We start from the raw sequence: 243,793 nt of genomic DNA, 5'->3' as shown, positions 1-243,793 counted from the left end.
TGGTCGTATGCGTGTTTGGCGCCGTGCAGGTGAGCGCCACAATCAGGACTGCATACGACCGAGGCACACAGGGCCAACACCCGGCATCATGGTGTGGGGAGCGATCTCCTACACTGGCCGTACACCACTGGTGATCGTCGAGGGGACACTGAATAGTGCACGGTACATCCAAACCGTCATCGAACCCATCGTTCTACCATTCCTAGACCGGCAAGGGAACTAGCTGTTCCAACAGGACAATGCACGTCCGCATGTATCCCATGCCACCCAACGTGCTCTAGAAGGTGTAAGTCAACTACCCTGGCCAGCAAGGTCTCCGGATCTGTCCCCCATTGAGCATGTTTGGGACTGGATGAAGCGTCGTCTCACGCGGTCTGCACGTCCAGCACGAACGCTGGTCCAACTGAGGCGCCAGGTGGAAATGGCATGGCAAGCCGTTCCACAGGACTACATCCAGCATCTCTACGATCGTCTCCATGGGAGAATAGCAGCCTGCATTGCTGCGAAAGGTGGATATACACTGTACTAGTGCCGACATTGTGCATGCTCTGTTGCCTGTGTCTATGTGCCTGTGGTTCTGTCAGTGTGATCATGTGATGTATCTGACCCCAGGAATGTGTCAATAAAGTTTCCCCTTCCTGGGACAATGAATTCACGGTGTTCTTATTTCAATTTCCAGGAGTGTAGATTAGGAAAAATAGAATGCCTACAACACTTCCTTGGGGAACGCTGGATATTACTTCTGTTTTACTCGATGGCTTTCCGTCTATTACTACGAAGTGTGACCTTACTGACAGGAAATCACAAATCCAGTCGCACAACTGAGGCGATATTCCATACGCACGCAGTTTGGTTAGAAGACACTTGTGAGGAACGGTGTCGAAAGCCTTCTGGAAAACTAAAAATGTGGAATCCATTTGACATCACCTGTCGATAGTACTCTTTACTTCATGAGTATAAAGAACTTGTTGTGTTTCGCGAGAACGATATTTTATGAATCCGTGCTGACTACGTGTTAACAAATCGTTTTCTTCGAGGTACTTCATAATGTTCGAATACAGTGTATGTTCCAAAACCCTACTGTAAATCGATTAGTGATATGGACCTGTAATTCAACGGATTACTCCTACTTCCCTTTTTGGGTATTGGTGTGACCTGAGCATTTTCCAGTCTTTAGGTAGGATCTTTCTGTGAGCGAACGGTTGTATGTAATTGCTAAATATTGAGCTATTGTATCAGCATAATCTGAAAGGAGCCTGACTGGTATACAATCTGGACCGGTGGCCTTGCCTTTATTAAGTGATTTAAACTGCCTTGCTACACCGAGGATATCTACTATGTTTCTCATCTTGGCAGTTGTTTTTGATTGGAATTCAGGAATATTTACTTCGTCTTCTTTGGTGAAGGAGTTTCGGAAAACCGTGTTTAATAACTCTGCTTTAGTAGCACTGCCATCAGTGACTTCACCGGTGTTATCGCGCAGTAAAGGTGTTGACTGCGTCTTGCCACTGGTGTCCTTTATGTATGACCAAAATCTCTTTGGGTTTTCTGCCAGATTTCGAGACAAAGTTTCCTTATGGAAATTATTAAAAGTATCTCGCATTGAAGTACGCTATGTATTTTGATCATGTATAAAACTTTGCCAGTCTTGGGGATTTTTCGTTCTTTTAAATTTGGCTTGCGCTTCTCGCTACTTCTGCAACAGTGATCTGACCCGTTTTGTGTACCATGGGGGATCAGTACCATCTCTTATTAATTTATGTGGTATATGTCTCTCAATTGCTCTCGATTCTATCTCTATGACTTGATTCCACAACTTTTCTAAGCTTACATGGCCAGATCGGAAGGAGTGAAGACTGTCTCTTAAAACGGCGTTAAGAGCATTTTTATCAGCCTTTTTAAATAGATATACTTTGGTTTCTTTTTGATGGTTGTAGGTGTTACGGTATTCAGCCTAGCAGTGACTCCCTTGTGGTCGCTAAATCCCTGTATTCATCACGATACTCTCTATTTGTCTAGGATTATTTGTTGCTAAGAGGTCAAGTATGGTTTCACAACCAGTTACGCTTCGAGTGGGCTCATGAACTAATTGTTAAAAATAATTCTCTGAGAGAGCATTCAGTACAATTTCGGATGACATTTCTCCAGCGTACCAAGAGTAGTTTGAAATCACCACGGACTCTAACTGTATTAGTGGGGTACCTATCTGAAATGAGACTCACGTTATCTTTGAACTGTTCAGCAACTATAGCTTCTGAGTCGGGGGTCGGTAAAACGATCCAATTAGTAATTTAGTCCGATTGTCAGGAGTAACCTCTACCTCTTTCTGTACCTATAAATATTTGAGCTTCTGTGATTTCCATTAGGGCTTGGAGCCTTGGTTCTTTCCCAGCACAGCAGCGACAATTTACAACCACAATATCAATCGGTTTTTAACTGATTTACTGTGTTTTACCTGTCCTTTTTTAGATGGACGCCATTTCTGTGGTTCCCTGAGACCCTCTAACCTAAAAAACGACCCAGTCCCTTCCACGCAGCTCCCGCTACCCGTGTAGCCACTTCCTATGTGTTGTGGACTCCTGACCTATTAAGCAGAACTCGGAAACCCACCACCCCATGGCGCAAGTCGAGTAATCTGCAGCCTACACGGTCACAGAACTGCCTGAGCCTCTGATTCAGGCCCTCCACTCGGCTCTGCTCCAAAGGACCACAGTTGGTTCTATCGACGATGCTGCAAATGGTGAGCTCTGCCTTAATCTCGGAAGCAAGACTGGCAGTCTTTACCATTTCCGCTAGCCGCCCGAAACCAGAGAGAATCTCCTCCGATCCAAAGCGACACACGTCATTGGTTCCGACATAAGCCACCACCTGCAGTTGGCTGCACCCTGTACTCTTCACGGCATCCGGAAGCACCTTTTCCATATTCGGAATGCCTCCCCACGGTAAACACACTGAGTGCACACTGGCGCCGGCCAGTGTGGCCGAGCGGTTCTAGGCTCTTCAGTTTGGAACCGCGCGACCGCTACAGTCGCAAGTTCGAATCCTGCCTCGGGCATGGATGTGTGTGATGTCCTTAGGTTAGTTAGGTTTAAGTAGTTCTAAGTTCTAGGGGACTGATGACCTCAGATGTTAAGTCCCATAGTGCTCAGAGCCATTTGAACCATTTTGATTTTGCACACTGGCTTCCTTCCCATCCTTGGCAGCCATGTTCCTAAGGAGCCCCATTATGTGCCTAATGTTGGAGCTCCCAACTACCAGAAAACACACCCTCTGTGAATGTCCAGACCTTGCAGGCTGAGATGCTTCCTCTGGAACAGAGTGAACGACTGCATCCGGCTCAGATACATCGTCAGCGACAGATAATGCCTGAAACCTGTTCGTCAAACGAACCGGGGAAACCCTACGATCGGCTCCTCGGAAAGTTTTTCACTGTATGCCAGACTTTGGAATCATCTCCCACTCGACCATGGGCGAGGGGTCAACCTCAGTGCAGGCAGTACCTGGAGCAGCCACAGCAGTGAACTGATCGGGAAACACGTGGGACGTGTTCGACGTCTCTGACGTCCCACATCGGGCCCCCCACAGTGATGCCCCTTGGCAGCAGCCACAAGCTGTGTGATGGAAGCCAATGCAGCCTGGAGCTGTGAGTGAATGGTCAGCTCGCATCTGACACAGCAATCACAGTTCCTATCCATTACTGCAGTCGCTCCTGTTGGAAGCTTGTAAAAATGTATACCAAACGAAGGGTGTACTCGCCTTATTAGCAGCAGGAACAAGAGGTTCTCTGTCTCTGGCGGTCTATCCGACACTGAGCTATACTAACAGAAACAAACAAAAGCCTGTACGATACGATGGTCGAGATAATGGTCGATAGCAACGGCGGTACTGTACGCTACACATTTATAAAATAAAATATTGGGCCTAGTAAGTACTTGAACACGTAATAAATTACAAAAATATTCTAGTAACTACACAGATATCTGTAAATAAGTCGCTCCAGTTGGAGGCTCGTAAAAATATATAACAAACGAATGGTGTACTCGCCTTATTAGCAGCAGGAACACGAGGTGCTCTGTCTCTGGTGGTCCGGATACTTTTGATCACGTAGTGTACTTTATTCCGATATCGGTTACAATTGGTAATTGTGTGTGATACGATACGATATTTTGCTGTCTAAACTCTATACTTGAGGTTTGCAAGGCGTTTACGTAGAACGAGGCACCATTGGGCTACCATAATAGTGAAACAGTCATTATCGTTGCCCTCTAATATTGTGTGTGAGCACCTCGGACGGCCAGTACAGTTGCACACCTGCGTGGCATGGACGGTATGAGATTATTAATCAGTTCTTTAGGGATATTTGGATATTTGGCCATTCTTGCATGAGTGCAACATCCAGCTCTGCAACCGTTGTGGGAGGTGCTGGTGTCTGGCTGCAATGCGTCTGCCAAGTGCATCCCACACAGGCTCAATGGGGTTTAGGTCTGGTGAACAAGATGTCCACTCCATTCGTCCAATTCCCTCATCTTCAAGCATGTTGTCCACCAGTGCAGCTCTGTGGGGACGAGCGTTATCGTCCTCCAGAAGGAACCCGTCACCTATGGCACCAGCGCAGGGCACAACAAAAGGTCGAAGGATTTCGTCTCTATACATTTGAGCAGTCAAAGCGCCTTCCTGAACGGCGTAGAGGTCCGTACGTCCGTCAATACCGACTCCTGCCCACACCATTCGTCCACCACCATGATACGGTGATGTTTCCTGTACATAAGCAGGATTGTTCTGAGGTCCACGTTCTCTTCAGATGAGGGAACGACGATTGTCCGGCTGAACACAAAATTTTGACTCATCTGTGAACAGCACCCGGCACCATTCGTTACGACTCCAATCCCAATGTTCCTCCCCCCAGTTTCTGCTGACTAAACGGTGTCGTGATTTTAATGGAAAGCACACCATAGGACTCCGTGGGTAGAGGCTACATTCCCGAGGGCAATTGCGGACTGTTTGAGTTGATGTTGCGCGTCCTGTCGTTGCATGGAGGGTGAGTTGCAGCTGAGTTGCGTTCAGCCTCCTGCCTCGATGTGCTGTTAACCGCAGACAACGGTCATCTCTCGCTGATTTTGCCAGTGGAAGACCTTGGCCTTGCCTTCTTTTAACGGTTCGTGTTGTCTGATATCACGTGCAGGTCCTGGAAATTACACTTTGGGACACTCCATGAGCTGCAGCCACCTCCCTCTGTGTCTGTACCGCTTCAAACCGTCCTATGGCTGTCCATGCCACACCTTCGGGTAAGTCACGTTGTTGCTGCATTGCAGTAACTGCTCACTATACTATCTGAACCCAACTGCTTGTGTAATTCGTTTCCTAGAGTAAACACAAGTTAACACCAGCCCCCTCTGCATCAATTTTCCGTCATTACCAATATCTCGGTGACCGTAATGTTGTTGTCTCCACTCCGTAGAACCAACAGAAAGACGTCGACCCATTTTAGTTCATTCTACCGATGACAATACTTCAGAACCTAGGTATCTCAACTGATCCCCTAATTGTTTTGACCGTGTAGACATCTTAATCTGTATTTCTCGTCAAAAACAGACAAAAATGGAACTTTAATCATTAACTACTAATCCCTATTGTCTTTTCATCACATCCACTGATGGAGGCGTCGTATACATAAGCGGAACGGCCACACTATGGTTAATTAAAGTAGAAGGGATTTCAGTTCTGGAAACCAGTAGAACAATGCCTTTACCATGACTCAACGGAAACAAGCAGCACAGTGGCGACGAACCCGATTATATATTGCCTGATGTATCTGATAATGACCGGAGATGCTCGAAGTAAAAGACTGAACTTATAACTTTGGACTGATTACGGCTACTTTTTACATGGAGGAAGTTTAACTGAGCAACAAACGATGTTCTTAAATGCTACTGTCTTTTACGAAATGCAGATTTGGCGATAACTTAGTAGACGAAGTAATTAGCATGAGGGGTGCCTCTGTAGGAACAAGGAAAAGGATCTTATAAACTTTCGCGTGATTCAACAAGCCGCAACACAGATAACCATTGCTGAGGGCAAAGAACGAGAGAGAAAGTTATTATTATTCATTCACAGAAATTCGCGCTGCTGACAAACTTAAAACTACGTTAACCTATTTGCACGGGACAAGAGCAGGGCGAGAGAAATAATGGATGCTACTTACAGTCATTGTAACAAAAGAGTAAGCATATCGTTCAACTCCGAACAGGGCAGTGTAAAGCTTTTAGCTTGCGACTCATGTGGCAAGAAGTTCAGCAATTCAGAAAGAGTTTGATACAGCGAATTAGTATCACTAAACATCTCTGATCATGAACTAACTAACGGTACGCCAGCAAGCCGCGACTCACCGTCATTGCCTCGTGGTACAGCTGCACAGCATGTCCCCATTGGCCAACAGCGTCTCCAACCCATCCAGCATGTAGCTCGTCCCGTCTTTAACTGCCCTGTTCGCTCCACTAGATTCGCGACAGATCATACTTTTTGGTGCACCCTCTGCCCAATCACAGCTCTAGCTTCCAGGTGCCACACAACGGCCTAGTTGGCTCGCATCGAAAGTATCCCCTGTGGATTTCTTATTCTGCCGTTTTAACGGACAGACTCTCTCGGAACATCTCGAAACTTCTATCGCAAACTTCCAATAGCCAACGGGAGCACATGTCCACTATTATACTACCAGAAACTGATAGGCACTTAACATTAAATGAACTATAAATAAATTTATGAACCCAGTGTTCTGATGACCACTAATTTCAGAGAAAGCTACTGGCAGAGTGAACCATGTTCCTCATATTGAAAGTATATTACATTTTTGCGTTAAAGTTCTTGTTATCAATTTCATGAGCTGCCTTTTGGGCTAAATATGAGCCCACATACCTTTAATAAAGATTTAAATAGTTTTTTCCTTGCTGATTTGTGAAAAAGGAATACAATGTATGTCGAGGTGTCACAACAGAAAGTATCTGGGAAAGCTATAATGAATAGACTTGAGTCTCTTCGAAAGTTTTGGGGTTTCTGCCAGTTTAACAAAATCAGAATTCAGGAGAACACAAGTAAAGTTTCTTAAACATATTGTGAGTGCATCAGGTTTCATCCTGATCCAGATAAAACTGACGTAATTCAAGAATTTCAGTTCCTTCAATCAAAATTGAAGTTTGATCACTTATAGGTCCTTTAAACTTTTATAAACGTTTCATGTAGCTCAACATGGTAGGTACGTTACATCTCAGTAAACTAATGTGTATCTTGTTCAGTGGAATTAGGATGCCCAAGCACAAATTATTTGAAGGTGTTAAACAGGATGGTCTTACTTCTTGTATCCTGTCACATCCAGATCTAAGTAAAACATTCTGTATTGAGTCTAATAGTTCAAAGACTGGTCTCGGGACTCACAGCTCTTTTGTGGGTACATGTGTGCCATGCATGGACAACTGCAGATGTTAGCAGTATTTCTTCACTTGTGTTTTTCTGTATTGCTACCCATTCTACTTCTATCTATATTTCAGTATAGATCTCTTTACTATCATCTTTCTAGTAGAGCAGATTCTGAAAAGATTTCATCTACCTATTCAAGGTTCAGGTCATCTGTTGAAATGTGGTAATTACATGGTCAGTGAAAAGGAAGGATGTAGAGATTGCCTAAAATGTGGCATAAGAAAAGGAAAGATCTTGTGATAAGCTTTTCAGTTAAGTCTTTAGTGTAAGATTAGTGAGCCTTTCCAAACTTTGCTGGTACTGAATTTGTTATTTATTGCAAGTTGTTCATAAATAACATATATTGTAGCAACACTTCTATTCTGTAAGATGTGATAATGTGGCGGTGGTAATATCTGGACTCTTCTTGTCAGGGATGCAGTTATTTGTTTTTACAATGTCAGGTTTGTGAATGCACAAGTGGTGGTTTATGGACTTGCTGTATAGTACAAGACTCTTCGATGGTGATTGTGCATCTGCACAGTCGAAACAGATGGCTGCTGGCCGTCTTTACAGGGACTACAGTGGGTCTGCATACTTGATGGCCCACCAATACCATTATTTCTACAAGGACTGCGGTGGGTCTGCACCTCTGGTGGCACACCAATACCGTAATCTCTACCAGGACTACAGTGGGTCTACTCTGCGATGAACTTCAAAATTTCGACTGACTCTGCTGTGGGTTTGCTCTGTTGTGGCCCATTACCTGTCTGCATGTCAAGATTCAGCATTGTCTTTTCATTGGAAGGACAACTCTACTTCTTCAAGACTGCATGGAAATCCACTACTTCCGTGTGCATTTTCTTTTACTGCTCAGACTTTGAAAAAAAAACTGAAATTTTACTGTGACGAATGATCAGGACTGTCTTTATGAACTGTGAGAAAATCTTTGCTTTTGACCAACAGTGTATCAATAAGTGTGTGCATTTGATATCTTTGTTATTGCAGTTATAAAAATTTTTTTCAAATCTGTATTGGCCACTGCCCAAAACAATTGGAAAATTTTTTTTGTGCAGAGCATGGGGGCTATCTAAGTTGGCTGTTTAGGTTTTTATGTTGGTAACGCCATGTAGCGCTCTATATGAAAATCACTGACTGTGCTGTGTGCAGTCTGTGGCTGGTTTGCATTGTTGGAATTTGCTATTGTAGTGTTGGGCAGTTGGCTGATAACAGCGCGTAGAGTTGCGCAGTTGGAGGTGAGCCGCCAGCAGTGGTGGATGTGGGGAGAGAGATGGCGGAGTTTTGAGAGCGGATGATCTGGACGTGTGTCCATCAGAGAGAGTAAATTTGTAATACTGGATATCTTGAACTGATATATATATATATATATATATATATATATATATATATATATATAAATAATGACTTTTGAACACTATTAAGGTAAATGCATTGTTTGTTCTCTATCAAAATGCCATTAATTTGTTTAGCGTTGCAATTCTTGCCACAATACTGCTCAAAACACAATCTGAATATATTAAATAACATTCTACATGAGTGACTACTTTGTCACTCACCATCCTAAAGCTCACCATCTGTAATGTATGTCACTGCTGAATATTACTGAATCAATAAAATTACAATAAATAATAACCATATAAGCAGAGAACGTACTTCTGAGAAGAATACTAACTATAGCGACCCACTACCCTGCGCTCGCGACCACTCACATCAGCGGACATCACTCGAGTCTCTATCGGTCACAGTGTCTGTCTCACAGTTTTAGACCAATCAGCGGCCAAGAAAAGCAAAGCTGCCATATAAGGCCATGTTACGACGTTGTCTCTAAGCGAACAGTCATGCCTTAACTCACGAACACAGAGCAATAACAATGCAATATGTTACCCGCCAGCAGCGTTTGAGAAATATTGCACAACATTATGACTCATCCTGGACAAATTTCCTGTAATTGTTACATGGTTGCTGACTCCCTCCCGGTAGAGGAAATAAAAATGTGCATCTTTAGGTACCGGACTTAACTGGTATTGCTTTACAAAAAAAAGGGAAGTGATTTTTAGTATTGGTTCCCCACAGATTCAGGCTGTTAGAAGGTAATTTCTTTTGTTGTTGTTTGGACAGTGTAGGGCAACAGCTGAAAAATATACGCTGTAGTTAAACTTCCACTGAACGTTACGATGATTTAATAAGTGGTGAATGTGAGATTAGGAAGAAGAAGAGGTTTTACGAGCGTTTTCGTTTTTCTGATACAGGGATATCTGCAACCAAGTGAGTATTTGAGGAAGGAAGCAAAGAGAGTGCTGTTAACCTGTTATTAACAGAATATGAGCAGCCACATTGTGGCAGTAGCATTGAAGCAGGTAGGAGGACTTACAATTTATACACTACTGGCCATTAAAATTGCTACACCACGAAGATGACGTGCTACAGACGCGAAATTTAACAGACAGGAAGAAGATGCTGTGATATGCAAATGATTAGCTTTTCAGAGCATTCACACAAGCTTGGCACCGGTGGGGACACCTACAACGTGCCGACATGAGGAAAGTTTCCAACCGATTTCTCAACAGCAGTTGACCGGCATTGCCTGGTGAAACGTTGTTGTGATGCCTCGTGTAAGGAGGAGGAATGCGTACCATCACGTTTCCATCTTTTATAAAGGTCGAATTGTAGCCTATCGCGATTGCGGTTTATCGTAGCGCGACATTGCTGCTCGCGTTGTTCGAGGTCCACTGACTGTCAGCAGAATATGGAATCGGTGGGTTCACGAGGGTAATACGGAACGCCGTGCTGGATCCCAACGGCCTCGTATCACTATCAGTCGAGCTGACAGGCATTTTATCCGCATGGCTGTAACGGATCGTGCAGCCACGCCTCGATCCCTGAGTCAACAGATGGGGACGTTTGCATGACAACAACCATCTGCACCAACAGTTCGACAACGTTTGCAGCAGCGTAGACTATCAGTTCGGAAACCGTGGCTGCGGTTACCCTCGACGCTGCATCACAGACAGAAGTGCCTGTGATGGTGTACACAACGACGAACCTGGTTGCACGAATGGCAAAAGTCATTTTTTCGGATGAATCCAGGTTCTGTTTACAGCATCATGATGGTCGCATCCGTGTTTGGCGACATCGCGGTGAATGCGCATTGGAAGCGTGTATTCGTTATCGCCATACTGGCGTATCACCCGGAGTGATAGTATGGGGTGCCATTGGTTACACGTCTCGGTCACCTCTTGTTCGTATTGACAGAACTCTGAACAGTGGACGTTACATTTCAGATGTGTTACGACCCGTGGCTCTACCCTTCATTCGATCCCTGCAAAACCCTACATTTCAGCAGGATAATGCACGACCGCATGTTGCAGGTCCTGGATACATAAAATGTTCTACTGCTGCCCTGGGTCCCTCAGGGGACTTCCAACGACTTGTTGAGTCCACAGCAGGTCGAGTTGCTGCAGTACGCAGGGCAAAAGGAGGTCCGACATGTTATTTGGAGATATCCCATGACTTGTCTCACCTCAGTGTATTTGCTGGCTGTCTTCCAATTTCTGATTGCCTGTATAATTTTTACCCTCGACTGCTCCCTGTAGCACCGTGGAAGCGATTTCCCTAACGTCTTAGCAGTTGTCCTATCATCACTGTCGCCAACCAATGTGCGCCCCCTATGCATGCTAACGTATCAGATATTATAGACACCTAGTACTGAGACGGATTCAAGACGTGTTTTAAGTTACATTTGAAGAACAGGCCCCCTCTTCTGCATGTGAAATCTGCGTACAAAGATAGCCAAAGACGATTCGATTTTACCTGACCCGACTTCTGACAGAGTTCCCAATTGTATGAAGCCAATAGTAGTGCTTGTAGATAGCTGGGATCTGATTAAAATACTGATGCATTATCAAATACATGTCGTTTTAGGAGAAAGAGGTGACAAGTGACTGTATGTCTGTGATCAAACAAGTGACTTCCACTGAGTGCGCTGTAGTTCCGCGATGCGTGAAAGGTAATCGTGAAAAATGGCCTTATTTAGTCACTTCCTCACTCATTTCTAAGAATGGTTCACCATGTTTTTCGCTGTACTTATAGCGTTAGACTTTCCTGTAATTTATTTCTTGTATATGCTCAATACAAACGAAATGATATTCACCACACAAAATAAAATAAGTAACGCATGGGAATATATTAATTTATTCATTGCTTGAATTATAGTTTCTATCTAACACTCACAGTTAATGAAAGATAAACTGTTCACTTTACTGAAATAAAAGACCTGTCTCCTTACTCTTCTCTTCATAAAATCAAGTGTTTATGGTGTAGTAACAATCTTCAATGATACTAAACGTAGCGTGGCTTAAGTAATGACTCTCACTGTCTTGGTGCTCCTGACGTGCAATAGACTGACCTAAAGAACACCTTGAGAAGAGAGATACAAATCTGACTGAAATGTATTAAGCCACTGATTGTTTATTTAGATGTGGGAAAAGTGCCCTAGTGGTTGGGGAACGAACCATTTGTCTTTCTACTAGTACACAAAATACATTTTACCATAAAGCAACAGGTAAGATCTCCTATCAAAATGTATTTTATCTTATCAATGCAGCTTTGAGTACATACACAGAAACAAAATTTAACTGAGCTTCAGTTACAATCAAAATTAGGCCTGGTCCTACTAGCTTCTGTTTTAAACAAACGGAAAAATGAGATAAAAGTCTGACTTGAAATAGAAAAACTGTTTATGTTGTCACAAGCCACACGAATATCGTTCAGTACGTAAGAAGGGAGAAACAGTAAACCACACATCCACACAGACACTAATCGGATAGGACAGTGGGGGACTTTTCTTTGTTAGGGATGGCTTCAAACTCCGAAGATGTCACTAATTATTGGAGTGTTTAAACATAGTCATTAGTGTATATAGTCGACATTTCCACATAACGTTTCAACTGTGATGGGCAAGTAAAGCAAAATTCCACAATGTCTTTGGCTCCAAAATCTATTTTAGTATTCTTAATTTACAGTATCCCGCATACGTTCATCAGTCGATGTTGGGCGATGTATCATGGACAATAGAGATTATGGCCGCCAACAGTTGTTGAAGGACTCCAGGGCTTTCAGTTGGAATGTTGCCGATACGGAAACATACCCATCATGTTCTGCGCCAGCAGTTGTGGGGCTGTCCATGTAATACATTGGTACATACACTCTTGTATGGCCTCACATCACACTTCCTGATTCTCATTATAGCCAACTAGTGCGCACCACATGTGCATGCCAACATCAGTTCACAGGTCACTATAGTGCGTTATCTCTGTGAGCATCATGGATAAGTGATGTGAACTGGATTGTGTCATCTGTTGCCGAATTTTGTACAGCTGACCATCCATCATCTCATTGAGATAGTACTCTTGATCGTCTGTCAACGGTTATAGTGTTTCTTAACCTAGCTTTGATTTGTCAATTTTCTCTCTTTTCGTCTTTTTGTTCTTCAGTGTGCAAAGCAAAAGACCATAAGACTTAAAATTCCTAAACATTACATGATCAATGCGAACAATACCAAACTTTACAAAAAACATGAAGACATACTAAAAATAGTCATTAGTGTATATAGTCGACATTTCCATATAACATTTCAGCTATGATGGGCAAATAAAGCAAAATTCTTCACTATCTTTTGCTCGAAAATCTATTTTAGTATTCTTAATCTACAGTATCCTGCGTATCAACAGTCTCTCCACTTCAATAGCGCTTTTGCTATACCTTATAGTTCAACCACTACAATACTCTGTCATACTATCACCAGTAAACTACTTCCTCTACTCAATTACTTCTAAGGGCCCAATAAACTTCGATGATAATATGTTTGAAAAATGAGCGTAACTAATAATGATGCATTCATACATGCCTTATCCATAGTTATTATTTCGAACAAATGCAAAAATAATGTACATCCATCATTTAGTGATTGATTCAATCTGCCGATATAGGGATTAAGGGAAAAATATGCCATTTTTACAATACTTCTATGCACACCTTGCTCTGAACGGAGATCAGTGATAAACTCTTTCCTTCACTAACGGAAGATATCACATCATAATATCTTATCTCCTAGATTTTACACAAAACTGATAAACCGATGCACTCCCGCAAGATACAAAACACAGGACTGCTATTCACTATCTGACATCTCGAAGGTTACACTTCTACGTTTCCAGCATCATTCCCAAGATTTCCCACAACGATAGTAAGCGAATAAGAATTACTGAACAGCACTAAACACATAAAAATGTACCTTTAAGGCACATGATCACAGCTCCAACTGCTACCTTCGGAAATACACACTCAGTGCCTCTCCAATATTTCAGACCCTGGTCACCTATGATGACCTGTTCTTCAGTAATTCTTGGAGTAATACTAACAATGTCAATTGTAAAGAAATAGGACATAAAATATAAGAAAAATATACATAACAAAATGAATGTGACATTATGACAATAATTGCAATAGCAAAGTATACTCAGTGATATGGCACACATCAGTACCACTTAGATTATGCTACTCTTTGTTTCACTCAATTCTTCTTCGATCATCTGAACATATTTATTTCCTTTCTTAATCATGAGAGAACGTTTCCTATTTTGTACCAGTCGTTTCACAAAAGAATTACATCTACATTTGCTGATTCCCCAAATTTAAAATGAATGAAAAGGATTCTGCTGTCCACATTTCATCTGAAACTGATTCCACACATTAACATGAGACCGGTATGACATCTGCCACACTTATTATGATCTCAAAACTGAAACCAGACATTTTCAATTGGTGAGAGATCTGAGTTCATGGCTTCGAGGTGTCTGCATCACATTCGAACCCTACCATCAGCTCTTACCAACTGAAATCTGGACTCATCTGACCAGGCCACGGTTTTCCAATCGTCTGCGGTCCAACCGATACGGTCACGAGTTCAGGATAGCCGCTGCAAGCAATTTCGTGCTGTTAATAAAGGCTCTCGCATCGGTCGTCTGTTTCCATAGCCCATTAGCGCCACATTTGGCCGCGCTGTCCTAACGGACACGCTCATGGTACACCACACAGTGATTTTTGCGGTTTTTTCACTTTATGTTGCTTGTCTGTTGGTATTGACAACCCTACCCAATCGCCCCTGCTCCGGATCGTAAGTGAAAGCTGTCGGCCACTTCTTTTTCTGTGGTGAGAATTAATGCCTGGAATGTTGTATCCTCGACAAACTCTTCAGACAGTGAATCTCTTAATATTGAATTCTTTAAAGATTTCCGAAATGGGATATCCCATGTGTCTAGCTCCAATAACCATTCCGCGTTCAAAGTCTGTGCATTCACATTGTGCGGCCATAATCATTCCAGAAATCGTTTCACATGAATTACCTGAGTACAAATGACAGCTTCGCCAATTCACCGCCCTAATATACCTTGTGTACGGGCTACTACCGTCATCGTATATGATCATATCGCTGTCCCATTACTTTCTGTCTCAGCGAAATTGAGGTCCGCCCCTGGTAGCTGAGTGGCCAGCGCGACGGAATGTCATACGTAACGGCCCGGGATCGATTGCCGGCTGGATCGGAGATTTTCTCCGCTCAGGGACTGGATGTTGTGTTGTCCTTATCATCATCATTTCATCCCCATCGACACGCCGAAATGGCGTCAAATCGAAATACTTGCACCAGGCGAAGGGTCTACCCAACGGGAGGCCCTAGCCACACTGCAGCGTAGGTTGTAAGTGCTGCTCTAAGTCGAAAAGGGTGGCACAAAAGAAAGATTCGTAGCAGGCTGCATCAAATCAGTCAGAAAACTGACTACTCAAAAAAATACGGCAGTTAGTTTCTTATGTGTTCTGTACTTCATTTGAACGACTCTTACATCGAAATGGTTCTGAACGAGTCAGTCCACACAGGATATGAGTAGATGTTTAGTGTTAACATTAGTGAATACATTATTTCTTAGTGTTACTCATGCAATTACACTTAAAAATAAATGTTGTTTGTGCTTTTGCAGCCCTTCTGTGGCGTGTTCATAAGTGGGTGGCGGGGGGAGGGGGGTTGAGAAGGCGACATTGGGATATGTGTGAATAAAACGGCAAAGGTCCGTTTGAGATCCGCCCAGTCTGGCAACAGCCTTGGTGCCATCTGCGTACCGTTGCTGAGTACTTCGAATATGTACCTGTAAAAGGACAGCTGGCCACTCATTACTAGGCGCTGGAGTGGCAGGCAGCCATTTCTACGCCTTGAACTGCGTGGCACTATGTTGCTCAGCTAGCTCCTGCTGACTGCCTGTCACGCCGACGCCTACTCATCAGTGAGTGGCTGTCTCTGTACAGGTGCATTTTTAAAGCTCTGAACAAAAGTCTGCGGATGATAACGAGGGTCTTGCCTAACTGGGGGGGGGGGGGGGGGTCTCTGCTGGATCCTTCGCCGTTTTATTCAGCCGTGGTCCCCAGTGGTTCCAGAGTAAAAATTGATGCCGCACATTCACTGATGTTGCAGGCCCATGGTGTTCTTAGTGAAGGGTAGAATAGTGCGGGTGGTGTCATCAGAGTTACACTTTCTCAAGAACATCGTCCTATTGCTCATCGCAATGGGAACTGTCGTTCTGGACCGCAAGATGTGTGAGCATCAGTGGTTTCTTTGACGCCATTTGTGCCACCCCCTGAGGCCCTTTCGTGCCTTACTGAGCCGCCGAGTGTCTGAAATTTGTCCTCAGCCAGCCATAGAAAGAACGTTAGGCTTCGCGGTTCTGACCTCCATCGCAGAGACGTCAAAAAGGGGTAAAATGTGAGTGTGAGGGGGTGAGAAACGTGCACGGTGGCTTTGAGGAGAATTGTGGTGAAATTTGGTGCTAATGTGACATCATTAATTAGCCTTACATCTAACAGGAACTTCTGAGCGTCTATGCAAATACATGCAACCAAGTGTGATTACAATCAGTTTTAAATTAACCTTGTGTCGACTACTCTTTTGTAAATAAACTATGTGAGCTACGTCTAGTTGGAACCTCCAGGCGACGATCTGCGAGCTAACATCCCAAAGATGTTCGGGCTCACATGGATTCCTCTTCGTCGAAATGTCTTGGCTCAAACTCGTCTGGGGGTTGAACCGAACATGTCGCATTACGGGCCCTATATTAGACACTTGTGACCCTTTGGTTAAATTGTCTGGCTGATGGCAAGTTTGCGAAATACGAAGTTAACATAACATACAATAGCAGTAAGAATAATATCGGGAACTAAATGAACCACCCATAAATGATGTAGGTCACACAGTTGCGATTTGGTTAGAATAGTGTTTATTCAGAAAGCAGACTAATAGCGAAAGTGGTCGTATTTTGACTTCGTGTTACAGTCGAGCGCATATCCTTTCGACACAGTTCGATTATTCACAATCTCATCGCGAAAAGTTACAGTTCACACCAGGCGCGCGGCTGCTCACCGCTCAGAGGCTAAGTCCCGCGATACCACACAAAGCGAAATTTTCTAAGCCGTTTCACTTCCTAGCTGCCTAAATACCGACTGTCCGCTTTCGCGTCTGCATCCCAACTGTACCCTTTGGTGTCTCCAGCCCAACTGTCCGTTTTCGCGTCTCCATCCGAACTGCCCCTTTGGTGACTCGACCTCTGCCCGTCTTCGACAGCGTTTCCCGCGCGCCCAACATCTTCGCTCAACTGTCTAGCGCAGTTCCCTTTCCTGAAGCCGTCCATCTGATTGGCTACAGCTTATTCTACGTTACTTTACATTTTAACATATTTAAATAATCAAAGCTTGACCACTTTCACGTTCTAAATAAAGTAACAATAATATCCATTACATAATAAACGTTAAATTCTTTTACAGAAAACCAATACAATTTCCTTCTTAACTTTGAATGTCACGGACAGTAGCCTGCACCAATGCGCTTTCTGATAAATAAATAAATAACGAAAGCAACTATTATGCACTAAACTTTACAACAAATATTCTATTACCTAATGGTTCAAGGTGTCATGCTATCATCGTTCAATGTATTTTGTGTGGAGGAAATGATGATCTGATGCTTAACTGAAAATACTGATAATTTAAATTTACTATATCTTTTAAACAAATGAAGTTATTGAGTTCATACATACGTCATTTGTCATTTTAATGATGCGCTTCTATATGAAACGTCGATCGTTAAGATCGACCAAAGGTTCATATTTTAGCATTCAGATCTCTGTGACAAAACTTGTTAATTTCACTTTAACAGTAAATCCTAAACTATTACAGATATGATGAATATTCAAGTTTTGGGATCACCATGAAAATTTATGGAGGATAGCAGATTAAAATTACTGTGGCTTCATTCCCTGAATTACTACAGAATTAAATAGTTTCAATAAATGTTTCCCTTTATGGCTGATCAAAGGTACGACATATTTAACACTGCTACGTATCCCTTGCCACAAAAACCTTCTACTGGATTTCCCTATGACGTAAGTTCTCGTTTGTCTCACTCGCACTGTCAATAGACAATAGATGCCTTTGAGTGTCCCCATCTCGTGGTGAATCTGCGCCCTTTGTGGCACGCGGTCCTGGACGACAGGTTTCATTTCACAATTCCTGAAGGCTGATTCTTTCGACCATATACTTTAATGAGGGCGAAATGCTCGTTAACTCACACATCCCATCGAACATCATGAACTTCCTCATAAGACAGCAATCAGTTTCATGTTTGAAATAGATAACTCTTTAGTTCTAATAATTGTAATTTCTGTGAAACTACTAACACGATTCTGAAGAATTAAATGTCGTTGAATTCGTGTCGTTTAGAACTACGATATTAGCAACAGAAATTAGTATAGCTACATTTGAAAAAAATCATCTCCAAGCCGATACTTCTGCAATTCATATAGTTGTGAATAGACGCTACACGTCGTTTAGTGATAACTTTTTCATAATTAATTTGGTTGGAAACTGCATTGCGATACCTTAAACGGTTCAGGAAACATATGAGCCGACTAACAGCTTAGCCGATTCATCGTGTAAATATATTTTATTGCTTATAGTTGCAGCTTGTAAACTATGGAATGCAAAAGTTGCGTGTGGCGTTGCAGAAATGAGACATGCTGGACATTCATAGTTATTTTTAATAATGGAAATGAAGTCACATGCTTCTTGACAGAGCGTAGGGGAACGATGCAGGAGACCCGCAATGCTGTAGTAAACAAGGTCCTAATGGAGGTGGTTTGCCGTTACCTTCCTCCGACCGTAATGGGGATGAATGATGATAATGAAGACGACACAGCAACACTCAGTCATCTCGGGACAGGTGAAAATCCCTAATCCCGCCGGCAATCGAACCCAAGACCCCGAGCTCGGGAAGCGAGAACGCTATCGCGAGACCACGAGCGGAGGACGTTTTTAATAGTACTGACGAAACTTGAAGAAAAGCAGCGAGCGACAATACATCCAATGCTAATCGCTTCATTTTAGAAACATAACATTTCGGCTACGAGAAACTCACTCCTAAAATACCATTTGGCTTACAGTCTGTATCTTGAATTGGTTCGTTTAACTACCTACAGTAACTTTTCAGCTGGATCATTGTTAATCTTATGTCTGCGACGGTTAGTTGCCGTGTGATGTTCGACACAGATATTTTCTAAATAATCACTCAAGAGTGCTACATTTACTGTGTAAGACAGTTCTGCCTCATCTCATTTTACTTCGTGAAAACAAAATTGATCAACAACGAAAGTAATAAGTAAAATCGAAAACTGCGTCAGGCAGTTTCTTCAAAGACAAAATTTACCGTCAGGTAATTTCTTTCGGTAGAGATGATTGCTCTGTGACAATGAATATATTTGAAATATAATTCCACATTTACACCTTATTATTTCTGTTTTATTTCCTCGTATATTTCACAGTTGGCGACTAGTTTCGCGGTCACAGCCCCAATCTCAAGCGATCCTGGTGTGTGCATTGAATCACATTGTTTTTTTCTTTTTCTTCTTTTCTTATATATAAGCTATATGTAAATTAAATGAGCTATAAACCAAAGATGCCGCTAAACAGTAAAGTACCTAGTTGTTTTGTGGCAAGGATAATGTTTTCATACATCTTTAAATACCTCTATGAAGAAATACGCTCTTCAATTTTTTAATTCATGTATCATCACCCTCTCCTTTCGGGAAGTGGTAGCGTACGGACGAATGCTTTGGTTCCGTCGTACCAGCATTGTTAAGAATGTGTTTTTAACCGTTCATTAAAAGTATTAAAAAAAGTTATTAGAAAAGGAATATTTATTCGCACGGTTATAAATTCAATTGCTATCTGTTCATCATTTCGCTCGCTGCCGCGATCCTGCAGCAAGAAGTTCGGTGCAGACAAGAATAATTAACGCCGTATCTGGAGGAGCGTTCCTGGATCGACATTTGCACCCTCAAGACTAAACACAATGAAATTAATGTCAAGGTAATGACTCAGACTTGATAGGCACCTATTGAACTTGGTTCATTTACACTAAAAGTATTGTGCTTCTTGTGTTTACGAATTTATAGACAGATCGACAGTTTCAATGGTTGCGGTGATTATTTGGTACCGCACACTACTGGAAGCAGCAGTACGTAATAATACAAATTGCAGCAGTACGTAATAATACAAATTATGTTTGTTGACCTTAAATGTAGTGATATGAAAAGTCTGTTGATGTTGGTATCAGTTAAAGTTCACTCAAGATTGTAGACAGATTCATAAATTACGTTCAAAATTTTCTCAACTATTCTTTCCAATCAGTTATCCTAATTATTCACGCAATTATTAATCTCTTTCCATTTCCACATACTTATTCATATGGCACATTTTCCATGGTCTTTTCCATTATTTTTGAAGAAAAATTTTACTAGTCGGCACTTCTTACAAAATGTAGCTGTGCAATTTCCATTTCTAAGGAAGGAAGACGACACGGTCGTGAATGACGTAAAAGAAAGTCAGGCAAGTGTGAGTAGGACTAACGCTCTGAGGGCTCCGTACAAGCTTGATTGTGTATGTAGATGATAATTTCGCGTGGCCCAACGGCGTGAGGTCAGTCTTTCCATTTGGCGGCTTGCATGTGTCTAACCTATTCCATTTATCCAGCCGGGGAAACGAGAAAGGGGACCTACAGTTTAACGTGAAAACTGAATCCCGGGCTGTTTCCGGCGACTCTTCGCAACGTTGAGAATTAAAGGTAAATTGAAACGAAGACTGGAAACCCGTAGTCCGGTCGAAATTTGATTAAGACCAGGCCCAACATATATTACGTAGACCGTTCATCCTTATATTTAGTGAGTTTGTTTGCGAGTGGGACAAAAAGACAGACATATGGACAACGAAGTAATCATATAAGGGCTCCGATCGAGGTGCGAAACACAAAAAAGTTTTCAATGAAGTTGTATTGGTGCTGATCATCTCCATACCAAGGTCAGACACGAATATGAATTCTACTTTACTGTTCAATACTAGCATAGTAAAATGTGTTTTTTTTCTGTTTAAGATAGTGAGAGAACTCCAAACACTCTCAAATTTTGGTGCAATTCTACGGCCCATGGAAGCTTACGATCGTCGCTGAGTGTAATACGTAATGTGTTTAAATGTAAACTGCTCGTCCAACGAGACTCTCAAAGATAAGTCTATGCGGATTTGTCACGTTCTTTGTAGAGAAAAAAATGGCTCTGAGCACTATGGGACTTAACATCTGAGGTATCAATCCCTTACAACTTAGAACTACTTAAACCTAACTAACCTAAGGACATCACACACATCTATGCCCGAGGCAGGATTCGAACCTGCGTCCGTAGCGGTCGTGCGGTTCCAGACTGAAGCACCTAGAACCGTTAGGCCACACCGGCTAGTCTTTGTAGAGAATCTGGTATTTATAATCCTGCAATAAGTAATTCATTGGTGGTAATACATATTACATTTTAGGAGAGGGGATGGAGTTTACAAACGGTTTGCTATTCAGAAGTGCACTAATAGTCATAAATGTAAATGCACAAAGCAATCTGTGTTTATTCCAGTGAAACATATATTATACAAAAATGATCAGCATTAGCGATTCTTTTTATCCTTCGTTTTATCCATAGTTATCAGCAATGTAGTCCCCATAGACGCGTACGGCTTCAAAGAATGGCGTCACCAATTTGAGGATGTCTGACGCTGGAGGATCGAAACCGTCCAGGCCGCCATAGGGAAGTTCGATGGTGTAGGAGAGGGCTACTCCGCCAACGCCTTTGGTCCAGTCATCACTGCCGCCGGCACCTGCGTCTGTAAAAACATCCTAACCTTGGTGTCATTCAATATCGAAACAAATATGGAACAATTTGCACCCACGAAAGCAACGATGAAATTTTTCAGTCTGAATACAACAGAGTATAACAGCCTGGCGACCGATTCATTTCAGAAGAAAATTATACAATGCCGGGGAAAAACAGTCGCAACTCCAAAAAATTATTTATGTACAGGGTTACTACAAATGATTGAAGCGATTTCACAGCTCTACAATAACTTTATTATTTGAGATATTTTCACAATGCTTTGCACACACATACAAAAACTCAAAAAGTTTTTTTAGGCATTCACAAATGTTCGATATGTGCCCCTTTAGTGATTCGGCAGACATCAAGCCGATAATCAAGTTCCTCCCACACTCGGCGCAGCATGTCCCCATCAATGAGTTCGAAACGGTAAGGCTTCTGCTTTAGCCTTTTCCGTAAGATTTTCCAAACCGTCGGCTGTGGTACGTTTAGCTCCCTGCTTGCTTTATTCGTCGACTTCCGCGGGCTACGCGTGAAACTTGCCCGCACGCGTTCAACCGTTTCTTCGCTCACTGCAGGCCGACCCGTTGATTTCCCCTTACAGAGGCATCCAGAAGCTTTAAACTGTGCATACCATCGCCGAATGGAGTTAGCAGTTGGTGGATCTTTGTTGAACTTCGTCCTGAAGTGTCGTTGCACTGTTATGACTGACTGATGTGAGTGCATTTCAAGCACGACATACGCTTTCTCGTCTCCTGTCGCCATTTTGTCTCACTGCGCTCTCGAGCGCTCTGGCGGCAGAAACCTGAAGTGCGTCTTCAGCCGAACAAAACTTTATGAGTTTTTCTACGTATCTGTAGCATGTCGTGACCATATGTCAATGAATGGAGCTACAGTGAATTTATGAAATCGCTTCAATCATTTGTAATAGCCCTGTAGAGTAATTTGTCTAGGTAACAAACTTAGGTGATTAACACCGCAAGATAAGCCACTGCAAATATAAAATGCTGGTACATTAATAACCGGTGTAACCGTCAGAACTTTGAAAGCAAGCATGTTTTACAGGTGCCGGATGTCAGTTCCGTCCCTGTTGCTCTTCGTCGGTCAATATGGAGGCGACTAATGCTGGAAGGAATGACGCAGGAGTTATAGTCCGACGATGTCCCATATGTGCTCGACTGGAGACAGATCTGCTGGTCGAGCAGGACAAGTCAACACGTCGACACTCTGTAGAACATGTTCGGTTACAACAGCGGTATGAGGGCGACAGTTATCCTGCTGGAAAAAAACCTCTGGAATACGTTAAATGAATGTCAAAAAATGGTTCAAATGGCTCTGAGCACTATGGGACTTAACATCTGAGGTCGTCAGTCCCCTAGAACTTAGAACTACTTAAACCTAACTAATCTAAGGACATCACATGCACCCATGCCCGAGGCAGGATTCGAACCTGCGACTGTAGCGCCTAGAACCGCTAGGCCACACCTGCCGGCCATGAATGTCAGCACAACGGGTCGAATCACCAGGTTAATATACAAATTTGCAGTGGGGATACGTGGGATAAGTACGAGACTGTTCCTTCTATCGTACGAAATTGCACCCCAGACCATAACACCAGGTGTAGGTCCAGTGTGTCTCGCACACAGACGGGTTGGTTGCATGCCCTCAACTGGCCTCTTTCTAACCAACACACGGCCATACTGGCACGGAGGCAGGTTCGACTTCTATTAGAAAACACAACAAACCCCCACCCTGCTCTCAAGTGAGCTCTCGTCTGACATCACTGAAGATGCAAAGGGCGCTGGTTTGGGGTCAGCGGACTGAGCGCAACAGGGCGTCTGGCTCGAAGTTGTCCTTGAAGTAACCGATTTGTAATAGCTTGTTGTGTCACTGTGGAGCCGACTGCTACTCACACTGCCGCTGCAGACACAGTATGATGCACGAGAACCAAACGCCGAACACAGTGGTCTTGCTCTCAACAGTGCCACGTGACCGTCCAGAGTCCGGTCTTCTTGCCACCGACCATTATCGTGATCAGCGTTGTCAGCAATCAGGTATAGTGGCTATAGTCCTGCCAAGTCTTTCTGCAATATCGCAGAAGGAACATTCGGATCCCTGTACCCGTATTAGACGACATCGTTCAAACATAGTGAGTTGTCCATAATGGTGTCTTGTCGCCTTAAAGGCATTCCTGACTAGCATTAGCTCTCCATGTCTAATCAGAAGGCTAACTGACGTTCACGACCATTACAGCGTGAGCGAAAGCGAAGCTGATTTGCATCCTCATAGTGGCACTACAAGCGTCAATCTTACGCCACTGGCACGAAATTTAACAGACATCATCTTTCAGATGCAGAAACACGTCTACCGACTTTCCTTTATGTCGCACAACTCTTTCTTGTTGTTGCGACTTTTCTTCTGTCTGTGTACTTTCGATTGGCCCAACTCTTTTTTCGTTAACTCCCTAGAAGGAGCCAGTTGCACAAACGCAACTTTCGTATCATGTTTGTGAAAATACAAGTAGTATAAGTCAAAGTAATTCTAAGCTGACAAATGTTTCTTCATCCATTCATCTTCTGCTCTTTGCTTGTATCTATAACATACAATGTTATTCATTAGTACCTCCAGGGTTTTAGAAGGATACTGCACGAAAACTACAAGGCACATACAAAAGTAACTCACATCAGTGGATAAAACATCTCTCTAAGATTCGATTCGTAATACACACCGTGGGGTATTTGCGTTAGGGAGTAGGTATGTCAGTACACGTAGACTAATCATCCTGTCCGTACTGTTGCATCGAATTACTTTACACCTGCAAACAGGCAACCCGATGAACAGAATTCCAAGGCGGGCTTCTGAGGTGCCTTCCCAGGCAGTTCATGTCAGTTGTAGCGAGTGGGTTGGTTGGGAGAATAGCTGTAGGTGTGGGTGCGGTCTCTGTGGTATCTCCTCTTGTTAGTCTGAAGTAATTGACCAACTATCATTGTTTTCATGTGATGATCTCCTGTCCCAGGCGTCGGACTTTGTTTCTTAAAACAGGTGTTTTGTCACCTCGTAAAGAACAAAAGCAGACTCGCTATGGCAAAAAAGGCATTTCTGGCCAACAGAAGTCTACTAATATCAAATACCGGCCTTAATTTGAGGAAGAAATTTCTGAGGATGTACGTCTTGAGTACAGCATTGTATGGTAGTGAAACATGGACTGTGGGAAAACCGGAACAGAAGAGAATCGAAGCATTTGAGATGTGGTGCTATAGACGAATGTTGAAAATTAGGTGGACTGATAAGGTAAGGAATGAGGAGGTTCTACGCAGAATCGGAGAGGAAAGAAATATGTGGAAAACACTGATAAGGAGAAGGGACAGGATGATAGGGCATCTGCTAAGATGTACTAGAGGGAGCTGTAGAGGGCAAAAACTGTAGAGGAAGACAGAGATTGGAATACGTCAAGCAAATAATTGAGGATGTAGGTTGCAAGTGCTACTCTGAGATGAAGAGGTTAGCACAGGAAAGGAATTCGTGGCGGGCCGCATCAAACCAGTCAGTTGACTGATGACCAAAAAAAAAAAAAAAAAAAGAACTGATTGCAGATACAGCAGGGAAGCTAGAGCTATCGTCTAGCTACGCATCTATTCAGAAATGGACATGTAAACAAGAGACAGCCCATTCACAAGTTTCCTAATGTACCACTCGCAATAAAGCAGCCGCGAGTTTAGTAATGGACTTGATGTAGGACAACCCAAAAGAACAAAAGTGCACAGAAACAATAATGTCTTCTGTATGAAGACCATTCTGAGTCACTACAACAAAGAAGCTAGCCATGAATCAAGAAGAGTAACAATAAGAGGGGTCAGACTATTGAGCTTACCACGCTAAATTTCGATTTGCAGTGTCCGTATCTCGCGGTGGAAATATAACGACAGCAAAGTAGCAGCGTGCTTCGTAGCTCTAAGTAGTACGAGCAACTCGCGGACGGTTAATACAAGGCTGCTCCTGAGGATATGGAAGACAACACTTGCCACATAATGGCGGTAACTGCTGCACGATGAACATCTCGACGTCGACACCTTTAGCAGCCGCAACGGAATGGTGTGGAGAGCTGCTCTCCGTCCCAGTTAAAAACTCGGTCGATGCACTACAATGCACCTCCGGTCCTTGAGGCCAACCTAACAGAAATTGGAGTTGCAACCTTCCCAGTGTTGACGCCGACTGGAGCGACCCAGTTATTGCCTTCAAGTTGGGTGGCCCGAAATGGCGGGGATTCCCAGATCGCAGAAGACTTTGTATGTATCCACCACCGCATGGCTTCAACGACGATTCGAAATAATGGCCAGTGAATCAAGCTAGATTTCGTCATCTTCAGCGGGAAATGCCAAAACTATCCACCCAACTCCAACCAATGACCCACTATATAGACAATACATTGAGGCGGCAGAAGCTATGGGGCAGCGATATGCAGGTACACACATAACGGTGGTATCGAGTACGCAACGTATAAACGGGAAGTGCTTTGGCCGAGCTGTCACTTGTACTCAGCTGAGTCACGTGATACTGTCGTAATGTGATTATGGCCGCACGACGGGAATCAACAGACTTTGAAGGCAGAACGGTAGTTGGAACTAGACGCATGGGACGTTCCATTACGGAATTCGTTAAGGAATACAGTATTATGAGATTCACAGTGTCAAGAATGTGTCGACGATAATATAATTCAGGCATTACCTCTCACCACGAACAACGCAGTGGTCGACGGCCTTCACTTAACGACCGATAGCAGCGGCGTTTGCGTAGTGTTGTCAGCGCCAAGAGACAAGTTAACACAGCGTGAAACAGCCGCAGAAATCAATGTCGAATGTACGACGAACGTACAGGGTGTTTCAAAATTGACCGGTATATTTGAAACAGCAATAAAAACTAAACGAGCAGCGATAGAAATACACCGTTTGTTGCAATATGCTTGGGGCAACAGTACATTTTCAGGCGGACAAACTTTCGAAATTACAGTAGTTACAATTTTCAACAACAGATGGCGCTGCAAGTGATGTGAACGATATAGAAGACAACGCAGTCTGTGGGTGCGCCATTCTGTACGTCGTCTTTCTGCTGTAAGCGTGTGCTGTTCACAACGTGCAAGTGTGCTGTAGACAACATGGTTTATTCCTTAGAACAGAGGATTTTTCTGGTGTTGGAATTCCACCGCCTAGAACACAGTGTTGTTGCAACACGACGAAGTTTTCAACGGAGGTTTAATGTAACAAAAGGACCGAAAAGCGATACAATAAAGGATCTGTTTGAAAAATTTCAACGGACTGGGAACGTGACGGATGAACGTGCTGGAAAGGTAGGGCGACCGCGTACGGCAACCACAGAGGGCAACGTGCAGCTAGTGCAGCAGGTGATCCAACAGCGGCCTCGGGTTTCCAAATGGTTCAAATGGCTCTGAGCACTATGGGACTCAACTGCTGAGGTTATTAGTCCCCTAGAACTTAGAACTAGTTAAACCTTACTAACCTAAGGACATCACAAACATCCATGCCCGAGGCAGGATTCGAACCTGCGACCGTAGCGGTCTTGCGGTTCCCGACTGCAGCGCCTTGAACCGCACGGCCACTTCGGCCGGCCCTCGGGTTTCCGTTCGCCGTGTTGCAGCTGCGGTCCAAATGACGCCAACGTCCACGTATCGTCTTATGCACCAGAGTTTACACCTCTATCCACACAAAATTCAAACGCGGCAACCCCTCAGCGCCGCTACCATTGCTGCACGAGAGACATTCGCTAACGATATAGTGCACAGGATTGATGACGGCGATATGCATGTGGGCAGTATTTGGTTTACTGACGAAGCTTATTTTTATCTGGACGGCTTCGTCAATAAACAGAACTGGCGCATATGGGGAACCGAAAAGCCCCATGTTGCAGTCCCATCGTCCCTGCATCCTCAAAAAGCACTGGTCTGGGCCGCCATTTCTTCCAAAGGAATCATTGGCCCATTTTTCAGATCCGAAACGATTACTGCATCACGCTATCTGGACATTCTTCGTGAATTTGTGGCGGTATAAACTGCCTTAGACGACACTGCGAACACCTCGTGGTTTATGCAAGATGGTGCCCGGCCACATCGCACGGCCGACATCTTTAATTTCCTGAATGAATATTTCGATGATCGTGTGATTGCTTTGGGCTATCCGAAACATACAGGAGGCGGCGTGGATTGGCCTCCCTATTCGCCAGACATGAACCCCTGTGACTTCTTTCTGTGGGGACACTTGAAAGACCAGGTGTACCGCCAGAATCCAGAAACAATTGAACAGCTGAAGCAGTACATCTCATCTGCATGTGAAGCCATTCCGCCAGACACGTTGTCAAAGGTTTCGAGTAATTTCATTCAGAGACTACGCCATATTATTGCTAAGCATGGTGGATATGTGGAAAATATCGTACTATAGAGTTTCCCAGACCGCAGCGCCATCTGTTGTTGAAAATTGTAACTACTGTAATTTCGAAAGTTTGTCCGCCTGAAAATGTACTGTTGTCCCAAGCATATTGCAACAAACGGTGTATTTCTATCGCTGCTCGTTTAGTTTTTATTGCCGTTTCAAATATACCGGTCATTTTTGAAACACCCTCTATCAGTTAGGAAATGTGTCGTTAATGAGCTATGGCAGCAAACAACCGACATGAGTGCCTTTGCTAACAGCACATTTCCTGCAACGCCTATCCTGGGCTCGTGACCATATCGGTTGGACCCTAGACGATGTAAAACCGAGGCCTGATCAGGTGAGTCTCTATTTCAAGTGGTAAATGATAGTGGTAAGTTTCCTGAGTCGGGTAGAACCCACGAAACCATGGACCCGAGTTGTCACCAAGACACTGTGCAAGCTGATGGTGGCTCCATAATGGGGTGGGCTGTGCTTACATGGATTGTTCCCAAACAACGATGGAATTTTTATGGATGACAATGCGCCATGTCATCGTGTCACAGTTGTTCACGATTGGTTTCAAGAACATTCTCGACAATGCGAGCGAATAACCTGGCCACCCAAATGGCCCGACGTGAATCCCATCGAACATCTATGGGACATAATGGACAGGTCAGTTCATGCAAAAAATCCAGCACCGCCAACACTCCTGCAATTATGAACACCTATAAAGGCAGCATGGCTTGATATTTCTGCAGGGGGCTTCCAACGACTAGTTGAGTCCACAACACGAAGATTCAGTGAGGGGCAAAGGGACAGCGAGGGACGGGATTGCCGGACAACAATGCGACAACAATGGTTACATTTTCGTAGTGCAAACAGCGAGTTACAGATGATGCAGGAAAGATCATTTACCCACTTACAGCTCCCGTTTCATGAGAGCAAGTGAACACGAGATCAGTACTTACACAAGACTTTTGTAGAGCTGCCAATGGTGTAGCTGGGACCGCCGGCTGCTTCCTGGGCGGCGTTCGCTTGTTGTGCCAAGGCGTCCTGAGGTGGCGTGGAAACAGAATAATTAGTAACATTGAACGCTTCCCCCACTCAGAGTGATAGTACTACACAATGAAGATGACCTATGATTTAAAGAGATCGGCAAGTACAAAAGAGGGCTTACCAAAGTTTCCCAGTCGTCAGGCAGGTCGCTAGTTTAACCCCACGCGTAGAGTATGTACTGGAAAGAGGTTGCAGACATGTTATTCACATCATACTGAATTTATTAATTGGCAATAGAACATGACACGGTTTTGATAGGAAAATCGTTCAGCAGTATATTTGTGCTCAGCACACATTATCGACAATCACATCTAAAATCACGTGAACAAAACTAAAGTGAATTCAGCAGTATATTTGTGCTCAGCACATATTATCTACAATCACATCTAAAATCACATGGATAAAACCAAAGTGAATTGTGATCTGAAAATACTAAAAAAAAGAAAAAAATAGCTGATAGTGAGGAAAAAATCACTTCACGAATAAAGGTACATATCACTTCCGTTCAAATCTTTTTAGTTTTTTGGGGGGTTAATATGAAAATACAAGTGCGCACCCATGGTCTAAGAATAGCGTCTTCGATCAGTAATAAAACGTGCTAGGATCCAGTTCGAAACCAGTCACCGCTTAAATTTTGAATAGCAATCACCACTGACGAGCGAAGGCTTCCGATATAAGAATTCACTCTCATTGTGCCAACGGTCTTGTCAAAGAGGACGGAGGAGCGGACAGAGTTTCAGAGCACTCTCTTACTCTTGGGGTGGGAAACTGATCTTAAAGGTGGAAGAATCAGCAATGATCAACGGCATTAGGATGCAGAAGGCAATGGAAACCACATCATGTGCATCCACAGAACATATGACCTGTAATTGAAAAAGTGCCAGAATGACCTCTATATTGGCGAAAGATTCTGCAATAGTCCCCCATTCGGATCTCTAGGAGGAGACTGCCACGGGGAAGGTGACCATGAGAAAAAGATTAAATAACCAACGAAAGGATAACATTCTGTCAGTTGGGGTGTTGAACGTCAGAAGCTTGAATGTGGTAGCGAAGATACAAAATTTGAAAAGGGAAATGCAAAGGCTCAAAGTAGATATAGTGGGGTTCAGTGATGTGAAATGGAAAGAAGATAAGGATTTCTGGTCAGATAAGTATAGGATAACTTCAGCAGCAGCAGAAAATGGTATAATGGGAGTACAATCCGTTATGTATAGGAAGGCAGGGCGGAAAGTGTGTTACTGTGACTTATCCAGTGATAGGGTTGTTCTCATCAGAATCGACAGCAAACCAACACCGACAACGATAGTTCAGGTATATATTCCGACGTCTCAAGCTGAAGCTGAAGAGACAGAGTAAGTGTATGGGGATAATGAACAGGTAATGCAGTACGTAAAGGGCGGAGAAAATCTAATAAACACGGGGGACTGGAATACGATTGTAAGGAAAGAAGTAGAAGAAAGGGTTAAAGGAGAACGTGGACTCAGTAATAGGAATGAGAGGGGAGAAAGAATGATTGAGTTCTGTAATGAATTTCAGCTAGTATAGCGAATACTCTGTTCAAGAATCACAAGAGGAGAAGGTAAGCATGTAAAAGGCCGGTAGATACGGGAAGATTTCAGTTACATTGCATCATGGTCAGGCAGAGAGTCATAAATCAGAAACTCGATTGTACGGCATACCCACGACCAGGTACAGACTCATACCACAATGCAGTAGTGGTGAATAGTAGGCTGGAGTTTAAGAGATTAGTCAGGAAGAATCAATACGCAAAGAAGTGGGAGACGGAAATACTAACAAGTGATGAAATATGCTTGAAGTTCTCTAAGACTACAGATACTGCAATAAGGAATAGCTCAGTAAGCAGTATTGTTGAAGAGGAGTGGGTCTCTCTAAAAAGGACAATCACAGAAATTGGAAAGGAAAACATAGGTACAACGAAGGTAACTGCGAAGAAACCATGGGAAACAGAAGAAATTCTTCAGTAGATCGATGAAAGAGGAAAGTACAAAAAAATTCAGGAGTACAGAAATACAAGTCCCTGAGGAATGAAATAAACAGAAAGTGCAGGGAAGCTATGACGGAAAGGCTGCTTCAGAAATGTGCAGAAATCGAATTAGAAATTATTGCCGGAAGAACTGACTCAGCATATAGGAAAGTCAAAACAACATTCGGTGAAATTAAAAGCAAGGGTGGTAACACTAAGACTGCAACAGGAATTCCTCCGTTAAATGCACAGGAGAGAGTGAATAGGTGCAAAGAGTACACTGAACGCTTCCATGAAGTGGAGGATTTGTCTGATGTGATACAAGAAGAAATAGGAGTCGATTCAGAAGAGATAGGGGATCCAGTATCAGAATCAGAATTTAAAAGAACTTTGTAACACTTAAGATCAAATAAGGCAGAAGGGATAGATAACATTCCATCAGAATTTCTAAAATCATTGGGGAAAGAGACAACAAAACGACTATTCACGTTGGTGTGTAGAATGTGAGAGTCTGGCGACTTGCCATCTGACTTTCGGAAAAATATCACACACACAATTCCGAAGAGTGCAAGAGCTGACAAGTGCGAGAGTTATCGTACAATCAGCTTAACAGCTCATGCATCCAAGTTGCTGATAAGAATGATAAACTGAAGTATAGAAAAGAAAATTGAGGGTGTGTTAGGTGACGATAAGTTTGGCTTTAGGAAAGGTAAAGGCACCAGAGAGGCAATTCTAATGTTGCAGCTGACAGTGAAAGCAAGGCTAAAGAAAAATCAAGACACGTTCTTAGGATTTCTCGACATGGAAAAAGCGAAAAATGGTGCAAGATGTTCGAAATTCTCAGGAAAATAGGGGTAAGCTATAGGGAGAGGCGGGTAATATATAACGTGTACAAGAACCAAGAGGGAATAATAAGAGTGGAATACCAAGAAAGGAGGGTTCCGAATAAAAACGATATGTAGTCTTTCGCCCATACTGTTCAGTCTGAATCTGTACATGGAAGAAGCAATGAAGAAAGTAAAAGTAAGGTTCAGCAGTGGAATTTAAATCCAAGTTGAAAAGTCATCAATGATACTATACGCTGGTGACATTGCTATCCTGAGTGAAATTACAGGATCTGGAGACTGGAATGAACAGTCTAATGAGTCCATAGTATGGATTGAGAGAAAATCGAAGACAGACGAAAATAATGAGAAGTAGCAGCAGTGAGAACAACGAGAAACTTAACATCGGGATAAATGGTCACGAAGTGGATGAAATTAAGGAATTCTATTAATTAGGTACTAAAATAAACAATGATGGACGAACAAGGAGGACATCAAAAGCAAACTGGCACTGGCAGAAAGGAAATTCCTGGCCAAGAGAAATCTGCTAGTATCAAACATAGACGTCAATCTGAGGAAGAAATTCCTGTGAATGTACATTTGGAGCACAGCATTGTACGGTAATGAGATATGGACTTATGGACAAACCGGAACAGAAGAGATTCGAAGAATTTGAGTGTGATGCCGCAGATGAATGCTGAAAATTTGGTGGACTGATAAGGTAAGGAATGAGCTGAGGAAAGGAATATGGGGAAAACACTGACAAGAAGAAGAGACAGGCTGCTAGGACATCTGTTTAGACATAATGGAATAACTTGCATGGTACTAGAGGGAACTGTAGATAATAAAAACTGTGGACGTTGAAAACTGTAGAGGAAAACAGACATTGGAATACATCCAGCAAATATTTGAGGACGTAGGTTGCAAGTACCACTCTGAGATGAAGGAATGGAGAGGAATGTGTGCTGGGTCGCATCAAAACAGTCAGAAGACTGGTGACTAAAACAAAAACAAAAACAAAAAAAAAACAAAAAAAAATGAAAATAGATGTAAGAAGCTTAATCTTCAGAAACTTTTAGCTAGTATCCAGTTGTTATTGTTGTTGTTGTTTTTGCTGTCATTGTGGTTTTCAGTACGAAGACTGGTTAAATGCCACTTTCCACGCTAGTTTATCGCGCTTCTTCACTTCTGTCGAATATAGAGAGTGGAGCTGTGGTGTTCCAAGTGGAGAAATCGAAACATTTCCGACATATTCTTCTGTATGAGTTCAGTAGAGAGGAGGTGCCAGTGAAGACATCCAGGAACATATGCGCAGAATATAGGAATAATGTCATTGGACAGAGTTCGGTAAGAAAATGGTTTTCTTCTTTTAAGGATGATCGTTTTGATATTAGTGACTGTCAACATTCAGGGAGATCTTGGGGGTTTGATGGATATCGCTTAAAGGCATGAATCCACAATGAGCCAGGTCAGTGTACTCGAGAACTGACAGATGTGATGGTATGTTATTATTCCACCACCGTGCGACATTTGCATGCAATAGGGAAGGTTTAAAAATCTGGTGTTTGGGTACTGCATGGTCTAGCCAAAATAACAAAAAGCGGGTAACCACGCGTGCGTCTCTGGTTGCCCGTCATCAGTTGGCTCGTGAACAACATCGACCATTCCTATCCAGTATCGTTACTGGTGACGAGAATGAAGCAATGGTTGAGCCTAAGCAAAGCAGCATCTCCATCATCCACGAATGGTAATGTTGTGCAACCGGTAGAACAGCGATGGTATGATATGCTACGAAGTATCCTGAGGTGTAACCATCACTGTTGACAGAATGAAATTTTCACTCTACAGCGGAGTGTGCGCTGATATGAAACTTCCTGGCAGATTAAAACTGTGTGCCAGACCGAGACTCGAACTCGGGACTTGCACTTGAGCACTTGCCCGCGAAAGGCAAAGGTCCCGAGTTCGAGTCTCGGTCCGGCACACCCTTTTAATCTGCCAGGAAGTTTCATCACTGTTGACATTTACTGTCAGCACCAGAGACGTCTTGCTGATAAAAACCAAGAACAACAACTAGAAAAACTGCCTGAAGTGATGCTACTCCACAATAACGCACACCCACGTTCTATGATGGGAATTCATTTCGCGTCCACCATATTCGCCTGATCTTACGTTCTCATATTTTCACCTTTTCCGTTCTCAATCGAACAAGCTTCAACGAACTTCCTTTCCGCATTAAAATGCGTTCGAACGTGGCTCGGCGAGTTCTTCGCCTCAAAACCATGCGATTTCCACATCGTGGAATCGAAAAGCTGCCCCAGCGTTGGCAGACCGTTGTAAACAGTGGAGGGGACTATAATATTGCTGACTAAAGTCTCTATTATGTGTATCTGTTGTGTTTATTAAGATTATGGAAAAAAGCTAGGACCGAAGCTACGAACTTAGGCACCGACCCAGTACAACAATACCTAAATAATACTGTATTATTTACTTACGGGTCCGTAGCTATGGAACGTTAGGTAAAGCTTGATGCGGTCGGCGTTGGCCAGGATGTAGTCTCTGAGAGCTTGCGTCTCAGGCTCCGAGAACGCCTGAGGACCAGCGTAAACATCAGAGCAGGGATAGCTGTCGGCGCCGGCCTCTGAAAAAAAAGGAACCCAACACCTGGTGAGAGTTCAAGGCCTTCCATATTGTCTTGTGCGTTAGTAAAGAGGAAAGTTGCAGCCGTGTCCTTTCCACTTGTTGACGAGAATAAGTATCCGAAAAGTAAGCATATTTTTCCGCCTACCATTTTTGAGCACCATGATGTGCGCCAGTTCTTGGATCAACCCAAATGCGTCTCCACAGTCTATCAGGAGGTGGGTCAATCGACAGAAATTGATTAAGAAGATTGTTTGCATCACCTGCATAGCTGCGAACGAATGCGTTCTTGCCCGCATCTCGTGGTCGTGCGGTAGCGTTCTCGCTTCCCACGCCCGGGTTCCCGGGTTCGATTCCCGGCGGGGTCAGGGATTTTCTCTACCTCGTGATGGCTGGGTGTTGTGTGATGTCCTTAAGTTAGTTAGGTTTAAGTAGTTCTAAGTTCTAGGGGACTGATGACCATGGATGTTAAGTCCCATAGTGCTCAGAGCCATTTGAACCATTTTTTTGAATGCCTTCTTACTCTAAAAAGGAAAAGGGAAATCTTATGAAACTGAAGAATAAGGATTCCTATCATAACGAACGACAAGTCTTAGCTGGACCCATACAAAATCAGTTACGTCAGAGATACTGCACGCTATTCCATTCGGTTGATTGCTATCTTCTCCAGGAAGGTGTTCCCGAGGTGGGGACAGTACGCTGGGGTATGATCACCGTGAGAGATGAAGTCATCACCGAATGTTGATGTATGGCAGGACACTATGTTGCAGAATGCTATAGAAGCATGTGCAGCCAGACCTCACATTACTTTCGACAGCGAAGACATGTGTCTGATAGCCAAACACGACACCGATGAAAAGCATGACTAGCCCACTTCCATGTTGAGAGCGCACTCGGAATGTGTTCCCAGATACGTCACTGGCTCGAAGACTTCTTAAATAGTAGAATTTGTACCTTCCATTGGACGGCGAGCTGTTCACCAAAGAGTATGATCAGGAGTGACGCGAAAATGTCGTCGCTGAGTGACTGCAGAAGGACCCAGGATGGCTTAGACAGAATTTCTATTTGGTGCGATGAATAGCAGCTTCCCTGAATGCAGCAAAATGTCAGTTAATCCGAATGAGTACGGAAACCAATACCGTTATGTTAGAATGCAGTATCAGTGTGTGCCTCTTGCCACAGTCACGTCTATTAAATATCTGGGCGTAATGTAGTAAAGCGATATAGCATTGAACAAGTACGTAATGACGGTAGTAGGGAAGCCGAATGGTGGACTTCGGTTTATTGGGACAGTTTTAGGAAAGTGTAACTCATTTTTAAGGGAGACCGCGTGTTGAATACTAGTGTGGGCCATTCTTGAGAACTGTTCGAGTGTTTGGGATCCCCGCCAGGTCGGATTAAAGCGATATAGTGAAGCAATTCAGAGGAATGCTGCTAGCTTTGTTACCGGTAGCTTTGATCAGCATGCGAATACTGGGGAAATCACCTGTGAACTCAAATGAGAGTTTTTGCAAAAGATGGAAAATTAGGGTTTAACGCCCAGTCGACATCACCGTCATGAAAACGGGAGCAAAAGCTTCGATTAGTTATGGACAGAAGAAAATTAGCCGTGACCTGTCAGGCGAACCATGCCGGTATTTGCCTTAAGCAATTTACGGAAATCTAGATTACCGGATGGGGAACTGACCCCTAGTTATCCAGAATGGCAGTGCAGAGCACCAACCAATGCACCACCTCACTCAGTGAATACCTGGAGGGAAGATGACATTCTTTTCACGAAACACTGTTGAGAAAATTTAGAGAACCGGCAATTGTGACTAGCTGCATAACGATGCTGCTACCTCCAACGTACGTATAAGAGAATTACGGCTTGTACAGAGGCGTGCAGACAGTAGTTTCTCCCTAAGCCCATATACGAGTGGAACAGGAAAGGAATTGACTAGCACTGGTACAACATAGACATCCACCATGCACCACACCGTGGGCTGCTGAGAGGTATGTAGATGTTGATGCATATTGCATGCTTGAGACGTACCTTCGCACCTCGCTGTCTCCACACTTGTCTACCATGATCGTCACGCATCAGACAAATACTACACTTGCTGGTAAAGAGAATACACGTCACTAATCCAGATTCAATGCTACGTGTTCCCTTTCCAAACTTCTACTTGGCGCCCCACAATGCTGAGAGGTTTGTACTGTTATATGCTGTTCCATCATGGCCAGGGGACATCGGCTGGTTAAATAATTGTCAATATCAAAGAAATTCTCCAACTGCCGGGTTACTGAGATGTTATTTTATTTTGAACGCTACCAGTTTCGGCAATCCACTATGCCGTCTTCAGGCCCCATATACATCTGTCCAAATAAACGAATATGTCATATAATGCCATATATCCCTGGATGTCGTGCATTCAACTGCTTCACTAGTGCTTCATTCGAAGACCTGCTGTCAACAGTTACATGGCTGTTGGAGAATTTCATTGATAGTGACAAGTTTGTACTGTTGTTCGTTGTGGACTCCTACTGGACAAACTGAAGTGCCAACACAATCCTGCCAGAACCCTGCAAAAAAGAGTTAGTATGCAGTTACGTTACATTCTCCTCGGGGTACACTACCCGATCAAAAGTATCCGGACATCCATATGGAATTGAGCGCTAGATGTCACGAGAGGGGAACCGACCATAAAAAAGGTACGGTGTGTGGTGCCCCCGCACTCCAACCGCGTGCTGATATTGTCGACGCCGTAGAGCTGCTACTGCCACAGCTCTCGCAGTGGAGTTGAGGCACGATGCGCGATGACGTAGGTCCCCGTTGGTGAACGGCAGACAGAAATGCGAACTCGTACAATGGATGCTTCTTCTGATTTAAGATTGAATGATTCCTTTCCCGGATATGCAGTAGTTGTTAAATCTTATCTCATCCGCATCGTAGACACCACCAATTGCGAGGACACACTGTAATTATCAGTCTTCTCGTACTTGTTGGCTCGTTGCTATGGAGTTGTTGAACCTGTATGAAGCGAGATCCGCAGATACTCTCTGATCACGTCTGAGTGAATCTACGCCGTAATGTTAAAAAAAATGTTCAAAAATTCTCTTTTCAGTTAATGAGGTAGGTATTTTGATATTCACATTAAATTGTCCCTGCTGAACAGTCGTTGGTTAACAATCATTGATTAAATCACTTAATAATGTAGTCCACGCTTGATATTTCACTTGGAACGAACAGTTTATTCTTCCTTGGCCACTAAATACTTTATAACTTTCGCACCACACGCTCACGCAGTTGGTTGGTAAAGTCAGTTCTATTAAAATTAAGTTTCTTGACAATTACGACAACTTGACTCTTCAGCGTAATTGTATTATCTTCGTGAAGTCGTGTAATTGTGTCCTACTCGAGACTAATCGAGTGTAGACCTTTGATATACTATCCACTCTTCTTTTAGTTCCATCTATTTGAAAGGCAAGTCCAATATTCACTAGTTTCGTCAATAAAGTTCAATTAACCCGTTATGCACGGTTAAACGCGTCTATCAGTTCCTGTCTCTGCTTAGAAAATCAGTTTCCGCAGTTCGTGAATCACGTCACGCAAGAAACACTTCTGAACGCAAAACAATCTCGTCGCGTTCCGTACTCTCAATAACTAAGACAAGAATTGTTCTCGCACGTCTTGACAGGACGAGAGCCAGCAAGTGACTTCTTCTGAGAAAGAGTATTGTAGGCGCATTTGTATTTCTTCGTTGCGCTTACAACTCTCTTCCACATAAAAGTTATCCCTGACTAGCATCACCTTGGACTTAGCTTTCAAGATATTAATTGCAGTTATCACTTGGATATTTGTCCATTAATTAAATCTGAGGTTTCTTCCTCCTCATTTCATAACAAAAACTCCCAGTGATGTATAATGTTGTTGTATCAAAACTTCTTGGTCTCAGCTTATCGACAAAGATGTTGCATTTGCCAAGATAACTCTTCCCTACTTCATATTATGATATTCTGTCTTAATTGACTTTAAGGGGGTCGTTGGGTTGTTATAACGGGGAGTATTGAGTTGTCAGCAGAGAACCAGTAACAACAGAATGTGGCGAGCTGCTTCCCCTGCAGCTAATCCTTCTTGCTGTGAAGTGACAATGAGCACTCAGTCTAAGTATCAGGACATTTTGATGACACACTGGACGGAGTTTACAAAATACGTCGTCCATTCACGTCTGTATTCGACTGAACTGCGCCATGAACGCAGATCGGCTGCACTGATGTGTTTCTGTTTTTTTTTTCTTTATTGTATTTCGATTTCCCCCAAAGGGGGCGGGCTGGCAGCAGGTTATTACGCTGCTCTGCAGCCTACAGACTTTTTAAAACGTGAGAAGAAGATAATTACAATAAAAGCAGGCAGTTAAACGGTGACTGAAATTGTAAAACGGCGGAAAATTGTGGAAAGTTAAAACATAAAGCAAAGGGTTGGCAAAGCTAATAAAATACACAGGAAGCAGACAGGTAAGATAGTAGACAGATAATCAAAAAACATGGCGACAGTCTGGTTTCTGTTCGCAAGAGATATAAAAAAACACCCAGCGACAGCATGATGTCCGTTCGCAACACTTCGGAGAAGACAACAACACAGAACACTCAGTGTAAACACTGCACTAAAATGTCGGCACAAAGATAACACACCATAGCCGAGGGCATATTGGGGGGGGGGGGGGGGGTTCCTGGACAGATGGGGGGAAAACAAGGAGGGAGGAGAGGAAAAACGAAAGGACAGGGAACCAACAGAGGGAGAGGACTCATAAAAGGGGGGGGGGGGGGGGGAGGGGCAGGGCAGACACGAGAGGGAATGGGAAAAGGCAGAGGAAAATGCAAAAGGACTCGGTAGAGAGAAGGGGGGCAGAGAGAGGGTAGGTGGGGAAAAAAGAGGATGGAAAGGGGAGAGAGGGAGCCAAGGAAAAGGTTGGAGGAAAGGAGGGGGGAGGTGAGGATCAGAGTTGATAGGAGGGTTAAATGGAGGGACAGAGGGCATCATCTGGGAGGGGGAGTTGATGGAAGCCACCTTGGGAAAGGAGATGAAGGGTGTAGAGATGGAGGGTAGGGGGGACGCAACAGTGAAGACGTGGCAGGTGGGGGAATGGGAGAGGAGAGGAGCAACCAGGGAGTGAGGGGGATCAAGGCGGTGGAAGGTGTAGAGGATGCGGATATGTTCGAGGAACAGGAGCAGATGGGGGAAAGGAATGAGGTCATAGAGGATCCGCATGGGGGATGGGAGGCGTATATGGAAGGCGAGGTGGAGTGCATGACGCTCAAGAATCTGGAGGGACTTATAGAATTTGGGGGGGGGGGGGGGAGGAGGGGGGGCAGATATCCAGGCAGGACTGGCATAACAGAGGATAGGACGTATTAAGGATTTGTAGGTGTGGTGGATTTTGTTTTTGGTTCTATTGTCTATGTTATAAAGTCCATCGCCAAAGTTTCTGTCTGTATGCTCGAACCAGTCTCAGGAAATACTGTAGCGATTTTAATACCGTTTTCACTAACAGATAGCTTGGTTCATGAAGAAGGTTTCCGTATATAATTTATTATCTCTAAGTTATTATGAGGGTGTAATGTATGTATTTTTATGTTCCATAATTAATTGGCGTTTGGAGAGACATCTCCTGGTGTCGACAGGAGTTACAAGCCCGTCAGCTGGAGAGGAGGCCGCATCCGGCTGGGAAAAAGCAAACTAACTGCCGCCGTAAATCCAGAGAGTAGCGAAACCTGACCAGAATTTATAACTATTCTAATCTAGCTGACAAGCGTGGCTTTGCCTGGGTATTGATTTCGTCAGTTTTCTATTATAAACGTTAACAAAAAAAAATTGAGCTTGTAGTGAAGAATCGAAAAAAATTCATTTCCTCATATTTGCGAAAATATCTTTGAAATTATGAAACAGCCGTGCAAGAAAATATGAATAACGCAGAAATCCTAAAATGCAGTATCCAAATTAATAAACGTGATCCCGGAGAGCTTCTGTACACTGACCGCAGCTGCTTTGCCTGTCTCCAATGCGATTTTGTAAACGTCTGTCTCCATGTCAACGTCTTTTCATAGCTCTATAGACGGCTATTGCTTCCTAAAGCCATTTGCGCTTCGCAGTTGAAAGCTGCTAGAAACACTGTCAGGTGTCAGGGATTTCTTGACTGATTGTAGATGTGTCTTAACAATAAGGGATAAATGTATTAACATTTCACACGTAATACGGCATTGTTTCACGTTTATCACGTCATATCTCTTGTACTACGACTCGTACATTGATATAATTTTGTAGATACATTCAGCAGTATATGTGGATACCGTCTGCAAAGTAAGTTGCGGATTAAGTTAATAGCAAAGAGGTAATAAATTTAAACGTCATGCATGATTCGGCAGTTTTCACGCATCTCAATGCTTACATCGCCGTATCTCCTGAACTGTAATAGGTAGGCGGTTATTACCCCCATAGCGATTGTTGCTTGACGGTAAAGGATATGTGTACCTAGTTTGGTTGAAATCGGTCGAGTGTTTGAGGAGGGCATGCGGAACACATATACATACATAACTACTTTTTTATTGTACAGCGTTTCCCACATGAAGCCAATACGCTTCGTGTACTGGCTAACTATTTCTATTGTGAAGTGGCAACACTGTCTCGAAAGTTGGCTCCACTGCACTTTAGCAGAAAATTAAGTGCAGGTAACTAAGTGTTTCTTTAGTTAGTTCGTTATTACTTGAATATCGGGCGTGAGGAGTACCGGGCTTACGTGGGGCATATGTATGGATTAAAGTCCCCCGACACGTATCTATGTCGCTAAGTGAAGGCTCGCTGTCGGGCCGTAGATACTTCATGCTACCCTTGCGAAGGCGGGGCGGATCTCTATCTGTTATTATTAAAGTATTCTCCTTGTCGCTGGACGAGATATTGAATTTAATTTTTCAATTATCGAAGTACCAACGCTAACTTTTTCTGCTTGGTAATGCGATTTTCCTAAAGGTAGCGTTGGAGTCGGAATTGTTTACTGGAGGGTTGTTGAGAGTTTTCGTGATTAAGAAAAACTGTTCCTTCCAATTTAATTTCTCCCATAGGTGTCTACAAATGATTGCGAAGTAACTGCAGTTTGAAAGTAGACCTTAAACAAAACATCAGGAACGAATAATTTACAAGTGTATTTATTGTCGAGATGCATCTCCGAAACTCCTGTACGAAGTACGTTCGTAATGTTTCTTAGACTTTTTTGTCCAGCGTATTTGTGTAGATTCAGGCATGCCGTTAGAAAATTGTTTTGAAATTCAAAGAAGCTAGCAATCGATCAGCGTTTGCGCACGAATGACATCCACTTTCTACCTAATTAAATCTAATGCAGTTTGCGTGAACAGGCGAAAAAAGCGATATCGCTTGGCTACAAAATAGGCGATAGTTGACTGGATTCACGGCCCTCAAGCATCTCAGAGTAGTTGTACGGAGCGACACAACACAAGATGCGAACACTGGCAAGTATATTTATTGGATCGTACAAAGAAAAAGGAAAACGTAGCGCAATTCCGTGATCAGTATGAGCAAACTGTTCAGCTGTTCGCTGTAAAGTCAGTGTTCAGTATGTACGAATCTAATACAATGCAATCGACGTTTAGTATGTAAAAGACAACTGCTTCCTTACCATTCCAGTGGAAGTCAAAGTTTCTGTTGCCGTCCACTCCCGGGCAATCAGGAGATGTTGTTGTTGATCGGGTCCTCCTCCACATACGCTCCTGCGAAAAACAAAAGTATATATCAGTAATGGTGTCACCTGTGGGCGTCTTCGCCTAAGTAAAAGTGCAGACGGCAAGGTTTTATGAGCTTCCACGTATCGACAGTATCATTACAACCAAATTTTAAAGCACTAGCCAGCGGCTTGTAATTGCTCCACAGATGTAAGGAAGAAAATATTTAGACCACCTTAGGTTAGTTTTATATTAAAAACTGATTGTTATCAAAATTAAATGGAAATTACACTTACATTATCTGAAAAAACATACTTTGGGGTAGGACACGCCTACTGCCCATACAGATGCGGGTGAGGATGAAAAGGAACTGACAAAGAAGATTAACTCAGGAACTTCTGTAGTAATTGCAAAAAAATTTGTATTATTTGTGCAAAAATACTGTGGAAGTACACCCGCAGCGGTGGAGTTGAGGGTGAGGGGCCATGTCATGCAGGTAAATTCGACAGCGACCCATATTAGTATCTAATCCATAGTTTTCGGGGTCACTGGGCTCAATGGTGACAGGTCCCTAGGAGAGGGGGAGGGGTAGGGGTATAAAGATAGCCACGTATCAGCGTACCTCGGTAAAACCTGAAGAAACTTTTTTGCCATACTTCCTATGTGGAAAAAATTATTTGACAGGAAGACACCCCTATCATCCCTACGGCTGAGGGTGAAGCTGAAAATGTGTGACACGGAAACGTAACACAGAAACTCCTGGAGCATATTTAGTAAACATGGTGTCCCGCAAATGTAGTGACAAATTTCGAGGAGTTGTATAGGGTGTCTTGAGGAATAAGTCCAGGATAGGAGCCTGTGTCTGGAAACGTCACCCAACAACGCTACAGAGCGGCGAAGTTACAGGCGCCTGGTACTGAGCAGAAAACGTCACTTGGTACGCTGGTGAACAGTATGCGGAACGTCTCGCATCTACATATACGTGATTACTCTTCTATTCACAATAAAGTGCCTGGCAGAGGGTTCAATGAACCCCCTTCTAGCTCTCTCTACCATTTCACTCTCAAACAGCGAGCCGGAAAAACGAAACCTTAAATTTTTCTGTGCGAGCCCTGATTTCTCTTACTTTATCGTGATGATCACATCTCCCTATGTAGATGGGTGCCAATAGAATGTTTTCGCGATCGGAGAAGAAAACTGGGATAGAAATTTCATGAGAAGGTCCCGTCGCAATTTGTTTTAATGATTGCCACTCCAATTCACGTATCATGTCTGTGGCACTACCTCCCCTATTTCGCGACTGTACAAAACGAGTCGTCCTTCTTCTCCGTCAGCCCCACCTGATGCGGATCCCACACCGCGCATCAATATTCCAAAATAGGGCAGTCACGCGTGGTGTAAGCACTCTCTTTAGTAGACCTGTTGCACCTTCTAAGTGTTCTGCCGGTGAATCGCTGTCTTTGGTTTGCCCTATCCACAACATTATCTGTGAGATCGTTCCATTTTAGGTTATTTGTAATTGTAATCCCTAAGTATTTAGTTAAATTTACAGCCTTCAGAATTGTGTGAGTTGACGCGTTATAGAAATTTAGCGGATTTCTTTTAGTACTCATGTGAATAACTTCACACTTTTCTTTATTCACGGTCAATTGCCACTTTTCGCACAATACCGATATCTTATCTAAATGATTTTGCAACTCGTTTTGGTCATCTGATGACTTTACAAGACGGTAAATGACAGCATAACCTGCAAATAATCTAAGACAGCTAATCAGATTGTCTCCTATGTCGTTAATATAGATCAGGAACAAAAGAGGGCCTAAAACACCTCCTTGGGGAACGCTGGATATTACTTCTGTTTTACTACATGGCTTTCCGTCTATTACTACGAACTGTGATCTTTCTGAGAGGAAATCACAAATTCACTTGCACAACTGAAGCGATATTCCATAGGGCGTAGTTTGGTTAGAAGACGCTTGTAAGGAATGGTGTCGAAAGCCTTCTGGAAATCTAAATATATGGAACCAATTTGACATCACCTGTCGATATCACTCATTACTTCATTAGTATAGAGAGCTAGTTGTGTTTCACAAGAACGATATCTTCTGAGTCCGTGCAGGCTATGTGTCAATAAATCATTTTCTTCGATGTACTTCATAATGTTCGAACACAGTATACATTCCAAAACTCTACTGCAAATCGACATTAATGACATGGGCCTGTAATTCAGGCCGAGCAGTTCTAGACGCTACAGTTTGGAACCGCGCGACCGCTACGGTCACAGGTTAGAATCTTGCCTCGGGCATGGATGTGTGTGATGTGCTTAGGTTAATTAGGTTTAAGTAGTTCTAAGTTCTAGGGGACTGATGACCACAGCAGTTAAATCCCATAGCGCTCAGAGCCATTTGAACCATTTTGAAGGAGTGAAGACAGTCTCTTAAAAAGGTGTTTAGAGCATTTTATCAGCTTTTTTAAATAGATATACTTGGCTCTTCTTTCTTGTAGTTGTAGATGTTACGGTATTCAGCCTAACAGTAACTGCCTTGTGGTCGCTAATCCCTGTATTCGTCACGCTACTCCCTATTTGTTCAGTATTATTTGTTGCTAAGAGGTCAAGTATGCATTCGCAACAATTTACACGCCGAGTCGGCTCATGAACTAATTGCCCAAAATAATTTTCTGAGAAAGCATTCAGTACAATTCCGGATAACGTTTTATGCTCGGGTAAGGGAAATACGGAGAAGGAAATCGGCCGTGCCCATTCAAAGGGGCCGTCCCGGCATTTGCCTGAAACGATTTAATGAAATCATGGAAAGCCGAAACCTAATGGCCGGACGCGGGTTTGACCCGTCGTCCTCCCGAATGCTGTAGCGAACTGACGACTGATAATTGTAGCACTTCCGAAATGCCTCTGCCGCAGCCGCTTCACGGGCTCTGCAATGTGTGGAGGAGCGCCATCTTGGATAAAAATGATTCTACCCACATATGGACACTGTTTAAGAGACAAAGAGGGGAGGGAGGGGAGAAGGCTGGGTTGGCAAGGGGGGAGGGGGGGAGGCTGTCGGTGTGCAGAAGACTCTAACAGCGTCGGATCAACTGGTTTCCTCCCTCTGGCACACTGCACTTCAAAAAAACTTGTCGTTTCGAATTTTGTAATCATTTTCTCCAGACTCTTAGCATAAATGGGGCAAATGTCTTATATCACGCCCTGGAGCGTCCGAAACTTCTGCAGCTTTATCAGGAGCGCACGATCCTTCATGGACACAGTCAGTTGGGCGTCTCAGAAGCAAAATGAGGAAAAGCCGCGTGCCGCGTGTCTGTTGGTGTGCGTATTCTGGCGCTTACAGCGCCATCTACTGGCCAAATTTTCGTTTTCTTTTTTTCCTTGACGTTTTTCTCTGCGTCAATAATATGCAGTTCAAATTTTACGTCATTCTGAGCAGTGGCTCTCATTCTACACTGTTTTGAAGCTGTCACTTTAATCATGGAAACCCTTTACATTAGGAATGTGTTGACATCAGATTTTATTGTTTAGTTTCCAAGTTTTTACATCATGTGTACTCTGTGGCTGTCAACAGAAATGAGCCATAAGTCTATATTAACACACGGACGTAAAAAAAAATCGCAACCAAAAAAATGATTAATGAAGTTACGGGAATACGTTCGTCTAGGCAACATATGTAAGTGGTTAACCTCGCAAGATCACAGGTTAATGTAAGCGCTAGATGAGCCATTGCAAATGTGAAAAGCTGGTACATTAAAAACCGGTGTAACCGCAATAATGTTCAATGCAAGCGTGCACACGTACATCCATTGTGTTTTACAGGTGTCAGATGTCAGTTTGCGGGATAGTGTCTTATGTCTATTGAATTTGGTTGGTCTATACATGGACAGTTAATGCTGTTTCTGGATGACGCTGTAGTTATCGTGCGTGATGTCCCATATGTGCTCGACTGGAGACAGATATGGTGATTGAACAGGTCAAGGCAACATGTCAACACTCTGTACAGCATGTTGGGTTAAAACAGCGGTACGTGGGCGAGCTCTATCTTGTTGGAAAATGCACTTGGTATGCTGTTTGTGAATGGCAGCAGAACAGGTCGAATCCCAGACTGACGTAAAAATTTGCAGTCAGGGTGTGTGGGATAACCACTAGAGTGCTCCTGCTGTCACACAAAATCGCACCCCAGACCACAACTCCAGATGGTCCAGTGTGTCTAGCAAGCAGACATGTTGGTTTCAGGCCTTCAACTTGCCTCCTTCTAACCAACACACGGCCGTACTGGCACTGAGGCAGAACCACCCCACCTTCCATCCAGACCTCCACGCAGTCCTCCAGTGAGCTCTCGCTTGACACCATTGAAGTCGCAAATGGTGCTGGTTTGGGGGCAGCGGAACGCACGCTACAGGACATCTGGCTCGGAGCTGTCCTTGAAGTAAGCGATTTGTAACAGTTCGTTGTGCCACTGTAGTGACAACTGGTGCTTAAATTACTGCTGAAGATGCAGTACGATGCGGCAAAGCCACACACCGAATACGATGGTCTTCCCGTTCGGTAGTGCCACGTGTCCATCCGGAGCCCGGTCTTCTTGCGACCATACATTCTCTTGACCACCACTGTCAGCATCCACGTGCATTGGCTACAATTCTGTTAAGTCTTTCTGCAGTATCGCAGAAGCAACATCCAGCCACTGGTAGAAACACGCCTGCCAACTTTCGTTTATGTCACACAAGTCCTTCCTGGTGTTGCGATCTTTTTTCCGCCAGTGTACATCCGTTCATACGCAACATTAGGATGTTAGGGCAAGATCCGAACCAAATAGTTGTTCAGAATGTATGTTTTAAACTACGTATTCCGATAAAATGGTGGCCTATAACCCTTTATGCGCTTACCATTTCAATAGTTGCTATGACCTAAGCTGTACTTAGTTATTATAAGTCTGCTGAATGTGTCGGTATAATTGGTTTTATGCTTGAAATGACCTGTGGGCATCGCTAAAAATTAGTGACGTATTGGTTTGAAAAACTATTTGGCGGTGTTCCCTATTTATTCCTTGTGCTGCGGATTTACAGTAGCCTTTACTTACGTTTTCTCGTTCTCATTGCTGAATCGAGAATGTTACCACATTGCTGTGGCTTTCACTCACTTTTCACTGACATTTACCTTTCAGGTAGGCTGCCGACAGTCGTTTGTTCTACTGTCTTGTTTTCGATTGACGGCCGCGAAATTCGCGTGCGTGCACTCGAGTTTATTCTCTGTTGTTTGTTTGTTAGTTTACAGCATTGCAAAATACAGCACGATCAATGACGACTTTGTCGCCCCATATGATAGCTTTTATGATAATCTTCGCTATTCTTGATGAATGATAGAGATGATTATCGTGTTTTACCGTTCTAAATCCCCAACACAATCTATAAATAGTAAACCACACCAAACGGTTTTCTAAATCAAACCCTCAACGAAATATTACTGATGCCCACGATTCACTTTAGCCATAAAAACAAACCAATACATTCAGCAGGCAAATAATCAGAGCTCAAGACAGTTGAACTGCAGCAATGATAAACTTCGAAAAGGGGCATCTACCAATATTTCACCGTTTAGACGTTATATTCTCGACAAAAACTTAACTCACGTGTGGCTCAGAAGCTGTGGATCATTTTTGTTGAAAGTCACACCCCACCCACAGCATAAAAAAGGTAAACATTATTTGTGATCTAAACAACGTCAAAATCTGATGTCCACATGTCCCTGCATTGGACTCGCATTCGGGAGGACGACGGTTCAATCCCGCGTCCGCCCATCTTGATTTAGGTTTTCCGTGATTTCCCTAAATCACTCCAGGCAAATGCCGGGATGGTTCCTCTGAAAGGGCACGGCCGACTTCCTTCCCCATCCTTCCCTAATCCGATGAGACCGATGACCACGCTGTCTGGTCTCCTTCCCCAAACAACCAACCAATCACATGTCCCTAACCTGCGTAAAATTTGTATCTTTGTATTTCACAAGCATTAAAGAAAATACGCACTGAAGATGCCACAACTGCAGTGAAACATGTTTGGGGACTGAACAAAGCGATAATTCTGCTCTTCCAAGAAAGCACACCCTCTGTAATTCATTAATAAAACGGTAATTAAACAGTGTCATTAGAACTGAGTGGCTTTGTTGGAATACAGTTCCTCTATAAATAGCAGCCCTAGGATAGATATGAAGATAGCCAAGCAGTCATTACGTTTGTGAATGTGTACTCGTATCCATCGGGGTTGAGCACGGGGATGATGTGCCAGTCGACGCTGTCTGTGAGCGCGCTCTCGGCTGCGTTCTCGACCAGCTGGTTGATGACGTAGAGGGCGGCAGCTGGCGCGATCCACTCCCTGGCGTGGATGCCTGCGTCGATCAGGATGACCGGCCTGGAGCCGCCGCCTCCAGAGGATATCTGGATGATATCCAGAGGGCGACCCTCGTACGTCTGTCCGATGCTCTGCACAGTCACCGTACTGGGATAGCTTGATGCCGAATCTGTGAAACCCAAGTCAGAATGTTAGACGGGCGCATTGGTAACCAACGGGATGGCAGACTATGATGGATGCTTGTGCAGTGTACAGTTGTGAGGTTATGGCATTCTGTTTATTGAATGGAAGGGAGGGGGTGAAGCATGGTGCCGAGACGTATACAACTCGATACTCGCTAGGCTACCCGTTTCGAATATCACTAACTGAGCTGACAAGCTAAGTGTCTCCGACTGGAAGGACATACCAGAGTCAGCTGTGTCAGATACTCGTAATGTCGCCGCATAGAAGATGAATACACTATTGGCCATTAAAATTGCTACACCACGAAGATGTACTACAGATGCGAAATTTAACCGACAGGAAGAAGATGCTGTGATATGCAAATGATTAGTTTTTCAGAGCATTCACACAAGGTTGTCGCCGGTGGCGACACCTACAACGAGCTGACATGAGGAAAATTTCCAACCGATTTCTCATACACAAACAGCAGTTGACCGGCGTTGCCTGGTGAAACGTTGTTGTGATGCCTCGTGTAAGGAGGAGAAATGGGTACCATCACGTATGCGACTTTGATAAAGGTCGGATTGTAGCTTATCGCCACTGCGGTTTATCGTATCGCGACATTGCTGCTCGCGTTCGTCGAGATCCAATGACTGTTAGCAGAATATGGAATCGGTGGGTTCAGGAGGGTAATACGGAACGCCGTGCTGGATCCCAACGGCCTCGTATCACTAGCAGTCGAGATGACAGGCATCTTATCCAAATGGCTGTAACTGATCGTGCAGCCATGTCTCGATTCCTGAGTCAACAGATGGGGACGTTTGCAAGACAACAACCATCTGCACGAACAGTTCGACGACGTTTGCAGCAACATGGACTATCAGCTCAGAGACCATGGCTGCGGTTACCCTTGACGCTGCATCACAGACAGGAGCGCCTGCGATGGTGTACTCAACGACGAACCTGGGTGCATGAATGGTAAAACGTCATTTTTTCGGATGAATCCAGTTTCTACTTACAGCAATATGATGGTCGCATCCGTGTTTGGCGACATCGCGGTGAACGCACATTGGAAGCGTGTATTCGTCATCGCCATACTGGCTTATCACCCGGCGTGATGGTATGGGGTGCCACTGGTTACACGTCTCGGTCACCTCTTGTTCGCATTGACGGCACTTTTAACAAAGGACGTTACATTTCAGATGTTTTATGAGCCGTGGCTCTACCCTTCATTCGATCCCTGCAAAACCCTACATTTCAGCAGGATAATGCACGACCGCATGTTGCAGGTCCTGTACGGGTCTTTCTAGATACAGAAAATGTTCGACTGCTGCCCTGGCCAGCACTTTCTCAAGATCTCTCACCAATTGAAAACGTCTGTTCAGTGGTGGCCGAGCAACTGACTCGTCAAAATACGCCAGTCACTACTCTTGATGAACTGTGGTATCGTGCTGAAGCTGCATGGGCAGCTGTACCTGTACACGCCATCCAAGCTCTTTTTGACTCAATGCCCAGGCGTATCAAGGCCGTTGTTACGGCCAGAGGTGGTTATTCTGGGTTCTGATTTCTCAGGATATATGCACCCAAATTGCGTGAAAATGTAATCACATATCAGTTCTAGTATAATATATTTGTCCAATGAATACCCGTTTATCATCTGCATTTCTTCTTGGTGTAGCAATTTTAATGGCCAGTAGTGTACTTAAGGTAAAACTTTGCTAAAAAATCTGTTGATCTGGAACTTTAGGTAACACTCTTCCACTGCTTTAAATGTTGATGGTGAAAATTTCCCCTTTCTTCTGCATTCAACTTGGTTTGAATCTCGAAAGATGGTGGCGACATAATGATTTCAGCAACAAGGGCAGAATCGTCATTTTTTCTATAAACAGATTCGTCGTTTATAAAATGGCGATTGTGGTTTGCTGGGGTATTCAGTACTACGAGTAATAGCAGCAGCTAAATTTTTTACTGAATGGACGAGTCACTTTGAAAGCCATCTTCAACATCAACTATAATTAAACATAATACACAATCAACACATTGAATAAAAAAATCAAATTAATAATGATGTCATAGAACCATATGACGTGGTATTATAGTTAGTTTTGCTGAAGAAAACGTTAGGTAGGAAAGCAAAATAAATAAACACAACAATTATAATTGCCTAACATTGTTAAGTGTTGTTTGGCCCACTACATAAGTCTGAAATTTTCTTTTTATGTCTGCCGTGAATCGATATAGAATAATTCCAAACTCTGTTACATATATGCTCCATCCTCATAAACTGACCCTGTGACAAGATACTTCTCAAACAAAGTTCTGTCTGTACAGTTTTCTTAGAAATTAAATCTATAGCTCTATACAAATCCATAATTTGTAATTTAAGCCACAATATTTCAATTAATAAGTGAATAATAACAAAATAAAGGACATTTGGAAAGCTAAATGAAGTTTCAGAAACTGTAACGTCTCTGAAACTGAAAAGCTTTTAGTCACTGTGTTTTCTTTTATTAAGGGTTGTTTACACTTCTCCTATTGGGTGTAGGCTGGCAGCTAACAAATTAACACTCTGTAGCCATTGCATACTTTAATTTATAATTTAGGTAGGCGAAATATACTACCTAACACAAAAGTTAAGTACAAGAAAACGGTGGAAAAGACGAATTGATACTTCACGGGTTGAGAGGATATGTTATTTAATTTCACTTATTTCCAAGTCGAGGCGAATCTTCAAAGAACTTGGCACTACAAGTCCACATATCTGTATGATGTTGCGCTCCCTCTGGCTAGAATGCAGGCACTAATTCGGTTGGGGAAAGTGTTGTAAACCTGTTGTGTCCTGTTCTGAGGCAAAATAGCCCACAACTACTGTATCTGATCCATGATATCCTTTATACTGACAGAGGAATGGAGTTGACGTCAGAACTGGTCTCCTACATATTTTACTGTGGACAGATCTGATGATCTTGCTGGCCACATGAGTACATCAACATCCCGATGATGGGTCACAGGGACCTCGCCATATGTGGACGAAAACTGTCTCGTCCAAAAATGGCACAACGGTACTGTCGCATGAGAGATAACACGTGATCACACAAGATGTTCCTGACGTTGTGTTATTCTGTCAGAGTTTCCTCACTACTACCAGCCATGAGCTGCAGCTATACTCGGTAACGCCCCACAACATGAGTAACACCTCCGTGTCTCTCCAAAACATTGGATAAATGGCAGCTCTTCCCAGGCGCCCAGCAAACTCGCCCACGATGGTCATGCCCTTCATCAGCAGTCCATGCTTCCCTGTCGCGTCACCACTCCAAACGTAGCCGTTTGTGTCATGGTGTTAACGGCAGCATACGCGTGGGACCGTAATTCTCTAGTCCGGCCGCTGCTGTTATCCTACTGATAGTGTGGAATAACACAGAACGTTGCAGGAAGTCCATTACTTCATCTCGAATGGCAGGAGCAGATGTGAAGGGGTTACGATGTGCTTGGTACACAGTACCTTGATCCACTTTTGTGTTGGTCAGATGTGGTTGACTAGAATCTTGACAACATCTATGTCTGTACTCATCTTCTCGTGCAGACCAACAACGGGCTACTGTCAGGTTCGACTGCCCAACAAATCTTGCCCGATTCGACCAGCTGGTCAAACGGAAACCTCAATGAGGTCCCTTTCGAACTCTGTGAGATGCTGACAATTCTGTCTCACATGAGTACATGATAACTCAGTGGTTTTCACAGTGATCATTCGACATTTAACGTTGTCCGCGTCGTACTAGACTTGGTAACAGCACTAAATACAAACAAAATTACTCTACTCCAGTGGCCATTCTGTCACAGAGAATTGCAGCTCTCATTATTAACATACGCGCCGATGCTGAGTATGTGTGCGAAGTTACATTGACAACCGACCATGTCTTCTGGAAGCTTCACGTTTTCTGTAAGGCAGTGTAGATTATTTTCATGACACAATGATGTGACGTAGATGATATTCCTTAGGAGAACTTCTTGATCAAGGCTCCTAGTAATTGTGGGTAGGGATTGTGATGAGGCAATTATTGCAAAAGATGTTAGATAAAAAAATATGTAGGATGGCCATGTGGAAAGGAAGTGATATTTGGAGTGTAGGTGTCAGGAGAAGAATAGGGTGTCAGCTGGGCGAGGAAAGCGTACTTTTTAAGATTACATTTGAGATGGGATGGGAGGAATAGATTTCAGCCACGAGTTCGTGATATGGAAGGGGATGGCGTTGGAAATTAGACTGGGAGAGGATATGGTGTGTTTTTATGATTACAAAAATGGTTCAAACGGCTCTGAGCACTATGGGACTTAACTTCTGAAGTCATCAGTCAGCTAGAACTTAGAACTACTTAAACCTAACTAACTTAAGGACATCACACACACCCACGCCCGAGGCAGGATTTGAACCTGCGACCGTAGCGGTCGCGCTGGTCCAGACTGTAGCGCCTAGAACCGCTCGGCCACCAGGGTCGGCTTTTAAGAATAATTAGGTTGAGTCGACTGTTGTAGATTCTCAGGTAAAGGCCTTTGGTGCAGAATACTCGGGTGATTCTTGCTGCAATTAGTGCCTAGGGTGTTTGCAGGATTGATGCAGAGGTATCACTGATTATTTCATGGGGTAAAGTTGTTGAGATGAAGTTTCAGATATGAATGTAGTACACTATTGATTGCAGGGAAGCTCATGTTCTCACCATACTGTAGTAGGTATGCAGGAGGGATGAGTTTTGGGACCTCAGCTGTGTATAGGAGTTAAAGGAGTGGTAGTCACAGCGCATTTCCAGCTTCGATTTGTAACAGTGAGACATAGATTTTCGGTTCGAGAAACATTCAAGCATTGTGGGCTGCTCAGCGAGATATGGACAGGGGCATGATGAGTATTCCTAAGGGAGTCAATGGAACAAGCATGCAGAGCAGGAAAAAGACTGCAGTGGAGAGCTTAATTATAACCATACGGAAAAATAAATGGAGCTGGATGACCACGAACTCTCCACGATGGTCTCATTCTTAATAAATAAACCTGTAATGAACACGATACTCTTCTTTAGAGCTTCTCAGTTTCCTCTAGCGGCTCTATATGACACAGATCCCAAACTGACAAGCAATATTATAGTATTGGCCGAACAAGGCCTTAAATCGTTCTGTAAGTAGGAGTCCTCTTTTAGAGAGCTGCTGGAATGGTTGAAAATAATCCATCCCACAATTTGAAATAGTATTTAGGTATGATAACGCCCACCACATTCGAATAAGACCATACGAAATCTTTTTCGGTGGTCCTGATGGATTTGTTGGGGTCCTCCCTACAGTCCCGACGTGCCTCGATGTGATGTTTATCTCAGTGAACGACAAAAAAAGCGCTTGTGTGGTAAGCGTAGGCATTTAACAGCGTAAAAAATGAGGACAGTACAGCCCCGTTAGCACTTTCCAGTTTATTAACCCGCATGACCAGTTACGAGATATTCAGCGCCATTATCAACGTCACGGTGTAAATAAAGCTTTATTCACTCTGTCACGACGTGGCAACATTAAATACAAGAAGATATTTCCTGAACGGGAATTTATGCCTTGCTGTAGCGGTGAACAGACGACTGACAGCAAGCACTGTAACCAAGATGAAACGCTTGGCATACAACAACCATGGTCCATGTTCTCAGCTATCGTCTAGCCGTACGAAATACTGTAATATGAGAAACAGTGTATACGATATTGTAACAGTTTCAAGAGAAATGTTCATCGTAATTAGCAGACAGTCGCAAGCGAATGAGTAAGGATTTTAAAAATTATGTTTAGGTAGCTATGTCCGGTTCATATGTTAGTATTGATCGTACTTAGTCATATAAAATTGTTGTAAATTTTGAACTTCCATCTTTTGGCTGTTACAGGGAGCCACACAATATAATCTTAGCTCTGGCAGTACTCACATCATCGTAGCGTTGGTATTCGGTGAATGATATGCGATCCTCGGGGCTTTTGGGGATGGATCTCACTAGCGTCAGATTTCGCTCCTTTTCTAAGATCCTGAAAATCGACATTGGTAGTACCTGTTCATCATAGAAGTGATTCTATTTATAATATAACGCATCGTTCTCTCAACACAAATAATAATAATAATAATAATAATAATAAGAGTAGTAGTAATAGTAATAATAATAATTAATTTTATTATTATTATTTATGCAAAAACAAGACATTACAATACAATAACGAAGCCAGAATATCTATATGCAAGCGAATGTCTAGCATTAAACTACCTTCATTTTCTTTAGACGTTATCCCGTACTTATTGTTAATGTTAGAGGGTGGCCAGGTGCTATTCGTGTCACCTTCCCTTCGCCCCTAGGACGGAATCTGTGTACCCCAACTGTCTGAATCAAGTCATGTGAAAATGTGAGAACGTTTTCTAAATGTATGCCAATCGTGTAATTGAGGGGGACTTGGGTACCAGCCCAGTATTCGCCTAGTAGGATATGGGAAACCACCTAAAAACCACAGCCACGATGGCCGACACATTGGATCCCGTCGTTAATCCGCTGGGCGAATTAGATCCGGGGCCGGCACGCCTGCCCTAATCCAAGTAGAGGAGTGTAAACAGACGCCGCTATCCGTGCGGCTTGTAGCATTAAAACATATTCTAGATAAATTAGAAATACTAGAAATCCAAATCATCAGGAAAAACTGTGGCATTTTGGAAATTACACAGTAGTGATGAACTTTATCGAAACATCGAAAACATACCAGAACTAATGAGACAGAAAGGTTGGTACGTTTTGGGACATTTATATCGAATACAAGACGTTATATTAACCAAAAACGACCAAATAGTTGTGGGATAAGACGTCTATAAGCTGTATTCATTAAGTAAAAGGGCATTTCGAAAAAAATAATAATATAAGAGGTGAAGAAGCGACAGACAGAGAAGCGTTTAGGAGAAAAGTATCGAATATGAAAGGATTCCAAGCTAGGTGAGTGTGAAAATTGGTGTGAAATGGTCAAAAGACAGGAAGAAAAAACGTAGTGAATAGATGAAAGAGTGCTGAAAGAAAGAACCAAGAGTAAGGAATTGAAATAGCACGTAGTCCTTAGTTGGCACTTCTGAGAAGGAAATAATAGTAATAATTATTATTATTAATATTCGCCCGTACGTTTCTACTGAACCACGCGATGTACGACACAGCACATTTTGAGAGTTTCGTTTTAATTTTTCATTGTACCGATGTCAGTTTAAGACAGGGGTGACAGGAGAGGTGGTGGCGAGAATCGTGGATCTCTAGTCCTTGAGCCAAAGTCCTTCATTAGAATCCATATTTGTCAGCAGTGTCTCGTGAAGTGTTGATGGTGATACGGTGGTCGGATGGGGAGGTTAAGCTTGGGCTTCGCCCTTGGTCCTCTTCGACAAGAGTAGGCTGTGTGACGGCACCGGGTTTCACCCTCCCCCTTCTCTCATCGTTTCTGCGCGAACACGAGGCTACACTACACGCATACTCATTAGTGTCCCCTACACTTAACATACACATTTCCGCACACAGCTCTCGTACTTCAGGAAGGAAAGATGGCTGTAGGCGTGGTTGCATAGAAAACAACTCTCCAATTAGAATGCTGAACCTGTCCTTCGTGGTCTCCCAACAATATATGCAATACGACTATACTTCATTTTCATTGTCTCAGAACCGGCTCTTTCCCGTCCGTCAGGCCCAGACTTTCCATCTCCTTGGGTTTTTATTGCAGCTGGAGTGTCAGCATCACCTGCGGGCTAGGGGTAGCGTACAAATGTTAGTAATCAAGACGTCCTCGGTCCTGGGTTCGAAACGCGCCCTTGCTTAAATTTTGATTAATAATCACCGTTGGCGGCTGGAGACTTCTGGCAAATCACTCTCATTCTGCCAAGGGCCTTTTCAAAGAGGACGGTGGGGTGGACCGGGTTTCAGGGCACTCTCTAGCCCTTGGCGTGGGAAACTACCCCTAGAGGTGGAATAATCAAAGGCATGAGTAAGCAGAAGGCAATGGAAACCACTGCAGTAAAGACAAATAACGTGTACTCACAGGACATGTGGCCTGTAACTGAAAAAGTGACATGATGATCTTTCCATTCGCAAACGATTCCGGAATAGTCCCCCACTCAGATCTCCGGGAGGGGACTGCCGACGGGAACGTGACCATAAGGACAAGATTGAATAATCAACGAAAGTATAACGTTCTATAAATCGGGGCTTGGACTGTCAGAAGGTTCAACGTGGTGGGGAAGCTGAAACATCTGAAAAGGGAAATGCCAAAGCTCAATCTAGATATAGTAAATGAAAAAGAAGAGATAGAGAAAGTATGCGAGGAGACTGAAACGGTAATACAAAGCGTAAAGGTATATGAAATCTAACAGTCGTGGGATACTGGAGTGCAGATGTAGGGGAAGGAGTAGAAGAAGTGGTTACAGGAGTATATGGGCTTTGGACAAGATATTAATAAATTTCAGCTAGTAACAGCGAATCAAGAATCACAAAAGGAGGAGGTGTACTTGGGAAAGGCAGCGTGATACGAGAAAGTTTCTGTTGAATTACATCATGGTCAGAGAGAGATTCCGAAATCAGATACTGAATTGTGATGCATACCTAGGAGAAGATATAGACTCAGATCACAATGAGCAGTGATGAAGAGTAGGCTGAAGTTTAAGAGATTATTCGGGAAGCATCGATACGCAAAGAAGTGGGATACAGAAGTATTAAGGAGTGACGAGGTAGGCTTTAAGTTACCTAAAGCTGTAGATACTGCAATAGGGAATAGCATAATAGGCAGTACAGTTGAAGAGGAATGGACATCTCTATAAAGGGCAGTCACAAAAGTTGGAAACAAAAACATAGGTGCAAAGAAGGTAACTGCAAAGAAACCATGAGTAACAGAAGAAACATTTCATTTCATCGATAGAACAAGGAAATACAAAAATGTTCAGGGAAATTCAGGAATACAGAAATACGAGTCACTGAAGAATGAAATAAGTAGGAAGTGCTGAGAAACTAAGACGAAATAGCTGCATGAAAAATGTGAAGAAATCGAGAAGGAAAAGATTGCCAGAAGGACTCACTCAGCATACAGCAAAGTCAAAACAACATTCGGTGAAATTAAACTCAAGGGTGATAAAATTACCAAATACTTTATGTCAAAATTATATGAAAACCTAAATAATGTTTTTAGAACCCGTGCCGCCAACCGCTCACCACGAAAGTTGGCACGCCCACTAGTGGGTGCGAGGGAGCACGTTGACTGCCACTGACCTGCAGGTTTTACTGTATTATTTAACCTCGCGGTCGGACACTCTTCCTAGAGCCACAGTCGTCGAGGGAGGGAATTTGTGTGAGCATTTGTCAGTGAACGGCTTACACTTTGTTGTGTGCATTATCGTATTTTCACTGTTTGTTTGCCGTATTCTCTCAATTGGAGTTTGGGGGACAGCCCAGCATTAGCGTAAGAGTGGAAAACTGAATAAAAACCACATTCAGGTTGGCCGGCGTACCAGCCCACGGTCGTTAATCGGCGGCACGAATTCGGTTCGGTTCCGGTGCATCTCCCCGTCTCACAAGCTAGCGCACAGTGCGTTACGCTGTACGAGCATGTCCAAGTTCTTTGTGGTAGTCTGAGGGGAAAAGAAAACAAAACAAACGTAGACCCTTCTTGAAATTCTCCTGCCGAAGAACAAAGAGAAAAAGAGTCGAACAGAGAAATCAAAGAAGCCTATGAGAACGCTATAGCGTACGTACTGTGTTTTAGTACACTGTTTACCAAGCTTATCGCTAGAGAAATTACGGCCCAGTGTACTTTTTATCTCCTACCATTTTCAACCTGAACTTTACACTCCAAATTATTGCTGTTCTCAAAGCATCGTATTTAGCTTACTGAGTAAAACAGCACACCGGAACGAGCGCAAAAAATAACGTATAGTAATATTATCTATACATATGTTTCATGATATAGACACAAATCAAATTGAAAGTCAGCACCACTCCCTGGAGTAGCTTAGTGTTCTAACTGCTTGTTTCAGAACCTGTTAACGAATCATGTCATAAACATTAACAATACTGTTTAACTATTGTTGCTATTAGTGGCCACATATCACTGTTGCACATTGTTTGCCTCCTTTCGTACATAAAATTTATTCGCTATGAATTAATATTGTTTCTCAATTTTCCTTTGTTGCTTTAGAAATCATCGTGGGTACAAAGTTATTTCATTTGATGCATGAACGCGACGATTGGACTCAGTGACGTTGTAGACACTCGAAAGTCATCTGTATACAACATAGTTGTGTACATTACGCATATCAAGAACTTTTTTTAAAATGATGAAGTATTTTATAGCTTCTGTGAATATCTCCACCACACCCGCATACTTTCCTGCATTACCAGGTTAACTCCTGATAAATCAAGATATGTCCTCTTAATGAATGCCTTCCTTTAGTTAAAGTTTTCCATAAATTTTGTTTTACCTCAATTTAATTCAGTACATCTTTATTATTTACTCGAGATACCCACCTGATAGTCAGCATTCTTCTACAGCACCGAACAAAACAGATTCTGTTCACCTTTTGTCTGCATCCATCTGAGTTCCTGAAGCATCTCCGCAATACTTGCGTGCTGGTTGAACCTAACGGTAATATATATAGCAACACGCCTCTGAACTGCTTCGATGTTTTGCTTTTAATTCGAATTGGATCTCAAACACTCGAGCAATACTCAAGAATGGATAGCATTGGCGTTCAGTACACTGGCTCCTTCATAGATGAGCTACATTTTCCTAAAGTTCTCCCAATGAACCAAAGTCTATCATTCGCTTTCCCTACCAACGTCCTTACGTGGTCGTTCTATGTGACACCGTTTTGCAACCTCGAAAGATTTAATCGACGTGTCTGTGTCAAGCAACACACTATTAATGTTACATTAAAACTTTACACAATCGATATTCCCACTGATCTGCATTAGTTAACGTTTTTTACATTTAGACCACGCTGTCATTCGTCACACCAACTACACTGGTGTCCAAAATTAATGCAACAGACCGCTATTTCCCCGTCCTGTGTCTAATTAACGATATAATCACATAAACTGTCAACGGATATCTGTGTGTTCGAGTTGTGCACGGAAGATGGCATTTCGGTCGACGGAAAACCTCACCAATGATGAAGTCAGGGCACCTATCAAACGGACTAGTGTTTACCGGGTAGCCCCACTTCCACAATCGCTGTGTACATCGTCACAGACGGTGCAGTATGGCACAGAGAAGACGCCTGCCAGATTCTCTGCGTGGAGGGCCATAGCAAGAATGGAAACAGGACAGTCGCAAATTCATGTAGCCGATGGCTTAACGGGAATCGTTGTGATGTTTCTCGGATGTGGCGACAGTTTATAGAGACCTATACTTTATCCCGAAGATGAGAGCAGGGCCGACACGTGTTTCATCAGAAGGAGAGCACGGTTACTTGGCTGTGAGGGCACGAGTCACTGCCTTAGTACTGCGCAGCAACTGGCCTCGCAGCATCCACATCGTGGCAAACGATGTAGAGAAGGTTTCAACAGGGTGGCCTTTATTGTCGTAGACCTGCTATATGTGTGCTCTGACACGTCTTCACAGAAGAGACCATCAAATGGAGCCGTCTTCATGCCATGTGGCAGTCGAACAGTAGGCCAATGTTCTTTTCACAGATGAGTCCCGATTTGGTGCGGGGAGTGTTTCTCGGCGGATTCGCATCTGAAGGGGAAGTGGAACATGATTTCGAAACCCGAACATTGTGAAAAAGAGACCGATATCGAGGAGGATCGCTAATGGTGTGAGCAGGGATTATGTTGACTACTGGATCACCACTTCATGAAATTTTACGGGTGAATCAGCAAGATTTAATAGCTAACAGGTAAAGTGACGAGACCTTGCAACCTCATGTACGTTTGTTGCGATGTAGTGTGTGTACAGACTTCGTACTGATGGACGGTAATGCTCGACCTCATAGAGCACGAGTGCTTGTTGTTTTCTTGGAAACTGAAGATATTGCACGCATGGAGTGGCCTGCTCGCTCTCCCTATTGGAATTCCACAGAGAATGTCTGGGATACACTAGACGTCAATACCCACCAACCACTCTCCAAGACTTGGGAGCTGCTCCGCAGGAAGAGTGGGCGTTATAACATGACATTGTCGACTTTATTCGTAGAATGCGCCGACGTTGCCAGGCCTGTATTTTTACCAGAGGTGGTCACACCCCACAGTGAGCACCTTAGCCAGTTGTCGGAATTTGTGTGCAAATCTGTTAAGTTGGAAAAAAACGAAGAATATTTTCGTCTACTGGTATGCATTTTGCAGTTGTTTACATTTTCTATGCTTTACGTTGTTTGCACTTTACTACCCCTTTTTACACTGTTTTGTGGCAAAATAAATGCACTCTTTGAAAACTTCCGTTATCGCTTTAATTTTGGACAACAGTGCACACAGAAAGTAACAGCGTTTACATCACACTTTCTGGGGCATTGCAGCGGATGCACCTGTCTCTGACGAGCACTGGCTGGCTCTGAGCACTATGGGATTTAACTTCTAAAGTCATCAGTCCCCTAGAACTTACAACTACTTAAATCTAACTAATCTAAGGACATGACACACATCCATGCCCGAGGCAGGATTCGAACCTGCGACCGTAGCGGTCGCGCGGTTCCAGACTGTATGAGCACTGGCCGTCGAGAATAACTGATCTGTTTACCGTCTCCGTTTCATTTCCATACAGGCCTACCTTCGAAACAATTTTCTTCAGTAAATGCTTCTTAACATTAAATTTATAATCGATGACAACATATTCCTAGCCGGCCGAAGTGGCCGTGCGGTTAAAGGCGCTGCAGTCTGGAACCGCAAGACCGCTACGGTCGCAGGTTCGAATCCTGCCTCGGGCATGGATGTTTGTGATGTCCTTAGGTTAGTTAGATTTAACTAGTTCTAAGTTCTAGGGGACTAATGACCTCAGCAGTTGAGTCCCATAGTGCTCAGAGCCATTTGAACCATTTTTGAACAAATTCCTCTTTTCCAGAAACGCGTTCCTTGCAATAGTCAGTCTGCGTTTTGTTCCCTCTCGATTTCGGTCACCACCAGCTACTTTGCTGTCGAAATAGCAAAACCCGTCTACTACATTCGGTGTATAACTCTTACGTAATTCCCTCAGCATGTATGCTACGTATAGAAGTGATGTGAAATGAAAGAGGCCTATCAAAGAGATTTGAAACTTACTGTTCGAGGTCATCGATGAGGACGTTGTACAGCACTCCTTGCCGATCGAGGAATGCTCGGAAGTGGTCTTGCACGTGGGGCGGCACCCTCACGTCCACGGGGTGGCCGGCACGGTGAGCTCGCGACCAGAAGTCGAGGGCCGGGTGCTCCCGCAGCTGAGACAGCGTCTGCAGCTGCTCCTCCGTGGGCACCAGACGGTAAACTTTGTGTCTGCCACAGAAAGACGACAATTGCCTCGTTATGTTCTTACAAATATCTATTTAAACATATGCATAACTGCGGAGGAACTGCCATATAATAGCGTTTGTGAAGAATGAAGCACCGCAGACGAAATGTACACTGCCGGAAAAAAAATTTATGCGCCTGATGACGCCATATGCCAACTGGGGATAGCGGGTGTACTGATAATAGTTTCAACGTCATCCGCCAATAGACGGTATAGTGGCATGATTACCACAGCGACATCTGTATCTACTCTTTCACAGAGAATGGTCATTGCCAGTCTCAATGCGGTGCAAAGATGTGAAGGAAGCAGACAACTACACTACTGGCCATTAAAATTGCTGCACCACGAATATGACGTGCTACAGACGCGAAATTTAACCGACAGGAAGAAGATGCTGCGATATGCAAATGATTACCTTTTCAGAGCATTCACGCAAGGTTGGCGCCGGTGGCGACACCTACAGCGTGCTGACATGAGGAAAGTTTCCAATCGATTTCACATACACAAACAGCACTTGACCGGCGTTGCCTGGTGAAACGTTGTTGTGATGCCTCTTGTAAGGAGGAGAAATGCGTACCATCACGTGTGCGACTTTGATAAAGGTCGGATTGTAGCCTATCGTGATTGCGGTTTATCGTATCGCGACATTGCTGCTCGCGTTGGTCGAGATCCAGTGATTGTTAGCAGAATATGGAATCGGTGGGTTCAGGAAGGTAATGCGGAACGCCGTGCTGGATCCCAACGGCCTCGTATCACTAGCAGTCGAGATGACAGGCAGCTTATCCCCAAGGCTGTAACGGATCGTGCAGCCACGTCTAGATCCCTGAGTCAACAGATATGGACGTTTCCAAACAACAACCATCTGCACCAAGAGTTCGACGACGTTTACAGCAGCATGGATTATCAGCTCGGGGACCACGGCTGCGGTTACCCTTGACGCTGCATCACAAACAGGAGCGCCTGCGATGGTGTACACAACAAAGAACCTGGGTGCACGAATGGCAAAACGTCATTTTTTCGGATGAATCCAGGTTCTTCTTACAGCAATATGATGGTCGCATCCGTGTTTGGCGACATCGCGGTTTTCGCACATTGGAAGCGTGTATTCGTCATCGCCATACTGGCGTATCACCCGGCGTGATGGTATGGAGTGCCATTGGTTACACGTCTCGGTCACCTCTTGTTCGCATTGACGGCACTTCCAACAGTGGACGTTACATTTCAGATGTGTTAAGACCTGTGGCTCTACCCTTCATTCGATGCCTGCGAAACCCTACATTTCAGCACGATAATGCACGACCGCATGTTGCAGGTCCTGTACGGGCCTTTCTGGTTACAGAAAATGTTCGTTGCTGCCCTGCCCAGCACGTTCTCCAGATCTCTCACAAACTGAAAACGTCTGGTCAATGGTGGCTTAGCAACTGGTTCGTCACAATACCCCAGTCACTGCTCCTGATGAACTGTGGTATCGTGTTGAAGCTGCATGGGCAGCTGTACCTGTACACGCCATCCAAGCTCTGTTTGAGTCAATTCCCAGTTATATCAAGGCCGTTATCACGGCCAGGAGTGGTTGTTATGATTTGATCTGCATTTCTTCTTGGTGTACCAATTTTAATGGCCGGTAGTCTACACCACGGGGAAGGACCTTTGCTTCCTACAGCGAACTGAAAGAGCTTTAAAGGAGTAAAATTGTGGCCTTCCAAATGGCGGGATTGTCCTTTCGGAGAATTGCCACACATGTTGATGTGTTACGTCAGTAGTGCAGCGATGCTGATATCAGTAGTCACGTGACCGTTCTCACACCCGTAGACGAGGTTCTGGACGTCCACACTGCCCAGCCGCCCGCCAGGATCATCATGTTATAAGGACTGCAGTTGCAGATCGTACAGCTACCACAGCTCAGACAAGAAGGCTTGTGAGTCCAGAAGCGTTAACACTAAGTGTTAACGAACCGGTTGTTATCAGTGGGCCTCCGGCCACGCACACCTCTAGCCCGTCTTCCACTCACGCCGCAGCATCGACTAGTGCCGTCAGAGGAGCAGTTGGAAGATGGAATGGCGCGCCGTGGTCTTCAGCGATGAAAGCAGATTCTGCCTGCATGCAAGTCATGGTTGTTTGCGCGTACGACATAGACCTGATGAACGCTATCTTGTTGAGTGAATTCCTCGAAGACACACTGGCCCCACCGCAATTTTAGTGGTGTGGGGCGCGATAAGCTATAGCGCTTGTTCACGTTTGGTGTTTCTGGTTCAAAAAAATGGCTCTGAGCACTATGGAACTCAACTGCTGTGGTCATAAGTCCCCTAGAACTTAGAACTACTTAAACCTAACTAACCTAAGGACATCACACACATCCATGCCCGGGGCAGGATTCGAACCTGCGACCGAAGTGGTCGTGCGATTCCAGACTGTAGCGGCTTTAACCGCTCGGCCACTCCGGCCGGCAGGGTGTTTCTGGAAGAGACGCTAAGCAGCACTCGGTACGTGCAAAATGTTGTTAAACCCGTTCTTTTGCCGTTCTTGCAACACGAAGGTAACGCTCGCCCACACACTTCCTGCGAAACACAACGTGCTCTGCAAGACGTGCAGCAACTTCCCTGGTCAGCACCATCTCCGGACTTGTCTCCAGTCGAGGGGGTCGAGAAGTGGCTCCTGCGACTTGTCAAACAACGACACACACAGAACTAAGAGAACAGGTCGAGCAGCCGTGGTATAGTATATCCTAGGACAGTATTCGCCATCTGTACGATCGACTGGATGCCAGAGTCGGTGCCTGCATAGCTGCCCAGGGAGGCTGCACCACCTAATGACATGGGCGTCTCAGCATTGGTCAATACTTCGTACTTCTGAACCACTTGTGCAACTGATATGTAAATGTAATCATTACATGTACCCCATGTAAATTGTTACAGCTATAAATCTTGGGTGAACTGGAAGCCTCTAAATCGATTTACAATATTTTTCCCAGCAGTGTACATCTGCAATAAATTATATACAGCCCCTTTGACGATTGTATTGACTGAATGGTTCAAATGGCTCTGAGCACTATGGGACTCAACTGCTGTGGTCATTAGTCCCCTAGAACTTAGAACTAGTTAAACCTAACTAACCTAAGAACATCACAAACATCCATGCCCGAGGCAGGATTCGAACCTGCGACCGTAGCGGTCTTGCGGTTCCAGACTGCAGCGCCTTTAACCGCACGGCCACTTCGGCCGGCCTTGTATTGACTGAGCTTGGCGTATAACACTGACCTTCCCCGTCACGCAAAACAGTCTACTGCTGAGCCTGCCCCGTTAGTCCAAGAAGTTTAGTGACTGGATTAATAAAAAGTTTAAAATATGGTTCATATAGTTCTAAGCCCTATGGGACTTAACATCTGAGGTCATCAGTCCCCTAGACTTCGTACTACTTAAACCTAGTTAACCTAAGGACATCACACACATCATTGCCCGAGGCAGGATTCGAACTTGCGACCGTAGCAGCAGCGCGGTTCCGGACTGAAGCACCTAGAATCCCTCGGCCATAGAGGTCGGCAATAAAAGGTTAATATTGTGGTTTTAATGTTTCAGGTGTTCTATATAGTCCCCCCTGACTTGAATAGAACGCGCAGCATGTCCATTCAGCCACCGGATTCTCTAAGAAAAATATTTCATTGGAATATTGTTCAACTCGCATTGGCTTGAATGTCGGTTTTGTCGTCAAAACATCGATCCTTTATGTGAATTTTTACGCTTTGTCGTTTTATGGCAGATTCGAACTGACAACACCAAGTCTCTTCACCCACGGTGAAGTCTTCCAAAACAAGTATCCAAGAGTTATTTTTGTTCGGGAGTCAAGTTGTGCGGGACAACTTTGCACACGTTATTTTTCGTAGAGTATAACTCTAAACAGATAAATCAGGCCGGCTGGAGTGGCCGATCAGTTCTAGGCGCTTCTGTCTGGAACCGCGTGACCGCTACGGTCGCAGGTTCGAATCCTGCCTCAGGCATGGATGTGTGTGATGTCCTTAGGTTAGTTAGGTTTAACTAATTCTAAGTTACAGGTGACAGATGACCTCAGATGTTAAGTCCCACAGTACTCAGAGCCATTTGAACCTGCAAGGAGCCATGGAGGACGAGCCTGATTACTGGGAAGTTATGATGCAGGTTCTGTTTACTTTACTTGTCCATGAGGTGGTTCTGTTGTATCGTATTTACATTATCCCATGAAAGAACGCGTTATGAATCAACGACAGACTCATTCATTAGTCAATGCTGTTCAGAGACATACAGCGCAATACGATGGGGCAGCACCGGTACAATACTTCCCGGTCGCTGGATTGGAAAGGGAGGCTCTATTCCATGCCCTGCGAGGTCACCTGACCTGAATGCCTTTGATTATTCCCTTTGGGGATATCTAAAGTAACATTTGGATATGGAGATGGAATTAGTTGCCAGAAAAGTATCTGCCTGTGATGTGATTCGGAGTACACTAGTGGTGTTTGTCAGGGTGCATCAGAATCTTGCTCGCCGATTTCATGCTTGCATTGAGCTTGATGACCGCCATTTCAGCACATTTTGTAGGATACAGTCCAAATGGTTCGTTCATTGTGTTAATGATGGTATCTGCAGTGAACTAATGTAAATAAAAAAGTACACAGTAACGTTATTTTATTCCTAATATCTCCTTAAAATGGCTTCGCCAGCACCAGGTTGCCTACCTCAAATTGTTCAGTGGAGCATCCTGTATGTCCTGTTAAATCTTTGCTCGCTCTTACGGTAACAGCCTGCATACGGTCGCTGAAAGACAGCCATGCTCAAAAGTATAAGATAAATTAAAGATGTTGCTCCATTGCATTTTGTGACAATGAACAACGTTGACGTACTACGAACGCACTTCCGCTACTTAACGCTGTCTACTGTCTGCACACAACTTGCTGGTCGAATGCGCATCTGTTGTTTACGGTTGTTAGTTCGAGCTGCCACCATACTTACTGCGCTGACGTCGCTTATACGCCACGAATAAAATCAGTCCCGGAAATTTATGGACTGACGCTGTGTGTGCTGGCCATTGATGTGAATCATTTACTGCTTAAAAACTGTTCTATATATCCTCCAAGATTGTATTTATTCTAAAGATTTGCGCAAGGTGCTCCAGTTTTCACACCTTTAGTGCCTACTGTGTTGTAAGATTTATTAACACTCGTAATTTGACACAAATATACCATATGGACATATAGTTTACATTGGGAGGGATCATCGTAGTATACAGAGATACGAGGACAATGGAACTAAAACAAACCTATAAATATATGTAAATGCTACACAAAAAGCGTTTGTCGAAATGGGAATACGTGAAGCTTTCAACGACTACCAGAGCAGAATATTATCGAAGACCTCTCAGCAAATCCAAAAAAACTCAAATCTTTTGTTCTGCCTGTCGTTGGCACCAAAGTGAGAAACTCGTAGAAGAAACAGATACCGAAAGTGAAGGAATCATGCATATTCAGGTAGCCTGACCTATGTTTTCAAATGCACCTTAGCGAAGAAAGATGCAGGATTATTGCCTCAGTTCATCCTTGCACCATTTATAAATTGAGTAATTTAGTTATTAGTGTCAGTTCCATTAGAAACAGCTGAAATACTTAGAAGTGAGCAAGACCATGGAGCCCGTTGAAATCCCTGCCAGACACAATTTGGAGCTGATTTAGCCCTTTTTCAAAGCACAGTACATCGTAGATCCTTTTCACAAAGAATTGTTTCCAATAATTGGACGAAAGCGAAGTTCTGACCTTTGTGGAAGAAGCTCAATAGAACTGATTCCAAAACTACCATTTAGTATTGCCTACATCCGTATTTTAAGCCGTTTGAGAGAGTATTCTGAGCTCAAACGTAAGGAGCTATATCGAAAAATAGTACCTTGCACATGCCAAAGAGTATAGATCCCATACACATCTGTCACATGAAAACCAATTCTTTCTTTGCTCACTTGACATTTGAAAACTATGGACCAGGGAAATCAGGTAGTGTAGTATTTTTTGACTTAAAAAAAGAAAGCCTTTGACACAGTATCAGACTAACGCCCATTAATTTGTATACAATCATATGTGGAATCAAACGAAATTTGTGGCTGGACTCAGGATTTCTTGGTAGGGAGAACCCAGTACGTTATTTTGTGTGGAGTGTCATCGACAGACGTAGAAGTAACTCAGTGAACGCAGATGACTTCCCAACAAGTATCCAAAGCACTTGCCAAAACCAACATGTAGGTGCCATCGTTGCTATTTACATGTAGATCACTCCACTCATACGCTGTCAACACTCTCAAGAGTCTCACAAACATTAAAAATTTGTGAAATAGTGAAGTATTCCATAATAAAAATAAATGTTGTAAATCTGACCTGAAGTCCTGGTAGAAGTGTGCGACTGTAATAATAGTAACTACGAAAGTGAATTTAAAAGTGCTGATTAATAACATAAGTAATACAGATCCAGATGGTACTGAATCCTTTAATGTGCTCATGACGCGTTTCGGGCTTAACCTATCATCAGATGACCATTTAAGATGATCGGCCGGACATTATCCAATGTCCTTGTCTAAGCTTTTAATGATCTGAAATGGTCATCTGATAATGGGCTACTCCAGAAACGCGACATGAGCACATTAAAGGAATCAATACTATCTGGATCTGTGTTACTTAAGCGACTTACCAGCATTTCTAAATTCAGTTTCATAAGAATAAATAGTTTTCTTTGTTTCAAGAGCGCTCAGGCACACATTTTTTTCGCTGTTCCACCTGACACCTGATAGGGGGGCTTTGCTTCTTCATAGCAAATACAAGAAATAGGCAGAGGCCTGTCGTTAATAGGACATAGCCTACGTACGACATACTTACATACGTTAATTCCTCCAATCAATGTTAACTGGTAATGTTACGTGCATCTAGCGGCTCAAACTATTTTTTCATTGGATTGTAAGAGTTAATCTCAAACGTAGAAATGTATTTCAATTAGAACATATTGGTCATAGCTTTGGTTAAAACTCATTTATTTCCGTTTGAAACGTCCTCCTTTTTCAAAATTTATCATATTATTAATTATTCTCTTTTTCAAAAGTTTTCACTACAGCTTCAGTGATGCATTTGTTAGTTAACAGTCTATTTTTGATGACTTTGGTGCATGTTTATCATAAGTAACATTACATCAACGAATATTTCTGCTGACTTAGTGTTGCTGTCATCTGCTTACTATCTAAGTGATTATTGTGATGCGTTTACTGAAAACGTGTGGTGAGTCAAAATCACACTGTTTGACATAGCAACAGAAATGAGTTTTGGAGTGATTTATTTCGTTTCCAAAATCAAACAATGTGAGGGAATCAGTTTGGCTTTTAATATTAGTTCGTTAGTAATGTTGTTGTTGCAGTCTTCATTCAGAAGACTGGATACGTAATTGTCCTATATAAGGGCGTTATCTCATTTTTGTCTCAAAATCGCATTGCATTTCAGATGTGATCTACATTCGATCAAGAAAGTTGATCGGCAACATGTCATGAGAAACTATTATCACCACTCATGACGCATTTTATAGTATTATCTAGCAGAGCTTTCAGCAGCAATTCCGAAAAGTTCTTTCAACCTATAGGGAAAAAAAGGATCGAAGCTGATGGTAGGGCAAGATGCCACATATGGAAAAAAATTCTTGGGATGGGGAAGGGCGATGTCGCGCGGGAGGGAGGGGGGGGGGGTGTTCGCACATCTCATAACATCAAGTATTAAGTGTCGAATTTGTAATAAGTCGTAAATTGCACCTGTCATCCGCAGCTACTTATGGGAAACCATTGATTTTGAGATGGTAAGAATCTCAGTGTCAGTTATCCCTCATATGAAGAAAGCTGATTGTGAATTCCAATTCTGATAAAAGAATGGCATTTTAAATTATTTATTTTGATCTCCATATCGCTAAGATGTATGCAGTGTGTTACAATTTCTTGATTTCAGCTTTATTTGATGGCCTCACAATTTGCAACTAATATCCTCTATGTCAATCGTTGATACTTATTGGAATACTGAAACATTAGAAAGCATGAAGGTAAGCATCCTGTAGATGTAAGGAGGAGGTAAATTTATGGCTCGTGTTGCTAAGAAACGATTTAACGATGGTTAAATGTATTGGTGATACTGAGCTCCTATCTCTAATTCTTTCTCTTGATCAAATTATTATTAGTTTCATGGTGGTGTTACAGTACTGAGCAGCGCAGACTAAAATGTATACACTGACGAAATTTCAAAGTTTCAAAGCATTTCAGACGCTTCATCGATTCCGTTCCGACTCAGTCCTTTTGCAACACTGACTTACTATAAGAAATGAATCTAGTGTTTGTAAAAGTAAAGAAACAGTTATCAATTTATTCTATCTTGCGTTTCCCAGCAATGTTTGAGGGACATATGCAACTTCAAGTATGTCATGATCTAACTTTCTTTACCAAAACACTTTGTGAAAAAAAGATTTTTTTTCATATTTAACTACATGTTGGAGCAGACCAGTCTGACAACAAACCTTTTAGTTCTCTAGTTAAGCGTTTCGTTTTTTTCGAGCCGTGAGAGACGTTTCTAACAGTTCAGTATGTTTTGTGTACTTAGAACTGGTACCAACGTGCCTGCTCCCACTAACAGTACAGTAAACTTTATTTTCCAAATTGATTTCAGTCGTGACGTGTAAAAACAGTAAACTTTTTCAGACATATTAACTGGGTTCAATGCTGCCTGAAGGAAACTAAACACTTCATCATTAAGTTGATATTTTTATTCTTTTCTTCGTTTATTCTCCTTTTATTTGGGCATTACTACAATCTGTCAGTGTGCCTACTGGAGACTGTACATTACATCGTAAATCAGTCTAGCGTGTTTTCATTAACTTAAATATGTGTAGCTTTTATTGATTTACATTTTTGTATATAACGGCATGACGTCCATTGTATGTCATAAGGCACATCGATTCCATAAGAAATTCTATTAATTCATTACACTCACAATAAGGTTGAGCGAATTTCTGATCACTGAAAATAGTTCCATCTTTACGGATACCCATTTCACCTTCTGTGTAATTCTTTTTCCATTCAGAGGATTCGGAGCGGCGACAAAAACAAACATCTGTGTAGAAGTATGTCGAAATATACGAGAAATGCTCTTAGTTCTCTCCGTAGCAAGTTTTTTTTTCCGAGAGTGGGCGTTTTCACGTGCCACACTTCTTCTGAACCTATATTGTCACCACCTCCATGTACAACAGTTTTCTTATGTCTAGTAATGATTCGAGGAAAACTATATTTGTTGTCAAACATAGCACCCCCTTCTTTTAGGGGTCGGGTCAGAGCAGGTGGGCGGGGGGGAGGGGGGGGGGGAAGGGGTCGTCTCGCAACTCCTGGTCACGTTGTCCCCTTCGCACCAAAAGGAAGAACGTAGGGAAGGAGGAATCGGGAAGGAAAAGAACATACAGAACGCTATCCAGAAGCAGGACTTTTTTTTAACCAGTCAATGTTTACGTCACGTCATGCCATGAAGAAAAGTAAAGAAAAGGGTCCTTTGCCCTCCGATTGAAAGAAAACTAAACATTCACTCCACTAGTATGACGAAATATACGAAATATAGGGTCCTAATGTTGCCATTTCATCCTAGTGTATCTCCTTGTATCTTTTGTTCTGTCACTGTTGCTAGTTCTAAAGTCATCTGCATTGCAACATGCTCATCGTCTGTCGGCATTGATGATCCAGCTCTGTGGTGGGTTGTGTAGCATTCCAGGGTCAGAAGAGTACTGTCTATATTTGGTATTTCTATGTATCGCGCAATGCTGTTCCTGCATGAAGTTCCAAACATCAAGTACGTCCTTTGGGCCATCCCTTAACGAGAAGAAGAAGGTGAAGAAAGAGAAGAATAGTTCGGGCAGTGATGAGTGCCTGTGTTATCTGCAGTAGGAAAGCCAACATTTCTTTGATGAAGTACATTTAGGAGGAGCTGTAGTACACATGCTTGCACAAGACGGCCTGCTGTTGGAACAACTTTCAACATATCACATTTAGCGAAGTGCAAAAGGCAGAGATGGGCACTGGTCTACATTACCGACACAAAGGATTGTAGATGTCTCAACAAATAACATGATATAGCCAAGGCTTTTCATAACCATTATGCTCGACTGCATTCAGCGCAGAAAGCGGATCCAGCGGTCGTCGTGGACGTGTCAGGGTTGATCCACAGCCCCATACCACAAAAATTAGAATTGGACTCGTCAGGAGACGTGACTGAAGACGAGGTATCTGATATCATCGACAGAGGAGCGACCAACAATACCCCGGGACTAGATGGGGTTTTATCGGGCCTTCAATCAGTTTTGGCTATCATGCTGGACAGATATATGCCGTGAAATGATGTTTCCAGAAGTTCCACTTCCCATTACCTTCTTAGAAGGACTGATAGTGCCTACTCATAAACTAAATGGTGGCTACCGCATCCATGATTACCGACCTTGACGCTGCTGAATAGTGACATGAAAATCTTCACCAGATTGATGGCTATGCATTTCAGGGGTATGGTACAGTATGTACTTCCGCAGGATCCAGCATATGCACAGTTCTGAGCGGATATAGGGACATGATAATCTGGAGAAACTTTGGCATTTACCTGATAAGCTGCCATCCATCGACTTTAGTTAAGCAGTTGATCAAGTTGACCACATGGTAGAAACAATCTTTGCTGTGGCCAGTTGACATCTGTATGTCCGGTGAATGCAGCTGATCGAAACACTCCCTAAGGATGTAAAGTAAAAGTCCGTTGTGTGTCTGTGCCATGCAGCTGCTTCTGTACTGCATGCTATGAAGATTCTTCTGAGGACCAGTTTCGTGCAATCAATCCACCATCTTAAGGCCGAGTGGCACAGACCATGGAGGCGAACACACTTATTCCATGTACCTTCCCCAGCTACTTGACAGATTGGGGAGATCAAGTGGGCAGTAGCTCCCGTGGGCTTGCGCTTCTCCATTCCCTGAGTGAACTGAGGGTTATGGGACAAATGAAGGCCAAGTGATACGAAAAAAGTGTTGGCCATACGTCCGCTTTGCATATCGCTGTCTGTAATGAGCACATGACATAAATCCATTCGAGTCGGCTGGAGGAGTGACTGGCGAAGTGAGTATAGCTGTGTCTGTCGCCATGGATGAGGCGCCAGATGCCCACCATTTGAAGATCGTGGATGTCAGACTCACTGTACAGGGAATGACGTGAGAGCTAGTCTGAAGGTACTTGTGTGCAACTGAAGTCTCTCCAAACTACCATGTCAACTAGTCGACACTGACGGAGCAGCGCGATGTCTTTGGCAACAAACCGAAGCGTTCTTGCTGTCGCTCTGTACCAGAAGGGGCATAGATATTGATGATTCGGACTTAGTTCACTGTGGCAGCCATGACCAATGCATTGCGGATATATCGCACGTCATCTTCTGCCAAGCTCTCTTTAAGTAAGACAGTGATGATGCTGCCCATGGGCGAAGCATGGGTGACATTAGCTGTGTAACCTAAGAGATGGGTAAAGCTGGCTGTGTAGTCCTCTTGCAAAAGAGCGATGCTATGTCTGCAGCATGAAACATTTCCTGCAGCATGGAGAATTTACTGCGCCTTCTCAGAGTGATGAGGTTGTTCGCTACCAGCTTGCCTTGTCTCCACGTCAGGTGGTGCTGTCATGGACGACAATAGATGGAATATCCTCATCAAAAAGTCATTGACTCACTGCCACTTACTTGGGCGCCGGAGCAATAATAGCACACTGGGTATCACCCCTACCTTCCTCCCTGTCGTCTGTTAGAGCGCCATATTCAATGTTGTCTGCTCACTTGCCAGGAGGTGCATGCCATCGTTCATTGTGTTTGTAATGCAATCGTTGCTTACGGACGTAAGTTTCTGTGTCAGAGTATGGAAGTTGATCAGACGCCATTGCTCCCTCAGTAAGGGAGGCCGGTTTCTGCACGACCCTGTTGTTGACTTCCATCTTTTCTTTTGGTTCACCCAGTTATGGTGGTTGAGGATGTTGCAAGGTTGTCGTCGCCTGAGGAGGCGGCGTGACCTGGGTCGTGTCCTCATTCGATTCACAGGATGTCAGCACCCGCAGGTAATCCAGGTAATCACTCCAAGAAGGATGTCTCTGCTGCTTTGACATAGGCGATTGGAGGATGATCCTCACCGCTGCTGGATCCGATTCTCCGATTTATGTTTGCGTCAGTCGGCTTTGAATACTCAACGACCTGACATGACCTTCCTGTCCACAGCCAAAACATTGTTGGCCATTGTACTTCACTATGGCATGGCAGAACGGTATGGCAGTTTGTGTTTCATCAGTGCAATTTTTATTTAGTAGACACCATACTACATTTCATATTTTCGAGTCGCTAGTTAATTTTTCTTTTTTTGAATGAAGAGTTGACTAAAGACCAAATATTTATATTTTTATGTATACTCACTGTGGCTATAATCTTATATTATGCTGTTTGAGAGAGATGTAGTGATGCCAGAGTCATCTACATTTCTGAGCCACATGGCTGATCGTATTTCCTTAATGTCGAAAGGCCACAATTACGACATTGGCGGGCATCTCAGGGGAAAGTGCTTAATGGTTCACAAGCCCAGACTCATACGGTCCACTGTAACAATTTCAATGTGACCACTGGCGTGTTTGAAATTAAATGGCTTAGTAAATTTGGTCACCGCAGTTGTGGAAACTTCAGCATTTATCATCTTATTGTGAATGACACTGGCTGTAATTGAAAAGTGGATGCCGATGACATCCAAGGGATTCACACATAGATCGTGCCGCAGGAATATTTCAACCTCATATGCACGTTGTCTGGCGTGATCATGTTAAAAAGTGATTTTGATCATGGCCTATCTATAGGAGCGCTTGATATTTAGAACTTGTTTCAAATGCCTCGCAAAAGCTGGGAAGTAAACAACTCCACCTGCACAGCTCCGATGATAGGAGACAAACAAGACATCTGTGCATCATCACTGCCAAGAGCAGAATGTCACTCAGGGCAGATGAGAACAGCGTTGAGACGTCGCAATAGCTATTGATTTCACTTTTAATATTTAAATGTCTTAATATTTAAATGTTTTGTCTCTCATTGACTTGCTGTGAGAAGGAGATATGAGAGACCAGTCTGGTCAACAGATTTCAGTGGGCACCATATTTTCGAGTCGCTAGTTAATTTTTCTTTTTTTAAATGAAGAGTTGACTAAAGAACAAATATTTATATTTTTATGTATACTCACTGTGGCTATAATCTTATATTATGCTGTTTGAGAGAGATGTAGCGATGCCAGAGTCATCTACAAACAGCAACATGGACCATAGTTGTTGTCGGACGTCAATGCTGAGGTGGTGCTAAATTTGAAGGCCATTAGAATTACAACTAAGGTAAGCACTGCTATTTACCCGTTTGAGGGTCTATGGAAGATTTCTGGAGAGAGTTAAGGCTGAACCTGCACATCGAGCACTGTGTATTATATTCTGAACTTTATGTTAATACGCCGTAATGATAGCGTGCTTTGATTCTCAGACGTTTTTGTAGATGTTTGAGTAAATTTACAAAACCTCGTGAAAAGAAATAGTGTGAACGTAGCGCAGCCATGTGGGATTAGCACCGACTTCTTTTTCATTTTTTCTAACAGGAAGCATAGGCTTGAAATTCTAGAGGATTAGTAGATTTATCAGGCTTGCCTAGGAATCAGGGCTGTACCAACCAGTGTACTGAGTTAGATAAGAAAAAAAACTGTGGTCCAGCATCCCATGGCCATTTTCGTAGTCGGAAAACCGTTGCAGTTTTTACCACCAATGCAATTTTAATGTCGAAATGTTTCTTCGAATGTGGCAAAGATTTAAATCGTAAAAAGGTCTAACAAAAACATTCAGTCAACATCATCAGAAGATACAAAAGAAGTGAAGCTCAGAAACATACTTGAAAGATTTTATACGTTTTTTTTCGTGAAATAGTGAAAGCGTTTATTTCTGTGCAGTCGTCTACGCTGTGATATCACTAAAGGAAAGACAGTGATTGGGCAGGCAGACGCACTTTAAAATTATTGTCAGAGCATCTCTGATTAGACATTTCAGAAGTTAAAAATTATAAGCTATCCTCCTTTCCATATAGAATTCTGAGTTGATCACAGTTTAATGACTTTAATCAATACAAGGACGCACTGGACTCAGCACGTGTCATTAAAGAAGTGATAGAAAAATCCGATTGATTTATCGTAGTATGATTTAGCAAATATCACTAGATGGTTCTTAAGAAACGATCATTTTTCACCAGTTACTATTATATCAGTCCTACTATTATATCAGATACTACCTCTTTCAAATTATACAGGGCCAAGAATATTGCCAAGGCTAGTGCAATATCTTTAACAGTTGTCATCAGTGCCACATTACGTAGCTGGGATAATTAAAACAAAAAAACGGCGGGCCTATTTGATAGAAAGTGAAGGAAGGGGAGGCGTTAAAGAAAGAACATACGTTTTTAACAAATATCTAACATACAAAATTTTCAGCGTTTTTTTTTTTTTTTTTTTTTTTTTTTTTTTTTTGCCATAAAGAAGTGGACTATCTTGAGCAGTTGTGTGTGTCGATGAGTTCTGTCGTCACTGCTCGTCAGAAAAATTACGTATTTATGAGTGACAGCATACACTGTGAACCTCTAAAAACTGATTGATTTTGTGAAAACGATTTTGGTTTCCAAACAATAGCTGACAATCGTCCCCAAAGAACAAACTGCGGTAGCTGTACCACATAAACAAGAAAGTAACTGGAGGTTGCAGAAATTTCCACACGTGCTGAGTAAACGTCATAGATATCAGGCGCGCAGATAACAGGCACAAAAAGTCCGAAAGCTGACTTAATATCCGTAAACATCTGACAGCCGACACTTAACATTAAACGATCAAACTCAGGTTAGGACTTTCCCGCTCTTGAACTTCACCTCATCCTCTCATTTCGCTAGATTTCCCACTTGTTTAATTCGTCTGCTTACCTACTTTGTTAAGAATTTACTTTATTGATATTTTTAAGAAATTCTAAATTCTTTGGTATTCTTCTGATTTACCAGGTGCACATCATTTCAGTAGTTATACCTATTTCTATAATGCCCCATTTTATGTATTACTTGTGACTTGTAGGTAATTTCCTTGTTACAAATTTTGATTTAGTTGAAACGCCTTTTGAACTTATAATTTAAGGAGAATTCACTCCGTGCAACAAAGATGACTTTTCGCCTGTGAGTTTTGCAACAGACCATTCATAAGTAATATCTCTACCAGTGTTCTTCACCAGATTGCTATGTGGCAGCGATGTACTCGTTACTGTCTGGCGACAGCCTTCTAAATGGAAAACTACTTCACGAAACAAGTAAGTAATAAAGGACAACAACAAGTTTTGTTTTCATTGAGAAATACACTCCTGGAAATGGAACAAAGAACACATTGACACCGGTGTGTCAGACCCACCATACTTGCTCCGGACACTGCGAGCGGGCTGTAAAAGCAATGATCACACGCACGGCACAGCGGACACACCAGGAACCGCGGTGTTGGCCGTCGAATGGCGCTAGCTGCGCAGCATTTGTGCACCGCCGCCGTCAGTGTCAGCCAGTTTGCCGTGGCATACGGAGCTCCATCGCAGTCTTTAACACTGGTAGCATGCCGCGACAGCGTGGACGTGAACCATATGTGCAGTTGACGGACTTTGAGCGAGGGCGTATAGTGGGCATGCGGGAGGCCGGGTGGACGTACCGCCGAATTGCTCAACACGTGGGGCGTGAGGTCTCCACAGTACATCGATGTTGTCGCCAGTGGTCGGCGGAAGGTGCACGTGCCCGTCGACCTGGGACCGGACCGCAGCGACGCACGGATGCACGCCAAAACCGTAGGATCCTACGCAGTGCCGTAGGGGACCGCACCGCCACTTCCCAGCAAATTAGGGACACTGTTGCTCCTGGGGTATCGGCGAGGACCATTCGCAACCGTCTCCATGAAGCTGGGCTACGGTCCCGCACACCGTTAGGCCGTCTTCCGCTCACGCCCCAACATCGTGCAGCCCGCCTCCAGTGGCGTCGCGACAGGCGTGAATGGAGGGACGAATGGAGACGTGTCGTCTTCAGCGATGAGAGTCGCTTCTGCCTTGGTGCCAATGATGGTCGTATGCGTGTTCGGCGCCATGCAGGTGAGCGCCACAATCAGGACTGCATACGACCGAGGCACACAGGGCCAACACCCGGCATCATGGTGTGGGGAGCGATCTCCTACACTGGCCGTACACCACTGGTGATCGTCGAGGCGACACTGAATAGTGCACGGTACATCCAAACCGTCATCGAACCCATCGTTCTACCATTCCTAGACCGGCAAGGGAACTTGCTGTTCCAACAGGACAATGCACGTCCGCATGTATCCCGTGCCACCCAACGTGCTCTAGAACGTGTAAGTCAACTACCCTGGCCAGCAAGATCTCCGGATCTGTCCCCCATTGAGCATGTTTGGGACTGGATGAAGCGTCGTCTCACGCGGTCTGCACGTCCAGCACGAACGCTGGTCCAACTGAGGCGCCAGGTGGAAATGGCATGGCAAGCCGTTCCACAGGACTACATCCAGCATCTCTACGATCGTCTCCATGGGAGAATAGCAGCCTGCATTGCTGCGAAAGGTGGATATACACTGTACTAGTGCCGACATTGCGCATGCTCTGTTGCCTGTGTCTATGTGCCTGTGGTTCTGTCAGTGTGATCATGTGATGTATCTGACCCCAGGAATGTGTCAATAAAGTTTCCCCTTCCTGGGACAATGCATTCACGGTGTTCTTATTTCAATTTCCAGGAGTGTATGTGTGGAATTACAGTTACCTAACTTACACCCTGTTAAAGCTTAACGGGGAGGGGGGCTTTCCGAGTCACGCTTGTAGCACAGCTTCGTCATCATGATCATCACCTTCATCACCTTCCTTTCAACGATTATACTATTTCCTGTTCTGAACTCACAACCAAAATCATTCCTTTCTTTTCTGCAGTCTTCCAATATCTCTTTTCCCGTTTGGGTTGTAGTTTGGGATCTTCTGGGAAATTCCGTGACCTGGCATTCTCCCATTTTCACTATACTTTCAAATTTTTTTACTCATGTTGAAAATATTTCATCCTGTTCTAATATCTTCGGTTCTAATCATGTCTCTTCTTGTCCAACGCCTCGTTCTTCTTAGAAACCTCATCTCTACTGTTTGAATTTAATTTCTTGTTGTTGTGGAAACCCGGTTTTTGCTTTCATAGAATAGCACAGGAACCACCATCATTTTATAGACTTTCGTGATGGCCTTCTTTTGTACTTTATGGCCCAGTGTTCTGAAAATGCTGCCATGGGCCGTTTGAAATTTGTGTATTTTATTTTCAATACGAGAGTCGAAAGCAAAACTTAAAGCACAAGCTAAATAAGAGATTTGAGATAGACTTGTTCTAAAACTGAATTGTCTAAAACAATTTTTGATCTGATTGGAAATTTTCCTCAGAAGGCCATTGATTTCATTTTATTACTATACACTTTTACGTTTCCATTTATGAACAATGAGTTCAATGTAAGTGCTAAAAAGGGTAGGTAATAAGCCAACCCATGTCTTAAACTGCCGTTAGTAATTACTTCTTTTAACTGATTTCTAACTGTGTTTTATTACAATGTGTGTATTTTTGTATCGAATTCTCACTATCTCACTGGTAGCAGTGAACATAGCTATAACACCGTATAAAGACAAGTTGTTGTTTTTTAATTTTATAACCAAAAATCTCGAATAGCTCTTAATCTGTTCACTTCAGACTTTTACACAACACTTTAATAAACCTTCGAACCGACATAAGCTACATATTTTTAAATATATGTAAAGAGGAAATGTTGGTAAAAATTTCGAAAAGATAGAATACGTATTTTCAATTTATGTAGTATATATATATATATATATATATATATATATATATATATATATATACTACTGCATATGTATAAGAAGTATAAGAAGTTATTTAATGTTATTATCAACATTCCCGAAATGTTCTTAACTGATTTCCTTCTAATTTTTCACGATGCTCTAATAAATGTTTGGATGGATATAGGGTACATTTTTTTAAAATATAAATCTACACATATTATAAAAATGGATATCTGTGTGTGTGTGTGTGTGTGTGTGTGTGTGTGTGTGCGTGTGTTCCACATCTCCTTCTAATCAACTTGACCGATTTCAACGAAACTTAGTATACAAATACCGTACTATCAGGCAACAATCACTTTGAGAGTCTGAACCACCTATATGTCAACTGAATGTGGACGGGCGTGAAAAAGAAGCGAAGCTCGTGACGCATGAATTCCCAGGCTTCATTCATCCATGAGAGCGATTAGCGACTTACAACAAATTTTGCAACAATTCCAAACATTTAGGAAATGTTTTCTCGCTGACTATTCCCACAAAATGATCAAAAGAAAAATGTTTATCGCTTACAACTTTTCTGCTGTACATGCAGTTAAATTACCGGATAAGCCATGACGTTATGATTTATTACTTATTTTATTACTTCTTTACTACTAACTGTATTTGCGACACATTTTGTAGAGAGTATGCACATGTACCACTGAATGTAAATACCAAATTACATCACTGTACGACTCATAGTTCAGCAGATATGACGTAATAAACAATGAGAAGCGTGAAAAACTGCCATATCATGAATGACATTTGAATTTATTACTTCTTTGTTACGAATGCTGTTCCCCTTAAATTTCTCAGACAGTACCACATATGCCTCTGAATGTACCTGGAATATTGTATCATTGTATGACACATAGTTCAGGAGATATTGGGTCATGAACTGTGAGTTGCATTTAAAACTGCCGCATTGTGCATGAAGGTTAAATTTATTACATTGTTGCTACTAACTCCATTCGCAACACAATTTTTCAGACAGCATTCACAGACGTCGCTGAATGTACCTACAAAATTATACCACTGTACGACACAGAGTTCAGGAGGTATATGTCACACAATAAGCACTACGCCATACGCTGCGTGGTATTGGCATAGACGCGCAGCTATAAGGCACGCCTTTCTCCGCTAGTGTATTATATGTGGGGGGAAACATCGTTAGCAAAAATCTAGAGAATTTCTTCACCTATTTACTTCAAATTTTTACACAATACTCAAATAAACACTCAGACAGACATAAGCCACAATTCAAGTTGCAGTTTCAAAACGCTGTAGGAAGAGAACCACTCCTCAGAATGAAATTTGAACAGCATATTATTGACACTGAGGGGAACGTCATGGAAGAAAAAAAATTGACGAGAACTCTACCAATTTATGGCGTAGTACGCGGCGTCTTCACGTAAATGAGGTCAGCTACAAATGACAGATAAATCGCAATACGACTGCTATGGTTTGAGTTGCATGATACACCGTCCGTACTGTTCAGTGTGCACAACTCCATAAATTCAGTAGTCGGCAGTTGTGGCACTGTTAGGTAGGTAAGCCTATCCACCACGACAAGGTGGTACCACATCGGAAGGGGAAAATCGGTTTTTAACTATCCTGAGCCCGGAAGCCGCATTAAAAACAAATTCACATCGCTTTTTAATTGTCCTAGGGCCAAAAAGCGGTGTCTAAGTGTCGCGACACGGGTGCTAGACATGTTCAATAAGCCGTCCACCTTTTCCCGCCACAAGTTGAATTCGAGAAACAGCTTGTTCCACAACAGATCGCAATGTCTCGGGGGTCGCATTCAAAATAAATTGTCACTGTGTGCTTCAGTTCCGCTACGTTCGGAATTGGAACGCTCAACACAACTTCTTTCAGATAAACCCACAGCCGGAAGTCACAAGGATTTAGATCAGGTGATCTGGATGGCCAGGCTGTAGGGAAATGATGGCTGATAGTTCTAGCATTTCCCAAATGTCTCTGCAGTAACCGCATCACTGACAAAGTACGCAGAGGAGCGCCATCTTGCATAGAAATGATCCTACCCACGCATCCACACTGTTGAAGCGTTGGAATGACTTTGGTGCACAAAAGATTTTCATAGCGTTTACCAGTGACGGCACAGGTAACAGGACTCATCTCGAAAAAATACGGCCCTACGAAAAACGATGCTGTCAACTTGCATCACACATCCTTATTGAATGAAGTGATAGTGGGTGATGTGTGTATGGATTTTCCGTTGCCCATATTCTGCAGTTATGTGTATTGACATCGTCTGCCCACAGAATGCTCCATGGCCATTCATTGTCCACGTCCATGTAAACAAGAAACCCCAGAGCGAACCTTTGTCTTGCTGGCAGGTCAGCAGGGAGTATCTCTTGAACGGATAGCAATGCAGGATTTTTCGTGGAATTTATGCACCTTGCTCGCAGGCGTGTGCAACATTCAGGCAATTCCCCATGTACTGCGTGTTTGCACACCACCGCTCGACTCCTACTGCCACATCTCCGACGGACGTCCCATCGACTACTTTCCTCCCTCCGCCAAATTTCACATCGAAAAAACCTCAGCCGGCCGCTGTAGCCGAACGGTTCTAGGCGCTTCAGTCCGGAACTGCGCTGGTGCTACAGTCGCAGGTTCGAATCCAGCTTCGGGCATGGATGTGTGCGATGTCCTTAGGTTAGTTAGGTTTAAGTAGTTCCAAGTGTAGGGGCTGATGACGTCAGCAGTTAATTCCCATAGTGCTTAGAGCCATTTGAACCATTTGAAAAAGCCTCTCTTTTCGAATTTTGCAGTCATTTTCTGCAGACACTTAACAGACATCGGACCAATGCCTTTTTTCATACCCTTGAGTGTCCCGAACGTCTGCAAGGCTGCTGGCCCACAATCGTCATTCTTATAAAAGGGCTTTATCGGCAGTGTGCAGTCCTTCGTGGGAAAAGTTCATATTGGGTGTCTTGGACCCAAACCGAGGAACAGCCGTGTGCCGTGCGTTTGTTTGTGTGCATATTCTGACGCTTACAGTGCCATATAATGGTCAATTTTTCGTTAGTTTTTCTTTGTTCTATGACGTTTCCCCCTGCCTCAACAATATGCTGTTCAAATTTGACGTCATTCTGAGCATTGGTTCCCTTTCTACAGCGTTTTGAAACTGGGTCTTTTATGGACACCATGTGTATCCAGATCCTGCAGTTGGGGAGATCTCTCTCATACACCAAGATAGCAACCATTTCCCGATTCATTTTAAGCGACTTCAGTTCCCAATTAAGGTTCCGTTTGAATTATCAATAAACAAAGCTGAAGGTCAGGAGGAGATTGGAAAGAGGATGGACAGAGAGAAAGGGAAGAGAGATAGGAGGAAGGATATTATGGACAGAGAGAGGGCGCAGACGGAAGTTAGGACATATTTCTAATTCCCCTATATTTTTAGCAATTGCGAAGCATTGCCGGGTTCGCTAGTTTCATAGAAACATTAAGCAAACTGGAAGAGTGAGGATGCTGTGAAAATTAGATTGACAGTCATCAGCGAAATGAAACATTTATTACATTGTCGAAATGTGTGAAGTTAAAAGTCGATTTCTATGATCGGCAAATGAAGGACGCCTGCCAGATTCACTCACCCCCTGTAGGACACGGCTGCCAGCGCAGACGCCAACAGTGTTGCCAATAGCAGCAGACTCAATCCTGAGGAGCGGATCGTGACGTATACATCGGTGGCTCGCAGTCTTCGTATATATAAGCACCCTTATCACGGTGTTGCGTGTGCCGCCCATGGGCATTGCAACACCACCTCTCATTGTCCTCTTTCAACCAATAAGTCATCAGCTCTTCAAAAACCTGACGTAAATACGTATGCAATACTGGGGTCATTAGGGTCAAGAGCACATCTCTACTGCCCCACCCAATTCTCCTATTCTCCTCCTAAATAACAATATAGTTAAAACCTTTCTAACTGGCCGAACGGTTCTAGGCAGTACAGCCTGGAACCTCGCGACCGCTACGGTCGCAGGTTAGAATCCTGCCTCGGGTATGGATGTGTGTGATGTCCTTAGGTTTAAGTAGTTCTAAGTTCTAGGGGACTGATGACCATAGTGCTCAGAGCCATTTGAACCGTTTGAACCTTTCTAACTTACTTAAGGATTTCTATGTTTACTTACAACATTCCTATGTTTATTTATATTTATTTCCAAGTATTTCAGCCAACGTCGTAGACTGAAGTGCCAAAAAAGCTATGGGTCTCGATAATGGCAATGAAAAAAATTCCTACACATACACGGAAGGAGGCAAAGAAAACTGTATAACACTAGTCTGCAAACAGGTGCTCACAATATTAGTTCCAAGGGAGATGTTGATAACAGAAAGTGCACACTTCGATTTTATATTGTATAAATCATGACGTTGTGAAACATGCAACAGTTCATTGTAACTATAGTTCTTAAATAAGTTGCATTGCTGGGGCACGCTCTTTTCATTTACGTCGCCTGGGATACAAGACTGCGGCAGTCGGTTTAGGTGTGATACCGCAAGTGAATCAAAGTTTATCTTTCGAATGAGGTAATTTGTTTTTTAATGAAATAACTTCTTCTGACTTCAGAAAAGTTGTATTGTCGGTCCCCTGCAGTTTTCCATTAAGCTCATTCGGATGAGACCTAACGTCTACCGCGAAATGAAATTTTTAGATACACTGATGATTCGTTAGTTCTGGATAGTCAACAACCTACTCAAGAAGAAATGTTTTAATTTTTTTTAACAAGGAAACGAAACGTTTCAAAACGTATCCTCTTGATTACCAATGTACCTTGTTGTGGAGCAAAAAATGAGTGCGCTCAGCCACCATTTCAGCTAAAGATTCTTTTAACTGGTGATGATTATGAGCTATATCCATAACGCAGTTAATAATCATAAATTCTGCAACTCTGAAAACTTCTTCTAGAAATATCTGCATATAAAGTGCTTCGTGATGAATGATGCAACGATAAATAAATAACTCATGATTTTTTTATTTCAAAATAATAACAAACGCGTTTCTTACGCCATTCATGGATTTCACACGGTTGTTGAAAATGAGACAGTTTTACCCATTGGAATATGACGTTTCTCAGTGCACACAGTTACTACATTTGCTAAAACCTCTCGAAATGGTTTATAATTGAACGGCTATAGATCCTAATAGTTCTTCTTTAGAACCTGTTGATGAAATAAACTGCACAGAAAGTGAAACATGAAGTGTATCATTTATGTCACAAGATTCTTCAACTGCTATTGAGAATGTTAAGACCAACAGAATATCTTCGATTAGCTGGTCGGTTGTATTTAAACACATTTTAACTGTTCTCTTTTCATTTACGTCGCCTGCGATACGAGACTGTGGCAGTCGGTTTAGGTGTGATGCAGCAAAGTGAATCAAAGTTTATCTTTCGAATGAGGTAATTTGTTTTTTAATGAAATAACTTCTTCTGACTACAAAAAAGTTCTATTGTCGGTCCCCTGTAGTTTTCCATTAAGCTCATTCGGATGAGACGTAACGTCTACCGTGAAATGAAATTTTTACATACACTGATGATTCGTTAGTTCTGATTAGTCAACAACCTACTCAAGAAGAAATGTTTTAATTTTTTTTAACAAGGAAACGAAACGTTTCAAAACGTATCCTCTTGATTACCAGTGTACCTTGTTATGGAACAAAAAATGAGTGCGCTCAGCCACCATTTCAGCTAAAGATTCTTTTAATTGGTGATGATTATGAGCTATATCCATAACGCAGTTAATAATCATAAATTCTGCAACTCTGAAAACTTCTTCTAGAAATGTCTGCATACAAAGTTCTTCGTGATGAATGATGCAACGATAAATAAATAACTCATGATTTTTTCATTTCAAAATAACAACAAACGCGTTTCTTATGCCATTCATGGTTTTCACACGGCTGTTGAAAATGAGACAGTTTTACCCATTGGAATATGACGTTTCACAGTGCACACAATTACTACATTTGCTAAAACCTCTCGAAATGTTTTATCATTGAACGGCTATAGATCCTAATAGTTCTTCTTTAGAACCTGTTGATGAAATAAACTGCACAGAAAGTGAAACATGTCAGAAGAATCTTCAACTGCTATTGAGAATGTTAAGACCAACAGAATATCTTCGATTTGCTGGTCGGTTGTATTTAAGCACATTTTAACCGTTCAACCTTTCACTGTTTTAGCAGACAATGGTAACTCGCAATTTTTTAAAATATCTGCTTTGTTCTTAAAATCCTGAAAGATCTTTTTGTATACTCGCCGTATATATATATATATATATATATATATATATATATATATATATATATATATATATATATATATATGGTTTTCCTTCCAGTAATCAATACAGAACATTTTTCTTGACTGACAGGATACTGAGTACCAAATGACACGTGTTCAGTAGGAAAGTACCTCTCCAAATTTGATTTCCGGTTATGAGCCAATTTTTCCTGAGTAATAATAAGGGTTGGAAGGCCATTTAACTTTTGAAAAAACGCGAAAGTTTCGATCGATTCAGCTTTAAATTGAAAGTGTTGTCTACCTTTTTCTGTGCTTCTTCTTTGTAGGTCTGTCAAACAGGGAGCCTCTTTTTTTGTTTTTTGTTTTTTTTTTGTTTTTACGCTGAGATGACAATAATCATGGGATACTACTTAATCTCGTGTCGGACCTCTGTTTTTCTGGCGTAGTGCAGCAGTTCAACGTAACATGGCTCAAGAAGTCTTTGGAAGTGCCCTACAGAAATATCAAGCAATACTGCCCCCATAGCTGTCTATAAATGCGAAAGTGTTGCCGATGCATGATTTTATGCACGAACTGACCTATCGATTACGTCCGATATATGTTCGATGGGGTTCATGTCGGGCGATCTGGGTAGCCAAATCATTCTCTCGAAATGTCCAGAATGCACTTCAAACCAATCGCGAACAATTATGGTCCGGTGAAATGGTGCATTGCCATCCATAAAAATTCCATCGTTGTTTGGAAACACGAATGGCTGTAAATGGTCTACAAGTAGCCGAATGTAACTATTTCCAGTCAATGATTGGTTCAGCTGGACCAGAGAACCCAGTCCATTCCATGTAAATACAGTCCACACCATTATGGAGCCACTATCAGCTTCCAGTGTGCCTTGTTGACAACTTGGGCCCGTGGCTTAGTGGGGTCTGCGCGACATTCGAATTACACCGTCAGCTCTTACCATATGGAATCAGGACTCATGCGACCAGGCCACAGTTTTCCAGTCGCCTACGGTCCAACCGATATGGTCACGAACCCAGGGAAGGCGCTCTTAGCAAAGGCACTCACGTCGGTCGTCTGATGTCATAACCCACGAACGCCACATTCCGCCGCACTGTCCTAGCGGATGCATTGATTTCTGTAGTTATTTCATGCAGTGTTGCTTGACTGTCAGCACTGACAATGCTACACAAATGCCGCTGCTTTCGGTCACTAAGCGAAGGCCGTCGACCACTGCATTGTTCGTGGTGACATGTAATGCCTGAAATTTGGCATTCTCGGGGCACTTTCGACACTGTGGACCTCGGGATCTTGAATTCTCTAGCGATTTCCAAAATGGAATGACCCATGCATTTAGTTCAAACTACAAATCCGCATTCAGTGTCTGTTAATTACGTCGTGCGGCTATAAGCACGTCGGAAACCTTTTCACATGAACAGTTTGTATACAAATGACAGTCAGCCAATACACTGGCCTTTTATCCTCGTACGTTGTGTACGTGACACTACCGGCATCTGTATATGTCTGTATCGCTATCCCATGAGTTTTGTCACCTCATTGTATAATAATAAACCTACCAAATACAAAATAATTACACTTTTAAAACTAATGACAAAAATACCTGTAAGTGGATGGAAAAATATAATTAGCGTTATCCTTCGAGTACGTACTTCTCCCTTACGCGCTCAGTATTCGGACGCGGCTAACACTAACCACTGCACAATAAGACTGCTGACTGATTGGCTCACGCGACTTACGCAGTCGTGCATGAATCGCGCGCGCCGCCACCGCATTTACACGCAGAGCGAAATTTGTTGTTGTTGTGGGCTTCAGTCTAAACACTGGTTTTATGCAGCTTTCCACACTACTCCATTCTGTGCAAGCCTCTTCATCCGCGAGTAACTACTGCAACCTATATCCTCCTGAATCTGCATAATGTATTCATCTCTTGGTCTCCCTCTACGATTTTTATCCTCCACGCTTACCTCCAGTACTAAATTGGTGATCCCTTGATGCCTCAGAAGGTGTCCTACCAAGCGATACCCTCTTCTAGTCAAGTTGTGCCGCAAATTCCTCATCTCCCCAATTCCATTCAGTACCTCTTCGTTACTTACGTGATCTACCCATCTAATCTTCAGCATTCTTCTGTAGAACCACATTTCAAAAACTTCTATTCTCTTCCTGTCTAAAGTATTTATCGTTCATGTTTCACATCCTTACATGGCTACGCACTATATGAATACTTTCAGAAAAGACTTTCTGATACTTAAATCTATAGTCGATGTTAGCAAATTTCTCTTCTTCTGAAACGCCTTTCTTCCCATAGACAGTCTACATCTTGTATCCTCTCTACTTCGACCATCTTCAGTTATTTTGCTGCCCAAGTAGCGGAACCCGTATACTACTTGTAAGTGTCTCATTTCTTAACCTAACTCCCTCAGCATCACCTGATTTATTTCGATTACATTCGATTATCTTCGTTTTGCTTTTGTATATGTTCATCTTACATCCTCTTTTCAAGACACTGTCCATTCCGTTCAACTGTTCTTCCAAGTTCTTTGCTGTCTCTGACAGAATTACAGTGTCACTGACAAACCTCGTAGTTTTTATTTCTTCTCCCTGGATTTTAATTCATACTCCAAATTTTTCTTTGGTTTCCTTTATTGCTTGTTCAATGTACAGATTGAATAACATTGGGGATAGGCTACAACCTTGTCTCATTCCCTTCTCAACCATTGCTTCCCTTTCGTGCCCGTCGACTCTTATCACTGTCTTCTGCTATCTGCACAAATTGTAAATAGCTTTTCGCTCCCTGTATTTTATCCCTGCCACCTTCAGAATTTGAAAGAGAGTATTGCAGTCAACATTGTCAAAAGCTTTCTCTAAGTCTACAAATGCTAGAAACATTGCCTTTTCTTAACCTAGCTTTCTAAGGTAAGGCATAGGGTCGGTATTGCGCGTTCCTACACATCTACGGAATCTAAACTGATCTTCGCTAATGTCGGCTTCTCCCAATGTTCCCACTCGTGTGTAAAGAATTCGTGTAAGTATTTCGCAGCTGTGATCTATTAAACTGATAGTTCGTTAATTTTCCCACCTTTCAAACTTGCTTTCTTTGGGATTGGAGTTGTTATATTCTTCTTGAAGTCTGAGTGTATATCGCCTGTCTCGTACATCTTGCTCACCAGATGGCAGAGTTTTGATAGGCCTGGCCCTCCCAAGGCTATCAGTAGTCCTAACGGAATGTTGTCTACTCCCGGCGCCTTGTTTCGACTTAGATCTTTCAGTGCTTTGTCAAATTCTTCGCACTGTATCACATCTGCCGTCTCGTCTTCATCTACGTCCTCTTCCATTTCTGTAATATTGCCTTCAAGTACATCGCCCTTGTATAGATCCTCTATACACTCCTTCCACCTTTTGGCTTTCCCTTCTTTGCTTAGGACTGGTTTACCATCTGAGCTCTTGATATTCATACAGGTGGATCTCTTTTCTCCAAAGATTTCTTTGATTTTTCTGTAGGCGGCATCTATCTTACCCCTAGTGAAATTTAGTCTCCCTTAAATGTGTGGAACGGCAGCGAGTAGAGAGGAAAGTGCTTCTGGCGAGGGAACCCTGGAGGGGAGTGGGAGGTGGAATCGCCAACCACGTGGGTGTGAAATCTGAGTTACAACTCTGGTCATTCTCGCATGGGCAACGAAGTTTCAGTTGCGGTGTACTGCACATGCGTACGTGGTATACCAAACAGCCGCAGGTGGCTCGAGAACCGCGATTAGCTGACACTGTAACCGGAAATTTCGCAATTTTAAATACGTTATCGAGGAGAATGGAGTACGGCAGTGTTGTCCGACCACTGCTGCTGCTTACGATGCGACGTTTCTGAGGCAAAGTATCGCAGAAAATCGGGAAACAAATGTTTTTTGAATTCTTTATTTTTATTTACTACAATGTTACTTATTTCTTTGATTCATTCTTGAAATGGGAGATTTCTTTCCTGTTCCAAGTTCGATGTCGTTTTGCCACATACAGATACTGAGACCAACAACAAGAATCGGGATTAATTTAAGGAAACCACATGGAAGGAGGACCCAACTTAATGCGTCATTTATCTTTCCCAAACAAATATTTGTATTTATTATCAACTCAATCATGAGCCAACCAAGATTCTTGCGAAATACATATAAATAGTTAACATTTATAGATTAAATTCACAATGTATTAGGAGATTTGCATTGTACAACAAATTACAAGTAGTACTTAAAAAATGGCAGCTGTGCAACACAATGGTGGTCGGACTACAAACTGTTAATTAATTAAATAAACTTGCGACGGAACTCTGTCCCCGCAAATACACTGAAGCGCCAAAGAAACTGGTAAAGACATGAGTATTCAAATACAGAGACATGAAAGAGACAGAGTCTCGGTCCGGCACACAGTTTTTAATCTGCTATGAAGTTTCATATCAGCGCACACTCTGCTGCAGAGTGAAAATCTCGTACCGGATAATACTGCCCTGCTGCTCGTGTCTGCTAACAAGTTGTTCGGTATATCTCGGCGTACTTTGCACACCACGATTGACTGATGCACGTCGTAATCAGGTTGCACACTACGAGAGCCGCTCCTCTCCCTCTAAACTCACCTATAATAATGGTGAATGCTGCAGGAAATTGCGGGCCCCCGCTGTCCAACTGTCGCCGGTGTTAACTCGCTGCAATCGCCAGGACGCCAAGTACTCTACCACGCCCGTGCAGCTCCGTGCAGACACACCACTCACCATCACGCAGCCCCAGAGGAAACACACAACCCAGCAAGGATAATACGACGAGGGCCAGAGTCGATGGAAAGCACCTAATCGTGGAAGCCCCCACGGCTCATATACTACACAGACTGTCGTAAACATTTACGAAAACTGTCACTGGATGAGGGTGTTGTGCTGGACGATAGTTTACATAGGAACACATTGTGTTTCTTTCCTGATCGGTGTTTCAATCTAGTGACTGATTTTAGAACCATTCTAAAAAATGTACACTGGTAACAGCCTTAAGCAGTTTCCATTGATTTCTACTTTCTTCTTGTTGTGAGGCGTGGTTGCAATTTGTGGCCGGCCGGAGTGGCCGTGCGGTTCTAGGCGCTCTGGAGCCGAGCGACCGCTACGGTCGCAGGTTCGAATCCTGCCTCGGGCATGGATGTGTGTGATGTCCTTAGGTTAGTTAGGTTTAATTAGTTCTAAGTTCTAGGCGACTGATGACCTCAGAAGTTAAGTCGCATAGTGCTCAGAGCCATTTTTTTGCATTTTGTGCTGCAAATGCGTCGGCGAGTTACGACTGTAAACAGAATAGAAACAGTGAATGGTCGAAGCTCAGGATGTGTAATATAGAGGTACCCGTAGCTATCAGCTCGTCGTGGTTGTGTGGTCGTGGCGTTAGACTGACGAGCGAAAGATTCGAGTTCAAATCTCGCTCGTGCACCAGTCTTTTTTTCTTCAGAAAGTTATGAGCTTTCTGTCCCGACACTGAGTGTCAGTTCTCCTATAGTCTTGGCAATTGTCGCACTAAACATTGCTTAAAGAATATGATTCATGTGGTAAGAATATATTACCGTCGCAAGTAAATGTGATGAATAATGAGAGCAGGCGAGATGGTGCATATACCTCTCACAGAAAGCCGTGGCTACGAAAGTATACTCAATAATGCACATCTTTAGCTTGGGCCGTTCAGTGTTTCCATTTTGCTTCTTTTTTCACAGTTCAGTACACCTTCTTCCTGTTTTCATGCCTGACCTGTGTTCAAATTTTGACGGGCTATCCACTGGGCCGTGTTACGACTAAATCTGAGGGTGCGATGGGTAGCTTCGCTTGTAAGCTACGTGGACGTTGCTTCGGTGCTGCTCTCAGTGCTCTGTCATTAATGTTATGAACGTATGGCTTCTATGTGTTTCGAAGAAATCTAATGTTTGTATCAAGATACTGTTGAATAAACGTGTGGTTGTAATACATAATATATGGTCACACGTACTGCTACCGAAGCAGAGCTTCATCACTTCCCCCGAATGCACGCCGCTGCTTTAGTACAAATAGTTGCTGATACCGGTCTTGCCAACGCACGGAATTTGTAAATTCAGTTGAATAACGGTGGCTCAAAAGTATTTTGCTTCTGCAAATAAATATTACGTTCGTGCATAAGTTCGTAGCGTTTTTCCATAAGTTTAATGAAAACAGATACACACAACGGAGACGTCACTCATCACTGATATATTCTCCTTCACTATTTGTGGCAATGTCTCAACGCTGAGATAACTCTTCGATTCCGCAACTGTAGAAATCGCGTGGTTCTGAAACGAAGAACTCGTCTAGCCATGTTCGGAGCGCATTTTCATCTGGAAAGGAAGTTCTTTGAAGGTTGCTTGATAGAGAGCGGGAAAGGTGAATAAATGAGGGCGCATTATCAGGTAAATAAGGTGGGTGCGCAAATGACTTCCCAGCACCAGTGTTTCTGTCAGTCTAGCAGAATGCGGGCGGCCGTTATCATGGATTAGCATCACTTCATGCAGTCTCCCTAGCCGTTGTTCTTGGACTATGTCTGCAAGACGTCTCAGCTGTTGACAATAAATGTCAGCAGTGATGGTTACTCCTAGGGGAAGTAATTCGTAGTACACCACACCGTCGCCGTTCCACCAGATGTATAACATTATCTTTTGTGGATGGTGTTTGTATGGGGAGTTGCTGCTTTGTTTGGCAGTAACGATACAGGATAGGAACGGTCGGTGTTGTTCACGAGGCAATTGATGACGAGTGAGTTTCTTGTGATTTTGCCTTAGAGCATACCGTACCCATGCATGCGATTTTTGAACCTTCTCCATTACACGCAAATGTCGCACGATGGCGGAATGATCACATTTCATCACACCTGCCAGTTCTCACGTATACTGACGTGGCTCATTCTGGATTACTGGGTTTAAACGATCTTCATCAAACACCGAACGTCTTCCTAAACGTGGAGAGTCACTAATGTGAAAACTATCCTTCTTAAAACGAGAAAATCATTTGTTTGACATGCTGTGCACAATGGCATTATCCGCATACACGGGGCGAATGTTTCGGGCTGCCTTGCTGTCACCCCGCTACTGAAGTCAGAAAGACGGATACGTCGGAAATGTTCCGATTTCTCCACTTATCACTCCATTTTCTAACGCCCACTGCTTCATTCACTATCTAAAAACGACAAAATGACAATACGTAAACTGAAATAGCATCTGAGAGGTGCAAATAAAAAATGATAATCGATCAATAAACCCAGAGTAACCGGAATATCAACATGCAAAACAAAAACGCTACGAACTTACGCACCAAACTAATAGTTATTGCTAATGTCTTTAAATTCTTCCTGCTGACGCTCCTAATCATTTTACTAAATATGCTAATGCCTCACTCAAGAGCAATTCTATTATATTTCAATGGTCTTAAAGTTTCTACCACTACATTAATTGGAACGCTCAATATCTTATTTTAAATGCCGATATATTGCTGCTTCGGGACATTGTTTTTCTTCATTATAGAAATTCTTGTTTAAAAGCAACTTAAAGTAACGAAATGGCATGGCAAGTAGTTCAAGTAGTTAGCAGAGATTTAAAAACGGAATGAATGAGTGTGTACTGTACGCTATCTGAATGCAGTTATCATTTCAAGTAATGTTTCAATTGTAAGCTCCTGTGTTTCATTTACTGTACCATTTGTGTCGTCTGCCTGCGTTGCCTAGCTGCGTTGTATTGATCTTGTTGTTGTGTATCTTGAAGGAGGTGTTTTTAGCTCGACAGAGTAGTGGAATTGACGAGAGAATGTAGCTGATTTTTTGATCTCAGTAATGAAATGAAGATGAGTTCGGAAGAAACGAGGGTGGAAATTCAGTGTACAATGGGGACGTTAGAAAGAAATGTGACTGTGACTGAGATAGATCATAGTGAGAGAAGAGAAGTAAACAGCGAGGAAACAAGTCACTCGAAAAATCTATTCGAAAAGGACACGTTAATGCAGTTGTATGCGAAAGTTGAAGGACGATGCAGACCGCAGAAAGGTACAGCTAATACATTACATGAATTCAGAACTTCAAGAGGCACAAAAAGCTTTGTCTAATGATTTCAAGCCGATGTGGGAAGAATGTAAGCGTAAATAGATCAGTGGTTATCAAACTCTGGGACGCGACCCTACACAAATATATCATTGTGCGACGCATATTTCAAGATATGACGTCATAAACAAGAGATTAGTGAAAAAATACTGCATCATCCGTGAACTTTTAACTGCTAAGACACTCTTACACTTGAGTTAGTTTAAGGAAATTCCCGATACCTGTCAGAGCTTTTGATAGCTTTCAACTGCGAAGCGCAACCATCTGTAGGCGAAAACAATGGCTGTAGGGCTATGAAGAGGCGTGACGATAGAGATATTTACTAAATCGTGTTGGAGCTCCACCCAATGTGCAGAAACTGTACCGATTACTGGACTTATTCATTTGTACTTTATGCATTTTTTTTTGTACGTCTGTTTCGTGATTTTTTTTCTTCAAAAGTGTTCTCAGAATACATGGAAATGAATTTTTTTCAATATTGCACTACAAACACAGTTCATTTTTTGTTTTCATTTCTAATAGAAAATTGGGAAAATGATTACCAGGGCAAAGCAGAATTTGTCAGCTGATAATTAATAAAAGGGACGGTGGAAAGCTATAGTAAATGTAAAGCCTTTAGTGAAGTTAAACATGAAATTGCATTGTAAACTATAAGGAACATTAATGTAGGTAGACCTGTGACACAATTACATTTAACCATTCACAGTTACAAGTGATTTCACGAGCTGCCTTCCTGCCGTAGGCTAGGTTCAAATGTTCAAATGTGTGTGACATCTTATGGGACTTAACTGCTAAGGTCATCAGTCCCTAAGCTTACACACTACTTAACGTAAATTATCCTAAGGACAAACACACACACCCATGCCCGAGGGAGGACTCGAACCTCCGCCGGGACCAGCCGCACAGTCCATGACTGCAGCGCCCTAGACCCCTCGGCTAATCCCGCGCGGCGGTGGGCTAGGTATTACACATAACCAACGCATCGAGAAGTTCAACAAACACAACTAAATTAAAAACCAGTCGCCAGAGAGAAAAAAGAGATAACTGAGAGCTAAACCTAAGAAACAGAGAATGTGAGATGCGGGAATCGAGATGCCTTAGCAGAAACAGCTGTGGCCCACTGCAGCTTATTGCATTACTGCTGTAGGACTCGTGGTGGTGAATGAAAGCGAAGCGTCCGGTGTGACTGTACGAAAACAGCTACAGTAGCCCAGCTGTGCGGCTCGGTCGTTCAGGTTGTAGGACCTGTTGAGGTACATGGGCAAATGGTATCCCTACGTTCCAGCGTGCCCTCTGATAAAGCTTGAAAGTAACGGCTCCAACTATAAGACAACTCTGGGTTTGGTTTTAAAATCTATGTTCAAATCTCCAACAACAAGGAGAGAGAAAAATAATCGTTACCGTTATTATCGTATAAAACTGTTATCATATAAAGCAGTCTCTATGCATTGTACTGTAAAACAACTTTGGTTAGACGTTGTGGCGACCTGCAAACAGTAGTCAGTCGGACCTCGAAAATTTCAAAATGTACACGCCTGCAACGCAGCAAATTGTTGCCAGTTGTCATGTTACATTGATGGGGCGAGAAGGAGAGCAGATTTTGGTTCTCGCGCTCACACAGCTGACGATGGCTACTGGGCCGGGCGAGCAGTGTACTTGACTATCGCTGCGTGCTACACCGGTGCGGTACACATACTCTCTACGAATCTGAAGAAGTACTATTAAACGTTAATCGATCTTTTCATGCTTTGTATACCAAATTCCATCGATAACACAACCATATTGTTAAAATTTCAAATTGATAACTTCAGTACTCTCGGAGATATAAATTTTTACGTAAAACACATAATAACCGTGCCAGCATTGTGAAACTGAGTTCGGACTGTACTGTACTCATCCATTGTATCAACTTAAACTACTACGAAGAGGATAGGTTCATAGAATCTATTTTTTTTTTTTGAAATTTTCTTTAGTTTCATCACCATAGATTTCTGACGTAATTAAAAGTACCATGGTAAATCATTATTTCATTGAGTTTTGGTTGTGTGAGTGCTTTGCAGAGACTGAGGGAGCGAATAGAGGACATACGTAAAGTGAGAATGTGATATTTTATTAAAACTATGTAAATGTATGCTTGAGAAAGTTGTTGTACAATAGGGGAAACTGTGATGTATGTCTGAGAGAGCTTGATTTTGTAAATGGCAGCCAAAAAGAGGCGTTGAGTTTATTAAATTTATTAGTAATATATTTCGTGGAAAGGCATCGTGCTTTGTTTTCATTAAATTTTATTTACTTTCGAAATTACAAGATTTCTGGTCTTTATTACTTGTGGTAATCTGATTGGCTGACATTAGAAATAACACGAGTATTAAGGTGCTCGAGATGATCTGATTGGCGTCTTAACATACTAGCCAATAAGAATTCAGCATTTCCCCTGCTGTTGAGTAGGGCTTTGTGCCTGAGATTTATGAGGCGAGAGAGTTGCTCGGGAGTCGTCTTCTGGTAAACATCTATGTTAGATCGCGCATATAAAATTTGTACTAAAATGAAGAAATTCGAGCGTTTGATCAGTCGTCGTTGACGAAAAGATACTGTAGTATTGAGTATTTTGGGAAATTTTGAGCTTTGTGAGTGGTTTATTTTAGGAGATATTCGCGTGTGAACATTCCATGTCGCACATAAACTCCGCTGGCGTGTTTCGTGCAGATTACGAGACATTATGGCGAGCACTTCCTTACACGAAGTCTACTGAACGATTGAGTGTGTTAAATCGGAAATAGTCGTGGGTCAGTGACCGTCTGGGACGTTCAACGTATGGGGTTGGACTAATTATCTTCTGGCTGCTTTCGGTGTGAACTTATAACAGAGACAGTCAGTAACATTGCACATGTGATGTCGGGATATTAAATACGGACTTGATAGCCATTTTCGTGTTTTAAAAACAATAAACCAACTTAACGGAAGTTTTAGATTCATGAAAAAATCCCGAACGCTCGATAGTTGAACTAACTTTCAGGTATTGCCCATGTACTGGAGTTACAAGACCTTTGCGTGGTAGGTATTTAGTGGAATTTTCCGTCAACACTGCTTTTGTCAGCTAAATCTGAAGGGGCAGAAAACTAAAACCTAACCAGGCCGGTGGACTGACGGTTTAAAGGATAGTGAGAGACCAACCCGCCATGCCACACGGACACAATGGCCGTTTGCAACGCCCTGGTTATTTAAGCAATACTTTTACGTGATTCATTTGTCACATCATCCCTTAGACAAACTATACGAAGTAGATCCCAAGATTGGATCTGCATTATCTGCTGTCGGAGAATCTACTCCGTACACTTCATCAGAACTATCTAGATTAAAAGAATCGCTACGACATTTCCATGTTCCAACAAACAGTGCAGCATGGGAAGGATAGGATCTGCGATGATGTCCCTGGCAAAGGAACTGTAGACCTTAGTACGTGGCATAAATTTCACTTTGATACGTCTACCCGTCCCCGAAAGAAAAGGGGTCTTAGTAGACAACAAAAATTATTTTTCGTGTGATATAATTACATACTAACAATTTTCGGGTTTTTTCCCTTACCTGTACTGTGAAACGTTGCTTCTTGCCAAATTTCATGGTTCTAGGTCAGCAGGAAGTATCCTAAAGGTTTTGATGAATGAATTTGCGAGTATCAAAATATGTGACATAAATAGCCGTATCTTTTGATTGCACTGACTTAGAAACTTGAAGTTTTTGCGCTGCCGAGGGACTGTAGACCTTAGTATGTGATGCAAATTTCAACTTGATACATCTTCACGGCCCTGACAAAAAGGAGTGTTAACAGTCGGCCTTACAGATATACAGCAGACAGACAAACTGAGAACAAAGTGATCCTACAAGGTTTCAGTTTTTACTACCAGAAGTACGGAATCCTAAAAGCACCCCAGATGAATATTTCTAAGTTTAGCCTAGAAATTTGGCGCTGACACTTTATAACCAGGTTTCATCACTTTGAAATTTCACATTGCTGAGGATTCAGCACAGAAGAGTCGTTTTTGTCAGAGATCTATGGGACTTCATTAGTTACGCATCTTACCAGAATTTTAAGCAGTGTAAATCGTTAAGCGGTCTACAAATAATCATCATTTGCTGGCTCTCTCAATTGTCTCTCGGGTTACTTCGGCATTCAGCACACATTCCCAAATTTCAGCTTGACTTTTCGTGGAATGCAGGGTCTCAACAGCCCCATGCGTCTAGCACCCGAGATGACAGACATGCACTATCTTATCAAAAGTATCCGGACACCCTAAGTAATATGGAATTCATGCCACGATTCGTGGACCCGACAGTGTAAAGTGAGGCGAGGAGTACTGTGTTGTCAGTAGAGAAGCAGTAATTGCAGAACGGGTTCGGTGATGACCCAGCTGCTTAGCGCCCTCCACCATAAATCATCATAATAAAAAAATCAGAACGGCTCGCTCAAGAGATCTCAGTGTCTTCAAACATGAAGTAGTCATCGGATGCCGCCAGAGTAACAAATCCGTCAAGGACATTTCAACCTTTCTAAAGCCGTTCTGGTCGACTGCTGGTGATGTCACTGAGAATTGGAAATGCGAAGGAACACCACCACCTAAGTCAGGACCAGGCAGACTTCATTTATCGCCGGACAGGAACTGTCGTGTAATTGCAGAGAGTGGTTGTAAAAACCGCACACAATCAATGGAAGGAATCACTCGCGGGTTCCAGCGTGCTATCAGCAGTCCAGTCACCACAATGACTGTGCATATGGAGTACAACGGTTGAACTGGCAATCAAAAGCCACACTGTAGCCAATGCTAAGGGACGATACACGTGATGTCAAGAATGATGCCACTGGACAGTGGATTACTGAAAAAGTGTGATTTGGAATGATTTGTAATCACGCTACACCTTGTGGCAATTCGATGGAATGATATGGATTAGGCGAATGCCTGGCGACCGTTACCTGTGTGCACGACGTGTAGTGCCAGCAGTGGACAATGGTGAAGGTGGTGCCACGGTATGTTAGCGTTTTTCGTGGTCAGGGTGTAGTCTACTTAAGAAACCGCTAAATGTGGAAGGATGTGGACACATTTTACGGTTTTGCGTCTTGTGTATAGTAGAGGAACCGTCTGATGTTGATGACTTGATCAGCATGCCAATGCACCCTGTCGTAAATAACCCTCAATGAGGTAATGGTTTCTGGACAATAACATTTCTGAAATGGACTGGCCAGCCTAGCCTTGACCTGAACCCAGAGGAACTCCTTTGGGATGAGTTAGGTCATCGACTTTGCTCCGGACCCCAGCATCCGACGTCACTGTGTTCTCTACCTACAGCTCTCGTGTATGAATGGACGACATTCCTCCACAGACATTCAAACACCTAACTGATAGTGTTCCCAGCAGAGATAAAGCTGTCATAAAGGTTAAGGGTGGATACAACCCATATTAATGTCCACTCATATATGTCCCCCCCCCCCCCCCCCTATGAACCATAGACTTTGCCGTTGGTGGGGAGGCTTGCGTGCCTCAGCGATACAGATAGCCTTACCGTAGGTACAACCACAACGGAGGGGTATCTGTTGAGAGGCCAGACAAACGTATGGTTCCTGAAGAGGGGCAGCAGCCTTTTCAGTAGTTGTAGGGGCAACAGTCTGGATGATTGACTGATCTAGCCTTGTAACATTAACCAATACGGCCTTGCTGTGCTGGTACTGCGAACGGCTGAAAGCAAGGGGAAACTACGGCCGTAATTTTTCCCAGGGGCATGCAGCTTTGCTGTATGGATAAATGATGAATGCGTCCTCTCGGGTAAAATATTCCGGAGGTAAAATAGTCCCCCATTCGGATCTCCGGGCAGGGACTACTCAGGAGGACGTCGTTATCAGGAGAAAGAAAACTGGCGTTCTACGGATCGGAGCGTGGAATGTCAGATCCCTTAATCGGGAAGGTAGATTAAAAAATTTAAAAAAGGGAAATGGATAGGTTAAAGTTAGATATAGTGGGAATTAGCGAAGTTCGGTGCAGGAGGAACAAGACTTTTGGTCAGGTGAATACAGGATTATAAATACAAAATCAAATAGGGGTAATGCAGGAGTAGGTTTATTAATGAATAAAAAAGTAGGAGTTCGGATAAGCTACTACAGGCAACATAGTGAACGTATTATTGTGGCCAAGATAGACACGAAGCCCACGCCTACAACAATAGTACAAGTCTATATGCCAACTAGCTCTAAAGATGACGAAGAAATTGAAGAAATGTATGATGAGATTAAAGAAATTACTCAGAGACTGAAGGGAGACGAAAATTTAATAGTCATGGGTGACTGGAATTCGATAGTAGGAAAAGGAAGAGAAGAAAACGTAGTAGGTGAATATGGATTGGGGGTTTGAAATATAAGAGTAAGCCGCCTGGTAGAATTTTGCACACAGCACAACTTAATTATAGCTAACACTTGGTTCAAAAATCATAAAAGGAGGTTGTATACATGGAAGAAGTCTGGAGATACTGACAGGTTTTAGATAGATTATATAATGGTAAGACAGACATTTTGGAACCAGGTTTTAAATTGTAAGACATTTCCAGGGGCAGATGTGGACTCTGACCACAATCTATTGGTTATGAACTGTAGATTAAAACTGAAGAAACTGCAAAAAGGTGGGAATTTGAGGAGACGGGACCTGGATAAACTGAAAGAACCAGAGGTTGTAGAGAGTTTCAGGAAGAGCATAAAGGAACAATTGACAAGAATGGGGGAAAGGAATACAGTAGAAGAAGAATGGGTAGCTTTGAGGGATGAAGTGGTGAAGGCAACAGAGGATCAAGTAGGTAAAAAGACGAGGGCTGGTAGAAATCCTTGGGTGGCAGAAGAAATACTGAACTTAATTGATGAAAGGAGAAAATATAGAAATGCAGTAAGTGAAGAAGGCAAAAAGGAATACAAACGTCTCAAAAATGAGATCGACAGGAAGTGCAAAATGGCTAAGCAGGCATGGCTAGAGGACAAATGTAAAGATGTCGAGGCTTATCTCACTAGGGGTAAGATAGATACTGCCTACAGGAAAATTAAAGAGATCTTTGGAGAAAAGAGAACCACTCGTATGAATATCAAGGGCTCAGATGGAAACCCAGTTCTAAGTAAATAAGGGAAAGCAGAAAAGTGGAAGGAGTATATAGAGGGACTACACAGGGGCGATGTTCTTGAGGACAATATTATGGAAATGGAAGAGGCTGTAGATGAAGATGAAATGGGAGATATGATACTGCGTGAAGAATTTGATAGAGCACTGAAAGACCTAAGTCGAAACAAGCCCCAGGAGTAGACAACATTCCATTAGAACTACTGATAGCCTTTGGAGAGCCAGTCCTGACAAAACTCTACCATCTGGTGAGCAAAATGTATGAGACAGGCGAAATACCCTCAGACTTAAAGAAGAATTTAATAATTCCAATCCCAAAGAAAGCAGTGGTTCATGGTGTGGGTTCCTGGTATCATGTCCTAGTTCATGAACCACGGGCAACGTATGAGTGGCCAAGTAAGTGGTCCTGACAGTCGGGATACCAGTTACTTTGGAATAAGGCTGGGCATCTCGGACATATTCCGAGTCGTGACCACCTTTGTGCTCAGACCGTAAATACTACCAAATCCCCCGCTAGTCCCTCAACCGTTAGGGGTAAAACTCAATGGGACCCGGGGCAAGTAAGGCTAGCAAGCTGCTTCCCTGGTACTACAAATATGATGCTGGCAACAATCAGAGCAAAATGCCTCGGACCTTTGGAGGTGACGGAATCGCACCTCTAATTGACAAACCAGGGACTCCTAAGATACGACTCGGCAAACGATTGGTAACGAGATGGGGAGCTATTAATATCAGTGGGGTCTACTCTGGGAAGAAGATGGAGCTGTCAGAGGCTGCAAGTAAGATGGGGTTGGACGTTTTAGCTGTCAGTGACATTCGGGTAAGGGGTGAGAAAGAAGAGGAAGTGGGAGAATACAAGGTCTACCTGTCAGGAGTCAAAGCAGGAATAGCACAATGGGGTGTAGGGCTTTACATCAGGAAAGAAATGGAACCCAGCGTAGTTGCAATAAGGTATGTAAACGAACGACTGATGTGGATAGATTTGACAGTGTCTAGCAAGAAAATTAGGATTGTGTCAGTATATTCGCATTGTGAAGGGACAGATCAAGATAAGATGGATAGTTTTTATGAGGCACTCAGTGATGTAGTTGTTAGAGTAAAGGACAAGGACAGTGTTCTGCTCATGGGTGATTTTAATGCCAGGACTGGAAATCGAACAGAAGGGTATGAAAAGGTTATGGGTAAATTTGGAGAGGATATGGAGGCCAACAGGAAGGGGAAACAACTCTTGGATTCCTGTGCCAGTATGGGCTTAGTAATCACAAACTCCTTTTTTAAACATAAGAACATTCACCGGTATACTTGGGAAGGCAGGGGAACCAGATCTGTCATTGACTATATAATAACAGATCAGGAATTCAGGACGGCTGTGAGGGACACACGTGTATTCAGGGGATTCTTTGATGATACTGATCATTATTTAATTTGCAGTGAAATTGGGATTGTGAGGCCGAAAGTGCAGGAGGTCAGGTCCATATGTAGGAGGATAAGAGTGGAGAAACTTCCGGATAAGGAAATCAGGCACAAGTACATAACAGCGATCTCAGAAAGGTACCAGTTAGTTGAATGTAGTCAATTACAGTCATTGGAGAAGGAATGGACAAGGTACAGGGACACAGTACTAGAAGTGGCTAAGGAATGTCTTGGAACAGTAGTGTGTAAAAGTAGGATGAAGCAAACAGCTTGGTGGAATGACACAGTCAAGGCAGCCTGTAAAAGGAAAAAGAAGGCGTATCAAAAATGGCTACATACTAGAACTCAGGTAGACAGAGAAAGTTATGTTGAAGAAAGAAACAAAGCCAAACAGATAATTGCAGCATCCAAGAAGAAATCTTGGGAAGACTTTGGAAACAGGTCGGAGACTATGGGTCAAGCTGTTGGAAAACCATTCTGGAGTGTAATTAGCAGTCTTCGAAAGGGAGGTAAGAAGGAAATGACAAGTATTTTGGACAGGTCAGGAAAACTGCTGGTGAATCCTGCGGATGCCTTGGGCAGATGGAGGGAATATTTTGAAGAGTTGCTCAATGTAGGTGAAAATACGATCAGTAATGTTTCAGATTTCGAGGTAGAATGGGATAGGAATGAAATACAGTGGAATGTCAGGTCTTAAATGGCTACACAGGGTAATTGAAATGGCCTGGGAGTCGGGACAGGTTCCATCAGACTGGACAAAAGCAGTAATCACACCAATCTTAAAACATGGAAACAGAAAAGATTGTAACAACTACAGAGGTATCTCTTTTATCAGCATTGTGAGTAAAATCTTCTCAGGTATTGTTGAAAGGAAAGTGCGAGTATTAGTTGAGGACAAACTGGATGAAAATCAGTGTCGGTTTAGGCCTCTTAGAGGTTGTCAGGACCAGATCTTTAGCTTACGGCAAATAATGGAGAAGTGTTATGAGTGGAACAGGGAATTGTATCTATGCTTTATAGATCTAGAAAAGGCATATAACCAGGTTCCTAGGAGGAAGTTATTGTCTGTTGTACGAGATTATGGAATAGGAGGCAAACTTTTGCAAGCAATTAAAGGTCTTTACATGGATAGTCAGCCAAAAGTTAGAGTTGACGGTAAATTGAGTTCATGGTTCAGAGTAGTTTCAGGAGTAAGACAAGGCTGCAACCTGTATCCACTGTTGTTCATATTATTTATGGATCATATGTTGAAAAGACTGGCTGGGTGAGATTAAGATATGTGAACACAAAATAAGCAGTCTTGCATATGCGGATGACTTAGTTGTGATGGCAGATTCGATTGAAAGTTTTGAAAGTAATATTTCAGAGCTAGATCAGAAATGTAAGGACTATGGTATGAAGATTAGCATCTCCAAAACGAAAGTAATGTCAGTGGGAAAGAAATATAAACGGATTGAGTGCCAAATAGGAGGAACAAAGTTAGAACAGGTGGACGGTTTCAAGTACTTAGGATGCATATTCTCACAGGATGGCAACATAGTGAAAGAACTGGAAGCAAGGTGTAGCAAAGCTAATGCAGTGAGCGCTCAGCTACGATCTACTCTCTTCTGCAAGAAGGAAGTCAGTACCAAGACTAAGTTATCTGTGCACCGTTCAATCTTTCGACCAACTTTGTTGTATGGGAACGAAAGCTGGTTGGATTCAGGTCACCTTATCAACAAGGTTGAGGTTACAGATATGAAAGTAGCTAGGATGATTGCAGGTACTAGTAGATGGGAACAATGGCAGGAGGGTGTGCACGATGAGGAAATCAAAGACAAACTGGGAACGAACTCTATAGATGTAGCAGTCAGGGCGAACAGGCTTAGATGGTGGGGTCATCTTACACGCATGGGAGAAGCAAGGTTACCCAAGAGACTCATGGGTTCAGCAGTAGAGGGTAGGAGGAGTCGGGGTAGACCAAGGAGAAGGTACCTGGATTCGGTTAAGAATGATTTTGAAGTAACAGGCTTAACATCAGAAGAGGCACCAATGTTAGCACTGAATAGGGGATCATGGAGGAATTTTATCAGGGGGACTATGCTCCAGACTGAACGCTGAAAGGCATAATCAGTCTTAAATATGAAAATGATGAAAGAAATCAGGCGTTGACAGATGTGAAAATTACCGAACTATCAGTTTAATAAGTCACGGCTGCAAAATACTAACGAGATTTCTGTACAGACGATGGAAAAACTGGTAGAAGCCGACCTACGTGAGGCAATACTGACCCTACGACTTATCTTAGAAGCTAGATTAAGAAAAGGCAAACCTACGTTTCTAGCATTTGTAGACTTGGAGAAAGCTTTTGACAATGTTGAATGGAATAATCTCTTTCAAATTCTGAAGGTGGCAGGGATAAAATACCGGGAGCGAAAGGCTATTTACAATTTGTACAGAAACCAGATGGCAATTATAAGAGTCGAGGGACATGAAAGGGAAGCAGTGGTTGGGAAGGGAGTGAGACAGGGTTGTAGCCTCTCCCCGATGTTATTCAATCTGTATATTGAGCAAGCAGTAAAGGAAACAAAAGAAAAATTCGGAGTAGGTATTAAAATCCATGGAGAAGAAATAAAAACTTTGAGGTTCGCCGATGACATTGTAATTCTGTCAGAGACAGCAAAGAACTTGGAAGAGCAGTTGAACGGAATGGACAGTGTCTTGAAAGGAGGATATAAGATGAACATCAAAAAAAGCAAAACGAGGATAATGGAATGTAGTCGAATTAATTCGGGCGATGCTGAGGGAATTAGATTAGGAAATGAGACACTTAAAGTAGTAAAAGAGTTTTGCTATTTGGGGAGCAAAGTAACTGATGATGGTCGAAGTAGAGGGGATATAAAATGTAGACTGGCAATGGCAAGGAAAGCGTTTCTGAAGAAGAGAAATTTGTTAACATCGAGTATAGATTTAAGTGTCAGGAAGTCATTTCTGAAAGTATTTGTATGGAGTGTAGCCATGTATGGAAGTGAAACATGGACAATAAATAGTTTAGACAAGAAGGAATAGAAACTTTCGAAACGTTGTGATACAGAAGAATGATGAAGATTAAATGGGTAGGTCACGTAACTAATGAGGAAGTATTGAATAGGATTGGGGAGAAGAGGAGTTTGTGGCACAACTTGACAAGAAGAAAGGATCGGTTGGTAGGACATGTTCTGAGGCATCAAGAGATCACCAGTTTAGTATTGGAGAGCAGCGTGGAGGGTAAAAATCGTAGAGGGAGACGAAGAGATGAATACACTAAACAAATTCAGAAGAATGTAGGCTGCAGTACGTATTGGGAGATGAAGAAGCTTGCACAGGATAGAGTAGCATGGAGAGCTGCATCAAACCAGTCTCAGGACTGAAGACCACAACAACAACAATATATGTCAAGATGCTTTTAACCAGTGTACTGTTTGGTGGGCTATTTGGGATTCTATAGACATGTTACATACCATGAGACAGTAAATCGGATTGTTTTCAACAAGTAAATATCCACATGTACTTGCGTCAATGTTTGGAGCAAGATATTTTACACTATATGGTGTTCACTTGCACCCCCAAAGTGGAAGACAGCAGACACGAACACCCTCTAGTGAAATTAATACTGACACATTCAAGTTAGTGAACATTGTTACAAACATTTATAGAAATGAATTGAAAACGTTCAGAGTAGCTATTAGAAACAGAGGTTTGATGGAGATTAACAGTGGTTGGAGGTTAACTGTAAGAAAGAAAATGCGAGTGACCAAGCGAGATGGTGCAGTGGTTAGCACACGGGACTCGCATTCTGGAGGACAACAGTTCAAACCTGCATCTGGCCATACCGATTTAGGTTTTCTGTGACGTCCCTGAATCGCTTCAGGCAAATGCTGGGATGGTTCCTTTGAAAGGGGAAGGCTGATTTTCCTCCCCATCTTTCCCTAATGCGAGCTTGTGTTTTGTCTCTAATGATCTCGTTGTCGATGGGACGTTAAACACTAATATCCTCCTCCAAATGCCAATGAGAGGAGAGATGCGGATAGACATCAATATAGCCGATCGTGAGGGATTGACCAACTTGACGTGAAACACACGACAAGCAGCTGGTTCAACTTACAGGCAGGTGGCCCAAGTAAGGAAATGGCCTGTGGGCTGTCGACCTCTGATGGCGCCAGGGTTGCCATCTGGCGGCCATACCAGATGTGGCTAATGTGTGTCGCCTGAAACAAAGACGGCTACGCTTATGGGTCTTGCTGTCACAAGATACATTACTGGCCATTAAAATTGCTACACCAACAAGAAATACAGATGATAAACTGGTATTCATTGGACAAATATATTATACTAGAACTGACATGTGATTACATTTTCATGCAACTTGGGTGCATAGATCCTGAGAAATCAGTACCCAGAACAACTACCTCTGGTCGTAATAACGGCCTTGATACGCCTGGGCATTGAGTCAAACAGAGCTTGGATGGCGTGCACAGGTACAGCTGCCCATGGAGCTTCAACACGATACCACAGTTCATCAAGAGTAGTGACTGGCGTATTCTGATGAGCCAGTTAATCGGCCACCATTGGCCAGGCGTTTTCAGTTGGTGAGAGATCTGGAGAATGTGCTGGCCAGGGCAGCAGTCGAACATTTTCTGTATCCAGAAAGGCCCGTACAGGACCTGCAACATGCGGTCGTGCATTATCCTGCTGAATTGTAGGGTTTCGCAGGGATCGAATGATGGGTAAGGCCACGGATCGTAACACATCTGAAATGTAACGTCCACTGTTCAAAGTGCCATCAATGCGACCAAGAGGTGACCGAGACGTGTAACCAATGGCACCCCATACCATCACGCCGGGTGATACGCCAGTATGACGACGACGAATACACGCTTCCAATGTGCGTTCACTGCGATGTCGCCAAACACGGATGCGACCATCATGATGGTGTAAACAGAACCTGGATTCATCCGAAAAAATGACGTTCTGCCATTCGTGCACCCAGGTTCGTCGTTGAGTACACCATCGCAGGCGCGATGCAGCATCAAGCGTAACCGCAGCCATGGTCTCCGAGCTGATAGTAAATGCTGCTGCAAACGTCGTCGAACTGTTGGTGCAGATGGTTGTTGTCTTGCAAACGTCCCCATCTGTTGACTCAGGGATCGAGACGTGGCTGCACCATCCGTTACAGCCATGCGGATAAGATGCCTGTCATCTGGACTGCTAGTGATACGAGGCCGTTGGGATCCAGCACGGCGTTCCGTATTACCCTCCTGAATCCACCGATTCCATATTCTGCTAACAATCACTGAATCTCGACCAACGCGAGCAGCAATGTCGCGATACGATAAATAGCAATTGTGATAGGCTACAATCCGACATTTATCAAAGTCGGAAACGTGATGGCACGCATTTCTCGTCCTTACGCGAGGTATCACAATAACGTTTCACCAGGCAACGCCGGTCAACTGCTGTTTGTGTATGAGAAATTGGCTGGAAACTTTCCTCATGTCAGCACGTTGTAGGTGTCCCCACCGGTGCCAACCTTTCGTGAATGCTCTGAAATGCTAATCATTTGCATATCACAGCATCTTCTTCCTGTCGGTTAAATTTCGCGTCTGTAGCACGTCCTCTTCGTGGTATTGCAATTTTAATGGCCCGTAGTGTAGCATGGCTATAGTATATGTCGCTTTGTACGCACGACAACAGTTCCTGTCTGTACTTTAGAATTACTCGTATTACAAGTATGAGTTCGAAGCTGACATCCCCTTGCGTTCTTAATGGTCGACTGACAAAGCAGCCTCTTACGGTAAATATTGCACTGTATAATTTGATCTGAAGATGACTGGTAAACGCCGAGAGCAATTATCAGATTTCCTACATGCGAAGTGGTTAAATAGAGATGGGGCCCCTCCACGCCCGCACCAACGTGATGACCAAACCAAAAGTTCTACTGTCACCTTCGTAAACATGTTAGTTGTCTAGTAAGTGGATCACAGGATGCTGGGCTGTGATGTTGTCCGTGCGTCTGGGTAAGGCTACGCATTAACACGGTCCATCAGGTGATAGATAGTGGACGAAACGCGAGTGAGGGTAGCGATTTGAAGAGCAGAGGAAAAAAAAGTGCCATGGCTCGTGCCGTGGGAAAAAAACCTCTGCGACAATGGGATGGGTAGTAAGAGCAGTAGTGGCTTACTAGCTGCGATAGTTCATGCAAGGTTGGATTTGTTAGTATAGGTATCATGCATCATTACCATGACAAGCGGTGGCGATGTGTCCCAGTTGCTGCTGCTGCTGCATTCCTGGAACAATCAAGATCGTTATACAGTAGTGGGAGATCGGCCATAGATCATCTCACTGTGTGGGGGATGTGTGGAGCTTTTTTTCGTGCAGTGTACGGTACGGCTTCCCTGTGTGGTGCCAGTTATTCGGCAGTGTATTCCAGCTGGATATCCAGTAATGACGTCTGATTAACAGGGGCTCGCCTGTACCGTTATGTTTGCGTATGCTTGGCCATAGATGTTATGTCCTTACAAGTATGTCTTTTGGTCTTTTTGTTTCTATCTATGATTGTGGTCGTAGTTCCCCAGATTCAGAATAAACGGGTTCTGCGAATGTCTGGAGTTTCTGTATAGTGGTGAGTTTGTGGATTACCTCCGTGAGAGTCTCAAGTCGGTATTCCCGGTGAAGGTCCGCGATGCGTGTGTATCGTGGAGCATTGCTTATGATTTTGAGTACTTTGTTTTGTATGAGCTGCAGACGGCGCAGGCGTGTAGGCGCAGCGTATCCCCAGACAGGAGCTGCGTACGTCATCAGGGGTCGGAAAAGTGTCATGTACATGGACCTCGACACCCTTCTGTTCAGTGTGCTACGCCTGTTGAGCATAGGATAGAGCTGTTTGAGCCTCGCGCTAGCTCGGTTGGTCATGTGTTGTATGTGGTCCCCCCAGAGTAATTTCCGGTCCAGCCAGACACCGAGGTATTTGACTTTCTCACGGAAACGTATTGGGCGTGCATGTAGTGTTATTGGTCTGCAGTAGCGGTGTTTGCGCAGTTGCTTCGGTCTTCTAGTGAAGAGAACGGCTTCGCACTTGTCGACGTTTACTCTAACACGCCATTTCTCCAACCAAGGCTCGGCCACTCTGAGTGCAGTCTGTAGGCGTGACGTAATGTTTGATGGTTTCCAATCTTGCGCAAGGATGGCTGTGTCATCCGCGTAGATTGCCATCATTGTGTTGTGTGTGGTTGGGAAATCGTTTATGTAGAGGTTAAACAGTAGGGGCCCTAGGATGCTTCCCTGGGGTACTCCCGCGTGTATACCGTGTTGTGTTGATTGTTTTCCCTGCACGTCAGTGTTGAAACTCCTGTCTGTGAGGTATGAGTGTATTAGACGCAGCAGCCCGTCAGCGAATCCCGCGTCGCTGAGTTTGCGGATGAGGCGGTCGAAAGCCTTTTCGATGTCCAGGAACACTGCCCCTGTAGCTTTGTTTATGTTGAAGCCATGTGTTATATGTTCAACGACCCGTAGGAGTTGTTGTGTTGTGGAGTGGTGATTCTTGAAGCCGAATTGCTCCGGTCTCAGGATGTCATTTGTTATGCAGTGCCTAGTGATGCGTTTGAGAATCACCTTCTCAACAACCTTACTGAGCGAACTCAGAAAGCTGATGGGTCGGTAATTTTGTGGGAGGCTGTGGTCTTTCCCCGGCTTCCTGAACATCAGGACCTTGGCCGTCTTCCAAAAGGCGGGGAAGTGTTGGTGTTTTAGTATGGCATTCGTTATGTGTGTTAGGTACTCATTTGCTTTATCCCTGAACTCCTGGAGGACACGGTTTTGAATGCCATCATGACCAGGGGCTTTCCTAGCAGCGGAATGCGTTATAGCCCAGGCAACTTCGGCTGTGCTAGCATGTCGAATGTCGTCGCGCAATGGTTGGGCTAGAATGCGTGTAACCTCTTGGTCAGTAGCAAGTGTGAACACTGGATCTGATGGTACCAGGTTCGGTGTGAATGACGCTGCGAGTGCTCGAGCCATTAGTTCTGCTTTCTCTTCCGCTGAGTATGCAGGTCCGTCAGGCCCTTGAAGCGTTGGGGTGTATATTTTCTCCCTGGTGAAGTGTCGGGCTAGCTGCCACACGCCAGGTCGTGCGGTGTCCAGCCCTTCGAGTTTTTGATTCCACTGTTGTGTTCTATGTGCTTGTATTTTATCGTGTATGATGCCCTGTAGTCTGTTAATGTGCCGTTTGAAGTACGGACGCCTGGTGCGCTGCCATTGTCTCCTGAGGCGATTCCTCATTGAGATTAGGCCCAGGATTTCCTGGGGCGGGGCCGCACAGCGTTGTTGTGAGGTGCGATCAGGTATGGTGCCTGCCATTGCGTCCCGGACGGCGTTAGTGAGGGTTTCTACTGTCTCGTCAATTTGTCCTGTTTCGTTAATTTCGTGTATAGGTGGGATGTGGCTATCAAGCGTTTGCTTGAACAATGTCCAATTCGCACGCCCGTAGTCCAACATCTTGCGTTGTTCCGTGTGCTGCAGTGTTTCCTCAATGTATAGTATTACAGGTTGGTGGTTTGAGGGCAGATCGTTTTCAACGGCAACGTTGAGTGTCGCTGTAATGCCCTTGATGAGGGCCATGTCTATCACGTCTGGCCTGTGTCCCCTCTGATAGGGAATGTGCGTCGGTTCAGTCGGCGCTAGTATAATGTAGTTTCTACCTAGCGAATGTTCGTACAGTTTTTTGCCGTTGGGATTTCGTATGCCTGAATTCCATTCTGGGTGTTTTGCGTTCAGATCTCCAGCGACTACTACTCGCGGTGAAATGTTGAGTAATGTGCTGATATCGCGTGTTGAGATGCCTACAGGGCTGTTGTTTACCGATATCAGTGTGGTGTAGGCTCCGTTGAACTTGACTCTGACGGCCGTAGCCTCGATTTTTTCCAGTTCAGGGGGCTCTATGTTTGTGTGCTCAATGTCTTTGTGTATGACGATTGCAGTTCCACCTGCCACGGCGTCGCCCGGTCGGTCGGTACGATAGACACAATAGCCAGGAAAGTTTCATTGTTTGTGCGGTTTAAGTTTAGTCTCGCTCAGTAGCGCGACAAGGATTCCCTTGCGCTCCATGAACGCGGCAAATTCTGCCCTTTTGTTGTGGATCGAGTCTGCATTCCAGAACAGGATCCGTGATAGTGTATGCGGGTCTGCGTTATGGGCCGGGTGTGGTATATTATTCATGTAAGAGTGTGAAAGAATGTTGTGATGGCAGTGTGTATGACAGCCCAGTATTGCCCGGGTTCGGCGCTCATGAGCTGGGTGGTGAGTGTAGTGACGGCCGTCAGCACCTTGGTAAGGATTTGAACGGTCGTGTGTCGGGGGAATAGTTTTTCCAGTATTCCCCCAGGTGGTGTGTTGGTGTTGGGTGTGGCAGCCTGAGGTGCTGTTGTGGAGTTAGCGGCCGCTTGTGCGGGTATTGGTGTGTTGTTAGGTGCGGCATTTGTGCTTTGTGGCAGAGGTTGTGGCGCCTGTGTTACTTCTGTGGTGAGGGGGATGGTAGTGTGAGTTACAGTCTCGGTGTCTTGTTGACTGTTTTCCTGTGTGCTGCCGTTCCGTTGTTGCTGTGTGGCCTGTTGTGGTGATTTCGTGTTCCCCGCCCTGTGTTTGCGTGTACGTCTATTCCTCCTCTGGGCTTGGGGTTCGGGGGGTTCTTGTGTGGGTGTGTTTTCCTGTATATGGTGCGTTTCTTCGCAGCACGTGATTTCCGGGAGTGGGGTCGTGTTGTTTGGGGGCATAGGTGTTGGTACCGATGCTTGCTGGGTTTCAGGTGTTGCCTGTGGTTGTTGTGTGGCTGTTGCAGCGGTTGTTTCACGTGTGTGTGTAGGGCGCTGAGGTTCCACAGCCTGTGCCGTTCCGCCAGGGCGTGCAACCGTGGCAAACGTTACGCCGTTCCTTACTGGGTTCGGCGCTGGCCTTGGACGTGGTATGTCGTACAGTACTCTACTTTTGTCTTGTTTTCGCTTCAGCGCCTGTTTGTATGAGTTGCACTGTCTGAAGTTTGCCGCATGGGGCCCACCGCAGTTGGCACAGCGTCGCTGGTTTGGTTGTGTTTGTGTGCAAGTGTTGGATCTGTGGTTGCCAGCGCATCCGCGGCAGCGAGTTGCCAGGCCGCAGCGGAGGATCGAGTGGCCGAACCGCTGGCAGTTGTTGCATTGTTGGGGGACGTTGGGTGTTTCGTAAAGTTCTACACGTACGTCCATCCGCAGAAAGCTCTTTATCTGCAGGATGGCGCGGGAATCAGCCGAGTCGGCTAACTCAACCATGTAGTGTGGTAACGGTGCGTGTGTACGGAACCCTGTCATCCGGGAGGCACTTTTACAGTCGAATCCCAGATAACAAAGGGCCGCATGTACTGTCACGTTGGGGGTGCTGGGGTCCACTCCCTTGATCACGTACTGCTGGGTTCTCTCGTCCAGCGTTCTGTACGTGTAATGTTCGATCTTCCGATCTTTGAGGAAGGTCAGAAGATCTTTATATTCGTTGTCTGTGGCAACGTACAGTGAGGCCCTATCCCCCGAGTACTTTGCATGTAATGTGCTGTTTATGTGCCTCTCCGCGAATGCAGTGTTAAGGGCACTAAGGTTCCCGTAGTTTTGTATAACAACTGGGGGGAAACCAGTCTTGTGTTGTGTGGGCACTGCTGTGGCTTTGTGTGGTTTGTTGTTGTTCGCCACAGCTGTGTTTGCGTTTTGTTTTGTGTGAATGTTGCTAGCCTGAGATGAGCTAGTGGGTGTAGGCAACAGCTCCTTTCAGTTTCCTAGCGAGTTTGGTTGCTCGCTTGTTTGTGCTGGTGTTTTTTTGGGTCTGCGTTTTGGGCCCTCCACCTGCCAGGGCTCTGTGTAGTGGTTTTCTGTATCCACATCCGCCGTCACTGCCTCGGCCTCTTGAGGCTGCGGGTCCGGTGGGAGAATGGTACAGGACTGTCCAGTGACAGGTGAGTGTAACGTGATGTTGAGTGTAGTTGTCTTGGTGGGAGAGACGTCCGCCCCGAAAAGTTCGGTGATTAGCCGGCGCGACTCGAGCTGCTTTTGCGCTTTCGCGCCAAGCTGTCGAGCGTCGCCAGCCGCTCCCTTGCCTTCGGTAGCGGGCGGGGCGCGAGTTTCGGCGGGTGCAGTCGATCCTCGCGCCTCTTGTGTTGCAGTCTTGCTGCGGGTGATAGCAGGCGAAGTGCTAGTAGCGTCCGCCATCTCGCACTTAGGATTATTTATTGGGTGGGAAAGGGGAAACGACAATTTTACTTTTCTCGAAAGGCGAGAGAAGTGTTACTTGTTCCCTATGGAAGTGGGGCACCTAAAGGAGGTGCGGAAGAAGAATGGCCTGCAGCACGCGGGCTTGGTCCCGTGAAGGAGCCCTGGTACTGCCTCACAGTCCCTAAAAGAACGTGAGAATCACGTTGGGGGCGTTGGGTAACCGGAGGCTACCGGGAGCTACGAGCCGAAGCTCTTTCGCGGCAGTCCGCGACTGGTTGCGCGGCTCTGCGTCGAAGGGGAGCAGGCTCAACCCTCCGGCACTCGGCCGGTTGCCGCTGGGCGGCTGCGTAGAGAACGACTGACGCGCACTCCCCGGGCGCTGCCGGGCGACTGGCTGTGGAGCGCTGGTAGCGGCCGGCTGGCGCGCGGCCGGCTGGAGGGGGTAGCGGGCGACCTACGGCTGCTGGCGGTCGGCGGCTGCGCTGCGAGGTCCTATCCGCTCGGCGTCCACGCGACGACTCCCCGGTGCGAAGTGGTTAAAATAAACTTTACAAAAAAAAAAAAGGCCAACATGTATTAGTATCAAATAGTTTTTGCATGAAACCTGTAGGTAGCTGCGATGTCTTGAGACTCAGTAAGTGGAGGGCTACTCATAAAAGATGGTTATAGTTAAAGTACAGCTACCCACAAAGGTCCAATGTGGATTGTAATTATCGTATGGCAGCGAAACTTGGAAGATGTTCTAACGCGTTAATTTGGAACCGATTTATGCTGGAAAAACTAGTTTCCATTTTGGCCACCAGGCGCAGATCTGGCGCTCTGAATGAAAGGAAGACGTACAGAAATATTTCCATGTGTAATGGATTACGAGCGGGATGTGGACAAAAAAGTTCAAAAAAATGAGAAAGGTCGGTACATATGCAAGAACGTTTTTTGTTTAGCAATCACTTGCCTTGATTATGTAAAGAATTTTTTTCTATATGCCTCTCAAAATGTATACTCAGTGGCTGAGCCTTTAATGTCTTTAGATAAAGTTTCACATTGTTTAAAGAACGTTACTCATCGCAACCACTACTATATACATGTGTTGTCAATATTCCTTAGAGCCAAATTTGAGTACTTGGTTGGTTATGCTGTTGTTATTTATTGCCCTCTCCTTCTTTATGATACTAGCATTAGTGATATACTAGGCTTCCAATTAAATACTGCAATGAAACTTTATTTACAGGTGCAAGTTTCCTTTAAATACAATAATTGTTTCACTACTGTAACCTAGGTGCATATGAACACTAAGTAATATTTACACCTGCTTCTGAGAATAGCATTTTAGCTTGTTTTAATGTTACAGGTGCGATTTCCATTATGTTTATGATATAACTGACATCTGTTTATATATATTTCATCATATATATATATATATATATATATATATATATATATATATATATATATATAATGAATATCATAATGTGTAACATAAGGGTTTTATAATGTTTTCTACCTTGTATTGTAACATCTATGTTATCTTAAGCTTGGAGATAGCAACTTCGTTTTCTGGTTACTTGTGAAACTGTACCAAGGATGTTCACCAAAGATAGTCTAGTCCTCTACATTATCAAGTAACTTATCGAAATATTTTTATACTATACGACGAAAATATTCTTTTAAAGATCTTTGACCAGCTTCTCAATATTTTGTATAAGTAACACTTACAGTCCTGATCTTCTCTTCAGTTCTGCTCTGTATACTTTTAGTATTCGTATGTTTTCTGTATCATATATTTACATTCATGGTATGACATACACGTTTTAACCCTGTAAGTATTCATGTTACTTTGCACTATCTTTTTAAAGAACTGTCAACATTTCCTGTATACTACACGGATAGCATCCGTGAAGATGGTCCTAGACCGAAACCGATAGATACTTGGGTTTAAAATAAAAACAGCTGATGGTGCAAATATACATTTTATACAGAAAGGTATGAGGTTGATCTTATTATTAGCCACCACTTACACGGTTTGTTCAATATGAGCAACACAGACGTCGACGAGATGCTGTATCCGTGAGAGGGCATAACCAACAGTTGCTTGCAGCAGTCCATCGGAATCTAAGCTACGTGTTCCTGTGTACTGGCCTTCAGATTATGTAGACGTAACATGTGCCTGGTAAACACGTTGTTTTAGGTCTCCTCGGAGCCAAAACTCACATGGATTCAGATCCGGTAATCTGCAGGTCATGCAGCCTCTGGAAATAGAACATTCCTGGAATGTTGCATTAAGTGGATATTTCAGTAGGCGAGCGACAAGTGGTGTTGCCTCTTTTTTCACAGAACCAGTGGTGCCTAAACAGTTGCGCTCTTGCAGAGCAGGAGTCACATGCTGTACAAAGTGGTCTCGATAACATTCAGACGTCACGTTACACATTACAGGCCCAATAAGTGTATTCTCTTCATATAAGAACGGACAGAGAATAAAGTTCCCTTTGAATCCACACCACACAGTAGTATACGAAAAGTGTGTCTTCGTACGCAACACCCGGTTTAACAGTACCCCAAATTCGGCAGTTCTATGTATTCACTGCACTCTATAGTCAACTTCGAGTCGTACCAGATACCGAAGAGCAAACCCAGAACGTTGCTGCGAAACATGAGGTTTCAGTTGCTGCAATGTTTGGATCTTGTACAGGTACCTGTGTGAAATACACCACAAAACTTTCCGTACTCTTGATCGTGGGACAGTCAATTCTCGTGACACTGCACGATGACTAGCACTGACCAGGGAACGTGTTGCATTGTCAGTTAAGTTACAGGAACAGCAAACTCTTAAGTAATTTCCACCATGATAGGACGCCTTCCTCTTCCAGCTGTCACACAACAAGCTCATCCGTGTTTTCGAATTTCATTATCATCTCATTTAAACCGTTTAATGACATCGGGCCTCTCCTCAGAGCTTTCAGCTCGCGATACTCTCTCAATGCCACAAGGTAATTGCTGTCGTTCACATAAAACAGTTTCACTAGTAGCGCCCAGTCTCTCTTCTTGATGCCGCACGGGATAGCCGCGCGGTCGGAGGTGCCTTGTCACGGCCGTGAGGCTCCCCTCCCCCCCTCTTCGGAGGTTCGAGTCCTCCCTCGACGGTTCCCCTCCCCCTCCCCCCGTCGGAGGTTCGAGTCCTCCCTCGGGCATGGGTGTGTGTGTTGTCCCTAGTGTAAGCTATTTTAAGTTAGACTAACAAGGGAACATCCCCATCGCACCCCCCTCAGATTTAGTTATAAGTTGGCACAGTGGATAGGCCTTGAAAAACTGAACACAGATCAATCGAGAAAACAGGAGGAAGTTGTGTGAAACTATGAAAAAATTAGCAAAATATACAAACTGGGTCGTCCATGCGTAAGATAGGCAACATTAAGGGCAATGTGAGGCGAGGAGTGCCGTGGCCCCGTGGTTAGCGTGGACATCTGCGGAACGAGAGGTCCTTGGTTCAAATCTGCCCTCGCCTGAAAATTTTTCTTTCTTTGTTTACGCAAAGCTATGATCTGTCCGTTCGTTCATTGACGTCTCTGTTCACTGTAATAAGTTTAGTGTCTGTGTTTTGCGACCGCACCGCAAAACCGTGTGATTAGTCGACGAAAGGACGTGCCTCTCCAATGGGAACCGAAAACATTTGATCGCAAGGTCATAGGTCAACCGATTCCTCCACAGGAAAACACGTCTGATATTTTGTATACGACACTGGTGACAGCATGTGCGTCACATGACAGGAATATATTGTCGACCAACCTAACTAGTACACTTGGCGAATGGGTGAAAAGATTCTTCTACCTTGCCCGATTTAGGTTTTCTTGTGGATGTAATAATCACTCCAAAAAAAGTGATGAAAACATAAGAGTTTTTCACATAAACTGAAAATAAAAAGTTAAATTTTCAGTCGAGGGCAGATCTGAACCAAGGACCTCTCGTTCCGCAGCTGTTCACGCTAACCACGGGACCACGGCGTTCCTCGCCTCACGTTGCCCTTAATGTTGCCTATCTTACGCATGGACGACCCAGTTTGTATATTTTGCTTATTTTTTCATAGTTCCACACAGCTTCTTCCTGTTTTCTCGATTGATCTGTGTTCAGTTTTTCAAGGCCTATCCACTGTGCCAACTTATAACTAAATCTGAGGGGGGTGCGATGGGGATGTTCCCTTGTAAGTAGTGCGTAAGCTGACCGATGACCTCAGCAGTTTGGTCCCATAAGACCTTATCACAAATTTCCAGATTTTCTCGTCTTGATGACACACAGTTCAATCATGTTACGGCTTGTCAAATGACAACTTGGATGTCATACCATCATACAAACAGTGTACAGCGCCAGATTTGCATCCGACAGCCACAACTGGAGCTAATTTTTTTTTTCAGTTTAAAATAGTCCTGCATCAACACATTAGCACATCTACCTACTTTCGCTACTATACGATAATTACAGCACACACTGGACCTCTGTGAGTAGCTGCACTTTAATTATAAACAGCCTGTGTTACAGAACACAAATAGACCTTTTTGTCACCAGTCTCCTCACGCGTTTGCTGAGCCCACCACGATAATGATGATGATGATGATGATGTTTGGCTTGTGGGGCGCTCCACTGCGCGGTTATCAGCGCCCGTACAAATTTTCAACCTTGTTCAGTCCAATGTCGACAATTTCATGAATGATGATGAAATGATGAGGACAACACAAACACCCAGCCGTCTCGAGGCAGGTGAGCTCACCACGATTTCCTCTCTCGTGCAAACATTTTCACCACAAAATAACATTCAAACCCAACGTGGTAATTATTTGTGGGATTGAAATTTCTGCCTAGCACTGTATTTTGTACCTCCCATGATTCGTTTAGTACTGTGGAAATTATTCTTTGATGGCTTAACTCAAGCCCTATCATCTTGTCCTTCTTCTTGACAGTGTTTTCCACATATTAGTTTCTTTTTTAATTCTACTGTTCTATATGGAGATAATATTGGCAGAAATGCACGTTAAGCTGTAAGTGTAGGTTATTTTCCTACTCAATGCAGCCAAAAGTTGAAGATGTACCAATGTAGCTGCAAAACGAAGGGCAGCGAGAGAAGTTCCCAGAAATCCACAGAAGATTAGCCACCCCGTCAAAAGGGTATACTGCTCACTTTGAAGCACGTTAGATTGTGTGAAACTGGTGCCTGGCGGGAGTGTGATTCTCCAACACGGATATAACTCATGGCTGTGAACTGGTGTGGATAACCGAATGAGGCAGCACCAGTTTAAAGAGAATGGAGGATCCAACCAGTATCTGGCCATTCGCGTCTTCCATAAATAACTTCTGTCTAATACTAGGATGTTTCCTGGATCATAGATGATGTAGGCCGCACATGACGTCATTATAATGACACCGACACCTCGATCAGCTGACTGATGGCGACATTCACTAGAAGGCAATTCTCGAATACTGTTCATTTTCTCTCTCTCTCTTCATTGTAGTATTTTTAGTAATGAATACTCCGTTGCAACGATGAAATCCTGTGAAGCATTTGGTTGCACCGAAAGATAATTGAAAAGAAGTAATATTTCATTCCACGGGTAAAGTTGTTTTAAAAATACAAGAAGTTACGAACACATTTTTCGAGTGGGGTCAGTGAATTTACAGACTGAAGCTAACGAGTAATGTCGTTACCAAGGAGATTCATATAGCCATCTACTTGAGCGTATTTATTTGCGGCTAGGTATTATTTGTGTCTAAGCATTACTGAATGATGAGGATCATTGTACATGCATTTTCTCATAAAAATACGTGCAGAGCGTAATGAAATATTAATTGTAAGGATTTTTTTTCCAACTTCATAACTTGCGTTTACATAACCGCAAAACTCGTTACAGTTTTCCTGTGATGAAGTAAGGAACGTTTGGATCCTTCATATCAAAAGGGAGAGTTTTATGCCAAACAATTACACAAAGTTATGAAACAAATATATTTCAATATCTTTGCAGAAATATTTCCACGGATTGAGTGTTGGAACGTATATTGATCCTCGGATCTAATACTCGTTGAATGACGAAGACATTTAAGATTCAACTTCCTGTAAGAGTTTTCTCTATAGTCAACCGGAACCTGACGATAAAAAGTAAGAGATAATGACAATGTCATACGCAATGAAAGGCCACCTGTTGACGTTGCATGCAATGAAAATTAACACTTGGGGTGACTATATCAAAGTGATGATTTAATTCAGAAGGCAAACAAGATTTAGTTTACTGACAACATTTATATTTCGAAACACGCAAAAAAAAAAAAAAAAAAAAAAAAAAAAGAAACAAAGACAGGTCTACTTAATCCTAAACTGATTATTTTCGAATAGCGTAAACAAGTAACAGGTGGTTTAAGACCTCAATGGACAAAGGTCCTGGGTGGGAAGGGTGAGTTAAATACACTGGCCCTAAAACAAAATGTGGATAACGCGATATTTATTTGTTCTAACGCTGAGCAGACGTTGACTGTTCAATCTATATTAGGCAGCAAGGAGCAAGTGGCGACTGGAGTTTGTACGCCCACACAAGGCCAGAGCAGTAGTCCTTTACCCTATTTGCTTCGTGCAGCGATGTAACTTGCAGCTGGCGAGTCGTGTGCGGCAGTGGTGAGACGTAAGGCGCCACCTGTGAATCAATTGTGCTAAGAAAGAAATGAAAAATCCCAGGCAGACGGATCGCAATTTACTCCCTACTAGAGCCCTGAAATCACGGAAGATTTCAGTGAGTGACACACCCATTCGCTGGTCGTACCAAGGACCAATTCGGCTCACTTATACGACAGAAAGCACAAGGATGCCAAACGTCGAGACTGGTAAACCATATCGAATCAGTGAGCCCTCAGCAGGCGAGTAGTCCGAGACGTTTGAAGTCACACTGTCGGTACAGTGAAAAGTTCACCACAGGACTCCAGTCTAACTTCTCGCAAGCTGAGTCAGTCTTTTTATGGGTCCCAAGTACCAACCACACCTGCCAGAGCTTCGACCAGAAATTGCTTCCAGACCGAAGTCAAGAGCCAGAGTGCTTCGCAGACCGAAGTCCTCAGCCCAAGAGTCTCGCACCTCCCCAGATAGAAACAAAATTCCTGTTTCTCGGCACAGTATACAAATGACAACGCCTTCCATTTCCACTTCAGCCAATCACAGAGCTTTAGAGGCGCTAAATTTCCCCTCCTACACTCCAACACAAACTCACGACGAACCGGCTTAAGAGTTAAGAGACCTGCATCTCTGAAAAAATAAGAAACCGCCAATTACAGCCATTTTTAAGATTCGAAGTGATAGAAGATGTTTTTACCCGAAGTCGCGTCGCTTCCCACGGCAGCAAGCGAACAGATACAATCTCACAGATCTTTATCTTAATTGCCTATGCCTTGGAGCAAGTTAGTCCCAGCTATGTGGTGTAATAAAGATTCTATCTCTAAACTTTTCCCAGACGCCAGCGTTTCCTTTACGACCAAGGCGGCCGATGGAAGTGGGTTTCCGGCCCATTTTCAGTTTTCGGTGAACACGAAAACTTGTAAATTTTTATTAGGCGTAGCGCAGTCCACAATGCCTTGTTTACGACCCCAGAGTGTGGACGCGTCCCTTCAGTCCGTTGCCCGCAGCAGAGCTTTGGTCTGACGCCGATGCAGGTAAAGGGGACACTGACCTGCTGGAAACCCGTCTCAAATAGGGGATGCTCTTGTTCAAATGTTCAAATGTGTGTGAAATCTTATGGGACCTAACTGCTAAAGTCATCAGTCCCTAAGCTTACATACTACCTAACCTAAATTATCCTAAGGACATACACAGACACACCCATGCCCGAGGAGGACTCAACCTCCGCCGGGACCAGCCGCACAGTCCATGACTGAAGCGCCTAAGACCGCTCGGCTAATCCCGCGCGGGTAGGGGACGCTCTGTCGGCACATTTGCAACCGTGGTACTGTCCGGCAAGGTCAACTAAGGGATGGCTCGCCGCCACTTGCATTCAACTTCAAACATGCTGTTTCTACGAACCAATAACCATAAACATTCCTCATGCGTCTACCTCCGTCAGGTTGTTAACCTCTGGGGTCTCGCACCGGTTGCGAAACGTTGGAACAACAATATTCATTTCAAACAAAATATTTATGAAAAATCGGTGAGAGAGATGGTTAAATGGCTCTGAGCTCTATGGGACTTAACTGCTGAGGTCATCAGTCCCCTAGAACTTAGAACTACTTAAACCTAACTAACCTAAAGACACACACATCCAGGATTCGAACCTGCGACCGTAGCGGTCGCGCGGTTCCAGACTGTAGCGCCTAGAACCTCTCGGCCACCCGGGCCGGCGGTGAGAGAGAAACTTGTCCTCTCTCACAACGTTTTCTAATAAACTATGCTTCTTTTATTGACATTTTTTTGGTAACTGAACTGAATTAAGCGGATGTCACGACACATAAATGCTTATCTTGTGTAACAACTGCGAGTCATAGATATAAAGGAATTTGATTTCTTATACGAGAAATACAAAACATTTCATAAGTAATGCTGAGGAATCGTTAGAAAACAAGATATTTCCTACCAAAGTGACACTTCGTCATCTTCTCCTGTGGAAGTGGTGAACTAAATGACTCCCACTGTAACAAAAAACGTAATTCACCGACACAGTTCTTTCGTTTGCCAAAACAAATAACAGTCAACACAATGTTTCAAACTGTTTGTTGCCCTTTCACCCGGTCAAATGTAAAAACGACAACCACCGCGTTAGAACTGGAACAGGTGTACTACACAACGAGTCGTTTAGGTATTAAAACCTATGATTGACTTGAGTTATAAATGATTAAAAAAACTGTATCTGTCGGCTGCGCTTCACATAGTACGTGACAACATTTTTGCCCTCGTCACGTAACTAAGATGTTGGATTCAAACCTTTACATGGCAAAGATAAGTGCGTGCGCGGTATACAAGTACGAGGTGTGATAAAAAGTATCGGAAATTTTGTTTTTGTTAATAATCTTTATTTAATCGTCAGCATCAGCTATTCCACCTTCCAAGTAATCTCCCTGAGATATAACTCACCTGTGTCAGCGTTTTTTTCCAATCTTGGATGCGCCTCTGGACTCACTTTTCGTTATGATGTTCAACCGCTTCAGAGATTTTGTTTTTAACTAATCAATAGTAGCAAAACGACGTCCTTTCACGGTTCTCTTCAGCCTCGAGAATAGAAGGAAATCGCAGTGGACCATTTGTAACTAACGGTTTCGACTTCTGCGAAAGAATCACCAACAAGCATTGACAATGAAACTCCTGTACTCAAGATTTCTTACACTACTGGCCAATAATACTGTTACACCAAGAAGAAATGCAAATAATAAACGGGTATTCATTGGACAAATATATTATACTAGAACTGACATGTAATTACATTTTCACGCAACTTGGGTGCATAGATCCTGAGAAATCAGTACACAGAACAACCACCTCTGGCCGTAATAACGGCCTTGATACGCCTGGGCATTGAGTCAAACAGAGCTTGGAGGCGTGTACAGGTACAGCTGCCCATGCAGCTTCAACACGATACCACAGTTCATCAAGAGTAATGACTGGCGTATTGTGACGAGCCAGTTGCTCGGACACCATTGATCAGACGTTTTCAATTGGTGAGAGATCTGGAGAATGTGCTGGCCAGGGCAGCAGTCGAACATTTTCTGTATCCAGAAAGGCCCGTACAGGACCTGCAACATGCGGTCGTGCATTATCCTGCTGAATTGTAGGGTTTCGCAGGGATCGAATGATGGGTAAGGCCACGGATCGTAACACATCTGAAATGTAACGTCCACTGTTCAAAGTGCCGTCAATGCGAACAAGAGGTGACCGAGACGTGTAACCAATGGCACCCCGTACCACCACGCCGGGTGATAGGTCAGTATGGCGATGACGAATACACGCTTCCAATGTGCGTTCACCGCGATGTCGCCAAACACGGATGCGACCATCATGATGGTATAAACAGAACTTGGATTCATCCGAAAAATGACGTTTTGCCATTCGTGCACCCAGGTTCGTCGTTGAGTACACCATCGCAGGCGATCCTGTCTGTGATGTAGTGTCAAGGGTAACCGCAGCCACCATGGTCTCCGAGCTGATAGTCCATGTTGCTGCAAACGTCGTCGAACTGTTGGTGCAGATGGTTGTTGTCTTGCAAACGTCCCCATCTGTTGGCGCAGGGATCGAGACGTGGCTGCACGATTCGTTACAGCCAAGCGGATAAGATGCCTGTCATCCTGACTGCTAGTGATACGAGGCCGTTGGGATCCAGCATGGCGTTCCGTATTACCCTCCTGAACTCACCGATTCCATATTCTGCTAACAGTCATTGGATCTCGACCAACGCGAGCAGCAATGTCGCGATACGATAAACCGCAATCGCGATAGGCTACAATCCGACCTTCATCAAAGTCGAACACGAGATGGTACCCATTTCTCCTCCTTACACGAGGCATCACAACAACATTTCATCAGGCAACGCCGGTCAACAGCTGTTTGTGTATGAGAAATCGGTTGGAAACTTTCCTCATGTCAGAACGTTGTAGATGTCGCCACCGGCGCCAGCCTTGTGTGAATGCTCTGAAAAGCTAATCATTTGCATATCACAGCATCTTCTTCCTGTCGGTTAAATTTCGCGTCTGTAATACGTCATCTTCGTGGTGTAGCAGTTTTAATGGCCAGTAGTGTATTTATTTGGCTACTAGTTTCGACGTTGTGTCAACGCCATCTTCAGGCCCTACGCTTCGATGATATCAGTTGTGTGTGGCTGAGTGCTAGAAGCCTATGGTGAGACCAATACGTGCTCCACATGGATGGCGGGCAGTAACTACTGTGACACACTGGTCTCGCCGCGGACTTCTAGTATTCAGCCACACACAATCGATATCATCAAAGTGCACGGGCCTGAAGATAGCGTTGACGCAACGTCGAAACTAGTAGCCAAATAAATATTAAATCTTAAGTACAGCTGGAGGAGTTTCATTTTTAATAAAAATTATACCAGCTGATGTCCCACCATCATCCAATTTAAATATGGATGTACGAGAACAAACACTGAAGTGCGAGCGGGAGAATTATCGGGTTGCAGTTTCTACAAGTGGTTTTGCCACAATTCTGGTCGTTTTCTTCGGAATGCTTCATGCAAACGGTGCATAGCTTCCAGGTAGTATTCCTTATTGACCGCACGACCGCAAGGCAGGAGCTCATGATGCACTATCGCATTGCAATTGAAAAAAATAGTGAGAAAAACCTTCACATATGATCGAACATACCGAATTTTTTTCCATATTGCGCTCTTCAGGCAGTTTCCATTGTACAACTGGGTCTTGCTTTCGACGGCATACCCGTATATCCATGTTTCCTCACCTGCTATAGCGTTCCCTAGAAGTTCTGGATCGTTGTCGGCTTCATTCAGCAGTTACTGCGCGATATCTAGGGGACGACGTTTCTGGTCGAAATTCAACAATTTCGGCACAAACTTTGCTCCTATACGTTTCATTTCCAAAAATCGGAAAAAAATTCTTGGCATCAGCCAAAGGATATGCCGACATCATCAGCAACCTCTCTGATGTGGGCTCGGCGATTTTACAGAGCCATTTTCTTTATTTCTTGCACATTGTCATCAGTGACTGGTTTGCCACTGCGTTCAGAGCGGTCATCGTCTGCTACGTCTTCTCCACCCTCTCTGCAAAGTCTTTAGCACTCGTGAACTCTTATCTAACTCATAGTAGATTCGCCAAAAGCCACAGTCGACATTTCGAATGCGGTGCTTCACTTTTTTTCCATTTTTCAAACAACATTTGATGTAAATTCTTTGATCCACGTTTTCGAAAGTAAAAACTGACTGAGCACCCGCAAACACATACAACCTTTTCGACTGTCAATAATAAACTATGAATTCAAAATAGCTGAAAATGCAAACATACATCAGGAACGTGTGTGCCAACGAGACGAAAAAAATATGAAATAAGATGTGTAAAGTTAGTATTTGTTGTTCGTAAATTGTAATATCATGACATGTCCAATTTCTTTGCTAAATAATCAGTTGATGAATAAAACTACCACTACCAAGTGCCAGTCGGTCTATGGAATCAACGCATTAAAATAGGTCGATAGAACAAAATAATGGAGTTGTCGCATTTAAATGACCTCTCCTTGAATGAAGTTGCCCGATGTGTTGGCGTATCAAGTGACCTATCCTATGTGCTTTTTTATTGTGAATAAATCCGTTCAAGTTGTACTTTATAAAACGCTTATTAAGATAAAATTGTCCACACGAACTGTGTTTCAGGATGTAAATCCCATCTTCAAGCAGCACAGAATACAAGGGAAAATAAGGGGATAATATATTAAATTAATTAACATTAAAAGGAACCATACAAATGTGAGCATCAGGTCATACCTCGATTGCGTGAGAGAAAATCGTACCAGACTTGTAAAAATTCCAGAAAATTTATCAAATGGCATGTCAGATCCTGTGCAGCTAAGGCCTGAAAAGGTTCTCAGTGTCAGCCAATACCACACCGTGTAAACGGGGCCTAACCGAGAAAACCGTGACTGTAACAACAAATAAGTACTCATTGTCAGCGTAACGTAACCTGCGAACCAACTACGAACGACTAGACTTGTGGCATGCGCTTAAGAAAGTGAAATGAAGTCGTTGATGGCGTATAATGCCAATCTGTGAACATCAAAAGTAGCTTACCATGTAATTGCCTAGCCCGCTGCATGTCGTGAACGCCCAACAAGACCGGTCAACAGACTTCCCCTTGAACTGCAATGATGCGCCTCGGTACACACATGCGTCAGCGAGTGTCCGCCGCCAGAACTGATACCGAGGGAGGGGAACTAAGATAGGCCTGGTACAGAGTAAGCAACACGAAGTGCACAGGACTGGGCATCTATACTTCTAAGGTTCACAAATCGGCATTCTAGGGCGTCTACGCCTTGATTTTATTTTCTTAAGCCCATTCCATATGTCTAGACGGTCGCAGTTGGTTCATAGGTTACATTACGCTGACAATGAATGTTTATTTGCTGTTACATTCACGGTTTTTTCGATTAGGCCCCGTGTACCCGGTGTCATACTGGTTGACTCAAAGAACGTTTTCAGATTTCACCCGCAAGGGATCTCGCTTACTACTTAATAAATTTCCTGGGTTTTTACATGAGTAATACGATTTTCTCGTACGTCATGCTCACATTTGTATGGACACTTTTAATGTTAATTAATTTTTTGCAGTATCCCTCTCATTTCCATTGTTTTTTGTAATGCCTGAAGATGGGATTTACGTCCTGAAACCCGGGTAAGGTCTGCAATTTTATCCAAATAAAGGTTCTATCCATTACAATTGGAGCGGATTTATTCACCACGAAAAAAAAAAAAAAATTCACCAACAGCTGTCCCCCAAAGAGTCTATCCCTCATGTGTACAAAGAATCGTATACCGCTCGCAGCATTGTAATACTGCGTAAGAACAGTGGTTATAAGAAGATCCTATCAGGAACAAATGCGTTAAATCGGATTTCCACAGCAGTGAGAATTTGCCGCTATCCTTCGCCTTCTTCGCTTACATCCAATATTTCCCCGCGGAGGCTACTCGCGAATTACCACTTACCCCCCCTCCATCGTCCCCAAAGATGTTCAAATGGTTCAAATGGCTCTGAGCACTATGGGACTTAATATCTGAGGTCATCAGTCCCCTAGACTTAGAAGTACCTGAACCTAACTAACGTAAGGACACAACACACATCCATGACCGAGGAGGGATTCGAACCTGCGACCGTAGCAGCAGCGCGGTTCCGGACTGAAGCGCCTGGAACCGCTCGGCCACAGCGGCCGGCCCAAAAAGGAACAACTTCTCATCGCCCTCAAGAGAGCACACCATGGTCAGACCAGTAGGCGTGCTTCTGCGCAAGTTGAACTATTATTGGATTTCAGATACTTTGCATATGAGGTATTTGTCATAAAAGAAAAGGACGGCCAACGAGCTGTAGTTCGTAAAGATGTTAAGCATCACAGCGCGAGAGTAAAGAGACGAAATATTTTTTTTTTTTAACGTGCTCCTATACCAAGACGCGCGTCCATCGTTTAAATACTCTAAATAAGCACTATGACCCTCTGGGCGCAGATATTTAAAATCATTGCCGCAGCGCTTGACAGCAAGAAGCTGCGAAACAGAAGAAAGAACAACCTATCTTTCGTTAAGAAATATTCTAGAGACTTCATTATCCCTTGCACTTTTGGTCGCCGACATGTTAAGACGTACTAAATAGCATTGCTACAAGTTGTATTTTTATTTTGTCTAGAAACTATGTGAAACGACGAACAAAGATTTCGGTAACTCTGGTGAGGATATAATGTACTTATGCACAGGCAAGGACGTTTAATTTTATGAAGGAACGGACTGACAGAGCAGCGATCATTGGACTGCGCCAGGTACAAAAGAAATATCAGATGTAAGTCATGCATTTATTGCGTATTTGTCAATGTCTAGAAGTTTTAAGCCAATTTGTTCAAAATATATTAATGTTTTACGATGCAGTAATTTTCTTCTTATTCTTTTCTTTCACTAATAAAAAGTGATGTCCAAACTGTATTTGAGCTTTGTTACAGGTTCGCTCTTTATCGCGGTGTCTCGATTGTATTTGGGACACTACTAATGTGTTCAACTTCCTATCTGTTAATCTTTCTCTTACGAAATTCCACTGATTTGCTTTCATTTCCATTTTTATATTCAAATAGGTCCCTTGGTACTTTCATTGAAGATTCTGATTGCGTGAAGGCAATCCGGGTCAAAAGGTCAAGTAAGAAAACCCCTTCACGTAATCAATCCGTACGTCTCCTGAACACAATCGAGAACCGGCGCATCGGTGGTCAATTAATAATCTCTCTCTTTTTAAGTCGTACTAAAAAACGGCTATACAGGACAGCTGTAAATACCCAATCTAGCGTTATGTTGCATTTTGTCAGTAAATATTACCAACCAACAGTTACAGCATCACTATTATTATTTACTACTATTTCTTATACAGAATGAGCAAGTTCCTAACGTCAGAAAGAACAACACTACGTGGCTAGTACGAACATAAAACTCTGTATTTCTAGAACTTCAACATTCCAGACGTGGTAGCATAAGTAAAGGCAGCTGTAGATTATTTAACGATCCTCCTACGTAACATATGGCCAGAGAGTAAGCACACTTTGCAAAAATTTGTTTCATACTCCAGTGAGTAGTTTTACGAACTGGACAACGGAGGTAATATTTTCGACGTTTGGTTTTCAATGTAGAGTAGTAGGACTTGAAAGCTATCCACCTATCCAGATTAAGGTTCTTTGTGGCTTCCTTGAGTTAGCTGGAGCGAAATCGCAATATTTAATTCCTCGACCACAGTCGGTAGCTTGATACATACTGACGCTCGGCCTCCAATCTACTTTTCGTCAAAGAAGGTTAAATTCTAATCTCGCTTCCTTCTCTGGCGAAATTTGTGTTCGTATCAGGCTCAGTGAACATTGTTGTTGGCTAATGTTGTTATACACGCTCCAGTCACATTAATGTGACCACCACCGTCTATTTCGACGTCAACGTGCAGTACCTGCTCCCAGTTGGCAGGTGGCAGCACTAGCGAGCTGCGGGGGCGGAGGGGGAGAGGGGTGAAAACAGTGCACACGTTGTCGTAATGCGGAAACTGAAGGATTTATCCCTCGTCCACAACGGCATGATTCTCGGTTTTCAGGTCAAGGATGGAAGAATTTCAAAAATGGCTAAGGTTTTGAACGGTTCGCATGCCGCCGTGGTTAAAGTATACCGTGCACGGCAAAATGGCGCGATCCAAAATCAGTGCCACGGCAGCTGTGGTACACCACGGGCCATAGATGACATGTGTGATCGACGGGTGCGGATATGCGTACGGGCGAATAGACGTGCAGCTGTTGAGGAGCTGACTGACCAGATAAACCAAGGGGCTATCAACAGTGTCTCCTCAAAGACCGTTCAGCGAACGTTGCTGCGTTCGGGTCTCTGCGGAAGGCACCTGTTTCATGCACCGATGCGACGAAGGCTTGGATTTGCGCACCGATACTGCAACTGGACATCCACTGAGTAGCGAAAGGTGACCTTTTCAAAGGAATCATGTTTTATGCTCCATCGACCACATGGTCGTTGGCATGTATGGCTTGAAACGTCTCAAAACAAACATCCTGCAACAATCGTCGAAAGTCTTATGTTCTGGGAAATGGTTTCGTGGCTTTCTCTGGGTGATCCTGTGATTCTGGAAGACACAATGTATCGACACAAATATGTATCTACCCTTGGGGACCATGTCACACCTACGAGCGCGATGGAAGCAGGATACAGCTCGCAGTGTTCGTTCGTGTTTCAAAGAGCAGCAGGATGAGCTTGCCGAACTCCACTGGCCACCAGGCTTCCCGGACTGAGGCCCAGTGGAGAGTCTATGGGACCATCTCGATGGAGCTGATCGCGCCATGGATCTTTCACCGAGAAACCTATAGTAGCTGACCACGACACTGGAGTCGGCGTGGCCCCACATACCTGCATACCTGTCGGTGCCTTCCAGAACCTCACTGACTTCCCTGCACGTCCAGCAGCCGTCCGCGGTGAAAAACGTGTTTATTCAGGCTTCTGAAGGGTGATGGCATTAATGTGGTTGGACATTATACAACTAATGGAATAATGGGAATACAATTTATTGAACTCACGCTTCCTTTTATTTTTATCACCACAAGAGAAATTGTTCCCCGGAATTTTGGTACTAGTTGAAATCGTGCAAGCTGCAGCTTTTATAGCGTACAGCCCTGACCTCAGGAGACAGTGGGTCCCCTGGTTTGAGAATCCGCTGTCAAGAGACTTGTAAATTATCGATGGCCCCTGACGAACAAATCTCTTGACCTTGTAGTCCCGTTGAGTGTGTGGAGACTAGTAGATCAATACCGAAGTGGAGGCCACTTGAGTGTAAGCCATTTTCGCCGGGTGCACATGTCGCCATGTACTAATCAGTTCAAAAAATTTCGCTCGTTAGTGCTTGCGATTCTCCGCTGTGATTAAAATTTGGATGTAATCTTCTCAGCGTAGGGCACGATAAAATCTCCCAGTAGGGTAACGTGTCGGCCTCCGGTGTCGTTGATAAAAACTTCCCATCTTGCGTCACATCCAGTGGGCAAAGAGGGTGGGTATAAGTCGACAAAAAGAAGTAAGTCTTGTATCTGTACTGCAGTTCCTTTACGTTTTGTACAAGCGGTAGCGTTTCGCACACAGTCCCTTCTTCGTAAGAGTGCTGTCCTGGTCTCACTCTCTATATTAATCACTGGTTCATTCCTCTTCGCGAGTAAATATTATTTACAACTAAAGATATTTGCGTCAGGCACTATTTGCTTTACATTTAGAGTAGCTGCTAAGTATGTGTGTATCTTCGAGGCAGTCACACCGAAGTGTCACTACCCGCCAACAAAATTAGGTTTCCATCCTAATCAGAGAACTTTATTATTTCTATCGTTTCCTCAGTTCGATATTCCACGTTGGTACTGTCTGCAATACGATATTGGCCTTGACCATCCTCGAATCCGTATCCATTTTCCCTTCTTTTCTGCTAGTTATACTTGTTCGCAGAATTTGCCGTTTCCTTCCCTTTGTGTCTGGCTCGGTTTGTTTGTGTCCGATTCGTTTGTTTCGATTCTGCAGCGCTTCAGGGCGACTGTAATTAAAGTTTCAGATTCAAAACGCTTTAAAAAAAGTTACCGCTGCTCAGAATAACGTCAAATTTGAAGAAATACTATCGAAGAACGGATAAACGTTATGGAAACCAAAAAAACTGAACGAAAATTTTTCCCTTAGATGGCACTCTAAGCGCCATAACATAATAGATCTGGCTACAAATGACAGACGAATCGCAGCGCGACGGCTATGTGGTGAGTTACAGATTAAACCAGCCATATTGTGCAATGTACATGACAAGTTGGGCAATCTTCAGTTGTGGCACTGGGTTAGCCCACCTACCACAGCGAGATCGTACCACATCGGATCGGAAAGTTGGTTTTTAATTGACCCTAGGCCAAAAACGGCCTTAAAAATAACAGTGACATCAGTTTCTAACTGCCATCAGACTAACAAAAGACATTTTCAATATGGTGCCCACCGTTTTCTGCCACAAGTTGAAATCGAGAAACACCACACTCCACAACAGGTATGAGTGTCTCAAGGGCTACATTCAGAACGCGTTGCGCAATGCATTGCTTTAGTTCAGCTACGTTTGTAATCAGCTCATTGAACACTGCATCTCTCAGATAACTCCACAGTCAGAAGTCACAAGGATTAAGGCAGGTGATACGGATGGCCAGGCTGCAGGGAAGTGGCGGCTGATAATTCTAGCATTTCCAAAATGCCTCTGGAGCAGCTGCTTCACTGGCTGTGCAATATGCAGAGGAGCTCCATTTTGCATAAAAATGATCCTACCCACACATTCACGCTGTTGAAGGTTTCAAATGAATTGGTGCGCAAAAGACTCTCATAGCGTTGACAAGTGACAGGAGAGGTAACAGAACCTGCTGGACCCATCTGTTCGCAAAAAATGTGGTCCTACGACAAAATATGCCGTCAACCCGCAGCATATGCAGCAGCTGTGTAGAATGAAGTGGAACCAGTTGACAGGCAATCCGATTTTCCTTTGCCCTTATCCTACAATACTGTGCACTGACATGTCCTTGGAGATGGAAATAGGCTTCGTCTCTCCACAGAATGTTGCATGGCTATTCATTGTGCACTTCCATGCGAGCAAGAAATTCGAACGTTTATCTTACTGGCAGGTCAGTATGAAGTAACTCCTCCCTCGGGCATTGGTGTGTGCGCTGTCTCTAGGGTAACTTAGTTTAAGTTAGATTAAGTAGTGTGTAAGCTTAGGGACCAATCACCTCAGCAGTTTGGTCCCGTAGGACTTACCACAAATTTCCATATATATATATATATATATATATATATATATATATATATATATATATTTTTTTTATTTTTTTTTTTTTTTTTTTTGCTACCTGGTGCCATCACTGTGTGTAAAACTGCAGCCAGTTACTTACGCGAATTACAGGATCTGTGCGTAAACATCTAGAGCCACATACCTTCACAAACCTACTAACAAACTGTCATATCCCTGATACGCACACTCAGTGATGTATTTAGTTCCAAACTCGGGCAGACAAGCTATTAAGCAGGTGGTCGAAATGCTTTGGCTCATCAGTGCAGAGTTCGTTGTGTGGCATAATACTAAGGATATTTCAGTGCCACTACTTCCACACAAAAACACATTTACAAAATTCCTCATTCAACGTTTCTTTATTTTTAGTAGTCGTATCTGTTTCACTTCCACTGGTAGTGCCAGTTGATTCACTGTCCATTTGCAGAATCAGCAATGTTTTCATCGCTCTCAGTGCCACTATTCCCACATTTATGATCATGTCCAGTGCTTGGTCCAGTAAATCTTCACTTGAAATATACGTGGTGATTATAATTAAACTTCCAAAACGCTGTATAAATAACACCACGGCTAAGAATGACGTCAGATTGCTACGGAATATTATCGGAGAAGGCGGGAAACGTATGGCAGAAGAAAAAAAGTTGTGTGAAAATTGATCAGTAGATGGCGCTCTATGTGTCAGAATATGTAAATTACGTAAATGAAAACACCTGTCATGTGCACGACCCATTGAAGTTGATATAAACACGCAGGGTACACGGCTTTTCCTCTTGCACACCCTGACGATGCTACTCTTTTCATCCCGCCTCCTCCCCTGCTGCACCTTGCTCTCCCGTCCTTTTTCATCCTTTCAGGCCTCTCCCTTGGCAGGTCCCTCCAGGCAGTTTTATTCTTCGTCGTGTGTGCTTCATCTCTCCAAGTGGGTTTAAAGTGTCTTATTCTGGAGTGTTTTTAATACCGTGGCCACCTTTTAACCCGTATGTGTGACTTCACTGTCTTTTTTGTGCTCTACGAATCGCCAGCTGTGTTTTTTTCACTTTATGACCACTTCTTTAATTTTCCTCCCATCTACATCTCCATGTCAGTGTTACCTCCATTATCTCCCCTTACTGTGTTTTTATGACCCCCATTTTTATCGCCTTTCTATGTATCATTTTCTTCTCGTATTAGCTGTCATGTCACTCAGCTGAAGAGTGGCGGATTGTGCCGCTGACAGCCCTCTCATCCCCATATAGGTCAGGGGAAAGAAATCACAATAAAGAAAAACAAAAGGCTTTTCCTCCTTTTTGCGTGTGCGACGTTCGCCATGACCATCTCAAAGCTAGATCATGCTCTGCTTGCAAAGCTGTATTACAAGAATGATGACTGTGCACACCTCGCTCTGCAGAAGTTCCAGACACTGCAGGGTTTAAAAAAGGCGTTGGTCCAGTGACTTCTGTGGGTCTGGAGAAAATGATTCCGAAATTCGAAAAAGACGGGTTCTTTTGGTGTGCAACCTGGTAGAGGGAGGAAACAAATTGATTCGACGTCAGTGGAAGCAGTGGCCATAGCAATGCAGGAGGGGACGAATGGTGGTGTGCAAACGTGTAGTGCACGGAAAATTGCCCGAACATTGGACATACCTGTGAGCACTGTGAGTAAAATTCTACTAAACATCCTTCTTTGCTATTTTGCTATCCATTCAAAACTACCCATGTGCACGAGTTGCTTCCTGTTGACGAGCCAGCAACAGAGGCCTTTACTTTAGAATTTCTTGCTCGGATGGAAGTGGATAATGATTAGCCATGGAAGATTTTGTAGACTGACGAAGCCCACTTCCACCTGACAGGAAATATCAGTACACAGAATTGTCGAATATGGGCAACGGAAAATACACACGCAAGTCAAACAGTACCACTTCATTCTGAAAAGGTCCCTGTGTGGTGCGCGTTTATTTTATCATGGGGCCATATTTTTCCGACAGGACAGGTGCTTCTGGTCCTGTTACCTGTACCGTCACTGGTAAGCGCTATGAGTGGCTTTTGCACAACCTCGTCATTCCAGCTCTCCAACAGCGCGGATGTGTGGATGGTATTATTTTTATGCAAGATGGCGCACGTCTGCACATTGCAAATCTTGTTAAGCAGCTGCTGAAGCGCCATTTCAGAAATGCTAGAATTATCAGCCGCCATTTCCCTTCAGCCTGGCCGTCGCGATCACCTGATCTTAATCTGTGTGACTTCTGACTGTGGGGTTGCCTGAAAGATGTTGTGTTCAGTATTCCGATTGCAAACTTAACCGCACTGAAGGCACGCACAGCGCAACACATTCTGAATGTGACTGCCAAAATACTTCGACCAGTTGTGGAACATGCTGTTTCTCGATTTCAACATGTTGCAGAAAATGGTGGATAGTATGTTGAATATATTTTGCGCCAGTCACACAGAAATTAATAATCCGAATTGATTTTGATTGATGCTTTTTATGCGGTTTTTGGCCTCAGGACAGTTAAAAACCGATGTGATTGATGCTTTATATGCGGTTTTTGGCCCCAGGAGCATTAAAAACCGATTTTGACCATCCGATGTGATATGACCTTGCCGTGGTGGTCGGGCTTACGTAACTAACAATATAACAACTATACACCCACGCACACTGAGTAGTACAGTTTGTTTAACGTCAAACGTACACCTTCGGCACTGTTGTATGATTCATTTGTCATTTGTAGTAGACCACTGTTAAATTATGATGCTTACAGCGCCATCTATTGCTACATTTTGTAACTATTTACTTTTCTTCTGCCATACGTTTTCCTACTTCTCCGATAATATTGCCCTGCAACGTGACGTCGTTCTGACCAATGGTGTTATTTCTACAGCGGTTTGGAAGCGTAACTTCAATTATAATCATCCTGTACTGTTCTTCAATATTCTTCACGTGCTCACAACGTTTCTTCCACGTTTCTTTCCTTAGGAAGGCACTTTGATCATCTGCACGGCCATTCTGAATGTCGCATTACTTTCAGAAACGCCTTTCTTGACTCTTGCTCATATCAGCCCTATAAGACTCAATGCTGGGTAGTTTGGAGGAAGTCGTAGCACAGCGGTTAAAACACTAAATATATTGTAAAGGATGTTGCTCGGTTTGTTCCCTTTGATCAGTGAATACAATTGGCTTCTCAGCATGACCTTGTGAATGAGATCATATCCCTCCTTGTAGACTTTGAAGTTGAAGCACATCTTAGCTCGTCACTGTGGTAAGTGGTGTTACCTACAACGAGGACAGTATTAGGTAGTAGATTACTTAATCATCATTCCCTGAGACACTTTTCATAGTTCGAGAAGCATAAATCGTTACGGTAATCCGCAGTTCTCTGGTCAGATTTAATCCTTACATAGGAATTAAAAAACCGTTCTCCCCACCAGCATGGGTGTTGATAACTCTGCTTCCTTTCGAAACAAGTTTCAGCTGACCCTTTTGTTAACTGTCAGTCTGTCCATATGCTTCTGTGTGACAAATGTGAACGTATTTCTCGACCATACAGACCGATGACTGACACGTCTGTAGTCTCGGATGATTTTTCAGTTAGCATTTCGTTTTGCCCTGATACTAATCTGTCCCTCGAGAACTTTTCGGTCATTCGCCGTCTTCTTCCACCTTAATTCTAGAGTGAAAAGAATTTTACGAATTGTGTTTTTGCTTCTTTCAAAATTTATTATGCTCTGTAATGGTTCAAATGGCTCTGAGCACTATGGGACTCAACTGCTGAGGTCATTAGTCCCCTAGAACTTAGAACTAGTTAAACCTAACGACAACACAAACATCCATGCCCGAGGCAGGATTCGAACCTGCGACCGTAGCGGTCTTGCGGTTCCAGACTGCAGCGCCTTTAACCGCACGGCCACTTCGGCCGGCTATGCTCTGTAATATTTTATAAGTTTCCATCGAACTGGGTCTCCTTTTGTCTGTAATGTATAAATTATTCACCTTGCGGCGGAAGATTTGCTCATTGAAATTGTCTAAACTGGCCTTCCAGCGTCTTCTGGACCTTTCCTTATGAGGTACAGAAGATATCGAGTATTCACCTGCCTCGACTCTTTCCAGTTCCCAATTGATTCGCCGAACGGAAGGAAACTATTCACCGGTTGCTTCGGTCACTCTTTTCAGTGTGGATTGTAGTTTCAATGGAACACCTAGCACAGCTTCCTTCCTTGTAAACTGGTAGACATTTGCAACCACTCCGCAAGACTGACTATGAAGAACTTTGGCCTTTAATTTACTTTGTACTGGTGGCATTTTCAACTTCGTACGTCTTCTCCCAGAGTATTTATCAGTGGAGTGCTCCACGTAACTCGATGGTAACACGTCCGCCGGCCGCTGTGGTCGGGCGGTTCTAGGCGCTTCAGTCCGGAACCACGCGGCTGCTACGGTCGCAGATTCGAATCCTGCCTCGGGCATGGATGTGTGTGATGTCCTTAGGTTCGTTTGGTTTAAGTAGTTCTAAGTTCTAGGGGACTGATGACCTCAGATGTTAAGTCCCATAGTGCATAGAGCCATGTGAATCATCTGTAGCACGTCCAGCGCCGGCGGTCGACTGAGAGGGGTTTACTGGGCACAGTCTTCACGGTGTTCACGTCTGTCTGCATGAACTGTGGCAGACGAAGGTTTTCTGCACTGTTAGTGCCTATCCGGAGAGGACGCGAACTTTCTTCGATGACTCGCTAAAAGACAAACAACAACGGAATACTAGCGAAGGCGAATCTAACATGACCGATGCTCGTTTGCTCGCGCGCGCCTATTTTATATACCAGAGAGAATCTCGTTCACCTTTCACTCGCGTTCATTTCGGTGTAAAATAGACTTCACTGATTCAAATACAGCGTACAGCCCGAGCGCAACGCGAATAATTCATAAAACATAGTCAGCAAACAGAAATTATCTTTGCTACTGGATACACATTAACATGCTTCTGCATGATTATCGATACTCAATATGCAGCCAAACTAAAGAGTAGGCTTAAAAACTGCCAAAAATACTAAGTGATACTTGTGGAAATTCACACTGAAGCGCCAAAGAATTTGGTATAGGCATGCGTATTCAAATATAGAGATATGTGAACAGGCAGAATAGTACGCTGCGGTCGGCAACACCTACATAAGACAACAAGTGTCTGGCGCAGTTGTTAGACAGGTTACTGCTGCTAAAATGGCAAGCCATCAAGATTTAAGTGAGTTTGAACGTGGTGTTATAGTCGGCGCATGAGAGATGAGATACAGCATCTCCGAGATAGCGCTGAAATGGGGATTTTCCCTTAAGAACATTTCACGAATGTAGCATGAATACCACGAATCCGGTAAATCATCAAATCTCCGACATCTCTGCGGTTGGTAAAAGATCCTGCAAGAACGGGACCAACGACGACTGGAGAGAATCGTCCAACGTGACAGAAGTGCACCCATTCCGCAAATTACTGCAGATTTCAATGCTGGGCCATCAACAAGTGTCAACGAGCGAGCCATTCAACGAAACATCATCGATACGGGCTTTCGAAGCCGAAGGCCTACTCTTGTACCCTTGATGAGTGCACGACACAAAGCTTTACACCTCGCCTGGGCCCGCCAATACCGACATTGGACTGGTTATAACTGGAAACATGTTGCCACGACTGCCGAGTCTCGTTTCAAATTGTATCGAACGGATAGACGTGTATGGGTGTGGAGACAACCTCATGAATCCATGGACCATGCATGTCAGCAGAGGTCTGTTCAAGCTGGTGGAGGCTCTGTAATTGTGTGGGGCGTGTGCAGTTGGATCGATATGGGACCCCTGATACGCCTAGATACGACACGAACATAAGCATCCTGTCTGATCATCTGCATCCTTTCACCCCCGTAGTGCATTCCGACGGACTTGGGCAATTCCAACCGGACAATGCAATACCCCATATGCCCCGAATTCCTACAGAGTGGCTCCAGGAGCACTCTTCTGAGTTTCAACTCATCAGCTGACCACCAAACATCCCAGACATGAACATTATTGAGCTTATCTGGGATGCTCTGCAACGTGCTGTTCAGAAGAGATCAGAAGAGATCTCCACCCTCTCATACTCTTACGGATTTATGGAAGCCGTGCAGGGTACGTGTTGTCAGTTCCCTACAGCACTATTTCAGATGTTAGTCGAGTCCATGCCACGTCGTGTTGCGGCACTTCTGCGTGCACGCAAGGGCCCTTCAAGACATTAGGCAGGTGTACCAGTTTCTTTGGCTCTTCAGTGTAGGATTCTCACAACCTAATTACTGTTTTGCAAACGATCTAGCATAGAATTAGGTGTATCAATTATAGCTTTTTCAATTGTACCCTGTGGCATAATTTGTTCTTTCAATTGTGAGCCATTGTAAAAACTGCCGTTTTGAAGAGCGCGCCGCAATGCGTAGTGTGAAGCAGTCGCCTTCCGTTTCTGGCGGTGGCGCCGCTGTGGCAATCACAGCTTTGGTGTCTCCCTCTGGTGGGAAAGGGGAAAGGTTGCCTGTTCATGTGCATTTAAGGGGCGCTATGAGCTCGCCAGGGGTCCAGTACTTGGGCCACACACCACCATCTGAACTTAACACGCCCATCACTAGACAGGCCATCAGCCTCACACTCCGCACTAAACGCAACACTGTTCCCGGCCACGACTGCATTCCCTACCGCCACCTCAAACACTGCCCTCCCTCCTTCCTTTCAGTCCTTGCCACCCTCTACAATGTCACCCTGGCCACTGGCTTCTGCCCCGACCTGTGGAAAACCTCCCGTATCCTGATGTTCTCCAAACCCAACAAGACTCCATCTGATGCCTCTTCCTATCGTCCTATGTGTCTCACATCGGTGTTCAGCAAGATCTTGGAATCCATCATTTCTCAGCACATCCATCACCACCTCCACCAAAACCACCTCCTCCCCACCACCCAATGTGGCTTTCGACCTTCCTTCTCTGCTGATGACCAACTCCTCTGCCTCACTCATCTCCTCTCCCTCCAGCTTCCGTCGCTCTGCCATTTTTGTCTCCCTTGACCTTGAAAAGGCCTACGACCATGTCTGGCATCCCGGTCTCCTGTTTAAACTCCAAACCTACGCCCCTCCTATCAACTACATCCGTCTGATGGCCTCCTTCCTTTCCCACCGCCCCTCCTATGTTACCATCCATCATGCCAATTCCCACACCTTCTACCCCTTTGCGGGTGTGCCCCAGGGCTCTGTCCTCTCCACTCTCCTCTACCTCCTGTACACGGCAGATATGCCCCAACCCCCCCCCCCTCCAGTACACTTCTTGCAATATGCTGATGACACCGCATTCCTCGCCCTCGCTCCTACCCTCCAACGGTCCCAACGCCTTCTCCAGAATCACCTTGACCTTTTTGCTGCATGGTGTAACCAGTGGCTCCTGCAAATCAATCCTTCCAAGACCCAGGCAATCATCGCAGGTCATACCACTCGCTCCTTCCGGCTCCTGGATTTCTCCCTTACTGTCTGTGCCCGTCCTGTCCGCCTCACCCCCACCCTCACCTACCTTGGCCTCACCATTGACCGTCACCTCACCTGGATCCCTCATCTCTGCTCCATCCAATCCAAAGCCCACAACCACCTCTGACTCCTCAAACTCCTCTCTGGCCGGACATGGGGGTTGCACCCCTCTACCATCCTCTACACCTACAAATCCTTAATCCGTCCCATCCTCTGTTATGCCAGTCCTGCCTGGATATCTGCCGCCCCCAAATTCTATAAGTCCCTTCAGATCCTTGAGCGTCATGCACTCCGCCTCGCCTTCCGTATATGTCTCCCGTCCCCCACCTGGATCCTCTATGATCTCATTCCTTTCCCCCATCTGCTCCTCTTCCTCGAACATATCTGCATCCTCTACACCTCCCGCCGCCTTGAACCCCCTCACCCCCTGGTTGCTCCTCTCCTCTCCTATCCCCGCCCCCTGCCACGACTTCACTGTTGTATCCCCCCTACCCTCCATCTCTACACCCTACATCTCCTTTCCCAAGGTGGCTTCCATCAACTCCCCCTCCTGGATGGTGCCCTCTCTCCCTCCATTTATCCCTCCTATCAACTCTGATCCTCACCCCCCTCCTTTCCTCCATCCTTTCCCTGGGCTCCCTCTTCCTCCCCCCTTCCATCCTGTGTTTTCTCCCTGCCTACCCTCTCCCTATCTCCATTCTCTCCCCCCCCCCACCCGAGTCCTTTTGTACTCCCCTCCTCTGCCTTCCCCACTCCCTGGCACGTCTGCTCAGCACCCCCCACCCCTCTTCTGGATCCTCCTCTTCCATTGGCTCCTTTCCCCCCTCCCACTTCACTTTTCCTCTCCTTCCCCCCCTTTTTTTCCCGTCATCTGACCAGTTTCCCCCACCTGCTCTCGGGTGTGGTATGTCATATTTGTGCCAACTTTTTAGTGCAGTGTTTAAGTGAGTGTTCAGTGTTGTGCATCTTTCCACAGTGTTGCGAACGGAAATCATGCTGTCGCTGGGTGTGCATTTTATATCTCTTGCGAACAGAACCCAGTCTGTCGCTGTGTGTTTTAATTGTCTGTCTATTATTTTTCTGCTTCCTGTGTATTTTATTAGCATCATCAACCCTGTGTTTTATGTTTTAAGCTCCAGCATTTTCTGCCATTTTACCTGTAAGTCACCGATTTTATCGCCAACTGTTATTATTTTTTCTTATCTTCATCTTTTTAAACCAAATTCTGTAGGCTGAAGGGCGGCGTGATAAGCTGCTGCCAGCCCGCCCCCTTTAGGGGGAATCGAAACTCAATAAAGGAAAAAAAAAACTCACCAGGGGGTCAGTCTGGGTCTGTCTCTCGTCCACATTTGTTAGGCAGTTAGTGCCTGTCTGTCGTTCAGAGTGCTAGTATGTCTGTCGTTCGGATAAACCATTAAATCCGCCAAAATGAGAGTCTTTCCACTCCGCCATTAAGAGAACTCAGCGAGTTGTCGTCCGGTGGGGGCTTAGTTCCTGCATCTGAGTCTGCGCGTTAGACGGCCAGTCTGCTCGAGTTTGCTCAGGCAACGGTCATTGGCGATTGGATGGATCGGTTGGTCGGTCGCGCACTGAGACCCAAGATGACTTGTCCGTCTTGAGCGTCGGCGCATGTGAGGTCGCCACGTGAGTCCAGTGGGCCGCGATGTATAGCAGGGGTTAGTGACTACGCGGTCGACACGAGAGCAACAGGAGTCAACCCACATCAGTCTGGTCGGTGCGAGCTGCGACGCCGTGAGACGGGAGATCGGTGCGCCTTCCCGCGTCCGTTGAAGCGGCTGGCAGCGGACGGTTCGGGAGAGCGATTTGGGGGTGCTGCGCCAGGTCTTTTCGAGAAATCGCAGTTCATTAGAAGTTAAGTGATTGGTGATATGTTTTTTGATTTTCTCTTGTTAAATTCTACTTGTTTTCTAGGTGAGGTCACCAGCCGCTTTGCTTTGGGGTCGTCCCACCATTCTTCTCCGTTTGCCCACCCGCGGGAAGGTGGTTGTTTATAAATCGGGTGGTCCGTTTTTCCCTTGTGGAGTAGGGGTGGGTTAGAGCAACCTGCGGTTCGGGTTGTTAGGTAATCTCCCTATCAATCTACCGTACGTTAGTAGCTGCCTCTGTCATGTTGGTCGGATTTGGTGTGTTAACGAATTTATTGCTTGGAGTGTAACGGCGTAATACCTGAAATATGTTTTGATCTTCGGAAACTTTGATATTATTGCCTATGATCTTCAGAGGCAGTATCCATCTACTGTAGATCATCTTAACTTGTTTGGCCAACTTTGTAGAATTTTATGTAAGACTGCATTTCATGGGCTTTTGTTTAAATGATCATTTTAATATATAAAGTTGCCACCCTTTCACCGTAAGACTTTTCTTAGAAGTTAAAATCAAGTTGCACCTTCGGTAGCAAGGTTAATATTTTAATTGTTAGTGTTTTGTACCATTTCCATCCCTCCTACAGGGGGTGCATAGATTGTGTGCTTGTGTAAATTGTTAAAACTCTTAGTTTAAAAGGTATCTGGTGTGTTGCAGATTTGCACCAGCGTAGTCTTTCAGAGGCTGTTGTGAGCGGTCGTAACTACGGCAGTGTCAAAAGGGAGCGGCAAGGTTCTCTGCCCGAAAGCTCATACAGTCAAAACTTGTTTCTTTCTGCCTCTGAATAAATTGTAACTTTGATATTTAGAGGGCGCTATCTGATTATAATTTTAAATCTGTCTCTTTTAAAAAATGCTTTTAGGCACTATTAAAGTGAATAAAATGCCCATTTGTTAAAAGGAATTTGGTTGTGATTTCATCAGTTACTCCCTGGCAACTACTTCCATGCTTACATAGTGTGGTTAAATGTGTTAATGTTCTTGATGGATCGCTAGTAAATAAAATAAATTCTTAAGAATATTCTTTGAAAATAAATCACGGTTCAAATTGCAAGTCTGCCTACACTCTCTGAATATGGAGGTACTTCTGTTGCATTTCCGTCGTTTCACTCTGTGCAGCTTCTTGTTGTTGTCTTGGATGTACTGGGAAACGACTAATCTGCTCATAGTGTGGCTGGGTTGTCTTTATCAGCTGCGTATTGTCGTGTCTTTGATACCTCTGGGCTGTTTACCGGTTGTGTACGGTTCATTTTATGCTCGTACATAATGGTGTTTTCCGCGCTTGATTGGATTCTCCCTCTTGAAGTGGTGCCGTGCTGCACTCGTTTCTAGTCGCAGGGACGCGGCTAACATTCATATTCCGTCGCTCCGTTACTTTTGGTAGTACAGGGCTTCATTCACATATGTAGTCAACTAATAAATGAAATTCCAATAAACGAAAACTTCACTTTCTTAATCTGTGTAAACTACGGCTTATAATTTCTTAAATTACGTGTCAAGACAGTGTTTTCTTGAATAAGATTGCAATGCTTAACACTGCCGTGTCTTTAATACTCGATCACAACATAATTGTTGGATTTCATGAATAATATTGTAACTCAGTACTTTGTGGGCTATCACTTCTGCTTTTAAAGTGCTTACAGATGCTCTTGCGAGTTAGAAACGACTATTGCGGTTTAGTCAGGCAGAGTTAGTTACCATAACTGCTTCAGCTTCTTTTTCAGACACTCTTTCGAATTCATTGTCATTCTCCCATTCCTTCCGTGGAGACCTTCTCACGAATTCTCTAAGGGATAAGCTTTCGCGACTAAGGTGGTGTTTGAATGAACAGTTAAATGAAGTTATTCCTTTGCAAGGTGACACTTGTGTTTTGAGTCATTATCTTGGAAAATATGAATGTAGATGATCTAAACTCCAACTTTCCTCTATGCCTGTCCAAATTTTGTTACGAGTAGTTGAGGTATCTCTCCTCGTTTCACGTGCTGTCAACAAAAGTAATCTCTCCCACACCAGGTCACAAATCACAGTCCGATACCAAAATCCTCCCTCAGCCCCCACCCCTTGTATCTTGCAATAGGTGCAAATGTTTAGCCTGCAGCAAGTCAAATAGTTTTTCCACGTTATAGTTCTTCCATTTGTTGAAAAGAAATTGTATTTGCTCTCATTAGCAAATATAACATCAATCCATCACTCTGATCTTTTGCAAACACGGTGCAATAGCAAAATCTCATATATCACTCATTGGTGTCTGCAAAATACGCCACACGTTAGACAGTTTGTGAACGAAAACAGTTACTGAATATTTCGTGAGTGAAACTGTTAATGTAGACAAGAAAATTTTTCGTATACCGTATACATCTAATTCTGCCTCTGCATCCACGATTATCTACCTCTAGTTTTAAAATGAAAATAATCCTAATGCAATACACACACACACACACACACACACACACATATATATATATATATATATATATATATATATATATATATATATATATATACTCCTGGAAATTGAAATAAGAACACCGTGAATTCATTGTCCCAGGAAGGGGAAACTTAATTGACACATTCCTGGGGTCAGATACATCACATGATCACACTGACAGAACCACAGGCAACAGAGCATGCACAATGTCGGCACTAGTACAGTGTATATCCACCTTTCGCAGCAATGCAGGCTGCTATTCTCCCATGGAGACGATCGTAGAGATGCTGGATGTAGTCCTGTGGAACGGCTTGCCATGCCATTTCCACCTGGCGCCTCAGTTGGACCAGCGTTCGTGCTGGACGTGCAGACCGCGTGAGACGACGCTTCATCCAGTCCCAAACATGCTCAATGGGGGACAGATCCGGAGATCTTGCTGGCCAGGGTAGTTGACTTACACCTTCTAGAGCACGTTGGGTGGCACGGGATACATGCGGACGTGCATTGTCCTGTTGGAACAGCAAGTTCCCTTGCCGGTCTAGGAATGGTACAACGATGGGTTCGATGACGGTTTGGATGTACCGTGCACTATTCAGTGTCCCCTCGACGATCACCAGTGGTGTACGGCCAGTGTAGGAGATCGCTCCCCACACCATGATGCCGGGTGTTGGCCCTGTGTGCCTCGGTCGTATGCAGTCCTCATTGTGGCGCTCACCTGCACGGCGCCAAACACGCATACGACCATCATTGGCACCAAGGCAGAAGCGACTCTCATCGCTGAAGACGACACGTCTCCATTCGTCCCTCCATTCACGCCTGTCGCGACACCACTGGAGGCGGGCTGCACGATGTTGGGGCGTGAGCGGAAGACGCCCTAACGGTGTGCGGGACCGTAGCCCAGCTTCATGGAGACGGTTGCGAATGGTCCTCGCCGATACCCCAGGAGCAACAGTGTCCCTAATTTGCTGGGAAGTGGCGGTGCGGTCCCCTACGGCACTGCGTAGGATCCTACGGTCTTGGCGTGCATCCGTGCGTCGCTGCGGTCCGGTCCCAGGTCGACGGGCACGTGCACCTTCCGCCGACCACTGGCGACAACATCGATGTACTGTGGAGACCTCACGCCCCACGTGTTGAGCAATTTGGCGGTACGTCCACCCGGCCTCCCGCAGGCCCACTATACGCCCTCGCTCAAAGTTCGTCAACTGCACATACGGTTCACTTCCACGCTGTCGCGGCATGCTACCAGTGTTAAAGACCGCCTCCAGTGGTGTCGCGACAGGCGTGAATGGAGGGACGAATGGAGACGTGTCGTCTTCAGCGATGAGAGTCGCTTCTGCCTTGGTGCCAATGATGGTCGTATGCGTGTTTGGCGCCGTGCAGGTGAGCGCCACAATCAGGACTGCAAACGACCGAGGCACACAGGGCCAACACCCAGCATCATGGTGTGGGGAGCGATCTCCTACACTGGCCGTACACCACTGGTGATCGTCGAGGGGACACTGAATAGTGCACGGTACATCCAAACCGTCATCGAACCCATCGTTGTACCATTCCTAGACCGGCAAGGGAACTTGCTGTTCCAACAGGACAATGCACGTCCGCATGTATCCCGTGCCACCCAACGTGCTCTAGAAGGTGTAAGTCAACTACCCTGGCCAGCAAGATCTCCGGATCTGTCCCCCATTGAGCATGTTTGGGACTGGATGAAGCGTCGTCTCACGCGGTCTGCACGTCCAGCACGAACGCTGGTCCAACTGAGGCGCCAGGTGGAAATGGCATGGCAAGCCGTTCCACAGGACTACATCCATCATCTCTACGATCGTCTCCATGGGAGAATAGCAGCCTGCATTGCTGCGAAAGATGGATATACACTGTACTAGTGCCGACATTGTGCATGCTCTGTTGCCAGTGTCTATGTGCCTATGGTTCTGTCAGTGTGATCATGTGATGTATCTGACCCCAGGAATGTGTCAATAAAGTTTCCCCTTCCTGGGACAATGAATTCACAGTGTTCTTATTTCAATTTCCAGGAGTGTATATATGTGATTCCTTTACACATGGTAATGGTTGGCTTACTGTAGCCGTTGTACGAGGTGGTACAGGAGTTCCCAATGTTCCTGGCCTTGAAAGTTTTGTAGACAGAGACATTATTGCCTACCGTACCTATCATATTGGAGAACTTGCAAATAAAGACTTTGGTAAATCTGTGTATATGTCCCCTTCCCCACTGTCATTGTATACACGTAATAGGAATACATCCAATTCGGATGTATATACATCACATAGAAATTATCCGAATTATTTGGAGATTTGTAGAAGTGTTGCACGTGTACAAATAAACAAATGATTATGGAAGTCAATAACGATTTGGTCCAACTGTGGACCTTGTACTATGTATAAGTACATGAAGAAAGACACCCAGGATGCCGCAGAGTTAATAATTATTAAAGAACAAAACAAAAATAAAACACCGATCGACCAGAAGCATTAGTAAAGACGTTAATTATGAATGCGCGTAAGGCGCAGACAAACGAAAATATTTTTTCATTCATTTTTTTACAGTTTTTTTTGTTTTAGACACAGTTAGACTCTCTCGTATGTATGTGTGCGTGAATAATATGATGTTAAAAACAAGTATCAAGCATTTTATTAATTTAAATGAAGAAAAACTATGGGAAGAGGACTTTCGTGATTACGACAGGCGCCGGTGTTCTCGGAATCCTCTGCCAGGACCTTCAACTAAAGAGTAAGCGGAGTCCGATCGCCAAGAAAAATTAAGATAAGCGCACACATTCTAATAACGCAATCATATTCATTTATATTTATTAAAAAATTTTGTATATTGTAACTAGCATTTATTCACCATGGAACTGACGGACAGAGTTTTCATTTCTCTGTCATTTATGGTTTAATTTAGGGGACAGTGTAAACTGATAACACAAAAATGTCTTGTCAAAAAATTATTGCGCAAAAAACTGAGACAGCCTGAGATTTCAATTTTTTTTAGTGCCCATTGACTCATTTTCTCCGCACAGTTAAGTTCTGTATACAACATAAACATACGTTTTAGATGGTTCAGTATAGTATAAACGTTAAAGACAAAATAACACATAAAACAGCGATGGGATTTCATACACACTGCTTTTTTTTAACGTAACTAAGCTTGAATTTAATAACTGCTCAGCCGTGGGTAGAGTGAGATAAACCACTAGGCTGGAACTATGGAGATATGTTGACGTTTAAAACGTGATAGCGGGATTCATTTGCTTATGAAGAATATAATCAGAAGTAAACGAGACGCTCTTTTTGCGTTAATAAACGGATAAACGTTTGATCTCTCAGGTTTTATCAGCGTGATTGATCAATGGTGTACTGGAAGATCGCAGTGTTCAGCTGAGTTATTATTTCCATTTTATGCATTAATAATGGAAATGACAGTTCCGCTGAACATACTAAACAACGCCATTAAGTGATGAAAGTGTTAAAGAAGTGAACGCGTCCCGGGCGTATTAGTTTAATAGACACAAGAACAACACATACGTGAATTTTATACATAACGGATGCAATTGAACTCCGTGACTGTTCCTTTGTAGGGTATAGAATAATAACCGCTACCAGTCACGATAGAAAGTGGTTTTATTTTATGCCCATCTTTGGGTGGTTTACATTCAGTTATATGTTTCATTGTTTAGTGTTGGAGATCACTGTTTAAATAAAAAACAATGATCATTAAATAGGCCCAAGCGAAACAATTGGAGGTTGCCAACCGACCTATGTCGTAAAGTATTATAGTATTTACATTCAGCTGGAGCGTTCATGTCGTTTCCGCATTACATTCATAACATTCTCTACAAAAATATCTCGATGTTTTACAATTTAATTCTATTTATACATCACGGAAAATATTGGAACTTCCAAGTCATGTCTTTGATCTAGTAGATGTTAATAACTTGAGAAAAACATTCACTCACAACCCCTGACGTGCTTACATAGATCTAAGCTTTTTGACCATACCGCAACCTCTGTTTTTCTATGTAAATACGTTATATATTGTGAAAGTATGTGTTTCTGAAGTTATTAACATCTGCTGTATCAAATTCATAACATATCAGTACAAATATTTACCATTATGTATAATATACAGTTAAAGCGTAAAACATCGAGATATTTTTGTAAAAAACGTGATGTAGTGTGTAAACGACGTGGATACTCCAGCTGTACGTAAGTACTGTTCTACACTATTTTACAACACTTACCCCTAAGCAAGTTCCAGTTGTTTCTTCAACTTATCAATATCCAGTTGTTTCTGTCGGGCCTGTTTAGTCATAATCACATTATTTGCTTTTTATTTAAACAGCGATCTTCAACACCGAGCATTGAAATAAGTGACTGAATATATGTCACTTCAAGAGGGACACAAACCCGAAACTGACCGCGCATTAAATAAAATCACCTTCTGTAGTGACTGGCAGCGATCATTATTTTACCCTATAACAGTAAATGTACGGTGTATCAAAAAGAATCATCCGGATTAAAAAAATCATAACTATTACGTTATCTGAGATATATACGTGAACAACGTACTGTTAGAAAGAGCAAACTCTCTCGTTTTACATGGTTCCCCCTAGATAGCAGCAATGTGCTCTCACTTCAGTTCTAGTAAAACAGTGTCAAGACAACAGAAAGAGTTTTGTGTTCTACGTATTGCGCGGTACGGGTCAGTAATAACTGTTCAGTGTACTAGGTATGGTGTGGATCCTCCTACACCACAGAGCATTAGACGATGGCATGAACAATTCCGGGAAACAGGTTGTTTGGCTAAAGACAAATCGTCCGGCCGTCCACGAGTGTCTGACACAGACGACGAACGCATCTGTTATAGTTTCACAAGGAGTCCGCACAAATCTGTTCGCCGTGCAGCTCGACAGCTCAGCATGCGTCCGATGTCCGTCTGGCGTGTGACGCGTCCACGTTTACACGTGAAACCAGCTACTGCAGCTCTTCGTGAAGGTAGAAAACATCAACGTGTGGAGTTCTGTAGTTTCGTTCTTGGCAAAATGGAGGATGACAGTCTTCTTCCACACTTAGTGTTAGTGACGAAGCAACATTCCATTTAAACGGAAAGGTGAACCGTCATAATGTGAAAATATGGGGTACGGAACAACTACATGAAGTTGTACAACATGAGAGGCACTCTCCAAAATTTTATGTGTTTTTTGCAGTTTCACAGTAAAAGAGCGTAAGGTCCATTTTTATTTGCCGAGAATACATGTGTCGAAACGCTTGAGAACTTTCTATTCCCACAGTTGGAAACTGTTTCGAACGACTTCATTTACCAACAGGATGGGTCACAGCCACACTGGAATCTGGAAGTGCGAGAATTTTTATATCAAAGGATTACTGAATGATGGATCGGTCGCACGGGCCCAAATGATTCAGCCTTACATTACTGGCCTCCAAGATCACCGGACCTGGCTGTAAATAATTAATTCTTGTGGGGGTTTAGAAAAGACTCTGCTGATGTGCCCCTGTTAGCAATAAGGACGAATGAACTGAGACATCGCATAACAGCAGCTGTGGAAGCTGTAACTCAGGACATGCTCGCTGCAGTCTGGGAACAATTTGAATACCGCATTAACATATGCCGTGCATCTCAAGGGGGGCATATGTGACACATATCAAGAGGTATGAAAAAGAACTTTTGAGTTTCCCATGGAACAAAACACAATGCTTATTAGTTTCAGAAATATAGACGTGCCAAATCGGATGTATAGAGCCATTAAGACTCGCAGTCAATTCAATATTGATGAGCTACAAGTATATATTGAGAACGCAAATTATATCATTCGTAGTAGTCAACGAAATATGGCACTTTCACGCTGATACACACACACATACACACCTGGAACTACTGACGCCGATCAAAGTGACGGGGAGGTTTCATTGGGTTGACAAGCGAATGCCGGAGTTGAAAGTTCTCCAGCTGTCCCATTCTCCGAGTTTGCTGTGACATACAGCTGAAAAGAACTGCAATTCTTTAGAGGCCCACTCTGCACCTTAGTGTAGAGAATATATTAAAACAAGAAGGATGTTGTTGTTGTTGTTGTGGTCTTCAGTCCTGAGACTGGTTTGATGCAGCTCTCCATGCTACTCTATCCTGTGCAAGCTTCTTCATCTCCCAGTACCTACTGCAACCTACATCCTTCTGAATCTGCTTAGTGTATTGATCTCTTGGTCTCCCCCTACGATTTTTACCCTCCACGCTGCCCTCCAATACTAAATTGGTGATCCCTTGATGTCTTAGAACATGTCCTACCAACCGATCCCTTCTTCTGGTCAAGTTGTGCCACAAACTTCTCTTCTCCCCAATCCTATTCAATGCTTCCTCATTAGTTATGTGATCTACCCATCTAATCTTCAGCATTCTTCTGTAGCACCACATTTCGAAAGCTTCTATTCTCTTCTTGTCAAAACTATTTACCGTCCATGTTTCACTTCCATACATGGCTACACTCCATACAAATACTTTCGGAAATGACTTCCTGACACTTAAATCTATACTCGGTGTTAACAAATTTCTCTTCTTCAGAAACGCTTTCCTTGCCATTGCCAGTCTACATTTGATATCCTCTCTACTTCGACGATCATCAGTTATTTTCCTCCCCAAATAGCAAAACTCCTTTACTACTTTAAGTGTCTCATTTCCTAATCTAATACCCTCAACATCACCCGACTTAATTCGACTACATTCCATTATCCTCGTTTTGCTTTTGTTAATGTTCGTCTTATATCCTCCCTTCAAGACACCATCCATTCCGTTCAACTGCTCTTCCAAGTCCTTTGCTGTCTCTGACAGAATTACAATGTCATCGGCGAACCTCAAAGTTTTTATTTCTTCTCCATGGATTTTAATACCTACTCCGAATTTTTCTTTTGTTTCCTTTACTGCTTGCTCAATATACAGATTTAATAACATCGGGGAGAGGCCACAATCCTGTCTCACTCCCTTCCCAACCACTGCTTCCCTTTCTTGTCCCTCGACTCTTATAACTGACATCTGGTTTCTGTACAAATTATAAATAGCCTTTCGCTCCCTGTATTTTACGCCTGCCGCCTTTAGAATTTGAAAGAGAGTATTCCAGTCAACATTGTCAAAAGCTTTCTCTAAGTCTACAGATGCTAGAAACGTAGGTTTGCCTTTCCTTAATCTTTCTTCTAAGATACGTCGTAAGGTCAGTATTGCCTCACGTGTTCCAGTATTTCTACGGAATCCAAACTCATCTTCCCCAAGGTCGGCTTCTACTAGTTTTTCCATTCGTCTGCAAGGAATTCGAGTTAGTATTTTGCAGCTGTGACTTATTAAACTGATTGTTCGGTAATTTTCACACCTGTCAACACCTGCTTTCTTTGGGATTGGAATTATTATATTCTTCTTGAAGTCTGAGGGTATTTCGCCTGTTTCATACATCTTGCTCACCAGATGGTAGAGTTTTGTCAGGACTGGCTCTCCCAAGGCCGTCAGTAGTTCCAATGGAATGTTGTCTACTCCGGGGGCCTTGTTTCGACTCAGGTCTTTCAGTGCTCTGTCAAATTCTTCACGCAGTATCGTATCTCCCATTTCATCTTCATCTACATCCTCTTCCATTTCCATAATATTGTCCTCAGGTGCATCGCCCTTGTATAAACCCTCTATATACTCCTTCCACCTTTCCTTTCTTTGCTTAGGACTGGGTTTCCATCTGAGCTCTTGATGTTCATACAAGTGGTTCTCTGATCTCCAAAGGTCTCTTTAATTTTCCTGTAGGCAGTATCTATCTTACCCCTAGCGAGATAAGCCTCTACATCCTTACATTTGTCCTCTATCCATCACTGCTTAGCCATTTTACACTTCCTGTCGATCTCATTTTTGAGACGTTTGCACTCCTTTTTGCCTGCTTCATTTACTGCATTTTTATATTTTCTCCTTTCATCAATTAAATTCAATATTTCTTCTGTTACCCAAGGATTTCTACTAGCCCTCGTCTTTTTACCTACTTGATCCTCTGCTGCCTTCACTACTTCATCCCTCAAAGCTACCCATTCTCCTTCTACTGTATTTCTTTCCCCCATTCCTGTCAATTGTTCCCTTATGCTATCCCTGAAACTCTGTACAACCTCTGGTTCTTTCAGTTTATCCAGGTCCCATCTCCTTAAATTCCCACCTTTTTGCAGTTTCTTCAGTTTTAATCTACAGGTCATAACCAATAGATTGTGGTCAGAGTCCACATCTGCCCCTGGAAATGTCTTACAATTTTAAACCTGGTTCCTAAATCTCTGTCTTACCATTATATAATCTATCTGATACCTTTTAGTATCTCCAGGGTTCTTCCATGTATACAACCTTCTATCATGATTCTTAAACCAAGTGTTAGCTATGATTAAGTTGTGCTCTGTGCAAAATTCTACCAGGTGGCTTCCTCTTTCATTTCTTAGCCCCAATCCATATTCACCTACTACGTTTCCTTCTCTCCCTTTTCCTACACTCGAATTCCAGTCACCCATGACTATTAAATTTTCGTCTCCCTTCACTATCTGAATAATTTCTTTTATTTCATCACACATTTCTTCAATTTCTTCGTCATCTGCAGAGCTAGTTGGCGTATAAACTTGTACTACTGAAGTAGGCATGGGCTTCGTGTCTATCTTGGCCACAATAATGCGTTCACTATGCTGTTCGTAGTAGCTTACCCGCATTCCTATTTTCCTATTCATTATTAAACCTACTCTTGCATTACCACTATTTGACTTTGTGTTTATAACCCTGTAGTCACCTGACCAGAAGTCTTGTTCCTCCTGCCACCGAACTTCACTAATTCCCACTATATCTAACTTTAACCTATCCATTTCCCTTTTTAAATTTTCTAATCTACCTGCCCGATTAAGGGATCTGACATTCCACGCTCCGATCCGTAGAACGCCACGTTTCTTTCTCCTGATAACGACATCCTCTTGAGTAGCCCCGCCCGGAGATCCGAATGGGGGACTATTTTACCTCCGGAATATTTTACCCAAGAGGACGCCATCATCATTTAATCATACAGTAAAAGCTGCATGCCCTCGGGAAAAATTACGGCCGTAGTTTCCCCTTGCTTTCAGCCGTTCGCAGTAACAGCACAGCAAGGCCGTTTTGGTTATTGTTACAAGGCCAGATCTGTCAATCATCCAGACTGTTGCCCTTGCAACTACTGAAAAGGCTACTGCCCCTCTTCAGGAACCACACGTTTGTCTGGCCTCTCAACAGATACCCCTCCGTTGTGGTTGTACCTACGGTACAGCTATCTGTATCGCTGAGGCACGCAAGCCTCCCCACCAACGGCAAGGTCCATGGTTCATGGGGGCAGGACAAGAAGGATATATCGTCATAATAGCACAGTCACATAGACACACACACAAACACTTGATCCCCAGTTCCATCCTAGGTCTTCAGGGGGTTCCCCTTGGTCATCAGGCGAATGTCAGAACTGGAAATCGCCTCCCAAATATTCTCAGTTGGGATTGCCGCACCCCATTCCCAGCTGAAAAGAACGAGGTTCTTCAATAGGATGTCTAACTCTCAAGACGTAGAAAACAGCAGTATAGATACACCATCCATGTTGAGAAAATTGACTTTATTGTAAATACACTCAAATACAGCTATATTTTCACAATGATTTATATTTTTTGTTTGGGACACAATGTTCGGAAATGAATTGAAAACAATGCCATTTCCCGGCTCTGAGATAGGTTTTGGGGGGTTTGCCTTGGATAAAAGGCTAGTGCCTGGGCTGGAAATTTCCCCCTAAATATTCCCAGTTAGGGAGACTTTTGACTCACTGTCAGCTATTCTGATATTTGGTGAGAAGTCGCTGAATCTTATGGATCATTACTCGAACAACAAGGTCTATCTTCATCGATACAAAAAGAAAAATAAACGTAATATTGAATTCTTTTCGAGCAATAATATTGCTTGAATTGTATTTGTATCCTATAGCCCTCAGTACGTGTAATCTGAATTAAATGTACTACGAGCCAAATGTCATCGACTGACGTTTATTGGAGCTTACACTATATGTTCAGAAATATCCGGACACCCCTATGTAATCCGAAAATGGCCAATTGATGTCACGAGAGTCGGATCCGCCCGTATAAAAGCAGGCAGGGAGAGTTGTGTTGTCAGCAGAAAACAATTAACAGCAACATGGTTTGTTCAGGAGAGCTCAGTGACTTGGAACGTGGACTAGGCCTTGGATGTCACGTTCAAATGTGTTTGAAATCTTATGGGACTTAACTGCTGAGGTCATCTGTCCCTAAGCTTACACACTACTTAACCTAAATTATCCTAAGGACAAACACACACAACCATGTCCGAGGGAGGACTCGAACCTCCGCCAGGACCAGCCACACAGTCCATGACTGCAGCGCCTGAGACCGCTCGGCTAATCCCGCGCGGCGAATGTCACGTAAGTAACATATTCATAAAGGGACAGTTATACCCTTATAAAGCTTCACACGTTTTCTAGGGATACCGGCATGGTAGCTCAGCATGTTCGATTAGAGGGTTAGCTGCCATTTGTAATGAAAAAGCTGAGTGAACGGATCAACAATGAACTTGGACAGGCGTCGTGGAACATCCACCCCGGACAAATGCAACGAACATTAACGAACAAAATGAGATCAGCAAAAAAATGGGGGTAGCGTCTTTGACCAGTAATCAGAACGTCCCCGAAACCCGCTACCGCTTAAACTTTGAATAATAATCAGCACTGGCGAGCGAAGACTTAAGATGTAAGAAGTCGCCCTCTTTCTGCCACCGGCTTGTCAAAGAGGACGGAGGAGCAGACGGAGATCCAGAGCACTCTTTTGCCCTTGGGGTGGGAAACTGCCCCTAAACGCGGAAGAATCAGCAATGGCCATAGACGTGAAGATGCAGAAGGCAATGGAAATCACTGCATTAAAGACACATAAGTCTATCTACAGGACATGTGGCCTGTACTGAAAAAGTGTCATGATAATCTCTCCATTGGCAAAAGTTTCCGGAATAGTCTCCCATTCGAATTTCCTGGAGGGCTCTGCCAAGGCAAAGGCACCAGGGAGGCAATTCTGACGTTGCGGTTGACAATGGAAGTAAGACTAAAGAAAAATCAAGACACAGTCATGGGATTTGTCGGGCTGGAAAAAGCGTTCGACAATGTAAAATGGTGCAAGATGTTCGAAATTCTGAGGTGTGTTCAAATCTTTGTGTACGTTTGGGTTTGGGATTTTCTTGATCCCAAATGTGGCTATTTCGGGCGTTCAAAACACCCTGCCTGTCGAAAGGCGCTTGGTCAGTGAACCAAATTCGTCTTGGAAATTGAGGAAAATCCACACAACGGTGTAAAAACCAAGTACAGAAAGTGACACGCGGCACAAATTCCTTCGGGAGCATGACATCTACCTTCTGAGAACGGTATGAGTGGAGTTACTGTTCATGCAGAACACGCCAGACGGACGACTGAAACACATACAAGTCACGTGGAATGGCTCGAGTACCCGTCGATGGGTGATTTTCGCCTTGGTGAAGCACTTCCTGTTCCAATACGACACTGCACCATCTTCTTGGACCACCACAGTTTGCTCTAGCGCTTGTGAATTTCCCACTTTCCCGTAGCCGTTGTTCCACTCTGGCAAGCATGGGATGAGAGGGAGTCACACGATTTAGAAAGTGCTTGTCATAGAGACGTCCTTTACGGCGAGTTTCACCGTAAATTAACGACATATCGATGTACTCTGCGGACATGTACTCAGGCATTCTGTTACTGCAGTGCTAATCGCCGTAATATAAACTGACGCATCACAAGGAAGTATGAAAACAAGGAAGGTGGAAACAGAGGACATCACGTGACACTGCGTCATCCTACCGTTCACGAATTTGGGTAGCCTACCATAACAGGCGATCTGAATAAGTAACATATAGCGAGCGATTGAGTAGCTCTTGTTTTACTAATAACATAAAAACAAACCGTTTCAGGGCATGGGTTCTTATGTAAAGCCTGATCTAAGTCCTCTCTACAACCTGTAGAAGTAAGCAACATGAATTTTGAAACATCCTGTAATTGTTGTTGCAGTTGTTGTTGTGTTCTTCAGTTTGAAGATTGGCTTGAAGCAGCTCTCCATGCTGCGCTATCCTGTACAAACCTCTTCATCTCCCAATAACTATTGCAACTTACATCCTTTTGAATCTACTTACTGACCCGGCTTCCTTTTACGACTTAACACCCTCCCCCCTCACACACACACACACACACACACACACACACACACACCACACACACTCACACTTCATTTCTCCACTAAACTGGTGACCTTTTAACGTCACAGGATGTGTCCCATCAACCTAGGCCTTCTTTTAGAAAAGTTGTGCCATAAATTCCCTCTCTACCCAATTCTGTTTAATATCTCCTCGTAAGTTACGCGATCTATTCTTCTAATTTTCAGCATTCTTCTGTATCACTACATATCCAAAGTTTCTATTCACTTCTTGTCTAAATTGTTAATGTTTATTTTTCACATCCATACACAGCTACACTCCAGACAAATACCTTCGGAAAAGACTTTATAACACATAAATCCATTTTCGATATTAACCAATTTCCCTGCTACAGAAACACTTTTGTTGTCATTTGCAGTCTATATTTAATATCCTCTCTACTTCAGTTATCACCAGTTATTTCACTGCCTAAATAAAAAAACTTGTCTACCACATTTCATTATTCTCGTTTGATTTTTGTTGATGTTCATCTAATATCCTACTTTCAAGGCACTATGTATACCGTTCAACTTCTGTTCCAAGTCCTTTGCTGTCTCCGACAGAATTGTAAATCTCAAAGTATTTATTTCTTCTCCCTGTGCTTTAATTCCTCCTCCAAATTTTCCTTTGGTTTCCTTTACTGCTTGCTCAATGTACAGACTGAATAACGTCGGGAATAATCTACAACCCTGTCTCACTCCCTTCCCAATTACTGCTTCCCTTTCATGCCCCTCGGCCGCGCGGGATTAGCCGAGCGGTCTCAGGCGCTGCAGTCATGGACTGTGCGACTGGTCCCGGTGGGGATTCGAGTCCTCCCTCGGCCATGGGTGTGTATGTTTGTTCTTAGGATAATTTACGTTAAGTAGTGTGTAAGCTTAGGGACTGATGGCCTTAGCAGTTAAGTCGAATAAGATTTCACACACATCTGAACATTTTTTCATGCCCCTCGACTCTTAAACAGCTGCCGCCTGGTTTCTGTACAAGTTATAAATAGCCTTTCGCTTCTAGTATTTTACCTGTGCTACATTCAGAATTTGAAAAAGAGAATTTCAGTCAACATTGTCAAAAGCTTTCTCTAAATCTACAAATGGTGTAAAAATTGGTTTGCCTTTCGTTAATCCATCTTCTAAGAGAAGTCTTAGGTTGAGTATTGCATCTCGTGTTCCTGCATTTCTCCGGAATTCAAATTGATCTTCACCGAAGTTAGTTTCTACCAGTTTTTCCATTCTCCTGCAAAGAATTCATGTTAGTATTTTGCAATTATGACTTACTGAACTGATACATCGGTAATATTCACATCAGTCAGCACCTTCTTTCTTTGAAACTGAAAATATTACATTCTTCTTGAAGTCTGTGAGTACTTCGCCTGGCAAAATGACTAAGCAGGAGTGGCTAGAGAACAAATGTAACGATTTAGAAGCATATTTTACGAGTGGAAAGATAATACCACCCACAGGAAAATTAAAGAGGCCTTTGGAGAAGAGAGAAGCATCTGTATGAATATCAAGAGCATATCAAGTGCTGGTTTCGCCATGGCTCTCTCTCCCAAGGGCAACAATAGTTCTGAGGGAATTTCGTCTACTCCCGTAGCTTTGTTTCGGTTTAGGTCTTTGTGCTCTGTCAAATCCTTCTGGCAGTTCCGTATCTCCCATGTCATATTCATTTACATACTCTTCCCTCTCTATAATACTGTCTTCAATTTCATCTCCCTTATATAGTCCATCAATATACTCCCATCTTTCAGTTTTCCATTCATTGTTTAGGACTTGTTTCCCACCTGAGCTCTTGATATGCTCTTGATATTCATACAGATGCTTTTGCCCTTCCTGTCACTCTCATGTTTTAGAGGTTTGTATTTCCTTTCGCCTACTTCATTTTCTGCATTTTTTTATTTTCTCCTTTCATCAGTTAAATTCAATATCCCTCGTGATATCCAATAATTTCTACCAAACTTTATCTTTTTTCCTATTTGATCTTCTTCTGTCTTCACTGCTTCATATCTCAACGCTACCCTTTTGCCGTCTATTGTACTCCTTTCCCCTACTGTAGTCAATCGTTGCCTAATGTTCCCTCTGAAACTCTCAACAACCTCTGGCTATTTCAACTCATCCAGGATCCACCTCCTTAATTTCCTAACTTTTTGCAATGTCTTCAGTTGTAATCGCCATTTCATAACCAATACATTGTGCTTAGAGTCCACATCTGCCCCTGGAAATGTCTTACAGTTCAAAATCTGTTTTCGAAATCTCTGCCTTACTATTAATACTTTGTGTACAGAACGTAAATGGCATTACTTCGACGTACACTTACCAGGCAGAAAATTATGACCACCGACCTACTATCGATATAAACCCGTCCAGGCGATAGCAGCGTCACTTGGTGAGGGATGACTGCTAGTGCGACTTATGCACGGTGCATTTAGCATAGTGAGCGCGCAATCCGTGTGTTGAATGGGGGAGGTGCGTAATCTCTGTGAGTTTGACCGATGGCAGATTGTGATGGAGCGGAGGCTCGGCATGAGCAATTCGAAAACTGAACTACTTTTCGGATGTTCGAGGAGCGCTGTGGTGAGTGTCTTCAACACGTGACGAAATCAAGGTGACCACAGTCCAAACGCTGTGGAGTTGCGCGGCCACCCCTCACCGCAAATGTCGGACGTCGTAGGCTGGGCAGACTGGTGAAACAGGACAGGCGGCGAGCTGCGGAAGAACTAATATCATACTTTAATGCTGGGCAGAGTACAAATGTGTCTGCACACACAGTGCGCCGAATACTCCTAAAGATAGGTCTCTGCAGCCGACGACCCACGCATGTGCCAATGTTAACACCATGACATCGGCAACTACGACTGAAATGGGCACGTGACCATCGGTACTGGCCGTCGGCGCAGTGACAAAGCGTTGCATTGTCTGATGAGTCCCGGTACCTCCTTCATCATGTCGATGTGAGGGCGCGAATTCGTCGTCTTCAAGACGGACAGCTCCTTGAGACCTGTACTACGGTACTGAGACAAGCTGCCGGCGGCTTCATTATGCTCGGGGAACATTCGCGTGGGCATCCATGGGCCCTGTGGAGCTCGTGCAACGCAACGTGACGGCAAAGGAGTGTCGTTGCAGACCACGTACTTCCCTTTATGACGATCATGTTTCCCGACGGCACTGGCATTTTTCAACACACTAATGCGCCATGTCACAAGGCCAGGAGTGTGATGGAGTAGTTCGAGGAATACAGTGACGAGTTTCAATTGATGTGCTGGCCCCCAAGTCGCCAGATGTGAATCCGATGAAACTTATCTGGTTCAAAGGGCTCTGAGCACTATTGGACTTAACATCTGAGGTCATCAGTCCCCCAGAACTTAGAACTACTTAAACCTAAGCAAAGTAAGGACATCACACACATCCATACACGAGGAAGGATTCGAACCTGTGACCGTAGTGGTCGCGTGGTTCTGGACTAAAGCGTCTAGAACCGCTCGGCCATAATGGCCGGCGAAAGAGATCTGGGATGTGATTGAACGTGGCGTCAGAGCTGATCGCCCCCCTCGGCGGAATTTACGGGAATTAGGTGAGTTGCGTGTACAGATGTGTTGCCAACTCCCTCCAGCGACCCATCAAGGCCACATTGCTTCCATTCCCCGACGCGTCGCCGTTGTTACCCGTGCCAAAAGTGGACATACCGGCTATTAGGTAGGTAGCCATGATGTTCTAGCTGATCAGTGTAGCTCTGTGCGCTTACAGTGAAATGCTAACCATTTCCACAGCCAAACATGTACTACACTTCATGCCAATTTGAAATTTTTTGCAACTGTCTTCATGGCGCCGCAGTTTTTGGCGTCCAGCTGTGTATTTTGCGCTTATCAAGTGTTTTACAGATATTTAAGCTGATAGTCCGTTCTTGTCTGATTGCGAAGCTCATGCGTAAACCCGTTGAGATAACTTACTTATATCTTAGGAGATCATTCATGATTTTGTGATTTGATCTTTCTACTAAACAGGTTTCGAGGTGATTTACGCAACCGACATTACCCAAGCACCCAGCACAGTTTACTGATACCATCAGTTCGCGATATTGCAATCCGGCACAACTACAACAGCACATTTTGTAAGAAGTGCCACTTGTACCTCGCACTATTGAATTAATTTCTTATCAAATACCGTATTTTTCATTTCTATACATTTTCAAGTGTTCATTTCCTATATTTGCAATTCCTTTTATTTTTATTTATCTATTTTTTGTGACCTATGACTCGGGTTGTGCACTGTTGCTCGTAATGTAGTAATAGAAGGCTAGTAGATCATTAGAGGCGAGTAGAGCAGACTAATTTCGCATTAATTTTTTTTAATCATCGAACTCGTTCAAGTACTCATCACCATCAGGTTATAGTGCTTATTCTTCAGTGGTGGCTCTACAGTCACAGTTATCAGGAGATGTTCAGTACGAAATCGCTGAAAACAGACGTGCGTCCTTAAACTTTAACTAAATAAATTTCAAAAACTTCATTATCGCTGGTTGCTCCACCTGCCAGTAGGTCAGGCCTTCATTGATCTCCTGTTACCAACTATTGCGATAAGCGTTAGCCTACTTGTCACATATCAGGAGAATAACACAAAACATCCACCGCAAAATTCCAAAGGTTGAAGTATACAACTAACATCCTACTTCCACAGAGTGAAAGCACACTACTGGCCATTAAAATTGCTACACCACGAAGATGACGTGCTACAGACGCGACACCTACAACGTTCTGACATGAGGAAAGTTTCCAACCGATTTCTCATACACAAACAGCAATTGACCGGCGTTGCCTGGTGAAACGTTGTTGTGACGCCTCGTGTAAGAGGAGAAATGCGTACCATCACGTTTCCGACTTTGATAAAGGCCGGATTGTAGCCTACCGCGATTGCGGTTTATTGTATGGCGACATTGCTGCTCGCGTTGGTCGAGATCCAATGACTGTTAGCAAAATTTGGAATCGGTGGGTTCAGGAGGGTAATACGGAACGCCGTGCTGAATCCCAACGGCCTCGTATCACTAGCAGTCGAGATGACAGTCATCTTATCCGCATGGCTGTAACGGACAGTGCAGCCACGTCTCGATCCCTAAGTCAACAGATGGGGACGTTTGCAAGACAACAACCATCTGCACGAACAGTTTGACGATGTTTGCAGCAGCATCTTCTAAGCCATTGTAATCAAAATATACGGTTATTTATGTTACATAGTTTGATACACGGAGTCCATGGCTGCGGTTACCCTTGGCGCTGCATCACAGACAGGAGTGCCTGCGATGGTGTACTCAAAGACGAACCTGGGTGCACGAATGGCAAAGCGTCATTTTTTCGGATGAACCCAGTGTCTGTTTACAGTATCATGAAGCTCGCGTCCGTGTTTGGCGACATTGCGGTGAACGCACATTGGAAGCGTGTATTCGTCGTCGCCATACTGGCGTATCACCCGGCGTGATGGTATGGGGTGCCATTGGTTACACATCTCGGTCACCTCTTGTTCGCATTGACGGCACTTTGAACAGTGGACGTTACATTTCAGATGTGTTACGACCTGTGGCTCTACCCTTCATTCGATCCCTGCGAAACCCTACATTTCAGCAGGATAATGCACGACCGCATGTTGCAGGTCTTGTACGGGCCTTTCTGGATACAGAAAATGTTCGACTGCTGCCCTGGCCAGCACATTCTCCAGATCTATCACCAACTGAAAACATCTGGTCAATGGTGGCCAAACAACTGACACGTCACAACACGCCAGTCACTACTCTTAATGAACTGTGGCATCGTGTTGAAGCTGCATGGGCAGCTGTACCTGTACACGCCATCCAAGCTCTGTTTGACTCAATCCCCAGGCGTATCAAGGCCGTTATTACGGCCAGAGGTGGTTGTTCTGGGTTCCGATTTCTCAGAATCTATGCACCCAAATTGCGTGAAAATGTAATCACATGTCAGTTCTAGTATAATATATTTGTCCAATGAATACCCGTTTATCATCTGCATTTCTTCTTGGTGTAGCAGATTTAAAGGCCAGTAGCGAAGACATAGGCACTACCAAGCTAATTTTTATATTGGTCCCTATAGCGATAAAGAAAATGTTTAATAGCAGACAGTTCATTTCCTTCAAATAGAATGGAATTCAGTTTTTGCTATGAATCGGGGTATTAATTTTAATCACAATGGAGTTTCTAGCAGTAAGCTGATGCTGTAGTTTGCAAGATGTTGTCATTACATTGTAAGAGTTTTCCTTTCAGGCATTCGTACCTTTATCGGTATAAACGGAACCCTTATAGGATCAGTTTGTTATCCGTCTGTCTGTCCACCTGTAAATACTCCATTTCTCAGGTATCAGGTTGAATATTTACGTCATTTACGAAGGTCTACGGTCCCTTGACGGTGGGAACAATGTAATCTTCTAAGCCATTGTAATCAAAAGATACGGTTATTTATGTTACATAGTTTGATACACGCGAACTCACTAATCAAAACCTATAGATGAACTGTGCATATAGATAACTGAGCTTTTACGGAACCCGTAGAGAGTGTGTTCTACTAGCATTTGTCCGTTTTTTCCCACCAGAGACACCAAAAACCTCGAATTGTCTATATTACTAAGCAACTAACCCGATTCGGTTGTCTGTTGCGTATGCAACGGCTTCCAGGAGCAACAAAAATTTGATTTTCATTACTTCGTATAATAACTGACCGAATTTGAAAATTTAAAATGCTGTCACAGTCTGCTCATTAAAAGGTACCATCTGACGTTAAAGGTTTGACGCAGTAAAACAAGTATCACGGGTAGAAACTGCGTATATGTCTTGAGCGAGCGCAGCTCATTGCGCGTAAATTCCCGGACTATATTGGCTCTGAGCACTATGCGACTTAACGTCTTAGGTCATCAGTCGCCTAGAACTTAGAACTAATTAAACCTAACTAACCTAAGGACATCACACACAGCCATGCCCGAGGCAGGATTCGAACCTGCGACCGTAGCAGTCGCTCGGCTCCAGACTGTAGCGCCTAGAACCGCACGGCCACTCCGACCGGCCCGGACTATATTCATCCAGTATTTGAGAGTGAGAGAACTAAGCGAGTCAACAATTTTTACACCTAATTTCAAACCTTTACGGAACTTTTTCTCGCTGACACCTACCATAAAATAATGAAAGGAAAAGGTTTATCGCTTACTCATTTACACTGTTCACGCAAAAAATCTTCAGCATTAGGAACGACGTTTCAGTTTATTACTTCTTCACTGCTAATTCTATTCCCAGGTATCCAGATATACAGCTGAATATACCTGCAAAACTTTATCATTGTGCGACACATAGCTCAGGAAATATGACGTCATAAATGATGCGTAAAAAAACTGAGAGTTGTTTAAAACGGAACGAAAATTACCCAGAATGTACTCTTCCAGTGTTTGATAATAAGGGCGCTTAGCAGCTTCCAATAAACACTAAACCTAAGTTCAGACGTTTTCTAAACCTTCTGCAGCTTACATGCTTAACGTCAAATATTTAACACATTTGTACAGTAATGACATGTTTTACGCTGATTCATACTTGGAACTTCGATTCCTTAAGGAAACAGCGATGGGGCTTTTGTTTTTATCTTAGAATTATCGTACTTGTAAACTTTCAGACTCTCTGTGTACACTTAACTATGATTTGAAACAAAAAACTTCATATAGGCATATGCCGTATTCCGAATAGTTTCCGAGGCAGAATACATTTAATGTACATTATTATTTTTATTCTGTCTTATTCAGAGCCTTTTTAGGTTTGCACATGTACTTATACAACAGTTAGTAAACATTGCAACATACATTTTACAAAGTATTAATTGAAAATACATGTTTTTTTAACACATTCACCTCTAAGCATTATTATGCACGTCATATTACAGCAAATTAACAGTTCACAATAAGTGTTCAAATATCCAACGGTCAACTTGAATGTATTTGTGCACTCTTGGGAAAATGTGTTGCTTGATGGCCTCTGTAAATTCCCTAATAAGAGCAGCAGCTTCATGATGCGACCAAGTAGCTTATACAAATATTTCATACGAAGACCTGGCAGCAACTCACTTGCTGTCAACGTCTTCGTATGAAGTATTTGTATAACGATTGGAATTCACGATATCAAGTGTTTATGGCGCTACACGATATGTTCGTTATTTGGATAAAAGCGGTTGGGGCCTGAAGACGGCAAAATGAATTGCCGAAACTGGTTGCTTTCAGAATAAAATAAAATATCTCAAGTTATAAGGCTGTTGATGAAGTTTATTCGACATTGAAAAACATCAAATATCCTTTCTATGAAAAACTCTCAAATTTGTGGTTCAACATAGATATTCCATCTTCGACTTTTGATTCGCTCAGTCGAGGGAATTTTTCCGTCGAGTGCTTATAGGACTCACCTTCGTAATTCACATTCCTTACAGAATGTTTCATGAGTTCTACAAAACCACTTTTGAACGAAATATATAGACTAATTACAATCACCTGAGCATTGAATAATATTTCCCTGATATTTTTTGATTTTTGCCATATGCAGCGTGATTCAGCATAAACCTCAAGGTTTTATGGAGCTCACAACACCTTCAAATACCACGCTCAAGATATTCATGCTCTTTCGCTCGATGTGTGCATACTCTCAGTCCTAACAAAAACTAACAAGACCCTTTTGTAGGAAATTTAATGTAGCTATTTTTGTACAGGGTTACGTGTTCACTGGAGGCCACAGTCTTAGAGTTGTGCAAGCAAAACGCGTTCGAATGTCAGTTTAAGTTTTTCTTGAGTAATTCGAAAACTACGCCCTCTAGCGAAAATGCATCCCAGTACAAAACGTAACCATCTTAAATTTCCTACAAAAGGGTCTTGTTCATTTTTTAGTTTACGCATATCGAGCGAGAGAATATGAAAATCTTGCACTTGTATTTGAATGTGTTGCAAGATGCCAAAACCCAGCAGTAGGAGCAACTGAATAACCATGTATAATAATAGTAGTACATACGGTGACAACAAACTCCTTGTTTTCCTTTATGGTCGAAATTCTTTGGACAACGAGAAAAAGTTACAACTTTCTTCTCGATATTCCTTTGCAGCATAATGTGAGTGATGATAATTAGTTAAACGAAATTTACCCTGCACACGGTCCATCTTGACACTGAAAGCCGGCTGCTGACACTGCGGGTACGCTATGCTGTCAGGAAAGTTCACAAGCGGAGGAAAGGCGAACGGTGGATCATTCTAGCGACAATACGGGTCCCGAATGTGGAAATTTGCTGTCATAAGCGACTTTGACAAAGCGCAGAATGTTATGATGGCCGGGTGCATCTGAGGAGCTGCGAAACTCATCGGCTGTTTGTGTGCTGCTGCTGTGGACGGAAAAGGACGACGAAAACACGAGTGGGCGACAAGGTGGTGGACGTCCGCTCATTACAAAACAAAGAAGTTAAAGGCTCTCTCTCTCTCTCTCTCTCTCTCTCTCTCTCTCTGTGTGTGTAGGGCATGATACGCATCGATCTGAGTGACTGACGATGTAATACAATACTGGTACAGATGCCAAATGTTCCGGAGCACACCGCTTAGCGCACACCGAAGAACATAAAGTCGTCGGCACACGGACCGTGCATTCTAACGTCAAAATTGAGCGTGTCCATTCCAACATGCTGCTGAATGAACAGAACTGTGCGGCTCGTGCATACGGCACGCGTGTCTCAATGTGGTACACGCGATTGCAGTGTGCTCCAGCGGCGGTTACCCACCCTATCGGGCTCGCAAATCACACAGTTTCTTTACGACATGGAAAAGCGTGAAGTACCTATATCAGCTTCATTAAAAGCACATATCCTCCCTTGTACATATTCCAGTCATGTTGATATGTCATACATGGATGAAAACTTCAATATCCATGAACATGTTGTAAGGTAAAAAAATGGAAGTTTCCATATACAGTCAGTAAGGACATCAGGTTATCAATGTTCCGTCACAAATAGTGCAACACAAATTTACGATAGTCTTCCACGTAACTTATCAATTAGTCATTATCCTCACTTTTCAATAAAACTCTAAGGTCATTCATATTTCACCACTGTTCAGCAGCAGTATCTTTAGGCCATGTGAAATACAAGACTTAATAAGAAAGGGTAGTATATCTCGCTGTAAGTAGTGCAAAATCTCTTGCAGATAAAGCTGTATCCAACAAACGCTGTGTGTGTGAGAGAGAGAGAGAGCGAGAGAGAGAGAGAGAGATAGCATGTGTATACATAACAACGAATATTGTAGAATACAATTTTAATAAATTAATAATAAAGTCTCCTATTAGGAATCGCAAAGGTTAGTAAAAACAATTTGGATTTTGTGAAACGTAAACCTGCAACTTATCACACATCACATGGTAATTCAGCGTCTCTATCCAATAACATACGCTCAAATACAATACCATGTAACTTTATCTTGTATTTAACTCTCTTTTGAAGGCCTCATTCGCAGGTATGTTATAAATGAAGCTTAATTTTTACAAAACGTGGCAAGAAAAATGCATTTTTGATGGGTCTGCCTTGAAACGGCATGCTTCCACAACACGCGAGCTACAATTCGAAAATTCTTTAACTTCCAATGTGACATATTGTCACAAGCAATCGTATCACTCTTCTGGTGCTTTGAAACGACGTATGTTAACAAGAAGTAAGTCACTATACACACATCAAAAGAGGTTTTGCATCATCTCGGTTCCGAGAGCTCCGGAACCTGTACAGAAAATTGGAATAGAGATCACCATAAACATTTCCGTCCTTTTTATTGATCATGAAAACCACAAATTGCAAGCTGTACCACCACACAGCGAGACCTTCAGAGGTAGTGGTCCAGACTGCTGTACGCACTGCTACCTCAAATACTCAGTAGCACGTCCTCTTCCATTGATGCATGCCTGTATTCGTCGTGGCATACTATCCACAACTTCTCCTCAAGGCACTGTTGGTCCAGATTGTCCCACTCCTCAACGGCGATTCTGTGTAGATCCCTCAGAGTGGTTGGTGGGTCACGTCGTCCATAAAAAGCTCTTTTCGATCTACACCAGGCATGTTCGATAGGGTTCATGTTTGGAGAACATGCTGGCCACTCTACTCGAGCGATGTCGTTATCCTGAAGGAAGTCATTCACAAGATGTGCACAATGGGAGCGCGAAATTGTCGTCCATGAAGACGAATGCCTCGCCACTGTGCTGCCGATATGGTTGCACTATCGGCCGAAGGATGGCATTCACGTATCGTACAGCCGTTACGGCGCCTTCCATGACCGCCAGCGGAGTTCGTCGGCCACACGTAATGCCACCCCAAAACAGCAGGGAACCTCCACCTTGTTGCACTCGCTGGACAGTGTGTCTAAGGCGTTCAGCCTGACCGGGTTGTCTCGCAACACATCTCCGACGGTTGTCTGGTTGAAGGCACATGCGACACTTATCGGGGAAGAAAACGTGATACCAATCCCGAGCGGTCCATTTGGCATGTTGTTGGGCCCATCTGTACCGCTCTGCATGGTATCGTGGTTCCAAAGATGGACCTCGTCATGGACGTCTGGAGTGAAGTTGCGCATCATGCAGCCTATTGTGCACAGTTTGAGTCGTAACACGACGTCCTGTGGCTGCACGAAAACCATTATTGAACATGGTGACGTTGCTGTCAAGGTTCCTCCGAACCATAATTCGTAGGTAGCGGTCATCCGCTACAGTGGTAGCACTTGGGCGGCCTGAGCGAGGCATGTAATCGACAGTTCCTGTCTCTCTGTATCTCCTCCATGTCCGAACAACATCGCTTTGGTTCACTCCGAGACGCCTGGACACTTCCCTCGATGAGAGCCCTTTCTGGCACAAAGTAACAATGCGGACGGCATGGCATCGAACAGCGGTATTGACCGTCTAGGCATGGTTTAACTACAGACAACATGAGCCGTGTTCCTCCCTGCTGGTGGAACAACTGGAACTGATCAGCTGTCAGATCACCCCCTCCGTCTAATTGGCGCTGCTCATACATGGTTGTTTACATCTTTGGGCGAGTTTAGTGACATCTCTGAACAGTCAAAGGGACTGTGTCTGTGATACAATATCCACAGTCAACATCTGTCTTCGGGAGTTCTAGAAACCGAGGTGATGCAAAACTTTTTTTGATGTGTGTATAAAACCCACCATATATGGGCGTCAACTGAAAGCCAACATAGCGTCTCCTAACTCTGAAGACAGTGTGCGTGTGACGTCATGGCGTTCTTCCATTTCATTGGCCTATGTTGAAAATAACTTTCAGAATATCTGTTTGATATTGCTCTACGCCTTGAGAAAAAGGCCGCCCCCGGTAGCTCAGTGGTCAGCGTGACAGAATGTCAATCCTAAGGGCCCGGTTTCGATTCCCGGCTGGGTCGGAGATTTTCTTCGCTCAGGAAGTGGGCGTTGTTCTAATCATCATCATTTCATCCCCATCGACGCGCAAGTCGTCAGAGTGGCGTCAAATCGAAAGACTTGCACCGGGCGAACGGTTTACCCGACGGGAGTCCCTAGTCACATGACATTTACATTTTACCTTGAGAAAACACTCCAATGTGCTTTTTCCGTGCTATGGAGTCAGAAACTCGGCATGCTCAAAACTGAAGTTCAAATGTACAGTCAGTGTGCCGATGGCTTAAGGTTCAAATGGCTCTGAGCACTATGGGACTCAACTGCTGAGGTCATTAGTCCCCTAGAACTTAGAACTACTTAAACCTAACTAACCTAAGGACATCACAAACATCCATGCCCGAGGCAGGATTCGAACCTGCGACCGTAGCGGTCCCGCGGTTCCAGACTGCAGCGCCTTTAACCGCACGGCCACTTCGGCCGGCATGGCTTAAGGTTCTGCAGCAGATTACAACTGCAGTGGGCACGGGATCATCGGCATTGGATCGTGGATCAATAGAAGCGTGTCTCGTTACACCAGGTCGACGATTGTGTCCGAACACGCCGTGATCCACGTGCACGGGTGCTCGGAACACAGGCCGGTTGTGGCAGAATTATGCTGTGGGGACATTCACTTGAACTTCTATCGGACTTGTGGTAGGAATGGAAGCCACCTTCAACAGCTATGGACTACGTGAACATCACTGCGGATCACCTGCAGCGCTTCGGCTTCATGCGTAACTCAGTGATGGCGCTGGAGTCTTTCAGCAGTATAACCGTCCATGACACTAGGCCAGAAAGGCGCTAGAACGGTTTTTGGAACATAACAGTGATGTCTCGGCCACCAAATGTGCCTGGTCTGGACCCGATGGAGTACATCAAGGACACTAGGACGCCAGCCCCGCAGCCACAAACCACCAGCTCATGATTCACGGTAATTATGTGACGAGCGTGTAGACGTCGGGTATTATATACCTCCGGAAACCTGCAGAGGAACTGTAGAAGAAAATTGTGGAATTTGTTGTAGGACATCGCCACACTCCCATTGAGTTCATGAAGTTCCAATAGGTGGCTACGCTATAAATAACCTTCAAAATAGCGTCTGTAACGGAGGTGCGGTCCAAGCTGACTACTGTCATTGTCTTTCTTTTGACAGAAAACTAGAACGTCGTAGATGTTTATAGACCCATCCAGAATGTCTACGGAGACCTGGCAGTGAACAAAAGCACGTTGAGTCGCTGGGCGAGGCGTCTGTCATCATCTGAGCAAGGTCGCGCTAACCTGTCGAACCTCCCGCGTGCCGGCCGGCCGCACGCAACTGTCACTCTTGCAGCCTTGGAACTTGCGAATACTCTCGATCGAGGTGAGTTCAGCGAGTTTGTCGCCACAAAAATGTAAACGAACTTCTCCTTCCCCATGACGACGCAAGGCCTCACATGAGTCTGCTCACCCAACAAGAACGCACAAATCTTAATTGGATCATTCAACCACCCTGCAGCTCTTAATCTCGCACTTTCCGACTTCTCTCTCTTAGGTCAATGAATGATGCACTCTACAGGAAGCATTGCGTGGATGGTGGCAAGGTTATTGATGTAGCAAGACGCTGGCTGTGACGTCGATGAGCAGAGTGGTACCTAGAGGGCATACAGGCCTGCCATAAGGTGGCGCAAGGCCGTCACTTGTGTTGAAAAATACGGTTCTGAAGCCAAAAGAGTTGGGAGAAATATGGTATATTCAATCCTGAATAAACCGAAATTGGTTTCAGCAAGAAAATGTGTTGCATTATTTACTGAATATCTCTCGTATGTCTTTTTCTGATATTGCGACTGATAACAATACGACCATCTTCAAGATGAGTCGGTGGCAGAATTTAAACCACTTGGCGTAGTACTGTAGAGCAAACGCGCGTCCGTCAGAGATAACACTGTCGGCAACAGGGCCTTCAGTCGCAGATAAAACTTCATGTATCTAAGAGTAAAACAAAGGAAGCAAATTTACAGTACTTCAGAATTAAGTGGTTGATTATCAAAATAGATGGCATGCGCCGGAGTACCAGGCAGTGAAGACTCAGAACGATAATTCCTTCGAGGGCGCAGACGTGACAAGTGTGGTTCCCATGATTTGTCCCGCTGGAGCCCTCGGCTCGGTTCAGCGCATTGTCTGCTAATTGTATTTCCCTAGCTTGCTTGATCACTGAGTCCCAAGAGGATGGGCTGGAAACATGTATCCATCAAAATACCACCTGGCCCCTGGATCCCTTTATCAGAACTACAAACATTTTTTCAGCACAGTTATTCTGGGAGTTGTAAATGCCAATTACGAGTTGTTAATGCTGGATGTCGGAACGAATTAGATAACGATGTCCGCCCCCGGTGGCTGAGTGGTCAGCGCGAGAGGAGGTCAATCCCAAGGGCCTGGGTTCGGTTCCAGGCTGGGTCGGAGATTTTCTCCGCTCAGGGACTGGGTGTTGTGTTGTCCTAATCATCATCATTCCATCCTCATCGACGCGCAAATCGCCGAAGTGGCGTCAACTAGAAAGACTTGCACCCGGCGAAGGTCTACCCAACGGGAGTCAGTAGTCACACGATATCAGATAGAGGTATTCTTTGTTATTCGAAGTCTGGAGACTTGCTTAGATCGAACAAACGTAGCATCCTACCGGAAGAAGGCCTCCCAATCAGTGTCATCTCTGCTTCGTTTGTGTTCGCCAGGGATGAAGCATTTGCAATGACAGATAATTTATTGAAACCATACAGTCAAACAGGACTGACTATGGAACAAAGACTTTCCAACTAACAGTCTCAGTCGAAAAAGAAGATTGGGTTTAACGTCCCGTCGACATCGAGGTCATTAGAGACGGAGTACAACCTCGGATTGCGTCAAGGATGGGGTCCAGGACTCGGCGACTTGCAAACCTAAGGTGTGGTACAGGTACGTCGATGACACTTTCGTGGTGTGGAGCCATGGTGAAGAACAGCTCGGGGACTTCCTAAGACACTTGAAAAGCCTCCATGCCAATATAACATTTACCATGGAAGTAGAAAAGGACAAGAAACTGCTATTTCTAGATGTGCTGGTCACAAAGAACGGCGAAAACCTGGGACACAGCGTGTATCGAAAACCAACACACACGGACCGATACCTGCACAAACTGTCAAACCACAACCCGAGCCAGAAAAGAGGCATGATTAGTACGCTCGTAACGAGAGCAGGACGAATATGTGAGCCGCAACACTTCAAACGAGAAATGCAACACCTGGAAACTGTCCTGAGGAGCAATGGGTACTCCATAAATTACATTAGAAGTGTAACAGAGCCAAACACTCGGCGAAGTAAGGAACCAGAAAAAGAAATGTCGGGTACGGCCTTTCTGCCATACATTCCCAGAGTGACGGACATAATCGGCCGTATATTGCGCAAACATGGTGTAAAGACGATTTTCAAACCGACAAGGAAGATCAAAGAGTGTCTTAGATCGGCGAAAGAGAAAAGAGACCCACTTGCAATGTCAGGAATATACCGTATACCATCCACATGCGGAAAAGTTTATGTCGGAATGACTGGACGATCCATTAACACCAGGATCAAAGAGCATAAGCGACATTGCAGGTTGGGGCAGGTGGAGAAATCGGCCGTGGCAGAGCACGCACTGAATGAGACCGACCACGTAATAAAATTCGCCGACACGGAAGTTCTGGCTGTAAAGAAGCATTATCACACGCGCTTGTTCAGAGAAGCTGTAGAAATACAAAAACAGGCGAACAGTTTGAACAAGAAACAGGAAAGCCTTAAGGTGAACGGATCCTGGCTCCCCGTACTGCAGCGAACGACCGTCGCAGGTAGCAAGAGGAGAACCGCACCGGAAATGACCGCGGAGAAGCCCTCGGACGTTGGCGCGCCAGGTACTTATAGTCTGCGGCCGCGAGCTCGGCTCCAGTTCACCACCGGCAATGGAGGGTGAAGCTTTGACAATGCCAGCCACTCGTGCTGGCGAAACTTCAGAAAAATCGTTAGATGAACGTCGGCCGAAGAACCCGAGACAGAAGCCAATAGGCAGTTTGTCAACAAGTGGCCACGAAAGCCTTAACAATTTTGTACTGTCAAAGAATATTGTCAATACTACCCACAGACGTTACCGTATTTCCGGCCAGCACAAAGTGTTTCAATTGTTTTTGATCTTCTCAATTTTATTGCGCAACTCCTCAATCTCACCCCTAAATGACCAATAATACTGCGCTAAAGGAAAAATTATGCAATATTATCGACTACCTACAGGGCGCTTAAGAGTTCCGTACTATTCCCAGATCCACTCGTTGGTCACTAAGAAATTATATAACATGAAATCATTAACATTCAAGGCCCTTCTATCTCGCACTTCTGATTGATATCGTTTGCGTTCACTTCTGACTGCTTACTTCTGAGGAGAATGTAAGTTTGTGCAATATTCGAGCTTAAATAAAAATCTTAAAAGAAGTGTCTGTGTATTATCTTAACTAGTACCTCAGTATTGATTTATGAAATATTTAATCAATATTCTGCAAAGATCAGATACATAGCATTCACTTCGTGGAATATTAGTCTGTTGTGCATTTGTATTCTCTCTGGTGGTAACTAACATCCCTCAATTATTATTTTGCTCAGTGACATTATAAACTGAATTTCCGTAACGAGCCCGATTCACAGATCAACTTTAACACTAACGTTATTTGAGTTACTACAGAACTTTGATAACAATTTATTTCACCAGGTAGAATGAATAGGGTATACTATTATTCAGGGTGACTCACTAACTATTGCCACTAGAATAATTCCGAAATTATAATAGGAGCTGAAACGTCTGTGGGACAAATGTTGCATGGGACAACAGGGGCCGTAATATGACGGTTTTTTGTTGCTACATGAGTCGCGTCACAGATATGAAGGTCAACATTGTTTTTTTTAAATGGATTGAGTGGCATTCCTTACTTCTTAAGCACTCACCGAAGCACCTGCTTTGACAATTCTCTCTCGTATATCGTGAAAATAGTAAATATTCGCCAAATACGATGTATCCATCTAATGTGCCATTGACATGTAAACACCATTCGAGAGTTTCGCAATACAACACTAATAGGAACGGTAAGACTAGTATCGTCGAACAAAGCGAATGTGGATGATGTATTCCTTTGAAGAACAAGTCGATATGCTTCTCATTTATGGAGGATGCCAAAGAAATTCAGTGAGAGGTAGAGACTTATACGCTGAGAGATATCCTCAACGTACTCATCCTACACGTCGACCATTTAAATATGTCTATGATAAATTGAGAACAACTCGATCTTTAGCGCATAGGAAACATATCTGACAAAGGAAAGTTACTAACGAGGAAATGGAAACTGGTACTCTTGCCACTGTGATCCGAGATCCTTGTGTTGGTTCGCGTCAAATGGCAAGGGAATCTGGCATAAGCCAGAGCAGTGTTTCTCATGTTCTGCATTGACATAAGTATCATCCTTACCATAGTCTCCACCTCTCCACCAGGCATTAACTGGTACGGATTGTATGCGTCACACTGAATTCTGACGATGGGCTTGGTGCAACGATGGGTTGCACATTAAAAACCGTGATCGGTGAATGTATGGTGTGGGATTCTGAAGGAGAGAATTCTGGGCCACTATATCATCGAAGTAAATCTGAATGGTTGGAAGTACACTACATTCCTGCAAGAAACATAAGGTCTGTGGAAAAAATACCTTTAAGAAGAAGGAGCAGAATGTGGTAGCAAGACGATTGGTGTCCGGCACATTTTTCGCTAATGCCTAGAAATGAGTTTCAGACACAATTCCCAAATCATTGGATTGGACGCGGAGGAGATGTGTCGTGGCCGACTCATACGCCATACTTCACGCCTCTGGATTTTTTCTTGTGGGGATTCGTAAAAGACATTGTTTGTAAAGACGTTCCAACTACACCTGAAGATATGTGAGAGAGAATTGTCAGAGCCTGTACTTAGATAAGTATTGATGTGATTAGGAATACCACTACAGTACTGCATTGATACCAATGGTCATCACTTCGAACACTTTCTGTAAATGGACGTTCACGCCACCTTTGTGACCGTCGTTGACATTCAAAGACCTAATTGTTCCACATCATTGGGTTCGTCTCGATAGCCGTTATCAGAAAATAAGTACCAATCTATAGCATCCGATTTAAAGAAACAAAGTTGACCTTCATATCTCTGAAGTGACCCCACCTAGTAACAAAATCCAACGTCATATTATGACTCCCGTTGTCCCATGCAACTTTTGACCCACAAACATTTCAGCTCCTATCATACTTTCGAAGTTATTTTTGGTGGCAATAGTTGGTGACTCACCCTGTATGTATTCTATTCGTTTATTGCATAGGCACGCTGTACCGTGTGCAATTTAAACATTTGGGCCACAAGAATCATTCTCTCCTGCGTAATTCAACTTTGGAGTGCGTTTCTAGCAGTGCACCATTTCACTCACACACTGAGCTGCAACTGTTATCCATACCACAGCAGAACTGCCTCTGCAGGAAATGAAGAATGCGTACCGCGTTATAAACAAGGTGCCACTCTTGTCGCGCGATGGTCTTCTCGTGGGACGACATGCGTAATCATAACTAAGAGTGAAAAGTGAATAGCGAAAGTACAGACTAATACCAGGGTCTTTCAATAAGCAATGCAACCTTTTTTTCTGATACCAGGTTGGTTTTATTCAGGATTCCAATACACCATTTATTGCCCGCCTACTGGATACAAAAAGTATTTTTCAACAGAATATCCGTTCAATGTCACCTTACTTGGAGGGGCTGCATGCTCGCATGGTACCACTCGATTGCTCAAAGTCGGGACCAATGCCTTGCTGCATCAATAAATTCTGTATCATCCACGTACCGCTTCCCGCGGAGTGCATCCTTCATTGGGTCAACCAAATGGCACTTGGAAGATGCGAGATCTTGGATACAGGGTGGTTGAGGAAGAACAGTTCAGTGAAGTTTTGTGAGCAGCTCTTAGGTGTGAGACGTTGCCACCCAGTGGGCACAGACTTTTGAGTACCCCTATTGGTGGACGAATGTGGCAGCAGTACCAACAGAGATATCCAGTGATCCGTGATTGTGATCCGTCGATCACCTCTAATGAGAATGTCAGCACGGTCCAACATGGCAGTAGTCAGAGCTGTGTGCGGCGGATAGGCACGCGTAAAATCGGACAAGTTTGCTCGACCTGATTGCGACAATGACAGACGCCTCCCCCAACGACTCATCGTGCTTTTGGTCACTGCTAGGTCTCCGTGGACATTCTGCAAGCGGCCATGAATATCTGTTATGCTCCGGTTTTCCGCCAAAATAAACTTAATGACAGCTCTCTGCTCTAAACGCTCCCCCACTGCAGACGCCATTCTGAAGGCTACGTATAGAGCTGTCGCCTGTCGGAACTTCATGAAACTATAGCGGCTGAAGCGGGACTATTCTGCGATGTTCCTCAACCAATTTACGAATGTTTTCAATCGAAATTAGCAGAGGAATAAAATGTGTTGTATTACTTATTGAACGCCAGTCGTAGAAGCAAAAAGTATCCGTAAACATTAGTCCACGAACGAGCGATTAGCGAGATAATTAGCAACTTATATTTACAAGCCACCAATGTCTTCACTATGAAAAATTGCCCTTATTAGGCCAAATGCTTTTAAAATATAAACTACATGGTTAATCGCACCTAACTGGGCTCAAATTACACACACTGCCACTCTGATCGAAAGAAATACAGTACTACTTCAGCGCATTATATGGCACTGTACAGTGGAGCCTGTTAAAATGAGGTCTCTCACTTTTAAACATCACATTCGGATATTACACTACACTCGTATCGGCAGTGAGTTACGAATCATTTCAAACAAATCTTGATCATTTCATAATGTTTGACAAGAGTGTACGAATCACTGGTCCAGTTTTTAAGCGCATCAACGTGAGTGCTGTGCACATCGCTTCCTGTGCAATCATCAGAAGAAGAAATTCGAGTATCTAACGAGGATGATCCATGGCTCGTGGAGAGGACTGGATGCACGTCCAACCGTTGTAAGATTTTGTAAATTTGTGGTAAGATCTCATGGGACCAAACTTCTTAGGTCATCGGTCCCTAAGCTTACACACTACTTAATCTAAGTTAAACTAACTTACGCTATGAACGACACACACACACCCATGCCCGAGGGAGGACTCGAACCTCCGACGTTGGGAGCCGAGCGGACCTTGACAAGAGGCATCTGACCGCGTGGCTACCCCGCGCAGCCGTTCAAATGGTTCAAATGGCTCTGAGCACTATGGTACTCAACTGCTGAGGTCATTAGTCCCCTAGAACTTAGAACTAGTTAAACCTAACTAACCTAAGGACATCACAAACATCCATGCCCGAGGCAGGATTCGAACCTGCGACCGTAGCGCTCTTGCGGTTCCAGACTGCAGCGCCTTTAACAGCACGGCCACTTCGCGCGCTGCCGTTGTAAGACCTATCGTCGCAGATCATCAGTGGGATAGCAACGATGATACTGTCCAAGGGGCTAAACTTCGCCTTTAAGCATCTCCCACGGAGGATATTATTCAGTCTGTCGAAGCGCCGCCCTAAGTAGGTTCCACAAGTTGAAGTCAAAAAGATAAGACCAGGAAGAGAGTTCTACAAAGTGTGAAACAATCCAAAAATAAAAATGCAATGTGAATCGAAAATGATCAATTTGTTGATCTATCTACAAGGAACTTAGGAGTGATCCAAAGTTGAAGATTATTAAAAAAGACACAAGCTCTAATAGAAGACTCCACAGTTGATCATCATAATGTAAGGGGACTCATCACCAAAGTTCCGGCAACACCAAAAATTTGTGGAGTACTTTATGTCCTTAAGGACGTCCCTTTGTGGGAAACACACAGCCGCATGTGAACGACTCCACTCGCTCCGTTCAACGTACAAAGGATTAGCACACGTAGTGAACTGATATATTGGTCAGTTTTGACATCAAGTCTCTCTTCACCAAAGTACTAATAGAGGAGACTACTAGCGTTATTCAGGAACGAATATCACCTAAAATTCGTGACCTGGTGCCAGTACGTTTATCGTCAATCTACTTCACTCGATGTCTGAAATAATATCGACAAATGGATGGAGTGGCACTAGGATCCCCCATCGTTCCGATGGCAGTGAACACCCTTACGAAAGTATCTGAGCGAACTGCCGTAAGCTCTGTGCAATTTCGCCCACGCCCTTGGCTGAGAAAAATAGAAGACACAGTTCTCATCTGCCTGTATTGAGAGGCAGAGCTGCGTAAGTGCCATTAGTATATTAGTAACCTGCATAAGAACGGCCAGTTCACTCCAGACCAAAAAAGAAAAGTTGCGAGCCCGTTCTTGGATGTTATAGTCAACGTAAGTCCCAACGGCAAGCTGACTTAAACAGAGAAAGGGATACAGTAGAAGACAGATGGGTAGCTTTGAGCGATGAAATAGTGAAGACAGCAAATGATCAAACAGGTAAAAAGACAAGGTACAGTAGTTATCCTTGGATATCACAGGAGATACTGAATTTAACTGATGAAAGGAGAAAACATCAAAATGCAGCAAATGAATCTGGCGAAGGAGAACAAAAAAGTCTAAAAATTAGATTGATAAAAAATGCAAAATGGCTGAGAAGGAATGACTAGAGGACAACTGTAAGGATATAGAACCATATATCACTAGGGAAAAAAGATAGATACCGCCTATAGGACAATTTAAGAGAGGTTTGGAGGAAAGAAAAGCAGCTGTATAAATGTCAAGAGCTCAAATGGCAAACCATTACTAAGCAAAGGAGGGCAAGATGAAAGATGGAGGGAGTATACAAAAGGGCTGTAAAAGGAAGTGTACGTGAAGGCAATGTCATAGAAAGAGAAGAAGGCTAGATGAAGATAAGATAAGGAGATATTATACTTCGACAACAATCTGACAGAGGACTGCTCGATGTAAGTCAAAACAGCGACCCTGGAGGAAGAGACATTAACTACTGATACACATGGGAGAGCCAGGTAGGTATGCACTATGTATCAGACAATGCGATATACCCTCAGAATTCAGTAAGAATGTGATAATTGCAGTTCCAAGGGAATCAAGTGCTAATTACCGAACTATCAGTTTAACAGGTCATGGTTGCAAAATACTAACATGAATACTTTTCAGAAGAGTGGAAAAACTGGTAGAAGCCGACCTCGGGGTATGAGTTTGGAACACACGAGGCAATAATAATCTCGCGACTTCTCTTAGAAGATAGTTTATGGAAGGTAGACGTACGTTTATAGCTTTTGTAGATTTGGAGAAAGCTTTTGATAATGCCGACTTGAATAGACACTTTGAAATTCTGAAGATAACGGTGGTGAAATAGAGGGAGCCAAAGGTTGTATACAATTTGTACAGAAACCAGGCGGCACTTACAAGAATCGAGTGGCATGAATGGGAAGCAGTGGTTGAGAAGGGAGTGAGACAGGGTTGTAGCCTATCCCCAATGTTGCTCAATCTGTACACTGAGCGAGCAGTGAAGGAAACCAAAGAAAAATTTGGAGAAGGGATTAAAGTTCAGGGAGAATTAATAAAAAGATTGAGGTTTGCCGATGACATTGCAATCCTGTCTCACAGAGACAGCAAAGGACTTGGAAGAGCAACTGAATGGAATTGCCAGAGTGTTGAAGGGAGGATATAAGAGGAAAATTAACTAGAGCAAAATAAAAGTAATGAAGTATACTTGATTAAATCTAGTGATGTTAACGGAACTAGATTAGGAAACGAGACAATAAAATCAATAGACGAGATTTGCTATTTCTGCAGTAAAATAACTGATGACGGCCGAAGGAAAGAGGGTACAATATATAGACGGGCAACGGCAAGAAAAGCTTTTTTCAAGAAGAAATATTTGTTGTATATTTAACTGTTAGCAATTTTTTCTGACGGTTTTTGTCTGAAATTCAGCCTTGTATAGTAGTGATAAGCGCACGATAAAAAGTTCAGTTAAGAAGAGACAAGGCTTATGAAATGTGGTGTTACAGAAGAATATTGAGGATTGGGTGGGTAGATCATGAAACTAATGATGAGGGACTGAATATACTTGGGGAGAAAAGAAATTTGTGATACGGCCTGACTAAAATACGGGATCGATTGAGAGGACACGTTCTAAGACAGCAAGGGATCACTACTTAACAGTACTGGAGGGAAATGCGGAGGGGTAAAAACAATCGTTGGAGGCCAACAGGTGAATACAGAAAGCATGTTCAAAAGGATGTAGGTTCCAGTGCTTAACAGGTCATGAAGAGGCACGGAATGAGTAGCATGGAAAGCTGTGTCAAACCAGTCTTCGGACTGAATACCACAAAGCAAGAATACATATTTTAGCTACGTTATATACAATGAGGCGAAAAAAGTCATTGGATACCTTCCAATACAGTGTCGGCCCTCCTTTTGCCCTGTATAATGCAGCAACTCAACGTGGTTTCGACTCAACAAGTAGTTGGAAGTCCCTCACAGAAATATTGAGCCATGCTGCCTCCATGTCCGTCCATGCGATAGTGTTGCCAATGCAGAGCTTTTTGCACGAACTGATCTCACCAGTATGTTCAAACATTCGATGTAATTCATGTCGGGCGATATGTGTAGTCAAATCATTCGCTCGAATTGGGCAGAATGTTCTTCAGTCCAATCGCGAACGACTGTGGCCCAGGGGCATGGCGCATTGTCATCCACAAAACATGCATCGTTGTCTGAGAACATAAAGTCCATGAGTGGCTGCAAGTAGTCTCCAAGTAGCTGAACATAACCGAGGACCCAGCCCATTCCAAGTTAAGACAGCCCACACCTTTATGGAGCCAGCACCAGCTTGTACAGTGCCTTGTCGACAGTTGGGTCCATGGCTTCGTGGGGTCTGCACCACAATCGAACCCTATCATCAGCTCTTACCAACGGGACTCTTCTGACAAGGCTACGGTTTTCCAGTCGTCTAGGGTCCAACCGATACGATCCTGATCCCAGGAGACGCGCTGTAGGCGATATCGTGCTGTTAATAAGAGTACTCGTGTCGGTCGTCTGCTGCCATAGCCCATTAACGCCAAGTTTCGCTACACTATACTAGTGGATGCGATCGTCGTGCATCCCACATTGATTTCTGTGGTTAATTCATGCAGCATTGCTTGTCTGTTAACACTGACAACTCTACAGAAAATGCCGCTGCCCTTGGTCTTCAAGTGAAGGCCGCCGGCCAGGGTGTTGTCCGTTGTGAGAGGTAATGCCTGAAATTTGGTATTCTCAGCACACTCTTGACACTGTTGATCTCGGAATACTGAATTCCCAAACGTTTTCCGAAAAGGAATGTCCCATGCGACTAGCTCCAACTACCAATCCGCATTCGAGGTCTGTTAATTCCTTTGTGAGGCCATAGTAACGTCGGAAAAGTTTTCGTATGAACCACCTGAGTCCGTCTGTCAGTTCCGTCAATACACTGCCCTTTTACACCTTGTGTACACAATATGTGCATACCGCTGTCGCATGACTTTTGTCTCCTCAGTGTATACACATAGTCACATAGTATTTAGGTGCACACAATTAGGTGTGTAACAATGGATTTAAGGAATGTTAATTCAATGATATTAAGTAAATGAATGTCGACCTGATAGATTAGCTCCTACAATATTTCCCCCTTTTTTCACTTATCTCCTTTGGTTATTTTTAAGTATTGGGAGACGCAGCCGCCACTGCGATCTTCCTCTGTTGTCTGGTAAATCCGGAAGAGTGTACTGGGCTACTGGGAGCAGCATCGATCTGCAGTACAGTTAATACTGTAAATTGAAGGAGAAGGGGGAGAAAGGAAAGGAAAGGGAAGGGACTAATGTTATCAGCTGCATCGGGACTTTGTGGAGAATCAGCTGCGACGAGTGATAATGTGTGCCGGACCAGTACTAAAGTCCGGAGTCTCCTGCTTCCTAGGCAGCTGCGTTAACCCTACGCCACACGGACGGTACGCCTGCCTAATGCCGGGTAGGGTCCCCGCGAGCACGCAGAAGTGCCGCAATACGACGTGGCATGGACTCGACTAATGTCTGAAGTACTACTGCAGGTAACTGACACCATGAACCCTGCACAGCTACCCATAAATCCGTAGGAGAACGATGGGGCGCAGATCTCTTGAACAGCACGTTGCAAGGCGTTCCAGATGCGCTTAATAATGTTCTTGTCTAGCGAGTTTCGAGGCCAGCGGAAGTGTTTACACTCAGAAGAGTGTTCCTGGAGCCACTCTGTAACAATTCTAGACATGTGGTGTGTCACAATGTTCTGTTGAAATTGCCCAAGTCCGTCGGTATGCTCAATGGACGTGATGCAGGTGATCAGACAGAAGGCTTACATACGTGTCACCTGTCAGAGACGTATCTAGGCGTGTCAGGGGTTTCCTAACACTCCAAATACACTCCCCTCACCATTACAGAACCTCCACCAGCTTCAACAGTCCCTGCTGATATGCAGTGTCCGTGGATTCATGAGGTTGTCTCCATAACCGTACACGTCCATCGGCTCGATACAATTTAAAACGAGACTCGTCCACCACGCAACATGTTTCCCGTCATCAACAGTCCATTGTCGGTGTTGACGGGTTCAGACGAGGCGTAATATTTTGTGTCGTGCAGTCATCAAGGGTACACAAGTGAGCCTTCTGCTCCGAAAGCCCATATCGATGATGTTTCGTTGAATGGTTCGCACGATGACACTTGTTGATGGCCGAGCATTGAAATTTGCAGCAAATTGCGGAAGGGTTGCACTTCTGTCACGTTGAACGATTCTCTTCAGTCGTCTTTGGTCCCGTTCTTATAGGATCTTTTTCCGGCCGCAGCGATGTCGGAGATTTGACGTTTTACCGAATTCCTAATATTCATAGTACACTCGTGAAATAGTCGTAAGCGAAAATCCTCACTTCATAGCTGCCTCGGAGATGCTGCGTCCCATCGCTCGTGCGCCGACTGTAACACCACCTTCAAACTCACTTAAATCTTGATAACCTACCATCATGGTCAGGCAGAAATTCCGAAATCAGATACTGGATTGTAAGACATACCCAGGAGCAGACATAGACTCAGATAACAATACAGTAGTGATGAAGAGTAGGCTGAAGTTTAAGGCATTAGTCAGAAAGAATCAACATGCAAAGAAGAGGGATACGGAAGTACTAAGAAATGACGAGATACAGTTGACGTTCTCTGAGTCTATAGATACAGCAATAAGCAATAGCTCAGTAGGCAGTACAGTTGAAGAGAAATGGACATCTCTAAAAAGAGCTACCACAGAAGTTGGGAAGGAAAACATAGGTACAAAGAATGTAACTCCGAAGAAAACATGGGTAACAGAAGAAATACTTCAATTGGTCAATGAAAGGAGTAAGTACAAAAATGTTCTGTGAAACTCAGAAATAGAGAAATACAAGTCACTGAGGAATGAAATAATAGGAAGTGCAGGGAAGCTAAGACGAAATGGCTGCAGGAAAAACGTGAAGACATAGAAAAAGAAATGACTGTCGGGAGGACAGACTCAGCTTACAGGAAAATCAAAACGTCCTTCGTTGACATTAAAAGCAAGAGTGGTTACATTAAGAGTGCAATGGGAATCCCACTGAGCGGGTAGGTGAAAAGCCTCTATGAGGGTGAAGATTTGTATGATGTAATAGAAGGAGAATCAGGAGTCGATTTAGAGGATATAGGGTACCCAATATTAGAATCAGAATTTAAAAGAGCTTTGGAGAACTTATGATCAAATAAGGCAGAGGGGATTCATAACATTCCATCAGAATTTCTAAAATCATTGAGGGAAATGGCAACAAAATGACTATTCAGGTTGCTGTGTAGAATGTATGAGTCTGGTTCAAATGGCTCTGAGCACTATGGGACTTAACATCTGTGGTCATCAATCCCCTACAACTTAGAACTACTTAAACCAAACTAACCTAAGGACATCACACACATCCATACCCGAGGCAGGATTCGAACCTGCGATCGTAGCAGCCGCGCGGTTCCGGACTGTGCGCCTAGAACCGCTAGACCACCGCGGCCGGCTATGAGTCTGGCGACATACCATCTGACTATTGGAAAAGCAGCATCCACACAATTCCGAAGGCGGCAAGAGCTGGCAATTGCGAGAGTTACCCCACAATCAGCTTTAAAAAAAAAAAAAAAAAAAAAAAAAAAAAAAAAAAAAAAAAAAAAAAAAAAAAAAAAACAGCTCATGCATCCAAGTTGCTTACAAAAATAATATACAGAATAACGGAAAAGAAAATTGAGGATGCACTACCTGACGATCAGCTTGGCCTTAGGAAAGGTAAAGACACGAGAGAGGCAATTCTGACGTTGCGGTTGATAATGGAAGCAAGACTAAAGAAAAATCAAGACACGTTCGTAGGATTTGTCGACCTGGAAAAAGCGTTAGACAGTGTGAAATGGTGCAAGATGTTCGAAATTCTGAGAAAAGTAGAGGTAAGCTATAGGTGATGATGTTCTCCTCGCCGTGTCCGGCGACAGCGACTCCGTCAGTCTTCTCTGTCCTTGTTGTGGTAGGCTCGGATGTGGCTCGCGAATCCGAATTTCGCTTTGAATATCCTATTGCATGAAGCAAAGTGAAGTTGACCAGCAGAGTTGTAAGTATACGTGTAGACAGGCTTGAGCTGAGATTTTCGGAGCTCTGTTTTAGCATCCAGGTTCATTAGACGCTTTTGCTCGAATTGTTCGATGCTCTTATGTACAGTTGATCGCCACTCCGATCGGCGCAATGTTGCTTGGAATGCCACAGGCTGCAAGGTGGCGTTTAATGGTGTCTTTATATCGCAGGTGTTGACCACCTATTCTCCTCTTGCCGCACGAGAGCTGCGAGTAGAACACCGCTTTAGGTAGCCTACTGTCATCCATGCGTACTATGTGACCACTCCAAATGGTTCAAATGGCTCTCAGCACTATGGGACTCAACTGCTGAGGTCATTAGTCCCCTAGAACTTAGAACTAGTTAAACCTAACTAACCTAAGGACATCACAAACATCCATGCCCGAGGCAGGATTCGAACCTGCGACCGTAGCGGTCTTGCGGTTCCAGACTGCAGCGCCTTAAACCGCACGGCCACTTCGGCCGGCGTGACCACTCCATCTCAGTTGATGTTTCATTATTAAAGCTTCAATACCAGCCAGTTTCACACGGCGCAAAATCTCCGTGTTTGGGACACGGTCTTCCCATTTGACGCGCAGAATTGATCTCAGACATCGAAGATGAAATTTATCTAGCTTCTTAATGTCAGCTTTGTAACAGCACCAGGTTTCCGAGGCATAGAGTAAGGTGGATAATACTACTGCTTTGTAGACTGCAATTTTTGTTTGTAGTTTGAGATCATGTGATTTCCATACTCGGTCATTAAGCTTACCGACGGCTGAGGCTGCGCTGGCTATACGCGCTGCGATTTCCCTTGTCAGGCTGTTGTCACTTCTAATTTGGCTTCCCAGGTATTTGAAATTTGACACATTTTGCAAGGGTTTGTTATTTATCTCAATACTGGAGTCATCTGCATTAAGACCTCTAAGTGGCTGTTTGAGAACTTGCGTCTTAGTGATGCTAATGGCTAAGCCAAATCTTCTGCAGGAGGCATTTAGCAGATTTATGTAAGTCTGAAGCGTTTCGCAAGAATTAGCCATCATGCATACATCATCCGCGTAGAGAATCTCTAAGATGGATAGTTTGGTTACGCGACTTTTTGTTCTGAGGCGAGAGATGTTGAAGACACTTTTGTCTGTCCTTGTGTCGAGACTAATTTGATTACTATAGGCTTTGGTCGCGTCTCTCATAACAACTGCGGAGTAAAGTGAGAAGAGTGTGGGAGCCAGAACACAGCCTTGTTTTACACCACATGTCACGGGAAACTGTTCTGAGAGCTTGTCCTCATGGCAGATTTTTGCCATCATGTTTTCATGAAACTGCCGAATCAAACTGACAATTTTGTCAGGGCACCCAGTTTTCTTTAGTATGATCCAGAGAGCTTCCCATGGGACACGATCAAAAGCTTTTTCCAGGTCTACAAAGCACATGAACAAAGGCCGATGTTGCTCTAAGCTTTTCTCTTGCATTTGTTTGACAACAAATATGGCATCCACTGTGCCTCTGTTTGGGCGAAAGCCACACTGGGTCTCTGGTAGCAGTTTTTCTGCAAAGTGTGTTAATCGGGTGTTAATTATGTGGGCAAGGACTTTTCCCGCTGCTGAGAGAAGAGAAATGCCCCTGTGGGAGCTGCAGTCTGATATGTCACCCTTGCCTTTATAGATCTTGGAAATACAAGCATCTTTCCAGTCTTGTGGAATCATTTCATACTCCCAAATTCTTAAGATCAGAGCAAACAATGGTTTCTTGATGTTTGGCCCCCCATATTTATATAGCTCTGATGGCAAGTTATCAAATCCTGCTGTTTTGTCATTTTTCAGCTTAGCCAGTGCTGAAATGAATTCATCGTAGGAAGGGGCATCCGCAAGTTGTTCCTCAACTGGCAGGTCTTCAAGTGCTTCTATGTATGGAATATCAGTTGTCTGATGGTCGGGATTAAGAACGTCATTAAAATGTTCCGCCCACCGAGACAGGATGTCGCTCTGTTGCGTCAGCCGACAACTTTTATCTTTGTTATAGACTGGTGCTATCTTCCCAACTCTTGGACCAAAGATAGTTTTCAGGGACTCAAAGAATCTGCCCGTTTGGTGTGTGTCGGCATATAACTGTATTTCATTTGCTTTATTTGCCCACCAACTGTCTTTGAGAGCACGTACCTTCACTTTCAGATTGTAATGCGCTGCTCTACGCTTGTTATCATCAGGGGTGCGAAGAGAGGTTCTGAAATCATTAATTAGCTTTCTGATCTCTGGATCTGAGTCGTCAAACCAGTCCTGGTGCTTCTTCTGAGGTTTTCCCAAGACTTCTGAAGCACAGCCACGCAGTCTGCTAGCGTATGCACTCCACTGTTCATCTACGGGGGCAGATTCAGATATCAAAAGGCCATCGACACCAAATTTTTCATCCAGTTTTGTTCTCATAGTCTGATCATTGGCCAAGATTTTGCAGGACAATTTTGTTGGTATTTTGTGTGAAGCTCGGCGTGGTGCCTTCAAAGTTATCTTTAATTTGGACCTCACGAGTCGATGGTCTGTCCATCCCTGAGCGCCTCTCATTGCACGTGTGACCAGTACGTCACCAAGATCTTTTTTCCGTACTATCACATAATCCAGAAGGTGCCAGTGTTTAGATCGCGGATGCATCCATGTCGTTTTATATTTTTCAGGCAGACGAAAATATGTATTTGTCAGACAGAGTTCAAACTCGGCACATAGAGTTAGAAGATCCAAACCATTCGAGTTGCATTTTCCAATCCCATGGCGACCGAGGACTCCATTCCAAGCACTGAAATCATTCCCAACACGAGCATTAAAATCACCAGGTAACAGAAGTTTATCTGGAGAAGGAATATCCCTAAGGACATGTCGGAGGTCTTGGTAGAACTTGTTCTTCTCTTCATCCGGAGATGGCAATGTAGGTGCGTATACATTGATCAAGTGAAGATATTTCTTGGATGCCAGGTGAAGTCTGAGTGTTATTATTCTGTCACTGATACCTTTTGGGAGTTCTGTTAGTGAACATGCCAATTTATTGCGGTTCTGTTAGTGAACATGCCAATTTATTGCGTATGGCAAAGCCTACCCCACTTTCCGCCCTTTCAGTGGATGATTTTCCACTCCAGTAGTAGGTATAACCTCCGAGCGGTTCACATAACTGTCCAGAGTCACTAAGATGTGTTTCACTTATGGCGGTAATGTCGATGTTATATCTAGCCAATTCCCCTGCGATAAGTCCTGTCTTTCTCTCTGGGCACTGATTATGGTCGTTATCCTGTAAAGTACGGACGTTCCAGACTCCAATCATTAGATATTTAAGGTAACTGTTTATTTTATTATTTTTTTGACCGCATATGTTAGTGAACAAGTGACCGCAGTTTGCCACTTGTGCTGGGTTGAGACGGGTTATGTTTAGGCCACCTTTTCTAGGCCCCTCCCTGGATTAGGGAAAGCAGAGCGATCCTAAATAGGGCTGCTTTGTCGTCTGACGAGCTGCCGAACCAGTCCTCCCGTCTCTCACGAGTACCAGAACGACCATCACCGTCTGACCGCCTAACGTGCAGAGCACCAACTAAGGTTCAGGTACACCAAACCCTTGCCTCACCATCAGTACTCCATCGCCGCAGGACTTTCAAAGCTCATAGTCCATTGAAACTTTGCCGGAGTCATCTGCGCGTGAAGGTATTTAAAGTGGACAAGCAGTTGCGCAGATGCAGATCCACTCTCTCGTCCTCTGCCTCTGGTTGGCAGTGGATCGTAGGGCCGATACGACTGGCAAGAGGCAGGGGATGCAGTGAATGGCCATATGCCACTGGACGTATCCTGACATACGCCCTTAAGGCACATCACAGGTGCCTTGCTTCGTCGGTACAGAAGCCGTGAGTGTTTACCTATCGATATTACCCGCCTCCTACACCGATGAAGAGACTGACAGAAGGGAAGAAGGAAAGGGAAGGGACTGGAAGGGAAAGGGAGGAAAGGACGGTAGGTCGTTGTGAGGCACACTTCGTCTGGCTCCTCTGCTGAGACCTGACCGGCTAGGTTGAACCTGCCAGTAGCTACGCTACCACCGGTATAGCTCTCAGCATCACAGGAACACGCAAACTCTCCCACCCGCACGGACAGTGCTACGATAAGGTGGTGCCTCCAGGTAGAGACGGGTCGTATACAATATGTACAACAGCGAAGAGGAGATAATAAGAGTGGACGACCAAGAACGAAGTGCTCGGATTAAAAAGGGTGTAAGACAAGTATGTAGCCTTTCGCCCCTACTGTTCAATCTGAACAATGATGGAAATACAAGAAAGATTCAGGCGTGGAATTAATATTCAAGGTGAATGGATATCAATGATACGATTCGCTGATGACATTGCTATCCTGGGTGAAAGTGAAGAAGAATGACATAATCTGCTGAACGGAATGAACAGTCTAAGGTGTACAGAGTACGGATTGAGAGTAAATCGAAGAAAGACGAAGGTAATGAGAAGTAGTAGAAATGAGAACAGTGGGAAACTCCGCTGCAGAGTGAAAATTTCATTCTGGAAACATCCCCCAGGCTGTGGCTAAGCCATGTCTCTGCAATATCCTTTCTTCCAGGAGTGCTAGTTCTGTAAGGTTCCCAGAAGAGCTTCTGTGAAGTTTGGAAGGTAGGAGACGTGGTATTGGCGGAATTAAAGCTGTGAGGACGGGTCGTGAGTCGTGCTTACGTAGCTCAGTTGGTACAGCACTTGCCCGCGAAAGGCAAAGGTCCCGAGTTCGAGTCTTGGTCCGGCACACAGTTTTAATCTGCCAGGAAGTTTCAAAATAATCAATGACGGACGGAGCAGGGAGGACATCAAAAACAGACTAGCAATGGCAAAAAGGGCATTCCTCGTCAAGAGAAGTCTACTAATATCAAATATCGGCCTCAATTTGAGGAAGAAATTTCTGAGAATGTACGTCTGGAGTACAGCATTGTATGGTAGTGAAACAAGGACTGTGGGAAAACCGGAAGAGAAGAGAATTGAAGCATTTGAGATGTGGTGTTATAGACGAATGTTGAAAAGTAGGTGGACTGATAAGGTAAGGATGAGGAGGTTCTGCGCATAATCGGAGAGGAAAGGACCATGTGGGAAACACTGATACGGAGAAGGGACAGTATGATAGAACATCTATTAAGACATCAGGGAATGACTTCCAAGGCACTAGAGGGAGCCGTAGAGGGCAAAAACTGTAGAGGAAGACAGAGATTGGAATACTTCCAGCAATTAATTGAGGACGTAGGTTGCAAGTGATACTCAGAGATGAAGAGGTTAGTACAGGAGAGGAATTCGTGGCGGGCCGCATCAAAGCAGTCAGTAGACTGATGAAAAAAAATAAGAAAGAAAAAAACTGCCATTGTAGCAGCAGTAACCAAGCTAACAACTGCGTCAGACTCTTGTTGTCTTACATAGTCGTTACCCACCGCAGCGTCGTATTCTGTTTGTTTACATAACTCTGTATTTGAATACGCATGCCTATACCAGTTTCTTTGGCGCTTCTATGTACAACCTTCAGTACAGTTGTACATTACGTTCGACCTCCAGCAGGAATCTAAAATGAGCGAGCATGGAGGTCATGGACGTTGGCTGCGGATAGGTGGTGTTAGGTGGGAATTTGAGGCGGCCGGGGAGCGTACCGAGATACCCTGTGCATTCGCGATAAACACTGCATCCGGGTGGCGCAGTTGTTAACGCAACTACCTAGTAAGAAGGAGATCCAGGGTTAGAGTCCGTGCCCGGCACATACTATCACTCCTCGTTGCTGATACAGCACAAACTGATGCAGGTGATCTCAGCAGTCCCTTCCTTCCCCTTTCCTTTCTCCTCCTCTCACTTCAATTTACGTAATATGTGTCACAACTACGGATTCCTTGTGGTGTCTGTTCCTTCGGACGTCTCCAAAAGAACAGATACCACGCATTCATATAACTGATTCGCCTCGATGGGCAATGAATCCATAACGATCCAGTTTACATTCGATCTCCAAAGCGGGAATCAACGCTCATCAAAAAAAGTTTTGCATCACCCCGGTTCCCAGAACTCCTGAAGGCAGACGTTGACTGTGGATATTGTATCACAGACACAGTCCCGTACACTGTTCAGTGATATCAATATCGCGCCCAAGGATGTAAACAACCATGCATGAGCAGCACCTATTAGTCGGAGGGGGTCCGACAGCCGATCAGTTCCAGTCATTCCACCAGGAAGGGGCTACACGGCTCGTGTTGTCTGTAGTTCAACCATGCCTAGACGGTCCATAGCGCGGTTCGATGGCGTCCGCGTTGTTACTTTTATGCCAGGAGGGCTCTCAACAAGGAAAGTGTCCAGGCGCCTCGGAGGAACCAAAGCGACGTTCTTCGGACATGGAGGCTTTTATGACGGCTCCCAAACCCAAGGTCCCCGGCGGTACTTTTGGGGCAGCCACCACAAATTGTATAAATGATGTAGCTATGTCTGTTGGCCGAAAAATAATCAATGACAAGAATTGCGCCAGCTAGAATGAAGAGATAACTTTATTTCTGACGAAGCGTGCACCAGCAATACAAGTCAAAGTAATATCCAAGAGTAATCCGTGTACTGAGCCTAGTCGAATACAACAGCAAATATCACACTGCAATGGCTCCTCTATAAACTCCACGAAAGGCTAGCAATAGACAATCGACAATAGACTGTCCGTCTCGGGGCCAGCGCTCCTCCTTATATGCAAAAGGCAGAGGGCGCTGCGGACCCGAGCTCAGCCGTGGCGCGACCTCTTCCGTCGGCGGTAACGCCCTGAGACGCCGACGACCACGACAGGAACTGTGGCCAGTGATGTCGCGGTCTGGGCGCGCGTGCTCGAGTTGGTTGGTTGGTTGGGTCCGTGGATACAACAGAGGAGATATAGAGAGAGAGGAATTGTCAGTGACATACCTCGCTCTGGCCGCCCAAGAGCTACTACTGCAGTGGATGACCGCTACCCACGGATTATGGCTCGGAGGAAACCTGACAGCCACGCCACCATGTTGAATAATGCTTTTCGTGCAGCCACAGGACGTCGTGTTACGACTCAAACTGTGCGCAATAGGCTGCATGATGCGCAACTTCACTCCCAACGTCCATGGTGCGGTCCATCTTTGCAACCACGACAGTATGCAGCGCGGTACAGACGGGCCCAACAACATAGCCGAATGGACCGCTCAGGATTGGCATCACATTCTCTTCACCGATGAGTGTCGCATATGCCTTCAACCAGACAATCATCGGAGACGTGTTTAGAGGCAACCCGGTCAGGCTGAACGCCTTAGACACACTGTCCAGCGAGTACAGCGAGGCGAAGGTTCCCTGCTATTTTGGGGCGGCGTTATTTGGGGCCGACGTAAGCCGCTGGTGGTGGAAGACGCCTTAACGGCTGTACGATACGTGAATGCCATCCTCCGATCGATAGTGCAACCGTAACGGCAGCATGCTGGCAAGACATTCGTCTTCATGCACGACAATGCGCGTCCCCATCGTGCACCTCTTGTGAATGACTTCCTTCAGGATAATGATATCGCTCGACTAGAGTGGCCAGTATGTTCTCCAGACATGAACCCTATCGATCATGCCTGGGATAGACTGAAAAGGGCTTTTTATGGACGACGTGACCCCCCAACCACTCTGAGGGATCTACGCCGAATCGCCGTTGAGGAGTGGTGCAATCTGGACCAACAGTACCTTCATCAACTTGTGGATAGTATGCTACGACGAATACAGGCATGCATGAATGCAAGAGGACGTGCTACTGGGTTTTAGAGGTACCGATGTGTACAGCAGTCTGTTCCATCACCTCTGAAGGTCTCGCTGAATGGTGGTACAACATGCAATGTGTGGTTTCCATGAGCAATCAAAAGACGTCAAGCAGCATCAGATTCCATTAAATTTTTCTTTGTTGTGCACGGTGACGTACTGTAAAAATTTCACTCTCAAATTACTATTAATAACGAACAACAGCTCCTTTCCTTTTCACCCCTGGCAATCAGTCAGTCAAACAAGACAAATTTTACTAACGCGCCGTTCAATGAATTATTCAGCAGTTGTGAATATAGCATAAAAGATTCAAGTAGCGTTGGCCCAGTATTACAAGGTCGTTTGCAATAGTGGCCGTAATGTTGGTTCATAATTTTACAACATGACACGGTCTAAAACCCAGATGAATTTTGTAATATCTGAATTATTTATATTTTAATTAAAGTTCAGTCTTGATCACAACACTTATGTCTCAATAACATATGATTTATCGTTTTCGAAGCAAGTGAGAAAACGTTGCCAACAGGGCAAGGGTTCAACCTCCAGATAGCAAGAAACAATTACAATAGATTCTTATCGTCCAGGTAAATAAGAAGTCTGCTGTAAACACGAGCTTTAACTACGAGTAAGCCATTGTGAAGTAACTTTATGCAACACTAATGCTTGAGATAAGAACTTCGAGAGCTTTAGAATTTCACAATCGATAACTAATACGGTTATTTTACAAGCAAGCACAATATTCTGAATTAACATTTCAATGCTGTTTATTTAAGATATATCATAAATACTGTATGTCCTTTGGTACTATGATCACCTGAAAATACCATGTTCGAACGACCTGCTCTGCATATTTAGTGATAAAATGTTTCTGTTGTGTGCAATATCAGTCGCACTATCTATTTTTAGTTCGTACTCTCATCCTGTAACGCCACGATTGATGTATAAGACCGGATGTATGTTGTTATACTTCGACGATGAAAATTCGTTTAAACATAACGGACATATTGTTGTCTTTTTCAGCTTTGCACCATAAAATGGCTGTAAAGCTCAAACCACGAAACTGTGTTATAAATTAATATTTTAATATACAGTAAAATGGCAGAAATTTCATTCAGAAAGTTCTACGTCTTGACTATTTTCCTGCTTTCAGCGGCTCTCGAATTCTGTTACAGAACAAGAAATACATTACATCGTGGAGGAGAAAAAGAAGGCAATTTCGAGTCGTTTCTAAATATCGCCAGATATAAAAGTTAAAAGTTTTTGTATATACCAAGAAAGACTTGCATTTGAGAGGAGCGACATTCAAGTCCCCATCTGGTCACAATGCTATACATTTTCCGTGTTCTTCCTAAATCACTTGTGGCAACTTGTTTCTTCATCTTGAACCTCCTATGAATTACTGAGAAAGTTCACAGCGCGTTCACTGCGTTATGGGTAGTTATGGGTAGAAAGTGGATCGCGAAAGGAATTGCTGGCCCTGTTGGTGTTACCAGCAAATTACTTTTGGACAAGCACAGATGATGTAGTATGTACTAACGGTATGTGGTTACGAAGGTTATATACAAATTGCTTCTAAATTCTCAGTACATGGCATGATTGTGGGATTCAGCCAAGACCAAAGACATACACTACTGGCCATTAAAATTGCTACACCACGGAGATGACGTGCTAAAGACGCGAAATTTAACCGACAGGAAGAAGATGCTGTGATATGCAAATGATTAGCTTTTCACAGCGTTCACACAAGGTTGGCGCCGGTGGCGACACCTGCAACGTGCTGACATGAGGAAAGTTTCCAACCGATTTCTCATACACAAACAGCGGTTGACCGGCGTTGCCTGATGAAACGTTGTTGTGATGCCTCGTGTAAGGAGAAGTGCGTACCATCACGTTTCCGACTTTGATAAATGTCGGATTGTAGCCTATCGCGATTGCGGTTTATCGTATCGCGATATTGCTGCTCGCGTTGGTCGAGATCCAAAGAATATGGAATCGGTGGGTTCAGGAGGTTAATACGGAACGCCGTGCTGGATCCCAACGGCCTCGTATCACTAGCAGTCGAGATGACAGGCATCTTATCCGCATGGCTGTAACGGATCGTGCAGCCACGTCTCGATCCCTGAGTCAACAGATGGGGACGTGTGCAAGACAACAACCATCTGCACGAACAGTTCGACGACGTTTGCAGCAACATGGACTATCAGCTCGGAGACCATGGCTGCGGTTACCCTTGACGCTGCATCACAGACAGGAGCGCCTGCGATGGTGTACTCAACGACGAACCTGCTGCACGAGTGGCAAAACGTCATTTTTTCGGATGAATCCAGGACATCGCGGTGAACGCACATTGGAAGCGTGTATTCGTCATCGCCATACTGGAGTATCACCCGGTGTGATGGTATGGGGTGCCATTGGTTACACGTCTCGGTCACCTCTTGTTCGCATTGACGGCACTTTGGACAGTGCACGTTACATTTCAGATGTGTTACGACCCGTGGCTCTACCCTTCATTCGATCCCTGCGAAACCCTACATTTCAGCAGAATAATGCACGACCGCATGTTGCAGGTCCTGTACGGGTCTTTCTGGATACAGAAAATGTTCGACTGCTGCCCTGGCCAGCACATTCTCCAGATCTCTCACCAACTGAAAAGTCTGGTCAATGGTGGCCGAGCAACTGGCTCGTCACAATACGCCAGTCACTACTCTTGATGAACTGTGGTATCGGGTTGATGCTGCATGGGCAGCTGTACCTGTACACGCCATCCAAGCTCTGTTTGACTCAATGCCCAGGCGTATGAAGGCCGTTATTACGGCCTGAGGTGGTTGCTCTGGATACTGATTTCTCAGGATCTATGCACCCAAATTGCGTGGAAATGTAATCACATGTCAGTTTTAGTATAATATATTTGTCCAATGAATACTCGTTTACCATCTGCATTTCTTCTTGGTGTAGCAGTTTTAATGGCCAGTAGTGTATACATCCGAACCGCTGACCACCTCTGCTGAATACCTAGCTGCGGAGACAATTGGCTCGATTCTCCATATTATCTGCCAATATCTACCGCAACATGAGAGAGAACGTTTGATAGAATATACTGGCTGAAAACTAGAAAACCATGTCACAGTAAATACAGGTCTTCAAAGGCAGCATCCTATCATCTTATTTGGCGGACTAAAATTGCCTATCTTCTGTGCTAAAAGTTTGAGGTACTGCCCACTGTTGAAAGTACTTCTGAGCCAGCCAGGGCGCCTTTTGCGGCAGTGGCTGGTCTTCCTGAGAGGTCCGGACAAGCAGAGAGGGTGGGATTACTTGTCATTGGGAGCTCCTATGTTAAGCGGGTGATGGAGCCCATTAGAGATACGGCAGCTAAGCACAGGAAGAAAGCCAATGAGCACTCCGTCTGCATACCTGGGGGGAGTCATCCAAGATGTGGAAAGGGTCCTTCCGGATGCCATGAAGGGTACAGCGTGCAGCCAACTGCAGGTGGTGGCTCATGTCGACACTAATGATGTGTGTCGCTATGGATCGGAAGAGATTCTCTCTGGTTTCCGGCGGCTATCTGAGTTGGTGAAGACTGCCAGCGAGATGAAGTTAGAGCTCACCATCTGCAGCATCGTCGACAGGACCGATTGCGGACCTTTGGTACAGAGCCGAGTGGAGGGTCTGAATCAGAGGCTCAGACATTTCTACGAACTTTTAGGCTGCAGATTCCTCGACTTGCGCCATAGGGTGGTGGGGGTGATATCTGTCGTTCCATAGGTAGTGTCATAGGCCCTCTGCTGTTCCTGATTCATATAAATGATCTAGGTGATATCTGAGCAGCCCCCTTAGATTGTTTGCAGATGACGCTGTAATTTACCGTCTAGTAAAATCATCAGACAATCAATTCCAATTACAAAATGATCTAGAAAGAATTTCTGTATGGCGCGAAAAGTGGCAATTAGCACTAAACAAAGAAAATTGCGAGGTCATCCACATGGGTACTAAAAGAAATCCGATAAGTTTTGGGTATACGATAAATCGCACAAATCTAAGGGCTGCCAATTCGACCAAATACCTAGGAATTACAGTTACGAGCAACTTCAATTGGAAAGACCACATAGATAATATTGTGGGGAAGGCGAAACAAAGACTGCGCTTTGTTGGCAGAACACTTAAAAGATGGGACAAACCCACTAAAGAGACAGCCTATATTACACTTGTCCGTCCTCTACTGGAATATTGCTGCGCGGTGTGGGGTCCTTACCAGGTAGGATTGACGGAGGACACCGAAAAAGTGCAAAGAAGGCAACTCGTTTCGTGTTATCGCGAAATAGGGGTGAAAGTGTCACTGATATGATACGCGAGATGGGGTGGCGGTCACAAAAACAAAGGCGGTTCTCTTTGCGGCGAGATCTATTTACGAAATTTCATACACCAACTTTCTGTTCCGAATGCGTAAACATTTTGTTGACACCCACCTACGTAGGGAGAAATGATCATCATAATAAAATAAGAGAAATCATAGCTCGAACGGAAAGATTTGGTGTTCCTTTTTCCCACGCGCCATTCGAGAATGGAATGGTAGAGAAGTAGTATGAAAATGCCAGGCACTTAAGTGTGAATTGCAGAGTAACCATGTAGATGTAGATGTAGATGAAGTAAATTTAAAAAAATTAAAAAATAAAGAATAACGTATTCCTCACTCCCACGTAATCTAGGTGAATCACCAGTGTGTTTACTAGATGTGGCAAAAATAACTGCATTGGAGTAAATAACCGATTACTGAAAAAATCACAATAATAGGTATTTAGGAGTTACTATAATAACTGACAATACTGGGTGTCATCCGTTAACCGAAATGCGCACTGACAACGCAAAATTCGTATTATTGTAGAATTAACCAGTTACTTCCATATTGTTACAATTACTGTAACACAGTATTCTTACATTTGTGGGAATACGATGCTCTGTTCTCATCGGTACACACTCTAAGGTCTCTCATCATATTCTCGTAGTCCCTATGCGATATTACTGTGTTGTCAGTACAACCACAAAACGATATGTACAGAATGGCTGATGTATAAAACAATTTAAGTGCCACTTCTGACAACAGCTTCACAATTAGCGGATTAGGTACAGAGACAAATCCAGCCCAAAAGAAATGAGCAATGAACATCAACGGAAATATAGCCTAAAAACTTATTTCGATATAACTGAAATGAATTATATATCAATACGTATGTCTATTTTGGACATATATAGATGATAGATAAACTCCAGTGGAAGACTCTGCGGGAGAGACGTCCAGTAGCTCGGTACGGGCTTTTGTTAAAGTTTCGAGAACATACATTCACCGAAGAGTCAAGCAGTATATTGCTTCCTCCTACGTATATCTCACGAAGAGACCATGAGGATAAAATCATAGAGATTAGAGCCCACACAGTAGCATACCGACAATCCTTCTTTCCACGAACAATACGAGACTGGAATAGAAGGGAGAACCGATAGAGGTACTCAGGGTACCCCTCCGCCACACATCGTCAGGTAGCTTGCGGAGCATGGATGTAGATGTAGATGTAGATATCAATATGAGTTTATTTCTATTTTTGACTAGTACTGTCTCGTTTAGGATGATAGGACACCTTCTCTAAGCACCCTGCGTTTTATATACCCAATACAGATGATTTTTGAAGGAACCAAGCACCCGGAAAGTACGGTGTAAGAAAATGAAACACCTACAGCGGTCCTCATGATGTCATTTGTTGTACGGCTAGCTGTTTCGGTGCTTCATTGCATTATCTTCAGACCTTGGCTGATACTGACAGGGCTAACACCATTCGTATTCATGATGCATCAGTGGCCAACATCTATAACTGGTTTTCGCGGACTACCTGTAACCGCGATGTTGTTTCTCCAGCTATCAACTAGCAATAGTTGAACACAAAAACACAATCCCCGAGAAAACAACATTGGATGGTGGTATTCACATATACAGATGACGGTAGTACCTACCGCGTACACAACTTACAAAAGAGCAATGCATTGTAGGAGCTGTCATTTGTACTCAGGTGCTTGATGTGAAAACGTTTCTCACGTGATTACGGCCGCACGAGGGAATTAACACACCTAGAACGCCCATTGGCAGTTGGACCTAAACGCATGGGTCCATCACGGAAATCGTCAGAGAATTCAATATTCCGAAATCCACAGTGTCGCGAGTATCTGTCGAGAATACCACATTTCAAGCATTATCTCTGGCCACGGTCAACGCAGTGCTAACAGACAAACAACACTGCGTGAAATAATTGCAGAAATCAACGTGGGACGTACGACGAACGTATTTGTTAGGATAGTACGATGAAATTTGGCGTTAATGGGCTATGGCAGCAGACGAACAACGCGAGTGCCTGAAACGCCTCTCCTGGGCTCGTGACCATATCGGTTGGACCGTAGACGACTGGAAAACCGTAGCCTTGTCAGATAAGTCCCGATTTCAGTTGCTAAGCGCTGATAGTGGGATTCGAATGTGGTGCAGACCCGACGAAGCCATGGACCCAGATTGTCAACAAGACACTGTGCAAGCTGGTGGTGTACCCATAATGATGTGGGTTGTGTTTGCATGGAATGGATTGGGTCCTCCATTATGTTCGGCTAGTTGGAGATCATTTGCAGCCATCATGGACTTCGTGTTCCCAAACAATGATGGAATTTTTATGGATGATAATGCACAATATCACTGGACCATACTTATTCAAGATTGGTTTTAAGAACATTCTGGAAAATTCGAGCGATGGTTGGTCACCTAGATCGCCCGACATGAATCCCATCGAGCGCTTATGGGACATAACCGAGAGGTCAATTCGTGCGGAAAGTCATGCACAGGCAATACTTTCTCAATTATGGATAGCTATACGAGGTGCGACAATAAAGTAATGGGACTGATGTGAAAAAAAATGTTGCTTACCGTTTTAGTCAAGTTTAGTGTTGTCTCCTTCAAAGTAGTTCCCTTCTGATTGCACACACTTCTTCCGGCGCTTCTGCCATTGATAGTGACATTTCTGGAACTCATCTTCTGTAGGCTAATATTCTCCAAGGCCCTCGTCACATCTTGTTTTGTTTGAAAATGTTGTCCCTTGACCGCCGTTTTGACTCTTGGAAATAGAAAAAAGTCGCACGGAGCGATATCTGGTGAATAAGGTGGCTGTGGTAGTACTGAAATTTGTTTTGAGGTTAAAAAGTGCTGTACTGATAGAGCAATATGACGCATTATCGTGATGCAGAATCCAATTATTAGAAATGTTGGAACAGACACGGAAGAACTTTTCTACGAAGTCTTTCTAAAATTTCTTTGTAAATGTGGTGTCACCGCCAGACACCACACTTGCTAGGTGGTAGCCTTTAAATCGGCCGCGGTCCGTTAGTATACGTCGGACCCGCGTGCCGCCACTATCAGTGATTGCAGACCGAGCGCCGCCACACGGCAGGTCTAGAGAAACTTCCTATCACTCGCCCCAGTTGTACAACCGACTTTGCTAGCAATGGTTCACTGACAAAATACGCTCTCATTTGCCGAGACGATAGTTAGCATAGCCTTCAGCTACGTCATTTGCTACGACCTAGCAAGGCGCCATTACCAGTTACTATTGATACTGTGCATAATGTATCGTCAAGAGCGACGTTCACCATTAATGGATTAAAGTTAAGTATTCCACCAGCTACGTCCGTTTGTTCTTAATTCTAATTTCCTTGTCCTGTTCCAGACCTCACGCCAGCCTGCGGGAGCTAAAACGCGTGCCTTTCGGCTTCCTCTTGTAACCCGGTGTTGGCTCTTCTGCCAACCCACAACAGTAAATATTGGTTAACTGTGTGTCCCGCATAATGCCGCCCCAAAACAGCGGAGAACCTCCACCTTGCTGCACTCGCCGGACAGTGTGTCTAAGGCGTTCGGTCCGACCGGGTTGCCTCCAAACACGTCTCCGCCGATTGTCTGCTTGAAGGCATATGCGACACTCATCGGCGAAGAGAAGGTGTTGCCAATCCTGAGCGGCCCATTCGGAATGTTGTTGGGCCCATCTGTACCGCGCTGCATGGTGTCGTGGTTGCGAAGACGGACCTCGCCATGGTCGTCGGCAGTAAAGTTGCGCATCATGCAGCCTATTGCGCACAGTTTGAATCGTAACACGACGTCCTGTGGCTGCACGAAAAGCATTATTAAACATGGTGGCGTTGCCGTCAGGGTTCCTTCGAACCATCATCCGTAGGTAGCTGTCATCAACTGCAGTAGTAGCCCTTGGGCGGCCTGAGCGAGGCATGTCATCGACAGTTCCTGTCTCTCTGTATCTCCTCCATGTCCGAACAACATCGCTTTAGTTCACTCCGAGACGCCTGGACTCTTCCCTTGTTGAGAGCCCTTCCTGGCACAAAGTAACAATGCGGACGCCTTAGAACCGCGGTGCTGACCGTCTAGGCATGATTGAACTATTGACAACACTAGCCGTGTACCTCCTTCCTCGTGGAATGACTGGAATTGATCGGCTGTCTGACCCCGTCCGTCTAATAGGCGCTGCTCATGCATGCTTGTTTACATCCTTTTGCGGATTTAGTGACATTTATTAACAGTGAAAGGGACTGTGTCTGTGATACAACATCCACAGTCAACGTCTATCTTCAGGAGTTCTGGGAACCGTGGTGATGCAAATCGTTTTTTCATGTGTGTGTATGAATTTCTGTTGTTTTTTTTTTCTTTGTGAAATTATTCATATAATCAAAATCTACGTAATGTCGTTTGGCCAGAGACATTTGCTAAAGACCCGAAACGGACAGTAACACTGTGTATCTTTTAAAAAAATTGTACTACATTTTTTCACGGCATATTTAGGCTCCTTTCATCGTCTTGTTAAGTAATATACCATGTTTCTGTGTGCCGTAATTTTGACTGAAATAGATGGTATTGTTATAGCTGTGTAAGTGGAATTCTTGTAGTAATATTAGACCACATTATCTCTCATGCTGATAACCATAATTTCGTACGAATTTTTGGATTGCTTCATAGGCTATAAGAAAAGGATTGGTGACGAATTGTTAGAGGATATAATGACCAAACGCTTTACACGTTCTTTCGTTATTGATGTTTCATCGCTAAGCAGGACATTCCTGAGATCGACTTGCCGATCATTTCTTTCAGTTCTTTGCATATATTTTTTTACGTAATAATTTTTGTTACTTTGATCAGTCCTTGCCTTCGAACAATGACGTCGGCAGTGGCTACAATAACCTGATGTGTCTAGCATCACAATACGAATGGGCGGTGGCCTGACGTATTACGCTAGTTCCTAATTATCTGTTATCATCAGCAATCATATTTTCTTTTCTCTAAAATTCTGGATCAGGTTTATTGTCATTGCGGGTTTCTCTTTCTTGCTGTAGTATTAAATTCAGTGCTTTGATAATCACATTTCATAATTGCCGTGACTTTGTGAGGAAACTTTCATTTGAAAATATCTCAGCTTCTTTTTTCTTAGTCACTAAATTATCTGAAAGAGAAACACTTCAGATTCAAGAGGACTGAAAGAAAAAGCCGTATGAAACTAAAAAAATTCTTTATTTGGAAGTACAAACAGAACGCTAATCGTAATAAATGTAGTCTGTTCACTGGTGGACATCTGTCAGATCAATATCTGCTATTTGGTAGCTTTCAATAGAGCGTCGGTTCATCTCGTGCTTTAGAGCATGCTTAGATCCTCGTTGGCATGCTGTCCAGAAAGCGGTCGAGACAATGTTGCTCAAGTCCGTCCACTTTTCGGCTGAGCCCTTGCTTAAGTTATGTTGTGTATGTTTGTGTGTGTGAGTGTGTGTGTTTGTGTGCGTGTGTGTAGAGTGTTTCTGCTACAGCACGTTGCTAGATTCAATGACTCCCATACATGCTTCATTGGATTCACGTCAGTAAAAACTGCGAGGCATTCCATTCGGCTGATTCCTGACTCCTGCGAAAGGTATTCACGAGATGGGTCGTGTGTGATCATACATCCGTCAGAAAAGGACTGGACAAGTTCCTGTCCAGAAGTTGTACAGCCCTTAAATAACCCTCGACGCCGATGAAAAACATCTGACAGCCATACATGACACTAGCCCGAAACATCACTGACTCGCCTCCCTGTTCAAGTCATGGGGCTGCGTGCATGAGACATGCTTTGGTTCTGCTCAAAGCACTTGCAGGCGCGGACTTCGCGTCAGGTGGAACGACCGTCTGGCGGCCTAAGGTGGGAGGAAAGTATTCGCTCTTTCCTCGTCCAATTGTCTTGACTTTTCCGAAGCTTTCTCATCGCCTTCGTTACTTTAGCATACAATTAATCGCTTCTTCTCGGTTTTTATTTCGGTTTGCTTTGTGGCTCTGTTGTTTCGCTATTGACGGTTCTGGGTTTTCAGTCTTTGCGTTACTCTCTGCTTGCGCTTTCATACTTGTGTACTGTTTCTGCCGTCGACCAGTCAGTCCATTGGGACACACGCCGTTTTCTCAGAAACTGACTCCTGGCATTCCCATATCTGTGTAGTGGGTTACTAAATAAACTCTCCATCTGTTGGTAAAAACGCGACGCCATTGATCCCCGATCCATTTCAGGTGTTGCTTTGTCCCCTACGGTGCTGCGGTGACGGTTGTATTGTTGGTTCCAGTGGATGCCTAGAGACTAAACTGACGCAATTGCATACGTCTGCGTCGACACTGTTCTTCCAGTTGCCAGAAGAAAGGTAGCACGCAGTTGTTTACCATTCTCCTTACTATGAGCCAAAATTTATAGGTAGATAGGTAGTGATATATATATATATATATATATATATATATATATATATATATATTCTACCTCAAAATTTATAAGTAGATAGGTAGTGATTTTATATATATATATATATATATATATATATATATATATATATGCTGTAGCTGCGAGCCAAAATTTATAGGTAGATAGTTATCGATTATTTATATATATATATATATATATATATATATATATATATATATATATATAATCGCTAACTATCTATAAATTTTGGCTCGTAGCTACTGCATATATATATATATATATATATATATATATATATATATATATATATGTGCAGTAGAGTGTGTGTGTGTGTGTGTGTGTGTGTGTGTGTGACTAACGACAAATAAAGACACTTTCAGAAATGCTTCTCACAGAAGGGCAGAATGGGTTTCGGGTGGGAAGATTGTGCTTAGACAGCGTTCATCCAGCCTACCAAATTAATGATAACAGAAAATACAATCGTTCCACGTACATACGTTGCATAGACCATGAGCAAGCATTTTATTAAGTTATCAGAGTTAAATTCTGAGAAATTTTAGATAAGGACAGTATACCTCAGCATCTAATATGTGCCATGGCAAATACCTTTATCTACAACAAGATCAAACTGCAAAAAGGAAATCGGTTTGTGAGAATTACCTCTCAAGGGGTGAGATGAGGGTGTCCTTTACCACCCTCATTATCTGCTCCGCCGAAAAAAAAATAGTAGGCCTACATCTGGAAAGGCGATGTCGATTTCGATGCGATGATGGCATATGCCACCTGGGGGATAGTAGATGTACTGATAATGGTTTCAACGTCGTCCGCCAACAGAAAACGTAGTGGCATAGCTACCAGAACACCATCTGTGTCTACCCTGTAATAGGGAATGCTCACAGCCAGAAGGCTCAGTGTGGTGGAAACATGTGAAGCACGCAGGCAACCATGCCACGGAGACACACTCGTGTTTCCTATAGCCAACTGAGCAAGTTTGAAAGGGGTCAGATGATGGCTTTTCTAGTGGCAGGATGATCTTTTCGGAGACTGTATACCAATTAGGTTCCTTCCGGGGTATGTTGATGCATTAGCTCCATACTTAACAACAATCATAGTCAACCGTTCGCTCGACGAAAGATCCGTACCCAAAGCCTGGAAAGTTGGACAGGTCACAGTAATATTCAAGAAAGGTAGTAGGACCAATCCACTAAATTACAGGCCCATATTGTTAACGTCGATATGCAGCAGTATTTTGTAACATATATTGTGTTCGAACATTATGAATTACCTCGAAGAAAACGGTCTATTGACACACAGTCAACATGGGTTTAGAAAACATCGTTCCTGTGAAACACAACCAGATCTTTATTCACACGAAGTTTTGAGTGCTACTGACAAGGGATTTCAGGTCGATTCAGTATTTCTGGATTTCCAGAAGGCTTTTGACACTGTATCACACAAGCGGCTCGTAGTGAAATTGCGTGCTTATGGAATATCGTCTCAGTTATGTGACTGGATTTGTGATTTCCTGTCAGTTCGTAGTAATTGACGGAAAGTCATTGAGTAAAACAGAAGTGATTTCTGGCGTTCCCCTTTGCTGTTCCTTATCTATATAAAAGATTTGGGAGACAATCTGAGCAGCCGTCTTCGGTTGTTTGCTGATGACGCTGTCGTTTATTGACTAATAAAGTCATCAGAAGATCTAAATAAACTGCAAAACGATTTAGAAAAGAAAAATGGTTCAAATGGCTCTGAGCACTATGGGACTTAATATCTGAGGTCATCAGTCCCCTAGAACTTAGAACTACTTAAACCCAACTAACCTAAGGACGTCACACACATCCATTCGCGAGGTAGGATTCGAACCTGCGACCATAGCGTTCGCGCGGTTCCAGACTGAAGCACCTAGTACCGCTCGGCCACACCGGCCGGCATTTAGAAAAGATATCTGAATGGAGCGGAAAGTGGCAGTTGACCCAGTGTACGAAAAGTGTGTGGTCATCCACATGAGTGCTTACAGGAACTCGTTAAATTTCGGTTACACGATAAATCAATGTAATCTAAAAACCGTAAATTCAACTAAATACCTAGGTATTACAGTTACGAACAACTTAAATCAGAAGGAACACACAGAAAATATTGTGGGGAAGGCTAATCAAAGACTACGTTTTATTGGCAGGACACTTAGAAAATGTAACAGACCTCCTAAGGAGACTGCCTACACTACGCTTGTCCGTCCTCTTTTAGAATACTACTGCGCGGTGTGGGATCCTTACCACGTAGGACTGATGGAGTACATCGAAAAAGTTCAAAGAAAGGCAGCGCGTTTTGTATTATTGCGAAATATGGGAGAGAGTGTCACAGAAATGATACAGGATTTGGGCTGGACATCATTAAAAGAAAGGCGTTTTTCGTTGCGACAGAATCTTCTCACGAAATTCCAATCACCAACTTTCTCCTCCGAATACGAAAATATTTTGTTGACACCGACCTACATAGGGAGGAACGATCACCACGATAAAATAACGGAAATCAGAACTCGTACGAAAAGATGTAGGTGTTCATTCTTTCCGCGTGCTATACGAGATTGGAGTAATAGATAACTGTGAACGTGGTTCGATGAACCCTCTGCCAGGCACTTAAATGTGATCTGCAGAGTATCCATGTAGATGTAGATGTAGAATTTCCACATAAGTTGAACGTGCTGCGTCAGTTGTGGAACGATGCTGATATTAGTGGTCGATTGAACATTCTCACACTCACAGATAAGGTTCTAGACGTCTAAGCATAGACGCCCGCCGGAATCGTCGAATTGAAAGGGCCGCAGTGGCAGATCGTACAGCTGCCACAGCACAGATAAGAGTACTTGTGAGCCCAGACGTGTCGACACGAACTGTCGCGAACCGGTTATTATCAGTGGGAGTACAGGCCCGCACACATCTAGCCTGTCTTTCACTTACGCCACAGCTTCAAATTGCACGGCTCGACTGATGCCGCCAGAGGTATCACTTCAAAGTTGGAATGCCGCACCATGGTCTTCGGCGATGAAAGCCGATTCTGACTGCACGCAAGTGACGGTCGTTTGCGCGTACGACGTAGACCTGGTGAGCGCTGTGTCGTACAGTGCATTCGCTCAAGACACATTGGCCCCACAACAGGCCTTATGGTCAGGAGAGTGGTAAGCTACAACTCTCGTTCGCCTTTGGTTTTTCTGGAGAAGACGCCAACCAGCGCTCGGTATGTGCACACTCGTTCTTTCGTCGTTCTTGTAACAGCAAGGTGACGTGTTGTTCTAACAGGACAATGGTGGCCCACACACTGCCCGTGAAACTCAACGTGCTCTGCGAGACGTTCAGAATCTTCCCTGGCCCTGGGCGATCTCCGGACTTGTCTCCAGTCGAACACATGTGGGATATGATGGGACTCGTCAATCCTTACATAACTACTTGAATAAATCTAGCAAGCATGGAATAATGTATCCTAGAACCGTATTCACCATCTTTACGATCGACTGGATGCCAGAGTCAGCGCCTGCATTACCACCTGTGGAGGCTATACCACTTACTACATAGGCGTTTGAGCTTGGATCGATACCTGATACTTCGGAACCGCTTGGGCTGTTGATCTGAATATGTTATCATTTAATGCACTTCATATCCATTGCTGCAACAATAAATCTTGACCAAATTGAAAACCTCCAAAAGCGTATAATATTTTTTTGCGCAGTGTAATATACACATGGAAAACGACGTGAAATCTTGCCAGAATAAAGTGGTATACCATTATAAGATTAATAATAGAGTTATAAATACACCCCTATTCGCAGATGATCAAGTAACTTTAGAGGACACGGAAGATAAATTACAGAGAGGAAATGATTATAATATGACTATCTCTAAGGGTAATACTAAGATAAAGGCATTCCATGGTAAGGAAAATTTAAGAACGAAAATGATAATTTGTGATAAACCGCTAGAACAAATAAATACTTTTAAATTTCTGGGATGTGAGATCTCATATATCATATCCAATTATGAAAAAAGTAATTGTCAAAAATTTTGACAGTTGGTAGCACTACAAGTCACACTCTCCTTAAAAAACATTAGAGAGAGACGATACTATAATTTTATAATGTGTGCCAGTACCAGTTATAATGTTTAGGTCAGAGACTTGAACTGTAATCGCCAGTTAACAGAGGAAAATTGAAACAACAGAAATGAGACTTCTAAGACCACTAGTTGTTTACAGACTCATAGGGCGGATAAAGATTAGTGGCTTCATAAATAAATTGGGTATCAGAACATAGAGGAGTACAGAAATCAATGACACAGCCACATTCAAAAGATGTGAGATGTACAATTGGGATTACAGCGTGATAATAAATTCAACTGCGAGGAGCGCACCACAGAACTGCTGAAGCGTCTTAACAAATCTCTGTTTGCAATGCGAATTACGTCAGACATAGGGGATACAAAAATGAAAAAGCTGGCATACTATGCTTACTTTCATTCCATAATGTCATATGGGATTATTTTTTGGGGGAAATTCATCAAGCAAAGCTAAAGTTTTCCGGTCACAAAAAAGTGCAGTAAGAGTTATGTGGTGTGAACTCAAGAACATCTTTCAGAAGCCTGTTTAGGGAACTAGGGATACTAACTACTGCTTCCCAATATATTTATTCCTTAATGAAATTTGTCATTAAAAATATATCACTTTTTCAAAACAACAGCTCAAGTTATGGAACCAATACTAGAAATAAGAATAATCTTCACAAGGATTTTCAGTCAGTTAACCTTGTACAAAAAGGTGTGCATTCTTCAGGAACACACGTTTTCAATAACTTGCCAGCAGCCATAAAAAGCTTAACAACCAATGAAATTCACTTTAAGAGAAGCCTAAAGGATTTATTGGTGGCCAACTCCTTCTACTCCATCGATGAATTTCTCAGTAGAACGAACTGATATACAATTTCAGTGCAGTAATGTGTTCATTGTAAATAAGAGTGTGTGTGTGTGTGTGTGTGTGTGTGTGTGTGTGTGTGTGTGTGTGTGTGTGTGTGTGTGTAAGTACAATCTAACTTCTGCACCAGTTCAGTGCAGTAATGTGTTCGTTGTAAATAAGTATTTAGTAGTTGTATTACACGTTTATTACCTTACAAATAAATAAAAAACTTTTTTATTTTAAATTCAGTGCATTAGTATTTGTAAAATGATTCTTTCATATAGTGTTCATTAAAAAATGACGACCATGCCATTGGGACCTGTGGAATGGTACATTAGCTCATTTGTTTGAGTTGTAAATATTTGTCATGTATTGTTGTTTTTCTGACATGTTCTACATCCTGGAGGACCTCCTCACTACGGATCAATTGGAATGAAAGTAAATCTAATCTAATCTAAACGAAGGCTTAAATTAATAGAGTACATGCGACAAGGGAAAAGAAATGTTGGGCGTCCGGAGAAGAGATTGAAAGATCAGCTGCAGTCTACTTCAAACTGGAACTGGCAAAACTGCTTAAGCCCAAACTGGACGTGATGATGACGTTGTTCAAGTTCCGATATTATTGAGAGCGAGAGACCACTACGACTCGAGTCATATCTTCAATATTTTGTTTTTCGCTATGTCGACTGAATGCCCGAATAACGTCGCTGTAGGGTACGCCTATTTGGGGGACTGCCTTTCTTGCCATAAATGAGAATGGGCACTCGGTCTTACCTTGGAACGACCCTTTGATAAATGTTGACAGAATGAACAACGTACGCAAGCCACTGCTAGTTCTAGTCAAAACACTATTGCGAAATAAATTTACAACCAAAAAGACACAATCTATGCAAATCTTTGGAGTGGTGAGGCCTTTTCTTGAACAGCTTATTATGAAAGACAGTAAAAACAAATGATGCAATTATTAAGAGAATCATATCATTCTGAATCAGAATCGTAATAGGCCATGTAACTGTTAACTTCTATCGTCTGTTTACACTTGTGAAGCATCGTACTGGAATCATCCACCAAACCCTTATCATCCAAATATGGAAAAGCAACGCTACGAGTAGAAATAAAAAAAAAACTCATCATCATCCAATGTAATGGAGAAATTAAGCCCCTTTGTGAAGTCTTTTCTAACAATTGCACAAGCACAGGGAGTTTGATGTAAAATAGATAAATAAGGTTAGGTAAAGGTTAAAATGCGAAGCTTTCCGACTTACAATGAAGTTAGGAGTGATCTTAAAGTAAGCCGGCAGTGAAATGTCAATATAATTTTAACAGCCAGATCAAAGTTGAAATTGCAACTCATAAAGCGTTTATAACTACCTGACGTACAATGCATGGCCGATTTTCTGTATAGTTTATATAATGTTAATTTAATTAGCAACAGACTCCATAATACACTTATAGACCAGATATTATTCAAGCTGTAATTTATTACTATTCTAACTACAATAGAGGGATGAGTGTTATACCTTGAGTATAGTATACTAAGCAACACATGACGTTTGCAGATCGGAGTTGCATTCTAGTGACGGCTTTTAGAATCACGTGCTTGAATGCGCACTAGAAACAACCTTAAGCAGTTTCCGACTTTTTCTACCGCTTTTGTGGTTGTAAGAGAAGAGGTTGTGTTTTATTCAGCGTTCGTAAATATTACGAGCTCTACTCATATAAGTGGTGTTTAATATATTAAAGCTATTTGGAGGATATTCTCAGTTCTTAAGTTACAGCGTTTTATGGTGAGTAAATTCAGTGTATTTTTAAAACTAGTTACGTCATTTGTGGACGTTTAAGCTATAGTTTGTCGGTCGTGCACCATATTGTATCTTGAAAGGAAGAAGGTGATATTAGCAAATGATCTGAATTTCTGTAATGTCTTAACAATTTTCCCTGCCCTGAAAACGGAAATTTATGTTACTTGCCAATGGCTTCTATTTCAAAATATCTTTAACCTGTAAAATATCTTTGCCAATACTTCTTCTTAATATGATTTCATTTACTGTAGTGGTGTATAGAAGATAAGCTGTTAAATACAGTATTCACAAGATTTTCTAGATCGCAACACTTTTACATTTAGGTAGAACATTTGTATCTGTGTATACCACTATATTGTATCTTAAATCGGGTTTCATATTACGAAATGCCTTACTTTTCTAGAACAATTTTTGTGATTTCAGGAAAAGACTGCAGTACACATAGAGAGTATGGTACCGTCCAAAGATCGTGGATCCATACCACAGTCAGCAATGCACATCGATAGTACAGACATTAGCGGCGACTCGCTCTAGTCTGCAGTGACAAATGGAGAGGCTAGAGAAGACACATCCTCCCTCTCATTGTCAGTGCAGCAGCGCCCTCACTCGGAGGTCAATACAGAACCAAGCAGAGAAGTGCTCTGCCCCACTTGATGACCTCAGCTGAAGCACTCAGCATCATAAATGTACTTCTGTAAATCATCAATGATAAAATCAACCACATTCGCAAAACTTATTTATTTCTAAAAAGTAAATCGCAACCTAGTTTCAGGACATATGTCCCATCTTCAGCTGCATCTGCAAAATTATAAATCAATGCGTGTACCAGATGGTTGAGATAATCAAAGCTGAACAGAACCAACAGAAATTCTTAGGAAAAAAACAACATACATTAAAATCTGAGTCCACAAAAGATACATAACTAAGGTTAAAATATTTTAAAATAGTGCATCCCTGGTACATGGCATGCAACAAATAGCCTCTTCAATCCTAGGTCTGCCACAAAGCCTCCCACATAAGAGGACGTACATAAAATGACAAAGGTCCCAGCTAAAACAGCGGAAACCGTTATATGGAATAAAGTAAATAAAGCATTAACGCCCCGACATGCCGAGTCCCCAAGACAAAACCTACAGCTGTCTGAGCTTAAGGGCGTGCCACATGTGGATACGTATGAAGACAGGTAGCTGGTCCTTCGAACACTGAAAGATCGAAAAATGGATGTTATAGGGACTGTGCACCTGCAGAAATGAGACGAAAACAATGTAACCCCCTGGGTAAGTTTGCGTCTCACCAGTGCTGCATAGACACCTATTTTACCCGTAAGAAATAAAACCAGAAGTTGAAACGCCAGCGGGAGCGGCCGTGTACTCATAACGTTAGCGAGTGGACTGCCTCCGCCATCTGACGGTCAAAATTTTGATTAATGTACTCGCCAACAACAGTCTAAGAAACAGCAAACTTCATGCTCTGCAATGAAAGCTAACTTCTCCCATGCATCACTAATTACCGATTACCGCGTCTGCACGTGAATACGTTGCAAACCGACTAATAGGGTCAAACCACACTAAATTAAGGTAATGCCTGCAATTTCGCTCAAGAATTCACACAGTATGCTTAGATAGTATAAGCCCAAATTTTCACTAATTTATGCATGTACAAAGTTGTGGAATAACTAATGACGTTGGAAGAAAACCTATAAAGCACTTACAGCCTACCGGCAATTATAGTAGAATGACCCAAGTTAGAACACTACTTATCACATTAAGAAAAACTCTTTTGTAAATGTTGAACATTGCACTTCGAGAGAACAGTTTGTTAATGGTGCAAGCGATGCTTTAATAAACAGTAGTCAGTAACAGTTGCAAAAAGTAGAGCACTCCTGTGGCAAAGGATTCTATCAAGTTAAGTAAAACATTCATGCATCTGGTCATAGCAAATACACTACTGGACATTAAAATTGCCAAACCAAGAAGAAATGCAGATGATAAACGGGTATTCATTGGACAAATATATTATACTAGAACTTACATGTGATTACATTTTCACGCAATTTTGGAGCATAGATCCTGAGAAATCAGTACCCACAACAACCACCTCTGGTCGTAATAATGGCCTTAATATGCCTGGGCATTGAGTCAAACAGAGCTTGGATGGCGGGTACAGATGCAGCTGCCCATGCAGCTTCAACACGATACCACAGTTCATCAAGAGTAGCAACTGGCGTATTGTGACGAGCCAGTTGGTTTTCAATTGGTGAGAGATCTGGAGAATGTCGAACATTTTCTGTGTCCAGAAAGGCCCGTACAGGACCTGCAACATGCGGTCGTGCATTATCCTGCTGAAATGTAGGGTTTCGCAGGGATCGAATGAAGGGTAGAGCCACGGGTCATAACACATCTGAAATGTAACGTCCACTGTTCAAAGTGCCGTCAATGCGAACAAGAGGTGACCGAGACGTGTAACCAATGGTACCCCACACCATCACGCCGGCTGATACGCCAGTATGGCGATGACGAATACACGCTTCCAATGTGCGTTCACGGCGATGTCACCAAACACGGATGCGACCATCATGATGCTGTGAACAGAACATGGATTCATCCGAAAAAATTACGTTTTGCCATTCGTGCACCCAGGTTCGTCGTTGAGTACACCATCGCAGGCGCTCCTGTCTGTGATGCAGCGTCAAGGGTAACCGCAGCCATGGTCTCCGAGCTGATAGTCCATGCAGCTGCGAACGTCGTCGAACTGTTCGTTGGTTGTTGTCTTGCAAATGTTCCCATCTGTTGACTCAGGGATAGAGGCGTGGCTGCACGATCCGTTACAGCCATGCGGATAACATGCGTGTCATCTCGACTGCTAGTGATACGAGGCCGTTGGGATCCAGCACGGCGTTCCGTATTACCCTTCTGAACCCGTCGATTCCGTATTCTGCTAACAGTCATTGGAGCTCGACCAACGTGCGCAGCAATGTCGCGATACGATAAACCGCAATCGCGATAGGCTACAATGCGACCTTTATCAAAGTCGGAAACGTGATGGTGCGCATTTCTCCTCCTTACATGAGGCATCACAACAACGTTTCACCAGGCAACACTGGTCAACTGCTATTTGTGTATGATAAATCGGTTGGAAACTTTCCTCATATCAGCACGTTGTAGGTGTCGCCACCGGCGCCAACCTTGTGTGAATGCTCTGAAGAGCTAATCATTTGCATTTCACAGTATCTTCTTCCTGTCGGTTGAACTTCGCGTCTGTAGCACGTTATCTTCGTGGTGTAGCAATTTTAATGGTCAGTAGTGTAAGTGAATGGCTGCAAATGGTCTCCAAGTAGCCATACATCACTATTTCCACTCAATGGTTGGTTCAGTTGGACTGGAGGACACAGTCTATTCCATGTAAACTGAGGCCACACCGTTAAAGAGCCACCGCGAGCATGCACAGTGCCTTGCTGACAACTTGGTTCCACGGTTTCGAGGAGTCTGCGCCACAATCGAAGCCTACTTTCAGCTGTTACCAACTGAAATCGGGACTCATCTGACCAGGCCATGGTTTTCCAGTCGTCCATGGTCCAATCGACGTGGTCACAAGCCCAGGAGAGGTGCTGCAGCAGATGTTATGCTGTTAACAAAGGCACTCCTGTCGGTCGTCTGCTGTCATACTCCATTAACGCCAGATTTCGTCGCACTGTCCTAACGGATACGTTCGTCGTACGTCGCACATTGACTTCTGCAGCTACGTCACGCAGTGCTGCTTGCCTGTTAACATGACTACTGTACGCAAACGCTACTGCTCCCGGTCGTTAAGTGGAGACCATCGGCCACTGTGTTGTCCGTGGCGAGAGGCAATACCTGAAATTTGGTACTTTCAACACATTCTTGACACTGTGTAGCTCGGAATATTGAATTCCCTAACGGTTTCCGAAATGGCCCATGCCTCTAGCTCTAGCTACTACTCTGCATTTAAAGTCTGTTAATTCCTGTCGAACCGTCATAATCTCTTCGGCAACCGTTTCACGCGAATCACCCGAGTGCAAATGATAGCTCCGCCGATCCACTGCTCTTTTGTACCCTGGGTACCCAATACTACCACCGTTGATGTGCATATCGCTATCCCATGCCTTCTGTCACTTCAGTGTATATCTTCTGTGATATTTACCTCGGTTGCTCTGGGCAACATCGTATTTTCTTCTATTATTGATTCAAAAGAGTTCTTATTTCTGCAGCAGCTCTCTTCTTTAACATCTCTTATACGCGTCCTTTGTCGCCAAAATGAAGTGTTACGCGATTGGTTTTGAATTTTACTCCATGTACTATCTGTCTCCCTGATGCGTGTCTGTTAACTTTACCTCGTATTTAATTTCCAGTCGCGATTCTCGAAGTTAATTCCCTTCGTGGCCCTGCTACGCAATGCCGCAGAGCTGTGCTGTTGGACTTCTACACTTAGTTATTATGTGTGGGTGCTGGAAGAGAGTTCCAGTCTGCCGAAGTTGCTAAATGGCGTGAACAGCTCAGCGGTAACTGTTCTGTTAGGGCTGGGCAGACGACAATTGCGCTCGAATGGGCTCGAGATTTCCTGATATGGCCCAGCGTTCGATACAGTATCGAGCTTTTTGAACAATCACGTGAGATTTGACTCGTGCGGCGAGAGTGCTACGGATACGCAACAAACTACGAACTAGCCACAACAGTAGTCTATTTTTCTAAATAAATTTCACAATTTCTTGAAACAGTGGAGGAAACAGCATTAAATCCTACCATTGCACAAACTTCTGTTGTGTCTGAACAAATTTACAGTATGGGTTCTCATACACCATGCATAGATATATAGACATTTACGCCAATTTTTAAAGTAACAGGCAAAGACGAAAATGTTTTCCTCCAAAACATATAGCTGGATTGTACACAGTACAATATTTTATTTGATAATGAGAGGTGGTATTGATCTACCAAGCAGGTTGCAAATGAGAAATTCAATCCCTGTTCACATATTTGAATAACAAATAAAACTTTTCCAGATTTTAATCAGTTCGAAAAAAAAAGACGGCGGCATTCAGATGAAACAACAGTCAAGACAGGTAATCAAGAATTAAATGTCGACCAAACGAAAAGTATCGTAATACAGTGACTGTAATTTTCATCGCGAGACTAAATTACGGCGAAATCACCCGTGTTGGGGATATTACCAGAAGACCTCATCACATCACAGACCGAACGAAAGCTCGAAAATTACACAGAATCTTGATTGCAATCTCTTATTTATTTGTCAGCAACCGCTGATGAGCGCGGCCTGCAGCCTAGAAGTTATATCAGTCCGTGTTTCACAGTATTTTTTTTATATCCACAGTGCATTAAAACGCTAAGACAGGTTGTTATGATAGTGCCAACCAATCACTAAATCGTAGGTTGATCGACAGATCGAACAGAACCCGAGATTTCCCGAACTGTGGCGTAATCTCTTCGAACAGTTCGAGTCGTGTTCAAACTCTTCCCTATATTCTGTATTTAAGCCCAATCCTATTCGTATACAGCTTCAGTTACTATGATTGGTGAACAGATCTCTTTTACTTCGTAGTTCATGACAGACTATTACATACCTGTCTCCTGCTTTGACATTAACAATCGAGAGAGAATGGCAATTCTTATAACGATTCTTGCGTTGATTTTGATCACTTACATTCTTGCTTGCGTCTTTTTGCTCCTTGACCTCCTAGGCTCCGCCAAGGAATGACGTCCAAAGAACAACTGCTAAATTGTGACTGGTAACAGTGCGCTTATTGTTTCAATCGATAACTCTCATGGTAAAGCATAACTTCAAATGTGCGCAAGTAAATATCAGTCCAGTCATTCACTCAACTGCTTTTGACAACAATATTATCTTGTGAACAGAAACAGATAAAAAGGTACAAGAGCAATGCAGCAACATGATTCATTTGAGAAACAAACACTGTATTTATACTCTGTTCCGTATTGGCACTGCCACTGTCTGTGGCTGTTTCTATTATGAGCGGTTGTACTGTCTTCTAAAGATAACAGCAACTGTTAATCATTTACAACTGGTTATGAATTATGTGCCGGTTGGCACGAGTTAGCTAATCGATAGCGAATATGGATCGCTTAGCTTTGAGAGTCGATTGCAAGAGGGATTGATAAGGTAGGCGGCATTGGCAGGTGGATGGGGAACCGCCAAGTGGCAATAGCAAAGGACGTCTGTGCTGATGTCTGAGCTACAACGGTGGATAGGGAGTCCGTTCACTACGTGAGAGGCCTTCTTTAACCACTGGTACCTATGAGATACAAAACAGAATGTATCATGGGCTTTAGTGGTATGTCGACCTCTAACGAAAATTTTTGATGTGAAAGTGAACCCGAATTCTGAACTAGTACTGTTGGACCGATTTGAAGGTGTAGCGAAAGTCTGTTCCCTAGCACGATAATGCTTGACCGCCATTATTGTTACCCTTGAACAGTGTCTGCTAGCGTGTCACGTCCTGTCGGACTGTCACGTTGCCTCGTGTTTGCATGTGCTCAGTAGTATCCATGTGTCAGGGGAAGATTTTGTTGTCCCTTTCAGATAATTAAGCTGTCAATAGAATGGCGAGGAGACTTCTGGCCAAAAACGTTGACTCAGCATCCGTCAGAACTTTTTTCCAGTGTTCTATTACAGCTGAGACAGTTGCACACGTTATCTTTTGCAGACAGCAGCATCAGCTCTTCCTTATCTTCAAAGTCATTCCAGAAATCATGACATCCAGCAATATGTCAAGTCCAAGGAGGGGAGGGAGAACCCATGCAGCCTCCAACCCCTACGCTCCTACAGTCAATTTTGCAACATCCCCCCCCCCCCAACCTGAGCCCCCTTTCACTGCAGCCAACGCCGTGCGCGTTGTCGACATGAAGTGCAGCACTGTGTTCACATTTTCATGGGAGTGAGAGTCGACTGTAGTTCACATGCTTCTCATATTTCACTGACATCAGCACCAGCATCGAGCCACGAGCCCCCCCGCCCCCCCCCCCCCCCCCATGCTCCTGCAATTTGCATAAAGCATCTCCGTCCAGGTGCGTGCTATATTTCACGGACGCCTTCGTGTCTCTTAAGGCCATACCAGGAACACAGACACTGCAAGCACGTTGCATTTTGCAGACACCAGCATCAGTACTTTCGTATCATTCCAGGAATGCAAACGCCTCAGACCCACTAGGGCCCTGCGCTTCCACTCCCATGACTTCACGATACTATCAAATTCAGTAAGTATTCATTACCTATAATTGTTGTTACGTATTGTATTACCTTATACTTAGCGGTTTTTTGTTACTATCATAGCGGCAGTAGGCTGTAGGTTTTTCTTTTTTTTTATATCCAAGCGCAGTGCTTTCTCACTGCATTTCATGTAAAGAAGCAATCAGTGCGCTACCTCTGGCTCTGTGACGCTTATCAGGCATGCAGTGAGATATCCAGCATGCCACATAAATGTCTTACCCTCATGAGCAGAAACGCAGATAAGATTCACTACTGGCCATTAAAATTGCTACACCAAGAAGAAATGCAGTTGATAAACGAATATTCATTGCACAAATATATTATACTAGGACTGATATGTGATTACATTTTCACGCAATTTCGGTGCATAGATCCTGAGAAATCACTACGCAGAACAACCACCTCTGGCCGTAATAACGGTCTTGATACGCCTGGGCATTGAGTCAAACAGAGCTTGGATGGCGTGTACAGGTACAGCTGCCCATGCAGCTTCAACACGATACCACAGTTCATCAAGAGTAGTACCTGGCATATTGTGACGAGTCAGTTGCTCGGCCACCATTGACCAGACGTTTTCATTTGGTGAGAGATCTGGAGAATGTGCTGGCCAGGGCAGCAGTCTAACATTTTCTATATCCAGAAAGGCCCATACAGAACCTGCAACATGCGGTCGTGCATTATCCTGCTGAAATGTAGAGTTTCACAGGGATCGAATGAAGGGTAGAGCCACGGGTCGTAACACATCTGAAATGTAACATCCGCTGTTCAAAGTGCCGTCAATGTGAGCAAGAGGTGACTCAGACACGTAACCAGTGGCACCCCATACCATCACGCCGGCTGATACGCCAGTATGGCGATGACGAATACACGCTTCCAAAGTGTGTTCACGGCGATGTTGCCAAACACGGATTCGACCATGATGATGCTGTCAACAGAACCTGGATTCATCCGAAAAAATGACGTTTTGCCATTTGTGCACCCAGGTTCGTCGTTGAGTACACCATCACAGGCGCTCCTGTCTGTGATGCAGCGTCAAGGATAACCGCAGCCATGGTCTCCGTGCTGATAGTCCATGCTACTGCAAACGTCGTCGAACTGTTCATGCAGATGGTTGTTGTCTTGCAAACGTCCCCATCTGTTGACTCAGGGATCGAGACGTGGCTGCACGATCCATTAAAGCCATGCGGATAACATGCGTGTCATCTCCACTGCTAGAGATACGAGGCCGTTGGGATCCAGCACGGCGTTCCGTATTACCCTCCTGTACACACCGATTCCATATTCTGCTAAATAACCGTCATTGGATCTCGACGAACGCGAGCAGCAATGTCGCGATACGATAAACCCCAATCGCGATAGGCTACAATCCGACCTTTATCAAAGTCAGAAACGTGATGGTACGCATTTCTCCTCCTTACAAAAGGCATCGTAATGACGTTCCACCAGGCAACGCGCGGTCAGCTGCTGTTTGTGTATGAGAAATCGGTTGGAAACTTTCCTCATGTCAGCACGTTGTAGGTGTCGCCACCGGTGCCAACCTTGTGTGAATGCTCTGAAAAGCTAAGCATTTGCGTATCACAGCATCTTCTTCCTGTCGGTTAAATTTCGCATCTGTAGCACGTTATCTTCGTGGTGTAGCAATTTTAATGGCCAGTAGTGTAATATTGGCAGTCGAGGTCACAAATGTATACTTACAGCAATCGATAAATAGTTCACCCACTTGTGAGAGAAACGTCATACGGTAAAGCTGTCAGTATGTATATCAACACTCCCTCCTATAAGGCAGAGTAAGTATTAACGCCGATGGTAATGAATAGGGGGAAAAAAACAGACAAGCTTAACTAATAGTACATGTTTCCTTGCAGGTATGGTGAAGTCATTGCAGCAGCAGCAACCTGACGTGAACATAATGTTGCTCCGTCAAACTTACTGTTTTAATACCAGTGACCGTAAGCGTGTCAGTGTCGGTATGATATCGAATATGGAGCTATACCCATTAGTAGTATTTGAAAGCTTTCAGTTCAATGATGTCAACGTAATATTACCCACGGTTTGACGGCATCGACTATGCGATGTGTCAGTGCAGATTTCAGCCTTGTTCCAAGGAAATGTTACTCTCCATCGGTGATGCTGGCTGAGTATACAACCTCTGGAGGAGACTTCTTTGGTACAGCCAAAATATTTAATAACAGAGAGCATACATCTACATAAGCAGGCATTTAGAGTTTAATGAATGCCATCTATGCAATACAGTATGAGCTAGGGTCTTGACAATGATGGCAGTCATATGCCTATCGCTTCAATGAGACATTGTGGAGTAATCTACTTGAGTTAGCTCACCAGACTCTCCTCCCTTCGGAAGAAACCATAGTTAAGTTTTCTGATGAACGCTGTGCATCTACGGAGGTGGAAGCATATGCGTCAATAATGCTAGATATGAGCACAGAAATACAGCCTGATTTACATTGTCTTCATACCCAGTTATGTGTAGAAGTTTTTAAAAAAGAAACAGCATCCCAATGCAAATGAACAGTTACCACCACAGCCGAGTGGAAGGAAAAGCATCACCACAAAAGTCTTGTAGTAATCGATTGGTCCTGCACTGATGATGCTGGAACCGGAAGAACAAGAGGAATGGATTGCTTTGCTTTACTTTTTGGGCCATCGAGTTGTGAGAAAGCTAATCTTGTTCTGACTCTGTTAACACATCCTGACGGGGTGTGCTTTGAGCATGTATATATTTTTTCAAACACCCAGTTTCATCCAAAATATCAACTATTACAGGTGATTTTGCATGCCACTGAGGGAGCAACGTACCAGACGTTCAAAGAAAGCAGTGATATTCTGCTGCCTGAAAAATTAAAGTCAAACAGCATATTCATATTGGACTAAGTCGCAGTAAAAAACCTGTAGATATTTCTGCTTTTTTTTTTATTTAAGCCGGACATACTCAAAGATCCCAAAGCAGTTGGTCTGGTAAAATGTGAACCTTTTTATCCCTTTCAAACAGGACAATTTGAATTTAGAGCGTATTTACCAAGCCTGCGTAGGAAGTGGCTTAATGAAATTGTTACCATATGCGTGGACTGCTGCAATAACTAGTAGTATGGCTTTCTGGTTATAGAGATAAACTAGGAAATTCAGTGCTGGCTGATATAGACGAAACTTCGATGAGATTCTGCATAAAAGGTAGGGTATCAAAGAGTAATTCTGTCAGTATACTGTAAACTATGGACAAATTTGCAAGTGTGTCACACACCAGTTCAGAGGATGCAAACCACAAGGTTCCACAAGTTGACAGAAAAATCGAGTCAATCAATGCTAAATTAATGATACTCGAAAATCTTATCTAGGCGGGGACTGTATATGTCGAGAATCGAAAGCTAGAATACAGCAACGTGAACTATGTATCAATGAAAATAATGATGAAGTCAACACAAAACTAATGGATATGTTTGGGTATGTCAAGGCGATAGCTAAGACTCTTGACTTCCACCATCACCAGTTGTCTCAAAGTATATATGAGTTGTACCCTATCTCAGAAAAAGCTTAGACCACAGCAGCACGTCGTCGACAAAGCGTGAAGTTATTGAGCTGCAGAAGGCTATTCAGAGGAAGTTAGAACTGACAGAATTAGGGTAGCTACAAAGAGATCAGCGTCTCTCGGAAACGTTTCAGCCAGTAGCTCACAGTCTGAAACGGCTGTCACACACTATGAATGGAGGCAGAAAAGCAGTAGAAGAAGAAGAAGAATGACGAGAAGGAGATGAGAGAGTATATGCATTTACTGTCTTTCCTTAACCGCTCCAGTAATTCTGAGTAAGACACAACAAACGGCTTCCAACAGAACATAACCACATGTTCAACCGAGAATGCAGTATGAGTTAGGGATAAGGAATTTGAAAGAACGTCCAGTTTATTAGAGCTAATACTCTTAAAAACTTAGAAAACCAAAACTTACTTCATGAAAGAGACGAAAGCGTATGGTCTAATATTACATATGACTAACGCACATTGGGTCTCAGAAGGATGAACGAAAGCCTTAGTGACTGACAAATACAAGACTATAATGAAGCCAGCGTTAGGAGCTGCACACACTGTAGCACAGGTAAAGGTGTTGAAATTCAGCAAAAAAGACTGATCGATCTACCTCTGGAGTATGTGCAGGTTATACCAGAAATCTTCAATTGATTACAAATGCGCATAAAGCAGAAAATATGACACATAAGCACCTATCTTTTATCTTGAAGTGCAGTTTTTGTATACGTACACAAACGCGATTAATAAATTACTATGTGTTGGTCTTTCATTGCCCGGAGAATATCCAGGCGATAGATATTCCAATCCTATCCATGTGTTGGTCAACATTTCGTGAAGGATGGATATTATGACATCAGTAATTATCCGCCGTAATGCTGCGGTGTTGTTCACAGGTGTCTGGTATACCTGGTATACATATATATCTACAGGAATACATCGCAGATCACATTTAAGTACCTGGCAGAGGGTTCATCGAAACACCTTCTCAGTTCTCTATTATTCCAATCTCGTCAATCTCGTATAGAACGAACACCGATATCTTTCTGTACGAGCTCTGATTTCCCTTATTTTATCATGGTGATTATTTCTCCCGATGTAGGTGTAGGTCGGTGTCAACAAAATATTTTCGCATTCGGAGGAGGAAGTTGGTCATAATTTTTGACAACATAGTCTACAGAGAGCAGCGACCTGAAGTTATATTTAACTTAAAATGAACAGTCGAGATCGCAGTTATATTTCTTTATTGACCGGTTTCGGCTTATATGCAAACCATCTTCAGATTTTTTTTTTGGCTCCATGTAGCTGGTTTTGACGACTTCCCGTGTTTCTCGTGGTACCACGATCGCACCACGAGAAATCCGAGGAGTCGTCAACTCCAGCCATAGGGGGCCAAAATAATTCTACATCTACATCTACATCCATACTCCGCAAGCCACCTGACGGTGTGTGGCGGAGGGCACCTTGAGTACTTCTATCGGTTCTCCCTTCTATTCCAGTCTCGTATTGTTCGTGGAAAGAAGGATTGTCGGTATGCTTCTGAGTGGGCTCTAATCTCTCTGATTTTATGGTTCAAATGGCTCTGAGCACTATGGGACTTAACTTCTGTGGTCATCAGTCCGCTAGAACTTAGAACTACTTAAACCTAACTAACCTAAGGACATCACACACATCCATGCCCGAAGCAGGATTCGAACCTGCGACCGTAGCAGTCGCGCGGTTCCGGACTGAGCGCCTTAACCGCGAGACCACCGCGGCCGGCCTCTGATTTTATCTTCATGGTCTCTTCGCGAGATATACGTAGGAGGGAGGAATATACTGCTAGACTCTTCGGTGAAGGTATGTTCTCGAAACTTCAACAAAAGCCCGTACCGAGCTACTGAGCGTCTCCTGCAGAGTCTTCCACTGGAGTTTATCTATCATCTCCGTAACGCTTTCGCGATTACTAAATGATCCTGTAACGAAGCGCGCTGCTCTCCGTTGGATCTTCTCTATCTCTTCTATCAACCCTATCTGGTACGGATCCCACACTGCTGAGCAGTATTCAAGAAGTGGGCGAACAAGCGTACTGTAACCTACTTCCTTTGTTTTCGGTTTGCATTTCCTTAGGATTCTTCCAATGAATCTCAGTCTGGCATTTGCTTTACCAGCGATCAACTTTATATGATCATTCCATTTTAAATCACTCCTAATGCGTACTCCCAGATAATTTATGGAATTAACTGCTTCCAGTTGCTGACCTGCTATATTGTAGCTAAATGTTAAGGGATCTACCTTTCTATGTATTCGCAGCACATTACACTTGTCTACATTGAGATTCAATTCCATTCCCTGCACCATGCGTCAATTCGCTGCAGATCCTCCTGCATTTCAGTACAATTTTCCAATGTTACAACCTCTCGATATACCACAGCATCATCCGCAAAAAGCGTCAGTGAACTTCCGATGTCATCCACAAGGTCATTTATGTATATTGTGAATAGCAACGGTGCTACGACACTCCCCTGCGGCACACCTGAAATCACTCTTACTTCAAAAGACTTCTCTCCATTGAGAATGACATGCTGCGTTCTGTTATCTAGGAACTCTTCAATCCAATCACACAATTGGTCTCATAGTCCATATGCTCTTACTTTGTTCATTAAACGACTGTGGGGAACTGTATCGAACGCCTTGCGGAAGTCAAGAAACACGGCATCTACCTGGGAACCCGTGTCTATGGCTCTCTGAGTCCCGTGGACGAATAGCGCGAGCTGGGTTTCACACGACCGTCTTTTTCGAAACCCATGCTGATTCCTACAGAGTAGATTTCTAGTCTCCAGAAAAGTCATTATACTCGAACATAATACGTGTTCCAAAATTCTACAACTGATCGACGTTAGAGATATAGGTCTATAGTTCTGCACATCTGTTCGACGTCCCTTCTTGAAAACGGGGGTGACCTGTGCACTTTTCCAATCCTTTGAAACGCTACGCTCTTCTAGAGACCTACGGTACACCGCTGCAAGAAGGGGGGCAATTTCCTTCGCGTACTCTGTGTAAAATCGAACTGGTATCCCATCAGGTCCAGCGGCCTTTTGCTCTTTTGAGCAATTTTAATTGTTTCTCTATCCCTCTGTCGTCTATTTCGATATCTACCGTTTTGCCATCTGTGCGACAGTCTAGAGAAGGAACTACAGAGCAGTCTTCCTTGTGAAACAGCTTTGGAAAAAGACATTTAGTATTTCGGCTTTTAGTCTGTCATCCTCTGTTTCAGTGCCATTTTGGTTACAGAGTGTCTGGACATTTTGTTTTGATCCACCTACCGCTTTGACATAAGACCAAAATTTCTTAGGATTTTCTGCCAAATCAGTACATACAACTTTACTTTCGAATTCATTGAACGCTTCTCGCATAGCCCTCTTCACACTACATTTCGCTTCGCGTTATTTTTGTTTGTCTGCAAGGCTTTGGCTATGTTTATGTTTGCTGTGAAGTTCCCTTTGCTTCCGCAGCAGTTTTCTAACTCGGTTGTTGTACCACAGTGGCTCTTTTCCTTCTCTTATGATCTTGCTTGGCACGTACTCATCTAACGCATATTGTACGATGGTTTTGAACTTTGTCCACTGATCCCCAACGCTATCTGTACTTGAGACAAAACTTTTGTGTTCAGCTGTCAGCTACTCTGTAATCTACTTTTTGTCACTTTTTCTAAACAGAAAAATCTTCCTACCTTTTTTAATATTTCTATTTACGGCTGAAATCATCGATGCAGTAACCGCTTTATGATCGCTGATTCCCTGCTCTGCGTTAACTTTTTCAAATAGTTCGGGTCTGTTTGTCACCAGAAGGTCTAATATGTTATCGCCACGAGTCGGTTCTCTGTTTAACTGCTCAAGGTAGTTTTCAGATAAAGCACTTTAAAAAATTTGACTGGTTTCTTTGTCCCTGCCACCCGTTATTCTGCAGATGGCTTGTATAAGGCGAAACCGATCAATAAAGAAATATGATTGCGATCTCGACTGTTCATTTCAACTTAAAAGGAAGTTGGTGATTGGAGTTTCGCGAGAAGATTCCGCCGCAACGAAAAACGCCTTTGTTTTAATGATGTCCACCCCAGATTCTGTATCGTTTCAGTGACACACTCTCCCCTATTTCGCGATAATACAAAACGTGCTGCCCTTCTTTGATCTTTTTCAATGTAATCCGTCAATCCTAAATGGCAAAGATCCCACACCGCGCAATAGTATTCTAAAACAGGACGGACAAGCGTAGTGTAGGCAGTCTCCTTAGTAGATCTGTTACATTTTCTAAGTGTCTTACCCAATAAAACGCAGTCTCTGGTTAGCATTCCCCACAACATTTTTCATGTGTTCCTTACAATTTAAGTTGTTCGTAATTGTAATTCCTAGGTATTTAGTCGAATTTGTGGCCTTTAGATTTGTCTGATTTATCGTGTAAACGAAGTTTAACGGATTCCTTCTAGCACTCATGTGGATGACCTCACACTTTTCGTTATCAGGGTCAACTGCCAATTTTCGCACCATACAGATACCTTTTCTAAGTCGTTTTGCAATTTGTTTCTATCTTCTGATGACTTTATTAGTCGATAAACGACAACCTAAGACGGATGCTCAGATTGTCTCCCAAATCGTTTATATAGATAAGGAACAGCAAAGGGCCTATAACACTACCTTGGAGAACGCCTGAAATCACTTCTGTTTTACTCGATGACTTTCCGTCAATTACTACGAACTGTGACCTCCCTGACAGGAAATCGCAAATCCAGTCACATAACTGAGACGATATTCCATAAGCACGCAATTTTACTACGAGCCGCTTGTGTAGTACAGTGTCAAAAGCCTTCCGGAAATCCAAGAATACGGAATCGATCTGATATACCTTGTCAATAGCACTAAGCACTTCATGTGCATAAAGAGCTAGTTGTGTTTCACAGGAACGATGTTTTCTAAACCCATGTTGACTGTGTGTCAATAGAGCGTTCTCTTCGAGGTAGTTCATAATGATCGAACACAATATATGTTCCAAAATCCTGCTGCATATCGACGTTAATCATACGGGCCTGTAATTTAGTGGGTACTCCAACTACCTTTGTTGAATATTGGTGTGGTCTGTGCAACTTTCCAGTTTTTGGGTACGGATCTTCCGTCGAGCGAACGGTTGTATATGATTGTTAAGTATGGAGCTATTGCATCAGCATACTCTGGAAGGAACCTAATTGGTATACAGTCTGGACCAGAAAACTTGCTATTATTAAGTGATTAAGTTGCTTCACTACTCCGAGGATATACACTACTACGTTCCTTATGTTGACAGCTGTTCTTGATTCGAATTCTGGAATATTTACTTCGTCTTATGTTGTGAAGGCATTTCGGAAGGCTGTGTTTAGTAACTCTACTTTGGCAGCACTGTCTTCGATAGTATCTCCATTGCAATCGCGCAGAGAAGGCATTGTGTCTTGCCTCTAGCATACTTCACATATGACCAGAATCTCTTTGGATTTTCTGCCAGGTTTCGAGACAAAGTTTCGTTGTGAAAACGAGCACTGTAGTCCGCGCTAAATTTCGAGCTTCTGTAAAAGATCGCCAACCTTAGGATTTTGCGTCTGTTTAAATTTGGCATGTTTGTTTCGTTGTTGCCGCAACAGTTTTCTGACCCGTTTTGTGTACCAAGGAGGATCAGCTCCGTCGTTTGTTATTTTGTTTGCTATAAATCTCTCAATTGCTGCCGATACTATTACTTTGAATTAAGCCACATCTGATCTAAACTTATATTCTTAATTTGGAAGGAGGTGAGATTGTCTCTCAGGAAGGCGTCAAGTGAATTTTTATCTGCTTTTTTCAGTAGGTATATTTTGCGTTTATTTTTGGAGGATTTGGTGGTTACATTATTCAGTCTCGCAAGACAACCCTGTATCCACTAATTCCTGTATCCGTTTTCATGTTCGGCATTAACTCAGGATCATTTGTTGCTAAGAGGTCAAGTGTGTTTTCACAATCGTTTACCAGTACTATTCGTATGGACTCATGACCTAACTGCTGGAAATAATTTTCAGAGAATGCGTGTAGCACAATTTCGGATGATGTTTTATGCATACCTCCATATTTAACCATGTATTTTCGCAAACATATCGAGGGTAAATTAAAGTCACCACCAACTATAATTATATGAGTCGAGTATGTATTTGAAATAAAACTCAAGTTTTCTTTGAACCTTTCAGCAATTGTATCATCTGAACTGGGAGGTCGGTAAAAAGATCCATTTATTAATTTATTCGGGTTGCCAACAAGGACCTCTGCCCATACTAATTCACAGTACCATAAGCTGGGCTTAATTTGGCCCTTTGTGGGTAACTTTGGCCCACTTGTCGGAAAAAGTTTAACATTTTTATTCCCGCGAAAGTAACATCGCTAACATGGAATTAAGAGGGCAGTATGCATTCACAATATGAAACGAACGATCTAGAAGGCTGCGAGTTTCACGAAGTGAAATTGTGTTGGCACGACTGGAATTTTGATCGATTGTAAAAATTTTAGCAGCTTTTATACGTCCAAAACATCTGCCTGGAGAGATCACACCAGTTAAAGCTAAATATAAGGCAAGTGCAATTTTGCATTCTGCCTTTATTAGATAATATGGCGAGAAACTGCCGTTTGTGTGAAATACAATTTAGATAATATAATTAAATGTTATGTAAGATGGTGCACATTTTTGCAGAATTTGGGGATACTTCGGCCTGGGCCAAAATAATCCCAAAGTATTCTGCATATATCTGTATCTCATAGTTAATAACGTTGTATTTATTTTTGTTTCAGATCTTATAGTCTCAAAATGCCTGAGAATATAAACAAGAACTTGGATCACGAAACTACGTGAATTATAAACCGGAAATTTTGGAAGATTGCTTTGAGAAGATAATGTCAGGTGAACTTTCACAACTAAGAGCTGCTGCTGCATTCTCAATTTCTCACAGTACAATAAAAAAATAAACTAAAAGGACGATATCAATAACACATAGGACATCCTACAGTATATAATGATGTCGAGGAACAAAGTTTCATCCATCACTTGATACAGCTGAGTGATTGTGCTTACCCAACTTACCCAATCACTGAATTTGACTTTCGAATGACAGTGAAGGAGTACCCTTCAAGAGGCGGTGCTACTGTTGAACAATTTAAAAATAATGTACCAGATTGTGAATGGAGTAAATCATTTCTGAAAATATATAGTGAACTTACTACTAGAATGAGTAAATTAAAAAAGTTAGAGCCACATTAAATGAAAATGACCTGAACAAATATTTGACGCACCTAGAAACAACTTTGAAAGATGTTCCTCCTGGCAACATGTGGAACTTTGATGAAACTAATTTGATAGGTGACCCAGGCATTAATAAAGTGTTACGTGAAAGGGGCATGAAATATGTTGAAACTGTTTGCAACCACAGTAAATCTGCGATCTCTCTAATGTTTTGTTGCAGTGCAGGTGGAGAAATACTACCTACTTATGTTGTCTACAAAGCTGAACATTTGTGGAGTACCTGGGTGGAGAATGGACCCTGGGGAGCATGGTATAATCGCACAAAATCTGGAATATTTGACAGTGTAGTGTTGGAAGACTGGTTTAATTTTCTTGTGTTACCCCACTTACGTCGTTTACTAGGAACAAAAGTATTTATTGGAGACAATCTTTCATCTCATATAAGCCCATCAGTTACAAGTTTGTGTCAAGAACATGATTTCAAATTTATTTGCATTCTGCCAAATTCCACTCACTTGACGCAGCCACTTGATGTTGCATTCTTTTCTCCCATGAAACTGGCATGGAGACAGATTCTCAGATCGTGGAAAGTCTCCTGTGACAGCGATTCCTACTCAGTCCTTCCGAAAGATGTGTTTCCTGCTGTGCTTTCAAAACTCCTAGGTGCACTTGAAGAAAATCAGGCTGAAAATTTGAAAGCCAGTTTTAAGAAGTGTAGCATTTATCCCATAGATAAATCTAAACTTTTGTCCCGACTTCCAGGAGTTCATACTGTTGACAGCTCTCTTGTGGGAGATGTATTTTTAAAGGCCTTGTATGACAAACAAAAAAGTGTATTAGGTGGCACATCGATAAGAAAACACAAAAGGAAAATTGATGTTACTGCAGGGAAAAGTATAACACCAGAAGACATTGTACAGCCCAGTCAGAGCAGAGATGTAGCTGATAGCATCAAAAGAAAAAAGGGAAATCCGTGCAGGACTCTTTTCAACTCAGATTCTTCAGAAAATGAAAATGCAATCGTGTTAGAATCTGACGCTGAATCTGAAACTTCATCAGATTTGGAAGGTGACATCCAGCAACAAACAATTTTGAAGGGAAAATTATCAGTTGAGGAATATGTTATAGTTTTGTGGAATCATGAAGAATGTTCTGGAATTGTGTCAGAGGTGAGTGAGGAATTAGCTAATGCAAATTGCATGGAAAAGACAAAATCATGTTACAAGTGGCTAGAACAAAAATATGAACTATTTTATCCATGAGAGGGTTTGGTGAGAATTATCAATCCACCACAACCAATCAAACATGGTTACTTTCAGGTGCCAGGGCTTCAGTTATTTATTTAATGTGTATCAACTGCATAGTGTACTATAGTTTAAACATATGATAATCCCTTTGTAAACACTGGAGAACATTTTCTAACCTTGAAAGGGAATGTAAAATGCTAAAATATTGTATGACATCATATTTACAGTAAATTTATTATATTTCATTATGAATAAAGTTCAATATTTCCTGTTCTTCTCTTCAAAATTAAGTGTTTTATTTGTCCATCATGCTCCTCTTTGTCTACACTAGAGATATTTATTAAGGTTACTTTGATACAATAATGTTTAATCCTTTTTTAAAAAAAAAGGAAATGATCGAGTGGGTCAAAGGAACCTTGAGTGCGGGTAACATTGGCCCACTTTTTTTATGGCACCACAGCTACAGATGTGATGCATTTCATTTGATATTTGTATTAAATGATAGCTCAAGTCTTTGACAAGGCTAGAAAAAAGTATTTGAAATTTTCTCAACGTTGTTATCCTTTGTTTTCTTGACACATATGAAAAGACAAGCAAAAATTGGACCAAAGTAACCCCAGTTTACGGTACCATGGACATAAGCACAAAGGAATATATCTAGTGGCATTATAACTGACGATCATGCATGCCAACTGATGTGACCATCATGCCCAGTCCATCTTCCCAGAAATGTTATATTCAAATAGGCATGAACATCTTACCCCCAGTGTGGTGGTGCACCAACTTGTTGGAAAATTAAGTCTGGAATGTTCTGAATCTGTGGCACCACAAATAATTGCAACATATCAGGGTATATATTGGCTGTGATTGTCGTTTCACTGAAAAAAATAGGTCCTATGATTTTATTGTGCATAAGACCACACCACTATTTTTGCTTAGGGCTGCCTTTGACAGTCTGTCTATGGTATGCCATCTGGAAGTTTCTCTGGACTGTTTTTGGTGACTATGTCTATGATACTGGAAAACACATTAGGCCTTCTCTTGGTTTGAGTCGTGTTGTTTGCAAATGGTGTCCAATTCTGCTGTTGTTACATCACTGGACCATGTAATAAACAAGATAATTCTAATATCCATGTACACAATAACTTGAATATGTCACATGCAATTCAGTATAAAAAGTATTTGTCTGCGTGTTATATTTTATGCATTATGAATGTTTGTAATCAGGGAAAGACTTCCAGGACACTTGGTATACTACGATGACCAAATGAAATCATAGATCGATTACAACTACTCACAGCACCAGCTGTTGTAGGGAATACAGGTCACTAGAACGAAATAATATCAATCATATCTGTGCTGTGAGAGAGACACATCATCGAGTAATTATGGGGACCATTGATCTTTAGCTTAACAAGCTGGCACACAGAACATTTCCGCGCAGACATGATAGAGTACAAGGATTGAATGATGTAGGGCAGGCTGATTCCGTAGTTTACAAGACAACTTTTCATCGAATAATGGTTTCAAGTACACTGTAATGGTCATAGAGACATATTTCAAATTCACTTGTGCTCTACCTGAGAAGATAACGATGTGAAAGAATGTTTCAGAGGTTATTGACCATTACTGCAGTCTGGAATGAAACAGTGTCCCAACAATCTTCAGATCGACCATGGAGGCGAATTTTACAAAAGGGATCTCAAAGCGGAAATGGAATAACATGAGATAAATCATTGCTCAACATCCTCCATTTGAAAACTAGTAATGTTGACCGGTTCAGTAGAATGATTAAACACTGGATGTAGGAGCAATTTAATCTTGAGGGGAAGTATTGACAGCTAAACATCCTACTCCAAATCACTGGCGACTATAACCACACTATTCACCAGCAATGAGGAAGAATCCTGTTGACGTCCATGATAACACACTTCTAAATTCGGTATACAACTGCATTAAGGTAGAGGATCCATGCAAGCAGAAGTTCAGCATAGGTGATTTGCTACGCCTTTCGAAATACAAAACCGTGTTTGAGAAGTTCTACATACTGAACAGGTCGACAGAGATATTTACAGCTTCCACGGTGCACCACACAAACCCGAGAATAAACACCTTAAAGGATAGTGATGGCGAAGAACTTGCAGGGGGTTTTTACACAGGAATATTACACAAAACTCTGAATCAGGTCTCTTCCTCGTAGAGTGGGTCACAAGTCGAGGGAACAAGGCTTAAGTGAAATGCGTCTGCTTCTCATCAAAACACAACAGCTAGGTGAACACTCGCAACTTGTTATACAGTATAATAGGACATGCTAACGTCAAACCATGCATTAGAGCGAGTTGAGCGTTAGGAAACAATCAACATATGTGGAGGTAGTATTCTTGAGAATATACCATTCGAACTTCATATTCTTCGATACAATTTGTGTGGATCTGGAACGAAACTGAAATCGTGCGTCGCTCGTGCCCATAAGGGAATTAATATCCTAGATGACATATGCAAGGAGTACGGCGTTGCTTACGCTAGAAATAAAGATCATCACATTACAGATCAAATATTAGCTGATAAGGCAAGACATATACAATGAAGAAAGGACGATTGTGTAGGGAAACGTATTAGTACATTTGTGGTCGGTAAGGCAATGGGCGCCAAATTAAATTGGATGCTGGAATATTCAAGCAAATAATGAATGCAGCTCGTCGCACACTAAAGAAGAAGAAAAAACCTACGGGATGTTCAAAAAATGCATCTAATCAGTAGTAACATTGGCTAAAGGTGCCTTGAGGCAGAAAGGAGGAAGGAAATGACGTGATAAAATGCCCAAGGTCCTGTCAATACCAAAGACATCTGGCAGAATAATTCCGTTCCCCATTCCTGCATTTGCTGGGCTATCAGCCATTGGCCCATTAGCTGAGAGAGCTGCTACCATAACCAGTAAATTATGCAAAAAACGCTGAGGAACAACTACATGAGGTTAAAAGGCATAATAAGATCATGGAGGTCATCACTAAAGGTAAAGGACTGCAGGGAAGGGTCTCGGTTGTACACAAACAAAAGCAAGCCCAGGGCGTTAGTACTGGACAGAATGCTTATAACACAGTTCTGCATAAACTTCTCAGAAAATTCAAAATCCCGAGATTTTATGGTGTGGTTATGTGGGATACATTACAGGAGGTGATGCGGAAATCCAAAGAAAGTGGAATTGTCAATTTAGATGTTGTGGTGGAATTAGGGAACTCACCGACAGGAACCAGATGTACAATTTTCGACGCTACCAAGACTTCATTTCTCTGTGGAAATTTCTGCCTGATATTTCCGCTGCAAATTATATAAAAACAAGTAGTATGCAAGACAGTGGCTCATTTGAGGTCGAGATGCGATGTCATTCACTCTAATTCTAAAAGAACGTTCACCTAAATAAAAGTGAACTAAAGTAGCGCCCCAGTAATTCGAGTCCTGGTATTTCGAGTTTCCGTGTAATTTGAGCTGGTCTTAAGAAAATTAAAATTGTTCATAAAACCCATTTCCGTACATTGTCTACATGTACGTTTCACGCACTTTCGAATTCGTTACGTTTTGAACTTTCTTTCAGTTTTCCATATACTATACAGATAAAACTGTCCTACTTAGGGCTTTCGTTCATAATGCACAGAAATAACCTTGGCCTCAGACTGTAAAGCGCATTCCTATTATAGATGAACAGGTAGCGTTAGATTTTGAGGAGTGCACTTGCTCTTTTCTTTGTCGACCATTCAATAACTCGGACCTCTTGACAATCAGTTGTACAGTGCATACCATTCATTTCGTTACGCCTATCGTTGTGCCCAGTTAGCAATAGTGGTCATTAAAATACAGTACGCTAGACTTGGCCACTGTTTCTGTGTTTCGATACAGTGTATCGATATGTGGAACTGTTTCAGTGTTTCGGAAGGCTGTGGTTCACTGTTTCGAAACAATGGTGTTTCATTCCGCCCCTGTCTCGGATAACCGGACCAGATTCGATCTCGAGTCAGACAGAAACTGTATCGTTGTTTCAAAATAAGGTTGTTTCAGTCCACCTGTGCTTGGAACAGACTAATTGTATCGAAACAGTGATGTTTCATTCCGCTCTGTGTCGGACGAGATTCGGGTCGGCACAGGAACTGAAACACAACATACCACTTCATGAAACACTTTCAAGAGTGTCGAAATCTTTTTGACAGGCAATAGCATGAAGCTTAAGATATCCGAAAATAAAGCTTCGTTTCTAGCTGACTGTCCTATTCCGAAATGGCATAACATCTGCTTTATAAACACTAACCAAACAATAAAACAACGCATACTATTCACATTCAAAATAATAAATATGTGAAAATCATTCAGTTAAATTACACTTCTTTTATAACATACGCTTCTCTGTTCATGTACAGTAATCATATTAAGAAACATAAGTAAACCTACAACATTTTGAATAAAGACGGCGTAGAGCGACAGTTATTACACACATACATAAATCTGACGTAGGTATAATTGCAAGCAATCTGTTTGACATATCACTTATAGTGTAATGGTGAACGGGAAGGGCTGGGGAGCATGGTGAATTTATAGTAACGGTTCTAAACACCTTGAAAGACAAAAATTTTTTCTGTTATATTTTGTTATTTATTCGAATTATCTGTGAGTCAATGTGCCTATTATCCTCAATGATTCCCTTTGTGTGCATGGAAATTAGCAGGATGGGTATATTACCCGCACTAACGGAATGTGGGAATCCCAGCAGCACGTCCGTAGTTTCTGCAGTTTGCTCCCACCTCCAGTTCCGTTCGTGGTGGTTCTTCTGTCTTCAGCTATGACTGTCCTCAGCCAATTGAAAAGTATGAAAGTCACAGGACACGAAAGCAGTGCATTTGCTGCAGGAAATACGGAATGCCTATACGCCTAAGTGATAGTTTCATACTTTCTGCAGTATGATTAGCGCTCTCGCTCCTCATTTGTGTTTATATGGACGTACTTATACAGCAGACATTCAAGATGATAAAATGTGTAGCTTTATTAGATTACTAAACACAAACTGTTTCACTGTTTCGAAACAGCGTATCGAAACATTACATTGTACTGTTTCATTTGTTTCGAAACAGTTACGTGTTCTCTACAGTACGCCTAAATAACAATACTGTACACATTTTACAACGTTGTATGACCATTATTGTATGTACTGTTGTTGATTGTGTAGTAACATCTGTACAGCACTGTATTGTTCTGTACTGTGCCACATTAATTTTAAATTGTTGTATGTATGTGTTATAGTGGAAGTGGAAGTTTCAGGGAAAGTATACCATCACTGGCGACAGCGCACCTTAGTGAAAGTGGATACTGATTTCAGTTCTGTCAAACAATACACATTGTCTAGGGACAGTGCACTATCACTAATATTCAGTCACTGCCAAGAGGTAAGGAATATGAACCATGGCTGTAATAATAAAACAGTCGTACTTCGAAAGTAGCATTTATCACCAGTAGTTTGAAAACATAGTCATATTATGTAAATTTCATTTATTGCAGCAAGGAAGTACATGATCCCACTTTCATTTGCACAACACATTTTTGTTTTTGCAAAAGTATCTCAGAGTCTGACATTTTTGCTGACAGTTGCATTTGAAGAATCCCTGGCCGCTTCCCGTCGACTGAGACGTCGCAACTGTCCTCAGGGCAACAGTTTTCTCTGCTGGAACTTCCTCCCCTGAGATTATTCTTAGACGGCGAGTACTGAAATGGGACCTGAAACAAAATATTGTAGTTGTAGACGCAGTGGCATATCGTACCGCCCCTTTCATAATTATTTAAAAACAAACAAATTATTACTGTGGGTATAGTTGGCTGAGCACACCATCTCTCGTCCCGATTCGATAGAAGCCATCGGCCGTTGTCTCGAGGACGACACCCAAGATCGACCTAGCATCTCCTCTTCCTCTGTCGAAGTCGGGAACTGGATCTCTCACAGTACAACCCTTTTCCACTGTTGGTAATCAGCGATCTGAACACTGCCGCATTCTTTGGGCTTTGGGCTTGTTCTTCTAAGCACTTGTACGCTTCATTTCTGTAGTTCTGTGTTTTTTAGTAGCACGAGTTGACACGTCTAAATCAGTCAGGCAGTAGTCATTATTGTTAGGAATACTTTCTTTCTCTCTGTTCTCAACCTCTATTCCTGTTGATATGGTACCCTCTTGCAATAGATATTTACTGTGACCATTATCCTGCAACGTTTCAGTCCATGTCACTGCTAACACTCACTTGATTAATTATATTTTCAATATCATTCTCAGAGTGAACGTTCATCAATGCTTCAGGAGATAAACTTGTTGAAGACAAACCTTATTTAGGAGGGCAGCCAAACATCGCATCGTATGGAGATCTTTTAATTCGAAAATGTACAGCGCTATTTTTCATTAGCTGCACAAATCTTAATGCACAGCTCCACTCCACCATGTTAAGCTCCTGCATACATGTAGTTAGCATATTGTCTATGTCTTGATTTGCTCGCTCTACGCTGCCTTGGCTCTGACCGTGTCTAGGTTTACCGTGGACAATCATAAAATTGGGCCATAGTTCAGTTAAGCTGCTCATTATTTTGTTAACGAACTCTCTTCCATTGTCAGACTGCAATACTGAGGGAGCGCCTAACAATGAAAAAATGTCAGTAACGTTATGACATACGTCTTCAGCTGTTTTGGGCTTCAGTGGCCTGAGAACAAGAATTTAGTGAGGTTATCCTGATAAATCATTAAGAATTTGTAATCTCCATCTGGTTGCAATTGGATGTCGATGAGGTCAACGTGACATCTGGAATTACCTTCTTGAACAGCATTGGATCACTACTATTCCTTTTTTCTGACCTTTTTGCTTTTGTAAATAGGACACACACAAACTAAGATAAAAATGGTCATCTATGTATGTTACATTACAGAACTTTGACTTCAAGTATTTCATCATTCAGCCACGTCCACCGTGGGCAGTCATTACATGAGCATCATGCAGAATATCATACGGTTCTTCATCGTAAACACGGTATTTAATCTTACCTCCTTCCGTTACCGGTTGTATTCATTTGGTTACATTACTTCCAGCACTTCATATCTCATCAAAAACTTGTAGTCGTTTCTGTCCCTCTTTCGTCCAGATTTTAGTGATTATTTTTTTCTGATACGTGACTCATACTTACAAAAACTTGTAGTCGTTTCTGTCCCTCTTTCGTCCAGATTTTAGTGATTATTTTTTCTGATAAGTGACTCATACTTTTTCTCTGTCCATGAACAGAATTATAGCTGAGATTTCCTCATACCGCTGTACGATGTTCGTAGAGCTTCACTGATTCATCCATAGCTGCACTGACGTGGACCGTAACTGCACTACTGTCAACCACACCTGCTCTACTGTTAACTATAACTGCACTACTGTCAGTCATAACTGCACTGCTGTATAACATAACAATAACGAGCTGATCACAATTACATTCATGCTGATGCGTGGTAGCATTGTTGAATGTGCCATTAATAAGCCGGGGGCAGCGATGGGACTCCTTCACTAGTGGATAATATGCTACTATACACTTTCTCTAACCAAATACAGTAATGGTTCACCTTCACTAGTGAATGTGGTTTTTTTTTCGTTTATGGTAAGCTCTCACTGATCATTTTAGTGATGATGTGCATCCACTAGGGAAGATTTACCTTCCCTAATCTTCCATTTATTTATTTATTTATTCATGTTTCGTAGATCCGGTATACAAAAGAATTGCACGGATATGGAACGAGTCACAACACAAATTAATATAGTAGCCTACTTGTATATGCTAACAAATGTAAATTGCAATTGGTGTATAAGAAACAAAGTATGTTAATAATTACAGGCTTAAAGCATTTTCTATGATAAAACAGAAGTATAAAACGATAAAATAATAAATTACAATTTTCCATATTGCAAACTATACATTAGTAGGAATTTGATAGTGCCAATTGCCTGAACACGAATTCCCATACTGGTGTAAGATGTATTAAGTTACAAAGTGGCAATAGCAAATATTACAAGTAAAGTATTACATCTAAGTTACAATGTTACATTAAAGACTTCATTAAGAGAGTAAAACGCTTTTTCCAGAAGATATTCCTTCAATTTACTCTTAAATTTTGGCATTTCACTGGTAAGATTTTTTATGTCAGATGGGAGTGCATTAAACACCTTTATGCTTGAGTAGTGTACTCCCTTTTGTATCAGACTCAAGTTTTTTCTGTCAACAAGAAAGTTATGTTTTGTTCTTGTGTCATAGTTATGATAAAAAGTATTGGTTATGCACATGTGTAGGTACTTAGCTGAAAAGCACATAAGGGATAAGATATATTGTGAGGTTATTGTTAATATTTTGTGTGTTTTAAAAAGATTTCTGCATGAATGATTCCTGTTAACTCCACTTATAATTCGAATTGCTCTTTTCTGAGTTACAAATACTTTATTTGCCATTGGCTGGTTACCCCAGAATATTGAGCCATAGAATAACAATGAATGGAAATAGCCACAATAAGCAGCCTTAACAGCATCACTATTAACAGTTGTTGGTATAATACATAGAGCATAGGTTGCTGAACTAAGTCTTTTCCTCAAGTCCAAAATATGGTAAGACCAATTTAATTTATTGTCAATGTGGGGGCCTAAAAATTTTGTTGAATAAACTTGATGTATATCTTGATCATCACAGCTTAGAATTATGTCATCCTGAACTTTGTGACACCCATGTAAATGTATGAACTGGTTTTTTTTTTTTTTTTTTTTTTTTAAGATTTAAACTTAGGCCGTTGCATCTGAACCACTTACGCGGGTCATGGAACACCAAGTTGGCAGATGATGCAATATCATTTTCAGGTTTTTTTTTCAATTACAAGGGATATATCATCTGCGAAAAGAGTAAATTCGATGGTAACCTTAGAACAGTGAGGAAGGTCATTAATAAAAACAAGAAAGAGCAAAGGGCCAAGTACCGAACCTTGCAGCATGCCTACACTAACTGTTCCCCAGCCAGATGAAGCTTTTGAGCCATCTTCATGATTCAGCAATACCCTCTGCTTTCTGTCAGTCAGGTATGATCTGAGCCACATTCCCACTGTGTCACTTGCACTCTAACATATGTACGGTGAACTGTGTGTTTCTTAATGTTTTAATTCACACATTACAATGTGTGGTTGGAGTATGAGAAAACTTGTGCATTGAACATGAAACTGGAAGCTTTGAAAGGATTAGACAAAGGAGAAACACTAAAAAACCTTGCTGCTGTGGAGTCAGTGAAGTGACAGTTGGAGATTGTTGTAGGAGCAGAGACAAAATTTAGAAGTTTTCATCAAACAGGTGTTCTATTTCGTCATTTTAACGGAACTCAATGAAGAAATCTGAGTATTAAAAAAGAATGAAGTGTTGTTTGTTTGATTTACCAGACAAAGTTAAAAAGGAAATCCAGTGTCAGGAACAATTCTGCAAGAAAAAGCTGTGTTTTTTAGAAATAATTTAAAGGAAGCTGAGGATGATTTTACTGCAAGTTCAGGATGGTTGGACAGATGTAAGGCAGCTTGAAATTCACGATGAAAAGCTTTCTGTGGTTTCTGTTACACAACTTTGTGGAAATTAACAAACATTATACAAGAAGAAAATCTTACTCCTGATTTACTCTACCTCGAAGATGCCCTGCGCAACGACAAAACCTAAAGAGAAGTTAACAGTTCTTGCTGCTTCGAATGTATATGTGAACCATGTATTTACATTAAAAACTTTTTCTTAAGAATTTACTTTATTTACTGGCGATTCATCAAGAACATTAACACATTTAATCACACTATGTGAGCGTGGAAGTAGTTGCCAAGGAGTAACTGATGAAATCAAAATGAAATTGCTTTTAACAAATGGGAATTTTATTCCTAAAATCTATTTTTTTAAGAAACAGTTTTAAAATTATAAGCAGAAAGCACGCTCTACATATCAAGTTACAATTTATTCAGAGGCAGAAAGAAACAAATTTTTGAGTGTATGAGCTTTCGGTCTGAGAACCTTTTGACACGGCTGTTCTCATGACAGCTCACAACAACATCTGAATGACTACACAGGTGCAAATCTGCAACACACCATCTACATCTACATGACTACTCTGCAATTCACATTTAAGTGCTTGGCAGAGGGTTCATCGAACCACAATCATACTATCTCTCTCTACCATTCCACTCCCAAACAGCGCGCGAGAAAAACGAACACCTAAGCCTTTCTGTTCGAGCTCTGATTTCTCTTATTTTATTTTGATGATCATTCCTATCTATGTACGTTGGGCTCAACAAAATATTTTCGCATTCGGAAGAGAAAGTTGGTGACTGAAATTTCGTAAATAGCTCTCGCCGCGACGAAAAACGTCTTTGCTTTAATGACTTCCATCCCAACTCGCGTATCGTATCTGCCACACTCTCTCCCCTATTACGTGATAATACAAAACGAGCTGCCCTTTTTTGCACCCTTTCGATGTCCTCCGTCAATCCCACCATATTATCTTAAAGTAAAAGTTTTAACAATTCACACAAGCACACAAACTATGCACCCCGCAGGAGAGATGGAAATGGTAGAAAACACTCAAAATTAAAAAGATTAACTTGCCGCCGAAGGTGCAACTTGATTTTAAATTCTAAGAAAGGTCTTACTTTATATACTAAAATTACCATTTCAATAAAAGCCTATGAAATGCAATCTTAGATAAAATTATACAAGGTTGGCCAAACATGCTCTGCAGTACACATATATCGCCTCTCAAGATGATAGGCAAGATAAAAACATATTTCAGGAATTAGACTGTTACACTTCAAGCAATAAATTCGTTAACACACCGAATCCGACAAACATGACAGAGCCATCTATTAACATACGGTAGATTGACGGGGAGATTACCGAACAACCCGAAGCGCAGGTTGCTCTAACCCACCCCTATTCCACAAGGGAAAAATTTACCACCCAATTCATAAATAACCACCTTCCCATGGGTGGGCAAACGGAGAATAATGGTGGGACGACCCCAAAACAAGTGGCTGGTGACCTCTCCAAGGAAACAAGTAGAATTTAACAAGCAAATGAAACAACATATCACCTGTCACTTAACTTCTAATAAACTGCGATTTCTGCCGAAGACCTGGCGCAGCACCCCCAAAATGCTGCCAGCTGCTTCGACAGACACAGGAAGGTGCGCCGATCTCCCGTCTCACGGCATCACAGCTCGATGTCATGAGTTGACTCCTGTTGCTCTCGTGTCGGCCGCGAACCCACTACTACCCCTCGCTATGCGGCGCAGCCCACTGGACTCACGTGGCGACCTCACATGCGCCGACGCTCAAGGCGGACAAGTCATCTTGTGTCTCAGTGCGCGACCGACCAACCGATCAATCCAACCGGCAATGACCGTTGCATGAGCAACTCGAGCAGACTGGCGGCCTAACGCACAGACTCCGATGCAGGAACTAAGCCCCCGACCGGCCGACCACTCGTTGAGTTCTCTCACTTCGCCACAAATTCGGACGAGAGACAGACTAGCAAGCAGGGGACGAGGGACTGACCCCAGACTGACTCCAGACTCAACCAGACTGACCCAGCCTGACCCCAGACTGACTGACTGGCGAGCTCATAGCATGTAAACAGGCAACCTTTCCCCTTTCCCACCAGAGGGAGACACCAAAGCTGCGACTGCCACAGTGGCGCCACCGCCAGACTGAGGGCGACTGCTTCACACTACGCGCTGTGGCACGCTCTTCAAAACAGCAATTTTTACCACGGCCCAATGTGGAGACTATAAATTGAAGCTGCTGGTAACAGGGAAGTCTGCTGGCATAGAGCTTTAAAAAATATCACAGCATCTGCGCTGCCTGTTACATTATGTCCACCAAACATCTGATTGTATGGACAAAAGTATTGTTAAGAAGTGGTTTTTCGTTGCTTGCCTTCCAAAGCAATCTTAACACTTGGCGACGCTGGTTCACACCCTGATGAAAAATTACAATGTGACGGTATTCGCACATTTTCTTACCCCCTAACATGACGTGTTTAATATACCCTATGGACTGTGCTGTTATCAAGAATCACAGTCCAAAGGTATACAAGAAATGATTTATACTGTAGTGTCACTACCTAATTTAAGTAGAACTTGGAATAATTTGTAAGGAGATGTGGTGTAGCATTGTGTCATGCTACCCCTGGGCAGGAAGTATTGTGTAGAGTCAAATGAGTCACAGCAACATGTAAGCAAAAGGACTGCAAGATGGGCTAGCTGTATTCAGCAGAAAATTTTGTCATGCAGGAGTAATTGCTGAAGGGGGCAGGACAGTGTCCACAAGCAAGGACAAGACTCTTGTTATGAGCTTCATGACTGTGTAACATAACCATATTTAAATAAGCTAATATGCCTCTGGTGGCTGCACCTCCATCAGATCTGGTTGAAAAATGTTTGTCAAAAGTAGGTTACTTCAAGTGATGTGGTCTACACCACGTTTTCAGTTCATACACTTTAACCCTTTTGCTATTGTGGGCATGTATACAACCGTGCTATGCTATTCCCTAGGTGCTATGGACGTGTATATGCATGCCACTTGGATTTTCCTACATTACTATGGATGTCTGTACGCAACTTGAGCCACCAATCACTTACTGTTGCGGTCACGTTACTTTCATATCTCAGTGAATAAAAAAGTTTCGAGTATTTATCACACAATTTATGTGCCTCATTGCTTGCTATCATTTGTAGAAAACCTCGTTTCAGTATCTTGCATTGTTTGTGAGATATGATGGTTGTTATGACCACAGAATTGACAATGCACAAGAATGTGAATGGCCGCATTGTTCACTACCATCCCTTGGATGTAAAACCCAATACCCAAGCACAAAATGAAGTAGCCTACTCTTAATTTTAAATAACATTTTGATATTTTATCTACATTTCACTCGATGCAGTGTATGAGCTAAAATCAACCACATGTAAAGTTCACGCAAAGTGTTTTTACCTCTGTGAACTCCTTAAAATTTCATGGAATGTTTTACTTAATTTTATGCAGTGCAATAAGTATAACGGATAATGAAAATAAATTCAGTTGGTTATTGAGTGCAGGTATCAGACTGTAAGAAATGCAAAGCCAAATTTTTTCACCTAACAGTTTTCAAAAATCAGATGATAAGTATTTCATATCAGCCAGAACATTGTCTCACAGCACAGGCACCAGCATTTGGTGAACAGCACAGCCATAACAAAAGTATGCATGGCAGGGAATACAAAGAGCTAGTCTGTAGCAACAAAAGGGTTAATTGCACTCTGATG

At 43.3% G+C, this 243,793-nt stretch overlaps 1 protein-coding gene across 1 annotated transcript; it reads right to left on the bottom strand.

Annotated features, from left to right (window-relative positions):
* Positions 1–21,571: 21,571 nt before the first annotated feature.
* LOC126482100 (carboxypeptidase B-like) lies at positions 21,572–188,245 on the bottom strand. Its single transcript, XM_050106076.1, is given in 9 exon segments — positions 21,572–21,762; positions 29,143–29,227; positions 29,352–29,408; positions 34,531–34,676; positions 42,346–42,436; positions 48,622–48,908; positions 54,837–54,937; positions 62,161–62,370; positions 187,536–188,245. Coding segments are annotated over 9 exon segments (1,878 nt in total).
* Between the last annotated feature and the right edge of the window lie 55,548 nt (positions 188,246–243,793).

Source organism: Schistocerca serialis, chromosome 5, assembly GCF_023864345.2.
Source record: "Schistocerca serialis cubense isolate TAMUIC-IGC-003099 chromosome 5, iqSchSeri2.2, whole genome shotgun sequence".
Classification (NCBI taxonomy): Eukaryota; Metazoa; Arthropoda; class Insecta; order Orthoptera; family Acrididae; genus Schistocerca; species Schistocerca serialis.
Note: the sequence above shows the minus strand (reverse complement) of the source record. Positions and strands in the feature narration are given on the sequence as shown.